Here is a 243,793-nt window from a genome sequence, read left to right as displayed (position 1 = left end):
AAGAGACAGAGACATTGATCATGTGATGCTGGACGACTGTGAGCTGAAGCTGAATCTGCTCTGATTTTACCAGCGTTTTCCTACAATCTGAACAAATCTATTTCAAACTCTAATGATTCACTATTACTGATCTCATTAATAAAGCAGCTGTTGCTGTAGAAAGCTGTGACAGTCTGCTTTTCTTCTCTTTCCTCCTTTGTGTTCAACATTTTTATCAACTTTACATTTCATTCTGACACAAACCCTTTGAAATAAAGCTTGATGATCATTTGATCAACTCTTTTCACTAATATCTGAAAGTATATATTTGTTCACATATCAGAGGTAAATGAATCTCTTTAATATCACAAAGTGAAGTTTACTCACATCAGTTCACAGTTTGAGTCTCGTAGCACATCAATGAGCTTCTGCTTTGAGTCTCTAATCTTATTGCGTCTCAGATCAAGCTGTTTTAGAAACTGCAGAGCTTTTGTGTTTGTCAAAGACTGAGTTAAAGAAGAAACATCTGTAATGTCACAGTCACAAAGACTAGAAAGAGACAAACAGAGGAAGAGAGATCATCTTACAAACACATCATTAAGATGAAGAATCTTTCACAAATATAATGTGAACACATTCATCATGAGATATTGAGTATAAAGTGTTTTGATGAACTCGTATGTGCTGTTCATTTGGAGAGGACACTCGTGCTGTTTGGGGTCTCCAGAGACCACAGCCAACAAAAGATCATTTTGTAGCAAAAGGTTTTTTTTTTTTAAACAATTGTCATTTTACTCAGTTTATTAATGTTTTACTCCACATTTGTGTAATTTAAGGATTTATGATATTTTTTACATTTATGAAAATAAATTACAAATATATTTTTTAAAATGTTCCTTTCTCTTTGGAGTGTTACAAGCTCTTGGTGCATGAAGAAGATATTTAAAGTTGCAAAGACTAAAGTCTCAAATTCAAAGAGACATTCTTTAAAAAAGTTAAGACTGCCACACCGCCCTAAAAAACCTTTGTTCTAAAACGGCCCCACATCTCTACGTAACTATGTAGAAATATTTGTGTAATGCCACCCAAATGTTCACGCAAAGAAAGAAAGCATGGTTTTAGTAGCACAGTTAGTGTTGAAGCAGCGATGTCAGGAAGATGATGTGTGTATCTAGGAGAAAGCAAATGCACTTTAATTGGTCTTCCGAAAGTAGATGCATTTAAGATTTTATGGACGACCGTTTCGTGAACCTTGGAGAGGAGGTAATTCTGACTTTGCTACAACAATCTGGCGCTTCTGAATCAGCTACTGTAGGTATGTTTTGTTATTGGTTTACATTTTGCACAACACACGTGTGTGTGTGTGAGAGAGAGAGAGAGAGAGAGAGACAGATGGTCACATCACAGAGGACTAAGCTGTCTTAACCGTCTGTGACTTGTGTACCGTAAACACAGTTGGCCAATCAGAGCAGACTGCGCTTGTCAGAAGGAAGGACTTTGTAGAAAACGATGCGTTTGAGAGAGGCGGGGCATAGAGGACCTACGATAACATATAGTAGTAGAAAAATAATGTGTTTTTTGAGCATTGAAGCATATCAACATATTCTGTTACACCAAATACACAAAATAATGATCTTTAAAAAAAGAGCTAAACAAAATGTTGACAACCGTACAAAGTCTCTTACAATTTTAGAATTTTTTTTTTTCCAGCAAACATCATTTGGGGTCTCAAAAGACCTTGAACAGCACATAAGAGTTAAACAAAGTGATTTTCATCATTTTGATTCTTGTATGTGAATGTTACTGACCTCAATCTCTCCAGTTTACAGCGTGAATCCTTCAGTACGTCACATAAGTGATTCAGTCCTGGGTTTTTTATTTGATTCCCGATCAGGTCCAGTTCTCTCAGGTGTGATGGGTTTGATTTCAGAGCTGAAGTCAGGATGAGACACTCTTTCTCTGTAATACTGCATCTACTCAGACTGAAGACAGAAAGAGAAAACACAATGAATCAGACACGTTATGTTCATGTGTGAGTGATTCATCATGTGAATACCATACAGTGCAATAATTAAAAATTGCCAAAACCTTACATTTACATTACATTTAGTCATTTAGTAGATACTTTTATCTAAAGTGACTTACAAATTAAGACAATGAAAGCAATCAAAAAAAAAAAAAAGAGCAATGACACTAAAAGTGCTATAACAAGTCTCAGTTAGCTTAACACAGTACATGTAGCAAGTTTTATTATTATTATTATTATAATTATATAATGAATAAAAAGATAAAACAATATATAGCAAACAAATATAAAAGCCTTTTTTAGCTTTTTGTTAATTGTATAATAAATAAAAAGAATATAGACAGGGCTGCACATAAGTGGTCTGCAGGTGCACATGCGCGACCAAAATAAGAAATGTGCTGTAAATTAGTTCAGAGAGTGCGTTTGTGAACCAACATTGTTGGCAGCTGTTAATGCATAATTACCATTTTAGATCAACAAACTGTACTGTATAGGATTTCTATTCAAACTGAAAGAATAAATCTAGGCTTCAGCTAACATTTTCAAAGCACAATGCAGAACTGTGAAATTTCATTCACTGACGCTCATTAGACTAAACCCAGAAGCACATAGACTTACTTTCCAGCAACCCACCAAAATAAAACCTTGCGGACTTTAAAAGGTACAATTTGTAAGATATTTGCAGTAAAATAACCAAAAACCACTAGGCTAGTGTTATATATTTTGCCCAGCTGATTACTAACAATATCTCTAATGTTTTCAAATTATGAGAAAATTCCCATTCTAAACAGTGACACGGGGCAGTGCAGTCACCTGTCAATGACGTTAGTTTCCTTTTGTTACCGGCTTTACTGACATAGAAACCACATGACAACAGTGTCGTGGACAAATGCGGAAGTAGTGTCTAGCGTCCAGCAAACCACTAGATTGCTTCAAGCAGTTCCTTATTTACTTCTTCTTGCACCTTTTATGGTGGATTGTGTTACTTATTTATGGAACATAATTACTGTTTACCGTCTGCCGCTGGTTCTGTCGACAAAGACAGTTCCCGTAAACGTAAGCATACAGGCCGACCAAACATCCCAAGAAGAGTTTGGGACAAGAGAGAAAGAGCGAGGATAAATATCGGTGTTGCATTTTCTAGATGGAGAGAGCTTCATGACAAACTTCAACTAGAAAGAGATGACGATCTCACCTGCGTTTTACTTGACAGGTGAGTTGTTTTAATTTGTATATTTACAGAAAACGTATGCTATTATAACAATCAACAAGATTATTATTATGGGGCATACTGGCCAAACGCGGGGGAATCGCGTCTCTAGACCCGCGCAAGGACACGTCTGATCCGTAGTCTGGTCGCATTTTTGCATTGACTTTGTATGTAATCTACTCGCGCAAATCGTTGACCTCACATCAGCGGTTGGGTAGAAGACAACAAATCACATCATTCCACGCTCCTTCTTAGCGTCATCAAACCACGCGACTGTTATTGTTTTGGTAGTGTGCCCTCTAGTGGCAGTTCCTAAAACCTGTACCTTTAAGTTTGAAAATGAAAAAAATGAAATAATTCAAATTAGAAACAATAATTAAGGTTCAAATGAAAATAATAATAATAATTATAATAAAAATAAAAAAATAAAAATGTATTTTCAAGTTTACTATAAAATAATTGTAATTTGTATTCAATACTCCCTTTTTATTTTAAAATAACATAGTATTATCACACTTTACTAATTAGTTTATTATTTCATATAAAAAAATTAAATTAAGTGCAATAATATAATCACCATTATTATAATTTTTTTATTGTTATATTTGATGGGTCACACCATGTGTCATGTGAGGACCAAACCAAATCTCCAGGTTTCCCATAAAAGAACCAGGCTGAAAAACTTTAATAACTTACTTCACTAAACTTGCAGAGTCATTGGAAACTAGATTGTCATCAAATGAATTAAAGAGAAAATAGAATGGAGTTCAACAACCATTGACTTTGTTCTCTCTAACCGGACTCGTGTGTGTGTGTGTGTGTGTGTGTGTTAGAGTGTATATTCAAGGTGTGTGTGTGTGGTTAAATGCAGAGCACAAATTCAGAATCTGGGACACTAGACTTGGCCACACGTCACATCATTTCCTTTCCTTTTCCTGAAAGTAAACAAAAATCTTTAATCTGACTGTAACTGCTGTAGAGTATAATGATACTAACTCTAGTTTCTCCAGCTTGAATTGTGTGTTCATCAGTAGATCACTGAGGTGTTTCACTCCAGAGTCTCCTAGTAGTTCATTCCTGCTCATGTTCAGTTCTCTCAGGTGTGATGGGTTTGATTTCAGAGCTGAAGTCAGGATGAGACACTGTTTCTCTGTAATACTGCATCCACGCAGACTGAAGACAGAAAGAGAAAACACAATGAATCAGACACGTTATGTTCATGTGTGAGTAATTCATTACGTGTTAACACCATACACTGCAATAATTAAAAAATACAAATAAAAAACTGCCAAAACCTTACATTTACATTACTTTTAGTAATTTAGCAGACGCTTTTATCCAAAGCAACTCAGAAATGAGGACAACTGAAGCAATAAGAATCAAGAAAAGAGCAATGATACACAAGTGCTATAACAAGTCTCAGTTAGCTTAGCACAGTACATGTAGCAATAAGGCATTTATTTTTTAAATTATATAATAAAAAGAAAATGGATAGAAAAGAGAAAAATAAAGCAAACAAGTATTAGATGCCTTTTTAGCTTTTTGTTAACTGTATAATAAATAAAAAGGAAAAAACAGATAGAATATCAACATACAAAAATTTGTTAAAACATAATCGAACATAAATTGTTAATTTTTTTAAAACAAAGTGCTTTATCCTTTAACAAAGTATCAATCTTCATCTTTATGGCAGAAGATACTGTACAATACAATATTCATATTTACAGTAACAGTATATACTGAAGCAATATTTTCATCAGTGTTCTGTCAGGTTTTACATACATCATATCATCTGCATATTTTTATTTACCTTTACAAAGGCTTATTTTAACAAATGCATAAATAATATTTTGATATATTAAACAAAACGTTGAATACTGATATTTGAAAATTTAAATAATAAATAGGTACTTTAAAGGTTTTAGGACCTGCCACTAGAGGGCGCACTACCAAAACAATAACAATCGCGTGGTTTGATGACGCTAAGAAGAAGCGTGGAATGATGGGATTTGTTGTCTTCTACCCAACCGCTGACGGCCATCAATCAGACGGAAATATAAATCATGGATTTAACACGAGTTCAACGATTTTCGCGAGTAGATTACATACAAAGTCAATGCAAAGACGCAATCAGACTATGGCTCAGACGTGTCCTTGCGCGGGACTAGAGACGCGATGCCCCGGGTTTGCCGTGTATTCCCCATAATACTAATCTTGTTGATCGTTATAATAGCATACGTTTTCTGTAAAGATACAAATCAAAACAACTCACCTGTCGAGTAAAACACAAGCGAGATTGGCATCTCTTTTCTAGTTGAAGTTTGTCGCAAAGCTACTTCCACATTTGTCCACGACACGGTTGTCATGTAGTTTATACATCAGTAAAGGTGGTAACAAAGGGTAACTAATGTCATTGACAGGCGACTGCACTGCCCCATGTCACTGTTTAGAATGGGGATTTTCTCGTGATTTCAAGTAGTTGAAAACATTACAGATATTGTTAGTGATCAGCTGGACAAAATATATAACACTAGCCTAGTGGTTTTTGGATATTTTACTGCAAATATCTTACAAATTGTACCTTTAAATATGAAATTAAAACCACCAGTAGGTGGCAGCAAGTCACTGTTAATAAGTGATTCATTGCGATTGAACAGAATCATTTAAATAATTGATTCTTTCAGGAATAAAACACCATCATGTTGCTTAGATACGCAAAACAGAGCTGTGGCTTTGTTTGGAATTATTTGTGTTCTCGAAATATTACAAAAACAGGCAATATGTGTCTCTTAATGAACTTATAGTTTATTGAACTGTTGTTCTTTTTTTATTTTTTTGTGTCGTGAGAATATTCAGCAAAATGACTAATTTGTCATGGCATGTTACTCTTTCCCGTTACAACCTATTATTATATAATATATTATATAAATACCACAATATGCTTCTGCTAAGTGCAACCCTAGCTAACCTGTTTCCCATAACCCTATTGATAATTGGAGTATTACCAGTAATTTATCTTTCAAATAATTAAACGATAATAAACTAATATAAGATGGAATTAACAACGAAAACATTTGATTTTAATATAATTATCCTTTAGTCAGTCTTATCTCCATCATTCACCACTGTCATGTCACCTCTTTTCCTCTTATTGCTTTTTTTCCACTTTTGGCTCTCAGAAGGATAAGTCCTCTTCAAGTTGAAATAAGCAAATGCATGAGGAAGCGCTGTCCCAGTTTGAAAACAGCGTCCAATGCTCAAAAGGAAAAAGCAAGCACATCCAGCATAACGCAAGAGGGGTCCCCCTAGGGGGGGATGTAGATATATTGCTCCATGTTATATTAATAATGACATTCCGATTGTTCAAATGGTCAGCTGTCGGGGCCCCCTCAAAATGTGAACCCCAGGCAATTGCATGCCTTGGCTGCCCTATTGCTACGCCTCTGTGCGGACTGACATGGTTGACAGCTGTTAATGCACAATTACCATTTTAAATCAACAAACTGTCCTGTATAAGATTTATATTCAAACTGAAAACATAAATCTAGGCTCATGCACCATATCAAGTCTGCCCCCCCCCCCCCCGGACCCATTCTAGTTTGCATATCGGTCCAACCGCTCGACCGATGACGCCATCACAACTGCCCTCCACTCAGCACTCACACATCTGGACAAAAAGGACTCATACGTTAGAATGCTGTTCAGAGACTTCAGTTCAGCATTCAACACAATCATCCCTCAACAGCTCATTTACAAACTGGTCCAGCTGGGACTCAACACTTCATTTTGCAACTGGCTGTTGGAATTTCTGACTGGAAGACCTCAGGAACACATCCAGCACCATCACACTGAACACTGGGGCCCCCCAAGGATGTGTCCTGAGCCCCCATCCTCTTCACTCTTGCTACCCACGACTGCACACCATCACAGAACTCCAACCTCTTTATTAAGTTTGCAGATGACACAACTGTGGTGGGTCTCTTTAGTAACAGAGATGAGACAAACTACAGGAGCGAGGAGAGCCACCTGGCCGGATGGTGCAGTGACAACAATCTCTCTCTGAACATGAGGAAGATGAAGGAGATTGTTGTTGACTTCAGGAGAGCACACACTCAGCACGTTCCTCTGACCATCAACGTTGCGACTGTGAAGAGGGTGAGCAGCACCAAGTTCCTGGGTGTGCACATCACAGAGGACCTCTCCTGGACGTACAACATCGCAGCACTGGCCAAAAAAAGCCAAGCAGCATCTATACTTCCTCCACAGACTGAGAAGAGCCAGAGCCCCGCCCCTTCTACAGAGGCACCATCGAGAGCATCCTGACGAGCTGCATCACTGTGTGGTATGGTGCCTGCAACGCGTCCTGCCGGAAGACTCTACAACGCATAGTGAGAGCAGCTGAGAAGATCATTGGTGTCTCTCTCCCCTCCCTCCAGGACATTTATGGAACCCATCTCACCTGCAAAGCCCTCTGCATCACAGGTGATCCCACACACCCGTCACACAGCTTCTTCGGTCTGCTGCCATCGGGAGTAGACTGCGGAGTCTCCAGGCCAGGACCAGCAGACTGAAGGACAGCTTCATCCATCAGGCTGTCAGGAAGCTGAACTAGCTCCCGAACTTGCCCCCCGTCCCTCTTCTGCCCCAGGCACCACTGAACTATGAACCCCTCCCCCCCAGCTCCCACTAACATACTCTGTATGTAACTCTGGGCAGCATTGGTCTGCTCACTACCTCATTCAGCATAGAACTGACTGAACTTTCATCGTACTACCTCTCAGTCAGTTTAAATAAAAAATAAAAAACTGCTCTTTGAGCCTTTGCCACTTTAATCAGACTGAACAAGCTCTTTTTGCACTAGTCTTTTTATTTTTATCTGCATTGTTGGTTCACTTCACTGGTTTGCACTCTATCTGCCATGTGTCTTGTGCTGCTTTATTTAACTTTTTTTTACATGCCCTTATTGTATAGTGTATTGTATAGTTGTATTGTATAGTAGTATTTTATATTTGATCTAGATTTTTAGGCTCTACTGTTAAGTGTTATCTGTATGCACCATGGATCTGAGAGTAACGCAATTTCAATTACCTGTATGTATGTACAGTACTGTACATGTGGAACAATTGAAAATAAAGCAGACTTGACCTGACTTGACTATACACAGAGGAAGGTCTTACTACTATTAGGCCGGTGACACACTGGCTGCGTGGCGTGAGCGTCGCGTGTCTGAAGCGTCCCAGAAGCGTGGCAGATTCTGTGTCTTTACACACCAGAAGCGTGCCTGGGAGACAGTTGACAGACCAGGCTCTTGTCTTCATGACAACAATATCAACTTTTTTTTACACACCTACACCTACGCCTACTGATAAAGGACACCGTCAAAAGTATTGACGGCTAAATAGATTATGTTTGACAGGTGCAATATTTGAAAATCGATAATTATTTATTTATTTTTTAAATTACATTTATATCTGAATTTATGTCAACCTATAGACTTTCAAATATCAAATTTCATGAATTCATATGTATTTGTGTACAAAATGACATAAAAACACATTTCCTATTATATTTTGCCTGGAAACGCTTCCAACACGCGCGCATGTCGCGGTAAAAATAGGCGTGGGTTCTATTTCTAGCATGCAGGCATGTTCCGCGCGGCTCGAGCCGCGCCTGAGACACGCAACTCACGCAGGCAGTCTGCAAGCTCTAACCTGTTAACATGGGAGCCGAATTAAAAACCGACACGCCACGCGGCTGAGATGCTTGCGCCACGCATCCAGTGTGTTGCCGGCCTTAGTGAAGCAGGTAGACAGCGCTTGTGTCCGTTGTAGACATTACTATCCTCACAGTATTGTCAAGTCCGCGGTTTACTCATGGAATTGGGCAACTTTATCACTGTTACCACGGGTGTTAAAGCAACCCCAGTAATGTGTATTTTAGCATCAGAATGTGATTGTTAACAAGGGACCCCCCCGAAATGTGGTAAGTTTGGGCAAGTTTTGAGCAGCAATTAGATGGATTTTGTTGTGAATACCTGGCAACTCTTTCCATCAAGCAGGTAACGTTATTATCACTAACATAGTGGACTCATCAGAAATTACATCTACTTCATCTGAATAAAAGAGAAAATCACTTCATCTGATCTTTTGAGTGAATAAAATAGCCTTGACAGCCCTGGAGCTCAACAACTATTGACTTTGTTCTCTCTCACCGGACTCTTGTGTGTGTGTGAGTGTGTGTGTGTGTGTGTATATGTGTTTGTGTGTGTGTGTGTGTGTGTGTGTGTGTGTGATGATAAAGAGAAAAGCAGGCATTTGGATCAAAGCACTGTGAAGCAAGGGAGGGGAGACTCAAAATATTTATAAACTTTAAACATTTTTGTCCCGTTTGTGTTTGTTATTTTAATACTTACACTATTATTTAAACATTGTTATTTACAATACACAGCATGGTTTTTAATCATATTTTTAAGGGGAGGTCCTGGTTGCGATTTGATGTGATTTCAGATGGAGCAGCATTTAATACACAGAACCGTAGTTCACTGTCAAGATATGCAATATTACGTTAAAAATCGGAGATGAATCACCTTCAATTATGGTTAATTAGTGCAAAGGATCATGCGAAATTTAGTCCGTGGTGGCACATAACAGTCAGTGTAAAATGAGTCAATATAATAGGAGTGGGACCTCTGGTGGAGAGCGGACAGAAGACCACGGACATGATTCATGACAGTTGTGAGGAGAAGGAAAGTTATTTAGATGAAAGATCAGGATAAGAAATACATTATGTGCACAGATAAATCCTTTCAGCACTGCAATATTCCATAAAAAATTATAACTGTCAACTTTAATTTCATGGTGACTTTATGAAAGTAAACAGTAATCTTTAATCTGACTGTAATTGCTGTAGAGTATAATGATACTAACTCTAGTTTCTCCAGCTTGAATTGTGTGTTCATCAGTAGATCACTGAGGTTTTTCACTCCAGAGTCTCCTAGTAGTTTATTCACGCTTAGATCCAGTTCTCTCAGGTGTGATGGGTTTGATTTCAGAGCTGAAGTCAGGATGAGACACTGTTTCTCTGTAATACTGCATCCCCACAGACTGAAGAAAGAAAGAGAAAACAAAATGAATCAGACATGTTATGTTCATTTTATATTTAAATTTTATTTAGTAATTTAGCATAAATCTTGGCTTCAGCTAACGTTTTCAAAGCACAATGCAGAACTGTCACATTTCATTCACTGACGCTCTTCAAACTTAACCCAGAGGAGCATAGACTTACTCGCTGGCAACCCACCAAAATAAAAGCTTGCTGATTTAAAGTTTGAAAAAGAAAAATGAAAATAAATAAAAGGTTCAAATTAAAATAATAATAACAATTATGAAAAAATATTAGTTGATGAATTAATAATTTCTTTATGTAAAAACATAAAACAATCTTAAACTATTGGCTGTATTTCACATAAAACACAAGACAACTTTAAGCACATAGTATATTAATTAATATCTAAATAAATTCTAATTCTATTTTATACAATAAAAATAAAACGTACTTCAAATAAGAAGCCTTGGACAAACAATGCAAACTTTTTTTTTTTTTTCAAAAATGTATGTAGTGAAAGTAGTGACATTTGCCAAGTATGGTTGCCCATACTCTGAATTGGTGCTCTGCATTTAACCCATCCAAGTGCACACACACAGAGGTGAGAAGTGAACACACACCCAGAGCAGTGGGCAGCTATAGATCCAGCGCCTGGGGAGCAACTGGGGGTTCAGTGCCTTGCTCAAGGGCACTTCAGCCATGGGTACTGAGGGTGGAAGAGAGCGCAGTTCATTCACTCCCTCCCACCTACAACTCCTGCCAGCACCGAGATTCAAACCTGCGACCTTCTGGTAACTAATCCGGCTCTCTAACCATTAGGCCACTGCTGGGTTATGGGTTTGGCTAAGATACAATTTTGGTTTTGTCTATACTTCTAGGTACTTGTACTATATTGACTGGGTAAAAGTGAAAAAAAGTGAAAGTGACGTGACATATAGCCAAGTATGGTGACACATACTCAGAATTCATGCTCTACATTTAACCCATCCAAAGTGCACACACACTGTGAACACACACCTAGAGCAGTGGGCAGCCATTCATGCTGCTGCACTCGGGGAGCAGTTTGGGGTTCGGTGCCTTGCTCAAGCGCACCTAAGTCGTGGGATTGCCGGTCTGAGACTCAAAACCACAACCTTAGGGTTAGGAGTCAAACACTCTAACCACTAGGCCACAACTTCCCCAAATAGAATTGCGTTACTAAAAAAAGGCTAAAATACTATTTCCATTTATTAAAACTAGACTGAATATTTAAAACTAGACTAAATGTCATCAGTTTTCGTCGACTTAAACCAGACTAAAATGTCATCAGTTTTCGTTGACTAAAACTAGACTAAAGAGAGTATGAACGTGACTAAAACTAATAAAAACTAAAATGACAGCTTCACATAAAGACTAGACTAAAACTAAAATTAAAACAGGCCGCCAAAAACAACACTACTTGACAGCCCTGGAGTTCAACAACTATTGACTTTGTTCTCTCTCACCGGACTTGTGTGTGTGTGTGCTCTTGTTTTTGTGACATATCAGGACACAACGCTGTATAATGACATGGGTATGATACAGGTATTACAAGGAGAGGGTGACTTATGAGGACATAACCCATGTTCCCATTTTTCAAAACGCTTATAAATCATACAGAATGAGTTTTTTTGAGAAAGTAAAAATGCACAAAGTTTCCTGTGAGGGTTAGGTGTAGGGTTGGTGAAGGGCGATAGAATATACAGTTTCTACAGTATAAAAACCATTACGCCTATGGGATTTCCCCACTTTTCACAAAAACAAACGTGTGTGTGTATGAGAGAGAGAGAGAGAGAGAGAGAGAGAGAGAGAGAGAGAGAGAGAGAGAGAGAGAGAGAGAGAGTGTGTGTGTGTGTGTGTGTGTGTGTGTGTCTGTGAGAGTTTTTATGTGTGAAATGCGGTAATGAAGTGAAATAGCTGGGCAGTTTGATAGCAGAAATATATTAGGCCCGAGCACAGATGGTGTGAGGACCCTATTGTATCTGCTCCGTTTATTAGGGCCCGAGCACCGATGGTGTGAGGACCTTCTTGTATCTGCTTTGTTTATTCTTCTTCTTCTTCTTCTTCTTCTTCTCCCAAATGAATCGCATTTTTGAGGGCTTAAACATGCTCAAAAAGTCATGAAACTTTGCACACGCGTCACACCTGGTGAAAATTGTCATCTGATATAGGATTCAGAAGAGTCACTCAAAAGTCACGAAACTTTGCACACACCTCCGAACTGGCGAAAATTTACGTCTGATATGGGTTTCAGAAGTGGGTGTAGCAAAATGGCTCAACAGCGCCACCTATACACGTTCAGCGATATGCGCCTCGAGCTGTTTCACGTACATGTATGAAAATTGGCACACACATGCAACACACCAATACCTACAAAAAGACTCTTGGAGCAAAATTCTAAACCCAACAGGAAGTCGGTTATTTCGGTAATTTCCATGCGTTGTATTTTAACAAACTCCTCCCAGAGATTTATTCAGATCAACACCAAATTTGGTATGCCTAATCTAAAGGCCTTTGCGATGTTAAATTGCGAAGATCTTGAGTTTTCATTGAAGGGCTTGTCTGTGGCGGCCTGGCGAATTTCGATGATTCACCATGAAAAATGAAGTTGCTATAACTCAGACATACAATGTCCAATCTGCCCCAAACTTCACATGGTTGATAAGACTCCGAACCTGAACAGATCGACATGCCCATATTCAGTTATAGTCATAGCGCAACCTATTGGCAACAGGAAGTGACATATTTTACACTGCGACGAACTACTCCTAGAAAATTTATGACATCAATGTCTTTTTGTGGTCAGTCTAATCTAAAGACCTGTGTGATTTTTAGTTGTGAAGATCTTGAGTTTTCGTTAAAAGGCGTGTCCATTAGCCATGATGAAGTTCGATGTCTCGCCATGGGAATAAAAGATGTTATAACTCAGTCATAAAATGTCCGACCTTCCCCAAACTTCACATGTGTAATAAGAGTCCTGGCTTGAACAGATCTAAAGGCCAATATTCCATCGGGTGTGGCAAAATGGCTCGATAGCGCCACCTATAGACTTTCAACGGAGTGCGCCTCGAGCTATGTTTCACGTACATGTACAAAAATCGGTACACACATGTAACACACCAATACCTACGAAAAAGTCTCTTGGTTCGAAATCCGAATCCCAAAAGGAAGTCGGTTATTTAGAATTTTCTCTGCAAAATTGGTGTTGTTTTTGCCATTTTCAGGGGTTGTACTTTAACGAACTCCTCCTAGAGATTTATTCAGATCAACACCAAACTTGGTCAGTGTAATCTAAAGTCCTTTGCGATGTTAAATTGCGAAGATCTTGAAGTTTTGTTAAAGGGCGTGTCCATGGCGGACTGACAAATTTTGATGATTCACCATGAAAAAGGAAGTTGCTGTAACTCAGACATACAATGTCCAATCTGCCCCAAACTTCACATGTTAGATAAGACTTCTGCCCTTAACAGAGCTACATGCCCATATTCAGTTATAGTCATAGCACCACCTGCTGGCAACAGGAAGTGACATTTTACACTGCGACAAACTACTCCTAGAATTTTTTTTTACATTAATGTAACATTAATTTTGTGGTCAGTCTAATGTAAAGGCCTGTGCAATGTTAAATTGTGGAGATCTTGAGTTTTTGTTAAAGGGCGTGTCCATGGTGCCATGACAAAATTTGATGTCTCGCCACAGCAAGAGAAGTTGTTGTAACTCAGGCATAAAATGTTCAATCTTCCCCAGACTCTGCATGTTCGATAAGAGTCCTGGCCTGAACACATCTGAAGGCCAATATTCCATTATAATGATAGCGCCACCTGCTGGCAACAGGTAGATTGGCACATATATGGAATATACTTTGATATATTCCACTTATATTTATGACTTTAAATGCATATTTCTCACCGTTCATCTTTTTACTAAAGCCACTCGCTGCCGGTGAGCCCGGGTGTGAGGGCCCGTTCATCGCTGCTTGCAGCTTTAATTATTATTATTATTATTATAATTTAATACATTAATAGGAGAATGAGCCTAATATCTATCGACAGAGACATCTGCCATCGTCGATCGGCACAACCCTAATGGGTGTATTTGTGATACAGTGTGTGTGTATGGGTGTATGCGTGGGTGTGTTTGTGTTTGTAAGAGAGAGAGAGAGAGAGAGAGAGAGAGAGAGAGAGAGAGAGAGGGAGACTGTGTGTGTGTTACAGTGTGTGTGTGTGTGTGTGTGTGTGTGTTAGAGTGTGTATGTATGTGTGTGCATGTGTGTGTGTATATGTGTGTGTGAGATGTAAAAGTGGAAAGCAGGCAGTTGTGTGTGTGATGGGGGGGTCCTGGTTGTGATTTGAAGTGATTTCAGATGGAGCAGCACTGCAATATTCAATAAAAAATAATAACTGTCAAGATTAATTTCATGGTGACTTTATGAAAGTAAACCGTAATATTTAATTTGACTGTAACTGCTATAGAGTATAATGATACTAACTCTAGTTTCTCCAGCTTGAATTGTGTGTTCATCAGTAGATCACTGAGGTTTTTCAATCCAGAGTCTCCTAGATTATTCCTGCTCAGGTTCAGTTCTCTCAGGTGTGATGGGTTTGATTCCAGAGCTGAAGTCAGGATGAGACACTGTTTCTCTGTAATACTGCATCCACACAGACTGAAGACAGAAAGAGAAAACACAATGAATCAGACACGTTGGGCCCTATCATATACTCGGCACAATGCGACGCAAGGCGCAGCGCAAGTGTGTTTGCTAGTTTCAGTCCGGCGTCATTCGCATTTTCCCGTCCAGCACCACGTCATTTAATTAGCAAATGCATTTGCGCTCATTTGTGCGCCCATGGGCGTGCTTGTCTAAAAAAGAGGTGTGTTCAGGTGCATTGCTGGCACATTGATATTTTAAGGAGCTGAAAATAGACTGCGCCATAGACCAACTCAAACCTGGTCTAAAGTCTGGCGCAATGTTTTTTTCTGTTATTTAAAGAGTGTGTTAGTATCAGAATAAGGCTATCTATTTGCTCACACACGAGCAGCTCCATTTCATCTCGGAGACTGGTTCTGTCTTTGCGCTTGCCAAATTCCGCTGTGTAAATAGCAAATCCGTAATGGCACGAGCGCAACTGGCTCTTAAAGTGAATGGAAGGTGAGACTCCGATTGGTTTATTGCATGTTACGCCCAAAAAACACGCATTATTCATTAAGAGAATAGGGACAACCTATTTATACCATGCGCCTGGGCGCGCCAACTGTTTTTCGGTCGTTAAAATAGATGGTTGGCAGCTGTTAATGCACAATTACCATTTTAGACTGACAAACTTTACTGTATAAGATTTCTATTCAAACTGAAAACATAAATCTTGGCTTCAGCTAACGTTTTCAAAGCAGAATGCAGAACTGTGACATTTCATTCACTGACACTCTTCAGACTAAACCCAGAAGAGCATAGACTTACTCGCTGGCAACCTGCCAAAATAAAAGCTTGCTGATTTTAAGTTTGAAAATGATCAATTTAAATAATTCAAATTAAAAATAATAATTAAGGTTCAAATAATAATAATAATAAATATTTACTATAAAATAATTGTATTTGTATTTAATACTCCTTTTTATTTTAAAATAAAATAGTATTATCCCACTTTATTATTTAGTTTATTATTTTATTTAAATAAACACTAAACAAAGTGCAATAATATCATAACTATTATAAATGTATCTTTTATAGTTATATTTGATGGATCACACCTTTGTCATGTGAGGACCAAACCAAATCTCCAGGTTTTCATAAGAGAACCAGGCTGAAAAACTAATGTGCTCCTCTGAATATAGGGCTGCACGATAAATCACATGCAGGGGCATAAATTCCATCTTACAGTTGGGGGGAGCAATAAACATCAAATTTCTTAAGAGCCATTTTTGAAGGGGACACAGATAATACAGCTAGAATTGTAATTGTGAGGAAATGTATACACAGAGGAAGGTCTTACTACTATTAGTGTAGCAGGTAGAAAGCACTTGAGTCTGTTGTAGACATTACTATCCTCACAGTATTGCCAAGTCCGCGGTTTACTCATGGAATTGTGCAACTTTATCACTGTTACCACGGGTGTTAAAGCAACCCCAGTAATGTGTATTTTAGCTTCAGAATGTGATTTTTAACAAGGGACCCCCTCGAAATGTGGTAAGTTTGGGCAAGTTTTGAGCAGCAATTAGGTGGATTTTGTTGTGAATACCTGGCAACTCTTTCCATCAAGCAGGTAACGTTATTATCACTAACATAGTGGACTCATCAGAAATTACATCTACTTCATCTGAATAAAAGAGAAAATCACTTCATCTGATCTTTTGAGTGAATAAAATAGCCTTGACAGCCCTGGAGCTCAACAACTATTGACTTTGTTCTCTCTCACCGGACTCTTGTGTGTGTGTGTGTGTGTGTGTGTGTGTATATGTGTGTGTGTGTGTGTATATGTGTTTGTGTGTGTGTGTGTGATGATAAAGAGAAAAGCAGGCATTTGGATCAAAGCACTGTGAAGCAAGGGAGGGGAGACTCAAAATATTTATAAACTTTAAACACATTTTTGTCCCGTTTGTGTTTGTTATTTTAATACTTACACTATTATTTAAACATTGTTATTTACAATACACAGCATGGTTTTTAATCATATTTTTAAGGGGAGGTCCTGGTTGCGATTTGATGTGATTTCAGATGGAGCAGCATTTAATACACAGAACTGTAGTTAACTGTCAAGATATGCAATATTACGTTAATAATCGCAGATGAATCACCTTCAATTATGGTTAATTAGTGCAAAGGATCATGCGAAATTTAGTCCGTGGTGGCACATAACAGTCAGTGTAAAATGAGTCAATATAATAGGAGTGGGACCTCTGGTGGAGAGCAGACGGAAGACCACGGACATGATTCATGACAGTTGTGAGGAGAAGGAAAGTTATTTAGATGAAAGATCAGGATAAGAAATACATTATGTGCACAGATAAATCATTTCAGCACTGCAATACTCCATAAAAAAATAATAACTCAACTTTAATTTCATGGTGACTTTATGAATATATAATCTTTAATCTGACTGTAATTGCTGTAGAGTATAATGATACTAACTCTAGTTTCTCCAGCTTGAATTGTGTGTTCATCAGTAGATCACTGAGGTGTTTCACTCCAGAGTCTCCTAGTAGTTTATTCCAGCTCAGGTTCAGTTCTCTCAGGTGTGATGGGTTTGATTCCAGAGCTGAAGTCAGGATGAGACACTGTTTCTCTGTAATACTGCATCCACACAGACTGAACACAGAAAGAGAAAACACAATGAACCAGACACGTTATGTTCATTTGTGAGTAATTCATCATGTGTTAACACCATACAGTGCAATAATTTAAAAAAAAAAAAAAAAAAATTTTTTTGCCAAACCCTTACATTTACATAACATTTAGTCATTTAGCAGACACTTTTATCCAAAGCGACTTACAATTGAGGACAACTGAAGCAATCAGAATACAAAAGAAAAGAGCAATGATACGCAAATGGGCAATGAGTCAATATAAAGGAGCGGGACCTCTGGTGGAGAGCGGACAGAAGACCGCAGAGATGATTCATGACAGATGTGAGGAGAAGGAAAGTTATTTAGATGAAAGATCAGGATTAGAAATACATTATGTGCACAGATAAATTATTTCCGTACTGCAATATTCCATAAAAAATAATAATTGTAAACTTTAATTTCATGGTAACTCTATGAAAGTAAACAGTAATCTTTAATCTGACTGTAACTGCTGTAGAGTATAATGATACTAACTCTAGTTTCTCCAGCTTGAATTGTGTGTTCATCAGTATATCACTGAGGTTTTTCACTCCAGAGTCTCCTAGTAGTTTATTCTCACTCAGGTTCAGTTCTCTCAGGTGTGATGGGTTTGATTTCAGAGCCGAAGTCACAGCACAACAACCTTCATCTGTCAAATCACAGCCTCTTAACCTACATTGAGAGAAAGAGAGAAGATAGAAAAAAAACAAATTAATAATGTCACAATGTCTTGATATAACAAAAAGAAGAGTTGCCCAACACCTTTGGAAAATTTTCCACAATTAAGTTGTTCATTTAATCAAATAATTGACACTTCTCTTGATTTATGTACAATTTGTCCTGATTCTTGATAGAAATACAAAAAAGTTTTAATTCCTGAAAACCTTGTGTGAAAAGTGTTGAAACCTTTCATACCTTATTATTCCTGTCATATAATTTTTATTTCATCTTTTGTCTAAAACTGTCTAAAATAAAAGTTGATAATAAAAATTGATAATGCGTAAACATAAATGCATTTGCTCTGCTCTGTCCAGTGACTTGATCAGCTTTGCTACACAGATTCAGCTTTGCACATCTAAATAAAACTGTAGGTTTGTCTGTGTGTGTAGATGTGAAGTACATTAATATTTCTCTGAAACAGGTCAGACTGAAGAAGCAATGCCTGCAAAGAATAAAGCCCAATCTGGACCAGTTCTGTTCAGTTGCGTTAGACATTCATTAATCTGGTTGTTTGATGGCAGAGAGATGATATGAAAAGTAGCGTATCAGACCCGAGCCAGACAAAATTAAAGATTCGATCGGGAGCAGGGTTGAAACATGAGGAGCTGAATTCCACAGAACAGCTCAAGACAACAGGATGCTGTAAATCAATTCCTAGCACCACAAGTCAGAAGCAAGTCCACTAACCAACCAACTCTGCCACACAGCGACTTTCAACATTAACACAATTAGAACAATTATTGACAATTTCAATTTGGAAAAGGGATTGTCAAATTTGGGGCAAGTAATCAAGATTGATGGTCAAAAAGATGCACAGCAGGACCATCACATGTAAACCTGTGATAGTAATCATGATCACAAGATCTTTGGACTGACTTCCCCCACCTAGAAGAAAAGAGCCAGACTGAAATTCCTTTAAGGGGACCTCTTAACCTCTGGTCTACACAGAATGTTCTTATGTCAGAGAATGGCACAGAAACTGTTTTTTACAGATGTAGAAGCACCAAAATGAACTCAAGAAAGACTTATAAAGGAATATCAGTCCATAGCTTGACTCCATGTTATATGTTATGTATTATATGTAACTATTATACATGTTAAAATCCACTTTTTGGTCTATTATCGTCCCCCAGGTCAATTGGGAAACTTCTTGGAGGAGTTGGATGTGCTGCTATCAAACTTTCCTGAAGATGGTACTCCTCTGGTACTGCTTGGTGACTTCAACATCCACCTAGATAAACCCCAGGCTGCTGACTTCAAAACTCTGCTCTCCTCATTTGAGCTCAAGCTAGTGTCTACTACAGCGACTCACAAATCAGGCAACCAACTGGACCTCATCTACACGTGCTGTTGCTCTGTGGACAATTCTTCAGTTGCTCCACTGCACACCATAGACCACTTCCTCATTACTGCTAACCCAGCACTTACTCCTGAAGTGCCTCACACTCCAACGCAGGTCACCTTTCGACAGAACCTAAGCTCACTCTCTCCATCTCGCCTATCTTCTGTGGTTTCATCCTCGCTTCCTGCACTCTCTCAGTTCTCTGCTCTGGACACGAACAGCGCTACGGACACTATTTGCTCCACTTTAACATCTTGCTTGGACAACTTTTGCCCACTGTTGTCTAGACCAGCAAGCACTGCCCCATCTGCCCCCTGGCTGTCTGAGGTTCTCCGTGAACATCGCTCTAAACTCAGAGCTGCAGAGAGGAAATGGCAGAAATCAAGAAACTCTACAAACCTCAGTGTGTATCAGTCTCTCCTCTCTTCCTTCTCTGCAAATGTCTTCACGGCTAAAACATCCTACATCCGCCGCCGCCACCTCCTCCATCGACTCTTACAGTGGACGACTTTGCAGTTTTCTTCACAAATAAGACAAGATCCATCAGCGGCCAATTCTCCACACCGCAGACTGAGGACAACTTCACAATGAACGACGCACACTTTTTCTCCTCCTTCTCCCCACTCTCAGAGATGGACGTCTCCAAACTTCTCCTGTCCAATCATCCTACTACTTGTCCACTTGATCCGATCCCCACTCACCTCCTTCAAGCGATCTCTTCTTCAGTCATACCTTCACTTACTCACGTTATCAACTCCTCTCTTCACTCTGGAACATTTCCCTCAGCATTCAAGCAGGCTCGGGTAAGCCCACTGCTCAAGAAACCATCTCTAAATCCAGCGCTTCTTGAAAACTACAGACCGGTATCCCTTCTTCCATTCATTGCAAAGACACTTGAGCGAGCTGTGTTCAACCAGTTTTCTATGTTCCTTGTACAGAACAACCTCCTGGACAGCAACCAATCTGGCTTCAAAAGTGGCCACTCAACTGAGACTGCTCTGCTCTCGGTTACTGAAGCCCTGCGACTAGCAAGAGCAGCTTCAAAATCCTCGGTACTAATCTTACTGGACCTTTCTGCTGCTTTTGACACTGTTAATCACCAGATTCTCCTGTCCACCCTCAGAAAGAAGCATCTCTGGAACAGCACTCCTGTGGGTTAAGTCCTACCTCTCTGACAGATCCTTCAGTGTGTCTTGGAGGGGTGATGTTTCAAAGTCACATCACCTTGCTACTGGGGTTCCTCAAGGCTCAGTACTTGGACCACTTCTCTTCTCAATCTACATGACATCATTAGGATCTGTCATTCAGAAGCATGGCTTTTCTTATCACTGCTACACTGATGACACGCAACTCTACCTCTCATTCCAACCAGATGACCCGACGGTAGCTGCTCGCATTTCAGCCTGTCTGAGTGACATCTCTAGCTGGATGAATGACCATCACCTTCAGCTTAACCTTACAAAGACAGAACTCCTGGTGATTCCAGCTAACCCATTGCTTTATCACAACTTCTCTATACAGCTGGGCTCATCAACCATTACTCCTTCAAGGACAGCTAGAAACCTAGGAGTTGTGATGGATCATCAGTTAAGCTTCACAGACCACATTGCTACAACTACCCGGTCCTGCAGGTTTGCCTTATACAACATTAGGAAGATTAGACCCTTCCTGTCAGAGCAAGCAACCCAACTTCTTGTCCAAGCTCTTGTTCTCTCCAGACTGGACTACTGAAATGCTCTCCTGGCGGGCCTTCCTGCATGTACTGTCAAGCCTCTGCAATTGATCCAGAATGCAGCAGCGAGGGTTGTCTTCAATGAGCCAAAAAAAGCTCACGTTACTCCTCTCCTCATCAGGTTACACTGGCTACCAGTAGCTGCTTGCATCAAATTCAAGGTACTGATGCTAGCCTACAAGACGACCACTGGCACTGCACCAACTTACCTAAACTCATTGGTTAAATCTTATGTGCCCTCCAGAAGTTTGCGCTCTGCAAGTGATCGACGCCTTGTGGTACCATCCCAAAGAAGTTCAAAATCACTTTCACGTACCTGGACTGTGCCCAGCTGGTGGAATGACCTCCCAATCTCAATTCGTACAGCTGAGTCTTTACTCATTTTCAAGAAACAGCTAAAGACTCATCTTTTTCGCCTGCACTTAACCAACTAACACTAGCACTTTTCCTTTTCTTGTCTTTTAATTAAAAAAAAAAAAAAAAAAAAAAAAAACTATGCGTTCTATACTAGACTAACTGAGACTTGTCATGGCACTTGTATACTGTTGTTGTTCTCTTGTTGACCTGACTGCTTCTATTGTTCCCATTTGTAAGTCGCTTTGGATAAAAGCGTCTGCTAAATGATTAAATGTAAATGTTAAAAGTAAATATTATATATGTAACCCACACATTTGACTATCATGTTTCTAATCACTTATTGTGTATGTCTTTTTAATAACTATTGAATAGCTTAAGGATTCTTATTCATGTTTAGTATGTGTGTGTTTGAATCTTCTTGCTTGAAACATTTCTGACAATCAATTATTTGTCAAATGTATCATATTCTTGTTTTAGGAATCATGTCCAAAATTTTACCCTTCAAGAGCGGGAAAGTTCGGACCATGAGATTGATAAGATAACATGATTTATAAACGGGCAAGAAAAACATCACAACACCCAGAGCAAAGACAATATCTAATTGGTCAAGACAACATTTGAGGTGTGGCTGAAAGGCCAGTTTAAATACTCAGGACACCATCAAATTTAGCTTTTAGCTTTTGCTTTTAGTCATGCCGGCTCTCAGCTGCTGCTTTCTGTCATTACATTTAGCATTCTTTGAGCACGGTTCCAGCGTGCTTTGGCCTGCATGCCTGCTGCTACTTAGCCACGATGAGAAGAAACACCACCTAGCCTCGTCAAACTTTACTTCTATTCTTTTACTTTAGTTTCTTTTCTTCTCCGTTCGAGAGTTTCATGTTCTGAGTTAGGTTTTGTAACGCCTTGTCTCAAAGTCTGACCTCCAATGCCTGTCTGAAACTTCAACCAGCCCATAACTCCATGTCTTCAGACAACTCCCAACCACAGGCTTCCCAAGACGTCACTTCAACGACTATTGAACTTCCAGCCAATCAGCAAGCTCGGGAAACCCCCTTTTTGGTGACAACAAAGGGAACCTCTTTACACAGTCAACACAAGTAGCGTACTTCCAGACTGAGCTAAACTGGTGTATCTAATATAATTTTAACCTCATTGAGGAACTCAATGCGAGAGTTAATTAAGTGATTGAAAGTGAAAAAAGTGACGTGACATTCAGCCAAGTATGGTGACCCATACTCCGAATTCGTGCTCTGCATTTAACCCATCCAAAGTGCACACACACAGCAGTGAACACACACAAACCATGAACACACACCTGGAGCAGTGGGTAGCCATTTATGCTGCGGCGCCCGGAGCGCAGTCGGGGGTTCGTTGCCTTGCTCAAGGGCACCTAAGTCGTGGTATTCCCCATAAGACTTCCCCATTGATGTCTATGCAATTTCACGTATTGCTGTAAACTTGGGATTTCACATTTGCATTCTCTTAAACTCATTCTTTCATAACTTTCTATCTTCCTGCAACTTGTGTGAATGTGTGAGTGCATGTGCTTATGTGTTAGATTATTTTATATGTCTTGGATTTATCTAATAAAGCCTTATTCATATTGAAAAGAGAAGTATCTTGTGTTTCATGCTTACAAGTTAATGTCTTAAACTGCCGATCTTGTTACTGTTCTAATTAACAGTGTTTCCACTATACTTTGGATATTAATATCCATTGCAGAGTTGATGCTATACGGCTCATTCAATGAATCGCTGGCCGGTCTCAGTGATCAGCTGTAAAACAGTGATTCTGTCCAAATTCCCTTTAAAAACTTAAATGACTCCCTCTGAGTTAAATTGACCTGTTTCCCTTAGAGAAGCCTCAATAAACATTATGGATATGTTCAGATACAGTGGCACAGAACTATTCTGTTGCACATTCCCTTAACAAACACTATGAAAACAGTTATGTCCCATTTGATAAAACAATTTTTTTTGGTATTTTTGGTATTATTAACTGAAATTATTGGATATTGGGTTGTATATATGTATTTCAGATCTCAAACAGAAGTTATTGCAAACACTCAAAGCTGTCTTAAAGGGAGTTCTGAGCTATTATTATTAATGTCTTTAACTTTATTTACATCTTGGTAGACCAAGATGGCGGCACGTACACATCGCAAGGCTATGCGTCTCTCCAGTTTATGCAATTTTGCAGTATTTTTCCTGCTCATCTCGGGTCTGTTTGTACTGAACCGCTTTGCTTTAACATCCAACACTTGACAGGAGCTTTTGGATATTGGTGAGGACTTTTCCAACTGTTTTATCACCAATCTTTGACTCATCCCTGAGATCTCCAGAACACCCGAGGCTACGCACTCTACCCGGCCGGGCGGAAGTGCTCGCAGGCAGCGTTGAGATCATAAACAAAGGCAGGGGAAGCACGGAGGTTTAAGAGCTAAGCTAAAACCGCTCCGGCTCTCTTTACCTAGCATTTTCCTCGCTAATGAGCGGTCACTGGTGAACAAAATGACAGGATTCATGACAGTTGTGAGGAGAAGGAAAGTTATTTAAAAGAAAAAATCTGGATTAGAAATACATTATGTGCACAGATAAATTATTTCAACACTGCAATATTCCATAAAAAATAATAACTGTAAACTTTAATTTCATGGTAACTGTATGAAAGTAAACAGTAATCTTTAATCTCAGTGTAACTGCTGTAGAGTATAATGATACCAACTCTAGTTTCTCCAGCTTGAATTGTGTGTTCATCAGTAGATCACTGAGGTGTTTCACTCCAGAGTCTCCTAGTAGTTTATTCCTGCTCAGGTTCAGTTCTCTCAGATGTGATGGGTTTGATTTCAGAGCTGAAGTCAAAGCAGAACAACCTTCATCTGTCAAATCACAGTGGCTCAACCTACATTGAGAGAAAGAGAGAAGATAGAAAAAAAACAAATTAATAAAGTCACAATGTCTTGATATAACAAAAAGAAGAGTGGCCCAACACCTTTGGAAAATTTTCCACAATTTGGTCTTCAAAACAGAAAAACAAATAAGTTGTTCATTTAATCGGGGCTAGCGCAGTGGATAAGACACATGTCTTTGGTGTGAGAGACCCGGGTTCGAATCCACTGTGAGACACCAATGTGTCCCTGAGCAAGACACTTAACCCCTAGTTGCTCCAGAGGTGTGCGACCTCTGACATATATAGCAATTGTAAGTCGCTTTGGATAAAAGCATCAGCTAAGTGAATAAATGTAAATGTAATCAAATAATTGACACTTCTCATGATTTATGTACAATTTGTCCTGATTCTTGATAGAAATACAACAAAGTTTTAATTCCTGAAAACCTTGTGTGAAAAGTGTTGAAATCTTTCCCGTGTTGACTTCCCCATTGATATCCATGCAATTTCACGTATTGCTGTAAACTTGGGATTTCACATTTGCATTCTCTTAAACTCATTCTTTCATAACTTTCTATCTTCCTGCAACTTGTGTGAATGTGTGAGTGCATGTGCTTATGTGTTAGATTATTTTATATGTCTTGGATTTATCTAATAAAGCCTTATTCATATTGAAAAGAGATGTATCTTGTGTTTCGTGCTTACAAATTAATGTCTTAAACTGCCGATCTTGTTACTGTGCTAATTAATAGTGTTTCTACTATACTTTGGATATTAATATCCATTGCAGAGTTGATGCTCTATGGCTCATTCAATGAATCGCTGGCCGGTCTCAGTGATCAGCTGTAAAACAGTGATTCTGTCCAAATTCCCTTTAAAATCTTAAATGACTCCCTCTGAGTTAAATTGACCTGTTTCCCTTACAGAAGCATCAATAAACATTATGGATATGTTCAGATACAGCGGCACAGAACTATTCTGTTGCACATTCCATTAACAAACACGATGAAAACAGTTCATCAGTAAAACAGTAAAAATATTTTTTTTTGTATTTTTGGTATTGTATTTGGTATTTTCTGAAATTATTGGATATTTGGTTGTATATATGTATTTCAGATCTCAAACAGAAGTTATTGCAACCATTTAAAGCTGTCTGAAAGGTAGTTCTGAGCTATTATTATTAATGTCTTTAACCAAGACATTAATGGCCAAGATGGCGGCACGTACACATCGCGAGGCTATGCGTCTCTCCAGTTTATGCAATTTTGCAGTGTTTTTCCTGCTCATCTCGGGTCTGTTTGTACTGAACCGCTTTGCTTTGAACATCCTACACATGACAGGAGCTTTTGGATATTGGTGAGGACTTTTCCAACTGTTTTATCACCAATCTTTGACTCATCCCTGAGATCTCCAGAACACCCGAGTCTACCCGGCCGAGCAAAAGTGCTCGCAGGCGGCGTCGAGATCGTAAACAAAGGCGGGGGAAGCGCGGAGGTTTAAGAGCTAAGCTAAAACCGCTCCGGCTCTCTTTACCCAGCATTTTCCTCACTTATGAGCGGTCACTGGTGAACAAAATGGACGAGTTACGACTTTACGGCCTATATTGCACCGGATGCTAATGCCAATCGCGGGTGATTTTAATCCATCAGCATGTTTCCTGCCACACAAGAGGAGACAAAACTTTGAATCATGTTTACACAAACATTGATGGAGCTTTCACCGCGATACCCCTTCCCCCACCTTGAACAGTCTGATCACCTTTCTTTGTTTCTCACCGCTAAGTATCCACCCGTCTTCAACAGTGTGAAGCCATCAGTAAGGACCATCAAAGTGAGGCCAACTGGAGCAGACGCTTTACTTCAGGACAGTATTCAATACATGGACTGGAGTATGTTTGCTTCTCAGGCTGCCTGTGGCTCCACATGGACATTTATATCTATACCTCCTCGGTACTGGATTACATCAACACCACCATTGACAGTGTTACAACAGAAAAACAGATCACAACATACCCTGATCAGAAGCCATGGATGAACAAGGAGGTGCGACTTCTGCTGAAAGCCAGCAACACTGCCTTCAGATCAGATGATGCTCAGGCCTACAACAAATCCAGGGGTAACCTGATAAGGGGCATCAAAAAGGCCCAGTACTGCTACAAGCTGAAGGTAGAGGAACACTTTTCCAACTCTGACCCCCGATGCATGTGGCAGGGCATACAGATCATCAGTGACTACAAGTCAAGCAACTCCACTCCATCGGTCACAGACGTCTCCTTCCTTAACAAGCTAAATTACTTTTATGCTCGCTTCAACAGTTACAGCAAGGAGATGGCCACCAAAATCACACACTCAGCAGACCACCAACTTCTCAAACTCACCTCCACACTGCATTTGTGGCCTAGTGGTTGGAGAGTTTGACTCCTAATAGGGTTGGGGGGGTTCGAGTCTCGGGGTGTTTTCACATTGTGTGTGTGTGTTCACTGCTTTGTGTGTGCACTTTGGATGGGTTAAATGCAGAGCACGAATTCTGAGTATGGGTCACCATACTTGGCAGTATGTCATGTCACTTTCACTTTTTCACTTTCACTGAGCCGGATCAACGCACGCAAAGCTGCTGGCCCGAACGGCATTTCAGGACAGGCTTAGGCCATGTGCACACCAGCTTGCAGGGGTCATCACAGAAATTTTCAACCTGTCCCTCACCCAAGCAACTGTGCCAAAATGTTTTAAGTCCACATCCATTATGCCAATACCGAAATACTCCTCCCTCATGTGCTTAAATGACTACCGCCCTGTAGCACTCACACCCATCATCATGAAGTGCTTTGAGCGCCTGGTCCTCAAAGTTCAAAGACACACCTCAAAGACTGCCTCCCACCCACACTAGACCCACACCAATTTGCCTACCATAAAAATACGAGCACAGAGGATGCCGTATGCACAGTGCTGCACTCTGCACTCACACATTTGGACAATAACAACACATATGTACGGATGTTGTTTGTTGACTTCAGCTCAGCATTTAAAACCGTTATTCCCTCCAAGCTGACCACAAAACTTTGAGACCTGGACATTAACACCCCCCTCTGCAACTGGATTATGGACTTTCTGACCAACAGGCCACAGCATGTTAGGTCAGGCCACACCAGCTCCACCACCATCACCCTCAACACCAGCGTACCACAGGGCTGTGTGTTGAGTCCATTCCTTTACTCCCTTTACACCCACGACTGCAAGCCTGCGCATGGATCAAACTCCATCATTAAGTTTGCAGAAGACACCACTGTGATTGGCCTCATCAGAGAAAATGATGAGACTGCCTACAGGGAAGAGGTACTGCACCTGACCACATGGTGCACTGATAATAACCTGCTCCTTAACACCAGCAAGACAAAGGAGCTCATTGTGGACTTCAAGAAGAAGAAAGGAAGCACGCATGACCCCATCCACATCAACGGGATGGTTGTTGAACGTGTCTCCAGCTTCAAGTTCCTGGGAACCACCATCTCTGAGGACCTGTCCTGGACTACAAACACCTCCAGCCTGGTCAAGAAGGCTCACCAGCACCTCTTCTTCCTCAGGACACTGAAGAAGAACCAGTTGTCTTCAGCCATCCTGGTGAACTTTTACCCATCTAGAGCATCCTGACCAGTTGCATCACAATCTGGTATGAGAACTGTTCAGCTGCTGACCGCAAGGCAGTAGAGGGTGGTAAAAACTGCCTAACGCATCACAGGGCCACCTCTTCCTGCTATTGAGAACATCCAGAGGAAACGCTGTCTACGTCGAGCTCACAGCATTCTTAAGGACTTATTTATTTACAAACAAGCAAAAAACAGCAAACTTGTTATTACTTGCACTACTGTCTGTTCATCCAGAATACAGAGTAATCCATTTGCACACTGAAATATTTTCTATGCACTCTATCGTCCATGGCACTAGTGTAAATGATGTTCGTATGTTCATAGTTTCTGCCTATAGTGTACATACACTTTTACATAATCCATCTGTATAGTATGTTCAAAGTACAAACCCGATTCCAAAAAAGTTGGGACACTGTAGAAATTGTGAGTAAAAAAAGGAATGGAATAATTCACAAATCTCATAAACTTACATTTTATTCACAATAAGTGGGAAGTCGTGGCCTAATGGTTAGAGAGTCGGACTCCCAATCGAAAGGTTGTGAGTCCGAGTCCCGGGCCGGCAGGAATTGTGGGTGGGGGGAGTGCATGTACAGTTCTCTCTCCACCTTCAATACCACGACTTAGGTGCCCTTGAGCAAGGCATCGAACCCCCAACTGCTCCCCGGGCGCCACAGCATAAATGGCTGCCCACTGCCCCCGGGTGTGTGCTCACAGTGTGTGTGTGTTCACTGCTCTGTGTGTGTGCACTTTGGATGGGTTAAATGCAGAGCACAAATTCTGAGTATGGGTCACCATACTTGGCTGAATGTCACTTCACTTTCAGTTCAGTTCAATAGAATATAGATAACATAAAATGTTGAAAGTGAGACATTTTAAAATGTCATGCCAACTATTGGTTAATTTTGGATTTCATGAGAGCTACACATTCCAAAAAAGTTGGGACAGGTAACAATAAGTGGCCGGGAAAATTGTTAAATGTACATATAAGGAACAGCTGGAGGACCAATTTGCAACTTATTAGGTCAATTGGCAACATTATTGGGTATAAAAAGAGCCTCTCAGAGTGGCAGTGTCTCTCAGAGGTCAAGATGGGCAGAGGATCACCAATTCCCCCAATGCTGTGGCGAAAAATAGTGGAGCAATATCAGAAAGGAGTTTCTCAGAGAAAAATTGCAAAGAGTTATCTGGCTCGGCTCGGTGTTCATCTTCAGTTCTCTCTTCACAGCAGTTCAGTCAGTGTACTGTTTGGGTAAATTAATTACTCCGGGATAATGGTTTGTTTGAACTCAGAGGGAGTGTCAGCCACATTAAAAAAGTTAACAGCTTAAGTCATTTGTGGATTAATGCGTATTAGAGATACGAACCGTTTAAAACGGTTTATTTTAAGGTAAAATTCAGTTTTTTTGGTGAACTGAATGATTCGTTCGCGAACCAGATATCCAGACTGCTTTGAATTGAACTCTCTCTCACAACAGACACGGAAGAGAAGACAATGCTGAATAAAGTCGTCGTTTTTGCTATTTTTGGACCAAAATGTATTTTCGATGCTTCAAAAAATTCTAACTGACCCTCTGATGTCACATGGACTACTTTGATGATGTTTTTCTTACCTTTCTGGGCATGGACAGTATACCGTACACACAGCTTCAATGGAGGGACTGAGAGCTCTCAGACTAAATCTAAAATATCTTAAAGTGTGTTCCAAAGATAAACGGAGTTCTTACGGGTTTGAAGCAACATCAGGGTAAGTTATTAATTACATAAATTTGCTATCTGGCTGAACTAACCCTTTAACACTACACATTATACACAATATGTACATACAGTTAGCACTACACATTATATACTATAAACAGAATGTACACATTCTAAATTATGTAAAAATAAAAATTTAATAAATATATGCTAAGGTGCAACAGATTGTACGTGAACTGGATACAGAAATGTCATGGATGTGCATTGGATGGTATCCAGCGGTAATGGGTAGGTTATTGTATTGAATGCAGTGCATATGTATAGTCCAGTGTTGAACTGTTGGAGTTAAAGTGCAGTGTATGGCATACCATATTGTGGGAGTATGCTGTAGGGTGTATTAGTTAACTTTTTAAAATAAGTTGAGCTCAAAACTCACTCTTAGTCAGCAGCGTGTGTTTGAAAAAACTTGATCCGATGTGGATTATAATCACTAAATAAGGCAGAAATATTTATAAGCAATGTAAAAGACTATGCACGCTAAACATTAACGTAAACGTATGCACGCTAAACATACCATAGTAAACATGGTAAATATGACCGCTTGAAGAAATCAGACGTCAGCTTCTTATTCTCTATCACAATCGTGTATTTATTTAGTAACTTATATTATTTGTCATAAGTCTCGTCTCGAGAGTTTAGCTCCATGTTGCCTATCATAAATATATAACAATGTTTTTGTTCGGGAGCTTTTATAAAAGTAGAGATATTATCATTCATTCTAAATGTGACATATAGGCTACTGTGGCTACAAATAAACAGAAACAGACTCGACTGAATAAGCAGGCTATTTTCATAAGCGGTAAAAACAAATAAAATAGAAATACATTTATTTCTGTGTGAATAGTTTTGAGTCCTGATAAATTAATTCATTATGATCAACGTATCACTTATTCTATAGTAAAACATTGATGCTTTTGTATTTGAATATTTAACAAAGCATGCAAACAAACGGCTGCTTTTATCATGTTTGTTTTTAGATCGCACATGTTCCAGTGTTTTATTTCTTATTAGTTTTCTGATAACTTCTCTTTGTTGGTGAAATGATGGGGTTGCATGACGTTGTTCCTGAGAGGCATGTAAAGGGCGTGTTTTAGTGACATGCAGCGGAGCTTCAGGCTCAACTGCGAAAACACTGCGCTATTCTGGCCTCCGTGCTACTAGCTCAAGGCTATTAGCCCCGCCTGACCTGTTTTAAGCCCTGGCTCGCACTGGCCCGACAGTGGAAATGTGGCTAATGTCCCAGAGGAAGGCTTGACGATCAAGCCCCAGAAGTGACGGTGGAAACCAAACTGACCCTGTCTTCATGAAATTAAATTTAAATATAGAAACATGCATACACATATACATACAATATAAGCAAGAATTAAAGGACTTCAGTTCATCTGGGAGGTGTTACAACCAATGTTTTTATATTAGTCTTCAATCCTCTGTTTATAGTCAGTAAACATGATCACATTCAGCAGTTACAGCAGAGGTTAGAGACAAAATTTAACTGGAGTCATTTCAAAAGTTGTATAAATGTATTCTAAGAAGGTTGGAAGCTGTATTAAAGGCAAACGATGGTAAACACATTAATAAAATAATGGCTATTTCTAATGTGTTCACATTATTTTCTCCAACCCCTGTGCACTTAAAGGGATAGTTCACACAAAAATGAAAATTACCCCATGATTTACTCACCCTCAAGCCATCCTAGATGTATATTAATTTCTTCTTTCAAACAAATATAATCAGAGTTCTATAAAAATGTCTTTGCTCTTCCAAGCTTTAAAACGTGGGGTCGGACTCAAATAAGAATTAAAATAGACAACTGTAACATTACTAGTCATGTAACATGTGAAATGATGTAAGATACTCACATCAGTGTGTTGAGTCTACAGTGTTTATCCTGCAGTAGAGCAGCGATCTGATTCACTCCTGTGTCTCGTAGTTTATGTTCACTCAGATTCAGCTCTCTCAGGAGTAATGGGTTTTTACCCACAATTCCAGTCACATACTGACAGCCGTAATCTGCAGCAGGACCCAAAAATCTGCAGAAGAGAACATGAAGCTGGAATCAATTCATTGTGCATTGCATGAAAAGACATTTAAAGATCATCAAATATTGTTTGTAACGAAAAGCTCTGGTTCAAGTTTTAACAGTTGAACATTTAAATACACAAATCAGAAATCATTCAAAGAAAGACAAAAGTCAAAAGTAAATTATTTAAAAGAAACTCAGGGACAAAATCTCATTAGATCATGATTCTCAAAACAGAACAGAACTACAGTGTTGTGAACCTGAGCTTGATGGAAATTAATCTACAGTGCATACAGTAACATTTAAACAATCAAGATAATAAGTCACACTAAATATTTTTCATGAGAAACTTCCACAATAAAATAATCATAAATTTTAATTGAGGCGCCATACTACTGAACACAAGCACATCTATTGACGCAAAATGTCCGATTAACCTGTAACTTTTAACATGACTAAACTGTGCTGACATTTATCATCAAAACAACAGCAGCTGCAGCATCTGATCTTTCATGTTTGACCATTTCCAACAACAAATTGTTTACCTTACTGAATTAGTGAAATAATATAATATTCTATAATACACTTTAATATAATTTACTATAATATAATAAAATGTATTTATATAATACAAATATTTCAAATGTGTATAATTTATTTAGAATTATTTCATCAGGTCTCACCTCAGTGTCTTGAGTTGACAGTTTGGATCCTGTAGTAAATCACTGAGCAGCTTCACTCCTGATTCTCCAGGATCATTTCCTGTGAGATCCAGCTTTATCAGGTGTGAAGGGTTTGATCTCAGAGCTGAAGACAGAGCTTTATAACCTTCTTCAGTGATGCTGCAGTCTGAAAGTCTACAAAAAATGTTTTTATTCAAAGTTACTGTATATAAATTAATATTACTACTAATAAAAGGTTTAATATCTTCTTCTGATCAGAGAAAAAAAACATTTTGCCATCTGACAGGAGCATGTCTTTCCTTTTTTAGATTACTACAGTAACATTTGCATTTTGATACAAAGAGAATGTTATTGTTAAAACATAGCAATGGTTCATTACATTCACCTGAGTTTCTCCAATGTGCATTTTGTATTTTCCAATTCTTTCTGGAGTTTCTTCACTCCTGAATCCTGCAGATTATTGTTGCTCATGTCAAGCTCTTTCAGACTGGAGTTTGATCTCAGGACTGTAGCCAGAGCTGAACAGCTTTCCTCTGTTAGACCACAATCACGCAGTCTAAAATTATGAACATGAGGGGAGAATTTACAAATACAAAGTATGGTAACAATTTACAATACGGTTAAATTAAATGTTAATGTATTAATGATGAACAATACATATACAGTATTTATTTATTAATCTTTGACAACGTTAGTTAATGAAAATAGAGCACTGTTAGGTTATTGTTAATTCAGAGTGCATTAATGTTAACAAGCACAACTTTTGATTTTAATAATGCATTAGGAAAGGTCGAAATTAACATTAATGGGGTCAAATGATGCGATTTCAAAGGTTCCTTTCTCTTTGGAGTGTTACAAGCTCTTGGTGCATGAAGAACATCTGTTAAGTTGCAAAGACTAAAGTCACAAATCCAAAGAGATATTCTTTATCAAAGATAAGACTCTGCCACGCCCCACTAAAATGGCTCATTCAAACAAGCCCCCACATGTCAAAGAAAATGTGGTTTCAGTAACTGCAGTTGGTGTTGAACCAGCGATGCCAGGGAGATGTTGTGTTTTTCTAAGCAAAAGCACTTTATTTGGCCTTCCGAAAGTAGATGCATTTAGGAATCTTTAAGATTACATATAACGGAACAGCAAGAATTTTATGGACGACCGTTTTGTGAACCTAGGAGAGGAGGTTATTCTGACTTTGCTACTGTGACACTGCCACAGTAAAAGCCTGCATTATGCTCACTTCAGTTATGTTGATTTTGAGTTTTTTTCCAAAATCTTTTTGTTTGAGGGGGATTTTTGTTGGCCTTTAAGGACTCTTATTATGGTGGGCCTACTGATAAAGGGTGGAGGGCAGCCATTTTGATAAAAAGTTTCTTTGTTTAGAGGAGTGATGAGGTGGCTCGATTTTTTGGCTAACCTAGCCCTGTGTAATTGTCCTAAGAGACCTCTGGGAAATGAGACATTGCATATTAGACCTTGAAACCATCTTATATGGGCACGATCTGGTCTGGGATATATGTTTTGGAGAATACTCTGGCTACCTTTTTTTACAGCAGGAAGATAACCTGTTTTTTGGTAGGTTCTTGATCCAGTTGATTTATATTTCTTCTCTTTTTGGGGACATAGTTTTTTCATCAGGACTTCAACTTTCCTCCCTACCCCAAAGCAGAAAGGACAGTTGAGTATCATCTTTATATATTATTCTTGGCTTGGAAGGACTGTTGGGTTGTGGGCAAATAGCCTACTCATGAACTTTCACTATATTATGGTTCCATTTGGGTTTATAAAAGAGTCAACAGATTGGGATATCTTTGCATGTGTCTAACCAGTGTCTATTTTGCCTCATATCCGTGTTTTGTAATCATGCTGTTTCTGTGTGTTACATTTTAGACAAATGAGTAAAAGAAAACAATATTCAAATCCAATATTCTTGTGATAATGATTCAACACTTTTGTCAAGAGTTGGAGTTGTTATACTATGACAATCTGGCACTTCTGAATCAGCTACTGTAAGGGTTTTGTTATTAGTTTAAGTATTTGTTACTCACTGTACAAATGCAGAGTTTTGCGTGTCGTAAAGTACAAACCCGATTCCAAAAAAGTTTTGGACACTGTAGAAATTGTGAGTAAAAAAGGAATGGAATAGTTTATAAATCTCATAAACTTATATTTTATTCACAACAGAATATAGATTTTTGAAATATAGATTTCAGAATATGACATTTTGAAATGTCATGCCAAATATTGGCTCATTTTGGATTTCATGAGAGCAAAACATTCTAAAAAACTTGGGACAAGGCCATGTTTACCGCTGTGTGGCATCCACTCTTCTTTTTATAACAATCTGCAAACATCTGGGCACTGAGGAGACAAGTTGCTCAAGCAACTAGAAGCCTGTATTAGACAAGAATGGGACAACATTCCTATTCCTAAACTTGAGCAATTTGTCTCCTCAGTGCCCATACGTTTGCAGACTGTTATAAAAAGAAGAGGGGATGTCACACAGTGGTAAACATGGCCTTGTCCCAACTTTTTGGAATATGTAGCTCTCATGAAATCCAAAATGAGCCAATATTTGGCATGACATTTCAAAATGTCCCACTTTCAACATTTGATATGTTATCTATATTCTATTGTGAATAAAATACGTTCATGAGATTTGTAAATTAATCCATTCCTTTTTTTACAGTATTTACTCTATTATTCTTTTTCTACAGTGTCACAACTTTTTTGGAATCGGGTTTGTAGTTAACTAATAAATATTATTGTAAAGTGTTACCAAAAGTACTTTATTCAAATATTAAACAAATATTAAAGATTATGTAATATGTAAAATGTAAAGAGTAATGAGCTCTTCTAGAAATTACATTTACAATAATAATCCATGAAGTTAATTAGTTTTATTCCTTGTCAGTTTACTCTGCAATTTAGTGTACGACTGAATCCAAAAGGCCTAGAGACCTTTAATTTTTTTACACATCAGCTCACGGGAGATCCTTCAGTTTACAGTTACTGAAAGGGGTCATGAGCTGATAAATTACATTTCCCTTGATTTTTTTGACATGTAACATATCAACGTATTATAAAAACATCTTATATGTTTAAGAACTCAAAACCTAGTTAGTTAAAAAACAGCTTTTACAATACAATACAATGTTTATTTATATAGCACATTAAAAACAACTGAAGTCGACCAAAGTGCTGCACACATGGATATTGGCATTAGTAAAGTAATGCTGTGGAGCAATTTTAACATTCATGTTTTCTGTGCTTCTAAACCATATTCTGCAGGATTTAAGGATTTTTACTATCCATGGTCATACCCTTGATTTGATTTTAACCCACAGTTTTTCTGTTTCAAACATTTAAATCAGTAGTGCATCTTTTTCTGATCACAGGCTGGTTCTTTGTACTGTCCTCTTACGGGTCGAATCCTCAGAAATCCATCGCTGACACGTTTGACTCGCTCTTTTACATTCTAGGGAAGATTTTTCAGTAGCCTGCCATTAAATCTGCAAATAACTGGAGGTCTCCCTCTTTATATTAAATTGGCCCCCTCTAATTCTGCTTTTGAGTCTGCTCTAAAGATATGTGTATTCTCTCTAGCTTTCAATAGCCCTTGGTCAAAGGATTAATTTTTTTGTTTTTGTTGTATTTTAAATTTGATAGTCTTGTTTTATTCATCTTATTTCTGAATTTTGATTCTATTCTGTACAGCACTTTGGTTAACTTCAGTTGTTTTTAATTGTGCTTTAAAAATAAATGTTGTATTTTATTTAGTTGTATTAATATGCAAATCTGCTATCTAATCTAAGCAGAGAGCATTCACTTCAGTGTCTTGAATGTGCACTGACTATAAAAACAGATTGTTCTGCAGAGAGGGTCAAAACCCAGATACAAAATAGCCTATTATATCTAAATTCTGATGGTTATTTAATGTAAAAATCAGGCTAATATTATAGGTGCATCACAGAGAACATTGTAAAATAATTTAAAAAATGATGTAAATTATCTAAAACAGGTGTGAAAGTCTATCATCTAAATAATCCACACCATACAAACAACCTCAAAACAAGCAAATTAAAGTTTTGAAACGGACTAACATAAGTCCACTATTAAACCACATTGAAATGCTGGGGTAGGACCTGGAACTTAGAGTTCATGCTGGAATAAAGCCTACAAATTTCACTGAGCTAAAGCAGTTCTGTCTTCAATTCTGTGGCAAATTAATGAGGTCCATGTTAACAGATGGATCTGAATTCTAACCAAACACTAGGAATTGTCACAAAACTTACCTCAGTATCTCTAATTTGCAATTTATATCCTTAAGTCCAGTGCAGAGTAGCTTCACTCCTAAATCCTGCAAATTATTATTGTTCATGTTCAGCTCTTTCAGATTGCTATCTGATCCAAGAACTGTAGCGAGAGCTGCACAGCTTTTGTCTGTTAAGCCACAATCATTTAGCCTAATAGAGAAATAAATCAAATCACAGGGTTAGATACATGTAATACATTTGTTAAATACAAAAATTAAATTTATACCAATATTTTTTACATGAACAGAAAAATACATATACACTGCATATTTATTAGAATTGTATTCATTTAAATAATGAAGACAAAAACTAGCTTTCACATTTCACACATGAAGAACACAGGAACGAAGGAGTGAGGAGACGAGAAGTGAATAAATCAAAACGGTTTTATTAACAAAGGCTGGGGAACCCACTGGAGCGAGCTCTGGGGCTAGAGACGACACCCTTCTCCTCCTCCCTAGTTTCCTCTTTTTGATCGGGGGGGAAAGGCATGGTTGGTGAGCTAGAGTGCTGAACAACTGGCGGGACAACAGTGTGGCCAACGCGCTGGAGGACAGACAGTCTTCATACCGCGGGAAACTTACAGAGGGAAAAAAGAAAACAAAACACGGAAGAAGGAACGGTGCTTACTGTCTTGGTCAGCCGTTCTCTCAGATTGCACACGAGGAATACAGGAAAAAAGGAGCGAGGAGTCGAGAAGTAAATATCTCAACAGGTTTTATTATCCCTTTGGAGTCGATTAATGCGTATATGCGTTATGAGGCATTTTCCCCTGATAACCCCGAAAAGAACTTAAATTACACTTTCAGTTTTGATCGTACAGATAAGAGCAATACATCAATCGAATCTGTAATGGGTCTACTTTTTTTGTATACAGATATAACAACAAAACTTTGTGCATTTATAAAGTAACGATAACAAACAAGGTGTGCTGTCTGCAGCCTTGGTCTGGTGTGATCTTCATTTAGAAACACGTCATTAAAAAATGAACTGTAACTCAGTGAATACTCCACGAAGAGACATGAGAGATGTATCTATAGAAAGTCTGACATGGCTAATTTTAAACTAAACAAGTGCTGCCAAAAACAAATATTCTTTGAAAGTAATCCATATGAAAACAACGCAATGTCCGTTTTTCACGTCTCCCTTCATTATATCTAATGCGACCACGCCCACGTGCTGAACGCGCTATTGAGATTGTTTCACTGAAGCGCACTACTTGAATACGCCCATATAACAGAAAAGAACACAGCAAGACTGTTCAAGTTTTTTTATTTTACTGTAGGAATAAGACATAATTCACCCCAAAAAGATGTGATGTTGATTACTTCAGAATTTGAGATTTGGATTTCCTCAGGAAAAAAAAACAATAAAGTGCTTTATTCAGAGATCATAACCATGAGTAAGTCTCTTTTTATTTATTTATATACTTGTACTAGTTTTCACATAACGTGTAAACATTTTACTAGTTAGACTTTTTTCCAACTATAATTCCTGACTAAATGTATAATCAAGTGGAACATTATGAAGTTTCAATAACAATATACACTACCATTCAAAAGCTTGATGTAAATAATATAAATGTAACAAATAAATGTAACTGTAACAAATGTAACAAACAATGCTGTTCTTTCAATCCCCCCCCCCACCCAGAAAAAAAACCTGAAAAAATATTCTCAGCTCTTTTCAACATTAGAAAATCAGATTGTTAAAAGGATTTCTGAAGGATCGTGTGACTGGAGTAATGATCCAAAAAAATCAGCTTTGAAAGTCAGTGTCACAGTGTCTGGTCTGTGTTTCCCTGGATGTCCACTAGTGGTCTCACTTCCCCATAGAGTCACCCCACTGCAGGCACTACATTTCCCACTAGCCTTTGTCCCATTCATCACTGTTAATTGCACACCTGTTAATTGCACTCAGCTGTCCCCACTTTCATCGTTTTCACCTGTCCATATAAACCCGGTTTGTTTCTATCAGTTTCATGGAGTCCTTGGTTTATGTCACCCTGCTTTCTCGTGTTCTCTAGTGTTTTTCATGTTTCTTGTTTTTGGACTGCTTTTGTTAATATTGACCTCTTGCCTGCCTGGACTACGATTTTTGGATTCTCCCTATTAAACACTGCAATTGGATCTCTCTGTTTATGTGTACATTCGTGACAGAAGGACTCCATCATGCCCAGATCCAGCAGTGTGTGATTTCGTATCCGTTCCCCAGCCAGCATGGAGGAGTGGAGGGGGAGGTAATATAACCTAATCACCCTCCGTCAAAAGGGAAGTGAGGTGGGTGGTCTAGCTCAGATCTTTTGGACAATGGCAGTGGGGCTGGGGTATAATGATGAGGCACTGAAGAACCTGTTCAACAACTGCCTGGATGACCCTTTGCCTGGGTAGGAGATGAAGGGGCTGGAGGTCCTGGACTTTTGGGGGTTCACCAGTTACCTTCACCATCATAGTCAATGGGATACACCGACCACATCCGTCTCTCCAGACACGACGGCCGACGACCCAGCGCCACCGCTCAAGATGGCCGCCAGCCCAGCGCCACCGCACAAGTTGGCCGCCAGCCCAGCGCCACTGCACAAGATGGCCGCCAGTCCAGCGCCAAGGCACAAGATCCCCGTCGACTTTCCAGAGACGCGTCAGGTCCCCATGGTCCCTCCAGAGTCACATCAGGTCTCTGTGGTCCCTCCAGAGTCGAGTCAGGTCCCCGCTGATTTCCCAGAGTCTAGTCAGGTCCCCGTGGTCCCTCCAGACTCGAGTCAGGTCCCCGTGGTCCCTCCAGACTCGAGTCAGGTCCCCGTTGACCCTCCAGAGTCGAGTCAGGTCCTCGTTGACCCTCCAGAGTCGAGTCAGGTCCCCACTGACCAGGTCCCCGCTGATTTCCCAGAGTCGAGTCAGGTCCCCGTTGACCCTCCAGAGTCGAGTCAGGTCCCCACTGACCAGGTCCCCGCTGATTTCCCAGAGTCTAGTCAGATCACCATATACTGTCCTGAGTCAGGTCAAGTCACCATTAACACCCATGAGTCAAGCAAAACCACAGTTAGACCTCATGAGTCGTCAAGTCACTCTTGATCTTCATGAGCAAGATCAAGTCACCAATGATCTTCATGGGCAAAGTCAAGTCACCAATGATCTTCATGGGCAAAGTCAAGTCACCAATGATCTTCATGAGAAGAGTCAAGTCACCAATGATCTTCATGAGTCAAGTCAAGCCACAGTTGATCTTCCTGAACCCAGTCAAATCACCACGGATCTACCAGAGCCTCATCATGTCTCTGCTGACCTTCCAGAGCCTCGTCACGTCTCTGCTGACCTTCCAGAGCCTCGTCACGTCTCAGCTAAACTTCCAGAGCCTAGTCACGTCTCAGCTGAACTTCCAGAGCCTAGTCACGTCTCAGCTAAACTTCCAGAGCCTATGGATCTGGCCCTCCGTCCCTCCCCCTGATCCTCCACCAGTCCACCTCCCTCCTGATCTCTTTGTTCTTTGGTTTGTTTTTGTGTTCTGAGGAGCATCTGGTAGCTGCTCCTTAGAGGGTGGGGGAAGGGGGGGTGGTAATGTCACAGTGTCTGGTCTGTGTTTCCCTGGGTGTCCACTAGTGGTCTCACCTCCCCATAGAGTCACCCCACTGCAGGCACTACATTTCCCACTTTCATCGTTTTCACCTGTCCATATAAACCCAGTTTGTTTCTATCAGTTTCATGGAGTCCTTGGTTTATGTCACCCTGCTTTCTCGTGTTCCTTAGTGTTTTTCGTGTTTCTTGTTTTTGGACTGCTTTTGTTAATATTGACGTCTTGACTGTCTGGACAACGATTTTTGGATTCTCCCTATTAAACACTGCAATTGAATCTCTCTGTTTGTGTGTACGTTCGTGACAGTCAGCTTTGATTGTTCCTAATAAACTGTTTAACTGCACTCGCAAATGAATATTAAATTATTTTGTGGGATAATTAAATATATTCGAAATAAACTACAAACATAAAATTATATACATTTATTTTGTACTCACATTCTTTCTTGTAACTCTTCCCCTCTCAGTCACACAGCTGACTGAAAGGCTCATTATGCTAGCCTTTGTCTTCTCAGGTGTAAATCACAATAATATTGATTATAGTTGACGCCTACTCGCATATGACTTTTACCAACAAAATGTGTCTTAGACAATTTAAATCAATATATTGTTTTCTGTGAGTGAGTAAACAAGATGATTTTCACATAATTTAGAAAGAAATATTCTAGGCTACAAGCTCCAGTTCTCAAAAGTCCCGGGAACCAATGTTCTTTATGTGTTTTATTGCCTTATTCAAGTGATTTCACATTTTTAGTTTTTCACTAACCACGCATAACATTTTTTTTCTCAAAAACACAATCATGTTTATACATGCTGCCCACATGTTATTACAGCCCAGTGTGTGCTGATTACAGTGAGATTAGACTTTAGCCATTTAGATATTTATAAGAAACTGAAAAAAGCACAAATGTCAGGGCATGACAAAACTTCTCCAGGCCCCAAAATACCCTTAGACCTCAGAGGGATAAGATCTGAACAAAACATTAACAAAGAACAATAACTTACAGAGCTCTTTTGGACGTTTTGATGACCGCTGTTAATCGAATTAGACACTCGTCTGATTTCTTGAATTTCTGAAGCTCAAACTCCTCCAGCTCCTCCTCTGATGTCAACAACACAAAGACCAAAGCAGACCACTGGGCAGGTGAAAGATCAACAGATGAGAGACTTCCTTTGCTAAGGTGGGTCTGAATGTCTTTCACCAGAGTTTGGTCGTTCAGTTCATTCAGACAGTAGAACAGATTGATGGATCTCTCTGGAGACAGATGAGCTTCAAATTTCTGTTTGATGTACTGAATTATTTCCTCTTTAGTTTGCTCATTTCTAATTTTCTTTGTCAACAGACCCTGTAAGAGTCTCTGATTGGACTGGAGTGACAAACCAAGGAGGAATCGAAGAAAAAGATCCAGGTGTCCATTATCACTCTCTAGTGTCTTGTCAACTGCAGTTCTGAGCAAATCAATCATGCTTTCACTTTTATTTTTCTGTTTTGTAGAGTCATGATCAAACACATATTTCTTGTTAATGTCTAGAAAGAGATGTGCATAAAGGGCTGCAATAAACTCTTGAATGCTCAAGTGAACGAAGCAGTACATGGTACCAAGAGTGATCCCTGTTTCCTCCTTAAAGATCTGGGTACACATGCCTGAGTACACTGATGCCTTATAGACGTCAATACCACAGGCTTCCAGATCTGTGTCATAGAAGACCACGTTGTTTCTTTCTAGCTGATCAAATGCCAGTTTCCCCAGTGAAAAGATGGCATCTTTATCCCAGAAAACATCTGGTGTATATTCTCCATCATACTTTCGTCTGCTATGCTGGATCTGAAATCTGAGAAAGTGTGTGTACATTTGTGTCAGAGTCTTAGGAGTGTCTTCAGTATTTGACTCCTGCAGTGTTTTGGAGGCATCATCAGTCTGATTGTTTTTCACAACATAATTTCTTTTCTCCTCTAAAATGTTCTGGAGAACAGTGGCTGAAATCCAGCAGAAGACTGGGATGTGGCACATGATAAAGAGACTCTTTGATTGTTTAACATGATCAATGATTTCTTTGGCCTGATTCTCATCCATTAATCTTTTTCTGAAGTACTCCTCCTTTTGTGCATCATTGAATCCTCGTATCTCTGTCAGCCGGTCGATACAGTCAGGAGGAATCTTACTGGCAGCTGCTGGTCTGCTGGTGATCCAGATGAAAGCAGAAGGAAGCAGATTTCCCTTGATGAGGTTCGTCAGGAGAACATCCAGAGAGACTGCTGATGAAACATCAGACCACGTCTCATTATCCTTAAAGTTCACAGGAAGTCGACATTCATCCAATCCATCAAGAATGAACAAGACTTTTAATTGATTTCTTCTTGTAAGGTTCAGTCCTTTTGTCTCTGGGAAAAACTGAGTTATAAGGTCCATCAAACTTAGTTTTTCTTGATCCTTTAAGTTCATCTCTCTTAATGGAAGAGGAAATATGAAGCTGATATCTTGATTTTCTTTTCCTTCGGCCCAATCCAGAACAAACTTCTGCACAGAGACTGATTTTCCGATGCCAGCAACTCCTTTTGTCAGTACAGTTCTGATCTGCTTGTCTTGTTCAGGTGCTTCAAACAAATGTTTGCACTCAACCTGTATCTCCTGTGATTCATGACGTCTGGAAGCAACTTCAATCTGTCTCACCTCATGTTCAGTATTGACCTGTTCACTACAACCCTGAGTGATATAGAGATCTGTGTAGATGTTCTTCAGAAGTGTAGAGTCACCTTGCTTTGCAATTCCTTCAAACACACATTTATACTTCTTCTTTAGGCTACATTTTAGCTGATGAATGAAGAACAGTTCATCTAAACACAGGGATGAAAAAAAATTCTGTTAGCCTTTTAGTTATGCTATTTTCTCCAATACATGATCACGAGTCTCTAACCTTCTAGAGTATCAGCAGCTTCATCTTGCTTCATCTCTCTCATGAAGTAGAGCGTGAGATCAAGGGCTGCTTCTTTGTTTCTGCATCTGTTCTCATTAAAATCCTTCACAAAGTATTCTATGTCTTCTTTTTGTAATATTTTCTTAAACTTTTGCAGCTCATTCTTCAGAAATGTGAGAATTTTTCTTTCAAGATCCTAAAGAAATAAATAATAAAAAATACACATTTTCCTTTTACATTTTTATGTATTCCTAAAAGAAAACAAATTATTGTGATAAATCAGAAATTATTCTTGCAAGCTTTGTTCAGTAAACTATTTGTTATAAAAGGTCAATATTATTGAAAATGTTTTCCTACCTGGAAGATCTGCAGGAGATTGTCTTTGAAATTCTTGTAGTTCCTGTGAGTTTTGACGTCTGAATCTAATGTCTCATATTGAACCCTATTAGTGAATAAAATTAAGTACTGCATTTTCAGGGACACTGTTAAAGAAACAGTTTGCAAATATTTTTTTTAACAAAGACAGAAAGCAATAGCTGTTTAAGTTCACACTGTTAAAGTATAGGATCTATTTAAGTATAAATTTATAAACCCGATTCCAAAAATGTGGGACACTGTAGAAATTCTAAGTAAAAAAGGAATGGAATAATTTACAAATCTCGTAAACTTATATTTTATTCACAATAGAATATAGATAACATATCAAATGTTGAAAGTGAGACATTTTGAAATGTCATGCCAAAATGTGGCTCATTTTAGATTTGATGAGAGCTACACATTCTAAAAAAGTTGGGACAAGGCCATGTTTACCACTGTGTGGCATCCCCTCTTTTTATAACAGTCTGCAGATTCACACGTGATAAATGCAGGGAAATCGGGGAAGTCGTGCCCTAGTGGTTAGAGAGTTTGACTCCTAACCCTAGGGTTCTGGGTTCGAATCTCGAGCAGGCAATATCACGACTTAGGTGCCCTTGATGAAGGCACCAAACCCCCAACTGCTCCTCGGGCGCCGCAGCATAAATGGCTGCCCACTGCTCCGGGTGTGTGTTCACTGCTGTGTGTGTGCACTTTGGATGGGTTAAATGCAGAGCATGGATTCTGAGAATGGGTCACCATACTTGGCTGAATGTCACTTCACACAAATAGTTAGGCTGACAGAGAAGATTTCAGAATTAGAGACAAGCATCCAAACTCTAATTGAGGACAGTAAGAATGTTAGGGCTCTAGATACAGCTTTGGATGATTCCAGAGTCCTGTACATTGTTCCGTTCCGGCAACAGAGCCCCCCCAGCAGGGCAACTGAGTGACAGTGAGGCGGCATAGTTGCAGGTCAAAACACCGCTCTTCTGTTCCGATGAAAACATTAAACAGGTTCTCTCCACTCAGGGATGCACCCACTGAGAAACCTGATGAAAGTGCTCTAGTTATTGGCGATTCTATTGTACGGAACTTGAATATAGAGACATCAGCCACCATAGTCAAATGTTTACCAGGAGCCAGAGCACCTGACATCTTGGCAAATTTAAAAGTGCTGGCTAATGCTTAATGTAAATACAGATTGTTATTCATGCCGGCGCTAATGATGTTCGACTTCGCCAGTCGGAGATCACAAAAAATAACTTTAAAGAGGTGTGTGAACTTGCAAGTACGATGTCAGACACTGTAATATGCGCTGGACCCCTCCCTGCTTACCGTGGTGATGAGATGCATAGCAGATTGTCATCACTCAATGGCTGGATGTCTAAGTGGTGCCCCTAAAATAATATAGGTCTCATAGACAATTGGATGAGCTTTTGGGGAAGACCTGACCTGTTGAAAAGAGATGGTCTTTATCCATCCTGGGGTGGTGTCGCTCTTCTTTCTAGAAATATGGCACATAGTCTTAGAGTTTGTACTTGTCTAACGTCACAGAGGTCAGTTAATTCTCAGCACATAGAGACTCTTTCACCTAGATATCACACTATAGAGACTGTGTCTGTTCCCCGAACTAGAAAAAAAAAAAAAACATCCAAACCAATTTAAGAGCAACTATTTAATTGAGGTTCAACAAATAAAAAACAGATGCAATACGGATAAACAAATGATAAAGCTTGGCTTATTGAATATCAGATCCCTTTCTACGAAAGCACTTTTTGTAAATAATATGATCACTGATCATAATCTAGATGTGCTCTGTTTGACAGAAACCTGGCTAAATGTGATGTGATGTTTGTTCTGGCTACTGTATACAGGTCACCAGGGCACCATACAGACTTTATAAAAGGGTTTGCTGATTTCACATCCGAGTTAGTGCTGGATGCAGATAAAGTTTTAATAGTTGGTGATTTTAATATCCATGTTGATAATGAAAAAGATGCAGTGGGATCAGCATTTATGGACATTCTGAATGTTGTGGGATTAGACAACATGTCTCAGGACCTATACTCATTGTCGAAATCATACTCTAGATTTAATACTGTCACATGGAATTGATGTTGATGGTGTTGAAATTATTCAGCCAAGTGATGGTATCTCAGATTATTATTTAGGTTTGTGCAAACTTCATATAGCCAAAACTGTAAATTCTTCTACTTGTTACAAGTATGGTAGAACCATCACTTCTACCACAAAAGACTGCTTTGTAAGTTATCTTCCTGATGTATCCGAATTCCTTAGCATATCCAAAACCTCAGAACAACTTGATGATGTAACAAAAACTATGGATTCTCTCTTTTCTAGCCTTTTAAATACAGTTGCTCCTTTAAGCTTAAGGAGGGTTAAGGACTGACACCATGGTATAATGAGCACACTCGCACCCTAAAGAGAGCAGCCCGGAAAATGGAGCGCAGCTGGAGGAAAACAAAACTACAGTAGGTGGCCATCCAAAATCCTCCTTTTACCGCCGTGGGTACCACCGCCGCTGCATCTGTAAAGTGCATTTGCAGCTTTTGACCGCTGAGTGGTGCTTTAACCACAAGTTATCAAACAATCACATCAAAGCACATTTTCGCAAATAGACGTCAGTTTTGCCACGCTGATGTGTTACATTTGACGGCTTCAGTAACGGAAAATGAAAGAAAAACACTATAGTTAAAATATTGAATATATTTCATATAGTTATGTGCATTTCTTAGAATGAATTCAAGCAGAATAAATGTCAAGTCTGTGCCTTAGCCTGTGCTTATATTTTCTCTAAGCTACATGGTATTAAACCATATTTTAGATTTGACACATTTAAAAGGTGTGCAGTAAAATTTATATTATATGAATTATGCGTTATATTATTCAAAAGAAATTGTGGTTTACTTTGCATCGGAGCATTACAAGTGGTAGCCTATTTAGGGGGGTAGGCTACATGGATTAATATGCAAATTGTCAATATTTTCTTATTATTATGCCTATATTTTAATTTCTATTTTAAAATTCCTTTAATAAAACAACATGCATTTTTGTTATTCGTTACCAGTACTTTATTTTGACAGATAATATCTTGGGAAAAAGACATTTGTCTGTAAACTGATTAAGAAATTGTTGCATGTTTAGTAAAACGTGAAGCACTGTATAATTTCGTTCCCATTATTTAGGCCTGATTAGCCTTAAACAAGAAACGAATGAATTAAACCTGCATGATTTAGCTAAATCTTTGAAACTCTAAAGAATGGATGGATTATTAAAACGTCCTCACAATTATACTCAAATTCTCTCATTATAATCAACAAAATGCACACGATGTAAAAAAGAGTTTTATTAATTGACAACTTAAGTGATTTTAAAGAGAGCCTTCTTTTAGTGCTGGGCGATAGGATATGGCCTAAAAAAAAAAAAAGTTAAATTTATGATTTAAATCGATTTTAAAATCAATATTCAAATGACATAGAAATTTTTCAAAGCAAGTTTTAATATAGTTCTTTATCATTCATTTACCAGTCAAATTTATAACTGAGACAAGATGATTAAAAAGAAAAAAAAAAACAGTAATGTTATTACCTTAATGCTGGAAACACCTTTATTTATTTATTTTTTTGTTAATACTAGCTCACCGTGCATCTAACCATCCACTCAGCATTAAGAGCTGTTCAGATTAAAACTGCCAGCTCTGCAGTGAGTCACTGTCATGGACAGAGCAAGTGTAAATATATTTTCTAGTCTATATTTCCATCTCGTTATGCCGCTGGTTTAGGTTTTTTTTTTCTTATATAACTTATTTGTAAATAGAGCAGTCACTGTCTGTGTCTACACCGGATGCGAGACTTGTCATCCGTGCTGCTCTTTTATGAAGTTACTTCACTTAAGGACATATTAAATGAGATTATGCCTGAAAAGGTTTTGGATTTTTTATCATGTGTTAATTTAAAAAATCTTATATAATATGACTTGCTGTGTTTATATGTTTTGTTTTTTTATTGTATTTATATGATATTTGTATTTTTGTAATTGTATTTTTGCCATGAAAATAGCTTTGAGTGCTGACATGGCATTAAATAAAATAATCTGAATCTGAATCTGTCATCTGTGCCCCACTGTGCTAAAAGTGTGTTTAAACTTGATGACATCATACTACAGTGTCAAATCATCTGAACGCAGTGTCAGTACATTTCATCATAAACAGAACGAGCATCAGTTCACTGATGGGGATCGTGTCCAGTGTAACCATCACTGGGTTATGTTGTCTTTTGTTGGATCATGCCACTCGTGTCCGGTGTAGATCTGGCATGAGTTTTTTAATGGGTTATGTTACAGCCCTGCTTGTTTTTAATGTTTTTATTAAATATCTGTATTGACTGCATGGTCATACAATCGTATTATTTACTGCCATGCGACCTACAAAAGTAAAGCTCGGTGAGTCGAGCAACAAGAATTGCTGCAGGTTGCTTTTGGCGGAAATGCTGTGCTTGTGCTGCCGCAGTCGTCTTAAATTCGTCGGGTGAAACATCTTTCTCACTCTGCAGCAGAGTCTGTGAGCGGAAACAACTTCCCCTCCTCGCTCAGAGCATTTAATAATCACTCCGATCCGCGCTCACTGATACCAGAAACACCGCTCCGCCTTCACTCCATGGATAAAGTAATTCAGCAGGATATGTTTGAAATGTTATTATCATAACGTAGCCTATAAAAAAATAATAATAAATAAAAATAACAGGAGAGTTTCAAAGTGGCTTAGGCTATTGTGTGTAAACTCTTTTACCCATCACATGCCAAACTAATAACATTGTAAGCATTACATTTTTAATTGCTGCTTTCTGCTGTGCAAATTTTGTTTGTGAAAATAACAGTACATTTTTGTCAGTTATTTTATCTAAACAGATCAATGAATTTCTTCAAGATTTTAAAATCAGATAGTCTACTGATAATGTAGTAGCACTGTAAGATTACATTTGTTTGAATGCATTAATGCTAAAGCCATTGCGTGTGAATGTGCTGTATCTGTTTAAATCATGCTTTAACCCGAAAATATTCAGTAAAAGAAAAAGACAAACTCCTATAGCCTGTAACAACCGCTCGACTATTGCAGTCATTATAACCTTCTGATCAAGCTATATAGCTAAATATGTTTAACATGAATTCTTGCTGAATATGCAGTTTTATTATGGCCTGAATTCGGTCTGTTTTTTGGTTGTGAGGAACGATGTGTTTTCATGTTACTGGACTGAAACATGCCTGTACTCAGCAGCCCTACTCTTTGTATTCATTATTTTCTCGCAGCCCATATTATTATTTTCACAAGACCATAATGATAATAACAAATTATAAAATGATAATTAATCATTATTTTATGAAATTCATTGTTATTTGTGAAAATTAGAGTTTTCGGAAGGCTTTAAGACCAAGCGGAATCCTCTGCAGCTGCTCCCGCCTCACAGTGCGCGGGACTCCGCTAACTGACACAGCTTCACCGTCTGCGGTTTGACTTTACTGAATCAGATTGAGGCGAATACAACATATTGATCATGAGCCTAACATTTAGCAAGCAGGAAAACATTCATTCTAACTGAAGGAAGACGTATTTCAATGAGCTTATGCTGTTAAATAGAGAGCGAGAGAGAGACAGAGAAAACCTAGTCTAGGGCTATTCTTAAACTTGGAGCTCATTATATTGAAGTACAAATCCAAACACCAGAAACATTATGCATTTTATGAATAATGAAATGTTATGAAAAGTATGCATTTTATTTATTCACATGCTATATGGGTTGAAATAATATTTTAGTTCACAACTTTAAGTTCCATTGTTTAAAAAAATGCTTTATTGGCTAAAGTTTCATAAACCTGCAGTTGTTATGCTCTAAAATGCCATTTGTAATTTCACAGTATTTTCACCTCCTAAATCACTAACCTTTAAAGTCACAATTCTATAATCTATAAATTTACTCAGGCCGATGGCATTCTTTAATGACATTATTTTATAACCGTTCAGCCATCAGCTACAGCAGGGGGGCCCAACCCTGCTCCTGGAGATCGACTGTCCTGCAAAGTTTAGCTTCAATCCTAATCAAACACACCTGAAGCAACTAATTAAGGTCTTCAGGCTCACATAAAAATTAAAGGCAGGTGTGTTTGATTAGGGTTGGAGCCAAACTTTGCAGGACAGTCGATCACCAGGAACAGGGTTGGGCACCCCTGAGCTACAGTATCGTATCAGACAGTGCACTATAGATCCTCTGAGGAACATTTCCACTCTCTCTACTGTAGGAGAGGAAGAATTGTATAAACTTGTTAAATCGTCTAAACCAGAAACATGCATGTTAGACCCTATACCATCTAAGCTCCTAAAAGAGGTGCATCCAGAAGTCATAAATCCTCTTCTGACTATTATTAGTTCCTCACTGCCATTAGGATATGTCCCCAAAACCTTCAAACTGGCTGTTATTAAGCCTCTCATCAAAAAACCACTACTTGACCCCAAAGAACTAGTTAATTATAGACTGATCTCGAATCTTCCTTTTCTGTCCAAGATACTAGAAAAGGTAGTATCCTTACAATTATATTCCTTCTTAGAGAAAAATTGTATCTGTGAGGATTTCCAGTCAGGATTTAGACCGCATCATAGTACTGAGACTGCTCTCCTTAGAGTTACAAATGACCTGCTCTTATCATCTGATCGTGGTTGTATATCTCTATTAGTGCTATTGGATCTTAGTGCTGCGTTCAACACTATTGACCACAACATTCTTTTGCATAGACTGGAACACTTTGTTGGCATTATTGGAAGTGCATTAGCATGGTTTAAATCGCACTTATCGCTTATCGTACTTATCGAACTTGATCGCCATCAATTCGTATCAGTGAATGAAGAGGTATCATATCGATCACAAGTGCAGTATGGAGTACCTCAAGGCTCAGTACTAGGGCCGTTACTCTTCACGCTTCACATGTTACCCTTGGGAGATATCATCAGGAAACATGCTTTTAGCTTTCACTATTATGCTGATGATATACAGCTCTATATTTCTTTGCAGCCCGCCGAAACACACCTATTTGAAAAACTAATGGAATGCATAGTCGATTTAAAAAATTGGATGACGAGTAATTTCTTACAGCTATAGGTTTTTAGTTTTTTATAGGACCTAAAAATTCTGCATGTAATAACCTAGAACACTGTCTAAGACCTGATGGCTGCTCTGTCAATTCTTCATCATCAGTTAGGAACCTAGCTGTGGTAAAACTGCATTTTTCCATCTCAAAAATATATCTAAATTACGGCCAATGCTCTCAATGTCAAATGCAAATCCATGCATTTATGACCTCAAGGTAAGATTATTGTAATGCTTTATTGGGTGGTTGTTCTGCACGCTTCGTAAACAAACTACAGTAAGTCCAAAATGCAGCAGCAAAAGTTCTTGCTAGAACCAGGAAGTATGACCATATTAGCCGGTCGTGTCAACACTACACTGGCTCCCTATCAAACATCATATGGATTTAAAAATATTGCTTATTACTTATAAAGCCCTGAATGGTTTCGCACCTCAGTATTTGATTGAGCTCTTGTTACATTATAATCCTCCACGTCCGTTGCATTCTCAAAACTCAGGCAATTTGATAATACCTAGAATATCAATTCAGACACACTCTTGCAGTTTAAATCTAGATTAAAGACCCATCTCTTTAACCTGGCTTACACATAACATACTAATATGCTTCTAATATCCAAATCCGTTAAAGGATTTATAGGCTGCATTAATTAGGTAAACCGGAACCGGGAACAATTCCCATAACACCTGATGTACTTGCTACATCATTAGAAGAATGGCATCTACGCTAATATTAGTCTGTTTCTCTCTTATTCCGAGGTCACCGTAGCCACCAGTTCCAGTCTGTATCCAGATCAGAGGGTCACTGCAGTCACCCGAATCCAGTATGTATCCAGACCATATGGTGGATCAGCACCTAGAAAGGATCTCTACAGCACTGAAAGACAGCGAAGACCAGGACAACTGGCCCCAGATACAGCTTCCCTGTAAAGACCTTGTCTCAGACAACCACCGGGACAAGACCACAGGAAACAGATGATTCTTCTGCACAATCTGACTTTGCTGCAGCCTGGAATTGAACTGGCAGTTTCGTCTGGTCAGAGGAGAACTGGCCCCCCAACTGAGCGTGTTTTCTCCCAAGGTTTTTTTGCTCCATTCTGTCACAGATGGAGTTTTGGTTCCTTGCCGCTGTCGCCTCTGGCTTGCTTAGTTGGGGTCACTTCATTTACAGCGATATCTTTGACTTTGATTGCAAATGATTGCACAGACAATATTTAAACTGAACTGAGATGACATCACTGAATTCAATAATAAGTGAGTGTGACGTGACATTCAGCCAAGTATGGTGACCCATGCTCAGAATTCGTGCTCTGCATTTATGCTGTGGTGCCCGGGGAGCAGTTGGGGGTTCGGTGCCTTGCTCAAGGGCACCTAAGTCATGGTATTGCCAGCCTGGGACTCAAACCCACAAACCTAGGGTTAGGAGTCATACTCTCTAACCACTAGGCCACGACTTCCCCAAAGATTTTATTAATTAAGTCATTACATTTGCCAAGTATGGTTACCCATACTCAGAATTGGTGCTCTGCATTTAACCCATCCAAGTGCACACACACACCGCAGTGAGAAGTGAACACACCATGAACACACACCTTGAGCAGTGGGCAGCTATAGATCCAGTGCCCGGGGAGCAACTGGGGTTCAGTGCCTTGCTCAAGGGCACTTCAGCCATGGGTATTGAGGGTGGAAGAGAGCGCTGTTCATTAATTCCTGCCAGCACAGAGACTCAAACCGGCGACCTTCTGGTAACCAGTCCGGCTCTCTAACCATTAGGCCACAGCTGCCCCGGTGAACTGATGAACTGCCTTTAACTGTCATTTTGCATTATTGACACTGTTTTCCTAATGAATGTTGTTCAGTTGCTTTAACGCGATGTATTTTGTTTAAAGCGCTATATAAATAAAGGTGACTTGACTAATACAGGCTTCCATTTGCTCAGCTGTCTTAGGTCTTTTTTGTCGCATCTTCCTCTTCTGAACTGAGCGCTGATAACAACTTGGGTTGTCCTTGGCCTCTTTAGTCCGGATGACATGGTGTCCCAGTTTTCCAAAAAGAACTTTAAATTTTGATTCGTCTGACCACAGAACAGTTTTCCACTTTGCCACAGTCCATTTTAAATGAGCCTTGGCCCAGAGAATACGGCTGCGCTTCTTGATCATGTTTAAATATGGCTTCTTTTTTGACCTAAAGAGTTTTAGCCGGCAATGGCGAATGGCACGATGGATTGTGTTCACGGACAATGTTTTCTGGAAGTATTCCTGAGCCCATGTTGTGATTTCCATTACAGTAGCATCTAAGGGCCTAAAGATCACGGGCATTCAGTATGGTTTTCCGGCCTTGACCCTTACGCACAGAGATTGTTCCAGATTCTCTGAATTTTTGGATGATATTATGCACTGTAGATGATGATAACTTCAAACTCTTTAAAATTTTTCTCTGAGAAACTCCTTTCTGATATTGCTCCACTATTTCTCGCCGCAGCATTGGGGGAATTGGTGATCCTCTGCCCATCTTGACTTCTGAGAGACACTGCCACCCTGAGAGGCTCTTTTTATACCCAATCATGTTGCCAATTGACCTAATAAGTTGCAAATTGGTCCTTCAGCTGTTCCTTATGTACATTTAACTTTTCCGGCCTCTTATTGCTACCTGTCCCAACTTTTTTGGAATGTGAATTTCTCATGAAATCCAAAATGAGCCAATATTTGGCATTATTTTTTCAAAAAGTCTCACTTCAACATTTGATACGTTATCTATATTCTATTGTGAATAAGATATAAGTTTATGAGATTTGTAAATTATTCCATTCCTTTTTTACTCAAAATTTCTATAGTGTTCCAACTTTTTTGGAATCGGATTTGAAGGTAAATATTAGGTTTCTCATTGTAATATTTTCTATCCTAAGAGCAAACAACACAGGGGCTGGTGAATTAATAAAGTTATGTTAGTGCACCAAAATTTACAAAATATATACTTCACATCAAATAATTTAAATTTTCTTTGCTGATGCTTTTAGCATCTTAATAAAAACTCTGATAAATATTTAAACAATTATAGATTCATGATGCATTTTCAATGAAATCTTTTCTAGCAGTCCATGTGCAACCAGCAATAAGAAAAACATTAAATACCTTTTGGTAGATGATGCTTTTTTCTCACTGAAGTTCGGTGGATCATCTTTTGACTGCTCACTCTTCACAGACACAGAGCTGGACACATGTGATCCTGATCTTACACTAATGACACAAAGAACAGAGAGAAACAAAGAAACAATATTACACAGTGCACTTCAGTCAAATTCATAAAGTTTTAATGTTGTAAATAGTTATTAAAACAGAGATATAGCCATGCATTTGCATTATCTACTAGATGTAGATTTGTATTTCTGTATTGTAGAACTTAGCGGTATAAAAACAGCTTTGTGCCAGCAGCTATCACTAAGTTGAATAAGGATAGGTCTTAGGAATATTATTATTTTAGTCTAGGCGGTTTTTAGTGATGCTGAGAACCTTAAAGCACTTTTATCATACAGACCTGATTCCAAAAAAGTTGGGAGACTGTACAAATTGTGAATAAAAACGGAATGCAATGATGTGGAAGTTTCAAATTTCATTATTTTATTCAGAATACAACATAGATGACATATCAAATGTGTAAACTGAGAAAATGTATCATTTCTATGGAAAAATAAGTTGATTTTAAATTTCATGGCATCAACACATCTCAAAAAGTTGGGACAAGGCCATGTTAACCACTGTGTGGCATCCCCTCTTCTTTTTATAACAGTCCGCAAACATCTGGGGACTGAGGAGACAAGTTGCTCGAGTTTAGGAATAGGAATGTTGTCCCATTCTTGTCTAATACAGGCTTCTAGTTGCTCAATTGTCTCGTCGAATCTTCCTCTTTATGATGCACCAAATGTTTTCTATGGGTTAAAGATCTGGAATGCAGGCTGGCCATTTCAGTACCTTGATCCTTCTTCTACGCAGCCATGATGTTGTAATTGATGCAGTATGTGGTCTGGCATTGTCATGTTGGAAAATGCAAGGTCTTCCCTGAAAGAGACGATGTCTGGATGGGAGCATATGTTGTTCTAGAACTTGGATATACCTTTCATCATTGATGGTGCCTTTCCAGATGTGTAAGCTGCCCATGCCACATGTACTCGTGCAACACCATACCATCAGAGATGCAGGCTTCTGAAATGAGCGCTAATAACAACTTGGGTTGTCCTTGTCCTCTTTAGTCCGGATGACATGGCGTCCCAGTTTTCCAAAAAGAATTTCAAATTTTGATTCTTCTGACCACAGAACAGTTTTCCACTTTGCCACAGTCCATTTTAAATGAGCCTTGGCCCAGAGAAAACGCCTGTGCTTCTGGATCATGTTTAGATATGGCTTCTTTTTTGACCTATAGAGTTTTATCTGGCAACGGCGAATGGCACGGTGGATTGTATTCACTGACAATGTTTTCTGGAAGTATTCCTGAACCCATGTTGTGATTTCCATTACAGCAGCATTTCTGCATGTGATGCAGTGCCGTCTAAGGGCCCGAAGATCAGGGCATCCAGTATGGTTTTCCGGCCTTGACCCTTACGCACAGAGATTGTTCCAGATTCCCTTAATCTTTGGATGATATTATGCACTGTAGATGATGATAACTTCAAACTCTTTTCAATTTTTCTCTGAGAAACTCCTTTCTGATATTGCTCCACTATTTTTCGCCGGAGCATTGGGGCAATTGGTGATCCTCTGCCCATCTTGACTTCTGAGAGACACTGCCATTCTGAGAGGCTCTTTTTATACCCAATTATGTTGTCAATTGACCTAATAAGTTGCAAATTGGTCCGCCAGCCGTTCCTTATATGTACATTTAACTTTTCTGGCCTCTTACAACTACCTGTCCCAATTCTTTTGGAATGTGTAGTTTTCATGAAATCCAAAATGAGCCAATATTTGGCATGACATTTCAAAATGTCTCACTTTCAACATTTGATATGTTATCTATATTCTATTGTGAATAAAATATAAGATTATGAGATTTGTAAATTATTCCATTCCTTTTTTACTCACAATTTGTACAGTGTCCCAACTTTTTTGGAATCGTTTTTGTGCATGTTGTTTAATATAGCCACTCGTAATGGCTGCTTGTTAAATTGTATTACTGGAAATATGCTCCAGACCGAGTACAATAAAAGTCACCATATATTGTTTTCACCAATTTTTTTTTTTTATTCAGTCAACATCTATCACAAAAACAACAGTGACGAAATTAACTAATATAATGCTAAAATGTCATACCTTTTGGCAGATGATGTTTCTTCCTCACTGAAGTTCGGTGGATCATCTTTTGACTGGTCACTCTTCACAGACACAGAGCTGGACGCATGTGATCCTGATCTTACACTAATGACACAAAGAACAGAGAAAACTATAACAGATTTTTCATTCTTATTTGAAGAGATTTTGTGTTTGTTTAGTCCAGTTGAACACAACCTAGTTCAGTAACTCATCAGTTCTGCTATAAAGGAATCATCTAACAGTCAAGTGAAGAGCTGCTTTCATTTACATTTTACATTTAATCATTTAGCAGACGCTTTCACATCCTGCACAATTTCTACTTCACTAAAAAACACAGCTGGCTCATACAATATCTTGAATCTATGTCTATGCATATAATGAACAATGACGTGTGGTTGTTTAAAGCGAGTATCTTAGAGAAACTAAATTTCATTCATGGCAACAGTGAGAAAAATACTTAATTATTGCTGGGTTTTATTCTTCACAGAAAGTGTTTAAAATGATTGTCTGAAAGCAGACTCAGTCTTACCTCTGTTTCTGTGAGAGACTCGTCTTTCCTCTCTTCTCTGACATACTGCAGATGAACAGACTGGTTCATGAAAACAATCAGATGCTCATCATGATCTGGAAATAACAATGTGCTACTGAGATGAAAAAAATGGGCTAAACAAATATTACTATGCAAGTAATTCGCATTATGTGGTCACATTTTACAATAAGGTTCCATTTTTTAACATTAGTTAACATGAACTAACAATAAAAAAATATGTAAAGCTTTTATTAATCGCTGTTAATATATCAACATTTACTAATGCATTAAAATACAAAGTTGTATATGAATATTAATTAAAAGTCCTGAGCTAACATGAGCTAACAATGAACAGTTGTGTTTTTTATTAAGTACTATTAACAAAGATTAATAAATACTGTATCAAATGTATTGCTCATTGTTAATGTTAGTTAACATGCATTGTGGTCTCTGATGCATTGTAGTCACTACAGTGGAGAGATATTTGTAGGCCATTTTGAACCATTTAAGATGTAGCATCATGTCCCAACCCCCAATTGGCAAACCCCCAAATTGTTCTTTTTTTTTTTTTAAAGATATTGCATAATATATTCAAAATGGCGGCAAGATAAGGGAATGCACCAGGTACAAAAATATTGTTCAGTTAAATAGGAAGTCAGAAATAGATTAAGAGCTTTAACACAAGCTGAAGACCGGTGGTGGTTTGAGACTTGGTTTTCTCCTCCCAAAACACCTGCCAGAGAGGAACGTCTCTCTGCAGCAAGCAGATGCACAAACTGAACTGAATGTTCACTTTCGAATCCTGGAGCGAAATGCCTTACTATCATACTACTCTTACAATTTCTGCAGTATCCAGTAAGTATACAGTGAATAGTATGCAGTCTTTCTGTACTCATTAAATACACAGGTGACCTACTATATTTGCCAGAATCTGCTGAATATAACTAATGTTCCCTGAAATCAGTGCTGAAGCTGGGTTTGGAATGGCATTCTACCACACAACTTACATATACATACCCGATTCCAAAAAAGTTGGGACACTGTAGAAATTGTGAGTAAAAAAGGAATGGAATAATTTACAAATCTTATAAACTTATATTTTATTTACAATAGAATATAGATAACATATCAAATGTTGAAAGTGAGACAGTGTACAAGTGTACATGTTATACATGTTACTGTAAACTACAAAATATTGCTGTGTATCTAAAAACAATATTGTTAAGAGGAGATAAATTATACCTTTATCTCTAAGGTACATTTCCGATCGAGTCAAATGATGTCACCTTTATCTCTATAGGGCTTTTATATCAGTTACCCCTCAGGCAAGAGAGACATGGAGCAGCGACCCAGATACAAAATGTGTCAAGCAGGGCTACATATTAACCATACAGCCTTTGAAATAAAAAGAAACTAAGCATATTATGATTAAGAATAATTAAATTATAGTAATATATTAGTCTGCTTTTACATTGATCGTATCTATTTTGACATGCTATATTTTTGTCCCGTGTTAGTATCACAATGTTAACTGCAGCTTCAGACTGAATCACACATTCATGTAGATGTCACTCACAAAACTTTGCAGCATGTAATTGACCGTCTGTGCTCTTAGCAGCATGATAATCAATTCTCTTATTTAATAGATTATATCTATATAACCTCAAAAGTGCAAAACACAGCTCACTTCACAATTATACTAAAACTCTGTCACTCATCTCAGTTAATGATCTCACAGCTTTCCATTAAAATCAGTAAAACTGTTAAAACTGCATTACTCTGCACTGAACAAAACCTCTTAAACACCTCTGATTGGTCTTTGCATTTAAGAGATCAACAAACATGTTACATTTCTCACTGCTATAAAAACACACTATAAACAAGAGCATTTCACATTCTCCAGAGCTCAAACTCAAAAACACAGTGCAGCATTTGTTAAATCTGTTTATTTCATTCCAGTATCAGCTGATGCTGTAGGTGCTTCTAGCCTAACAATCCGGTCAAATGACCAACAATAAACTCCATCCACGTACGAAGAACTGACCCCTGGTCAGAAATGCACTTATTCTCAATAAAAATTAAGGAAATATTTGAAAAGTGGAAATAAAATGCCTCATTAATAATAAAGTGTTTATTGGGAATGGTTGGGGTAGGAGTAGAGAGGGCTTGTCATAATAAGCATCCATTTAATAATTTTAATATAATCATTTACACCCAATATGTTATTTCATACTGTTTTATAATGCACTTCAGTACTAAGGTATAAATATCTGCCACCTTACTACTATTTACACGTATCAATATTTTAGTGTTAACAGAATTTATCATTATTTGCACTTAGTGTAACCGCCAAAAAGAAAATAATATCATTGTTCAGTGTTAATTCAGTTCTGCTCAATATGTAAAGTTCAGAACTGAGTTCAATGGGGCAATCTAGCATTATTTACTAGCATTAACCCTCTTATTAACACATTTATTTGTGAAGTAACATTGACAGCTGTGCTGAATTAATGTTCACTGTTTGTCATGTGACAGCACTGTAGCACACTACTCTGAAACATTATTTCTGAAAATTATTATTGAAACATTCGAAACACAACGAGTCACCTTCAATTGTTTTTTTTTTTTTTTTTTTTTTTTTTTGCTTTCAGTGACATTTGGCCAAGTGTAAATAGAACAAATTTAACAAATCTGATATCTGATCAATAAAGGCATTAAAGTGTAAACAGACCTATACATGTACAGTACAGAAAAGCCTTTGGTCACAATTATATCAATTCAAAACGGTTTAATCTTGTCACAGCAGGCCAAACTAAAAATGTATAATAATAAAAAAAAGCTCCGCCCTGCTAGAAAGAAATGCTTTCGATTTCGCTTTATGTGGAGTTAATCTGAAACAATTAAGACGGCAGGGAAAAAAACCCTCTCAAAAAACATTAATGTTTTTTGTTTATTAAACGCATTTAGTTGTAATATCCGTAATAAACAGTATTTGAGTCTGGCGCTTCAAGAACAGACAGACATGACGTTTAGTCCTGCTGTAAATTAATTAACTTTTGAATCACACTTACATTTATGAAATACTATCATTACCCCAAATAACTGTATCATGGGAGTATTCAAACTTACCTTCAGCAGGTCTTGAGCACAAAGAACAGAATCCAGACGTCTTTCAAACACTTTCGATTTCGATTACGCCTGAGCGACTGGTTTCACACTTCCGGGTTTCTGCTTCCGGTTTGGCGCTTGCACTTGCAGGTCAAAGTGTTTCCGGTGACAATAGAGGCCTTATGTAACAAGAATAAGCTCGAGAATCAAACCCTGCGTCCCAGATGTGTTATTCAATAACCAGACAAGAAACTATAATGATTTATAACTGCTGCTGGCGTCTTTATTCCACGAGGAACATTCATCATATACAAATCACCCACACTCCTTAACAAATGACTTTATACAATCATTACTGCCACCTAGTGCACTAAACATCCCACTCATCAAACCAGTGTGCATACTATCATCCGATCTGCCCTAAATAGTGTTGAACATTACTGAATGGGAAAGAAAAATGCTTACAGAATCTATAATTAACTAAATATTAATAATTTATGCTAGTTATAGTATTTATATATGTCTGCTTTATTAAATCTGCTCTTTGCTTTTTTTTTTTTTGGCTTGTGTTTAATGCTACACTCATTTTTGTCCCTTTGTAATTAACAACAACATGATAATAATAAATTAATCAATAAATAAAAAAGTATAATTCCCTGATTTTCAGTCCTCAGAAAAAAATCTAAATAAGTATTCTAAGTTATGTCTGCATACAGTATGAGCTTCGGCATCTGCATGCGATGAAATCGTGAATCTTCGTATGATTTAAGGGGTGGGACGATGATGACATGATATGATATATTTCTGCATGCAATAAGCTTTTTTCATCAAAGGAAGTTTAACGGGAGGGTTGTGTGTATATATAAATGCAAAATCTGACTTTGGCTTGTAAATACTACGCCGAGTGAAAACGCAAACTCGTGGTATAGATACACAGTCGAGAGAGACTGGGTTAAAATATAGTAACTAAAATAAACAAACTTAGGAAAATACATTTACAAATCTGCAAAAAACAAATAACCTACCAGTGGAGTTTCATTTGACAACTTTTAATTGTTTATTGTATTTAAGTTTTGTGTGTTAATCAAATGTTAAAAGCAGAAGTAGAAATGAATGAGACAGATCTCTCTCTTTATTTAATAGTGATTAAGCCCCTGAGAGAATAAAAGTGAAGCAGTCGAAGCGTCCTGCCTTGTGCACATGATAATTTTTCTTTAACTTTTTTATTTTATTATTATTATAATTATTATTTTTAGAAATGATACTTTAAGAGCACATAAATGGCAGAACTATTTTAAATGCGTGCGCCATGCATAATTAATACGTTATGGTGACGTATTATAATTAAAGCGCTATATAAATAAAGGTGACATTGACATGTCATTGCAGAAACTGTTTAAATTAGTCCAACATATTGTCAAATCTTATGATGTTTTGTTGATGTCAATTTAGTTTAACATTCAATTCAATTCAAGTTTATTTGTATAGCGCTTTTTACAATACAAATCATTACAAAGCAACTTTACAGAAAATTCCGTTTCTACAATATTTAGTAGTAGCTTATAAGTGGTGACTGTCTGTTTATGTGCATATGACAGGATTTTTCAGAAAAATTAATACAAGACGTAGTCAGTCAGACGATGAACATTATTAACAGAAATTAACAGGGTTAGCATCATCTGGGGTCCTCTGAGGGTCAGCATCATCTCTTCTCAGGTGTTCTGGATCAAGACTGCAGCTTGTGTAAATCCTAGTTAAAGAGAAACACATAGAGCCATCATTAGCATAGCTACTGTTCCAACAAAGTAAAATTAATTAGTTTAACCCAAGCTAAAGAATAATAATGCTAATTTGATCAGATACAACTGCAGTCACAAATTATGAGATGCATTATTCGTATGCTTGGCGAAAGAGATGCGTTTTAAATCTAGATTTAAACAGAGAGATTGTGTCTGAACCCCAAACATTATCAGGAAGGCTATTCCAGAGTTTGGGAGCCAAATGTGAGAAAGCTCTACCTCCTTTAGTGGACTTTGCTATGCTAGGAACTACCAAAAGTCCAGTGTTTTGTGACCTTAGGGAGCGTGATGGGTTGTTACGTGGTAGAAGGCTAGTTAGGTACGCAGGAGCTAAACCATTTAGGGCCTTATAGGTAAGTAATGATAATTTATAACTGATACGGAACTTAATAGGTAGCCAGTGCAGAGACTGTAAAATTGGGGTAATATGATCATATTTTCTTGACCTGGTAAGGACTCTAGCTGCTGCATTTTGGACTACCTGTAGCTTGTTTATTGAAGAAGCAGGACAACCACCTAGAAGTGCATTACAATAGTCCAGTCTAGAGGTCATGAATGCATGAACTAGCTTTTCTGCATCAGTAACAGACAACATGTTTCGCAGCTTGGCAGTGTTTCTAAGATGGAAGAATGCAGTTTTTGTAACATGGGAAATATGGTTTTCAAAAGACAAGTTGCTGTCTAATATAACACCCAGATTTCTGATTGTAGAGGAAGTAGCAGTGCATCCGTCTAGTTGAAAATTGTAATCTACAAGATTCTGTGTACTGTATTTTGGTCCAATAATTAATATCTCTGTCTTATCTGAATTTAATAGGAGAAAATTATTGGTCATCCATTCTTTTAGATTTTTAACACACTGTGTTAGCTTAGATAATTTGAGAAGGGTCTGGCTGCAGACTTGCATTTGCACTCTCAGACTGGCACTCTCAGACAATTGTGCTTCCGCTAGCGACGTCACTTGCAGTCTTTATTTTTTTATTTTGTTGTATTTATTGATAACTTTTTGTATGAATCTCTCAACATTTTACAACAGTAACCAGGTGGTGAAGACAAGAAAAAAGAAACTAAATTACAATGTTACTTGCAATCGCCACTTGCACTCTCCACTATCTGCGACACTTGCAAACGACACAAATTGTGCGTGTTGCCAGTGGAGACAAGACGCTGTGGTGGTGATTAAACGATTAAACATAATTTAGTACTATAACGTACAGGGTCCTGCAAGAAAAAAAGACAAGACCGGCAAATCTGTGGCCACAGAACAGCAGAATAACAAGTCTTTCGTTAAGCGTTTTCCTCCTGTAGAAAAAACAAACACTTAATATGGCATAATGCATTAAGATACATTCAGTTCAATTAAAAGACCAAATTCGATATATAGTTATTGTTTAATGTACAACCCGAATTCCGGAAAAGTTGGGACGTTTTTTAAATTTTAATAAAATGAAAACTAAAGGAATTTCAAATCACATGAGCCAATATTTTATTCACAATAGAACATAGATAACGTAGCAAATGTTTAAACTGAGAAATTTTACACTTTTATCCACTTAATTAGCTCATTTAAAATTTAATGCCTGCTACAGGTCTCAAAAAAGTTGGCACGGGGGCAACAAATGGCTAAAAAAGCAAGCAGTTTTGAAAAGATTCAGCTGGGAGAACATCTAGTGATTAATAAAGTTGATTGATATCAGGTCTGTAACATGATTAGCTATAAAAGCTTTGTCTTAGAGAAGCAGAGTCTCTCAGAAGTAAAGATGGGCAGAGGCTCTCCAATCTGTGAAAGACTGCGTAAAAAAATTGTGGAAAACTTTAAAAACAATGTTCCTCAATGTCAAATTGCAAAGGCTTTGCAAATCTCATCATCTACAGTGCATAACATCATCAAAAGATTCAGAGAAACTGGAGAAATCTCTGTGCATAAGGGACAAGGCCGGAGACCTTTATTGGATGCCCGTGGTCTTCGGGCTCTCAGACGACACTGCATCACTCATCGGCATGATTGTGTCAATGACATTACTAAATGGGCCCGGGAATACTTTCAGAAACCACTGTTGGTAAACACAATCCGCCGTGCCATCAGCAGATGCCAACTAAAGCTCTATCATGCAAAAAGGAAGCCATATGTGAACATGGTCCAGAAGCGCCATCGTGTCCTGTGGGCCAAGGCTCATTTAAAATGGACTATTTCAAAGTGGAATAGTGTTTTATGGTCAGACGAGTCCAAATTTGACATTCTTGTTGGAAATCACGGACGCCGTGTCCTCCGGGCTAAAGAGGAGGGAGACCTTCCAGCATGTTATCAGCGTTCAGTTCAAAAGCCAGCATCTCTGATGGTATGGGGGTGCATAAGTGCATACGGTATGGGCAGCTTGCATGTTTTGGAAGGCTCTGTGAATGCTGAAAGGTATATAAAGGTTTTAGAGCAACATATGCTTCCCTCCAAACAACGTCTATTTCAGGGAAGGCCTTGTTTATTTCAGCAGGACAATGCAAAACCACATACTGCAGCTATAACAACAGCATGGCTTCGTCGTAGAAGAGTCCGGGTGCTAACCTGGCCTGCCTGCAGTCCAGATCTTTCACCTATAGAGAACATTTGGCGCATCATTAAACGAAAAATACGTCAAAGACGACCACGAACTCTTCAGCAGCTGGAAATCTATATAAGGCAAGAATGGGACCAAATTCCAACAGCAAAACTCCAGCAACTCATAGCCTCAATGCCCAGACGTCTTCAAACTGTTTTGAAAAGAAAAGGAGATGCTACACCATGGTAAACATGCCCCGTCCCAACTATTTTGAGACCTGTAGCAGAAATCAAAATTGAAATGAGCTCATTTTGTGCATAAAATTGTAAACTTTCTCAGTTTAAACATTTGCTATGTTATCTATGTTCTATTGTGAATAAAATATTGGCTCATGTGATTTGAAAGTCTTTTAGTTTTCATTTTATTAAAATTTAAAAAACGTCCCAACTTTTCCGGAATTCGGGTTGTACTACAAGACAAGCAGATGGCTATGAACACAATGCACAAACTTTGTCCTCCCATACAGCAAAATGATTAATGTGGCCTAATAACAGACTGAGATGTTAAAGACAATTCAGTAGGCCTAGCCTATATGTCTTGTTGTTGACTCAACGTATATACAGACCAGCAAATATGAACGTGCATTAATTGGTGGGTTAAATTGTACATTAAACGTTTTTCTCCTATAGAAAATCATTATAAATAAAACACATAATGTAGCTTAACGAGTTGTAGACAGTTTATTCTATATGGAAAAATGCTTAACACGAAACTTTGCATTAGTTATGTATTTTAATAATGTAGAGAAGCATATTGAGTTTGGCCTTTATCATCTTAGTCCATTATGCCACATTTTGCGGTATGTGAGGAAAATACTATATAAATATTCATTAAAATAATGAACTGTATATTTAATTTGATATTTGAATATCATCTTAATACATTAAGCCATGTTAAGTGTTAGTTTTTCTATGGGAGGAAAACGCTTAGCGAGACACTTTGTGCATTGCGTTCATATTCTGGTGTTCTGGCCACGGATTTGCCGGTCTTGTCTTTTTCTTGCAGGACCCTGTACGTTATAGTACTAAATTATGTTTAATCGTTTAATCATCACCACAGTGTCTTGTCTCCACTGGCAACATGCATGATTTGTGTTGATTGCAAGTGACGACATAGGTAGCAGAGAGTGCAAGTGGCGATTGCAAGTGACATTGTAATTTAGTTTATTTTTTCTTGTCTTCGCCACCTGGCTACTGTTGGGAAATTCAAACAAAAAGTTATAAAAAAATTCAACAAAATAAAAAAAAACAGACCGCAAGTGTCCGAGAGTGCAAGTCTGAGAATGCAAGTCTGAGAATGCAAGTCTGATAGTACAAGTGCATGTCTGCAGCCAGACCCTCTTGGATAATTTAGAAGTTTCATCTGGTCTCGTTGAGATATATAGTTGAGTATCATCAGCATAACAGTGAAAACTTGGGAAACTTGAAAACCAAGGGGAAAGTAGAAGGGGACTTAGGACAGATCCTTGCGGCACTGGTGATAAATGAGATGACTCCCCATTTAAATAAACTAAATGGTAGCGATCGGACAGGTAGGATCTAAAGTGAAAAAGTGACGTGACATTCAGCCAAGTATGGTGACCAATACCCAGAATTCGTGCTCTGCATTTAACCCATCCAAGATGCACACACACAGAGCAGTGAACACACACACACACTGTGAACACACACCCGGAGCAGTGGGCAGCCATTTATGCTGCGGCGCCCAGGGAGCAGTTAGGGGTTCAGTGCCTTGCTCAAGGGCACCTAAGTCGTGGTATTGAGGGTAGAGAGAGCCCTGTACATGCACTGCCGGCCCGAGATTCGAACTCGCAAACCGATTGCGAGTCCGACTCTCTAACCATTAGGCCACGACTTCCCACATCTTAGAGCCTGCCCTTGAATACCTGTATAGTTTTGTAATCAATCGATGAGTATGTCATGATCTATGGTGTCGAACGCAGCACTAAGATCAAGTAAGGCAAGGCAAGGCAAGTTTATTTATATAGCACATTTCGTACACAATGGTAATTCAAAGTGCTTTACATAAAAGAAAGTAAAATAGTAATGAAGAAAAATAATAACAAGAATAAAACAAGCAATTTTAAAACTTTTAAAATTATTAAAACTGTACTTATTTAAAATGAATTTAAAACAGTTAGAAAATGATTTTACATAAAATTAAATTAAAAAAATAGTGAAAAGATATATTGCAATCAGTTCGGACATTGCACAGTGCTCATTCAATAAATGCACAGCTAAACAGATGAGTTTTAAGTCTAGATTTAAATGTGACCAGTGTTTTAGCACATCTGATCTCTTCTGGAAGCTGATTCCAACTGCGGGCGGCATAGTAACTAAAGGAGGACTCCCCTTGTTTTGTGTGAACCCTTGGTATTTCTAACTGACTCGATCCTAATGATCTGAGTGCTCTATTAGGTTTATATTCAGTGAGCATATCTGCAATATATTTTGGTCCTAGGTCATTTAGTGACTTATATACGAGTAAAAGTACTTTAAAATCAATCCTAAATGTAACTGGAAGCCAGTGTAAGGACCTGAGGACTGGTGTGATATGCTCAGATTTTCTGGTTCTAGTCAGAATCCTGGCAGCAGCGTTCTGGATGAGCTGCAGCTGTCTAATGGTCTTTTTGGGAAGGCGGTGAGGAGCCCATTACAATAGTCCACCCTGCTGGTGATGAAGGCATGAACAAGTCTTGACTTCTCCAAGTCTTGGCTGGAAACAAAAGATCTAATTCTTGCAATGTTTTTTAAATGATAGTATGCTGATTTAGTTACTGCTTTGACATGACTATTGAAACTAAGGTCTGTCTCCAGAATCACACCAAGATTCCTGACTTGATTTTTAGTTGTTTGACCCCTAGAGTTAAGGTATGCATTCACCTTGAACACTTCATCTTTGTTTCCAAATGCAATGACTTCAGTTTTTTCCTTGTTTAATTGAAGAAAGTTCTGGCACATCCAACTATTAATTTCATCAATGCATTGGCAGATGGAGTCAATTGGGCTGTAGTCATTTGGAGATAAGGCTAGGTAAATCTGGGTATCATCAGCATAGCTGTGATAGGCAATTTGGTTCTTTCTCATTATTTGACTTAGGGGAAGCATATACAGGCTAAACAAGAGGGGTGCAAGAATTGACCCTTGTGGGACTCCGCATGTCATGGACGTCCACTTAGACTTATGCTCTCCTAGACTCACATAATAACCTCTCCCTTCTAAGTATGACCTGAACCATTTGAGTACCATCCCAGAAAGCCCGACCCAGTTTTCCAGTCTCTCTAGTAGTATGTTATGATCGACAGTGTCAAACGCAGCACTGAGATCTAGCAATACCAGCACCGATATTTTGCCAGAGTCACAATTTAAGCGAATATCATTTATTATCTTAATGAGTGCTGTCTCTGTGCTGTGATGCGGTCGAAAACCAGATTGAAAATTGTCCAGGTATCCATTTGAGTTTAAGTATTTGTTCAGCTGATTAAAAACAACCTTTTCTATAATTTTACCTATAAAAGGAAGATTAGATATTGGTCTAAAATTGCTCAAAATGGTGTTATCAAGATTACTCTTTTTCAGGAGGGGCTTAACAACTGCAGTTTTTAAGGAGTTTGGAAATGTCCCAGAAAGAAGTGAGTCGTTCACCACTTCTAAAAGATCTGCTTCTAAGCAGTTAAGCACACTTTTGAAAAAAGATGTGGGAAGTGTGTCAAGATAGCAGGTTGACGATTTTAGGGGCTGCACTATGTCTTCCAGAATTTTGCTATCAATTGCTTCAAAAATCGACATAGTATCTTTTTTATATTGTGGCCTAATCTGTCTGACCTCTGCATTACTTGAGGATGTGGTAATCGCCTTCCTGATATTGATGATCTTCTCAGAAAAGAAGGATGCAAACTCATTGCATTTGCTGTCTGAGAGCATTTCACTGGGAATCTGACTTGGGGGGTTTGTCAGTCTCTCAACAGTGGCAAAAAGAGTACGAGTGTTATTTAAGTTACTGTTTATAAGGTTTGAGAAGAAATTCTGTCTAGCTGTGGCTAGTTTCACATTAAAAGCATGAAGGCTGTCTTTGTAGATGCTATAGTGAATTTCAAGTTTTGTCTTCCGCCACATCCGCTCTGCTTTTCTGCATTGTCTTTTCATAGTCTGAACTGCTGTTGATCTTCTCCAAACTGTTTTCTATCTGTTTGTTTTCGTACTGATTATTATTGGAGCAATATCATCAATAACATTCTTAACTTTTGAGTTGAAGGAATCAAGGAGAAGATCAACAGAGTCTGCAGGAATGCTTGGTGTTAAAGATATAGCCTCCATAAATAGTACACTTGTGTTCTCGTTAATGCATCTCCTTCTGACAGAGACAGATCTAGATTCAGTTGTAGCAGACATCAAAATATCAAAGAAAATACAGAAGTGATCAGATAGTGCTATGTCCTTAATAACAATGGATGAAATGTTTAGACCCCTACTGATGATTAGATCTAAAGTGTGTCCACCTTTGTGTGTGGGTCCATGCACATGCTGAGTCAAGTCAAAAGTGTTTAGAACCGTTATCATTTCTTTTGTAGTTTTGTTTTCTGAATTATCTATGTGAATATTAAAATCCCCTGCAATAGCAAAACAGTCAAACTCTGAGGAAATCATTGATAACATTTCTGTGACCTCTTCAACAAAGGCTGGATAGTATTTTGGAGGCCTGTATATAATAATAAACAGAATGCGTGGAGCACCTTTCAGCACAATCCCTAGATATTCAAAAGACAAGTACTGACCAAATGACACTTGCTTGCATTGATAGACATCTTTAAATATAGCAGCTACACCCCCACCTCCCCTAACAGTCCTGCAGACACTCAAGTAAGACTAGAAATGAGATGCAGCCTTGATCTGATGCAAGAAGCAGGTCATTTGTAATTTTAACAAGTGCAGTTTCTGAGCTATGGTGGGGCCTGAAACCTGACTGAAATTCTTCATACAGATCATTTTTTTTGCAGGAAGGAGCTCAATTGAGCAGACACAACGTTTTCTAAAATTTTAGACATAAATGGAAGATTTGAAATAGGCCTATAATTTGCCAGTTCACTAGGATCTAGTTTTGGTTTCTTAATAAGAGGCTTAATAACCGCCAACTTGAATGGTTTTGGGATGCGACCTAAAGATAACGACAAGTTAATAATATTAAAGGAACACTCCACCGTTTTTTGAAATGGGGCTTATTCACATTATTTCCTACATTTAGATAGGTGGGCAAATGCATTTTTGTGTCAGTGCATGCATTGTTTTAGTTTGACTGGGTCGGCGTTAGCTTAGCTTAGCACAATGAATGGAATCCTTTGTTGCCAGCTAGCATGGCCTGAGTAAAAGTGATCAAAAAAATTAAAAAAACCCACCTAATTACTTCTTGTGGTCTGCGTATTCACAACGAGTACAAATAGCGATCCAGATTAACACTAGGCGATTTCCTAGGCAGATATTGACTTGGGACTATATTATAGGGAAGCACAGGCGAAGCACTGCTGCTTAGGCGAAGCACTGCTACTTTGGCGCAGAGATATCACGCAACACATAAAAAATCCCACGACTTCCGTCAACATAGCGGCGTGCAACGAGTCAAAAAAACAGAAGAAGAAGAACATACCGGCGTGACCTGCACCGAGTGTCTTCGCTTTTGGATGATTTATTTTGAGAAGTTACAGCAAACATGGTTATTACCTGCATAGCAAAAGGTTGTGAGAACAAGCAAAGGACATACACGAATGTAATGTTTCACAGAATTCCATCTAATGTGGAACTGAGAAATAAATGGCTAGCAGCTCTGGAGATCTGTAGTTCAACGGCTCTCAACAAAATAAAGCAGTATCGTGTTTGCGAAGAGCATTTTGCACCAGAGGACTACTTTGAAAAAATGGAATATGGGTCCAGAAAGACGGTACTATGTCTGAAAGATACGGCCGTCCCATCTATTTTCAAAGCAAAGGAAGAACATAGTGCACATGTAAGTTGTCTTTTATTTCTCTTCCTATATAACCTATATTGCCTGTGAAAACATCAACTCTATGTGAATACAGGTATAATATGGGTCGATCTATACATGCGTCATGATTAAAATAATCACTTAAAATGTCCACTCTGTGGACAGCTGTCCATTTGGTCCATTCGGCGTGGGGCGTTTTTTCCAGTTCACTTTGTCACACCGGAAAAAAAATCGAGTACTGCAGAATGGATCAGCGCCGTGAAATCCTCTGTAGCTCTGTAGATGTGACACAACTTCGGGCATGCTTATCTTGATCTGACGTGTTGAGCCTGGTCATCAATGGCAAAAACATGTCCCACTCTCTACAGCACAGACACTCTATTTCCGTCGGCATAGATTGGCATATTCCCCCACATTCACACCACCAGTTCATGTTGGCTCTCATCCTCACGTCCTCAGGCTTTTGAGCGATTGTAACCTCCTCCTCCTGTCGTTCTATTGCCAAAGCACGCAGCTCGTCTTCTGTAAACTCTGGTTCAAATAGGTATGGTTCTGGTTCTTGACTGTCTGAGAAGTCACCCTCTTCGTCTCTCTCAAAATCAGCCATGTTCATCGCCATTCGTGTACTGTAAGGAAAATAGCCAGGCAGCTATTATTCTGGCCGGTATGTTGACGGAAGTCGTGGGATTTCATGTGTTGCGTGATATCTCTGCGCCGAAGTAGCAGTGCTTCGCCTAAGCAGCAGTGCTTCGCCTGTGCTTCCCCATAATATAGTCCCAAGTCAATATCTGCCTAGGAAATCGCCTAGTGTTAATCTGGATCGCTATTTGTACTCGTTGTGAATACGCAGGCCACAAGAAGTAATTAGGTGGGTTTTTTATTTTTTTTTATCACTTTTACTCAGGCCATGCTAGCTGGCAACAAAGGATTCCATTCATTGTGCTAAGCTAAGCTAACGCCGACCCAGTCAAACTAAAACAATGCATGCACTGACACAAAAATGCATTTGCCCACCTATCTAAATGTAGGAAATAATGTGAATAAGCCCTATTTAAAAAAACGGTGGAGTGTTCCTTTAAGAAGCGGTTCTTCGGCTACAGGTAACAACTCTTTCAGTAATTTAGTGGGTACAGGATCTAATAAACATGTTTTTGGTTTAGATACAGTGATAAGTTTATTTAGCTCTTCCTGTCCAATAGTTGTAAAGTAGTTTTTAGAGCCTGTCTATAGCTGCACATACTGTTTTTCCATGCAATTATAAAAACTTCCAAGTTAGTTTTTCTCCATTTGCGTTCAAGACTACGAGTTTCTTTCTTGAGAGAGTGAGTATAACTGTTATACCATGGCACAGTACGTTTTTCTCTAACCTTTTTCAATTTGATGGGGGCAACAGCTTCTAATGTATTAGAGAAAATAGTGCCCATGTTGCCAGTCATTTCATCTAGTTCATGTGTATTTTTGGGTACAAATAGCAGTGGAGATAAATCAGGCAGGTTATTTGTGAATCTGTCATACAGACACAGTCTTAATAGATCGGACAGCGCAAGTACTTTTATCATTTAAGCGGGTGGAACAAAAGTCATCATAATAGTTATTTGAGAATTGTCTTACTAGTCACAAGGAGCGAAGTGTCCTGGAGATGTTGTCAGAGAGCAGCTCCGCTCCGCCTCTGCTGGGGTGCAAGCCATCAGCGCGAAACAGCCTAGGACGCTCCCAGAAAAGATTCCAGTTATTAACAAATAGCAGTTTCTGTTCTTTACACCATGACAACAACCATTAATTTAAAGCAACAAGTCTACTGAACCTTTCGTGTCCTCGTTTATGAGTGGGAACCGTTCCTGACACGATGATCATCGTGCAGGCGATATGCTGTGCACCGTCTCGATCAGGCTCCTGAAGTCCCTCTTCAGTGTCTCCGTCTGCCGCAGCATGGTGTTGTTAACCTCGGCGTGAAGCACGACCGCTCTAGGGCTCTCGTCGGCCTTCAGGATTTTGGGTATCTGCGCAGAAACATCGAGAACATGAGCACCAGGGAAACAGTGAGTGTGCACTTTACCTTCAGTTAACATAACACGGATGTGTCGGACGATGGAGTCTCCGATGATCACAGCATCGCGTCCTGTCTCGCGGAGGGGAGCGAAGTGGTTCCGTGTGGAGATCTCAAAGACCGGTGGGGGAGAAGTCGTCGCCCGGGGCCTGGCTCGCGTCCTCCGCTGTAGATGCACCCAGGGTCCGTGGTGTCCCGGCGCCGGAGTGAAGGACATCTGAGAAGATCGCGTCCTGGGTGCACCGGGCCTGTGCAGAGAAATACATGGAGTAGACGTGGTGGGACTGTTACTTACCCCGGACTGTTATAGGATTTGAATTAGGGCCGAGTATTGACACAAATATTTATATTATATTATATTATATTATATTATATTATATTATATTATATTATATTATATTATATTATATTATGTTATATTATGTTATATTATATCATATTATATGGTACATAGCAGCTTAGTTGGTACTACAATATTGAAGGTTCGGATTTTATTTTTAAATTTTATTTAAGGCATTGATGTTTGCCTACAAAACTAACACTGGCTCTGCACCCATTTACCTAAATTCATTACTTTAGACTTATGTGCCTCTAGAAGCTTGCATTCTGCAAGTGAACATCACTTGATTGTTCATCCCAAAGAAGCACAAAGTCACTTTTACGGACTTTTAAGTTAAATGTTCCCTTCTGGTGGAATGACCTCCCCAACTCAATCCGAGCAGCTGAGTCCTTAACCATCTTCAAGAATCGGCTTAAAACCCATCTCTTCCATCTTTATTTGACCCTCTAACTTTAACACTCACTATTCTCATTCTATTCTTAAAAAAATCTACCTACCTTTCTAATCTTTTTGTATTCTATCTGTTTTCTTTTTTTTTATTATACAATAAAAAAGACCTCTAACACTAGCTTGCTCTATTCTTTTTCTATTATCTATTTTCTTTTAATTTATTATATTATTTAAAAGCCCTTGCTACGTGTACTGCGTTTAACCTAACTGAGACTTGTTATAGCACTTATATATCATTGCTCTTTTTGTTAGATTTGATTGCTTCAGTTGTCCTTATTTGTAAGTCGCTTTGGATAAAAGCGTCTGCTAAATGAATAAATGTAAATGTAAATTTATATACTAACACCTAAATTGTAAACAAGGATCATTTAATAAAATTAAAGATACAATACTATTTTTACACAACTGTTTTTTTTTTTATTTAAACATTTAAACATACATCAAATATTGATTAAACATTACATTGAATGTAATATGGTGTATTTATTTATCATAATGCTCCTCTCCAGAAGTAATGTTCTAGCTGAATACCAAGTTCATGGTCCTGAATATGGATTTGATGAGAAACATGACATCTTGTTGATGAGCTGTTTGTGACGTCCCTGAAGTACGGCTGAAGCACTGATTGAGCGATTACATGTGACAGGATTAATGTCAGTAAATTGTACTGTATCTGTTTACAGACCCTTTGGCATTCATTGATGTTTATTTGGCGCTGTAGCCTGTAACTGGTGTTAAAAACAGAGGAAGACGTGATCTTTCAAGAGTGCTGCATGCTGCTGCTTCACATGACCTGAGGCACACTGTGTGATCGTCACTGCATTAGATAGAGAGCACCACAGTCAGATTTACTGGTGACATTTCAAGATTAGATGGACAGAAGTCGAAATCTGAGACTTTGTTTCTTATCAAAATTAACAAAGCACAAAGCCTATTGTGGTTTAATGGATGAGAGATGTGCTATAATGTTCTGTTCATTCATCAGCTGGAAAGAGACAATAGATCCTACCAAACGATCTATCCCAGGATCTCCAATGAAAGTGATTCTTCAGAGAGGACTTCTTCTGTGTCAGGCCTCGGGAGAACATGTCTTCTCTTGTGACACAGAGGCTGAAAATGGGTCTATTGCCTCTTTAAGTGTGTCGATTGTGTCTGTAAGGCTTGAGAAAAAGAAAACAGAGATGCATTCTTTTTTAGCTTTTGGCTGATGTAAAAAAGGCACTAGAAATTAAACTTAATTGCACCTCTTTTGCTTTTGTCCTGTTACGTCTAAATCTTGGTTTGGTCCATCGTCAGCTCTGAAAGAAGCTAAATAATATTTAATACCACACACACAAACAACTGATAGTAAGGACTGTAGGTTAAACAAAAAATGTCATGAAAACACAAAACATACAATAAAAATAATTTTTTCCCCACAGGTACTTTCATGTGCTTCAATAAAGTCTTCTGAATACATGGCAGAACACACAGGACAAGAAACCTCACAAACAAATGAAGGAAAACACTTCAAACACAGAAAAACCTCAAACAAAATGATACTTGGGTGATTACAATTACAGATGACACAATTACGTAATTACATAAAAAAATGCAATTATAGTAATAATATATGGTATACTGTATATATATGGTAACACTTTAAAATAAGGTTCATTATCTAACATTAGTTAACTGTATTAGTTAATATGAACTAAGCATTTATAAATGAACAATACTTGTACAGCATTTATTAATTTTAGTTCATGTTAATTTCAGCATTTATTATACATTAAAACAAATGTATTGCTCATTGTTAGTTCATGTCAGTTAAAACATTAATGTATGGGATTTTCCTTAGTTGTCAGTTATAATCATCAAAATTAAAAGAAATAAACATGTGAAATATATCAGTCTGTGTGTAATGAATGAATATAATATACAAGTTTCACTTTTTGAATAGAATTAGTGAAATCAGCTTTTTGATGATATTCTAATTATATGACCAGCTTCTGTATATATAAATAAAAAAACAAACCAATGTATAGTTGACATTTGAAGCTAAACTTATTTCCATATAAGAATATGACATGCAGTTGCTTTAAACAATGATAAAAAGCTATTCAAAACATCATTCAATGTAAATTTAAAAAAATCAAATAATCTTAAATACAAATTCAAAGGAACAATCAGCAGTTATGATTTGGCTTAATCATATAATATACCATTAACAAGTAAAATTAATTACATTTAATAAGTGATTAATCTGAAAATGAATCTGTACGGATAAAAGATTTGTAAAAAATAAATAAATAAAAAAAGATAACATTTCTTTCCATAAAATGATACTAAGTAGTCCTGCATTGGTCTTACCTTGGCATCCATAACTGCTGAAGGTGAATCCAACTCTTTCCCTAACTGTGGATAAAAACAAACATAAAACATGATCAAATTTGAGAAATCGTTTCATAGTTTCCATACGTAATTGTCCATTATTTAAATTACTACTTACATTGCCACTACTCCGATTCATTTCTGTCGAAGTAGATGGCACTTCATCTGTAGGTTCTCCAGGATCCTTTTACCTAAAAAACAGCTGTCAGTTGTGGCTGTATTAGTATGAGTAACACAAAATAATGGTCTTCAGCCAATTAAAAATATTAGTATGAATAGCCAAAGTAGACAAACTAAGGTTCAAAAGTAGAAAAATAAAAATAGCTTTAAAGCGGAGATGCTTCTCAAAGGAACAATCCAGTGGACTGGTGTGTAAAGTTGAAGTCACAACGAAACAATCACAAATCAACCAAGATATCTTACCAACAGCTTTAAATAGCAATGAGTCCATTTCTGAAGATGTCTCCAACAATAGTTTAGATTTCTTCTGGTATTAAACATGCCAAACTCTATTAAGATGAGACTTGCTTGATAAGAAAATCACACTATTAAATATAGTGAGACAAATTATATATAATGAGCCTAATTAAGCTGAATCAATACATTATTTAAGGCCTGGTTTCACAGACAGGGCTTAGCTAAAGCCCAGTCTAGGCCTTACTTAAATTAGGATATTTAAGCAGGTTTTATAAAAATGGCAGAGAAAGCTACATTATTGCTGTGCACCTTGAGACAAAACAATGACACCAACATTTTTTAAGATTTGTCAGTGCAAGTTATTTTTAGTCAAGACAGCTCAAACATGCATTTAGTCTGGGACTAGCCTTAAACCAGGGGTAAATCTCAACTATGCCAGCTTTTAGATAAATGAAAAGTCATTTCAAAAGAGTTACTTTATATGTAAAACTTGAAGTGATCAGCATCCTCTGGGATGCAACAGTCCTCTGTCCTAGTCCAGCCTGCAGAAGAATCAACTCATCCGAGGCTTTTGGGGTCCGTTCAACACTTCTGTTTAGCAGGAAAAACTGGATTGGCGTTGACCTAGCAGGCCTTTTTTTTAGAGTTGGGATAAAGCCTTTTTGTGCCTTGAAAAGACCAGGGAATGCTCTGAGAGGGAAAAGAATCTGATGTGTTAATCATGTATTAAATCTATTTTAAAGAAGTTGTAAATTCTCATTGTTTGGGACATTATGATGAAATGTAGGTCTATATGCGTTATTCTTCTTGAGGATATGCTTCTATATGCAGGTTATGCTTCCTACCAGTACTTTGTTTGCACATACTTCTAATGTTGGCTAGAAAAATAATTTTAAGAGTTCAATTTCTTATGTATACTATAAAATTGTCTCACCTTTGAGATCCAAACCTGGCCATCCTCTGGTCCACTGAATGTCCTGATCAACACCACTAAGGGTGCGCTGCGGTCTCATAATTATTACATTTCAATGTAAACCAGGTATGCAGTGTTTAATTCAATAAAATGCTGCAAAACACAATTAACTTACCCATCCGTGATGTTGAGCAGGACTCACTTGTTAAAGCACTGTGTAAAAGGGACACAACATGCCTGGCAGCGTTCTGCAACTCGGCCTAATGTATATGAAAGCATTATTAGGCCCGACTGATATACAGGTCTACGGTCTACTAAAATATAATGACAACAGGACATTACATCATAGTTCATTAGCTTTAAGATAAAGAATATATGCAATGAATTTGAAAATATTTCAGATATATTTATTTTTATGAAAGCATAGAGCAAGTTTATGGTTGTGGGCTTAGCTTCAAGCTAGTTAAACGGATAAAAATAATGCTTAATAGAAAATCGTATAGTATAAAGTAAGCATACAAAACTAGTGCTGTCAACGTTAACGCGTTAACGCATGCGATTAATTTTTGTTTGGTTTAACGTGTCAAAATATTTAACGCAATTAACGCAGCATCCGTATTTTCTGCCATCCCTTGGCTAGCTTTACATTATATGATCACGCTCTTATTCATTTAAATGCTTTTAAACATTTCAAGCGTGGTAAGACAAAAGAGAATGCGCTGTCTGTGAATGCCCTTATGTGACACATACACACACACACACACACACACAATGCATAGACAGGGCGCCAGAATCCAGTTCTCTTAAGCGCTTGAACTAACAATAAACATCCCAAAGTGCCAGTTTTGTCGATTATCCTCATAAGAGCAATCTTAACCCTCTGGGCTTCTTCGCCCGAAAACGGGCGAAAACTTGAACGTTTTGAAATGTTTAATTTTTTTGCTTCATCGGATGGGTATGAAACTTGGTGACTTTTGTTGTATTACCTATATGAACACACAAAAAAATCAAGGAGATGATTCTGATATGTTAAAGGGTCGTTAAAAAAAAAGTCACACTTAGCTTCCTCCCGCCCGAAAACGGGCGACATAGGAAATGAATGGGAAATACGAAAAAATAGGAAAACTCAGAGAAACTTTTGGTGGTACAAGCTACAGATCAGCAACTGTGCTGAAAAAAAGTGTACAGCAATGAAGGGGTGACACTCTAGAACATCAAGAGTGCAAATAAGATCCCCCCCCACACACACAAGATGCTTACATGAAGGGCGACAATGTCTTGTATAAACAGGCTAAATAAACACTGGAAAAGGAGACCAGAGTGGCAAAGAGGAATTATTCTGAAAAAATAAGGACTCAGTTCACTTCGAATGACTCAGCATCAGTGTGGAAAAGTCTAAAGAAGATCACCAATTACAAGACACCACCCCACAGCATTGTGGAAAATCAACGACTGGCAGACGATCTGAACGAGTTTTACTGCAGGTTTGAAAGAACACCCATCACCTGCCCTGAACGCCTCTCCACACAACCGTTCACACCAATAACAACTCCTGCAACCAACCCTGAATGCCTCTCCAAACAACCGTTCACACCATTAACAGCTCCTGCAACCCATCCTGAACACCTCTCCAATCAAGCACTTTCACCATTCACACCTCCTGCATCCCCCCTCTCCCCCACACCTGCAATACAGATCAGCGAGGATGCGGTGCGCCAGGTCTTCCGGAAGCAGAAAAGGAAAAAAGCACCAGGCCGAGATTGTGTTACACCAGCCTGTCTGAAATCCTGTGCTGACCAGCTGGCCCCCATCTTCACAAAGATCTTCAACAGATCGCTGGAGCTGTGCGAAGTCCCTTCATGCTTCAAACGCTCCACCATCATCCCCATCCCAAAGAAACCCAAAATTACAGGACTAAATGACTACAGGCCTGTGGCTTTAACATCCGTAGTCATGAAGTAATTTGAAAAACTGGTGCTGGCCCACCTGAAGGACATCACTGGACCCTTGCTGGATCCTCTTCAGTTTGCCTACAGAGCAAACAGGTCTGTGGACGATGCAGTAAACATTGGACTGCATTATGTTCTGCAACACCTAGACAGACCGGGGACCTATGTGAGGATCCTGTTTGTGGACTTCAGCTCGGCTTTTAACACGATCATCCCAAAACTCCTCCTGCCCAAACTAACTCAGCTCTCCGTGCCCACCTCCGTCTGTCAGTGGATCAACAGCTTCCTGACAGACAGGCAGCAGCTAGTGAGGCTGGGAAAATACACATCCAGCACCCGTACAATCAGCACCGGAGCTCCCCAGGGCTGCGTTCTCTCCCCACTGCTCTTCTCTCTGTACACAAATGATTGCACATCTAAGGACCCCTCTGTCAAGCTCCTGAAGTTTGCAGATGACACCACACTCATCGGCCTCATTCAGGACGGTGACGAGTCTGCTTACAGACAGGAGGTTAAAGAGCTGGCTGTCTGGTGCACTCTCAACAACCTGGAGCTTAACACGCTCAAAACAGTGGAGATGATTGTGGACTTCAGGAGAAACCCCCCTGCACTCCCCCCACTCACCATCATGAACAGCACTGTGGCCGCAGTGGAGTCATTCAGGTTCCTGGGCACCACCATCTCCCAGGACCTGAAGTGGGACATTCACATTGACTCCATTGTGAAAAAGGCCCAGCAGAGGTTGTACTTCCTTCACCAGCTGAGGAAGTTTAACCTGCCACAGGAGCTGCTGAAACAGTTCTACTCCACCATCATCGAATCCATCCTCTGCACTTCAGTAACTGTCTGGTTCAGCTCAGCTTCTAAATCTGACCTCAGAAGACTACAGAGGGTAGTCCGGACTGCTGAGCGAATCATCGGTTCAACTCTCCCATCTATTCAAGAACTGTACTTATCCAGAGTGAGCAAAAGGGCTGTTAAAATCCCTCTGGACCCCTCACATCCAGCACACTCCCTCTTTGAACTGTTGCCATCTGGTCGACGCTACAGAGCACTGAGCACCAGAACGACCAGACACAGGAACAGTTTCTTCCCTCAGGCAATCCATCTTATGAACAGCTGATACACACTGAACACACTACACTTTATATTTATATACACATACACTTAATTTATCTAACACACATACTTAGTATACACTTAAATTTTGCACATAATATACATGTACATACATAACTGCATTGTTGTAATATACCTGCCTACAATTGTCAATTTGTATATTGTCATTCCTTATCTACTTATTTGTATTTTATATTCTTTTATTATGTGTTTTATGTTCTGTCGCTATCATTCTGTTGTACTGCGGAGCTTCTGTCACAAAAACAAATTCCTCGTATGTGTAAACATACCTGGCAATAAAGCTCATTCTGATTCTGATTCTGATTTGTACTCCTAGCAGAATAGCCATCAAATCACCCGTATATATTGACAACTGGTCACTAATTCTAGCTTTTTTCTTCACCATTAACTTTGGCACATTGACTGCCATTCCCATTCGTCCTTTTTTGGAAACATCTGTGTAAATCTTAATATTATCTCGTACTTACCTCTCTTTGATTGTCCATCTTAATAAGAATAAACTTAAGCATTTATAACATTTATTGCATTAAGATAAAGTAACGAGAGGAGCGTCGCCCACAGTAACGAAGTAAAGGTACAGATTTTTCCCCAAAAATTTACTCAGGTAAGAGTATAAAGTACCCATCTTTAAATATACTCCGAAAAGTATTAGTTACCCCAAAAAATTACTCAAGTAAATGTAACGAAGTAAATGTAACTCGTTATTACCCACCTCTGAGTTTTAGTGATGCTTTAAGTGACTCATGCCACTCTCCACTGACACATTATTTACAAGTTCATTATATGTTTTTCAAACATGATGTCAGGATGTGGCACTGTATTTGAGTGGCTGATGTAGCGGATCTGACTCGAATCAGACAAATTAAAGAGTCAATCAGGACTGTGGTTGAAACATGAGCCAAATTCCTCAGGAAGGCAACTGGAGGTCATAAATCAGTTCTAGTGCCACAAGTCCCAAGCAAGATAACCAACCAACCCTTTCACAGAACAGCTTTCATCATTAACACCACTAGAACAATTATTGACAATTTCAATTCGCAGAAGAGATTGTCAAATTTGAGGCAAGTGAGATGCAACGTCGGACATCACATGTAAACCCATGAGAGTTATACACAATATCCTTAAACACTTCCCCCACCTAGCAGAACCAGACTCAAATTCCAAGGGGGGGGGGGGGCTTGGGGGCTTTGAACCTCTGGTCCCCACAGAAATCTTTGTCAAAAGATAATGACACAGAAACTGTCTTTTCTACATATATATGGACCAAGATGAAGTCAAAAAGACTTATAAATGAATATCAGTCCATCGCTTCACTCCATATTCATTTATGTGTAACCCACACATTTGACTATCATGTTATAATCACTTATTGTGTATGTCTTTTAATAACTATTGGATAGCTCAAGGATAAATATTCATGTTTAGTGTGTACGTGTTCGACATCGGGAAACCCCTTTCAACGACAACAAGGGGAACACAGGCAATGTACCTTCAGACATTTGTACTGGTGTATCTAATATAATTTTAACCTCATTGAGAAACTCAATGCGATGTTTAATTAAGTGATTGATGGTTGTTCATGTCTATGCATTTTCACGTATTGCTGTAAACTTGGGATTCCACATTTCCATTCTCTTAAACTCATCTTTCCCTAACTTTCGATCTTCCTGCAACTTGTGTGAATGTGGGAGTGCGTGCGTTTATGTGCTAGATTAGTTTATATGTCTTAGATTTATCTAATAAAGCTTATCTTATTCATATTGAAAAGATAAGTATCTTGTGTTTTGTGCTTAAAAGTTAATGTCTTAAACTGCCGATCTTGTTACTGTGCTAATTGACAGTGTTTTCACTATACTTTGGATATTAATATCCAGCGCAGATTTGATGTTAAACGGCTCGTTCAGTGAATCGCAGGGTGTCCCAGTGATCAGCCGTGAAACAGTGATTCTGTTCAAATTCCCTTTAAAATCTTAAATGATTCCATTTGAGCTAAATTGACCTGTTTCCCTTACACAGATGACACTGAATGTTGTCCAATAGCCTACCAGTGCTTTTGTGTGTGGGTGATCATGCAGACTACCAATTATTTGATACACACCAGAAAAGTTGTCATGGATCACTACGAATACCGTAACACTTGTCTCCATCGCTCCTCCTTCCATCTCCTTTTCTCTCACCCTCGTCTGTCCTACCCCCAGACGTAAACGGCCCCCCTGGAGGGTGAGTAGAGCGCAGTCTCGTGGGTACCCCCCGGCCTGCGAGGGGCGATGGGGGTATGTGGCGAGTGAGGCGGGGCCGAGAGACGTGGGAACAGGGCGAGGCCGGTAGAGTGATTGGAAATGAGCGACACCTGCTCGACCCACCGGTCTCGAGTCCCATGGAGGAGATGGAAGGATATAAAACAGGAACGACGACAGTGAAGGACGAGAGAGGACCGGGCCTGGGCTTTATTTTATGTTTTGGTTTTTGTTTGTGCTGTATAGTGTTTATTGCGTAATTATGGAGTTTTTATTGTTACATACCTCCACAGTGAAAAGTCACAAAGTCTGATAAAAAAACAACCTTTTCCTCCAATAGTGAATAAAATGAGACAAACAGCGAGTAAAAGGCGCAGCATTTCTAAATACTGAAGCTGTCGGTCAGTTCAGCACAAACTCACTGTGTGTGAAAACTCCCGTTTTAATCAATACATCTGTCAAAACTGCACAATCCAGTGTAAAGGCTATATTATTTAAAAAAAAAGGAGTTTATTTTTGGGATACTTTTATTTTGGCGAGTTGTCATTTGCAGCAGTAGGAGACGAAGAAGAGCGTGATGTATGAGTGTGTCGCACACAGAAGTGAGTGCAGCGTTGTGATCGAGAAGCTCGTTCGATAAAGTTGCTTCAACGGAAGATTATCGATGCTTAAGTCGAGTAAAATACAACAGCACTAAGTGAAGATGTGGACAGTGACACGCAGTTCATAGAAGTAAATAGATTTTTTTTCGTGATGTGTGTTGGCTGTTAGAGTAACGCAGGTACATAACGTGAAGGCCACGGAAATTGTGAGTAAGCTTAGAGTGAAAACTCTGTTTGATTTTTTAAAAATCTTTTATGTGTTTTTGCCAGATTTTGCACTTGTCGTGTTTTGATTGAAACGCAGCAGCGAGATCTAACATGTCAACGAGACTGTTCACGTGTAAGTAAGCTTCCCACACATGTCAGCGCACGTGAGACTGAGATCGCTGTGAAATGCAATTAACTTTTCCGCCGATCAGAGTTTGAAGATTGAGTTGTTACCCTGCCATCCAAGGGACATCTCCAGTTGATTCATCACAGTTTGAACCTTTTTGAGCCAGTTTATCTGTGGGATAATTTTTTTTACAAGACTGAGTGAATTATTATTTTTTTTTAATTAAACCGTGATGTTCAGTTTATTTCAACGCACCCTACGTCCAGACAACGCACTCTAATTCATCGTTCTACGAACTGGTATTTTTCTATTTTTTTTTCCTTTTTATTCAGTGACTGAACTGATAAACAGGAAACCGTGATAATTCAAGTGCACTACAGAACATAAAATACTGTGAGTAAACCTTTGAAAAGACATTTCTTGTAAGTGCTCAGTCTAAAGTAAGATTTAATTGTGTATTGTTTATTTTTTTCAAATGTTATTGTTTGAACGTGATTATTTGAGAAGGGTGAGAATTTGTGGGTCTACCAATTGAAAAAATTGTATGTGATTTCATTTTGAAGTTTCATTAGGTCTTTGTTAAATCACAAGTGAAAGTTTTTTTCAACTGATATGTTGAAGGTGATTATATAAATGTGTAACAACAGCACAAATACTGTAAATTCTTTATATTTACGTTTAATTGATTTCTTAACCAGATAAAGAAAAATAATTAATCATAAAAAAAAGAAATCTAGAAGAATAAATAGTTTGATTACTTTCTAAACTTGTAACATGTAACTTTCTAAATCTGCACTTTTCTCTTGGGAGCTGTCAGGGAGTGGGGAAGTCTTACTTACTTTATTAGATCTGGGGAGGGAGGAGCATATAACACTGCACTGTCATATATGCAATTGCACTTCAGGAAGCCACGGTGTATCACTACTATAACTGAAGTCTACCCTTGTCAATCAGTAGTGTTCTAACACAATAGAGTAAGAAACCACATACACACATTAGTGTGTAACGAGACTAAAAGGTTGGGGAACGGGGACCAAGATCCTTTCGTTGTCCAAACTTCCAGGGCAGCCGTAATTAATTTCCCCTACACAACGGGCTTAATACCCCGTTACAAAAGTGACGTCACGAACAGGATCGAATTAGGCACATTTAAGTAGACACACGTCTCCAGGCCCACAAATTGTTTGTCAAGTAAGAAGATGTCTGAGCTGGAGGAACTAAAAAGAGAGATGGCAGAGATGCAGAGGAGGTTCGCTGAGCAGGCAGGGGCACTTGACCAAGCCAGGACAGAGCAGAGAGAAGCCCTATCCTTAGCAAAGGTGGTAATTGAGAGCCAGGCCTCTGCGCAAGCGACCCCAGCTGCCATTTATATCCCTAGGGACCAGAAGCTCCCTGACTTCACTGGTTGCGTGTCAAAACCAGGTGACCTGAGTATTGAAGAATGGGTGGCATCAATGAAGTCTGCATTTCAAGTCATGAGGGTGCCCACTGAGGATCGGGTTGAGCTGGTGAAACAGCACCTAAAAGATGAGGCCAAAGCCACAGTGAAGTTCATGATGGATGGAAAAGAGGAGTCTGTTGACAACATCTTCACTGTTCTCCTTGACACCTATGGAGATAAAGTGCCCATTGGTACAAGGCTGAAGGACTTCTATGATCGTGCTCAGAATACAGGAGAAACAGTACGCTCCTTCGGGAAAGACTTAATTGTGTTCAGCGCCGAGAGCCAGCTAGAGTGGCAGATGCTGAAAAGGTTTTGAAAGAGCAACTGGTGCTAGGCCTAAAAGATGACTTCTTGCGCCGAGAGATGAAACGCAGAATTAAGGCTGAGCCAGATTTGAGTTTTGTGGAGTTGATGCAAGCGGCAATTACCTGGTCAGAAGAGGAAGAAGCACAGCCTTCTAGTAATGCCAGGCCCAGTATCCGTGCTAGAGGGGTAGTAAATGCTGCTGCAGCACAGGATGCTCCCTCCACTATGTCTTTAGAGAAGTTGCACGAAGCAATTCAGAAAATAGCTGCTCGTCAAGAGGAATTATATCAAATGGTTCATGCAAAAGAAAGGGATAGACCACAGCAGAGCCATCCGAAGAAACAACCGTTAAAAGAAAGTGAAGGACGTTATATTTGTTATTCATGTGGTGAACCTGGACACACCAGCCGCTATTGTCCACAAGGAGGCAAGTCTGGGAGGGGACCAGCCCCACCACATTGTATAGTGGAGTCTGCTGAAGTTACAAAGAAAGAATCGGGAGGTGTAATACAGAAAAGCCCAGGGCCCTCATTGATTAGATGTCACACAGCAGAATGGCTGGTGGATGAGGCTGCTGATAAACTGAAGGATAGTGCTTTTGGGGATTGTCTTGCTGTTGATGTGAAGATAGCCGGTGTCAGGACCAAGTGCCTCTTAGATACAGGGTCAGAGGTGTCCACCATCTCCGAATCCCACTTCAGACACCATTTTGGAGAGCAAAAGCTAAAGTTGTCCTCTGCATGCTGGGTTAAACTGACAGCGGCCAATGGACTAGACATTCCTGTCTTAAGTTGATTACAAGCTGATGTAGAATGTCTGGGAAAAGTGTTTCCTAGAAAGTGTATATTCGTTATGACTGACAGAAGTCCTGATGTCAAGGAAATGAAAGGAATGTCTGGGATCATCGGTATGAATATACTCAATGAAGTGCAGTCTCTGTTCATCTCAGCAGAGGGGATGTAGAAGGTAGACAAGTATAGTCAGTGAGATGAAGCTCAATTCCGGAGGGTACTTGCGAGAGTTGAGAAGGAAGCAGGACATCTAGGGCCTGATGGAAGGATTGGGTATGTTAAGATTGCTGGAAGACAAGCTGTCACTATTCCTCCCCGCTGTGAGAAGGTACTTGAGGGCCTCTGTGGAGTGTCACCTAGGGTGAAATGTAATGTGCTGGTAGAACCTGCAGGTGGCACTAGTTTGCCAAAAGGACTCTTAGTAGCTCACGTTCTTGCTAAAACAAACTGCGGAAAGGTTTCTGTGCGTATGCTGAACTTGAGTGGAAAGACCGTTAGAATTGCACCCCGATCTAGAGTGGCTTCTATTTTTAAGCCAAAAGAGGTGGTCACAAAGGATGTTCTTGAATTGGAGGAAGATGACGGTGTACTTCATGTCAAAGAATTAAAGGAAGAAAATGTTCATGCTGATAATAACTTACTCATGCAGCCGCCAGTTCCGGTTGAAGTAAATTATGAAGGTCTTACACCAGCACAATGTGAAAGGCTCGTTGAGTTGTTATCAAAAAACAGAGATGTCTTTTCCAGAGATGACCGAGATTATGGTTACACCACAGCTGTGGTGCATGATATCCCTACTGGCGAAGCACCACCGATAAAACAGCATCATCATAGAGTACCACCACATATATTTCAAGAAGTCGAGAGGCATGTCCAAAACCTGGTGTCCCAGGGAATCCTCAAAGGAAGCAGTAGCCCCTGGGCATCACCCGCAGTTATCCTAATGAAGAAAGATGGCAGTGTGCGTTTTTGCTGCGATTATCGAAAGCTGAACCAAGTGACGTATAAGGATGCTTATCCGCTTCCACGGGTGGACGAGTCCTTGGATGTGTTGGGCAACGCTAAACTGTTCTCTACACTGGATTTGACTGCTGGGTATTTCCAGGTGGCTGTGAGTGAGAAAGATAGGGAGAAGACAGCCGTCACCACCCCATTTGGGCTGTTTGAGTGGACCAGGATGCCGTTCGGGTTGTGCAATGCTCCGGCCACCTTTCAGCGCCTGATGGGTGTGGTGCTAGGTGACTTGGCCTTCGATGTTCTTCTGGTCTATCTAGATGATGTCATTATCTTCTCCAGAGATTTTAAAAGCCACTGTGCGAGGTTAGAACTTGTCTTTAACCGGCTAAGAAAACATGTTCTGAAGTTAAAGCCAAGCAAGTGCTTCCTTCTAAGGCCTGAAGTAACGTTTTTAGGGCACCAGATTTGCTCAGAAGGCATAAAAGTAGATAACGAGAAACTTAAAGCTTTGGACACCTGGCCAGTTCCCAGAAATGTGAGAGAAGTCAGGCAAGTGCTCGGTTTTATGAGCTATTACCGAAGATTTGTCCCAAGGTTTGCTCAAATGGCCAAACCACTACTTGCACTGGTAAGTGGAGGAAAGAGAAGCAAGACCCCAGTAACATTCACTTGGACTCAAGACTGCCAGACCACATTGGATGAGTTGAAAGGGTGTTTAATGTCTCCACCAATTCTGGCGTACCCTGACTTCAGTGAGCCCTTTAGACTTACCACTGATGGAAGTCATCATGGACTGGGAGCAGTCCTCAGCCAGAAGCAAGAGGGGATTGAGCGTGTGGTGGCATATGCAAGCAGAGGGCTAAGAGGTTCAGAAAAGAATGATAAAAACTATAGTGCATTCATGTTGGAGTTGCTTGCATTAAAGTGGGCGATCACAGAAAAATTTAGAGAATACCTCATGTATTCAAAATTCACTGTGATTACTGACCATAACCCGCTACGGTACCTTTACTCCGCTAACCTTGGTGCAGTTGAGCAGCGCTGAGTAGCACAGCTGGCCGAGTATGACTTCGAGGTATGTTATAAACCTGGTCGACACAACACAAATGCAGACGCCTTGTCAAGGATCCCCTCAAGGGAGGAACCAGAGGAGGCCGATGATGGAAAGGATTTCATCCGGCTAGGAGCTGACGAGGTGAGAGCATGCTTGTGGCCAGGCAGGAGAATTGACCGAGAGGAATTTGAAGGTAAAGCTGTGGTTCAAGCATCAATAAAAGGAGAAATAAATGGGTATAGCTGGAGTGAGATAGGAAAGCAGCAGAAGAACGATCCTATGATCGGCCCCATTTATAAAGCAGTATCCGAGAACAAGAGACCAGAATGAATCTCAATTGTATGAAGTCTAAAATGAAAAAGCTTGCCAAAGAGTTTGACCGTCTTAAGTTGCATCAGGGAGTGCTGTTCAGACGCATCCTGGATCCCAGGGATGGGGAAGAGATCTGGAAGATGGTCGTTCCTGAGCCTCTACAGCATGAAGTGTATGAGGGACAACATGAACACGGAGGTCATTTCGGTGAAAAAAGTACATTAACTCGTATGAGACACAATTATTACTGGCCTACCATGTCTGCAGATGTTCCATGCTGGATAAGGCAGTGCAAGAGATGTACACTGGCCAAAGATGTTTTCCCCAGGCTTCGAGCTCCTATGACATGCAGTAATGTTTCTGCTCCATTAGAGGTCCTAGCCATGGATTATACACAGCTTGAACAGTCTACTGGAGGGTATGAAATGTGCTCGTTCTCACTGATATGTTTACCAGATTCACAGTCGCTGTTGCTACCAGGAATCAGACCGCAAATACAATGGCAAAGGCCCTGCTCAAGCACTGGTTTGTTTATTATGGCTGTCCGGCTCGTTTGCATTCTGACCAGGGCAGATGTTTCGAGGCCAATGTGATCAAAGAGCTTTGCAAGATCTATGGTATAGGAAAAAGTCGTACAAGCCCATACCATCCACAGGGAAACACTCAGTGTGAGAGATTTAATTGTACCATGCACGACTTGTTAAGAACTTTGCCTCCAGAGAAGAAGAGAGATTGGAAGACTCATCTGCCAGAGCTGGTAATGGCCTACAACAGTAATGTCCATTCATCTACTGGTTATTCTCCATTCTATTTAATGTTCGGAAGGGATGCACTTTAACCAATGGATGTCCTTGGAGAAAAGGATCTAGAAGAGGATGAGGTGGATAACCTGGATGACTGGGTGAAAGCTCATCATGCAAGACTGAAGACGGCTGGGGAGGTTGCAAACGCAGCATCTCAAGAGGCTTCCAGAAAGAGAAAGAGGATTTATGACTGCAAGACATTTGGAGCTCTTGTGAGGCCTGGAGATCAGGTGCTACTGCGCAATCACAAACACAGGGGTAGAAATAAAATTCAGGACAAATGGGAAGACACACCTTATTTAGTGATAAAGCAAAACCACTCAGACATACTTGTGTTTACCATCAAACCAGAAAAGGGGGATCCTACAAAAGTAGTACACCGAGATCAGCTTCGGCACTGTTCGTTCCCATCACCTACAACACCGCGTACATGCCGGCATCATGTGAGAGATGAAACAGAGACAGTCACAGACATATCGGACTTTGTCTGCTATCCTGAAACTCTGCAACACTCCACTTACCATGCACACACAAGGGTGGGTCAAGGGGAGTCAGAGGAAATACGACAGTGTGACAGCAACGAGAATCAGAATGTAATAGCAGCATCAGAGTTGAGGGTACAAGATGACTCAGATGATGCTGATGTTTCCGAAACTGAAAGGAAAAGTATTTCTAAACCTAGGCGCTCTCAGAGGCAAAACAAGGGTATCTTACCTGTGAAGTACAGAAGTGACTATGTTGTGAAATAAGAGTTCAGAGTGTTTTGTAACTTTGGGTAATAAGTTAATCATCTATAATGCCATGTTTCCACAACATGTTGTTGTGTACTTCAGAGATGAATCTGCCGGAGATGTCAATGGAGTGGCAGGGTCTAGCAGGGGGGAAATGTAACGGATATATTATGTAAAAAAAAAAGGAGTTTATTTTTGGGATACTTTTATTTTGGCGAGTGGTCTGTTTTTTGCGCATGCTGTAATTGCAGCAGTAGGAGACGAAGAAGAGCGTGATGTATGAGTGTGTCGCACACAGAAGTGAGTGCAGCGTTGTGATCGAGAAGCTCGTTCGATAAAGTTGCTTCAACAGAAGATTATCGAAGCTTAAGTCAAGTAAAATACAACAGCACTAAGTGAAGGTGTGGACAGTGACCCGCAGTTCATAGAAGTACATAGATTTTTTTTTCCAAGTTTTTTCGTGATGTGTGTTGGCTGTTAGAGTGACGCAGTTACATAACGTGAAAGCCACGGAAATTGTGAGTAAGCTTAGAGTGAAAACTTCCCACACATGTCAGTCAGCGCACGTGAGACCGAGATCGCTGTGAAATGCAATTAACTTTTCCGCCGATCAGAGTTTGAAGATTGAGTTGTTACCCTGCCATCCAAGGGACATCTCCAGTTGATTCATCACAGTTTGAACCTTTTTGAGGCAGTTTATCTTTGGGATAATTTTTTTTTTTTTACAAGACTGAGTGAATTTTTTTTTTTTTTTTTATTAAACCGTGATGTTCAGTTTATTTCAACGCACCCTACGTCCAGACAACGCACTCTAATTCATCGTTCTACGAACTGGTATTTTTCTAAATTTTTTTCCTTTTTATTCAGTGACTGAACTGATAAACAGGAAACCGTGATAATTCAAGGGCACTACAGAACATAAGATACTGTGAGTAAACCTTTGGAAAGACATTTCTTATAAGTGCTCAGTCTAAAGTAAGATTTAATTGTGTATTGTTTATTTTTTTCAAATGTTATTGTTTGAAGGTGATTATTTGAGAAGGGTGAGAATTTGTGGGTCTACCAATTGAAAAAATTGTATGTGATTTCATTTTGAAGTTTCATTAGGTCTTTGTTAAATCACAAGTGAAAGTTTTTTTTAACTGATATGTTGAAGGTGATTATATAAATTTGTAACAATAGCACAAATACTGTAAATTCGTTATTTTTTACATTTAATTGATTTCTTAACCAGATAAAGAAAAATAATTAATCATAAGAAAAAGAAATCTAGAAGAATAAATAGTTTGATTACTTTCTAAACTTGTAACGTGTAACTTTCTAAACCGGTACTTTTCTCTTGGGAGCTGTCAGGGAGTGGGGAAGTCTCACTTACTTTATTAGATCTGGGGAGGGAGGAGCATATAACACTGCACTGTCATATATGCAATTGCACTTCAGGAAGCCACCGTGTATCACTACTATAACTGAAGCCTACCCTTGTCAATCAGTAGTGTTCTAACACAATAGAGTAAGAAACCACATACACACATTAGTGTGTAACGAGACTAAAAGGTTGGGGAACGGGGACCAAGATCCTTTCGTTGTCCAAACTTCCAGGGCAGCCGTAATCCATTTCCCCTACACAACGGGCTTAATACCCCGTTACACCAGCATTTATTGACATTGTGTTTCTGCTTTGTTTGTTGTAATGAGAGGATTTGTGATTGTTAGCAAAAGACAGAAACAGCTAACTTAATATAGAATTAAATAGAATAACAATGTGTAGAAAATGTAAGAGAGATCATGGAAATGTTTAAAGTAATTTTGCTTTGCTTTGTAGATTTGCTTTATATCTTTTGACACATTTAAGTGCTGCACTTGACAATCACATTTAAACATTTGAATCATTATGAATGAGTTTAATAGAAATATTATTAAATTAAAGAGCCAGACAGACTCATCTGAGCTTCTTCCTCCTCTGTTCCAGCTTTACATTAAACACAATGATCATCTGCTTGAATACTAAAGCAACATTAATCATTCAATATCATGTTTCTAACACACATGCTGCATTATTTGATTGTAAAGTCTGAGTCTCTTCACCTGTATGGATCACATTTACCCATTTATCACACATTTATTTCTCCTCATAGACACAGTAGTGATTCTGTGGATCTTCAGCTGATGTTTACTGCTCCTCTCAAGACCACTTCAAATTATGAGATACAGCTTTTATCAGCTTCTGGTGATGGATTTCTCGCTCTGTAAGGTGAAACAGAAGAGAAAATAATCAGAGTTCACTTTGAAAATTACAAATTAGTTACTGTATTTCAGTCACAGTAAAAAGTTACATTAAAATCCTGCAATCAGATTAATTACTGAATATACCTGATTCTGAATACATATTTATAAAACAGTATTTGTGTTTTAAATATAATACATTTTAACATGAATTCCATTCTGTTTGTGTCTCTGTTGAGTCAATATAAAGAGAAACACATACTAATAAGTGTACACCAAATATAATAAAATGACAAGGAACAAATACAAATGTGATTTTGTCTTAAAACACAAATCTTTCAGTTAAATGTGTCACTAGATAAAGCAACCATGTATCACACGAAATACGTTCTGAGGAAACTATTTTGCAAATCGCAATTACGTTACATGCCAACATATAAGCAGTGCTATTACGTTGGTCCTTAACCTAATATAAGCAGTGCTATTACGTTGGTCCTAAACCTAATATTATTCATAGTTTATCACTATGAAATCACGTTCAAGAAGTCTCATTCAGCACACATCGCGATACTTGTCATCAGTTTACATGTTTCCACAGGTTCGGTGAGTAACTTAGATGTAAATTCGCTCTTTTAATGCCTGTTATAAAATGTATTCTGTCTTCTTTATTAATCAGATTAGCGCCGTATTGTTTACTCGCTGTATTATATCAGTCATCCGAGGCTGTCTTTGAGTTTCATTGCGTTTAACTAAATGAACACAGCTGCTAACTAGTGTGATTAAACTCTGTCGGTCACGTGACGTGCCATAGACTTTCAATATATTCATTTCAGGTTCAAAGATGTAAATTTGAAGTAAAATCCTGGTAACCACGACACGTACTACAGTAACAAATTAAATTTGAAGTTAAAACCCAGGAACGGGCAATTTACCATGTTTTTACCACAGTAACTGTAGTTTTACTATGGTATATTATTTTTTGAATCTTATTTTAAATTAACTTAATTATATGTTTAATGAGCAATATTAATTACACACAGAGTAAGTAGAAATTATCTTGTTTTTCAGAAGAGAAGGAAGAATAGATGAATTATAGAGGCAAAAATTTCTGTCACGTGCTAAGGGGTGTTTCATGAGCAAGTCCTTTGCCTCTAACTTTTTCTTAATTCTTGCAGAATGAGTTTTTATTGCAGTATTTTAATTTGTACAGATGATCTCATCAGCCAAATGAGGGGTTTGACCAAGTGATGCTCTTGAAAGGAGTGAAAGAAGAGGATGTGGTAAATTGTCTTCAGAGAAAAAGCTTCTCTAAAGGTCTTAAAACAGCTTGAATAATGGTAAGTGTACAATACTACAAGGGTCATAGTTGCTCACCCTGCTAAAATCACACAGAACATAAGCTGAGCTCTCTGTCCATTAAACAACTTCATCTGAATTGTTTGTATTGTTTGTTTTGCTTTGACCAGGTCTGGGAACTGTCTGAAAATGGGATGTTAGGACTGAGAGATCCTCTGGCTGAGAACAAGCTACACCACATCAGTGCTGGATGTCAGCCACAAACTGTTTCCAGACACGAGAGAAGAAGATCACGATGGGGAGATGAAACCAGTTTAGATGTGATGATAAGGAATCATTATTTTCTGAAACAGTATCACATGTCTTATAAGTATCACATGATCTGTATCACAGTTAACTGGATGGAATCTTTTTACTTTTAAGGACATTTCATCACTCCTCTGTGTGAACTGATTAATTTATGATATTAATTAATTTTTGATCCATTATTATTTTCCTTAAATCGTGTTTGTCTTGATGCTACTTTATCAACTTCATAGTCTATGCTTCAATAAAATTAATATGGTGAATATTGTGTGTTGAAAATTCTTGGTAAATTCATAATTTTACTAGGTAGGCTCATATGTGTTTATTGTACACTTGAAAAACTACATATTATTAATTACCAGGATTATTTTTTACTTAAGACATAAACATTTTTTTCATCAGATTAATGAAATCTGGAACAACAATACACGAGAAAGTTATTATTGCATATATTTATCACAAATATGGCTTTTTTAAAAATATATTTATATATAAAGGGAGTTACTAGATGAATTATTTTGAAAAGCCATTTGCTTTATTGTTACAAACACTTGAGGGATAACTGAGAATGTAGCAGGAATGATCAACGTGGATCTTGTACTCCATTAAAACCGAGAGCAAGCACATTACTGATGACAAGCACGTGAGGAGCAAGACACGGGGGTGAGGAGAACATTTTTACACTGATTGTTGCTAATTAGTTTATATATATAGTATTCTTATATATATATATATATATATATATATATATATATATATATATATATATATATATATATATTTATATATATATATATATATATATATATATATATATATATATATATATATATATATAGTATTCTTAGTACTCCATGAATTCTTCCTTGTGTAATAGTGAAGTATCAATGTGTATGCATTGTCCTTTATTACTGCTTAACAGTGGGGAATAGATAAAGGCAAGTTGTTGCAGGTTTATCCATTCTATTTATTACTGTTAACTTCAAAAATAAAATAAATAATATATTATTTTTATTATTAAATCATTTCTTTATCATTTTTCCATGTTTCATCAGATGGCCTCACCATGTCCTGTCAAAAGCTTTACTAGCCATGATGTTAAGATTAGAAAAGTGTGGACTGTGAAAACTGTCGGATGTAAATGTGACTCTGCTCAGTTTGTCGTCCATGATGAGGAGAATACATATATGTTGGTTTTACTGCCCTTCTACCCCCAGGGGCCCAGTAGCACCCCCCGAAAGAGCCAAAAACTGTACATTTCAAATGGCTGTAAATCAGAGTTTAATTAACGAATCAAAGAGAAAACCGGAAGGATTATTACTTATGCTATGCTGATAAAATAATGTCGGGCACAGTTTTCAGAAATGAATGGAAATGTGTCATAAAGCGTTTTAAATATTGCTCACTCTAAAATACCAAATTTCACTCTGTCTTTCAATTATATCATAGAGGTTTGCACAATGAAAATATTTAGAAATCCAGTTTTCCATTAAATATCTTATTTCATTTCGTCAATAAAACGATTTAAACTACATTACCCACAAGCCTCCGTCGTTCTATCTATGGAAATGGAAAACTAGGCGCTGTTTTTTGTAGTTCTTTGAAGTTATGCTTAGGGTTAGGGTTAGGATCTCGCTAAAGAGGAAATTTTTTCTCAACATAGCAACCCTTACTTGTTGACTTAATCTATTACTAATGTGATAATAGCAGCAAAACGTACTTTTGTAACACGATGCGCTGTTTAATATGGGTTAAAAGATTGTCCTGCGGTGACAAGGGAAATTGACAGCCAATGATATCAAAGCTGAGCAGCGGCGTCACGCTTCCTTATCCATTTATGACCGATGTCTTTCAGCTGAAGGGATAGATTGGTTAACAATCAATAACATTTGCTACCTATTAGATTGTGTTTTATTAACGTCTACACCTTCCTCCAACAATAATGCAAATGCTCTAGTTATTGTTGTTCAGCTTGACAAAAATTGGGCAATATTGATGAGCACATGGCCAGCATTCGCAGTTCTATCTAACCGATTCCTCTCATTAAATATAAGATTTTTTTTTCAAAGACAAGTGCATTTTCTAATCGAATGATGAGCTTCTAACATTTACATTGTATGTTATGTTGTGCTTTAAAGTTATAAAAATTATTAACTTTTGTGTTTCTGTGATTTGCCATTCTCTATCATTTGATTTCCAATGTATGTGAAATATTAATATTAATAATAATAATAAAGATATTGAGAATAATTTGGTAGTAAAACAAAGTGTTGCACGTTTTCTTGGTGCACAGAAAAGTATATTTATTTTCTACATCATTTGCAACTGCTTTTTTTTCACCTAATTAGAAGCACCAAAAATTAAATTGTCCTCTGTAATAGGGACTAATGAAAAGAGATTTAGAATTTATTTTAAAATGCAAAGTTGAATAAATAAATTAAAAAAACTAAAACTCTGCAAACACTTAAGTTGTTGTTGTTGTTTATTGATCCAACAATCAGCTATCTTATATACATATGAGTGCTGTTCTTCCTGTGGTCAAAATCACTATTACATATCAATTTTTACAAAGTGTGTCCCATAAGGCAGTGGCTCCCAATCCTGGTCCTGGAGAACCCCAACACTGCACATTTGAGATGTCTCCCTGATCAAACACACCTGATTCAGATCATCAGCTCATCAGTGAAGACTCCAAGACCTCAAAAGTGTGTTTGTCAGATAAGAGAGACACCAAAACCGTGCAGTGCTGGGGTTCTCCAGGACCAGGATTGGGAAACACAGTCATCAGGTCATGAAAAGTTCGACACACACTTTTGGTCACCATGCTCACTCGAACACTTGGGCTAAACACAGGAAATATGTCAAATAAATAATCAAGTGGTCAAGTGCAAAGATGGCAAGTGTGGGTATTTGGACAGTGCAAAACGTTAAGAAACAACAAATGCTGTGCAATTTATAACAGCAGTTTGATAAAAGGGTAAAACTATCAGAGACTTACTGCTGAAAAGTCTGCCTCCGCAGCTTTCTGTCTTCTCCATTTCTGAAGGAATACCGCTCCACAAACACCACAGGGATGACTGCTTCCTTTACGTCTTTTCAGCTAAAAATAAAAATAATAATAAAAATAAGAGGGGGGGGGGGGGGGGGGTAGAATAAAATAGAATTATAAACAAACAATTCATTTTTTAAAGATGTATTTACTTTTTTTGGATTTACATAAAAAGGTATCAAAAGCATGGTACAGTAAATGTAATTACTGTGATATCTGTCATATAAAAGCACATCAAAAAACGACCATTACAATTGTACAACCATAGTTAGTTAGTTAGTTATGATTATTGTATTGTTGTATTGATTATTAATATTCCATAGTAAAACTACAGTTACTGTGGTAAAAACATGGTAAATTGCCCGTTCCTGGGTTTTAACTTCAAATTTAATTTGTTACTGTTGTACGTGTCGTGGTTACCAGGATTTTACTTCAAATTTACATCTTTGAACCTGAAATGAATATATTGAAAGTCTATGGCACGTCACGTGACCGACAGAGTTTAATCACACTAGTTAGCAGCTGTGTTCATTTAGTTAAACGCAATGAAACTCAAAGACAGCCTCGGATGACTGATATAATACAGCGAGTAAACAATACGGCGCTAATCTGATTAATAAAGAAGACAGAATACTTTTTATAACATGCATTAAAAGAGCGAATTTACATCTAAGTTACTCACCGAACCTGTGGAAACATGTAAACTGATGACAAGTATCGCGATGTGTGCTGAATGAGACTTCTTGAACGTGATTTCATAGTGATAAACTATGAATAAGCGATAAGTGAGAATGGGTTGTAAGAAAACGGTTAAACTGCTTACTTGCACGCGCCCTGGAGCGTTGTTAAAATCACCTTTTAATGCCGTTTTTCCTGAAGTTGAGCGTTGCTTTGGTCAAACCCACCGCTGAATGCTGTTTTACCTGGAGTTGAGTGTTGTTAAACTCACCGCTGAAAGCGCTAAACCTTTGCGGGGAATTTGATATCAGATTGCGAGGGGTTTTAAACATCAAAAACCAGTTGGAGGGTCAGATAAAATTATGACTCCCCCTGGCATAGATAATATTTTGTAGCCCGATGTGAAAAAAGGGAGTAAATAATTAAAACAAAATGAACAGCATTAGCTGCTACGTGTGAAAAGAAACCTGCTTTGGATGTATTATGTTCAGGACAAACGTAATTGCACTGCAATAAATTGGCTATATTAGGTCAAGGACCAACGTAATAGCACTGCTTATATTAGGTTTAGGACCAACGTAATAGCACTGCTTATATGTTGGCATGTAACGTAATTGCGATTTGCAAAATAGTTTCCTCAGAACGTATTTCGTGTGATACATGGTTGAGTTAAAGCTGTTTGTCTCTAGTTGAAACATGTTTGTGTTGGTCTCAGTAAATAAGTGAAATGATTGCACAGCTAGCTGGAATACTGGATTCTGATTGGTCAGTCGTGACATTCGGAGGTGTGTTATTCATTAGGTGTGTGTCATTAGCAGCAGAATAACACAGTCATACGGTATTTGAGTCGGCCGTTTCTTTGACTTCTCTCGTATCACAGCACCGCGCTCTCACTCGTTTCATTCAAACACAACTGCTATTAGCTTGTGCCTCAGTTACTGACTGGATTTACCCTCAAACCAAACCGCAGGAGATTCCTGTTAATAGTAGATTTTAGGAGACATTGTTCAAAGTGTGTCTTGTTGTTCAAGTTGTTGCTAACTGACCAGAAGTGTTTAGCTGAATCTAAATTCACCCTCTATTCTCTCATTCACTATAAAGCTTGATGATCATTTGATAAACTCTTTACACAAATATTTGAAAGTATATATTTGTTCACATATCAGAGGTAAATTAATCTCTTTAATATCACAAAGTGAAGTTTACTCACCTCAGTTTACAGTTTGAGTCTCGTAGCACATCAATGAGCTTCTGCTTTGAGTCTCCAATCGTATTATCACTCAGACCAAGCTCTTTTAGAAACTGCAGAGCTTTTGTGTTTGTCAAAGACTGAGTTAAAGAAGAAACATCTGTAATGCCACAGTCATGAAGACTAGAAAGAGACAAACAGAGGAAGAGAGATCATCTTACAAACAAATCATTAAGTTGAAGAATCTTTCACAAATATAATGTGAACACATTCATCATGAGATATTGAGTATAAAGTGCTGTTTGGGGTCTCCAGAGAACACAGCGAACAAAAGGACATTTTGTTACTAATGTAATACAATAGGTCCCTGAAGACCCCAAACAGCACGAGTGTCCTCCCCAAACAAACAGCACATAAGAGTTGAACAAAACACTTTATACTTTTTGGTTTAAAATTCACTTTATTAAAGACTCACATTCCTAATTTTGATTAAATGGGGATAACATGGCGTGTGTTTTTCCTCCATCGTGGATGTGCCTGTGTCAGATCTTCAGACTGTGTGTGTTGTCTGCATTGTGACTGCCATTTCTGACAAATTATTTTCTTTTCTTTTTTGTGTATTCTGCATTGTGAACTTATGGAAGGGTTGACACTTTATTTTTGTGTTTTGTTTTCTGAATTGTGGTGGAAGAAAAAAGTGGTGGATTTATTGATTTTATTTGATAAATTATGAAAAAAAAAGTTTTGATTTTATAATTTCTTCATTCATTTCAATGCGGGTCTCCAGAGAGTGACTTTTTTTAACCGAAACACACAACCAGATATCAATCCACTTTTATTTTCTATTTGTACAGCTACCAAGTGTTGACAACCGTACAAAGTCTCATGTCATTTATATAAAGGGAACTTTTTGTTTTTGTTTCAGCAAACATAATTTGGGGTCTCAAAAGACCTTGAACAGCACAAAAGAGTTCAACAAAATGATTTTCATCATTTTGATTCTTGTATGTGAATGTTACTGACCTCAATCTTTCCAGTTTACAGCGTGAATCCTTCAGTACGTCACATAAGTGATTCACTCCTGTGTTTTTTATTTGATTCCAGCTCAGGTTCAGTTTTCTCAGGTGTGATGGGTTTGATTTCAGAGCTGAAGTCACTGTTTCTCTGTAATACTGCATCCCCACAGACTGAAAACAGAAAGAGAAAACACAATGAATCAGACACGTTATGTTCATGTGTGAGTAATTCATCATGTGTTAACACCATACAGTGTAATAAATAAAACGTTGCCAAAAACCTTATTAATATGATCATAAACAAAAACAGAAGAAAAAAGATTAAAGTAGATCAAGAGACAGGATCAACTATAGAACTACTTAAAAATAACATTAAACGTGAAAAAGGAGTTTAAAAGTGAGAAATCAAGAAAATTCTGTTTCTGAATTACAATTTACATAAAGACATTTTAGAGTATTTTATCATCAATAAGCACATTGTTTTCATCTGTCATTATTGTAGAGTAAGTCTGAGAGTATGTGAAGCAAAAAAAACAAAACAAAAAAAACAGTATGGCAGGATTTAATTTGGTCCATTAATGAACTGGATTGCTGTGATTTGTTATTCCTGTGACCTCCGATGATTGACAGATTTTCCAGCTCCATTATCAGAGGAGAGAAGAGATGTTGTGACCACGACTGATCCTTGAACAAGAACTGAACCACCAACTGCTCCTGGTGTGTGTGTGTCAAGTCAAGTCAAGTCACCTTTATTTGTATAGCGCTTTAAACAAAATACATTGCGTCAAAACAACTGAACAACATTCATTAGGAAAACAATAATGTCAATAATGCAAAATGATAGTTAAAGGCAGTTCATCATTGAATTCAGTTATGTCATCTCTGTTCAGTTAAATAGTGTCTGTGCATTTATTTGCAATCAAGTCAACGATATCGCTGTAGATGAACTGACCCCAACTAAGCAAGCCAGAGGCGACAGCGGCAAGGAACCAAAACTCCATCGGTGACAGAATGGAGAAAAAAACCTTGGGAGAAACCAGGCTCAGTTGGGGGGCCAGTTCTCCTCTGACCAGACAATGGCAGAGTCTTCAATGGCAGAAGACTCAAAATCTAAGACTGCTTTTGTGTCACATTGTAGGCTATTTCAGTTCCGTGTGCATCCATTTGGTATTTGCAATGCACTAGCGACCTTTCAAAGACTGATTAACAGTGTCTTGGCTGTTACTATCAGGCTATTACAGACGGTTCATTCAGGTCTACACCCGCCACGCTGAACCACTGTTCGTGAAAAAAAATGATGCTCCTTTTGTATGGGACAGTGCATGCCAAGACGCCATGGACCTTCTGAAACAAATTAACTTCGGCTTTCCAGACTTCTACCTACCTTTCTTTGTTAGTGTTAGACTAGGAGCTGCGCTGATGCAGCAAGATCTGCATAAATCGGAGAAACCTTATTCCATGCCCAAGAAAGAGTGTCTGGCCGTCATTTGGGCCCTTGAGCACTTTAGGCCTTACATTGAGGTTCTCCATGTCACAGTCTTCACTGACCACAGTGGTCTCAAGTGGTTGAGGTCCTGTCTCAACCCCACTGGCCGCCTTGCTCGTTGGTCTCTCTGCCTTCAGGACTTCGATTTCAATGTTGTCCACAAGCCTGGATCTCAAAAAACAAAGTCCCTGAAGTGCTATCAAGGAATCCTCTAGCAGATGATGTGCCACCAATGGACCTCCTTCCTGACTACACTGAGATTGGTGGTCTTGATCTCCGTACACTGCCTTCAGTGACTCTTATGGATCGCTCTCTTGTTAGACAATTGCAGCTTGATGATCCAAACAGGTGATCTCCTCCATAAAATGGAGTCTGCATTTCAACAGGAGAGTGAGATGGTTTATTGCCCTCAGTATTCCATTCAGGACGGCCTGTTGTACTTCTATGATCCCAAACCTGCTTGCGGCATTCACCCCTTGAAATCTTTAAGACTGTATGCTCCTGCAACTCTTAGAAGTACTTTGCTGAGACACTACCATGATCACCCATCTGCGGGTCACCTAGGGATACCCAAGACCTTGGCCCGACTGAAACTCTGGTTTTTCTGGCCTAAAATGGCATCTGAGGTGAAAAAATGTGTAACCTCTTGCACGGTTTGCCAAATAACAAAACCGAGTCAGAGAAAACCTGCCAGTCAGATGGTCCCAATTCAGCCCCAAAAACCTTGGGAGTATGTTGGGGTGGATTTCGTTGGCCCTTTTCCACATACTGCCAGTGGGAATTCTTACATTTTGGTTTTTGTCTATTATTTTTCAGAGTGGGTCGAGATTGTGGCAGTGAGAGGAGCAACTGCTCAAGTGGCAGCAAATAAACTGCTAAGTGAAGTGTTTTCCTGTCACGGGGCCCCCACATATTTAATTTCAGAAAGAGGTTCACCTTTAGTGAGCGACCTTTTTGAATGGGTGCTCATTCTTCTGGGAACAGAACATCGGCTCACAACGGCATATCACCCACAGACAAATGCCACCGAGAGGGTGAACCGGACTCTCAAGACAGCAATTTGAGCATACATGGATGATAACATACAACTTGGGAGCGGTATATTCCACAAATTTGCTCTGCTCTACGAACAGCACCACATGAAAGTATAGGTCAAAACCCGTCAATGATGTTGTATGGGAGGGAGTTGAACACTTCATTGGACCTGGTGACTCAGCCGGTCTGGGATGGAATAGAGGAACCTGAAATTTCTTATCCCGAGAGCTTAAGACTGAAATTGCAAAAGGCACATGACCATGCTAGGGCAGCCCTGGAAACCAGTCACAACAAAAGGAATCAACACTATGACAAAAGACGTTGCTCTGTTTTTTATGTTATTGGTGACATTGTCAGAGTGAAAACACAACCCAAAACAGATGCTCTGGCTAATTTTACAGCAAAATTGGCACCCTTTACTTTGGTCCATACCGTGTAACTCAAGAGGGCTTCTGATGTGAATTACAGACTTGCAAAGCTGGACACAGGACAGGATGCTGGCGTCTATCATGTGGTCAATATACAGCCTTTCCACACTTGGAACGCATACAGCAGCCATACACCAAGTGGACCTCAGGAGTCTGAGACACCCAATGAGGGGTTAGAGGACAGTTTGCTAGTGACACAGAGGGGTGAGGACCAACCTCAAGATGCAAGCTTTTCTCTGCCTAATGAGGCTAATATTAATTGTGATGATTCCATTGACAATTCACATGATGTGACCAAGCTTAACATGAGTAGTTGTACTCCTAATGCTGACACTGATGTCAATACATCTTCACAACATGCACATCTTCCTGACTTTGATGTTGAACTTGAAGGTCATCACTACAATCTCAAACCTAGACTGGCACCTAGAATCACCTCAGGGTGGTCAAACAATAAATGGACTAACGAGTATCATACTGACAGATTGGATATGGAGTATTGAATTTCTTATGTGTTAAAAGTTACTAATATGCTTTACTTTCCTTGCGTGGCAATGGGAATCTAGGAAGCATTGTTTTAGTTCTTATGTTTTCATGTGTTGTGGAAAAAGAAAAGAAAATTGTTTCACACATATGGGTTGGTTACACAAGCTTTTGTCTTTTTTCTGTGATATGTCTTTTAAAAGCATACTGTATAATATGAAGCTTGTACTGACATGTATGCCAGTTATTGCCTCGTGTTTGTGAAACGTGTTGATGGATTTCCAATTTTCAGTGTATGGAACTGAATTAAAAATTTTTTTTACAACAGTTCAATAAATAAGAAGTTAATTTAAGAGACTTTAGACACCATATTGCCTGTTTTTGCTCTATTTCGACAACAAAAATAATTACAAACACAGCCACCATAGCACAGTTTTGCCTCTCTCTGCAATGACAGCATTTTGTTCCTGAATGAATCACCAGTTTAAATTATTTGGCTAAATTGCAATGACTCACTTATTAACAGTGACAGTTTTAATTTCACATTTAAAGTATTTTTGGATTTTATTCATATTTTATTTTTTCATATGAGTATTTAATATTTTATGTCTTGCATATCAACATTAATTCTTTTATATATATATATATATATATATATATATATATATATATATATATATATATATATATAACTGCAGGTTAAATGCATTCATGTCCTGCATTAAATATCGAAATCCCACTTCCAATGAAGCTTCCATGTTTGCTCTGCATTGAAAAATCTAATTTGAAAAAATCTATTTATTTATTTTTATATTCTAAATAACCGATTCCTTTAATTAAAAACAACTGGTTTGAGATTTATAGGCCTATCCCAGGGGTGTCAAATTCTAGCCCTGCAGATTTTAGTTCCAACCCTGCTCTAACACACCTACAATGTAGTTTTCTAATAAGCCTAAATGATTAGATTAGCTGGATCAGATGCATTTAGTTATCACTCTTGGCCTATCCCATTTTTGCCTCCCTCTCACTGTTACAATGTTTTTAAGTAATTTTCACCCTGAGTAAATTTTAAATGAGTTACTTTTTACTTTAGTAGATTTTTAGACTGGTACTTTAACTTGTACTTAAGTAAAATGTAATTAATGTAATTGTATTTTTATTACAATATTTCCGTACTCTTTCCTCTTGTCACGGTGTGTGTGTGGGTGAAATGCAGAGCACAAATTCAGAGTATGGGACACTATACTTGGCCACACGTTACATCCTTTCCTCTCCTTTTCCTGAAAGTAAACCGTATCATTATCCAATCATTATCATTAACCAAATCATTAATCTCACTATAACTGTAGACGATAATGATGTTAACTGTAGTTTCTTCAGCTTGAATTGTGTGTTCATCAGTAGATCACTGAGGTTTTTCACTCCAGAGTCTCCTAGTAGTTCATTCCCGCTAAGGTCCAGTTCTCTCAGGTGTGATGGGTTTGATTTCAGAGCCGAAGTCACAGCACAACAACCTTCATCTGTCAAATAACAATCTCTTAACCTACATGTAGAGAAAGAGAGAAGATAGAAGAAAACTATTTAATAAAGTCACAGTATCCAAAAAAAAAAAAGCCAGGAAGAGTGTCAAAATACCTTTCAAAAATTTGGTCTTCAAAACAGAAAAACAAATAAGTTGTTCATTTAATTCAGGGGTAGGCAGGTTCGGTCCTAGAGAGCCACAGACCTGCAGAGTTCAGCTTCAACCCTAATCAAACACACCTGAACAAGCTCATCAATCCATTCAGGATTACTAAAGTACAGGCAGGTGAGTTTTTTTTTTCAGGGTTGGAGCTGAACTGTGCAGGACTGCGGCTCTCTAGGACCGAACTTGCCTACCCCTGATTTAATCAAACAAATTTTCACTTCATGATTTATGTACAATTTGTCCTGATTCTTTTAGTTCCCAACAACCTTATGTGAAAAGTATTACAATTTTTTATGTTTTTTATTTTTGTTATAAAATTCATCTTATTTCATCTTTTGTCCAACACTGAGCATACTGTTTAAAATAAAAGTACTGACTGCTGTGTATTTGTGTTTAAATTGATTCTGGTCTGCACATCACTACAACATAAATGCATTCGCTCTGCTCTGTCCAGTGACTTGATCAGCTTTGCTACACAGATTCAACTTTGCACATCTAAATAAAACTGTAGGTTTGTCTGTGTGTGTAGATGTGAAGTACAGTAATGTTTCTCTGAAACAGGTAAGACTGAAGATGCAGTGCCTGCACAGAATAAAGCCCAGTCTGGACCGGTTCTGTTCAGTTGTGTTACACATTCATTAATCTGCTGTTTGATGGCAGAGAGATGATATGAAGTATCAGTAAACACTATGAATATGTTCTGATACAGCAGCACAGAACTATTATGTTGTGTCCCATTAATAAACACAATGTAAACAGTTCTGTCCCAATGGATAAAAGTTAAATGTTTGTGTATGTGGCAAGGGGGGGGGGGGGGGGGGGGGCGTGGTTTAGCGAACCCTGAAGCGGAGGAGAGCGTCAGGAGATGTGCGGTGAATGAGTGGGTTAAGCGCAAATAACGAACACTTGAGGACTAACTGAAGTTAGCTTTTAGTACAATTTACATGTTTATTAATTGTTAGTTTAGCTAGCGTGCTTTAGTTGGTAACATATTCCCCATTGACACATTTTGCTGACCAGATTTCAGAGTCTAAAACACTGCAGCTGACTTCTAATTCACTGCAGACAGTCTTGGAGGAGAAATGGTGTGTTTTCATTTGTTAATATATCATTTTCAAAGTGCAGCGCAAATTTCAATTGTTTTGTAGATGGCAGTGTTTTAATTTTTAGAAATCTACAATGTATTTTGTTTTATTTTGAGGTGATTTAATGTATATGTTTTAATGTGTATATATATTTAATGTTCTTTAGGTCAGATAGCAAATGCTGCCATTCTTCTGGAAAACTGCTGGTCTTCAAAGAACAGTCAATCAGGTAACTTGAACACAGTTTTTGAATAGCATTCTATTACTAAAGTTAAGTTTTTTTTTCCAATTATTAATGAAATTTATTTTAACAAATCTAGAAATAACATTTCAGATAATCCAACCAATTAGCATCAGAAGAAGTCTATATCAATGCTTTTCTCACCTCCATTCCCAGAAGCCAGCAGGCCAAATATGCTTATTCTGTCTATGATATATACATATGTGACACTGTGAATTGCTGTATAGTTCAGCTAACAAAATAATTGCCTGTTTTCATTACATTTGTAATATCATGTTATGTTTCATCATTCTAACTTGTGTTTAAACAATGAAAACTGTACAATGTATTTATAGAAAGTGTGTTTTATATTTTTACAGGATCCTCTGTTCCCAGACCCAACCATTCATCTGAAGGACTGTGAAAATCTGAACCCTTTGAACCACCGGTGAGAGTTTCCACATGATAAATAGAAAGGGCATGGCAGAGAATATTTCACCGAAATTAAATATAATTTCATTTCCTTTTATCTGCTAATCAGAATTATAACTGATTAAATAAAAATAAATAGTCTTCAGGATTACTTCAGGGTTGGAGCGGAACTCTGCAGGACATGGTCCTGTTGGTGCCGTAAGAGTTGTATACAGAGACATACAGAGAATCGAAATTGCGTTACTATCAGACCCCCCGGTGCACACAGATAACATTAAAGCCTAAAAATCTAGATCAAATATACAACTATACAATAAGGGAATGTAAAAAAAAGACATAATAAAATTAAAAATAAAGTTAAATAAAGCAGTGCAAGGCAAATGGCAGAGTGCAAATCAATGAAGTGAACAACAGTGCAGATAAAAGGTTTTTTAGTGCAAAAACAAAATCTTATTAAGTCTGATTAAAGTGACAAAGGGCTCAAGAGCAGTTATTTTATTTAACTGACTGATGAGGTTGTGGAATGACGTCAGTTCCATGGAGAATGAGGTAGTGAGCAGACCAATACTGCACAAAGTGACTGGTGCATGTCATCATATATTAGTGGGGGGGGGGGGGGGGGTTCATAGTTCAGTGGTGCCTGGGGCAGAAGAGGGGGGGGGGGGGTGGCAAGTTCGGGAGGGAATTCAGTTTCCTGACAGCCTGGTGGATGAAGCTGTCCTTCAGTCTGCTGGTCCTGGCCTGGAGACTCCGCAGTCTCCTCCCTGATGGCAGCAGACTGAAGAAGCTGTGTGATGGGTGTGTGGGATCACCTGCAATGCAGAGGGCTTTGCGAGTGAGACGTGTTCCGTAAATGTGCTGGAGGGAGGGGAGAGAGACACCAATGATCTTCTCAGCTGCTTTCACTATGCGTTGCAGAGTCTTTCAGCAGGACGCGTTGCAGGCGCCATACCACACAGTGATGCAGCTCGACAGGATGCTCTCGATGGTGCCTCTGTAGAAGGTGTACATGATGGGGGCCGGAGCTCTGGCTCTCCTCAGTTTGCGGAGGAAGTAGAGACGCTGTTGTGATTTCTTGGCGAGTGCTGCTCTGTTTTCAGTCCAGGAGAGGTCCTCTGTGATGTGCACACCCAGGAAATTGGTGCTGCTCACTCTCCCCACAGTCGCACCGTTGATGGTCAGAGGAACGTGCTGAATTTGCGCTCTCCTGAAGTCAACAGCAATCTCCTTTGTCTTCTCCACGTTCAGAGAGAGATTGTTGTCACTGCACCACCTGGCCAGGCGGTTCACCTCGCTCCTGTAGTTTGTCTCATCTTTGTTGCTAATGAGACCCACCACAGTCGTGTCATCTGCAAACTTAATAAAGAGGTTGGAGTTGTGTGATGGTGTGCAGTCATGGGTCAGCAGAGTGAAGAGGAGGGGGCTCAGCACACATCCTTGGGGGGCCCCAGTGTTCAGTGTGATGGTGCTGGATGTGTTGCTGCCAACCCGTACTGCCTGAGGTCTTCCAGTCAGAAAGTCCAACAGCCAGTTGCACAGCGAAGTGTTGAGCCCCAGCTGGACCAGTTTGTAAATGAGCTGTTGAGGGATGATTGTGTTGAATGCTGAACTGAAGTCAATGAACAGCATTCTGATATAGGAGTGCTTTTTGTCCAGATGTGTGAGTGCTGAGTGGATGGCAGTAGAAATGGCATCATCGGTCGACCGATTGGACCGATATGCAAACTGGAAGGGGCCCAGGAAGGGGGGAAGGGCAGACTTGATGTGGTGCATGACTAGCCGTTCAAAGCACTTCATGAGGATGGGAGTAAGTGCAACAGGACGGTAGTCACTGAAGCAGGATGGAGATTGCTTCTTCGGAACTGGAATGATGGTGGTAGATTTGAAGCATGTGGGAACAACAGCCTGACTCAGTGAGATGTTGAAAATGTCTGTGAAGACATCAGTGAGATCTGCTGCACAGTCTCTCAGTACACGCCCAGGGATGTTGTCAGGACCTGGAGCTTTGCATGCATTGATCCTGCTGAAGGATCTCCTCATGCTGTCTGGGGTCAGCGTCATCACCTGGTCGCCGGGAGGAGGTGGAGTCTTCTGTGCATTGGTGCTGTTTTGTTGCTCAAAGCGAGTGAAGAAGGTGTTCAGCTCATTCAGCAGAGAGATGTTGTTGTCACAGGTCCGTGGTTGGGGCTTGTAGTCCGTAATGGTCTGTATCCCCTGCCACAGGTTCCTAGTGTCTCTGCTGTCACTGAATTGATGGGCTATCCTCCTGGAGTGCTGTCTCTTAGCCTCTCTGATGCCGCGAGACAGGTTGGCCCTGGCTGTTCTTAGGCCCACCTCATCTCCAGCTCTGAAGGCAGTGTTCTTTGTCTTCAGGAGTCTGTAGACCTCCCCTGTCATCCATGGCTTCTGGTTGGCCCGGACAGTGATGGTTTTTGTGACCGTTACATCATCAATACTGCAGTGTCCATTGCAACTGTATTCATTATTGTGTTTGTCTCTTGGTTAGTATACATTTTTTAATTGTTTCTTTTCAAAATTATTTTATTTTTTTAATCAGTTTAATGATTTACTTGAAGTGTGTGTGCAAATTTTTTAAAATATTTTTCTCAATCTAAATGATGTTGCGGTACTGCAGAGTTTGTTTAATAATATTTACTGTCCTGTTAAATGTTTGCAGTCTTGCATTTGCTGAAAAATAAAAAAAATAGAGTTTTGATGATGCCTTGCTGTGTTTGTGGCTATGTTGACAGTTTTTAATAATGCATGAGATGCATTTTTGTATAGAAGTCTCGTAGCATTTAAAACATTAAGTGTACGGTAATCTATAGATGTTTACTGAGACACGAGTGTCCGTTTACGGAAATGTAACTGCCTGGATTTTGCGGAGACTATCGCCATGCACAGGGATGTACGTGGGTTTACTGGTGAGTGAGTTAACATTTCCGTCCATGCCTGGAAGTTTATCGTGTTAGTAAGTGGTCTGGAAAACTGCCACACACAAAACAGTCAATTTCCGAATGTCCAGAAATCAGAAACGCTAGAGCACATAGGAAGAAACTCCTAGAAACCTTCCATTTACGGGTTTGTGCGCTGACTTGAACAGTCCAGAAATGCACCTTTTCATGCAGTGTCACTTACTGTTTTATAATCCCAAAAACATAAACAGACTCTCCACACAAGAAGTTCCAGACTATGACATCATACTCCGGGAAAGGCTCACCCATTTGTGACGCTCTGAGTGAGAAGCAGCGGTCCGCCATTACTGTTCTCTTGCTGTAGCTGCTGGAGAAACAATGTCAATGCCAAAGAGCCATTAAAAATGTTGTGTGTTGGGATGCACCAATGAACATAGGAGACTCCATAGACCACTGAGGACATAGTGGTTTTACATTTCATTTTTGTAGGAATTGTCCCAAAAAAACTGAAGAGGCACTGGAGATTTGCAAAGATTACTTCTGAAAGAGGGATTGATACCAACGCTTTGTGTGCAAACACTCCAGACAACGCAAGAATCACGCATCATAATTTGTTTTGCAAAATAGCTTCTTGGCACACTGTAAGGCTAATGTTGCTAAAGCTACCATCGTCTCTGCCTGTTTTTACTAATGCTGCCCTTACCTGCTGCCAGAATGATCGTGAATAGGAATGTGGTAGTTAAAAATTGCGTTTGGAAGCAATGTGAGGTCAGTAACATGGTCACCACCAGTTAAACCATAACACCAGTGGTCTGCCTGTGAGCATGTGCTCCTGAAGCTACACAATCTTCTGAGAAGGGAGGTGAGAACCAGCTCATTTTGATTTAGAAGGGACAAACAAAAGAATCAGCAAATTTTGGCTCATACCCTAAAAGTGGAAATTTCAACAAGCTATAAAAAGATATCTGTGGGGTATTTTGAGATAAAACTTAACATACACACAATTTAAAATATTGTATCAATGCATTCTATGGCACCTTTAATAAGAGTTTATTAGTAATCCAACAGAAGTGTGTAACATCTGCTGTAATGACAAACTCTTTCCGTGTCAAAATGTACTCTGTGAGTAATGTACATATTTCACACTTTCGGAAGTGTATTTTAACTCCAAAATGGAGGGGGGTCATATATACATTTCAGGAGTGTTAAATTTGACTCATATTGAGTTTTGGCTTTTTGTCTGTGCAGCTTTGATGTGCTTATGCGTTTATATGATCAAAGCAAGCATTAAAGGGCTTCAGTTCATCTGTGAGGGAGGTGTTACTGGTTGGTGGTCAATGTTTTTAAATTAGTCTTCAATCCTCCGTTTGTAGCCAGTAAACATGACCATATTCAGCAGTCACAGCTGAAGTTAGAGACAAAATTTAGTCTATTCAGTAGTTGTATGAATCTATTCTAAGAAGGTTGGAAGCTGTAATAAAGGCAAACGATGTTAAACACATTAATAAAATACTGGCTTTTTCTAATGTGTTCACATTATTTTCTCCAACTCCTGTGCACTTAAAGGGATAGTTCACCCAAAAATGAAAATTACCCCATGATTTACTTACCCTCAAGCCATCCTAGATATATATGAATTTCTTCTTTCAGACAAATATAATCAGAGTTGTATTAAAAAAAATGTCCTGGCCCTTCTAAGCTTTATAACATGGGGTCAGAATCAAATCAAAGAATTCAAATAGACTACTGTAACATTACTAGTCATGTAATATGTGAAATGATGTAAGATACTCACTTCAGTGTGTTGAGTGTACAGTGTTTATCCTGCAGTAGAGCAGAGATCTGATTCACTCCTGTGTCTCCTAGTTTACGTCCACTCAGATTCAGTTCTCTCAGGAGTAACGGGTTTTTACCCACAATTCCAGTCACATACTGACAGCCTTCATCTGCAGCAGGACCCAAAAACCTGCAGAAGAGAAGATGAATTTGTTTGAGTTTAACGGTAGAACATTTAAATATACAAATATAAAAAAGAAAGACATATATAAAAAAGAAAGACAAAAGTAAATGATTTAAAAGAAACTCAAAAGCTCACTAGATCATGATTCTCAAAAATCTGAAGATCTTTCTTGCTTTTAAGCAGGAGATGAGGAAAGTTATCAAAGGGATAATTAGCCAAGCATTCATAGTGATATATTTAGCATCTTTTGTTGCTGGCTCTTCCTATTATTATGTAGCAGAATTCACCAAACACTGAACTGCTGATGCCACTAACAAGAGAACATGATCTGGGTTCAGACCATCTCTGGATAGTTTTAACTGATGTATGTGTTGATGCAACAGCAATTCTGCTCATTATGAAAGGAACTGCAGGTTCAGACGTGTGTGTGTGTGTGTGTGTGTGCGCGGGCGTGCGCTGAAATATCACCAATTCTCTCCTGACATACACATCACATGTTTGTGGCCTGTGATAGATCTGCTGTAGTAGATCTACAGTGTTGTGAATCTGAGCTTGATGGAAATTGTACAGTGCATTCAGTACCATGTAAACAATCAGGATATTAAAGTCACACTGAATATGTTTTTCATGAGAAATGTCCACAATAACACAATCATAAATGTTAATTAAGGCACCAAACTACTGAACACCAGTTAGTGACCCAAAATGCCTGATTAACCTGTAACTTTTAAAACAACTAAACTGTGCTGACATTTATCATCAAATCAACAGCAGCTGCAGCATCTGAGCTTTCATGTTTGATCATTTTCAACAACAAATAGGGTAAAATACTGAATTAGTGAAATAATATAATATTCTATGATTCACTTAGAATGATTCAATGATTCAATATAATATAATATAATATAATATAATATAATATAATATAATATAATATAATATAATATAATATAATATAATATAATAATTTATATATAAATACAAATATTTTAAATGTGTATCATTTATTTGCCATTATTTCATCAGGTCTCACCCCAGTGTCTTGAGTTGACAGTTTGGATCCTGTAGTAAATCACTGAGCTGCGTCACTCCTGATTCTCCAGGATCATTTCCTGTGAGATCCAGCTCTTTCAGGTGTGAAGGGTTTGATCTCAGAGCTGAAGACAGAGCTTTATAACCTTCTTCAGTGATGCTGCAGTCTGAAAGTCTATTGAAAAATATGAGTCTTCCTTATTACACAGATTGTCACACAAGTACATGTTCTAGAATGAAGAAAATAAAAAGATGCACTACATGATTTTGGCCTGAATGGACTCTTTCCACAGTAAAGTTGGGTGAAGTTCTATATTGGTGAACGTAAACTACAATAAATGCAATTTTTGCATTTTTATTTTCCACTATTACCTACAGTTGCAATCAAAATTACTCAACTCAGAGACTGCAGTACTTTACAAGCTTTTCTGAAGATCCACAATAAAATCAAAGTTGCATCTATAACTATTTCACTGGAATACAAAAAGTCATTTTCAATATATAATGTGATTTTTGAGTTATAAGATTTTAATAACAGAGCTATAATGTAATAATTATCCAACGCCTATACAACATTGCTGTTTTTAAGTCACTTATTTGCATGGTGAGAAATAAAATGGTGGCAAACCACAATTAAGCTTTTAGAAACTCTATTAAAAACAGTATTAGCTTGAACTGTTATACACACACACACACACACACACACACACACACACACACACACACACAAAGTTAGCCCATGCATGTGCTGAAGTTAAGTAGGAAAAATGGCAAAGTCAACAGAGACTCACAAAGGCTATAGAGAAGCTATAGAGAATAAAATATTTGATTAATTTAGAAAGTCTAAGACTACATGAAGATATCCAAGAAATTAAAAGCCATCCGCCTTATTCCTTAGCTTAAGTGTGTTGTACCAGAAAACCTTTGAGTGTGTTGAAGAAAAAGCACAATATCATAAAATGTTTAAATCAGATCAAATGAGAAAAACCTGCAATGTACAAGCAAAGCCTTGCAAGATAACCTGATGAAAGGAGGAAAACCATTTCAATGCAGTGTGTAAGAAGAACACTAGACAAGTATGGCCTTCATGTCGAGACATCTTGATGAATACCACTTTTGATCAAGAACAAAAGGCCAACTTGAACTTGATAAAATTCATTTGTGCAGACATGTGGAGCTCTGGATGAATGTTTTATGGAGTGATGTGACCAAACTGGAACTTTTTGGACCCATGGATCAGCGTTATGTCTGTTGCAAAAAAGGCATAGCTTATAAGCAGAACACCACCATCTCCATCGTCAAATTTGGAAGTGGATCAGTCCTGTTATGGGGTTGCTTTACTGCAACAGGAAGTGTAAATCATGACCATATCAAGGACATCATGGATTCTTTGAAATATCAGGACATTTTTACAAGAACTGTGATGCCTTTGGTGCAAAGACTGAAGCTGATGATCAATGGACTTTCCTGCAGGACAGTCATCCCAAAGTACATATCCAAATCTTCTTCTGCTTGGTTCAGGAATCAGTCATAGAATGTACTTGAGTGGCCTGTTCAGTCTCCAGATTTGATTCTCATTTAAAATATTTGGTTGAATTTAAAGAAAGGAGTGGCAATGTGAAAACAAAAGATTATCAGTGATCTGGAATCTTTCTTAGTTGAGGAACAGGGCAAGAATGATTAGAGCCAAATTTGAGTTTCATCATGATTCATCAATGCTCCATTCTCAGAATCATTCAAAAGTGTATTAAACTTTCTCTAATACTTTACTGATGCCTTTGTTGAATTTTCATAAAATGCCTTGCATGTCAAGGGGGTTAAATAGTTTTGATTGCAACTTTATTATAACCTTCTTCAGTGACACTTCAGTCTGAAAGTCTTCAGAAAAACTAAATAAAAACATTTATTACACCATTATGATATTAACATTTCCCATCACCTCCAAAAAGGAATCTGTTTGTCAATATTTTATAAATGTATCTATACCAGCACACCAATTTCACATTATTGACCCATTCCTTGTGACACAGCACCAGTTTACAGACCAGCTGGAGCTTTACATTGATTCACGTTTAGATTAACCAAATAAAGACCTGAGTATCTGTAGTTTCTGTGAATTTCTCAGCACATTTGAGATTTCTGTCACTCCAGAGTCTCCTATTTGATTCCTGCTCCGATCCAGCTCTCTGAGGTTTGAACTGAACGCTGATGCCAGAACAGCACAACCTTCATCTGTAATAATGATGCAGTTCTAACCTGTAGAAGAGAAAACACAACTAATTAAGATATACATACAATCACACAAATAGCAGCTTTAGCTACTACTTTTATCCACCAATATGATATATGCATGATAATCACACTGTGAATTTTTTCTTATTATTATTTTTTGATAATTATAATAATATTTAATATTTTACAGTAAAATACTTAAGCCTTAACCATACTTACAACGCTACACAGAACAAGAAGCTTGGAGGATTTCAGTTTTGAAAGATGGAATGATAAATTTACCATCGTAATATTTAAGTCTTAGTTTCTTTACTTTCAAATGTTAAGCCCTCAGGCTTTTATTTGGTGGAAAACTGAACCTTTAAGTTTCGTTGTTTAGTTCACAGCAGGTTTATAAACACTTTGTTGTACAAATCTGGTGAAATATGCCCCAAAATTTTGGAAATTACATGAATGCAAAACTAGGTGAATTTTTCAAATTCATGTTATAAGCTCAAAATAACTCGCTCACCAGCCTTTTTTTATTATTTAACCGCCATTTAGAAGTTATACTCCTCTCACTTCTGCTAAATGTTGGAGGTTAATGTTTGAAGGACAAGATTTATTGATACTAACTCATGATCATGATAACATCATAATTTTGAGTTTATTTTGATTAATTGTGCAGTCCTGATGAGAAGTGTACAATGTTTTCAAATCTATGAAACTGTGGTGGGTCACTGCAGTCTGTGTAATTAATGGGATACACTTTTAAAATACTTACTTTAGCTTTTCTAGTCTACACTGTACATTTTCAAACAGAGTCAAGATGATCTTTATTCCTGGGTTTCCTAGTTTATTCTCACTCAGATCCAGCTCTGTCAGATTTGAAAGGTTTGAATTTAGAGCTGCAGCCAGAACATGACAACCTCCTTCTGTGATACAGTTGTTCTTCAGACTGCATAAAGAGAAAGCATTTCAGTTTTAATCTGAATATTCACCAGTTTTAGTTGACAGTTGACAAATAATTGTGATGATGATGGTGACAACAACATTACAAAAGTCACATACGTTTTTATTCAGTCAGCAATCTTTTATATATACAATACAATACAATATATTTTATATATACAAAAATCACCCAGCAGCAAGAATTTAATAGTGTCCTTGTAACAATGAAAAAAACTAACATCAGTGTGTTGAGTGTACAGTGTTTATCCTGCAGAAGTGCAGCGATCTGATTCACTCCTGTATCTCCTAGTTCATGATCACTCAGATCCAGCTCTCTCAGGAGTAACAGGTTTTTACCCACAATTCCAGTCACATACTGACAGCCTTCATCTGCAGCAGGACCCAAAAACCTGCAAAGGAGATGATCAAGTAAACTTAATTTGAGAAATAAACATCGACTCTGAAACACTGTGAAAGGGGTGGATTTAATTTAACAAACTACATTAATAAAATATTCTTTACAAATAAATTGCCTGCATATAATTTATTTTGCATTATTTCATCACATCTTACCTCAGTGTGCTGAGTTGACAGTTTGGATCCTGTAGTAAGTCACTGAGCAGCTTTACTCCTGATTCTCCAGGATCATTTCCTATGAGATCCAGCTCTATCAGGTGTGAAAGGTTTGATCTCAGAGCTGAAGACAGAGCTTTATAACCTTCTTCAGTGATACTGCAGTCTGAAAATCTACAAAGAGATTTATTCAAAGTTATATAAATTAATATTACTACTACAAAATGGTTAAATGTTTCTGATCAGAGAAGAAAAAAAAAACATTTTGCCATCTGACAGGAACACATCTTTCCTTTTTTAGATTACTACAGTAACATTTGCATTTTGATGCAAAGAGAATAATATTTTTAAAACCAAATGATGATTCATTACATTCACCTGAGTTTCTCCAATGTGCATTTTGTATTTTCTAATCCTTTCTGGAGTTTCTTCACTCCTGAATCCTGTAGATTATTGTTGCTCATGTCGAGCTCTTTCAGACTGGAGTTTGATCTCAGGACTGTAGCTAGAGCTGAACAGCTTTCCTCTGTTAGACCACAATCACGCAGCCTAAAATGAACATGAGGGGAGGATTTCCAAATACAAAGTATGGTAACACTTTACAATACTGTTAAATTAAATGTTAATGTATTAATGATGATTAATGAACAATACGTTTATTACAGTATTTATTCATCTTTGACACCGTTAATGAAAATAGAGCTGTTCACTGTAAGGTTATGTTAATTCACAGTGCATTAAATGTTAACAAGCACAACTTTTGATTTTAACAATGTATTAGGAATGGTCGAAATTAACATCAAAGGGGTCATAAATTGCCATTTCAAATTTTCAAGCTCTTGGTACATGCAGAAGATCTGTTAAGTTGCAGAGACTAAAGTCTCAAATCCAAAGAGATATTCTTTATCAAAATTAAGACTCTGCCATGCCCCCCCTAAAATAGCTCATTTAAGCAACCCCCCCCCCCCCCCCCCCACCCCCAACGTCTATTTCACTATGTGGAAATACTTGCGTAATGCCTCCCAAATGTTCATGCAAAGAAAGAAAGCGTGGTTTCAGTAACCGCAGTTAGTGTTGAAGCAGTGATTGCAGGGCGATGCTGTTTTTGTCACGACCGGTGATACAAGGATATGCGGTGAGAAAACCAATTGTGAGTACGTCTTTATTCAGGGGTAATCCAAAGAGAATAAACAGTCCAGGCAGGGGTCGAAACCAAAACATCAATCCAAACATAAACCAAACACGAACACAAGGCAAGGGCACGATAACTGACGGACATGAATTAAACAAGGACTCCGTGACACATACTAAGACAGACCGGGTTAAATACACAGGGAGAGACAAACGCTAATGGGAAATAGACAGAGTGTAATGATTGATAACCCTTGACAGCTGCGTGCAATGATTTAGGCAGGGACGTGAGGAATGTGGCTAATGAAGTGGCAGACACCGTGGGAAAGGAGGACATCTAGTGGTTACCCAGGGAACACAACCCAGACACTGTGACAATACCCCCCCTCTACGGAGCGGCTCCCAGACGCTCCACGACAACACACAAAACAGAGACCAGGAGGGAGGCAGACAGGTGGAGGCTCAGGGGGAGGGACGGAGGGCCAGAAGAAAAACATGAGGAACAGACACCAGAAGTGTTGACACAAAACAGGGAGACCAGAAGGGAGGTGGACCAGAGGAGGTTCAGGGGGAGGGACGGAGGGCCAGGAAAACAGAGAGGAACAGGGACAGGAGTGAACACAAAAAAAGCAAAAAACAACAACCAAAACACAGGAGATCAAAAAATGTTCAGGCACACCAGGTGGAGCAGAAGACCACCATTACCGTGTGGTCAGGGTGGAAGCCCCCCAGGGCGGAGCAGAAGACCACCACAACCCTGTGGTCAGAACGAGAGCCCCCCAGGGCGGAGCAGAAGACCACCACAACCGTGTGGTCAGGGCGGAAACCCCCCAGGGCGGAGCAGAAGACCACCACGTCCTTGTGGTCGAGGCCGGAGTCCCCCAGGGCGGAGCAGAAGACCACCACTACCGTGTGGTCAGGACAAGAGCCCCCCAGGGCGGAGCAGAAGACCACCACGTCTGTGTGGTCGAGATCGGAGTCCCCCAGGGCGGAGCAGAAGACCACCACATCCTTGTGGTCGATGTAAAAAGCCCCCAGGGCGGATCATAAGACCACCACATCTGTGCGGCTGGACCAACGGGAGGACGAAACTCTGGTAATCCCATAGTGTCTCTACTGGATTCCAGAAGATCGGTGCTGACCTGACTCTGCTCTTGAAGATTATTGGTGACTTGCATTTGTTCATGAAAATCCCCGGTGACTTGACTCAGTCCTTTAAGATCACCGGCGACTTGACTCAGTCCTTGAAAATCACCAGTGACTTGATTCTGTCCTTGAAGATCACCAGTGACTTGACTTGACTCAGCAAGGTCAATGGTGACTAGCCTTGTCTCTGGAAAGTCCATGGTACCTAGCCCTGACTCTGGAAGGTCATCGGTGACTAGCCCTGACTCTGGAAGGTCAGCGCTGACTAGCCCTGACTGTGGAGGGTCATCGGTGACTGGCCCTGACTCTGGAGGGTCATCGGTGACTGGGTCATCGGTGACTGGCCCTGACTCAGGAGGGTCCACGAACACCTGACTCGACTCTGGAAAGACCATGGGCACCTGCCTCGACTCTGGAAGGTCAACCGGAATCTGACTGGACTCTGGAGGGTCAACTGGAACCTGACTCGACTCTGGAGGGTCAACTGGAACCTGACTCGACTCTGGAGGGTCAATAGTGAAGTGTGTGAGTGAAGTGACATTCAGCCATACTCAGAATTTGTGCTCTGCATTTAACCCATCCGAAGTGCACACACACAGAGCAGTGAACACACACACACACTGTGAACACACACCCGGAGCAGTGGGCAGCCATTTATGCTGCGGCGCCCGGGGAGCAGTTGAGGGTTCGATGCCTTGCTCAAGGGCACCTAAGTCGTGGTATTGAAGGTGGAGAGAGAACTGTACATGCACTCCCCCCACCCACAATTCCTGCCGGCCCGGGACTCGAACTCACAACCTTTCGATTGAGAGTCCGACTCTCTAACCATTAGGCCACGACTTCCCAGTCAGAACCTGAACCTTCCGAGTCAGGTTCCTTCCCAATAGGAACCTGACTCGACTCTGGAGAGTTCACTGGAACCTAACTCGACTCTGGAGGGTCAACAGGAACTTGACTTGACTCTGGAGGGTCAACCGGAACTTGACTTGACTCTGGAGGAACAACCGGACACTGACTCAACTCTGGAGGGTCAGCTGTGGCTGTCCTCCTGTGAAGAGGTGTTGGGCAAGCAGCCATCTTGTGCCATGACTCTGGACAGGTGGCCATCTTGTGCTGTGGTGCTGGGCTGGCGACCATCTGGTGCTCTGGCGCTGGACCGGTGGCCAACTTGGGCATTGGCACTGGGTTAGCGGCCATCTTGGACAATGACTCTGGGCTGGCAGCCATCTTGGGCCATGGCGCTGGACCGGTGGCCATCCTGGGCTGTGGCTCTGAGCTGGCGGCCATCTTGTCCCGTGACGCTGGGCTGACTCAACTTCAGATATTTCGCTCTCCGCTCCGCCATCCTGGCTGGGGAACGGGAAACATCAAAAGACATACCGCTGGTTCCTTGTGTGACGGAGTCCTTCTGTCACGACCGGTGATACAAGGATACGTGGTGAGAGAACCAATTGCGAGTACGTCTTTATTCAGGGGTAATCCAAAGAGAATAAACAGTCCAGGCAGGGGTCGAAACCAAAACATCAATCCAAACATAAACCAAACACGAACACAAGGCAAGGGCACGATAACTGACGGACATGAATTAAACAAGGACTCCGTGACACATACTAAGACAGACCGGGTTAAATATACAGGGAGAGACAAACGCTAATGGGAAATAGACAGAGTGTAATGATTGATAACCCGTGATAGCTGGGTGCAATGATTTAGGCAGGGACGTGAGGAATGTGGCTAATGAAGTGACAGACACCGTGGGAAATGAGGACATCTAGTGGATACCCAGGGAACACAACCCAGATACTGTGACAGTTTTTCTCTAAGTAAAAGCAGTTTTTCATCTTTTTCTGATCACAGGCCGGTTCTTTGTACTGTACTCTTATGGGCCGAATTCTCAGAAATCAATTGCTGACACTTTTGACTTTTGACATCAGTTCAGTCAGTGTACTGTTAGAGTTTATACTTGACTAACTGGGGCCCAGGTCAGGAAGCCGACAGACTGGCTAAACCGACCGTCTGCTAGCTGCCTCCCGTCACAGAGGTCAGTTAATTCTCAGCACATAGAGACTCTTTCACCTAGATATCACACTATAGAGACTGTGTCTGTTCCCCGAACTAGAAAAAAACAAAAAAACGTCCAAACCAAGTTAAGATTAACAATTTAATTGAGGTTCAACAAATAAAGTAACACACAGAAGTAATATGGATAAACAAATGATAAAGCTTGGCTTATTGAATATCAGATCCCTTTCTACGAAAAAACTTTTTGTGAACAATATGATCACTGATCATAATATAGATGTACTCTGTTTGACAGAAACCTGGCTAAAACCTGATGATTACATTATTTTAAATGAGTCCACCCCCCAAGATTACTGTTATAAACATGAGCCGCGTCTAAAGGGCAAAGGTGGAGGTGTTGCTTCAATTTATAACAACGTTTTCAGGATTTCTCAGAGGGCAGGCTACAAGTATAACTCGTTTGAAGTAATGGTGCTTCATATAACATTATCCAGAGAAAAATTTTTTAATGATAAATCCCCTGTTATGTTTGTACTGGCTACTGTACACAGGCCACCAGGGCACCATACAGACTTTATTAAAGAGTTTGGTGATTTTACATCCGAGTTAGTTCTGGCTGCAGATCAAGTCTTAATAGTTGGTGATTTTAATATCCATGTTGATAATGAAAAAGATGCTTTGGGATCAGCATTTATAGACATTCTGAACTCTATTGGTGTTAGACAACACGTTTCAGGACCTACTCATTGTCGAAATTATTCTCTAGATTTAATACTGTCACATGGAATTGATGTTGATGGTGTTGAAATTATGCAGCCAAGTGATGAGATCTCAGATTATTATTTCGTCTTGTGCAAACTTCATATAGCCAAAATTGTAAATCCTACTTGTTACAAGTATGGTAGAACCATCACTTCTACCACAAAAGACTGCTTTGTAAGTAATCTTCCTGATGTATCTGAATTCCTTAGCATATCCAAAATCTCAGATGTAACAAAAACTATGGACTCTCTCTTTTCTAGCATTTTAAATACTGTTGCTCCTTTACGCTTAAGGAATGTTAAGGAAAACAGTCTGACACCATGGTATAATGAGCACACTTGCACCATAAAGAGAGCAGCCCGGAAAATTGAGCGCAGCTGTTGGAAAACAAAACTAGAGGTATTTTGTATTGCTTTAGCGGGAAAGTAACCTATCCTACAGAAGAGCATTAAAAACTGCTAGATCAGATTACTTTTATTCTCTTTAAGAAGAAAACAAACATAATCTCAGGTATTTATTGAATACAGTGGCTAAATTAACGAACAAAACAAAGCCTCAACAAGTGTTGACATTTCCCAAAATCACAGCATTATTGACTTCATGAACTACTTCTAAAATCGATACTATTAGAGATAAAATTGTAACCATTCAGCCATCATCTACAGTATCGCATCACAGTGCACTATAGTTGCCCTGTGGAACAGTTCCACTACCATAGCAGAGAAAGAATTGTATAAACTTCAATCATCTATACCAACAACATGTGTGTTAGACCCTATTCCATCCAATCACCAAAAAGAGGTGCTTCCAGAAGTCATAGATCCTCTTCTGACTATTATCAATTCCTCACTGTCATTAGGATATGTCCCCAAAACCTTCAAACTGGCTGTTATTAAGCCTCTCATCAAAAAACCACAACATGACCCCAAAGAACTAGTTAATTATAGACCAATCTCAAATCTCCCTTTTCGGTCCAAGATACTAGAAAATGTAGTATCCTCACGATTATATTCCTTCTTAGAGAAAAATGGTATCTGTGAGGATTTCCAGTCAGGATTTAGACTGTATCATAGTACGGAGACTGCTCTCCTTAGAGTTACAAATGACCTGCTCTTATCATCAGATCCTGGTTGTAGCTCTCTATTAGTTCTATTTGATCTTAGTGCTGCATTCGACAATATTGACCACAACATTCTTTTGCATAGACTAGAACACTTTTTTGGCATTAATGGAAGTGCATTAGCATGGTTTAAATCGTACTTATATGACCGCCATCAATTAGTAGCATTGAATGAAGAGGTATCATATCGATCACAAGTGCAGTATGGAGTACCTCAAGGCTCAGTACTAGGGCAGCTACTCTTTACGGTTGACATGTTACCCTTGGGAGATATCATCAGGAAACATGGTGTTAGCTTTCACTGTCATGCTGAAGATAATCAGCTCTGTATTTCTTCGCGGCACAGTGAAACATACCAATTTGAAAAACTGATGGAATGCATAGTCAATATAAAAAACTGGATGACGAGTAATTTCTTACTGCTAAATTCTGAAAAAAGAAGTGTTAATTATAGGACCTAAAAACTCTGCATGTAATAACCTAGAACTCAGTCTAAGACTTGATGGATGCTCTGCAAATTCTTCATCATCAGTTAGGAACCTAGGTGTGCTATTTGATAGCAATGTTTCCTTAGAAAGCCACGTTTCTAGCATTTGAAAAACTGCATTTTTCCATTTCAAAAATATATCTAAATTACGGCCTATGCTCTCAATGTCAAATGCAGAAATGTTAATCCATGCATTTATGACCTCAAGGTTAGATTATCGTAAAGCTTTATTGGGTGGTTGTTCTGCACGCTTAGTAAACAAATTACAGCTAGTCCAAAATGCAGCAGCAATAGTTCTTACTAGAACCAGGAAATATGACCATATAAGCCCGGTCCTGTCAACACTGCACTGGCTCCCTATCAAACATCATATAGAGTTTAAAATTTGCTTATTACATATAAAGCCCTGTTACATTATAATCCTCCACGTCCGCTGCGTTCTCAAAACTCAGGCAATTTGATAATATCTAGAATATCAAAATCAACTGCAGATCCTTTTCCTATTTGGCGCCAAAACTCTAGAATAACCTACCTAACATTGTTCGGGAGGCGGACACACTCTTGCAGTTTAAATCTAGATTAAAGACCAATCTCTTTAACCTGGCTTACACACTCAAATATGGTTCTAATATCCAAATCCGTTTAAGGATTTTTAGGCTGCATTAATTAGGTAAACCGGAACCAGGAACTGCTCCCATAACACCCAATGCAATTGCTACATCATTAGAAGAATGGCATCTACGCTAATATTAGTCTGTTTCTCTCTTATTCAGAGGTCACCGTAGCCACCAGATCCAGATCAGAGGGTCACTGCAGTCACCCGGATCCAGTATGTATCCAGACCAGATGGTGGATCAGCACCTAGAAAGGACCTCTACAGCCGAGAGACTCGGGAGGAGTTTTTTCCCCCAGGCCATCGGGCTCCTAAACTCAAAACCAGCCTCTTAACATCTTCATGTCTCCACTTAATATTTACTTTACTAGTAAGATATTCATCATTCTATACATCACATTGACATACTGAAAGTGTCAACCTGTTTGCACATTTCCTCTTGTACATTCCTTTGAATCTTAATATTTAAGACTACAGTATAATGGACATATGCACATTGCCTCTTGTACATCCCTGGGTATCTTAATATTTAAGACTACAGTTTACTTTCATGCACATTATTTTCCGTTCTATATTTAATTCTACAGTATACATCTTTTTTATATTTTATTCTTATATTTTTGTTTACTTTTATTTTGATCTTTCATAGCTATATGTATATATGTATATTTTCATCTGTGTTGTATTAATAATTGCACTGTCCATGGAGCGGACCTGACTCACATTTCACTGCTGGTTATATATGCTCTATATAATTATGTATGTGACTAATAAAAATCTTGAATCTAGTGCAAAACACAGCTGCTAAACTACTCTCTGGCACCCGCAAGTATGAGCCAGTAACTCCTCTTTTATCTGCACTGCACTAGTGACCGTAATTTTAAATTCTGTTATTTGTTGATAAAGCCAATCAATATCCGACTGGCCTGCTCCATCCGTATACCCCTTCTAGAACACAGATCCAGAGATCTCGGTCTACTCATCTTGCCTAGATCTAGACTTCAAGTGTGATGTAAATATGATGCGATTTCAAAATTTCATTTCTCTTTGGTGTGTTACAAGCTCTTGGTGCATGGAGAAGATATGTAAAGTTGCAAAGACTAAAGTCTCAAATCCAAATAGATATTCTTTATAAAAGTTAAGACTCGTCCACACCCCCCTTAAGCAGCTCGTTTCTAACATGCCTCCACATCTCTATGTCACTATGTGGGAAGATTTGCATAATGCCACCCAGCTGTTCATGCAAGAAAGGCAACATACTTTTTATTCTCATTGTAGTATTGTTGCTGCCTCCACCATGTCGTATAGACGCTATGTGTTTCACTGTGAAAGGGAAACTACTTTGCTTGGCCTTCCAAAAGTGGACAATATCCACTTCATCATGCCTGCTGGTCACTGAGGAAATACATCATATTTGCACTGTGGATCACGGAATAAGCTTTCACAGTAGACAAAGCGGTGTCCAGCCCGGGGTTAGTCACATGTGGTTGCCGCAATCCCAAGGTACGTACCCTCGGTAGAATCCATCTGCCGTGCCATTCTCAAGCCACCTGGCTCCGCTCACTCAAGCCAGCCTCCTCTCACTCAGTGCCGCTGTGTGTTATGCTATTTTGTTAAGAAAGCAAAGCTACTTTGTATGGACTTCCAAAAGAAAACATGACTAGAAATCATGTTTACATCACGTTTATAATGGGTTTTATGTTTATGTCTCGTCGCTCCGGCTGGACAAGGCATCACAATATGTTAAGGGACATAACATTTGTCACACGCTTGAGGCATTCGGCCAAATCACAACACACTGGATAGCTGGCCAATCAGAGTACACCTCGCTTTTCAGAGCAATGACCCTTGTAAAAAATCGTTGGGTTTCAGAAGGCGGGCATAGAGGAGAAACAACAATGTATAGTATCTGGATAATGTTTTAACCCCAAACCGCACAAATTGAATTACACCAAATACACAAATGTTCTTTTAAGTAGCATCATATGACCCCTTAAAAAACTAGTTGATCAAGATTTTGTAATTGCAGGTCTGAAATTTTGGAATGGTCTCCCACTTTATGTCAAATTAGCCCACTCTATTTCTGCTTTTAAATCTGCCTTAAAGTTATGTGTATTGTCTCTAGCTTTCAATACCCTTTGGTCATGGATTGAATTGTTTTGTTGTTGTATTTTTTTAAATGTGCTTTACAAATAAAATGTTGTATTGTATTTTGTTGTATTAATATGCAAAACGTATCTAATCATAGCAGTGAGCATTCACTTCACCCTCTTGAATGTGCTCTAACTATAAAAACAGACTGTTTTGCAGAGAGGGTCAAAACCCGGATAAAAATAGCCTATTGTATCTAAATTATGATGTTTTATATAAAAATCAGGCTAATATTATAGGTGCATCACAGAGAATATTGTAAAATAAAATAAAAAATGATTTACATGATTTAAATGATCAAAAATGTAATGGGTGTGAATGGATCATGTAAATAATCCACAACATACAAACAACCTCAAAATCTTTGAAAAGCAAATTAACGAGGTCCATTTTAACAGAATTTGATACAAATATCACGCTGAAGCAGTTCTGTCTTCAATTCTGTGGCAAATTAACGAGGTCCATGTTAACAGAATTATCTGAATTCTAACCAAACACTAAGGATTGTCACAAAACTTACCTCAATTCCCTTTAATTTGCAATGTATATCCTTAAATCCAGTGCAGAGTAGCTTCAATCCTAAATCCTGCAGATTATTATTGTTCTTGTTCAGCTCTTTCAGATTGGTATCTGATCCAAGAACTGTAGCCAGAGTTGGACAGCTTTTGTCTGTTAAGCCACAATCATTTAGCCTAAAAGAGAAATAAATCAAATCACAGCGTTAGATACATGTAATACATTTGTTAAACACAAATTTAATTTATATCGATAATTTGTACATGAACAGAAAAAACATGATGCATATTTATTAGAATTGTATTGATTCAAATGTTGAAGATAAAATAAACTAGCTGTCGCATTTCACACAAGAGGAAAACGGGAATGAAGAAGTGAGGAGACAGGAAGTGAATCAATCAAAATGGTTTTATTAATTAGTGTTTATTAATTAGGTTTTATTTATTAATGTTCCTGTAACTCAGTTGGTAGAGCACTGTGCCATCAAGTGCAAGGTTGGGGGTTCGATTACCCGGGAACACATGATGGGTAAAAATTGATAGCCTGAATGCACTGTAAGTTACTTTGGATAAAAGCGTCTGCTAAATGCATAAAATTAACAAAAGGCAGAGGCAGGGCTGGACTGGTAATCTGGCATACCAGGCAAATGCCCGGTGGGCCGACGCACTTGGTGGTCGGTCAATATAATATGCTTTTTATTTTTATTTTTATTTTTTTATTTTTATTGGCCATCGACCAGCCCATAGGTTCATTTTCCATACTGACACTTGGCTGGCCCAATCTTCTCTTAACAGGCTCCACCCCTCTCCCTCTGTTTCTTGTGTCAGATGCAGTCAGAAATCTGTGGATTTAGGATGGAGAAACAAAAGCGCACAGAGGGGTTGCGGAGAAATTGCGGGCCAAAAAAATACCTGATGACATTTTGCAAAAACAGGTGAACATAGCACATGGAGGTGACTAGTCATAGCAGTGCTGGTAGGAGCAGGTCTCTGATAGTGAAGTTTAGGAGGGACAGAGTGAGCAGGAGAGTGTAATAGAAATGGTAAGAAAGCAAAGCTACTTTGTTTGGACTTCCAAAAGAAGACAAGACTATAAGTCATGTTTATATCACGTTTATAATGGGTTTTATGATTATGTCCTGTCGCTCCGGCTGGACAAGGCATCACAATATGTCAAGGGATGAAACATTTTCGTCACAAGCTTGAGATACACAGCCAAATCACCACACACTGGATAGCTGGCCAATTAGAGCACATCTCGCTTTTCAGAGCGATGAGACTTGTAAAAAACAATGCGTTTTAGAAGGTGAGGCATAGAGGAAAAAACAATAACATACAGTATGTGGGTAATAATGTGTTTTTTAACCTTAAACCGCATAAACGTTTCATTACACCAAATACATAGATAATGTTCTTTTCAGTAGCATCATATGACGCCATAAAAAAAACGTGTTGATCGAGATTTTGAAAGTACGGGTCTGAAATTCTGGAATGGTCTCTCTCTTTATATTAAATTAACCCCCTCTAATTCTGCTTTTAAGTGTGCTCTAAAGATATGTGTATTCTCTCTAGCTTGCAATACCCCTTCAAATTCTATTCTGTTCTGCACTTTGGTCAACTTCAGTTATTTTTAAACGTGCTTGTCCAGCACCTAGAAAGGACCTCTACTGCCCTGAAAGACAGCGGAGACCAGGACAACTAGAGCCCCAGATACAGATCCCCTGTAAAGACCTTGTCTCAGAGGAGCACCAGGACAAGACCACAGGAAACAGATGTTTCTTCTGCACAATCTGACTTTGCTGCAGCCTGGAATTGAACTACTGGTTTCGTCTGGTCAGAGGAGAACTGGCCCCCTAACTGAGCCTGGTTTCTCCCAAGGTTTTTTTCTCCATTCTGTCACCGATGGAGTTTTGGTTCCTTGCCGCTGTCGCCTCTGGCTTGCTTAGTTGGGGTCACTTCATCTAAAGCGATATCGTTGACTTGATTGCAAATAAATGCACATACACTATTTAACTGAACAGAGATGACATCACTGAATTCAATGATGAACTGCCTTTAACGCTCATTTTGCATTATTGACACTGTTTTCCTAATGAATGTTGTTCAGTTGCTTTGACGCAATGTATTTTGTTTAAAGCGCTATATAAATAAAGGTGACTTGACTTGACTTTCAAATATTTCTAATAAAAATGTATTGTATTTTGTTGTATTAATATGCAAAACTGTTATCTAATTGTAGCAGTGAGCATTCACTTCAGTGTCTTGAATTTGTTCGGACTATAAAACAGCCTGTTCTGCACAGAGGGTCAAAACCTGGATACGAAATAGCCTATTACATCTAAATTATGATTTATGTAAAAATCAGGCTAATATTATAGGTGCATCACAGAGAACATTTTAAAATAATGAAAAAATGAAGAACATGATTTATATTATCTAAAACCTAATGGGTGTGAAAGTCTATCATCTAAATAATCCACAACATATAAAAAAACCTCAAAATGTTTGAAAAACAAGAAAATGTAAGTTTAGAAATGGCCTAACATAAGTCCACTCTAAACCTCATTGAAATGCTGGGATAGGACCTGAAACTTAGAGTTCATGCTGGAATAAAGGCTACAAATTTCACTGAGCTGAAGCAGTTCTGTCTTCAATTCTGTGTTAAATTAACGAGGTCCATAAAAACAGAATTATCTGAATTCTAACCAAACACTAAGGATTGTCACAAAACTTACCTCAGTATCTCTAATTTGCAATGTATATCCTTAAGTCCAGTGCAGAGTAGCTTCACTCCTAAATCCTGCAGATTATTATTGTTAATGTTTAGCTCTTTCAGACTGGTATCTGATCCAAGAACTGTAGCCAGAGCTGGACAGCTTTTGTCTGTTAAGCCACAATCATTTAACCTAAAAGAGAAATAAATCAAATCACAGGGTTAGATACATGTAATACATTTGTTAAACACAAATGACATTTATACCAATAAGTTTTACATGAACAGAAAAAACACTGCATATTTATTAGGTATCGATTCAAATGTTGTAGATAAGACAAACTAGCTGTCACATTTCACACAAGAGGAAAACGGGATCGAAGGAGTGAGGAGACAAGAAGTGAATAAATCAAAATGGTTTTATTAACAAAGGCATAGGATCACACTGGAGCGAGCTCTGGGGCTGGAGACGACACCCTTCTCCTCCTCCCTAGTTTCTTCTTTTGGATCGGGGGAAAAAGGCATGGTTAGCGAACTGGAGTGCTAAACGACTGGTGGACTTGGTATTGGAGGAACCATTGAGCTTGCAACATGGACAGCCAGCCAGCTTGACTTGGTGATGGCAGGCAGACTTTGCTTCTGGGCAGCTGGTAGGCTTGTCTTTGGCGCAACCAGCAGGCCAGAGATAGCCACGGCCAGCGGCCTTGACAGCGGCACGGCCAGCTAACTTCGGTGCGGTTGGCAAACTTGACTTTAGAGCATCCGGCAGACATGTCTTCATACCATGGGGAACTCACAGAGGAAAAAAATAAAACAAAACATAGGAGAAGGATCGGCTGTTACCGTCTTGGTCAGCCGTTCTGTCACATACATACAAGAAACACGGGAACAAAGGAGTGAGTTGAGAAGTAAATAAATCAACAGGTTTTATTAACAAAGGCTGGGGAATCACAGGACTCCACACATCAGGAACACAGAATGACGTATGAAGGCTGACAAATAACTAGACACAGAACTCACTATAAAATACACGGACACCAATGGGAAAAACCTAGGAAAAAATTAATACACATGGCTAGAGACAAATACACTCAAACGAGGACATGAACAGGAAGGACCAAATAAGGGCAATAAAGACACGGTAGGAGCAAAACACACACAAAACGAACCAGAGACTGATGCTTGCATGATTGTATAAAGCTTAATAAAATATGTAAACAAATAAAATATGTAAACGAATAACAGGCTTATATCAATAATGGCAATGAGTTATACATTTAAAGGGCTGCTCCATTATCTTGATGAGTTTCTTGAGGTGGAGATGTGGAGATTAATAATTTCAGCATTGAGGTTATGCAAGTGTATATCTTCTTTATATCAGAAGTTTAAGAAGTTGAACTGCATATTGGAGTAGAAATAACTATGGAACAATGCGTTTTATTAATAACATGACATGTGTCTTCTGTATCTAACTAAACAGCTTGTTTTGCTGAAAAGAGAGATTTCTACATAAATCCCACGTAAATCTAATAAAATATCATAGCTCTTTAAAATAAAAAAATTTTTAAGAAAAAAAACATTATACAAAATACGTTATTTAACCCTAAAAAAAGATATACACTTACAATCGGTATATGATTAATAATCACTATAGAACAGCGGTGTCCAAACCTGCTATGTATCAATGATGAGAACAAAACATCAACAAAAGAACAATAACTTTCAGCGCTCTTTTGGAGGTTTTGATGACTGCTGATAATCTAATGAGACACTCGTCTGATTTCTTGAATTTCTGAAGATCAAACTCCTCCAGCTCCTCCTCTGATATCAACAACACAAAGACCAAAGCAGACCACTGGGCAGGTGAAAGATCAGCAGATGAGAGACTTCCTTTGCTAAGGTGGGTCTGAATGTCTTTCACCAGAGTTTGGTCATTCAGTTCATTCAGACAGTAGAACAGATTGATGGATCTCTCTAGAGACAGATTAGACTCTAATTTCTGCTTGATGTACTGAACTATTTACTAAACACATATTTCTTGTTGATGTCTAGAAACAGATGTGCATAAAGGGCTGCAATAAACTCTTGAATGCTCAAGTGAATGAAGCAGTACATGGTACCAAGAACGATCCCTGTTTCCTCTTTAAAGATCTGGGTACACATGCCTGAGTACACTGATGCCTTATAGACATCAATTCCACAGGCTTCCAGATCTGTGTCATAGAAGATCACATTGTTTCTTTCCAGCTGATCAAATGCCAGTTTCCCCAGTAAAAAGATGGCATCTTTATCCCAGGAAACATCTGGTGTATGTTCTCCATCATACTTTCGTCTGCTCTGCTGGATCTGAAATCTGAGGAAGTGTGTGTACATTTGTGTCAGAGTCTTAGGAGTGTCTTCAGTATTTGACTCCTGCAGTGTTTTCGAGGCATCATCAGCCTGATTGTTTTTCACAACATTATTTCTTTTCTCCTCTAATATGTTCTGGAGAACAGTGGCTGAAATCCAGCAGAAGACTGGGATGTGGCACATGATAAAGAGACTCTTTGATTGTTTAACATGATCAATGATTTCTTTGGCCTGATTCTCATCCGTGAATCTTTTTCTGAAGTACTCCTCCTTTTGTGCATCATTGAATCCTCGTATCTCTGTCTGCCGGTCGATACAGTCAGGAGGAATCTTACTGGCAGCTGCTGGTCTGCTGGTGATCCAGATGAGAGCAGAAGGAAGCAGATTTCCCTTGATGAGGTTCGTCAGGAGAACATCCAGAGAGACTGGTGATGAAACATCAGACCACGTCTCATTATCCTTAAAGTTCACAGGAAGTCGACATTCATCCAATCCATCAAGAATGAACAAGACTTTGAATTGATTTCTTCTTGTAAGGTTCAGTCCTTTTGTCTCTGGGAAAAACTGAGTTATAAGGTCCATCAAACTTAGTTTTTCTTGCTTCTTTAAGTTTATCTCTCTAAATGGAAGAGGAAATATGAAGCTGATATCTTGATTTTCCATTCCTTCGGCCCAATCCAGAACAAACTTCTGCACAGAGACTGATTTTCCGATGCCAGCAACTCCTTTTGTCAGTACAGTTCTGATCTGCTTGTCTTGTTCAGGTGCTTCAAACAAATGTTTGCACTCAACCTGTATCTTCTGTGATTCATGACGTCTGGAAGCAACTTCAATCTGTCTCACCTCATGTTCAGTATTGACCTGTTCACTACAACCCTGAGTGATATAGAGATCTGTGTAGATGTTCTTCAGAAGTGTAGAGTCACCTTGCTTTGCAATTCCTTCAAACACACACTGATACTTCTTCTTTAGGCTACACTTTAGCTGATGAATGAAGACCAGTTCATCTAAACAGAAACAAAGATACAGATATTTAATCTTGTTTTCTCTCTACATATATAATTGACAATATGACAGATGATTAGGAGTCTCTTACCTTCTAGAGTATCAGCAGCTTCATCTTGCTTCATCTCTCTCAGGAAGTAGAGCGTGAGATCAAGAGCTGCTTCTTTCATACTGCATCTGTTCTCATTAAAGTCCTTCACAAATTATTGCAAGTTCTCTGTTTGTAATATTTTCTTAAACTTTTCCAGTTCTTTCTTCACAAATGTGATTACTTTGCTCTCAAGATCCTACAAAGAAAGACAAGTATGAATGACAAAAAAATAAATTGTCATCTATATTTGGTAAAAATTATTTATTCAATAATTACAATTATTACAATTATAAAAAATCAAGTTGAGAAAAACATTAAATTGCTGTAAATAAATGTACATAAAATTGCTTATTTTATGGGTTCTTAAAGAAAAATAGAAATAAAAGTTCTGTCACATTCTTATTCAATAACGTATTTGTTTATTATTTGTTTATAAATGTGTTTTATTACCTGGAAGATCTGCAGGAGACTGTCTGTATAATTCTTGTGGTTCCTGTGAGACTGTAAATCTGGATCTAATGTTTCATACTGAAGCCTGACAGTAAATAAAATAAATTAAGATACTGCATTTTTAGGAAAAAATATTGGCAAATTACATTTCAGCAAAGAGAAAAACAATCAAAATGATACATTTATGGATTATTAGTTTTATAATTATTCACTTTCTGACACAGTCTAGGTTTAAAGAAAAATAAGAAACACATCAAATATGGTTTGGTTTGTGATGCTTCACTCAAGTATGATGGTTCTTCTTTTGACCGGTCACTCTTCACAGACACAGAACTGGACACATGTGAGCCTGATCTTACACGAATGACACAAACAACAAAACACTTTACTACAGGAGCTCCTTCAGTCTCATTTAAAGAGCTTCACTGTTGAGGATGGTAATTAAGCACAGTATATACACACTTTGACTATGGATAGATGGAAAGACATTCATGTTTGGCTGCATGATCCATTTTCCATGGTTAATTTATATCTCCCTATGGCAGTTTGTGTAATTAAGTTTCTGGAAAGAAGCTCCAGACTGAGTTCAGTAAAGAGGATATCAGTGATTTATATCTTTATTTCATTAATTTCTATTGAAAGGAGTGAAATTATTTCCTTATGAAATTAATTCTTTGCGAAGTCAAACACTCAGGAACTCTCGCAGTGGAAATGCCATACCACAAGACAACAGATAGGAAGATCTGGAAGAAAGACCATTTGCTCTTCAGTCCCTTCAACCGTCCTTTCCCCTTAGGCACATGGTCCAGGCAACTAAAAGTTGTTATGCTCACATAAAATATTTACTCTATCTTCAGGATTCATGATCGTGAACTTTTCATGTTTGCTGTCATTTAAACGGTATTGTTGCAATTGGTAAATTGGTCTCAATTTCACAGTAGTCACTTGTATAAGATTGAGAACTTTTGTAGAATTGTGTTCTACTGAGGAAGGGTTGTGTCCCCCTTTAGGGGTCTTTGTCTATCTATCCCCAAGCCAGGTGTGACCCTGGAGCCACGAGAACCCCTAACACACACACTTTTTTTTTTTACAACAGATTTGAAGATTCCTTTGTTGTCTGGTCTGAGTATAAAAGGGAAGTGTCAAAACATTGTGGGGGGGATTCTGTAGTCAAGAGGCATTTATTTGTCATTTGCATAGTTAACACTGGGGAAAACTGGGCATTGAAATGCTTGTGACGAATCTCAGACATACAGTGACAATAACAAGACATAAAAGAGATAGATGTACGTGGAGAGCACTCAGATTTTTGAGTGACTTCAGTGCCCATAGACAGAAAGACACGGACCGAGCATTATATACATATAAGCGGCAGTAACAGATACAATAAAGGTAAACAGTGTTAAGAGTTATAGTATTCATAATTAGTCCTGAGGTACTAATATGATTATTGGAATAGAGTGGTGTCTAAAATGTCATTGTAGAGTGACACAGAGCTACAAGAGGAAAAATGTAAGTGGCAGTGCAGATGCAATAAATAAACTTAAGAGCAGCACACATTCCAATGTATTCCTGAGTAGAGCAATGTCCAAAATGTAATTGTAGAGTGTCACAGAGCAACATGAAGGAATATTTAAAAAAGTGACAGTGCAAGTACAATGAAAGTAAACATAAGAGCAGCATGTACTCCGGTTTTTAGATGGAGGACAGCTGGTTGTTAAGTAGTCTGATGGCTTGAAGATAGAAGCTGTTCTTCAGTCTGGTTGTCCGTGATCAGATGGATTGTAAGCGTCTGCCAGATGGCAGTGTGGCAAACAGGTGATGAGCAGGGTGAGTGCGGTCCTTGATGATCCTGCGAGCCTTCCTCAAGCAGCGAGTCTGATAGATGTCTTGTAAGGCAGGGAGTTTTTCCAATGATGAGCTCTGCTGTTCTCACCACTCGCTGAAGAGTTTTGTGGTCCAAAGAAGAGCAGTTGTCATACCATACAGTGATGCAGCCGGTCAGAATGCTCTCTACACTCACCTAAAGGACTATTAGGAAAACTATACTAATACGGTGTTTGACCCCTTTCGCCTTCAGAACTGCCTTAATTCTACGTGGCATTGATTCAACAAGGTGCTGAAAGCATTGTTTAGAAATGTTGGCCCATATTGATAGGATAGCATCTTGCAGTTTCAGGTTTCAGGTCTTTTATTGTCATTCTATACATGTTGCCACATAAGAACGAAATATGTACTCAGGACCAGCAGCGTAAAAAAGATAGTTAACATACAGTATACATAAAATAATTAAAACATAATTTAATAACCTACAACATTTAAAAAATAACTTTGACCTAAACAAGACACCTAATACCTAAAAAGTACTCCTTCTATAATAAATAATTAATCAGAAATTTTGAAACAATTTTAAAAGCAATCCCTAAGGCAGTGAATTCATGATTCTCACAGCCTCTGGGAAGAAGCTGCATTTCAGTCTTTTTGTTCTGGCTTTAACGCTTCTTAGCCTCCTGCCCGAGGGGAGTGGATTGAAGAGTTTGTTTGCCGGGTGGGTGGAATCCTCCATAATACAGGATGCTCTGCTTCTGCACCTGCTGGTGTAAATTCCCTCAAGAGAGGGTAGGCTGCTCAAAGTTATTTTTTGGGCAGATTTGACCACCCTCTCCAATTTCTTCTTGTCAGCAGCAGAACAATTTCCATACCAGGCAGTGATGGAAAAAGTGAGTGTACTCACCACCACACACCGGTAAAAGGCTAGCAGAACTGGAGTACCAAGACCAGCCCGCTTCAACCTCCTAAGAAAATAAAGGCGTTGTTGAGCCTTTTTTATAATGCTGGCTGTGTTGATGATCCATGTTAAATCATTGGAAATGTATATTCCAAGATACTTGATGTTTGAGACCATTTCCACAGCTAATCCACCAATGAACAGGGGAGAGGGGGTGTAGCTTCTCCTTCTAAAGTCCACGACAATTTCCTTCGTCTTCCCCACATTAATGCAGAGGTTATTTGCTCTGCACCAGTCCTCGAAGTCTTCCACCTCCTGTCTGTTAAAGGACTCGTCGTCATGGGATATCAATCCCACCACAGCCGTGTCATCAGCAAACTTCACAATATGACATAACATATGTCATATGTTAAAAGCGTATACAGCAGGGGGCTCAGTACACATCCCTGGGGGGAACCGGTGTTAAGGATGATGGAAGAAGATGAAATGCCATGGACTTTGACTGTCTGTGGCCTGTTCGTTAAAAAATCATAAACCCAGTTACAAAGCGATGGCTTAAGTCCAAATAGGAGCAATTTATTAACTAGAGTTTGTGGAACAATAGTATTAAAGGCTGAACTAAAGTCCAGGAAGAGCAGCCTTGACATAGGAATCCCTATTCTCCAGATGGGTAAGAGCAGAGTGGATAACTGATGAAACTGCATCCGATGCAGACCTGTTCTCCCTGTAAGCGTATTGATGAGGGTCCACATTGACATCAATTATATCCTTCATGTGAGCCATAACCAGCCTTTCAAAGCATTTCATGATTATCAGTGTCAGGGCCACTGGACGGAAATCATTCATGCATGTCACGGCCGAGCTTTTGGGAACGGGAATAATAGTTGATGTCTTGAGACACACTGGCACCACAGCTTGGTAGAGTGACGTGTTAAAGATGTCAGTTTACACTTCAGCCAGTTCATGAGCACAGTCCTTCAAAACCCTGCCGGGGATATTATCTGGACCTGCTGCTTTGCGTGTGTTAATTCTCAGCAGTGTTCTTCTTACATCCTCAGTGGACACACTAAAAGGCAGTTCACCTGGGTGGAGTGTAAGTCCAGAGAAGGGAGGGGCATTTGTTGTCTCAAAGCGGGCATAAAATGCATTCAAGGCATCGGGAAGAGATGGATCCTGAGGGCAAACAGTGTCTCTTTTACTATAAGCAGTGATGCTCTTGATGCCCTTCCACATGCTCCGGGAGTCATTGGTGGAGAAGTGACCCTGTATTTTATGTGCATATTTAGCCTTTGCTCTCTTGATCCCCCCTCTCTAAATCCCTCCTCGCCGTTCTCAGTGTAAGTGCGTCCCCTGTCCTAAAGGCTAAATCCCATGCCTTTAGAAGACACCGCACCTCTCCATTCAACCAGGGTTTCTGATTTGGACAGATAGTGATCTTCCTGGTAGTGGTGACATCATCAATACATTTACTGATGTAGCCACAGACAGATGATGCATATTCCTCTAGGTCCACCCCACCAACGCTGGTTGCTGCTTCTCGGAAAATCTGCCAGTTGGTGCGTTCAAAGCAGTCCTGGAGGATGAGGTTGGCTACACTTGGCCACACCGTGATGGTTTTAACTGTGGGCTTGATGTCTTTCAGCAAAGGGCGATGAGCAGGAACCAGCAAGATGGAAATGTGGTCAGAAAACCCCAAGTGTGGGCGGGCACCGCTCTGTATGCATCCCGTCTGTTAGTATACACACGGTCCAGCGTGTTATTCCCCCTGGTTGCTATGGAGACGTGTTGGTGGAACCGGGGCAGAATATCCATCAAATTGACATGATTAAAATCACCAGCTACCACAAAAAAAGCCTCGGGATATTTGTTCTGTAACGCACCAATATGGTCATGAAGTTCCCCGAGAGCCATACTAACGTTAGCTCCCGGGGGGATATATACAGCCACAATAAACACAACTGTGAACTCCCGAGGCAAATAGTATGGTCGGCATTTCAATGTCAGGTATTCCACCGCCTCAGAACAGTGGCTGCTTACCGGAGAGCAGTTTATACACCAGCCTTTGTTTATGTAAACACAGAGTCCTCCTCCGCGAGTTTTCCCCGAGAGATGGTTTCGATCGGCTCGGAAGAGTAGTAACCCATCAATATGGTAAACTGAGTCTGGGATGTTGTTACATAGCCATGTCTCCGTTAACAGAAATACACAACAGTTTCTCATTTCCTTATAGCTGCTTAGTCTGAGGCGCATTAAGTCCATCTTGTTGTCAAGCGAGCGGACGTTTGCCAGAAAAAGCGTTGGAAATATGGGTCTATTATTAGCCTTTAGCCTGGCTATCAGACCAGCCCGCTTACCCCTCTTCTGCCTTCTTGCACACCGCTTCCTCCTTCCCTTTAACCGGTGTGTATCGCTCCTCCACCTCGCTATGTTCAGAAGCTTTAGCCTGCCCAACGTTGCTTTAAGCTGTGGTTTAATCGTTATATTGATATTATTAAGTTTAAGAAGTCAAGATAAACTGTACTTTACCACACTATTCCTCGTGTTGGTATTGCTAAAAGGGATTTGTAATACGCATGCCGGTAACTGAGAAGCCGCTGCACTGTTGCGCGCCGCCATGTTATCCTTTCTGTTGATGGAGATTTGTGGGATGCACATCCAGGGCACGAAGCTCCCGTTCCACGACATCCCAAAGATGCTCTATTGGGTTGAGATCTGGTGACTGTGGGGGCCATTTTAGTACAGTGAACTCATTGCTATGTTCAAGAAACCCATTTGAAATGATTCAAGCTTTGGGACATGGTGCATTATCCTGCTGGAAGTAGCCATCAGAGGATGGGTACATGGTGGTCATAAAGGGATGGACATGGTCAGAAACAATGCTCAAGTAGGCCGTGGCATTTAAACAATTCACAATTGGCACTAAGGGGCCTAAATGTGCCAAGAAAACATCCCCCACACCATAACACCACCACCACCAGCCTGCACAGTGGAAACAAGGCTTGATGGATCCATGTTCTCATTCTGTTTACGCCAATTTCTGACTCTACCATATGAATGTCTCAACAGAAATCGAGACTCATCAGACCAGGCAACATTTTTCCAGTCTTCAACGGTCCAATTTTGGTGAGCTCGTGCAAATTGTAGCCTCTTTTTCCTATTTGTAGTGGAGATGAGTGGTACCCGGTGGGGTCTTCTGCTGTTGTAGCCCATCCGCCTCAATGTTGTTTGTGTTGTGGCTTCACAAATGCTTTGCTTTATACCTAGGTTGTAACGAGTGGTTATATCAGTCAAACTTGCTCTTCTATCAGCTTGAATCAGTCGGCCCATTCTCCTCTGACCTCTAGCATCAACAAGCCATTTTCACCCACAGGACTGCCGCATACTGGATGTTTTTCCCTTTTCACACCATTCTTTGTAAACCCTAGAAATGGTTGTGCATGAAAATCCCAGTAACTGAGGTGATTGTGAAATAATCAGACTGGTCCGTCTGGCACCAACAACCATGCCATACTCAAAATTGCTCAAATCACCTTTCTTTCCCATTCTTACATTCAGTTTGGAGTTCTGGAGATTGTCTTGACCAGGACCACACCCCTAAATGCATTGAAGCAACTGCCATATGATTGGTTGATTAGATAACTGCATTAATGAGAAATTGAACCGGTGTTCCTAATAATCCTTTAGATGAGTGTTAGATCAGCGGTACAAGTTTGACATAATGGTAGAGGAGATGCCAAACCTCTTCCGTCTCTGCAGGAAGTAGAGACGCTGACAGGCTGTTTTCACTATGGTCTCTGAGTGTAGGCTCTAGGAAAGATCTTCAGAGATGTGAATGCCAAGGAACTTTTAGCTCTTAACTGTCTCTATCTCTCCACTAATGTGAATGGGAACATGACCCTCTCTCTGTGACAACAGAAAACTGATGCAACCGGTTCTTGACTCGAGAACGAGTCAATCTTTTGTTCATTATCTGGCTCGGCTTGGTGTTCATCTTCAGTTCTCTCTTCACAGCAGTTCAGTCAGTGTACTGTTTGAGTACATGAATTACTCTGGGATATTGGTTTGTTTTAACTCTGAGGGAGTGTCATCCACATTAAAAAAAGTTAACAGCTTAAGTCATTTGTGGATTAATGCTTATTGGAGACGAGAACCGTTTCAAACGATTCAGTTCGATTTGGTGAACTGGTTCAAGAAGATCCGGCTACATCGAGTGATTCATTCGCGAACCGGATATCATTGAACTGTTGTGTTTTGAACTCTCTCAAACAGACCCGGAAGAGAAGACAATGCTGAATAAAGTAATAGTTTTTGCTATTTTTGTACCAAAATGTATTTTCGATGCTTCAAAAAATTCTAACTGACCCTCTGATGTCACATGGACTACTTTGAATATGTTTTTATTAACTTTCTGGACATGGACAGTATACCGAGCACACAGTTTCAATGGAGGGACTAAGAGCTTTATGATTAAATCTAAAATATCTTAAACTGTGTTCTGAAGATGAACGGAGGTATTACGGGTTTAGACGACATGAGGGTGAGTTATTAATGACATAATTTTCATTTTTTCATTCGAGACATTTGCCAAGTATGGTAACCCATACTCAGAATTGGTGCTCTGCATTTAACCCGTCCAAGTGCACGCACACAGCAATGAGAAGTGACCACACCATGAACACACACCTGGAGCAGTGGGCAGCTATATATCCAGTGCCGGGGGGCAACTGGGTGGTCAGTGCCTTGCTCAAGGGCACTTCTGCCATGGGTATTGAGGGTGGAAGAGAGCGCTGTTCATTCACTTCCCCTACCTACAACTCCTGCCAGCACCAAGACTTGAACCTGCGACGTTCAGGTTACAAGTCCAAGTCTCTTACCATTAGGCCACAGCTGCCCCCTTAATTTAACATTAACCCTCTGGAGTCGATTAACACGTATACGCATTATGAGGCATTTTCTCCTGATAACCCTGAGAAGAACTTAAATTACACTTTCAGTTTTTATCGTAAAGATAAGATCAATACATCAATCAAATCTGTAAAGGGTCTACTTTTTTGTATACAGGCATAATAACAACAAAACTTTGTGCATTTATAAAAAAGATAAACAAGGTGTGCTGTCTGCAGCCTTTGTCTGAGCTGATCTTCATTTACAAACGCGTCATTAAAATGAACTGTAACTCAGTGAATACTCAATGAAGAGACATGAGCGATATATTTATAGAAAGTCTCATGTCAACTTTTTAAAAAACAATTGCTTTCTGTTTTTTACATCTCATTTCATTATCTTCTAATGCGACCACGCCCCCATGCTGAACGCGCTATTCAGATTCTAATGTTTCACATGCCCACACGACAGAAGACAATGCAGTGAGCCTGTTCTTCAAGTTTTTTATTTTATTTTACTGTTTGCTTCATGATGAGAGGAATAAGACAATTCACCCCAAAAAGATGTGATGTGGTTGAGGATTTGAGATTTGGATTTCCTGAGAAAAAAAATGAATGAAGCACTTTATTCAGCAGAGATCATAAACATGAGTAAGTCTCTTTTTATTTATGTATATACTTGTACTAGTTTTCACATAACGTGTAAACATTTTACTAGTTAGACTTTTTCGAAAGACTTTTTCCAAACTATAATTCCTGACAATGTATAATCAAGTGAAACATTATCACATTTCAATAATAACAATATACAATACTATACCATTCAAAAGCTTGATGTAAATAATATAAATATGACAAATAAATGTAACTGTAACAAATGTAACAATGCTGTTCTTTCAATTTACCCCCCCCCCCCCCCCCCCCCATAAAACTGAATAAATATTCTCAGCTCTTTTCAATATTAATAATAATAATAATAATAATAATAATAATAATATGTTTTTTTGTTGTTGTAGAAAATCAGATTGTTAAAAGGATGTCTGAAGAGTTGTGTGACTGGAGTAATGATGCAAAAATTTCAGTTTGAAAGTCAGCTTTGATTGTTCCTAATAAACTGTTTAACTGCACTCCCAAGTGAATATTAAATTATGTTGTGGGATAATTAAATCTATTCTAAATAAACTACAAACATAAAGTTATATACATTTATTTTGTCCTCACATTCTTTCTTGTAACTCTACCACTCTCAGCGACACAGCTGACTGAAAGGCTCATTATGCAGCTCATTATGCAGGCCTTTGTTTTCTCAGGTGTAAATCACAATGATATACATGATAGTTGACGCCCTCTCGCATATGACTTTTACCAGCAAAAAGTAAAAAATCTTAGAAAATTTAAATCAATATATTGTTTTCTGTGAGTGAGTAAACAAGATGATTTTCACATAATTAAGAAAGAAAAATTCTAGCCTACTAGCTCCAGTTCCAATGTTCTGTATGTGTTTTATGGCCTTATTCAAGTGATTTAACATTTTTAGTTTTTCTGTTTTGCCATTTAGATGTTTATAAGAAAATGAAAAAACACAAATGTCAGGGTATGACAAAACTTCTCCAGGCCTCAAAAATACCCTTAGACTCCAGAGGGTTAATGTATGAGACAACATCCTCTGTGCATTTGTTAATGTAACCTATCACAGAGTCTGTGTATTCCTGTAAGTTGTCTCCTGCTGCATCTTGAAACATCTGCCAGTCTGTGGATTCAAAGCAGTCCTACAGTGTGGAGATGGCATCTTCACTCCATTTATGAACTGTTTTAGAAACCGTTTTTTCCTGTTTGAGGCATTGTCTGTAGGCTGGTAACAACAGTATGCTTAAAATCGGGATTTACAGGGATAGGCTAACTAGGGATGCCGGAGACCGGTATGTGGACAAAATCGGCACTATTAACAGTTTGGATCTATATGAAATTCCTAACAAAGAGTGGAGCACCAACAACAACTTGCTGCCGCACTTTTGCATTACAGACATCTGCGGCTACCTTGTTTGTTTTGTGAGCGCATTCACTTCAGAACAGTTCCAAAGCTACAAGTCATTGGAGTCTCATGTGCAGTTCACAAATGGATGGGTTTAGGGGCTTATAAAGCTGGCTAACAGTATACAGTAATACAGTAATCCGAACAAAGGTGAGCTGCGCTCCACCTAGCTGCTAGTTTGGTAACCGTTAGTGCTAACAACCATTCACACATGTACTTTAAACTATGCGTTTCAAAAGTGTAGTTACTAGCTGTCAGCCCTCCTGTTTTTTCCGGGGTTCACAAGTATTTGAGCTCTTTTCCCGCTGTCTTCCCATTTTAGATTTTTCCTGTAAAATATCCTGTTAGCCCTTCCATCAGACCTGTCAGTCTCTGTACTGTTGTCCTTTTGCTACCCCCTTGCCCTTCCAGCGAAACAGATGTTTTCAAAGCACCATTTTGCTTACTTGTAAGCAACCTTAGCTTTTTAAGATAGTGTGGTTGTTGTGAGAGCACGATTTCACACCAATCTGTTGAGCTATTACACCCCACAATACAGCAAAGGTTTACCATGGTTGAAATAGATTTTTAATTAATCAAATTAAGACACAGAGCTGAGAGGGAGTACGACTAAACACTGCGCAGTAGTCCGAGTTGCAGTAAAGAGGCCATCAACATGGTGCCACGCCAAGTAATTATGTCACGACGCCCAAGCCCTATAGCAGTGATCTAATGTCTGATCTAGGGATGACCCCGAATAGTCGACGAATCGATGCTTTGATTCGAGAAGCCTGATTCGACTAGCAATCTAACAGTTGAATTTTCGCAGAGTGTTATTGATTATGCCATTTTGACTATATGGGGGGAGCTCAAATGTCTGATTTCACATAGAACTACCGGGTTTCTCCCAATAATTTAATATACAGCCTATTATGATAAAGCTGTAAGAATCTGAAAAGAAAGAAGCTTCAAATGAATATTTTAAAGTGCGTGAATAAATCCAACCACCCCTATAGATTTATGTTTCACTTTCCATAAGCCGTGACCGAAAGAGGAGCCTCTTGGCGGCAGGGATTTAAAACTTTACCAAGACTCAAACTGACTCAGGCCGAGACTGGACTTTTCAAAACATTTCAGCCGGTGTATATATATTTTGTGGATATATTATTTACCTGATATAAGATGCAATTAGTTTTGAGTCAAGTGCTTCATTGTAGTACTACGGTGATATCTCTTCAATGCACAGCGCGAGCAGGTCAAATTACAATGCAGAATATTAATAACTATGACTGGGACTGTTATATACATAACATTATAATGAGAAGACCATTATAATAAAACGCTACAAATTTTTTTTGTTTTATTAATGCTAGGAGTTTTGCTGCCATGTTTCTACACATTGTTTCGTGAAGAACGCGTCCACAAAAAGAGTTCACATTCAGAACCCCGCAGATATGTTCATGTGCACTCCAGCCCTTTTTGCTAATAGCCTTTAAGTATTAATATTAACGTTACATTGTATAAATAACTAATCGTATTCTATATGAAATTATGAGTTTAATCACATTGATTAAAAACTTGCTATCAAATGCCTCACTCTACTGGTCATCTTCAGTGTGCACATCTCAAAACAAATGCAGAATATTAACTGCTAACGTTTTAGACTAACGTTATAATGAGAGCACTATTGTAAAAAAAAAAAAAAAAGTTTAGTCGACGTTAAGTGTTAGCTATCTTTTAATCAAAACATTAAACAATTTACTCCATTTATATATGCAAGGTGTTCGTTTTCCCTGTGTGTTAACATCAGTTATTATGTTAGTCGAATGTCTGACTTGACTCTAGTTAATGTATTTTGCCCCGCCCCCAAACATATTATTCCACTATCAGTCAAATATCGGCAAGATTCGAAAATTCTGATTCGACTATGAAAATCCTTAGTTGGGGACACCCCTAGTTTGATCAACTCGTGTGGGGAAATTTATGTGCTGGTAGAATTGGGGAAGAACTTTCCTCATATTCACCCTGTTAAAATCCCCAACAACGATGAAAACGGAGTCAGGATGAGCAAATTCTAATCCGTTTACCGTGCTGTACAGTTCGTCCAATGCTTTAGTTTTGTCCACGTGAGGTAGGATTTAAACAACTGTGAGAATGATTGAATTCAACTCCCGCGGGAGGTAGAAGGGGCGCACTTTAAATGGAGAGCAGTTCAATCTCAGGGAAGCACTGTGTAGATAAAATTGTAACATCAGTGACCTCTGCTCTTACCAGAGTTTAACGATCTGTCCTGATAAAAAACTGAGAATCCAGGTGGTGTGATGGCCATATCGGTTACTTCTGTGTGTAAGCACATCTCACAGAAAGCCAGAACGCAGCAGTTACGAATGTCCCCCTGGTATGTGATTCTCGCATTAAGTTTGTAAAGTTTGTTATCCAGATACTGTATGTTGGCTATAAAAGGTGGTAGGGAGAGGAGGATTAAAGGTCCCGTTTTACGCGCTTTTTTGAAGATTTGATTGTGTTTACAGTGTGCAATATAACGTGTTCATGGTTCGCGTGTAAAAAAAACACAGTATTTTTCACAATTCAACTATCTGTATACCGCTGTTTTCACTGTCATAAAAACGGGCTGATGTCTTCCTTGTTCTATAAAGTCCCTCCTTCAGAAATACGTGATGAGTTCTGATTGGGCCAGCGGTTCCTGTGTTGTGATTCGACAGCAGCTGAGCACGCGCTGCCCTCCTGGAAACACGATTGGACTAGTTTTGAGAAGCAAGTGGCCAGGAGCATGTGCTGGAGATGTACTTATAATCACAGGAGCGTTTTTAGCATTTGTTTTTTTGCACAGCCCTAACATCTAGTTAACAAAGCTAAACAGTGTTGCCCTTTGTGTAGTAAATTACAGAAACTGTTAAATGCACCAATTTAAATAATAAAATACACTTACCGGTTGTGGTCCATAAACAACGCCTTCTCCAGACAAAGAGGGAACTGCTCCATCTTTCAGGAATAATCTTTGCCTGAATCCGGCATTAAACTGATTGAGATTGAGAAAGCTGTCCTCAGCAAAATGTGCTGCACATAGTTTTACATGTGGATTATAATTTTCGGGAACTGAGTTAAACATAAATTGTAACCATTAATCTCCAAGTACAGCGTCCCTCGGGCTCTGCACCAGAACTCTCGCTGCTGTGTGTTGCTCTGCGGTCAGGTATGATTTAAAATGTATTGGTGTTAAACACATTGTGCCCATAGAGCACACTTTTGTGCTTCTACATGTGCACATAAGCTAGTTAAGTTTATTCTCTAAAACACTTAGAGAATAAACACAAACATTGCAACAGTGCTTTGCAATGCATTTTAGACCCGGTGTCTAAAATTAGGGTAACCGTTACATGTGTGACTGTTACATTTTCTTGTCTTCTGCGTGGATCACTTGGCTGTTTCTCATATGGCTACAGTGTCGATGTACAGGAGCGGGTTTCCACCGGCTACAATATGATTCACAATTGCATTATTTTTTCTAAACTGGCTTCTAATTGTGACATTATGTAATTGGCATGAAACAATTTTAAATTAAATGTATGCATTTAGCAGACGCTTTTACCCAAAGCGACTTACAGTGCATCCAGGCTATCAATTTTTACCTATCATGTGTTCCCAGGGAATTGAACCCCCAACCTTGCTTGATAACGCAATGCTCTACCACTTGAGCTACAGGAACACAAATTTTACAAATTATTTTACCTGACAAACAATAAATTGTTAAATTTGCTATATTCTGATCTCTTCTGAAATCATTTTTCAAGTCAATGATGAAATTAAGTGTAGGCAATCTAGGTGTGAGACGGGCACCAATGATCAGAATATTAAAGACAAAAAAATAATGATTAGCAGCAATTCAGAGCCAAGTATCATGTTTGCAATACAAAAGAACCATTCCATAATCAGTCCTTTATAGGAAGTGTGAATGGTCTTAAAAAAATATTGGAATCAGTTTGTTGCTTTATTTTAGTGTATATTTTATTAAGCTGGATAAATTGTTTTGATAAAAGCAAAGGTTTATTATCATATGTTCGTTTGGCATTTCATTTACTGTATATCCTTTAAATTAACATTTTGAAAAAACAACAGCAGCAGTTTGGTGTAACATTTATTTGAAACTTGTATTTGGTGCGTGCTAACTTATATATTTACTCTTTCCTTTCATTCTTCATGGCTTTGGAAAACTTGTCTCGGATGTTTCTCTGCTTCACTTTTTGCATAACTCAGAGTCGTCGACACCAAGCTTCATTGCTATTTCTTTCTAGGAATGAAATACGGTCTCTACATCTTTAAAGTCGATCCGCGAGTGATCGTCCAGGTGTGGGTACATTTGTGCAGCTCAGCTATTCGACACTCCAGTGCATTCATATGCTCTCCTTTATGACCTCCACAGAATGAGGAACAAACAGAGAAAAAAAATCCTGCTTTAAAGAACTGCTTTAAACCCACTGATTGCGTAATCGCCACGGACCAATACAAACTCAAAGGTGTTTAGGAGCCAAATCAGAATCAGAATGAGCTTTATTGCCAGGTATGTTTACACATACGAGGAATTTGTTTTTGTGATAGAAGCTCTGCAGTACAACAGAATGACAGCGACAGAACATAAAACACATAATAAAGAATAAAAAATACAAATAAGTAGTTAAGGAATGACAATATACAAATTAACAATTGTAGGCAGGTATATTACAAAATGCAGTTATGTATGTACATGTATATTATGTGCAAAATTTAATTGTATACCAAGTATGTGTGTTAGATAAATAAGTGTATGTGTATATAAATATAAAGTGTAGTGTGTTCCACAGTTATTATGAATTGTTTATTAGATGGATTGCCTGAGGGAAGAAATTGTTCCTGTGTCTGGTCGTTCTGGTGCTCAGTGCTCTGTAGCGTCGACCAGATGGCAACAGTTCAAAGAGGGAGTATGCTGGATGTGAGGGGTCCAGAGTGATTTTAACAGCCCTTTTGCTCACTCTGGATAAGTACAGTTCTTGAATTGATGGGAGAGTTGAACCGATGATTCGCTCAGCAGTCCGGACTACCCTCTGTAGTCTTCTGAGGTCAGATTTAGAGGCTGAGCTGAACCAGACAGTTACTGAAGTGCAGAGGATGGATTCGATGATGGTGGAGTAGAACTGTTTCAGCAGCTCCTGTGGCAGGTTAAACTTCCTCAGCTGGCGAAGGAAGTACAACCTCTGCTGGGCCTTTTTCACAATGGAGTCAATGTGAATGTCCCACTTCAGGTCCTGAGAGATAGTGGTGCCCAGGAACCTGAATAACTCCACTGCAGTCACAGTGCTGTTCATGATGGTGAATGGGGGGAGTGCAGGGGGTTTCTCCTGAGGTCCACTATCATCTCCACTGTTTTGAGGGTGTTAAGCACCAGGTTGTTGAGAGTGCACCAGACAGCCAGCTGCTCAACCTCCTGTCTGTAAGCAGACTCGTCACGTCGTCTGCAAACTTCAGGATCTTGACAGAGGGGTCCTTAGATGTGCAATCATTAGTGTACAGGGAGAAGAGCAGTGGGGAGAGAACACAGCCTTGGGGAGCTCCGGTGCTGATTGTACGGGTGCTGGATGTGTATTTTCCCAGCCTCACTAGCTGCTGCCTGTCTGTCAGGAAGCTGTTGATCCACTGACAGACGGAGGTGGGCATGGAGAGCTGAGTTAGTTTGGGCAGCATGGGCGGATCTACAGGGGGGCAAGGGGGGGCAGGTGCCCCCCCACTCTAGAGCCTTGCCCCCCAAGCTGCCCCCCTAACTTTAATGATCCAAAAACTGTACTTACAAAAACAACCCACCACTATGTCCAATACATTTACCAAAAGTGGACAATTTAATTTTTAATTTTAAATGTATTATTCGCCCTTCCCCACTGCCCCTCAAATACTTAGTTACGTCCCTGATTCAAACGTGCAGAGCGGCGTTCGCTCAGTCCGCCTCATACACACAGCGAGTCTGCTTCGGTGCGGTGGCCCTGCAACCAGAGACTGAGCTGCCCCGGTCAGATCCTCTGAAGGTGAAGTGAGTTTCCCCAGGTGTAGTTTAAACACACGTTTAACTTAAAGTTAAATTTGTAATGAATGTATTGTATGCTAAAGACGATTCAGCATCAGCAAAAACAGCGAGTCTATTACGTTAGGCAAAATCAGCGGTCAAATCGCTCCCTCGTGATTTGTAAGAGCACTCTTCTCTTTGATTAGCCTGATTTTGATTTTAGTAAAGACAAGAACAGCTTAATAAAAAATATAAAATATTGAGGGGCAGCGCTAGGGCTGGGCTAATGGGGCTTAAGCCCCGAAAGTTTTTAGTAAAGCCCCGAATATTTTGCTAACTTGTCTTTCTCACAGAGCAAAACAATTCATCAGAAAAACAAATGTGAATAAGATTACAGCGGCCGCGATTAACTAATCATGAACAGTGCATATTACATTTTTATTTATATTTTTCCCTTTGCATTAAAGGTACTTTTGACGTGCTTTTGCAACGTTGAGTATTGTAGCCAATCACAGACATGTCTGTTGATCACATCGGCCAATCAGAGGTGTTTAAATGAGTCGCTGTGCTGAAGATGTGTTTTGCGCGAGCTCACCGAGTTCACGTTTGCAAACCTGTCATTATTATTGGCAATAAACTTAAGATGCAGATAAGAGATTCACTTGATATTATTATTGATGCTGCTCTGATGCACTACATTACGCAACGCTCTGTTTGTTGTTATGAAGACTAAAAGTTCAGCGGTCTAGCTCATCAATGTCAAAATTATTAAATAGGTTAACAAATGCCTGGTAAAATGTAAGTAGATAATTTAATATTTGACTGTTTTACAATAGAAAAGTTCAACTTTTTTATCTATTTATTAAATTTTGCCTTTTTGAATTAAAAATATGCTATAATTTCCTTGCTTCATATATGTAAATTAAAAATAAAATATTAGTTGCAAATAGTTACAATTATTTCACTAATACAACAAGCCTTTCTTTTTCTTTATTCCCTTAAATCGCTTTAATAATTAATTAATTACTTTAAATAAAAATACCCAATTTTAGTTTGGGCTGTTACGTTACAACACACAATACAGTGCCAGTTAGGAGATCGATCATTTGATTAGCTAAGCCTAAGCAGTCCTATTAAATCCAATTCCTCTCAGATATCACAGCAATGAAACCAGGTTACAACTGGGGAAATAACAAATACAATAGAATTAAGTAGTCTAAACATAACTGGTGTGTGTGTTGTGAATTAAAAAACGTTGTAGTGTGTAAGGGCATGATTAAACAATAACAATAAGTGTTTTTGTGTTTTTTTTAAGCAATTCATATATAGGGATTCCATGTACCCCTGCCACCCTGCCAAGACCTCTTGCCACCCCTTTGCCCCCCCCCCCCATGCAAAATTTTCTAGATCCGCCACTGTTGGGCAGGAGGAGGTTTGGGATGATCGTGTTAAAGGCCGAGCTGAAGTCCACAAACAGGATCCTCACATAAGTCCCCGGTCTATCTAGGTGTTGCAGAACATAATGCAGTCCCCCAGAAAGTTTGCTTTGGTGAGCCATTTCGAACTGCCGAAACGAACTCAAAACGAACTTAGTTTTGGCGTGATTTAGTCTGAAATTACATCATGTCAGTTCATTCTTTGATTTTGTTTGAAGTATATCGGGGCCTTTACACTATCACAAGGATCTTAGTGGATAAATAAACAAACACAACATTTTAATTTCAAAGATATTAAATACCTTTTGATAGATGTTTTTTCCTCACTGAAGTTTGGTATGTCACCATGGTTATACCGGTCACTCTTCGCAGACACATGTGAGCCTGATCTTACACTAATGACACAAAAAGAGAAGAGAAACTTTTCTACAAGAGCTTCATCTGTGTTTTATATTGACACACATTCTCTCTAGTCCTTTACAGAAACGTTTGAAGAGTATAAAAGATAGTCGTCATTCTTGTTTACAGACTCACATTTGTTTAACAACTGGCCAACAAGTACTTAATATGAGACTAAATATATTTTTACAAATATTTGACTGATCTAATTAAAGAGATTTAATTTTTCATTTTCTTTTTTGACTAAAATAGAAAGCAGAAATGTCAGCACTACATTATTTCAAAAGTTTGTCACTTTGTTTATTGGGTGTAATAATAACAGTAACAATTTCATTTCAATAATTACCATATCCATTTGACTCCGAGGCCAAGTCTGAGCTGAACGTTTCACAGACGTAAGCTTTTATTTTACAACTCTCTAATCTTTCACATACAATCTCATAGTTATAATTTTTCTTCTTCAATGTAACAACTTTATGTCCTGAAGTGCCAACATAAAATACAGTAATTTAGGTGTGGTTTATTGTATTTTCTGTACAGTGTATTTAGGTGTGTGTAGCTGATGTTGTACACAGGAAGCTGGGAGAAAATGCACTGCAGCTTCATAAAGCGTGCTGTACACAAGCTAACCTTTGGGTCGTACGGCTCAGGAACAGAGTTATTAATAAATCTTAAACACTGAATCCAAACAAAGAGGGTTTTCTTTCTCATCCAAACACAGAGCGTCTCCACAACATGACGACAACACTACAACTCACTGAAGCCTCGTCTTCTCTTTGTGTAAACCTTTGAACAGCATTACGCTAATATTTCACATTGTGATGCACACATTTGTGAAGTTAATATCTGGACTTCAGTCAAGGCATTTTAATCATTTCTGGATCAGTGTTCTCTGTTAGACAGAATAAATCACTTTACAGGAGACTGTGACCTTTGTAACTTTGAAGATCTTATTCAAACATATACATTACACACTAAAGAAAGATTAAAACAATAAAAAACATCATATGACCCTTTAAGTGAAGTGTGGTGTCATTTTTAATGTCTGACAATAAACGTATGACCTAAAAACCAAAATCACTGATGTGGAATAATTTACTTAAGTACATATCCAGTGCTGAAGAGCGGCTGTAAATTGTGATTCTGATTATCAATTTTGAGATATTTATCATCTATTGGCTACTATTAAAATATAAATTCTATTTTTAAGTAGAAGTTATGAAGTTCTTAAGTTCTAAAAAGGATTTGTATATACACAATGTTACCTTTATTTATATAGCGCTTTAAACAAAATACATTGATTCAAAGCAACTGAACAACATTCATTAGGAAAACAGTGTCAATAATGCAAAAATGATAGTTAAAGGCAGTTCATCATTGGATTCAGTTATGTCTGTTCAGTTAAATAGTGTCTGTGCATTTATTTGCAATCAAGTCAACGATATCGCTGTAGATGAAGTGTCCCCAACTAAACAAGCCAGAGGCGACAGCGGCAAGGAACCGAAACTCCATCGGTGACAGAATGGAGTAAAAAACCTTGGGAGAAACCAGGCTCAGTTAGGGGGCCAGTTCTCCTCTGACCAGACGAAACCAGTAGTTCAATTTTAGGCTGCAGCAAAGTCAGATTGTGCAGAAGAATCATCTGTTTCCTGTGGTCTTGTCCTGGTGGTCCTCTGAGACAAGGTCTTTACAGGGGATCTGTATCTGGGACTCTAGTTGTCCTGGTCTCCACTGTCTTTCAGGGATGTAGAGGTCCTTTCTAGGTGCTGATCCAGCATCTGGTCTGGATACGTACTGGATCCGGGTGACTGCAGTGACCCTCTGATCTGGACACAGACTGGATCTGGTGGCCACGGTGACCTTGGAACAAGAGAGAAACAGACAAATATTAGCGTAGATGCCATTCTTCTAATGATGTAGCAAGTACATAGGTTGTTATGGGAAGTGTTTCCGGTTCACCTAATTAATGCAGCCTAAAAATCCTTTAACGGATTTGGATAATAAAAGCATATTAGTATGTTATGTGTATGCCAGGTTAAAGAGATGGGTCTTTAATCTAGATTTAAACTGCAAGAGTGTGTCTGCCTCCCGAACAATGTTAGGTAGGTTATTCCAGAGTTTAGGCGCCAAATAGGAAAAGGATCTGCCGCCTGCAGTTGATTTTGATATTCTAGGTATTAACAAATTGCCTGAGTTTTGAGAACGTAGCGGACGTAGAGGATTATAATGTAAAAGGAGCTCATTCAAATACTGAGGTGCTAAACCATTCAGGGCTTTATAAGTAATAAGCAATATTTTAAAATCTATGCGATGCTTGATAGGGAGCCAGTGCAGTGTTGACAGGACCGGGCTAATATGGTCATACTTCCTGGTTCTAGTAAGAACTCTTGCTGCTGCATTTTGGACTAGCTGTAGTTTGTTTACTAAGCGTGCAGAACAACCACCCAATAAAGCATTACAATAATCTAACCTTGAGGTCATGAATGCATGGATTAACATTTCTGCATATGACATTGAGAGTATAGGCCGTAATTTAGATATATTTTTGAGATGGAAAAATGCAGTTTTACAAATGCTAGAAACGTGGCTTTCTAAGGAAAGATTGCGACAAAAAGATTGTTGTGGAAAGATCCACAACAAAGTGGATTACTTTTTTTCCCCAGCAATCCTCTGAAAGTGCAGCAGTGTTTAAAATGATTGTCTGAAAACAGACTCAGTCTTACCTCTGTTTATGTGAGAGACTCATTTTTCCTCTCTTCTCTGACATACTGCAGATGAACAGCTCAACACTGAGATCTTTGTGTCTCTGAAGACGATCAAATGCTCATCATGACCTGGACATGACAATGAGATCAAGATCATGAGAGTTCAGAGGAACAAATGATGAAGAAAATAACTAGTGCTGAATCTTAGAGTTATCAAGCAATCAATATACAAATAAAATATGCTACAAATATACTGCCATGTAAAAATCTCTTCAGATAACTAAAATAAAATAACACTTTTAGAATGATTTTTAATGCTACATTTTTACAGACTTGTTAAAATGTTTAAACACGTGTCCATCTTTAAATGGTTTGATGTATTAATATATTTCTGCTTCTCAGACGTTTATTACTTTGGCGCAATAGGCTGTGTCATCTATAGCAAAAAGGTGTCCAAAAATGAAAGATTATGTGAATATTTGAATTAAATGTTTGGTCAGTAGCCGAAACAAGGATTTGATTCTCCTGTAAGTGAAACAGCAGCTATTACATAGCATTTGGCTCCCTTTGCAGGCATTTGTAATAACATGTACATAAATTGAAAAAATGAGTTTGTTTCAATAGCAAAGTCTCATTTGGTAAGTTGCTGGTTAGGTTGAAACCCGCCACAGGGTGTCCGGTAAGAGACGTGGTCAAAGATGGATTATATGGGAGTAACCCGTTTATTTGTCACCACAACAACTCAGTGAATAATAAGGGTTTCTGTGGTTTTTCTATAAAACACAAATGAAGAGTAAATATGAATACACATGGTGAATATTCAGTGAAATAAACAATTAAACATGTTAATAAAATAAAGAAAACAAACTTGCTATACCATATATACAGAATTAAACAGTAAACAGATTTATCTGTTGCATATTGTATCAGAGGTGCTTTGTCTGGACATGCCCAGTGCTCATGCGCATCAAGTTGTTCACAGCTTCAAAATATCTCAGAAATGAGGACTAATAAACAAGCTACAACGAAACACAAGTGAAATGTACATAGATAACATTAACAAACAACTATGAATAAAGGTTATATGTAAATATATAGTGAAATATTGCGCTAAAGACATGTTAATAATATGTAAGCTTTAGCATAACAATTACCACACATCGGACAGCAAAATGTAATAGACAGCTAAGTCAACCATATCACACACACAATCGTTTCAAAGATAAGATACATTACACTTACTTTACATTGACGCACAACACCCTTAAAATGAGTGGAGCTATATATGACATGCAATGTCAAAGTTTAGCGTCCGCATCAGCGCTCCGATGGACTCACTCTCAACTTCACACTAAGCGCTGTGGGCGGGATATTTGCCTGCACGTGGATCAATGAATGCTGATTGGCTGCCTGTGTGTCAGTCAGTCTCGGCAAAGAGAGAGAGAGATTCGGATCAGAAGATTAATTATTCTTAAAGCTATAATGGCCTTTTTAACAGCCGCCCCCAGATTCGGGGACAGAATCTGTACAACTATGAAAAGGCCTCTAAGTTACAGAATGGTGTACAGTGTTACATTACTCAGGGATGCTAGGTAATCGTACAATACGTGCCACTGGGCGTGTGTATGTCTTGCTGCCCACCTTAATATTAACTGTCCTCACTCTGCCATCAGCCCCAGGGAAGATTTCGGACACTCGGCCCACTGGCCAAAGCGCTCTGGGTAACTGTGGGTCAACGATCATCACTGTGGTGCCAACTTGATTGTCTGATGTGTCGTTTTGCCACTTCTGACGAGTCTGAAGTCCAGGAAGGTAAAACTTCAAGAAGTGCTTCCAGAAGTGGTCAGCTAGGACTTGGCTGTGACGCCATCGCCGCCTGCTTATGATGTCTGATTCTGGGTATACCACCGGAGGTAGTGAGGAATCTGGCCGCCCCATCAAGAGGGAGTTTGGAGTAATGGGGTCTGGATCTGCAATATCCGAGGAAGTATAGCCCAAGGGTTTTGAGTTTAGAATTCCCTCAATTTCAATTAACACTGTTTGTAGCACCTCAAAAGTTACTGACTGAGCTCCAATGGTGGCTGTCAGGGCCTGCTTGAGAGAACGAATTTCTCGTTCCCAGCAGCCTCCAAAGTGAGGAGCATTTGGGGGGTTGAAACGGAATTCGACCTTTTGTCTGGCTAACTGTGACTGAAGTTCAGGGGCAAGAGCTGCAAAGGCTTCCCTGAGTTCCCTTTCTCCTCCTTTAAAATTGGTACCTTGATCTGAAATTAGTTCAAAGGGGGTTCCACGTCTGGCAGTGAAACGTCTCAGGGCCATGAGGAAAGAGTCAGCATCAAGGTTGTGTAGGACATCAATATACACTGCTCGAGTGGTCAGACACTTAAAAATTATACCCCATTTCTTTTCAGTCCTCCTACCAACCTTGACAGCATAGGGACCGAAACAGTCCATACCTGTGGAGTAGAACGCAGGCCGGAATAAACGTAGTCTGGCTGGAGGTAGGTCTGCCATTTTGGGGATATCTGGATTCTTTCTCCATTTTTGGCACTCCACACAGCTTCTTTGAAACCGCTTTACGGCTTCCCTACCACGGAGAATCCAGTACTTGCGTCTAAGTTCAGCAAACACTCTCTCATACCCTGGGTGGTGGAGTTTGGCATCATAACTTTGTATGATGAGCTGTGTAATTGGATGCTTAGCATCGAGAACGATGGGATGTACAGTGTCTCGCTCAAGGTTGGTACTGTGACGTAAGCGACCTCCAACTCGAATCAGCTGGGTCTCACTGTCAATTTCAGGTGCCAAAGCTTTTAAGCGACTGTTATGAGCGAGGGGTTTACCAGCTCTTAACTGTTCAATGTCTGAAGTGAAAGACTCTTGTTGTGATTTTTGTAGTAGAGTGTCTTCAGCTTCTTTGTACGCACTGGCTGTCAGGCTCCCAGTGGCCGCCCCGTGGGAAGCTGTGGACTCTATCAGCTCTTGGAATGTTTTATGCTGATCAATGTTAGAGACTGAGGTGCTGATAGTAAAGCATGTAAGTGTGTTTAAACCAGTCTTGCGCAACTCTGCTCCCTCTTCCTCCACTGGAGATGGTGTTTCAGGCCAAAAACTCTGAGAGTGTTTTAAGAATGATGGTCCCTGGTACCAGTGGCTGTTTGGACCAAGCTCGTTCAATGTCTGTCCCCGTGTGATGTCATCAGCTGGGTTACTGGAAGATGGCACAAATCTCCATGAGTGCTGATCTGTGATATCTTGGATCTCTGCCACCCGGGTGCCGACAAAGACTTTGAATCTACAAGACTCAGATTTGAGCCAGGTAAGTACGGTGGTTGAGTCAGTCCATAAAGTGATGTGATGAATGGGCAAGGTTAACTCAGTGCTTACGACTTTGGCCAGTTGAGCACCAGTTAACGCTGCACAAAGCTCTAGGCGGGGAATGGACTGCTGCTTCTTGGGTGCTACTTTTGATCTTGCTGTAAGAAACGAGACTTCCACATTTCCCTGCTGGTCTTCTGTCCTTAGATAGGCCACTGAGCCATATGCTCTTTCAGAAGCATCACAAAAGATGTGTATATCTCGCTGACTTGTTTCTTTATCTTTAGCTGGACTAGTATAAGATCTTGGGAAGGCTATGTATGGTAAAGAAGGTAACTCTGCTTCCCACTCTGTCCAAGTTTGTAATAGATCAGGGGGAAGGTTTGGATCATCCCAGTCCCTCTTTTTGTCCCACAAGCATTGGACTATGAGCTTAGCCCTGGTGGTGTATGGAATCAGGTAACCCAGGGGATCATACTGACTAGCCAATGTTCTGTAGATATTGCGCATAGTGATCTCAGCACTTTCTGTGGGACGATATCTGCAGGAAATGGTGTCTGTTTGATGGTTCCAAATCAGTCCCAGGGCAGATTCTTGTGTGTCTGTTTTGCCGTGAGAGATCCAGAGATCAGCACTGGCTGATTTCAGCTCTGTGGGCAGGTGACTTATAGTTAACGGCTGGTTACTAGACCACTGTCTCAATTCAAAACCACCATCTGCCAATAGGGCCCGGATTTTATCGACAAAGGTTTTGGCTTCTTCTGTCGAAGTGAAGCTCTGCAGACAGTTGTCGACATAAAAGGACTTCATGACAGAATGTCTGACATCTTCTCCAGGTTCACTGTGATCTGAGACATGCTTCTGAAGAGCATAGACTGCGCAACAGGGACTGCAGGTGGTCCCAAAGGGAAGGACTTGCCACTCAAAAACACTGGGTTGTTCTTGTACCTTGAGGTCTCGCCAGAGGAAACGCAGCAACGGCCTGTCCTCTGGGAGCAACCGGACCTGGTGGAACATCCCACGTATGTCGCTGCTGACTGCGATGGAGTGTTCTCGGAATCGGAGTAGAACAGCAAGTAGAGAAGGTCCCAGAACTGGTCCCGGGAGTAACAGGTCATTCAGATTTTGGCCCTGATAATGGAAGGAGCAATTAAAAACTACTCTGTTTTTCCCATTGTGGTGGACCATATGGTGTGGGATGTACCATAAGTGGGCAGAGTCTTTTTCATCATGCTGATCCAGCTTAACTACATAGCCTGCTTGTTCCAGTTTATGAAGCTCTGCTGTGTATGCAGCTGCTTGGTCTGGATTTTTAGCCAGTCTCTTTTCAGTAGCTCTCAGCTGTGAAATCACTGCCTCTTTGGGTGCCTTGAGCTGCGGCATGTTTTTAACCCACAAAAGAGGAGTGGCATATCTCTTGGTCCCATCTACTTCCACCCTGACTGTCTTGGTGTCAAGGAGCTTTATAGCCTCATGGTCTTGTTTGGATCTGGTGCTGGTCTTTTCGCTGCGCCAAGGCAGCACATCCATTTGCCACAGTCGTTCTATCTCAGAAGATGAAACTGAGGTGAAGAAACAGTGCTGTTCATTCATTTCCCACTGTAGAGGCGGCACAGGCCCTTGTAATGTCCAGCCAAGGCGTGTCTTGATGGCAGCAGGCCCCCCTGGTGGTCCCAGACGGACTGGCTCCACTGGAGTTATGAGATGGGGGTAGTTGGAACCAATGAGCAGCACAGGATGGACAGTCTCTAAATGCCGTAGAGGCAGACCTCTTAGGTGTCGATATTTCTCCTTTAGAGCTTTTACTGGATGGGTATGTTCAGCCAGGCTTAGTTGCTGGGCCGTAAATGCACCTTTAATGTGGAACACCTTCTTGGGTTGCGACAGTGGAGAGATAGAGAATGACACCACTGCCCCACTGAGGACTTGGAGCTCTTGCCTGACTGTGCGGAGCGGTAAGTCTTCCGGTTTACCTTTGAGACCAAGCTGCTGAGCGGCACTGTGTAAAAGGATGGTTCTTTCTGACCCGTCATCCTGGATGGCGTAGGCAGTCATCTGATGTTCTCCATTTCTGAGTATTACTTTACTTATCTTGAGCAGGACTTTTCGGCTGGCAGGAGGCTTTCGAATGAGTAGAATCTCGATCATGGTATTTAGTAGACAGGAATTGGTGTCGCGGGTGGAAACAGCTTCATGTGGCACAGACTGTGAGCTTTCAGCACCTTTTACTGTAATGTCATGAAGAATTAGCAGATGTCGATTATTACACTGCTTGCAGCGCATTTTCAGACTACATTCTGTTGCTTGATGGTTCCTGCCGCAGCGCCAACATCGGTTGTTCTCCCTGATCCACTGTCGCCTCTGCTCTGTAGTGAGTTGCTTGAAATTTGAACAGTTATTTAAGCAGTGCTTAGTGTGATCGCAATAGGGGCAGTAGGGTTTTGGAACAGCTTTCATGGTAGGAGCTGAGGTACGCGTTTCAAGAGTTGCTTTCTCAGTGTTCAGCAGAATGTTTGCGTTTTTATTAAACGGCTTGTGTTCTTTGATTACCTCTCTGGTCCGTGCAGTAGGCGCTCTACGCTGGCTGGTTACAAATCTAGAGTTGTCCTCCTGTACTTGAATTTCATACTCCAACCATTCAGAGAGGTCCAAGAGTGTTGGAATTGGAACAAGGTGTGGATGAGCAAACCGGCGAAAGCTTGATTTGAGATCATGTGGTAATTTCTCCAACAGTCTGGAAACATGGGATCCACAATGCAGTTCAAAGGTGCCCTTCCTTCCGAGTTGCTCCAGCATACCCACCAGCGAACGAACTTTGAGTGCAAACAGTCTGAAGGCTTTTATGTCACCGCTGTTGATGCTTTGGCTATCCATGAGTTCTGCTATTCCCTGTAATGCAAGCTGGTGTGGCTGACCATACTGCAGGTCCAGGGCAGCCATCGTTTTCGTGAAGGGGGTTTGTGAATGGCTGTATGAATCAGCGATGAGTAATGCCTCTTCTAGCTTGAGATGATCTGTGAGAATTATTCTTAAAGCTATAATGGCCTTTTTAACATAAATTGTTTATTTTGCATTTCCCTATATTATGTATTTTAACAGTGTTATTATTAACCAATCATTATTGCCTCATTGTTTTTATATAATGCATTTTAAGTCATTTTAAAGGCTATTGATGGCTTAGCTCTTTTTTATAGCAACAACAACAACAAAAGTATTACAGTATATTAATACTTCTTTATAAATTATTATTTGAAGTAACAAAACCATGGTTAATTTGCAGTTACCATGGCTACAAGAACAATGATTTGTGGTGTTATTGTTAAAACCATGGGTCATTTTCGTAAGGGAACCTGAAAAAACTTGTCATAAACTGGGCTCGTTTTTACGTAAATGATTTATGATTTATTTTAATATATATTAAAAATGTATAAGGTGTGCATTGTAGCTGACACCTAAATGAACACATTACAGTTGTTTTATGACTGCAAGTCTTTCTCCTCAAATGCTATTGAGCTTCAAATTTGCGTTTGAGGCCATGTGAAAAAGTAGCATAATTTACATATGATTTACAGTTTATTTTAATAAATATCAAACATTCTATTCAATTGTGCATTATAGCTGACACCTAGATGAACAATTACAGTTGTTTTTATGACTGTAAGTCATTCTCCTCAAATGCTACTGAAAATGCCCTAGTTGTCTTTTCTCTGCGCCGGATTGCTGATGTCCTTTACCCGGGCATAGATGCCCATCCATCAATTATGAACATTCAGCAGCAAACATGAGGTGCGAGCGGTCGCGAGCGCGGTTGGGAGAATCGCGCATGTGTTTTTTTTTTTTTTTTTGAGGAACTGGGATGGTGCCCCCTCTGGGAGTTGGTGCCCTACGCAGACTGCTTACTCGTATAGGGGGCGCGGTACTGCTTCGGCAACAGACAGGTGTAAGTTATAACTGAACAAACCACACTTCATCGAGCTCTGAAATGCTTTCATCATTCTCCTAAATAAGTGTAATGGTGAAAGTATTCAGACTTACTTGCAGTAGTTCAGACGATCTTGTGCTGCAGGAACAGAATCCAGAAGTCTTTCAAACACTTCCGGTTTGTGATCGCTGTTAAACACCTGTGCGATCTTCACGATTGATGTTTGTCACCTGACAAGAACTTCATCTTGGAGAAAATCAAAGTCCAGTTAACAACAGATCTCGTGCATCAGCGCCACCAACTGGACAGGAATGTGAAGCACAAACACACCTGCTTTCTCCTTCTTCTTCCTTCTAACAGCAGATCCCAAACTAAAACAGTGCACTAGCGCCACCTGCTGTTTCTTCACATTCTCCCTCTCAATCTGCTCCATTCACCTCCTTCTGCTACATCTGACTACTCTGAAAGGTTCGTTGAATAATGACAGACAGACCATATCAAATAATCAAACCAAACATATAAAACATAATTATATACTTTTATGTATTTTAAATCCAACATTTAAGGATATTATGACTGACTAATGATTTTAGAGTCTTCTTCATAATTTACTGTCTTTCTGTACTCTTATTCAACATTTATAACACTGTTTTTATGTAATTTAAGTTTAAATGACAGTTGTAATAAAGCAACAGAAAACTGAAAAATGAGAAGTTAAAATTATTAAATAAGTGTTTGTTGAAATATTGAGATGTAATATGATGAGTAAAAGACTGTATATTGAAAAACATGATTTACATTGAAGATAGAATAAGAAATACTTAAGAATGTAAAATAATATTTGGTGTTTATCTCATAGACAGATACATTGCTGTATATGATGAAGAGAAACCCCAAGAACCCAGAAGGAAGCTGGAGGACAAGATCTTGTTTGAGAATCAAATCCCAATCATTAGACTGTAAAAAGTGTGAGTGCGCTGACAAACTGCCTGGGAGCTCCTCAGTGGTGAAACTCCTCCTCCTTCAATCAGTGGTGAACCAGGTGGAACAAATCTTCCAAGTAATCTGAGCGTGCCAGTACCTGGCTCTGTTGTTGTCTTTAGACCGCAGTGAAAGGAGCATTTAAAGCACCACAAGACCAAGGAAACCATCTTTGGCCGGTGTTAGGAAAAAATGGCGGTGTTAGTAGTTTGGGTGATGGATCTGATTGTGGACAAACAAAACACACGAGAAGTGAAGCTATTAAAAAGATGTCAGGAAAAGAAATCAAAGTGATTATTACGTTTGCTAAGCAGACAGAACACCAAGCCCATCCTATCAAATTATCGAAAATAATCGAGAAAGAGATAGGTTTAGTGAAAGCTGTATCTTGTCTTAGCAATGGAAGAATAATGATTAAATGCATGGATCAGAAGCAGAAGGGAAAAATAATGACAATGAAAATGCTAGCAGGGGCACGGATAACGTGCGCAGAAATAGGCAATAAAGTTCAAGGTGTTATTTCGGGAGTACCTCTTAATGTAAATATGGATGATATCAAAGGCAGTCTGAGTGGAGGCACAGTCATTTCTGCTAGAAGGCTACAGATGTGGAAAGAAAATAAAAAAATGTGAAAGCATGAGCGTGATGATACAGTTTGAAGGGAATAATCTGCCGATAAGAGTAAAACTAGGATTTGTAAGCTTCTCAGTGAGAGAGTATGTACCTCCGCCTTTAAGGTGCTTCAAATGCCAACGCATGGGACATACTGCTAGTGTCTGTAAAGGGAAAATGCATTGTGCAAAATGTGGGGGAGAACATGGTTATGGAAAGTGTGAGGAGGGTGCAGAGATAAAATGTTGTAATTGCGGAGGAAGACACAGTGCAGCATATGCAGGATGCCCAGTACAACAAGAAGCCTGTGAAGTACAAAAAATAAAAACAGTACAACATTTAACATATGCAGAAGCAACTCGTAAGGTGAAAGGTGCAGTAGAAACAAAAAGGACTAATGTGCAAGGAACTATGGCAGAATCCTTTCCTCAGAAAGATGTAAATGATGTGAGAAATAAACCAGATCAACATGTTGTGATGAACAAAATTGATTTTGTAGCTTTTATTTGTGCGGTGGTTAATGGTACCTCGCAAGTGGAAAGGAAGTCCGATAAGATAAAGATTATTGTTGGGTGTGCTAATAAATTTCTGAAGTTAGAAGGTGTTACAGCAGAGGAGGTCCATGAGATTTTAAAAGCTAAGGAGGGAAATGATGCTTTGGATATGACTCAGAATAATACTTAGGTATAATGTCTTTCCTATTACTACATTGGAACGCCAGGAGCTTAATATCAAATGGGCAAGGTTTTAAAAAACATATCGTAGAAATGGGAAAATTGCCAGACATCACGTGTATTCAGGAGACATGGTTAAATAGCTCCTTGGATTTTAAGATTGATGGATATGTAGTTGAAAGGAAAGACAGAGAAGATGGAAGAGGTGGAGGATGTGCAACATTTATTAAAGAGAGCATAGCATATAAAAGAGTATTCACAAGTAAAAGTTTAGAATGTGTAACCATAGAAGTATTGGGAAAACATGAAGGAATCAGAATTACAAATTTCTACAATCCATGTAAAGAAATAAGTAATGCTATATTAAAAGAAATGATGGGTAATATTCAGGGCAAATTTATCATATGTGGGGATTTTAATGCACATAATGCTCTTTGGGGTAGTAAAAATACAGATAACAATGGGGTAATCATAGAAGAATTTATGGAAGAAAACTCACTTGTGTGAGGAAAGTAATTAAAAGCGCAAAGAGAAAGGCTTGGCAGGAATTCTGTAATACAATTGGGAGAGAAACTGGAATGAATGTGATTTGGAGAATGATTAGGGAAATGAATGGTGTTAATAGTTGTTAGAAGATTCCTGTAATTGAAGAGGAAGGGAAAGTGGCCATAACAAATAAAGAGAAGACAGAAGTCCTAGCTAAAACTTTTTCTAAAGTCCATAGTACTGAAAATTTAAGTGACAAATTTTTGAAAAGAAGACAGGAATTAAGCAGAATATATGAGAATGTTCGTGTGAAAAAACAAGGAGCTGAAAATAGTATGGATGAGGATTTTAATGCTTTTGAGTTAAAAATAGCTATTAACAACTCAAAGAATACAACTCCAGGGAAAGACATGATAACTTATAGCATGTTAAAAATTTTACCAGAGATAGCAATTAAAACAATGTTGGATTTATATAATCATATATGGAATGAAGGTTATTTACCCAAAGATTGGAAAAGTGCAATAGTAATACCAGTAGTGAAACCAGGTAAGGATGCAACAAAATCTAATAGCTACAGGCCAATTGCTCTTACATCTACATTATGCAAAGTAATGGAGAAAATGTTAGTGAGAAGGTTCAATTATTTTCTGGAAAAGAAAGAAATATTTACACCAGTTCAGTGTGGTTTTAGGAAAAAAAGAACAACAATGGATGCTCTTTTATTGTTTGAAAATGAGGTTAGGAAGGCACTAATAATGAAGGAGTTTCTTGTCGCAGTTTTCTTTGATATTGAAAAAGCGTATGACACTCTATTGAGGGAAGGACTGTTAATTAAGTTAGATAGAATTGGTGTAGGAGGGAGAATGTATAACTGGATATTAGATTTTTTATTTGAACGTACATTTCAGGTAAGAATAGGTGAAGAAACATCAGCATCATATGGTATCCTAAATGGTACCCCACAAGGAAGCGTGATTAGCCCAATTTAATTTAATTTAATGATCAATGATATATTTGGAAAAGTTAAACCAAGCATTGGGAAGGCGTTGTATGCGGATGATGGTGCTATATGGAAAAGAGGTAGGAATATAGGAAATGTAATTAAAGGAGTACAAGAAACTATAAATGAAGTTGAAAGATGGTCAGTAGACTGGGGAATGAAGTTTTCAGTATCAAAAACTCAATATATGGTTTTCTCAAGGAAAAAGAAAATTGAACAGATTACATTGAAATTATATGATCAACTATTAGAAAGAGTGATAGAGTTTAAGTATCTTGGTTTAATCTTTGATGAGAAGATGACTTGGAAACAACATATTAAGAAAATTGATAATAAATGCAAAAGAGTAATAAATTGTATGACCTCAATAACTAAATATGAATGGGAGCAAGGAAAAGTGCAATGTTATGTATATATCAAGCCCTAGTACGATCTAGCATAGATTACGGATGTGCAGTATATGGTGATGCAGCTAAATCTCAGTTAAAGAAACTGGAGAACATACAATCTAGAGCACTTAGAATCTGCTGTGGAGCTATAAGGTCAACTCCTCTAGATGCTGTCAGGGTTGAAATGGGGGAAATGCCATTAGACCTGAGAAGAGAAAAGCTTGCAATGATGTATTGGGCTAACTTAAAAGGTGGTAAGAAGAATCATTGTACACGCGTAATATTAAATGACTGTTGGGAATACAAAAAGAATGGAGGAAATAGCTTTGGCTGGAAATATGGACAGTGGGTCAAGGATTATGGTATAGAGGATGAAGCAATTTGTCCTAACATGCCATTAAGTGGTGTGGCAGTGTGGAATATTACTGAACCTGTTGTTGAAATGAGATTATTGGAGGCTCGGGAAAAAGCAGAAGAAATATGCAGTAATAGTTATGGGGTTAATGTTTTTATGAGAGAAAACTTTAATTCTTTTGTGCAGATTTATACAGATGGATCTAAGGACCCAATTGAGCAAAAAGTGGGCATAGGAGTGTATATTCCAAATTTTAAGACAGAAATAAGCTTGAGGCTAAGTAACAAACTGTCTGTGTACTCTACTGAGCTAACTGCAATTATAGTAGGACTACAATGGGTTGAACAGGTTAGGCCAAACAGGATTTTAATTTGCTCAGATTCTTCATCAGCTCTTAAAAGTATAAAGTCTACAAAAAGTAATAGAGAAGATGTGTTAGTGGAAATTTATACTTTATTGTACTGTTTGAAAATGGAAGGTATAACTGTATATTTTTGTTGGGTGCCAGCACATATCGGGATAATAGGGAATAAAATAGCTGATAAATTAGCAAAAGAGGCATTAAAGAAAAACATGGTGGAAGTTAAAGTCCCTTTGGGTAGGAGTGAAATAAAATTGAGAAATCAGTAGGGAAAAAAGTACAGTTTTTTGGAAGATATAGAAAAGAAGTAATGATATCTAGATTAAGAATGGGACATACAGGCAGAGGTGGAAAGTAAAGAATTACATTTACTCGCGTTACTGTAATTGAGTAGCTTTTTTGTGTACTAATACTTTTTAAAGTAATTTTTTAAATCTGTAATTTTACTTTTAATTAAGTATATTTTGTTTGAAGTATTGTACTTCGCTACATTTTAAAACACAATAATTACTGAGCAAAAAATAAAATAAATAAATAAATCGCTCCCTGGAAACTACGGCATAATGGGCAGGAGGGCAAACTGGCGCTAAAATCACAAGAAAGATGCAGACGGACAAAACAGGCGTTAGTGGTGCAGACACCGCTGAAAACGAAACCCCGTCATATTCTGAAGTTGAACTCGAAGGAAATGAAGTGAACCCCTGGCCATATGTATGCTCTATTATGCAGTGTAAGCTGTACTTGCCTAGGAAGACCAAACTCGCAGCTTATAAAATCTCGACAAGACATCAACCATTCGCAAGAATGTAGAGGTAAGCTAAATAATTGCATCGTTGCATTGGTGGTTAAAATGAAGCTTTGACATTTTAGCAAGAGGTTTTGCACAAATTAGCCAAAAAGATAGTGGTGAGGAGTGTGCTATTTTTGTTTTAATGATGTGCGCGCGCATTTATAGTGCGTTCTTTCACTGTGTGATTCAGTCTCCTAAAATGCATTTAGAATGATCACAAAATTGAAGATATAGGGGCAGAAAATTCACATATTTATATAATTCCATATATTAAATCAAAATCACACAAAGAATGCCATCGTTTCCTCCAAAAATCATCATGAATATATACATACATATATATAACAGTTCAGTAAACAAGTTAATTAAGAGACTTGCGTTTTAGACACCATATTGCCTTTTTAGCTCTATTTCTACAACAGAAAATAATTCCAAACACAGCCACCAAAGCACAGTTTTGTGTCTCTGAGCAACGTGACAGTGTTTCGTTCCTGAATGAATCAACCGTTTAAATGATTCGGTTCAGTCGCAATGACTCACTTATTAACAGTGACTTGCTGACACATACTGGCCATTTTAATTTCACATTTAAAGTATCTTTTGATTTTTTTAAATAATTAATTTCTTATCATTTCAAATGAGTATTCAACATTTTATGTCTTGTATATCAAAACATTATTCATGCATTTGTAACTGCAGGTTAAATGCATTCTTGTCCTGCACTAAACAGTGTAATACATCTAAATGCCACTTCCAATGAATCTTCTTCATTTCCTCTGCATTAAAAGATGAGTTTGTTGATACTGATTTGCCTGGTAACAGCCCAAATGTTTTATTATTCTAAATAACTGATTCCTTTAATTTAAAACAACTAGTTTGAGATTAATAGACCTATCCCAGGGGTGTCAAACTCAGTTCCTGGAGGGCCATAGCCCTGCAGAGTTTAGTTCTAACCCTGCTCCAGCACACATATCATGTAGTTTTCAAATAAACCTAAATGATTAGATTAGCTGGATCAGGTGTGTTTAATTAGGGTTATATCTAAACTGTGCAGGACTGTGGCCCTCCAGGAACTGAGTTTGACAACCTTGGCCTGTCCTATTTTGACTCCCTCCCACTGTTAAAATGTAACTAAGTAATTTTTACTCGGAGTAAAGTTTAAATGAGCTACTTTTTACTTTTACTTGTACTTAAGTAAACTTTCATTAATGTAATGGTACTTTTACTTGAGTATAATATTTTTGTACTCTTTCCACCCCTGCATACAGGATTAAACTCAACATTAGCATTAATGGGGAAGCATGAAAGTGGGATGTGTAACGAATGTAATATTTTAGAAACAGTTGAGCATGTGCTTTTTAATTGTGGTAAATATGATGATCAGCGTGACAGTCTTTTTAATAGTATTAAAAATAGACCAGTGAGCGTTGTGGATCTTCTGGGGAAGGGTTTAAGTGACAATCAGATATATAGGGCTGTTTTAACCTTTTTGGAGGTTACAGGCCTATGCTACAGGATATAGAAATATATCCTAGGTCTGAGGTTGAGATGTATGGTGCCTCTGCCTGCCTTAAAGGCTTAGGAGCCCAGTGTGGAAGTTGGAGGAGCTGAACACGCAGCGTCAGCTGAAGCCTGGGCTCTGATCCTTTGGGGTGGGTGGGGTATCCACCTCCCTTCAATTTTTTTTTTTTTTTTTTTTTAACTTTGTTGAAAACAATACAGATTCATCCCCCAGGTGGATAAAATATTCAGTAGGTGGCGGTAATGCTCCTATGGAGTGAACGGCCAAACAACTAGAAGAAGAAGAAGAAGAAGAAACCATCTTCGTCATCAAGGTGACTTTGCAAGACCAAGCCTTCCACAATACTGTGAAGGACAGCCGGTAAGCGCCATATTGGCCATGTTTGGCTAGACTGACTTAAGCAGTGCAGTGCTAATGGTACTCTGGAAAACACAAACTCTTAACCCGTGTTGACTTTGATAGGACTTTTGCAGTGGTATTTGTAAATTCAAATGTTGTTTGTGGGGTATAAAGGAAAAGTAAGAAAAGCCAAATTCATTGTTTGACAAAGAATGTGTTTGAAATGGTTAAAAGTAATTTAAACTTTGTAGAAATCTTAATAAACCAAGTTCTTAATTCAGTTAAAAATGTATTGTCTAAAATTATTTGGCTAAAGATACTTGGTTAAAAGATAAGAAAATTCTGAAAATTAAAATACCAATTGATTGTTTTGTTGTGTGGCTACAATGATGCTTTAGAATAATTCTTTACTATGAAAATACTGCTTAAAAGTGGAAACCTTGTATTTTAAAATGACAGTATTGTGTTTATCTGAGGTGAATGTGAAGAATTGTTTAATTTGGCTGTCAACTCAAATAATAACTTGTATTTGTCATCTCTTTTGAGGTTTTTCACCTGTTTATTGTCCTTTTCAAGTGGGGAATTGCACAAGAAATAGATCAGAACTTGACAGTGAGAGATGAGAGAGATCTACCTTTATCTGTTCTCACATGGACATATATTCAATGAGTCTCTTCAAGAGGAGAGTACAGCGGAGCATGTCAATATGAAAGAAGCAATTTACTGCTTTTGCAGAAGAACTTTGAGCAGTACCTTACCATTATGAAGCAGAGTATACAAATTTGAACTTGTAACTTAGCTGATTTGTTGTATTATTTTTGCATTAACTGCTTTGTATCTAATAAAATAAGAGATTGTATTGTTCTTATTGGCTCCTGTGAGACTTTAATTTTAATTACAAACTGACTCTCAAACAAGAACAAGCAGAAGAGAGTCTTCTACATCATTCCTGAAGGACTTCAGTCTGCAAATGCTGTGTGCTTTATGGTTTAGTCTAGATTTGTCTGGCCTTACCCTCCCTAAATAATTACAGGGTTAAAGCTGGAAGACTACACACACCGAGTAACAACATGTCAAAGAATTACATTTTACTCTGAACAAATATAGACTTTCTTTATCTGCTTCATTTGGAGAGTGTAATAATAAAAACCTCCATGATCACGGGAAGGAGGAGGTGGGAACCGGCGGACAATCAAATTACATTTTAATAATTCAAAATAAACACAAAACAGCGCGGCAGCCCCTCACGGCCGACTTATGGGATATAGCTTTCAATAATGTTTCATATTGTAATCCTGTTGATTTGGAAAGATCTTTGCTGTATTCTATAGATAATTTATGACTTGTATTTAAACAACTCCAATTTAAAGTATGAAAAATATTAGTATATGTTAATATATACAGTTTGACATATCAATAAACACTGGAAATGACTAAAAATGCATGCATTCATTATGCCTTTTATTTTATTTTTCTATTCCTATTTTTCAATTGATAAGCTAAGAGAAAAAACACATTCAGAGGCTTATAAACTTATTGTCAGCCCTGCCATGCGACTTTTATTAATTGATACTGAATCGCTAATTTATATTTCTAAGCAATGAGGGTCTAAAATCTATGTTTTTAAAGTAACAACTCAGCTTCATTGTTTGTAGAGAGAGACAGACGCAGACAATTTACACATATCTCTCTCTCCCTCTCAAAATTGCCATATTTAAGAAAAAGAAATCGAGTAGTTTGCACCACTGGATTTAGCTGTCGGTCATTTTCTAGCATAAAACTTATCGTTAAAAGTTGAATAACATTAAATGATTTGCAGTTTCATCACAAAACCTTAGCGCTGCAAGCAGCTGGACTTCAGGGCTTAAAGCAAAATTCCGCCCCATTAGCCTTTCAAGCGCAAGTCTGAGAAGGTCCAGTAGCTCCATAATGAGTTGTCTTGGGAGGAAATTTTTTTTTTAATATAGCCATGTCAGGCAAAATTTCAAAAGTGCTTAAGTTTTGCAGAATAAAAAAATCCGCGGCCGGCACTGTCTTTGATTCAATACAAGGACACGTTCAATCACTGCCATAGTTGGTCGCTTACTGGACACCACCATGCTTACCTATTTAAAGATCTTAGCCATTTAGAGCCAAATTGTTTGACAGATTTTATTTATCAAAAGTGATTGCCAATTTGCTTTAATTACATTACAAAATAGCCTAGGCTAATTACCACCATATTAGTTCTGATACCACATGAAGTCAACTTCATAAATAGGCCTGTATCCATTGCGAACATATTTTATTATGAGTCTTAAAATGTCCATAACATAAAATCATTGTTGAGCCACAACATTGTCAACATTCCATAGTTTGATTTGTACTGCGCTGCGCTGATTTCTAAAGACTGCTGCACAGTGGCAGCGACTACCGTCTTGAGCTCAAACAATGCTAAGAGAGAGCTTACAAATGGTCCAGACCAACCTTACAAAAGTGTGACTTACAGAAGATATACTTAGCGTACGAACGTGTCGGAAATCGTGCCATAACGTTAAGAGATGAAGGTGAAGGTGAAGGAATAGGTTAAGAACTACTTAGTGATAAGAACGTTTTGGGGAACCGGGCCCTGCCTTATTTGCTCCCTCATTGAATTGACAGAAGTGTAGTAGTACAAGTTTTGTGAAGTTAAGGGGGCAGTATGTAGCCAGTTGACTTAAGCCTGGTTCACACGGCAGGATAATTAGGCCGATTTTAGCCCCGATTGACACCTTCCGACAATCCTAAGGATGCTCCGATTATCGTAAAATAATCTGATCAGATATTCCTGCCGTGTGTGGTGTGTTAAGACTGCTCTCCTCTGCTCGGAAGGACGTCGGCACCGCTCCGATCTCAAATCAGGGATATCCAACATGTTGGATTTATTTGGCCCGATTTCTTCTTGTGTGTGGTGTCCCCCGAGGACAAACGATCATGCAGCCTGTGCACTGTGGCGTGTAGCCAGTCAGAAAGCGAGGTGACGAGGCAGCGAGGAAGTACCGGGAAACAAAATCAAAACAGCCGGCGGCATGGCGCACCAGAAAGTCCGGTGGACGTTGGAGATGGAGGACTTTGTCTCCACCTCTTTGGCCATCGCCTTTTCTTGTTTTTCTTATGGTTTTTTTTTCGGTTACAAACAAAGCACAAACTATGGCCACTGCATCCTCTTCGTCCGCCATGATTATTTACTCTGAAGTCACGTTTGATCTCGAGGGATTTTGCGAGATTTCCCGTCTGACCTGGGAATGCTCGGGAGTCAAATCGGTTCTTGTGTGATGTGTTGATTTTGCCGTGTGGCTTCACACCACACACTGTACGACCAAAACTGTTAGACCCGTGGTTTTTATCGCCCTGTGTGGGGTCTCTCAGGTTTGGAAAATCGGCAGACATTTTTTAAATTCGTCCCGTGTGAATCAGGCTTAAGACATCTGTTTAATTTTTTTTTTTTTATGTCTAAGGAATTTGTTCTGTAAATCTAGATTTAGAATTCCTATCAATTATATGTAGGTGGGGCCTTAATTAGTGTGACACGCAAGAGACATATGAAGCTTCTCCTTTAAGCTTCGCGCTCAGATGCACGGGGTGCTTCTCAATTCGTATTTGTGCATCCTCGTTTCCTTTCCTCGCTTCCTTTCCTCGTGCCTTAGCTCCACCTCTTCAGGATGCGAGGGAAGGACGCAAGGAAAAGACGTGAGAATGGAGGACTCGCTCCCTTCAGCGTTACTTCAAAGTTTCATCAGCTGTGATTAAAGGGATCTGCCCTTATGTTGTTAAAGTTTGTTAATTAAGACATTCATAATAAATATTAATAAAGCAAGATGCTCTGTTTGAAATATATGACATGCATGGTTTATTTGAAGTGAAAGGGTAAAATATAAATAAAAAAATATTACAACAGATGTGAAGGGGGAGGAGAATTTATACGTGCGTCACGTTAAGTCGATTAAATACTTCCGCATAGGATACACCTGTGTATCCTCGCTCATCGCTCCTCATGAAGCCTCCTCGATCCTCGCCTCCTCGTGGTGCAATTATAGAATTGAGATGTCTTTCAAGATGGCTGTGCTCGATCGGTTTCCGGGTCATAGGATGGAGGACGGAGGAGCGAGGAGGGATATTGAGAAGCACCCACGGTGTATGTGAATGAAGAAACAGAGGTAGTTTTTCTCTCTCGTATTTAGCTTGCATTAACAGTCTCTTTGTAACGTAATCACTACATTTATGATGTTAAAACACTGTTAACTTGTATCCCTGTGATTAGCATATTTTCCTTGAAAGTGGAACTTTTAACTGTTAAATTTAGTGTTTCGTTTGCACGTGTATCTTTCCATGCAGAAATGATAGAGTAGGCCTTCTGATGTCTGTATATACTAATATTGCCTCACGCTACTCTTTTTAAGGTATGTTATTTTAATCTATGATTATTGATTCAAATGCTTGTGTAATCTGTATATTTATTTGCAAATTTAGAATGCATGTGCACTTCAGTGTATAGTAGGCAATCTATACTAATTGCCTTGTGTTATATTTTCATTCAATGACACAGTTTGTTCGTGCAAAAAAAAACCTTTATAACTTTATTGTACACAGTGGTTTAACAATCCCATTTTTCTGCAATTCAGAGTTTATATTATGTTACATATGCATTCCAATGAGTTTACAGTATATTTGAATTAACTTTTTCAAATGTTATGCGTTTACCATTACGTTTTTTATTCGTCCTGTTATGTGAGATAATTGAGCACTGCATTTGTTCATGTTGAATATTGTATATCACTTCTAAATATATCACTTGTCCTTTAAGCGTTTGTGCTGAGATGCACGGTGTATGTGAATGGAGAAGCAGAGGAATGAGAGTAGTCCTTCTGTTGTCTATATATACTAATATTGCCTCACGCTGCTCTGTTTAAGGAATAGATCCATCATTCCAATCGTGGTGTCGTTGTGTTTCTGTTGTGTCCGGAGATTACCACTTGAAGTCTGCTACACATGCATTATGGTTAATGCATTCTTGAGTAGTCGATTGCTTCCGACAGTGCAGACTAGCGGTTGAAGTAGTCGATCATTCAACTACTCGACTAATCTATGCAAGCCCTAGTACATGATGGTGTTTTTGAGAAAACAACGTTTAAGCGTGGTTAGTGAAAAACTAAAATTTTGAAGTCACTGGAAGACATGGAGACGTGAAAGACGGGACATCACGTTTCATATGGATTACTTTATCACAGAATATTTGTTTTTGGTAGGGCTTGCTTAGTTGTTAAGCTTTCTATAGATAAATAGCTCATGTCTCTTTGTTGTGTGTTTGCTGAATTCCAGGTCATTTTAATGACGCGTGTCTACGCGGTCTGATGTTGAATTACACAATAAAAGACCTCCAAAAACTCATATTCTACCTGTTCTGCCTGTGATTTTGAATGGCTCCAAAATGATAACTCCCTGCTTCCACAGACAAATTTCAATTCAGATTAAATGTCCAGTACCCCAGGGTGTCCCTCAGCCAGTATCAGGACGATCTGATTTTGCATTACATAATACAATACCTTAAAAACTAATTCTACCTGTTATGCATGTGATTTTGAATAGCTTCAGAATGGAAACTCCCTGGGGCAAAGTAAATTCAACTCTTAGTATTGCTCTGAAAGGAGGAAGCACAGATAGAGTTATTACCTGTGCTCTGAATGGAGTAGAGATCACCTTTTCAGGATGATTAAATTCATTGGACCCTGCAGATCACCCATATGCTTTACCAATGCTAACGCTAGTGGCAGAGCAGTCTTAAGCATCAGGGGACAAAGGTCAATGGACTGTAGCGGTCTTCAATGGGCACCACCATGTAGTGACCGTGATGGGACAAGGCAGGTTGAGCCTTCTAGACCCCTTCTGAAAATGAACAACTAGGTGGTTGCAGACCCCCAGAGGAGGTCTCATTTCAGGGGAATGGGCCACAGGCCTGTCAAGAGGACATGGTACAGGGGCCATTAACATAAACTTGTGTAGTGTTCCCCGACTCATCTGATTAACTGTGGGATTAGAGCGATCGGGGGGGAAAGCATAAAGGAGGAGGTCGGGCCAGTCATGGGCCAATGCTTCCCTGTCTTTTGAAAAGTAAGTTGGGCAATGAGAGTTGTCTTCTGAGGCAAAGTGTTCGAACTCTGCCCTGCCAGAGATCTCCCAGATTTTCTGAACCGTTTGAGGGTGGAACGTTCACTCCACCGATGGGACATTGCTCCAAGACAGCATGTCCTCTCCTTGGTTTAACCTGCTCTCTCAGCGAGTGCAAGTTAAGCTGAGCCCATTCCAACAGGTGCTCCGGCAGTGTGAAGAGCCACTTTGAGGAGAGACCACCCTAGCAATCAATACAGGACAACACTTTTGTGCTTTCCGAACTTACCAAAACGTGGTTCACCCTTAGGTCTGGCAGAAAGGTGTTAAGGCCCAGACACACTGCCAGCATTTCCAGGCCAAGGGTGTGAAGACGACCTTCCACTTTCAACCAGTGAGCTAAAGCTACAGCTGCGGTGATACTGGCACCCTTCCTCTTCCTGTCCCGCAGATCAGGATGAGGAGCAGGGTCCAATTCTATATTGGGTCGGGGACCTGGCGTTCATGAAATGGGTTGCGCTTGGCTGAGCGGGAGCATTGACGAGGCCCGGGCTTAGGAACTGTGAGATCAGCTGCCAGTGCGGGCTTCTTAGGATGCTGAGTTAGCACATTCTTGGGTAGACTGGAAGCACACAAACTGGAGAGCTTTGGCAGGAAGTGTAGCATAACTTGGAATGATTTCTGTGCCATGTTAAAGGTTTTGGCAAAACCCTCAGCTGCAGGTCCAAACAGGCCAGTAGGGGAAACTGGGAAGTCAAGGAAGGGGACCATCTCTGCATTCTTGGTCTCAATGAGGTTTAAACATAGATGGAGCTCAAGCACTACTAGGCTGTGCATGGATTTGCCAATCGCCTGCGCTGTCATCTTGGTGGCGCATAGAGCCAGGTCAGTTGAACTGAGCTGCCCCTTAAAAGCTGAGGGGTCTGGGCCGGACTCGTCCATGCAACGGAGGAGCTTGGCGTAGAAGACCTTTAAGACCCAAGGTAGATGGTCCAGCAGACGAGTAGGCTCTTCTGGTGATAGCTGAAGTCATCTTACAAGGCTTGGATGGGTGGATGGCCTTTGCCTTCGAGCCGATGGCCATGGGCGGGCAGAGATGCATGGCCAACAGACTCATCAAGGAGAGGCAGTCTGTTGTACCCCTTTCCTTTAGCACCATTGACAGACGTGAAGGTAGACAAAGATGAGGCATGAAGGAGGGCAGAGTAGGGGATAAGCCAAAACTTGGTGATCTCATTGTGGGCCTCTAGGAAGAATGGTGAAGCTCATTGTCGAGGGGCCTGACTGCACCCCAGAAAAAGACCACTCTCCAAGCAGCTGTGGGTTGGCTCCTCCAGAGGAGACAACTCCAAACCCAGCTCCTTCACAGCCTTAGAAAGGACACAAAATATTTTGGTGTCCTTGCCTGTGCTTGCTGAGCTGGGCTGTGCAGATGGCAGGGGGGTGGGGGTGGACTGCATGAGCCTGACAGCTCCACCATATCTGAAAATTACAACGACATGCTGTCATCCATCGCATCCCTTTGCTCCCTCCATACAAAACCACATCACTCACAGCTGCAGAGGAACGCTGGTCCAGAAGGGAGAAGTAGACAGCTGAAGCTTCTCTTAGTGGAGAGAGCGAGGCATGTGGGGGATCAGAATTCCTTTCCCATCTGCTTTTTCCTCACATGCTCCTGGGAGAAAGAAAGGGGGATTATGTTGTACTTAGTATCTGGAAACAGAGTTTCATTTTCTTGAGAACAGGTAGAATATGAGTTTTTGGATGGCTTTTAATATGCAATGCAACATTAGAATGTCCTTACACTGGCTGAGTGACACCTTGGGGTACTGGACACTTAATCTGAATTTAAATAAGTCAGTGGAAATGGGAGTTTCCTTTTTAGAGTCAACCAAAATCAGATAAAATTGTAATATACGAGTTTTGGAGGGATTTTGCGTAATCGAAAATCAGATTCTCCTGAAACTGTCTGAGGAACACCTTGGGGCACTGGACTATTAATCTGAATTTAAATAAGTCTGTGGAAACAGTGAGTTTCAATTTTTTAGTTTTTTTAAAAATCACAGGCAGATCAGATAGAATATGAGTTTTTGGAGGGCTTTTATTTTGTAATCCTTACACTGGTCTTTACACCTTGGGGTCTTTTTTGTTTTTTTGCAAGACTGGTACAAACATACAAAACAGGGAAGCGAGACAAATACACTCCAACAAAAATAAACTTACATTCTTCTGGAAAATTTGTCATAATAAATCAAAAACTTACCACACTTTTTGTTATTTGTAAGTCTAAGAGATGAAACGAGAGTTCAATTCCACAAGAAAAAAGGGGAAAGGCAAAGGATACTTAAGCCATTTTTGTTTATGAATGAAGCATTTTGTATTCGATATAAGACAATTAATAACATATTCAACAGATAATAGCTTTGGATTTTCATAGTAAAATATAACATCTTTGAGGACAAAGGTTTGGGACTCAGTTTTAAGGTTAGAAATACAGGTGCTTAAGTCAATCCATAAGTTTTTGGTTAAGCAAAGTGACATACAGCCAAGTAGGGTGACCCATACTCAGAATTCGTGCTATGCATTTAATCCATCCAAAGTGGACGCACACACCCGGAGTAGTGGGCAGCCATTTATACTGCGGCGCCCGGGGAGCAGTTGGGGGTTCGGTATCTTGCTCAAGGGCACCTCAGTCGTGGTACTCGAACCCACAACCTTAAGGTTAGGAGTCAAACTTTCTAACCACTAGGCCATGACTTCCCCTTCAAAAAACAACACCAAAATCAAAAAAACTATTGAGCAGCTGTTTCCAACCACAAAACGAGCAAGATTGGATGAATGGATCTCCTTAACCTAGGAGCCAGGCCTTTCTCCAATTTATATTTGTTATATAGGAACCCCAATAGAATTTCCCTCTTGGAGTAATCTTTCTCTTTGTCTGAAATATTTTGTGGATATGTCTGTTATTGCATTTTGATAAACACTGTTGCCTTTACTGAATTTAAGGTGACTTGAAATTAACTGAGTTAAAGGTGCCATGTGCAAAAATTGAGCTAAAAATATTCAAAAAATTACCTACACGCATCAAAAGTATGAGAAGAAATAACGGCGATGATGTCATTAAAAAAATGTAAAGTTATAGTGCTGCAGAGATATCAACCTTAATTAGCAGTAGCATTACTAGCCCCGGCCCGACAGGTGATCGTAATACCAGTTTCGGCCATTGGAGGCGGTATGCGGGCAACATAACCACCAGCCAACCTGCAATACACGAATAACTCGCACGGCTTGTGGGGGTAATGTAACCTGATGTCAATCAAGTGGAAGGATGGTTGAAGCCCTTGGCAAGAGACCACCACCCGCTACAGGGAAACAACCGCGCTCGGAAACACAAATCAAATCCAATAAGGAAAGGAGCCGAACCAGAGTAAACATCGGCACTGCTTTCAATCGCTGGAGACAACTGATGGACCTGAAAGAAATGAGGTTCGACACCGAACTTGCAACATTTCTTTTGGATTGGTAAGTTAGATGCTGTTAGTATTTCGCTAGAAGTTTGTTTTATATGTTTGTGTATTTTTTTTCGGGAAGTTATAACATAGAAATATATCGAAGGCTGTTCTATAAACGTGCTAATGTTAGCGATGGCTAACCGTAGCTGCGTTTGATAATTAGCTAGCTATAACTTACCCATATTTTTATGTCATAAGTAACCTGCTCTGTCTAGTCTGTTGGTCTCCGTGTCCTCTTTGCTTCGAGGTTTTTCTGTACGTGAGAAAATTGATGTGTGGCGTGAAAGTGTGTGAAAAGAGTCAATTGCGTGTGTCTCACGGTGAATGCTTGAGAGTTGGCAGCTCTGGTTACATTGGTTGGCGCTAGCTTGGTCAACATCCTGATGTTGACCAATGATGTTGACAGAATGCTGTCTGTCAAATTAATTTAATTCCAATAATGTGTATATACAACTCAATGTAATATAAACAAAACGAATATGAACATATTCACTGGTAAAGGTGAAGGGGAGTAGCTTGAAGATGTCATGTTTCAAAATCACTTGACATCACCAAACGTTCCTCTGGAGGCAAAACGTCCTCTTATAGCAGCGGTTCTCAATTCCAGTCCTCGCGCCCCACTGCTCTGCATATTTTGCACGTTTCTCTTTGTTAACACACCTGATTCAGATAATCAGCTCGTTAGAAATGAACTCCGTGCATGAACTGTTTTTCAAATGTTCATTGCTCCCTACTCTCTGAGCAGGGGAAATCTGTTGAAGTTTACCTCACATCGAAACATTCATTCACTGATTTGTGCTGTGCAGCGTCTTTACACATGGACAACTGTGACATATACCTCTGTAAATCAATACAATTTAAATTCACGTCTTGCACACTTCAATGCAATTTGATTGGAACATATAGCTACGTTCACTTCGAACTGGAATCATGGCTGAATATCCTGTGATGACCACTTCGCAGGGCACTTATGTTCGAATAGAACAAATGTCTGAAGCTCTAAGAGAAACGTTCAAAATGTGCAGACCAGTGGGGTGCGAGGACTGCAATTGAGAACTGCTGTCTTATAGGCTTCGGCTATGCTCTAGTGTTGTTGTGAAGGTAGGGGCGGAGCATAGAGACTATGCTGTTTCTCGTTTGTTACTCTAGAATAGACCAATTCACTTTATTGAGGTATACTGCCCCCATCTGGTATGGAATGTGGAGTATGACTTGATTTTTTTGCCAGATATGACAGATGGCACCTTTAAGCCTACTGGGATGGCTCTCATCAAAGTATTATATTCCTTTGGTGGGACTGGAAAATGATGGAGATTCATAAATTGTTTGTAAGTTAAAATATTAACAAAATCGTCAAACAAAGATAGAATACATTTAAAGTTGTTATAAACTATCTAGGGGGAAAAAAAGAGATTTATTTCTAACCGTTATATCAACATTATTCCAAGGGAGAAATTTATGGGGGGAGAAACCATGTACAAAACACAATTTCCATGAAAGAAGACATTGCTGATGGAAGTTAGACAAGGAAATCGGTAACTTGCCAGGCAAAAATTAAGTTTTAGTAAGAAAGATAGTTGGTCAAAAATATTATTTGGGATAAAAAAAACAACTGTGATATTGGATTTGCAAGCCATCTTTTTAGCCAGTTTATTTTAAAGGTGTTTACAGTGTCTGCAAAGTCCCAAAAATCAAGGCCACCTTCGCTTCTGGGGTTACCAAGCACATCTCTTTTTAACTTGTACGGTCTATTTTTCCAAATAAAATCCAAAAATATTTTAATAATTTCCTTTATAGCTTTATCGTTGAAAAACAAAGCAAGAGCAGAATATACAAAGTGAGAGAGCCCTTCAACTTTAGATAAAATAACTCTACATATATTGAAAGATCTCTCTGAAGCAAGATCTGTTTAATTTTTATCATTTTATCAGAAAATTTTTAATTATCTCTACTGATTAAATTTTTAGTGATATGAATTCCTAAATATTTTACACTTTTTTTAAACTAAGATACCTCCTAAGACTGTATTATCTATATCATGAATTGACATAATTTCACATTTCGAAGTATTACGTTTTAGACCTGGAGCACATGAAAATTGTTCGACCAAATCCAGAGCTTTTGGTAACTGACTTTTGTCCTTCAAAAACAGTGTAGTGTTTTGATCTCCCTGTCAAATATTGAAATCCCTTTAAATTTTTCATCTTAGTTAATTCTCAAACAGAGTAACTCTGTTGCTAAAAGCAATAAAAATGAGTTGGACAGCCCTGTCTGTCTCTACGATATATATTAAACCTCTTAGAAGTGTCAAAGTTCACAATTACTGAGCTGTTAATGCCTCTGTAAAACATAGTTACAGTCTCTATGAATGCTTTACCAAATCCAAATAATTCTAGAGTATGAAAAATAAAATTGTGTTCTATGGAGTCAAAAGCTTTATGGAAGTCGAGAAAAAGTATGAGACCAGCTGAATGATTTAGATCGGAAAAATCCAGCAAGTCTAGTACTAATCTTATGTTGTTAGAAATGTGACGGCCTTTCATGAAACCAGATTGAGATTCTGAAATGATATTGTCTAAACCATAACTTAAACTTTTAGCATAGAAAGAGGCTAATATTTTATAGTCTAATGTTAACAAAGTAATAGGTCCCCAATTTTCGATTATTAAAGGATCCTTGTCTTGCTTGGGTAAAAGAGAGATGAGTCCCTGTTTCATAGTAGCAGTCATATCTCCCTGACTGATGCATTCGTTATACATATTAGTGTTGTCACGGTACCAAAATTTCAGTATTCGGTACCGATACCAGTGAAAATCCACGGTTCTCGGTACCAATTTCGGTACCAAAGCATAACACAAAAATATGCTAATTAAATTTTTTTAATTAAAATTAAAAAACTTTTTATCACTAAAAATAAAACCAATGCCATTCTTTATACTTATTTACAATTGTGTTTAAAGTTTTTCTACAAGTTATATAATTATGAAAAACAGTAAACAAGTTTCACCCAAATTTAATTTGTCTTTTAATTTATGAAATTTAAACACATTTTATTTTTGGTAAATAAAGGGGATTTGCTATTAAAATTAAAACATGGAAGAAATATTGTGATTTATTTCTTTAAAAAATAAAGTTTTAGTAATTTTTTCAACAGTAGTAGCAGTTTTACTAAATAATAGTAATATTTAGTAGCACAATGCCTTTATGTAAAAATGAACTTTTAATGAATGCATATTTGTCATTTTAACTGAACTTGAGACTGGTGGTGATGCTTAAGATATTTTTGGTCATTGAGGGTTTCTGTAAAAAAACAAATAGTAATAGATCATATGAATTATTATTAAAAGATAATACTGCTACTAATTCTACTACCATACTAACAATATACAATGCACTATGGATTGATGAGCTGCTGGGTTCATGAATATTAATCAGGTTGTCTGCGTTCGATCAAACTGATTTGCTGAAATCAAAACAGGGACGGTAAGATATCAGCGCTAGCCAATGAAATTGCCATTTGCGCATTAGCTCCGCCCACTACCGGAGAAACCAGTATGTCTTCTGCTTGTTCGAAATTGAATATGAATAATTCTAAATGAACTCCATTATTTTGACAGGAGAAGACAACAAAGAATAGTTTACATATAGCGTGTCGATTCAGCGTGGTAAGACTCTCGCTCTCTCTCTCTTTGCATGTGTGAGAAACAGCGCTATCAGTAAAGCGACGGTGAGTCGTGCGCCTTCACAAAGAGTTTACAGAGCACCAAATACAGGTGCGCTGTGCGTCCATTGAGATGAATTGAAAAGTTCAGATCGCTTGATGGAGAGAGAACTCTGAAGCTCAGATGATTAAATAAATGCAAGCGTCATGCGCTTCGGTCTATGTAGTAGATTGAGATTCCGTCCTCGTTTTCTGCTTCGCGGAAATCTTAGCGTTGTATGCGTCAAGAACCAGGTTTGAACGGGACCTCGGTACTACCGGAAATTACTGCAAATGTCACGTGCTTCAGTCTATGCAACCCTCTACGGACACCTCTGCAATTGAATCGCCATTGGCCATTAAATATTTTAGTTTACTCGCCAGACTGATATATAATTAGAGCTTTAGTAATTAGAAGTAAACTTGATAACCATGTTTAAATGCATATTAGTCAATTTAACTGAACATTTTAACTGGAATGGTGGTGGTGCTTTTTTGTCATTCAGTGATTCTGTAAAAAAAAAAGGAGGTGAGAAAAACTAACAAGAATACTGATAAGATAATATTGATACGGATTCTAAAAGGAAGAACTATAAAAACACACTAAAGATTGCTAAGGATTAATTAGCTGCTGGATTCATGAATATTAATCAGGTTTTGTGCATTCGCTCGAACTGATTTGCTGAAATCAAAACGAACGATAAATGAAATTTTATTAATAAGATTCGGGAGGAGCGCGTCAGATACTTATCCTAATCAACACAGGTGGACCATAATCAAGTAATCAATCCCATAGTATAAATATCGCTGACTTCCCTCTATCCATTGACGGTTTATCAGCATGCTGGTTCGCTTCGTCTGTCACCTTACCACAGACCCAATTTTCGTACCAATGAAGAGAGCTACATAGGGGATTTATAAGACCTGCTGCTTTTGCTGGACCCGAGATCATTTCTACTCAGCCAAACACGGCCGTTGAGCAGCATCAAGCGTCATCGCGACAGCTGCTCTCCTCGCCAAGCCACATGTCGTGGCCAATAGACCTTGCAAGCTCCGAGCTCGCCTCGCTCGACACAACGATCGTGCCGCCCGAGACTGAGCTCTCCCCGTGCGCTGGATTGCAGCAGAAAGAATCCAACCAGCCTGGGCCGAACCCCAGTTCTCACCGCGGCTCAGCCTTTCACCCTGGCGTTCCGGCCGAGTGGCAATTTGAGGCCGCTTCCTCTAGCGGCGCAGACCGCGCGACGTTAACCAGTACATTTTCAGGTGAAGACGCTAAAAACAGGTTCTTCTTTTTCTTCATTGTATTTTTACGGCAGTTGGCATCCAAAGTGTTGCATCTAAAAGCAGGTTCGCGGCTAAGTTTGTTAAAGTCTGTCTTCTTCTACTAGTGTTTTATGGCGGTTTTACCAAACCAGCGTAAATTACCGCATTACCGCCACCTGCTGATCTGGATGTGGATTGCGCATAGATTCGGACTACAGATACAAACGTTCCGTCGGATTATGATGATGCCACTTTTAACCACGAAGCCAAGGCATTACATTCGCCTTACCGCGCACGTTTAAACCTCATGGAAATGATACAGACATAAATTCCATTTTAAAAAAAATGCTCGTAAGTCTCTGGATAAAAGCGTCTGCTAAATGCTTAAATTAATTTTACATTTTAATTTCCATGCAAGTTTTCTGGTAGGACCAAATCATTTAGGGAACTATTCCACCATTCACCGGTGTGATCACTCAAAATTAATCTAAAACGCATCTGCCCTCGTGTTTTGACGCAGGATAGAAAGTGTGAGTAAAATTACTGTCGCCTTTTAAGGACCGTAATACGAAAAAACTGGCAAGTAAATATCTTTAGAAACCACTTGGAAGTGAATAGCACATAACTGATATTAACCCATTTGCTTGCAAGCATCGCCAACGGCCCCAGTTTATTATCGTTTCACCTTCACAGCACGTTAAACATCACTCTCTTACTTGATCTGGATAAACCCTGCATCAATTGAAAGTCTAAAGACTTTGGCTTTGATATTTGACCAATATTTCGATAAAACATCATTTCAGTGATGGTTATTTAGTAATTATGTCAGGAAAATGATTCTTATTCCTGAACGGTAAACGTCGAAGTGTTAGCTCGTGGACAAATGTTGATCATGGATCTAGTCAGAAAGAATCGTGAGCAGAAATCTCTTTATTTTGGGTATGTAATTTCTGTCTCCAAGCCAAAAATGGGGGGTGACTGGTAAAGGGTTAACGTTACTGCTATAATCATGTCTTTCGGTACAACGTCTTACAAGACTAAACATGCTTCATCGTTTCCAAAAGCCTCTGTTTCCACAGTCCATACTACAACTTGAAAACAGCGTTCCAAACGTATGAGCTCGGGAGACCGTCTAAAGAGCCCGGAGGCCAAATGAGAGGAAAGATGCTTTTCCAACAGGAACATAATAATGTGGACAAGGCTTGAGGAATTGTCAAATCAGGCAACCAATTGCTAAGCTGGTGACACAGCAGGCTACCCATTCATTTTTAGCTTGCCCCAGCAAATGTTACTAACCCTTTTTTACTCTTCCCACAACCAACATCTACAGCAGCCGAAGCAAGTTGCCTTGCATGTACCTCCTCACTGCCGCAGGAGTGTCTGCTCCCACAGGAGCCTTTCCCGTATCTCCCCACTGCCGCAGCAGTGTCTGCTCCCGCAGGAGCCTTTCCTATACCTCCTCACTGCTGCAGCAGTGTCTGCTCCCGCAGGAGCCTTTCCTATACCTCCCCACTCCCGCAGCAGTGTCTGCTCCCGCAGGAGCCTTTCCTGTACCTCCTCACTGCCGCAGCAGTGTCTGCTCCCGCAGGAGCCTTTCCTATACCTCCTCACTGCCGCAGCAGTGTCTGCTCCCGCAGGAGCCTTTCCCGTATCTCCCCACTGCCGCCGCAGTGTCTGCTCCCGCAGGAGCCTTTCACGTATCTCCCCACTGCCGCAGCAGTGTCTGCTCCTGCAGGAGCCTTTCCTGTACCTCCTCACTGCCGCAGCAGTGTCTGCTCCCGCAGGAGCCTTTCCTATACCTCCTCACTGCCGCAGCAGTGTCTGCTCCCGCAGGAGCCTTTCCCTTATCTCCCCACTGCCGCACCAGCGTCTGTTCACACGCAAAAAAAAAACAAAAAAAAACACACACATCACCTCCGCTTATAGGTATGCCATGCATCCTAGGTTGCGGTGATAGCATCATGTATCGACAATAGCCAAGACGATATTAGGCCCATTCTCCAACCAACATTTTTTATTATAATTATTAGGTGGCCTACCATAATTCAGCTATCAAACCGCTCCGTTATCCCATCTCAGCACTGCACTTCACGCTCGCCCGTGCTCTCAAAGGATGATGTGAGCCTGTAGGTGGCAAAGAAGTCTCCATCCACAAATAGACATACATCGTTTGCAGATATAAGGTATTCCATCGTACTTTAATAGGTAATCCAATACGTGCCATATTTTAAAGGAGCTCTCACTAACGGAGTTTAATGCCACAGTTACATTAGAATGCATCTCATTCTGGTCTCAGGGGCGGCGCCTCGGTCCCATCATGAGGCATGTGGTCCGGAGCGCGTATGACCAAGGCATCATTTCAACCGAACTCACTCCAAATATATGAACTTACCGGTTTTTGAATACCTTATATTTAAGGCATTCGTTTACGTCCATATTAGGGTTAAATCGTGGACTTTAAATGGAATCTACTATCGTTCAAAAAAAATAAATAAATAAATAAAAATAAATTCACAGGACAAGCGAGATGACAGTAGTGCCGACTACATGAACTAGCAGTTTTAAATATAGTATTTTATATTTAATGCCAGTTTATCAGTACGTCCAAAAAATATATTATTCAATTATAGGTGATTCCATAGGCTCTTTCGTGCACCTGCATGGTTAAAATGGCAAATAGTAAGCTCAGACAAGTATAAAGAATCTTTCTCTTACTCCACCCATGCATGATTACATCATTAATATGTACCATCAATCTCACGTGCTGACAATATGACAATTCGACAACGACCACATCGCCGATACATGGCACCTATTTGGGGTACACTGGCACAGGAAATCCAATTTATTTTTGCACGCTTAATTTTGAATACAATGACTGCACCAAGATTTTTCGGACTCATTATCGGAAGCAGCTTATTGGATTTGCTAAACAATTATTCAAGTAAGCCTCACAGCGTCTACCTTCGTAGACAACCAAATCATCCTTATTATCGAACAGCCTGGCGGCTGTCCTCTTGCACATATGCTTTTTTGGGGTGTACTCTAGGTTCGGGCCATTTCCCGAGCTCGGAGCCCTTCCCCGGACAGCACGCCAAATACGCATACCATACCTCAGCTAATTATATGTAAGCGTGAACTAGTGAATAGGTGAGCGCCAGCCAATGAGATTGCCATTTGCTCATTAACTCCACACACTAACGTTATCGGAAAACCCAGCTATTCTTAAAAGCTGAAGATTTCCATAGATATGCCACTATTTTGACAGGAAAATACAACCAAGAATAGTTTAAATCTAGTGCGTCAATTCTCTCTCTCGGTGTCTGCGTGTGTGTGAGAGAAAGCGACAGCGATCTGTGCGCCTTCACACTAGAGGTACATTAAACACAGGTGCGCTGTGCATCCATTGAGATAAACTGAATCACACAGATCGCCTGACTGAGAGTGAAACTTTAAAGCGCTCAGTCAGAGAGTGTTCGGCGAGTGAACATATATCTGAGCTAAACTTATACTTAGCCTCTAACTCACACAATGGCAGGAAATCTGAGAATTTATTAGCCATTGGCTAATATTAGAAATCATTTAGTCGCCAGAAGGAAGATTTAGTAGCATATGCGAGTGGTGTACTTGCAATTTAGAGGGTCGCTATGTAGTAAACAAACCCGCACGTCTCTGCCACAGTCTATGCTCTGCCATTCATTCATTCACACAGAGACACGCAGGATTCAGATTTCAACCAACTTTTGCAGCTTAACATTTAAATACTGGTCCATATGGAGATTTGATTTGATTAATTTATGCTAACTTTGACAAATTCTTTGACTGTCCATATTAAAATGTAAGTTTAATTTTCATGACTGGATTTTGAGATTCCGTCGGCGTCTTCTGCTTCGCGGTAATCATATCACTGTATGCTTCAAGAACCGGGTTTGAACTGGACCTCGGTACCACCGGTACTTAAGAAACCTGGTACCGTCACATTTAAATTTTTATAGTACTGACTTGGTACCGAAGTTACCGGGTCTTTTGACAACACTAATACATATGAAATAATGTTAATTTAATAAACTCCCAAAAATAAAGATAAAATTCTATCGTAAGCCCATCGATCCCAGGGGATTTACCTTTTTTCATTTTATGTAGAGCGTGCTTGACTTCATGAATTGATAAAGGAGAATCACAAATTTGACTATACTCTCGATCAATAACTTTAATACAGTGTTTAATTAAATCAATACATTTTTCAGAAATGTTATAGTTGAAATTAGAGGTATAAATTTTGCAACACAATCAGATTTTACATTTTGGTCAAGAGCACGAGACCTTGTATAAGCACCTTTAGCCAAATCTAAGAAGGCTTCATCAAGCTCCAAATTTAACCTTTTTATTTCACAATTTTCCTCTTCTGTAATTGTACTTTTAGCCAATAATGTATTCAGTTTATTAACCAACTCTGAATCAGTTTGACGTTTACTCTTTTTAATTTCTTTACTTCTTTTAACTGCTGTATGTCTGGCTTTATATTTGAAGAACTCCCACGTTTTTTTAGAATCTCCATTTAAATCAGTAAATAATTCTTCAAGTTGTGGCCATATACACACCAAGCTATGAAGGTAGCATTATCTTGTTTGATTACAGCAATAACCCATCTGCCTTCATCAGAGCTCATTGTTTCTAAAACAGTCCCTTTTGAAATGGTGTAACATAATCTATAATCTCCAAAATCTAACATCCATTTCCCCTGAGTGAATTTCTTGAAGAACGATAAGATCAGATGCACTTCTTTTACAAAATAAAAAAATGGCTTTTCTTTTTAAACTGTCCCGCAAACCTCGAACATTCAGTGTTACAACAGGCAAAGATTTGAACTTGTAGTCCATAAGAAGAACCACCAAACATTTTAAACAAAAACAACAACAAAAAATAGCTTTATTTAGCTTAACCCTGAATGTAAAGGGAGATGTGGTTAATAACCCATAAAATATATTGACTTTAAGATGAAAAACAATTCATAAGGATAACAACAGTTAAGGAGGATCAAAAATAGTAACTTCCATGTTACAAACAACTTTTTTGTGTATTTTTATGCAGATACTTAACCGTGTTATGCGTTTTAGAATGCTGCATGAGAAAAACAGCCAGTGCAGTCAGCTTAGGTAACATCAGAATAGAAGACTTGCTTCCCATCAATCAAAGCAAAAGGGCTGCGGAAGCTTGCCCTCTTCCTGTGCCTTCTTCAAGAGAGGCCACAGCTTGTCCAGCGCTGCTCTATCGTTGGGAGACAGAGGCTCCGAAAAACGCAGTTTGTTGTAAGTTAGACATTCGCAGCCTTTGGCAGCACCCCAAATCATGTCACTGATGCGACGCAGTGGGAAGAGGGTTGTGATCGATCTGGCTCGTTTCGGTCCCAAACAATGAGCAACATCGACACTGTCCTGTAGCCCATCTCCAATTCCAGGAGCGATCTTATTTAGTATATTAAGAACCATGCTTCGGACATCCTCTCCATCTTTATCCACAACGCTGTGCAACTTCAGACACCATCGCCAACTGTAACAGCTACATTCCTGTACACTTGCTTTCACTGATTTGTTTTCCTTTCTCAAAGATTGGACCTCTGATTCGAGATGATTAAGAGCCTCTTTATGAACACCAACATCCACAACAAGCTGTTGCACCGTCGCTGTCAGACTTTTGATTTGTTTCGAGGTTGTTTTGATGGTAGTTTCAATCGCTGAAATCTTTTGAAAAGTCTTGTTGTGTTTTAAAACCAGCTTGATTTTTTGGCCGCTGACTTCTGAGGGGTAGTAGAAAAGGCAGCGACAATAACCTTATTATCAAAGTTTAGACATGAGTCAAACCATTGTAATTCAGTATCTCGCTGAGACTTCAGTCCTGTGCTACTAGAATCCTCAAATTGATCAACCATATTAGATTAGTTGGAAGCCATATTGTCAAGCCAAGCTTGTTTAACTTTCTTGTTTCCTTTTTATCCCATGCATAAAGATGTCAACAAGGAATTATGTGACTTTTTCCACTTATGACTACGTTATCACCAGTCTAAGCAGTTGGTTAAATCACCACTTCACCTTTATTTCCCTGTAGACCAAACACACAACCACCTACATAACCACCATCTTGTGCCTCAGTGTGGTAACTGTATTCAACTTGGAGTACTGGACACTTAATCTGAATTTAAATTAGTCAGTGGAAATGGGAGTTTCCCTTTTAGAGTCATCCAAAATCAGAAAAAATGGTAATATATGAGTTTTGGAGGGATTTTATTGTGTAATGCAAAATCAGATTGTTCTGAAACTGTCTGAGGAACACCTTTGGGTACTGGACAATTAATCAGAATTTAAATTAGTTTGTGGAAACAGTGAGTTTCCATTTTGGAGCTATTCAAAATCAAAGGCAGATCAGATAGAATATGAGTTTAAGGAGGGCTTTTATTTTGTAATACAACATCAGATCATCCTGAAACTGGCTGAGGGACACCCTGGGGTAATGTCAATGTGAATTGAAACTGGTCTGTGGAAACAGTATGTTTCCTTTTTAGAGCCATTCAAAATCTAAGACAAAACTGGTCATATACGAGTTTTGGAGGGCTTTAATTTTGTAATGCAACATCAGATCATCCTTAGACTAGCTGAGGGACAACCTTGGGCACTGAACTTTTAATCTGAATTGAAATTAGTCAGTGGAAACGGAGTTTCGGTCTTAAAGCTATTCAAATTCAAGGGCAGAACAGGTAGAATGAGTTTTTGGAGGGCTTTTATTGTGAAATGCAACATCAGATCGTCTTGAAAATAGCTGTGGGATACCCTGGAGTACTGGACTATTAATCTGAATTGAAATTAGTCTGTGGAAACAGGGAGTCTCCTTTTTAAAGCCATTCAAAATCAGACAAAACTGGTCATATATGAGGTTTAGAGAGCTTTTATTTTGTAATGCAAATTCAGATCGTTCTGTAACTGGCTGAGTGATACTCTGGGGTAGTGATCTGTCAATTTAATTTGAAACTAGTCTTTGGAAACAGGGAGTTTCCTTTTCAGAGCTATTAAAAATCACAGGCAGAAAAGGTACAATATGAGTTTTTGGAGAGCTTTTATTGTGTAATGCAACTTCAGATTGTTCTGAAACTGACTGAGGGACACCCTGGGGAACTGGACAATTAATCTGAATTTAAATTAGTCTGTGGAAACAGGGAGTTTCCTTTATGGAGTTCAAAACCAAAGACAAAACCAGTCAGTTGAGTTTTTGGACAGCTTTTATTTTGTAATGGGAAATCACACAGTACTGACATTGGGGAAATGATATTCTGGACTGATGTACTGTTAATCAAAATTATATATATATATATATATATATATATATATATATATATATATATATATATATATATATATATATATATATAACCATGTGAATTTACAGAAAAATATGGTTATATGCAAGTTTAATTTTTTTATTTTGTAATTTCTAACCAGACAGCTTTTTTCTTTTTTAATTCTACATTCAATATTACTCAACATTTTAAGTCATTTTCATTTTTATAAAACCGCTTTACAAACATTTCTATTATTTTGAATTTATGTATGTATTCATTAATTCATTGATTGACAGAGAAACTGGCTCAATAAAATAATGCCAGAGAAGACTTTTCCTTTGATCTGACTTTTACACGCTATTAACATTTAAAATAAGCTATAATAACATTTAAAAATAGATTTCATTTTTTGTATTCATGTAGGAAAAGTCACAAAGTCTGATGAAAAACAACCTTTTCTTCAAATAGTGAAGAAATATTAAACACAATGATCATCTGCTTCTTCCTCATCTGAATTATATGAGAAAAAATCATAATCAACACTGTAAGGTGGAAGAGAAGAAAGAAAAAAATCAGTGTTCAGAACAAATTGAAAATCAGTTACTATTTGCAGTTTCAGTTGATTTAAAAAGTTACATTTACACGATCTTGCATAGATATTTCTAAACAAAGTTTAAAAACTAATAATAATTAACAATAATTCCATTCATATGTTTGTCTGTTTGTGTCTCTGTTGAGTCAATATAAAGAGAAACACATACTACACCAAATATGGTAAATGACAAGGAACAAATACAAATGTGATTTTGTCTTAAAACACAAAAAAGTTAAAGCTATTTGTCCTTTAGTTTAAACATGTTTGTATTGGTCTCAGTAAATAAGTTAAATGATTGCACAGCTAGCTGGAATACTGGATTGTGATTGGTCAGTCATGACATTCGGAGGTGTGTTATTCATTAGGTGTGTGTCATTAGCAGCAGAATAACACATTCATACGGCATTTGAGTCGGGCGTTTCTTTGATTTCTCTCGTATCACAGCACCGCGCTCTCACTCGTTTCATTCAAACTCAACTGCTATTAGCTTGTGCCTCAGTTACTGACTGGATTTACCCTCAAACCAAACCGCAGGAGATTCCTGTTAATAGTAGATTTGAGGAGACATTGTTCAAAGTGTGTCTTGTTGTTCAAGTTGTTGCTAACTGACCAGAAGTGTGCAGCTGAATCTAAATTCACCCTCTATTCCCTCATTCACTATTCCCTACATTAGTCCACTACAGTTCAGCTGAAGAGTGACTGAAAAGCAGTGAATCTGGACACTGAGTACACTGAAGAACTGCTTCTTTTGCAGTTTGTGCTGCTGTTTAATAATCATCTGAAACTGACAAACTAGCAGCTCCAGGATGAAATGATTTATGGATGATTCATCTTTTGGAGAGTACAATTTCATTCGGACACAAACCCTTTGAAATAAAGATTGATGATAGTTTGATAAACTGTTTTCACAAATATTTGAAAGTATATATTTGTTCATATATCAGAGGTAATTGAATCTCTTTAATATCACAAAGTGAAGTTTACTCACCTCAGTTCACAGTTTGAGTTTTGTAGCACATCAATGAGCTTCTGTTTTGAGTCTCCAATCATATTAACACTCAGATTAAGCTCTTTTAGAAACTGCAGAGCTTTTGTGTTTGTCAAAGACTGAGTTAAAGAAGAAACATCTGTAATGCCACAGTCATTTAGACTAGAAAGAGACAAATAGAGGAAGAAAGTTGATCTTACAAACAAATCATTAAGGTGAAGAATCTTTCACAAATATAATGTGAACACATTCATCATGAGATATTGAGTATAAAGTGTTTTGTTTAAGTCGTATGTGCTGTTCGTTTGGGGAGGACACTCGTCCTGTTTGGGGTCTCCAGAGACCACAGCGAACAAAGGGATATTTTGTATCAATATGTTGTTGTTTTTTAACAAGTGTAATTTTACTCAGTATATATTTTTTTTGCTGCACATTTACATAATTTAAGGATTTATGTTATCTTCAAAAATTATAAAAAATAAATTATAGCTGCAAGCAGCGATGAACGGGCCCTCGCACCCGGGCTCACCGGCAGCGAGTGGCTTTAGTAAATAGGTGAACGGTGAGAAATATGCATTTAAACTCATAAATATAAGTGGAATATATCAAAGTTTATTCCATATATGTGCCAATCTTCCTGTTGCCAGCAGGTAGCGCTATCATTATAATTGAATATTGGCCTTCAGATCTGTTCAGGGCAGGACTCTTATCGAACATGTGAAGTTTGGGGAAGATCGAACATTTTATGCCTGAGTTACAACAACTTCCCTTGCTGTGGCGAGACATCAAATTTTGTCATGGCGCCATGGACACGCCCTCAAACAAAAACTCAAGATCTCCACAATTTAACATTGCACAGGCCTTTAGATTAGACTGACCACAAAAAATACATTAATGTCAAAAAATTTCGAGGAGTAGTTTGTTACAGCGTAAAACATGTCACTTCCTGTTGCCAATAGGTGGTTCTATGACTATAACTGAATATGGGCATGTCAATCTGTTCAGGTTCGGAGTCTTATCAAATATGTGAAGTTTGGGGCAGATTGGACATTGTATGTCTGAGTTATAGCAACTTCCTTTTTCATGGCGAATCATCAAAATTCGCCAGGCCGCCACGGACACGCCCTTCAAACGAAAACTCAAGATCTTCGCAATTTAACACTTTGAACACTTTGTTGGCATTAATGGAAGTGATTTAGCATGGTTTAAATCGTACTTATATGGCCGCCATCAATTCGTAGCAGTGAATGAAGAGGTATCATATCGATCACAAGTGCAGTATGGAGTACCTCAAGGCTCAGTACTAGGGCCGCTACTCTTCACGCTTTATATGTTACCCTTGGGAGATATCATCAGGAAACATGGTATTAGCTTTCACTGTTATGCTGATGCTACTCGGCTCTATATTACTTCGCGGCCCGGTGAAACACACCAATTTCAAAAACTAATGGAATGCATAGTCCATATAAAAAACTGGATGACAAGTAATTTCTTACTGCTAAATTCTGAAAAATCTGAGGTGTTAATTATAGGACCTAAAAACTCTGCATGTATTAACATAGAACACTGTCTAAGACTTGATGGCTGCTCTGTTAATTCTTCGTCATTAGTTAGGTGTTCCAAACACGCCAGGTTCCACCTCCACACAATCACATCCACCTGTTCCTCATCACCCACTCATCAACGCTGCACTAGAAAAGCCACACACACGCACCCAGTCTTTGTCCGGTCACGTTCGCGACAAGATCATTCCTGTATGCTTACTATAAGGACTAACTCCTCTTCTACTCTCTCCAGAGATTCTCTCCGAAAGACCCAGTTCCCGAAGTGTGCGTGTGTGTGGTTCACCGTCCCTCCAAGAAGTCATGACCTTACTTGCACGGATCCAACCTCCTTGTCACTCCTCACTACCTGCTCCTCTGCTTGTGTCTTATTAATAAAACATCTTCATCTGTTACTCCTCAGCTTCCCGAGTGATCCGTAACATTAGGAACCTAGGTGTGCTATTTGATAGCAATCTTTCATTAGAAAGCCCCGTTTCTATCTCAAAAATATATCTAAATTACGGCCTATACTCTCAATGTCAAATGCAGAAATGTTAATCCATGCATTTATGACCTCAAGGTTAGATTATTGTAATGCTTAATGGGTGGTTGTTCTGCACGCTTAGTAAACAAACTACAGCTAGTCCAAAATTCAGCAGCAAGAGTTCTTACTAGAACCAGGAAGTATGACCATATTAGCCCGGTCCTGTCAACATTGCACTGGCTACCTATCAAACATGGTATAGATGTAAAATATTGCTTATTGCTTATTACTTATAAACCCCTGAATGGTTTGGCACCTCAGTATTTCAATGAGCTCCTGTTACATTATAATCCTCCACGTCCGCTGCGTTTTCAAAATTTTTGATAATACCTAGAATATCAAAATCAACTGCGGGCGGCAGATCCTTTTTTCCTATTTGGCGCCTAAACTCTGGAGTAACCTACCTAACATTGTTCGGGAGGCAGACACACTCTTGCAGTTTAAATCTAGATTAAGGACCCATCTCTTTAACCTGGCTTACACATAACATACTAATATGATTTTAATACTCAAATCCGTTAAAGGATTTTTAGGCTGCATTAATTAGGTAAACCGGAACCAGGAACACTTTCAATAAAACCCGATGTGCTTGCTACATCATTAGAAGAATGGCATCTACACTAATATTAGTCTCTCTTATTCCAAGGTCACCGTAGCCACCAGATCCAGTCTGTATCCAGATCAGAGGGTCACTGCAGTCACCCGGATCCAGTACGTAATCCAGACCAGATGGTGGATCGGCACCTAAAAAGGACCTCTACATCCCTGAAAGACAACGGAGACCAGGACATCTAGAGCCCCAGATACAGATCCCCTGTAAAGACCTTGTCTCAGGTGACCACCAGGACAAGACCACAGGAAACAGATGATTCTTCTGCACAATCTGACTTTGCTGCAACCTAGAATTGAACTGCTGGTTTGTCTGGTCAGAGGAGAACTGGCCCCCCAACTGAGCCTGGTTTCTCCATTCTGTCACCGATGGAGTTTTGGTTCCTTGCTGCTGTCACCTCTGGCTTGGTTAGTTAGGGTCACTTCATCTACAGCGATATCGTTAATTTGATTGCAAATGAATGCACAGATACTAATTAAACTGAACAGAAATGACATCACTGAATTCAATGATGAACTGCCTTTAACTGTCATTTTGTATTATTGACGCATTGTTTTCCTCATGAATGTTGTTCAGTTGCTTTGACGCAATGTCTTTTGTGTAAAGCGCTATATAAATAAAGGTGACTTGACTTGACATTTTTGATGGGGTGTGAGTGGGTTGTTATGCGAGTATTGATTTCAATGTGGGTCTCCAGAGAGTGACTTTTTTTAACAATGACACACAACCAGATATAAATTGAATTAATATTTCTATTTGTAGAGTTACCAAGTGTTGACAACCATACAAAGTCTCATGCCATTTAAATAAAGGGAATATTTAGTTTGTATTTCAGCAAACATCATTTGGGGTCTCAAAAGACCTTGAATAGCACATAAGAGTTAAACAGTTTTCATAATTTTTATTCTTGTATGTGAATGTTACTGACCTCCATCTCTCTAGTTTACAGTGTGAATCCTTCAGTACATCACATAAGTGATTCACTCCTGTGTTTTTTATTTGATTCCCGCTCAGGTCCAGTTCTCTCAGGTGTGATGGGTTTGATTTTAGAGCTGAAGTCAGGATGATACTCTGTTTCTCTGTAATACTGCATCCACACAGACTGAAGACAGAAAGAGAAAACCTATGAATCAGACACGTTATGTTCATGTGTGAGTAATTCACTGGTGTCAAAATTATTCACATTCATTACTCAAGTAGAAGATACTAGGGTTTAAAAATAATTTTGTAGAAGTTAAAGTATCAACTCAAGCTTTTTACTCAAGTAAAAGTGTAAAAGTACTGGTTTCAAAACTACTTAAAGTATAAGAACAAAAGCTTAGGCCGCGCCACCCCTTATGAAACAAAAATATATTGCAGTATATTGGAAATTATAATGTAATATATTAAGCATATATTCTTATATATATATTTATTTTTTCCAATATATTGCAATATATTGAAAGCGGCAATCATTTGTATATTTTGCAATATATTATATAATATATGTATCATCAATATGTTATTAAATGTATTCAAATATATAATATATTAGAAAATAAAAAGGGAAAATAATATGAAACCCGGTATTAAAATGGACCCGGGGCTAAATTATGAAAGACCGTAGTATCAGTAAGATCTGACGGTATCGGTTCTGCTTTCGGTACTGGAGGGGAAAAAATAATGTACTATGTATTTTTGCTTAATAATGTTATTGTGCACATTTTATCTAACCAAACATTTACAATGTGCGATCATATTAAGACATTTGTCTGTGAGATCTGCGAGATCTCTCATGCGCGCCGCGGAGGCTGTCTGTCAGTCACCCACAACAAGCGCGACAAATTCTGTTTCTGAATTGCGTCATTCTACGGAAATGTCCATTTTTCTGTCCCTAGCCTTTACAGAAATATTACACTTGAAAAACACTTTATTTTTTTTATACACACTATTTTTTTTTATATTTTAAAATGAAACAATATGTTATTTGAACAATTACACTTTCTTGAGCCATCAATGTGGCAATATTTGATTTTTATTAATTAATTAGAATTCCAAGCACCACAGAAGTGCTCGTCCCCACAGTCATGTACAGAGGGAAAATGCTTTATTTTGAGGTCAAAAACAGTGTTTTCTTCCATTTAAAATACAACCATGTGTCCATAACTTTCAAATATATGATGTAAATTACATTAAAAAACAAAATGCTAAATAAATATTATAAAATATATAATGAAAGTAGTGGTCCCCTGGAATTGTGTCACTGGTGTTACCGTTTAACAAAAAAGCTCTTATTTTGAAATAACAATCACACTGATGACATCACTCGACTTCCTTCTTCCAATTTCCTGGAGATCTATGAAGAGAAGCCCATGTTAAGTCCACTGTCTCTTTTCAATTATCAGAAATCTTCTCATTTATCTCATGATTTCATATGAAGCTTTTAGTTGAAGACACTGGTATGACCTCTTTTATTGTTTGGGCATTTTAAAAAACTAGAATACAAATGGATTAAACTACTTAATTTAGTGAGTATACCATGATTGACAACATGTGGTTTGATACCTTGCAGCAGCCATTTTGTAAAATGCAGTTTTCATGAAAATTGTCACTGGTGTTACTGTCACTGGTGTCACCTTCCTTATGGGTAAATACATGCACACAAAAAATAAAAAATCATTAAGCTGTTATTTATGTGTACTCATAAAGTCAAAGGGTAATCTAATAATGTGGTCTAAGTTTAAATGTTAGAAAAAGAAATCAATTTTAAGAGATCTTGCCATACCAAATGTGGACGTTTCTGTAGAATGACCCAATTACAATTTACCTAAAGAAATTTTAAGAGTATTGTATCATTAATAAATTGTATAGTATGTCTGAGTGAATGTGAAAAGAAAGGTTCATTAATGAACTGGATTGCTGTGATTTGTTATTCCTGTGATCTCCGGTGATTGACAGATTTTCCTGCTCCATCATCAGAGGAGAGAAGAGATGATGTTGTGAGTAAGAAGGAAAGTTATTCAGATGAAAGATCAGGAGGACACATCAATTAGAAAAACATTATGTGCACAGATAAATCCATTCAGCACTGCAATATTCCACAAAAAATAATAACTGTCAACTTTAATTTCATGGTGACTTTTTAATGTGATTTTAAGTAGCTCTAAAGTCGATCCTATATCTTAATCTATTTTGTTATTCTTTTCTCTTCTGTTTTTGTTTTATTGGGTCAGTCGTGGCCTAATGGATAGAGAGTCTGGCTTGTAACACTATACATGGCCACACGTCACATAGTTTCCTTTCCTTTTCCTGAAAGTAAACCGTAATCTCAGTGTAACTGCTATAGAGTATAATGATACTAACTCTAGTTTCTCCAGCTTGAATTGTGTGTTCATCAGTAGATCACTGAGGTGTTTCACTCCAGAGTCTCCTAATTTATTCCTGCTCAGGTTCAGTTCCCTCAGGTGTGATGGGTTTGATTTCAGAGCTGAAGTCAGGATGACATTCTGTTCTTCTGTAATACTGCATCCACACAGACTGAAGACAGAAAGAGAAAACGCAATGAATCAGACACGTTATGTTCATGTGTGAGTAATTCATCTTGTGTTAACACTATACAGAGCAATAATTAAAACATAATACAAATAAAAAAATTGACAAAACCTTACATTTACATTACATTTAGTCATTTAGCAGACACTTTTATCCAAAGCGACTTACAAGTTTACTATAAAATAATAATTTGTATTTAATACTCCCTTTTTTATATTATTTTATATATAAAATAGTATTATCACACTTGATTCACTCAAGTAATATCATTACTGTTATTATTATTATTATTATTGTATAACAAATATATTGTTAAATTTGATGGGTCACACCATGTGCTGGAACGCTATTTTTAACAAAGGACCCCCTTGAAGCGTGATTAGTCTGGGCTACTTTTGTGCATTAGGACCGACAAATATAGCTTTTAAAATTGGCTTAAAAAAAAGACTGAAACTGAATCATGAAAAATAAATATAGTAAAGGAAATATCTAACCTGCTACCCTTCTAACCTTTTTGAGATGCTGCAGTACAATTTAAAATAGACAGACAAATATAATATTTAAATAAAAAAAACAGATAACAATAAAACCAATATAAATTTGAATATACTGTGCAACTTTATTGCACCAATAACTGTCACCAGGGAGTGTTAATTTAGTATTAATAATACCTTTACATTTTTATTTTAGATTTGCTTTTAATAATTTTAGTACTTCAAATACTATTTACTGTAATTCAGTTATTGCCATTATTTTTTGTTTTTTTGTTCTGTATTATTTCTATTTAGCTTTTTATTTTTATATAGCTTTTGACTTTTTTTCTCTCTCACCGGACTGTGTGTGTGTGTGTGTGTGTGTGTGTGTGTGTGTGTGTGTGTGTGTGTGTGTGTGTGCGCGCGCGCGCGCGTGTGTGAAGGTGATGTTAAAGAGGAAAGCTGGCATTTGGACCAAAGCACTGTGAGGCCAGGGAGGGGGACTCTCAAAATATTTATAAACTTAAAACACATTTGGGTTTGTTATTTTAATACTTACACTATTATTTAAAGTACAAACCCGATTCCAAAAAAGTTGGGACAATGTAAAAATTGTGAGCAAAAAAGGAATGGAATAATTTACAAACCTCATAAACTTATGTTTTATTCACAATACAATATAGATAACATATCAAATGTTGAAAGTGAGACGAAAAATTGTGGAGCAATATCAGAAAGGAGTTTCTCAAAGAAAATTGTAAAAGAGTTTGAAGTTATCATCATCTTCAGTGCATAATATCATCCAAAGATTCAGAGAATCTGGAACAATCTCTGTGTAAGGGTCAAGGCCGGAAAACCATACTGGATGCCCTGATCTTCAGGCCCTTAGACGGCACTGCATCACATACAGGAATGATACTGTAATGGAGATCACAACATGGGCTCAGGAATACTTCCAGAAAACATTGTCAGTGAACACAATTCACTGTGCCATTCGCCGTCGCCGGCTAAAACTCCATAGGTAAAAAAAGAAGCCATATCTAAACATGATCCACAAGTGCAGGCATTTTTTTTCTGGGCCAAGGCTCATTTAAAATGGACTGTGGCAAAGTGGAAAACTGTTCTGTGGTCAGACAAGTCAAAAATAGAAGTTCTTTTTGGAAAACTGGGACGCCATGTTATCCGGACTAAAGAGGACAAGGACAACCCAAGTTATTATCAGCGCTCAGTTCAGAAGCCTGCATCTCTGATGGTATGGGGTTGCATGAGTGTGTGTGGCATGGGCAGCTTACACATCTGGAAAGGCACCATCAATGCTGAAAGGTATATCCAAGTTAGAGAACAACATATGCTCCCATCCAGACGTCGTCTCTTTCAGGGAAGACCTTGCATTTTCCAACATGACAATGCCAGACCACATACTGCATCAATTACAACATCATGGCATGGCCAGCCTGCAGTCCAGGTCTTTCACCCATAGAAAACATTTGGCGCATCATAAAGAGGAATTCTGTATTAGACAAGAATGGGACAACATTCCTATTGCTAAACTTGAGCAACTTGTCTCGTCAGTCTCAAGATATTTGCAGACTGTTATAAAAAGAATAGCGGATACCACACAGTGGTAAACACGGCGTTATCCCAACTTTTTTGACATGTGTTGATGCCATCAAATTTGAAATCAACTTATTTTTCTCTAAAAATTATACATTTTCTCAGTTTAATCATCTGATATGTAATCTATGTTGTATTCTGAATAAAATATTGAATTTTTAAACTTCCACGTTTTTTTTCACAATTTGTACAGTGTCCCAACTTTTTTGGAATCGGGTTTGTATAAACCATTGTTATTTAAAATACACAACATGTTTTTTAAATCATATTTTTAAGGGGGACAACCCGCAGATTGTGCGGGGGGGGGGGGGGGTTATCCTGATTGTGATTTGATGTGATTTCAGATGGAGCAGCGTTTAATACACAGAGCCATTCACTTTCAGGCTACAGTATGCAATATCTCGTTCATAATCACAGATGAATCATCTTCAATTATGGTTAATCAGTGCAATGGAACATGGTAAATGTATGTATTCTGGGGTGAATAAGCTGGATGAATCAATCTCAATGTAACTACTGTAGAGTAAAATGATACTAACTCTAGTTTCTCCAGCTTGAATTGTGTGTTCATCAGTAGATCACTAAGGTTTTTCAACCCAGAGTCTCCAAGTAGTTTATTCCAGCTCAGGTTCAGTTCTCTCAGGTGTGATGGGTTTGAATTCAGAGCTGAAGTCAGGATGAGACACTGTTTCTCTGTACTACTGCATCCACACAGACTGAAGACAGAAAGAAAAAAAAGACAATGAATCAGACACTTTATGTTCATGTGTGAGTAATTCATCATGTGTAAACACCATATAGTGCAATAAATAAAATGTTGCTAAAAACTGAAAACAAAATAAATTAAAGCTGCAAGCAGCGATGAAAGGGCCCTCGCACCTGGGCTCACCCCCACCCGATGGCCATAAGAGAACAGCAAACATTGGGCCATATGCTTATAAAGTGGTAAATATTTGTGCCATATTTCATGCTGCCAGTTGGCACACTTTGACTATTAGTTGTGCTCAGGCCAGGACTCTTATAAAACGTGTGAAGTTTGGGGCAGATTGGGCATTGCATGCATGAGTTGCAACAACTTCATGTTTCATAGCATGTTTTAGTATGTTTCTAGCATGTTGCCAGTGTTGTAAGCACTTGCTGACGCTTTTTAATATGTTGCTAGGAGACCATAACAGTGTTATGTCACATCCAGTTGACAGCAGGCGGGGCTATGACTATGTGTTCAGGACAGGACTCTTGTAAAACTTGTGAAGTTTGGGGCAGGTCGGACATTGCTTGCCTGAGTTACAGCAACTTCCTTTTTCACTGCATTAGTAGCATGCTTTAACAATTAGCTAAGTGTTGCTAGCATGTTTCAGTATGCTTCTAGAATGTTGCCAGCCTATTTAACACTTGTTAATGCTTTTTATTTTGTTGCTAGGAGTCCATAACAGTGTTAAACATGTCACATCCAGTTGCCAGCAGGTGGGGTTATGACTATAATCGAATATAGACATGTAGGTGTGTTCAGGACAGGACTCTTATCAAACTTGTTAAATTTTGGGCAGTTTGGACACTCCATGCCTGAGTTATAGCAACTTCCTTTTTCACTACTTTACTAGCAAGCTTTAGCACTTAGCTAAGTGCTCTTAGCATATTTTAGTATATTTCTAACATGTTGCCAGTGTATTTAACATTTCCTGACATGTTTTAAATTGTTGTTAGGAGCCCATAGCAGTGTAAACCATGCCACTTCATGTTGCCAGCAGGTGGCACTATGACTATAATAGAATACGGGCATGTTCAGGACTCATATCAGTGCTCGGGTCCTATTAAAAAACGGAGCAATTCCAAGAAGTATAAGCTAAGTATAGATGCAAGCAGCAATTACAGGGCCAAGCACAACAGAGTCAAGTCAAGTCAACTTTATTTATATAGCGCTTTAAACAAAATACATTGCGTCAAAGCAACTGCACAACATTCATTAGGAAAACAGTGTGTCCATAATGCAAAATGACAGCTAAAGGCAGTTCATCATTGAATTCAGTGATGTCATCTCTGTTCAGTTTAAATTGTGTCTGTGCATTGCAATCAAGTCAACGATATCGCTGTAAATGAAGTGACCCCAACTAAGCAAGTGTCAAGGAACCAAAACTCCATCGGTGACAGAATGTTGAAAAAAACCTTGGGAGAAACCAGGCTCAGTTGGGTGACCAGTTCTCCTCTGACCAGACGAAACCAGCAGTTAAATTCCAGGCTGCAGCAAAGTCAGATTGTGCAGAAGAATCATCTATTTCCTGTGGCCTTGTCCTGGTGGTCCTTTGAGACAAGGTCTTTACAGGGGATCTGTATCTGGGGCTCTAGTTGTCCTGGTCTCCGCTGTCTTTCAGGGCTGTAGAGGTCCTTTCTAGGTGCAGATCCACCATCTGGTCTGGATACGTTCTGGATCCGGGTGACTGCAGTGACCCTCTGATCTGGATACAGACTGGATCTGGTTGCTACGGTGACCTCGGAATAAGAGAGAAACAGACTAATATTAGCGTAGATGCCATTCTTCTAATGATGTAGCAAGTACAATGGGTGTTATGGGAAGTGTTCCCGGTTCTGGTTTACCTAATTAATGCAGTCTAAAAATCCTTTAACAGATTTGGATATTAGAAGCATATTAATATGTTATGTGTAAGCCAGGTTAAAGATATGGGTCTTTTCTCTAGATTTAAACTGCAAGAGTGTGTCTGCCTCCCGAACAATGTTAGGTAGGTTATTCCAGAGTTTAGGCGCCAAATGGGAAAAGGATCTGCCGCCCGCAGTTGATTTTGATATTCTAGGTCAGTGGTTTTCAACCTGTGGGCCGCGGCCCTACAGGTGGGGCGCCAATTACTATTAAAAGAAATAATAATATTGTTAATATATGTAAAAATGTCTAAGTCATAACATAATAACATTTCATATTTATAATTAAATAACAAAAAAAATTAGACTGTAAGTTTGCTTCCACTATTCGAGCTCGCTGATTGGTTTAAGAATAAACCACCAATTTATATTTTTGCTGCATATGCTACAGAACAACAAATTCATACATGCATAAATGGCTGTCAACATGTTCCCTCCTGATAGCTTGCCCTGCTGACTGTCTGTCCGCTGCCGAGCTCTCGCTGGATATGGTTTTCCCGTTTTGCTGAGCGGTGCCAGCCTGAGTTATTTCCTGTTCAGTTCTGTATTTTCTGTTCGATTTGAGCGTGCACGTTTTTCCACGGCCCTGACCTCCCGCAGTTTGCTATCCGATCCAATCAGAATGCAACGCATCTAGCGCGAGAACAGAACAGATATGCCTACTTAACTCCAGGTTCACACACTGTCTGTGATGCGCCTTTTTTCTGAGCCCATGTTAATGGATCAGAGCGTTCACACTGCAAGCGGTAAAAAGCTAGAAATAAAAATGTGCGAAAATAATTAATATCTAGCACATTAGCATAGAGAGGGTTGTGAGTGCACAGGATGCAGTTTAAAGGGGTGGTTCGGGATTTTTGACATCGGACCTCATTTTTAAGTCAGCCTGGTTGTTATCAGTGGAGACATTTTTTTTTTTTTAATTATCCAGTCTTTATATTTGGATAGATAGCCGATGCTAGGCTAGCGCGAGTCAATGGGTATATGTTAGCCAGCCATTAAAAACCGTTTTACCCGCTCCACAGTGCACCAAACGCAAATCAATTATAACACTAGACTATAGATGCAAATGTCCGTTGATAGAATAATGTTAGAAATCAAACTTACCTTTCATCACATTGCATTAGTTATAATTTGTTCCCTGTAATCATAAGCTTTGTCGACAGCAGCAGCGGAGTGATATTGATTACCTAGGCAACCGAGTGAGCCGGTTAGCTGGATGTAACGACTGTAGTGCGCTTCTGTTCTGTGTTTACTTTTTGCCGCATTACTAACCGGAGCAAAGTAAAATTCCGCAGCGGCTGAGAAACTAGTTCCTTTAGGATCATTGAGATGAAAGGTAAGTTTGATTTCTAACATTATTCTCTCAACGGACATTTGCATAGATAGTCTAGTGTTATAATTGATTTGCGTTTGGTGCACTGTGGAGTGGGTAAAACGGTTTTTAATGGCTGGCTAACATATACCCATTGATTCGCGCATCGGCCAACTATCCAAATATAAAGACTGGATAATTTTTTTAAAAAAATGTCTCCACTGATGAATAACAACCAGGCTGACCTAAAAATGAGGTCCGATGTCAAAAATCCCGAACAACCCCTTTAAGTGATAGGAGACATGTTTTAAGTGCACACGCCCTCTCCGGGCAAGAGCAGCATGTATCTGAGCAAGCACGTCTGGTTTCCTGACAGAGCAATGGAAATCTGTGTGCGAGCAGAGAGATTCGTGCATTATTTTAATGTACTTTCGCGTTACAATAAGCGCACTCTTACTGCTGTTTCTGCACCGCTCACACATACTTTATACACACTGCAAACGGAGTACATGTGAACCTGTATAATGTACAGTCGTGGCCAAAAGTTTTGAGAATTACATAAATATTGGAAATTGGAAAGGTTGCTGCTTAAGTTTTTAGAATAGCAATTTGCATATACTCCAGAATGTTATGAAGAGTGATTAGATGAATTGCATAGTCCTTCTTTGCCATGAAAATGAACTTAATCCCAAAAAAACCTTTCCACTGCATTTCATTGCTGTCATTAAAGGACCTACTGAGATCATTTCAGTAATCGTCTTGTTAACTCAGGTGAGAATGTTGACGAGCACAAGGCTGGAGATCATTATGTCAGGCTGATTGGGTTAGAATGGCAGACTTGACATGTTAAAAGGAGGGTGATGCTTGAAATCATTGTTAACCATGGTGACCTGCAAAGAAACGCGTGCAGCCATCATTGCGTTGCATAAAAATGGCTTCACAGGCAAGGATATTGTGGCTACTAAGATTGCACCTAAATCAACAATTTATAGGATCATCAAGAACTTCAAGGAAAGAGGTTCAATTCTTGTAAAGAAGGCTTCAGGGTGTCCAAGAAAGTCCAGCAAGTGCCAGGATCGTCTCCTAAAGAGGATTCAGCTGCGGGATCGGAGTGCCACCAGTGCAGAGCTTGCTCAGGAATGGCATCAGGCAGGTGTGAGCGCATCTGCAAGCACAGTGAAGCGAAGACTTTTGGAAGATGGCCTGGTGTCAAGAAGGGCAGCAAAGAAGCCACTTCTCTCCAAAAAAAACATCAGGGACAGATTGATCTTCTGCAGAAAGTATAGTGAATGGACTGCTGAGGACTGGGGCAAAGTCATATTCTCCGATGAAGCCTCTTTCCGATTCTTTGGGGCATCTGGAAAAAGGCTTGTCCGGAGTAGAAAAGGTGAGCGCTACCATCAGTCCTGTGTCATGCCAACAGTAAAGCATCCTGACACCATTCATGTGTGGGGTTGCTTCTCATCCAAGGGAGTGGGCTCACTCACAATTCTGCCCAAAAACACAGCCATGAATAAAGAATGGTACCAAAACACCCTCCAACAGCAACTTCTTCCCACAATCCAACAACAGTTTGGTGAAGAACAATGCATTTTCCAGCACGATGGAGCACCGTGCCATAAGGCAAAAGTGATAACTAAGTGGCTCGGGGACCAGAATGTTGAAGTTTTGGGTCCATGGCCTGGAAACTCCCCAGATCTTAATCCCATTGAGAACTTGTGGTCAATCCTCAAGAGGCGGGTGGACAAACAAAAACCCACTAATTCTGACAAACTCCAAGAAGTGATTATGAAATAATGGGTTGCTATCAGTCAGGATTTGGCCCAGAAGTTGATTGAGAGCATGCCCAGTCGAATTGCAGAGGTCCTGAAAAAGAAGGGCCAACACTGCAAATACTGACTCTTTGTATAAATGTCATGTAATTGTCGATAAAAGCCTTTGAAACGTATGAAGTGCTTGTAATTATATTTCAGTACATCACAGAAACAACTGAAACAAAGATCTAAAAGCAGTTTAGCAGCAAACTTTTTGAAAACTAATATTTATGTAATTCTCAAAACTTTTGGCCACGACTGTATAACAAATGTATTTCAACACCTGAGACACCACTACAATCAATGAGCTCTATGAACAGTGCATGGCAAAAAAGAAAAAAAAGTCCCTGGATTTATATATTTTTGCCATAAGTCTAGAAATTTTGTTACACCTTTATTACTAAAGTGATTATTTTGACTTATGTCTGTTCTATAGATGTTCTATAGAACTTTTTGATAAAGCTCTAATTAGTTTTCTTTTGGAAATATGTTTAAAATTCATCCTGAATGCATTTATGACTGTAAAGCATATCTGTGTGTCAAAATTGCGAATAAAATCGATATAGCAAAATTGATCAATTTTTTTTTTTTTTTTGTCCATATCGCACAGCCCTAGTACATTCAATAAATACAGTTAACAATCTAGAGAACTAAGTTATTAACCCAACAATAGCGGGGTCAGTTAATTTTTTTGCAGTGGGCCGCGCAAATATATGTGTTTGGTTGTGTGGGCCGTGAGCTGAAAAAGTTTGGGAACCACTGTTCTAGGTATTATCAAATGTTTGAGAACGCAGCGGACGTGTAGGATTATAATGTAACAAGAGCTCATTCAAATACTGAGGTGCTAAACCATTGTGGGCTTTATAAATAATAAGCAATATTTTAAAATCTATACAATGTTTGATAGGGAGCCAGTGCAGTGTTGACAGGACCGGGCTAATATGGTCATACTTCCTGTTCTAGTAAGAACTCTAGCTGCTGCATTTTGGACTAGCTTTAGTTTGTTTACTAAGAGTGCAAAACAACCACCGAATAAAATATTACAATAATCTAACTTTGAGGTCATAAATGCATGGATTAACATTTCTGCATTTGACATTGAGAGCATAGGCCATAATTTGGATATATTTTTAGATGGGAAAATGCCATTTTATAAATGCTAGAAACTTGGCTTTCTAAGGAAAGATTGCTATCAAATAGCACACCTAGGTTCCTAACTGATGACGAAGAACTGAGTTTTTTTGAGAGTTTTTAGGTCCTATAATTAACACCTCTGTTTTTTCAGAATTTAGCAGGTAGAAATTACTCGAAGAAATATAGAGCTGAGTATCATTAGCATAACAGTGAAAGCTAACAGCATGTTTCCTGATGATATCTCCCAAGGGTAACATATAAAGCCTGAAGAGTAACGGCCCTAGTACTGAGCCTTGAGGTACTCCATACTCCACTTGTTATCGATATGATACCTCTTCATTCACTTCTACGAATTGATGGCAGTCATATAAGTATGATTTAAACAATGCTAATGCACTTCCATTAATGCCAGATGATCAGATGATCAGATCAGATGATAAGAGCAGGTCATTTGTAACTCTAAGGAGAGCAGTCTCAGTACTTTGATACGGTCTAAATCCTGACTGGAAATCCTCACAGATACCATTTTTCTCTAAGAAGGAATATAATTGTGAGGATACTACCTTTTCTAGTATCTTGGACAGAAAAGGGAGATTCGAGATCGGTCTATATTTAACTAGTTCTTTGGGGTCAAGTTGTCGTTTTTTTTTGATAAGAGGCTTAATAACAGCCAGTTTGAAGGTTTTGGGGACATATTCTAATGACAATGAGGAATTAATAATTGTCAGAAGAGGATCTATGACTTCTGGAAGCACCTCTTTTAGGAGCTTAGATTGTATAGGGTCTAACATACATGTTGTTGGTTTAGATGATTTAACAAGTTTATACAATTCTTCCTCTCCTATAGTAGAGAATGAGTGGAACTGTTCCTCAGGGGATCTATAGTGTACTGTCTGATGTGATACTGTAGCTGACGGCTGAATGGTTACAATTTTATATCTAATAGTATCGATTTTACAAGTAGTTCATAAAGTCATTACTGCTGTGATGTTGGGAAATGTCAACACTTGTTGAGGCTTTATTTTTCGTTAATTTAGCCACTGTATTAAATAAATACCTGGGGTTATGTTTGATTTCTTCTAAAAGAGAAAAAAAGTAATCTGACCTAGCAGTTTTTAATGCTTTTCTGTAGGATAGGTTACTTTCCCGCCAATCAATACGAAATACCTTTAGTTTTGTTTTCCTCCAGCTGCGCTCCATTTTTTGGGCTGCTCTCTTTAGGGTGCGAGTATGCTCATTATACCATGGTGTCAGACTGTTTTCCTTAATCTTCCTTAAGCGTAAAGGAGCAAATGTATTTAAAATGCTAGAAAAGAGAGAGTCCATAGTTTTTGTTACATCATCAAGTTGTTCTGAGGTTTTGGATATGCTAAGAAATTCGGATACATCAGGAAGATAACTTACAAAGCAGTCTTTTGTGGTTGAAGTGATGGTTCTACCATACTTGTAACAAGAAGTATAATTTACAATTTTGGCTATATAAAGTTTGCACAAAACTAAATAATGATCTGATATATCATCATTTGGCTGCATAATTTCAACAACATAAACATCAATTCCATGTGACAATATTAAATCTAGAGTATGATTTCGACAATGAGTAGGTCCTGAGACGTGTTGCCTAACCTAGCAAGCTTCAGACCAACTGCAGGAATGAGTAATTAAAACCATTTTAAGATTATTTTAGTCAAAATGCCTGAAGAATCATAAATACAACCACATTTATATGATTTATTGGCTTATTACGTTTGACTAATAGGTGGGGCTGTTACCAAATTAGTGTGACATGGTCAATGTGAGGTGACTATGGCATGTACAAAGTTAGGAATATTTTATTTCATTGCAATAGGCTAATGTAATAAAAAGTTATTAGCATTTCAATAAATGTAATTATTAATGGTTAATGAATGGTTTATTACTCTTGTCCAATAGGTGGCACTGCTATCAAATTGATGTGGAATGGTCAGTGTGAGGTGACAACGGAAGACACAATGTTTGTTGTCATTGTCAAAGCTTCGCAAAGATATAGCCTCAGAGTAATTTTGGCACCAAGTCTAAAATGTTTAACGGTACTGTACGAAAACGGTTTTGTCAATCAACACGAAATATATAACTTTTTGAAGATGATCTGACTCGATGTTGGTGAAAATCAGACCAACAATTGAGGAGGAGTTAGAAAAAATTGGTTTTTAACATAAATCAAAATGGCGGAAAACTGGTATGTTTGTTGTCGGGACGACCCAGAGAATATTTTGAGACCAGTTTCATAACAATAGCCTAATGCAATCAAAAGTTATTAGCATTTTTGGAAATTTCATAATTAAAGATAAATGAATGGTTTACTACTCTTGGCCAATAGGTGGCGCTGTTACCAAATTCATGTGCCGTGGTCAGTGTGAGGTTACAATGGCACATACAAAGTTTGGTGTAAATATGTCAAACCTTTACAGACCCAGATAGCAAAAAATATCCACACGGCTTCTTTTTGCCGCCGGCCCTAAGCTGTCGGCTATAGGTGCGTCCCGCTGGCGGGGATGAAACGTTTGCCGCCGAATACGTCACTCCCATTTCTCGCGAGATGCAGGCCGACTGCTTCATTTTCTTTGGCGGTTGCCTCAGTCTAATGGACCGCGGCCGGCTGGCGGCAAGCCGCTTTGAAATACAAGGATTTCTACTAAAATCGACCAGCAGCCATGGCTATGTTTTTAGCATGTTGGGAGTTAGAATGGAAGTGGAACTGACAGCATTTTAACTACTTTTCACATTTGAAGCGATTAAAAAATCATAATAGCCTATATGTGAATTAAATCCCATATTAGGTTTTTTTTTTTTTTTTTTTTTTTTTTTTTTTTTTTTTTTAAGCCATTAGGGTTTATTCTTGACTCTTGATTCCATGATAAGGTAAGGTTTAGGAAATGACATTTAAATTACTCTGAAGCGATAGAGTAGCCTAATAGGCTATATGTAAAATTATTTTATGCACTTAAGTGAAAATTGTTTACATTTCTTTGATTTATGCACAATTGAGACATACATAAACCAAAAATAATTCCTTTTGTAAAACTTACTTGGCAATAAATATCTTTCTGATTCTGATTAGGTTTTAAAATAGATATTTAATTCATGGTATGAACAATTTAGCTGAATAAATTGATTAAGTTAGACTTTTCACTAATGCCTGGCTAAATCAGTGAACAGTGAAAGACATCTGCAACATGGCCAAAATCTTGGGTAGGTCTATACTTTATAATTTTTTATTCATTTGCAACCATGGTAATAGCCTATCATAAACAGGAAAATCTCTGTTTTGACCTGATCAGAAGGATAAACTAAAATCTAAAATCTCCTCTGGTTTCACAGCTGCACTGGCAGATTTATGAAATATTTAGAAATATTTTGTCTTTCTGCCATTCCAGGAAATGTCGTTTTATGTCTTTCATTTTTTTCCAACCTCGATTATTTTATATTTTTTTACTTTTTACATGTATAAGGGATTAATTTGCAATTGCGACCTGTACAAATGTTTAAGACAGTGTCTTAAAAAAAAATCTAAACACATTATAAATGTTTTTTTTGGGCGGAGCTAAAACGGTGGCTCGATGACGCACTGGAGCCACTGAGCTCCTGGCCCCACCCCAAACAACATAACTAGCACACATTCATCAGTTCGCTGCTCATTCGCGAGTTTCTGTGGACTACCATCGTTTAAGTACATGTTTCCTTAACGCAATATTATGTTTACATTGTTTTTAGTTTATCTTTGTAAAATCTGTAGTTATCTTTGTTCTTGCCTTACTAGTCAAGCTAAAGTAAGGCTAAAGTAAGTTAGCCTTGTTTACAAAGTTGCCGCCATGTTACAATTAACTTTCTGTAATAACTACTTTGTTTCTTCCAGGCGTTGAGTTTTTCTTTTCTTCTAAGATACGTATGTTTATACGAGTGTGAGCACGTATGTGTTTTAAGTTAGTTTTGGTCAGTCGAATTAACTACGTAAACAGTTACTTGTATGGGCAATTATGCCGCCGCCCATGTGGTTATGTGGTTACAGCAGTAGGTAGCAAAATCTACGACTAGACTGATCAGTATAACTTGTGTTGTTTTCTAACTAAACCGAATGATCATACCAGTAACGCTAGGTTGTTTTCATTTGTTTGTTGCGACACGCAGGCTGCTAGTCTAGTTCAGGGTGTTAGCTAACACATGCTGTTTCGCCTTTTTTACACTGTTCAAGCATGTTGAAATGTGTCTAGCTTCAGTACGTAGCCAAAGCTTTACATCTAGTGTTTTCTTACAAAACTAACGTTGTATATAGGTTGTTTAAATGATTTTGTTTGTCTGAACAAGTAGCTGCTAGTCCAGTAGCTAGAGTGGCTAGCAATTGTTAGCTAACACCTGCTGTTTTGCCTTTGTTACAGTAACTTACAGACTGAGGTTAAGCAATGTTGCTAGTTACGTTACATGTAGAAATGTAACTAGCTACAGTAGGTATCCAAAGCTTTACATCTAGAAAGACTTAAGTATAACTTAAATTATTTGGTGTTTTCTAACAAAGCAGAATGATATAGGTTGTTTAAATTATTTTGTTTGTCAGATCAAAATATGCTGCTAGTTCAGTTCACAATGTAGTTACAGTGACTAGCAAGTGTTAGCTAGCACGTGCTGTGTTGCTACTGTACTTCTAGGATTTAAGGGGATTATGATGAGTTATATTTATCTGAAGTGCTGTACTTTTTATGTTTGAGGACAGTGCTGTTCACTTGAATCACTACACTGAATGAGTACATTTTATTTTTTAACAATTTCACTGTTCCACGTTTGGCTGATCTTTTTTTTTTTACAGCTTTTTTTTTAACAATGTGGTTCACATTTTCTTGCAGATACTTTGACTGGAGCATAACTGGTAAACTTCACACAAGAGCCCTACTGTTGGACAATCGTTTTGGCTTTAAAGGTAAATGCATTGTTAGTTAGGGTTAGGCTAACCTTCACACCTCATGTTCCGTGCGAGTTCAACAGGAAGCAACAATCCATGGAAGATGTTGAGCGTTGGAAAGCTACAGAATTCAGGCAGTTCCTCTTGTACACTGTCAGCTTAAAAGGCCTTGTACCAACTCAAGTGTACAACAACTTCATGCTGCTTTCAGTTGGCATTACCATCCTACTGAATGTGTCCCTGTGTGCTGACCTTGCAGACTATGCACACAGAATATTGGTTCTCTTTGTTGATCACTGCAGCAAACTTTATGGAAAAGAACATGTGACATACAACATGCATGGATTGGTGCACCTCAGCCAAGATGCCAAAAAGTATGGTGTCCTTGATAACATCTCATGCTTCCCATTTGAAAACTTCCTTGGGCGTCTGAAGAAACTGTTGCGCAAGCCTGCACAACCACTGGAGCAGGTTGTTTGCCGATTGTCGGAGAGAAGTCAGCACAGCAGAACAAACATCTCCAAAACAAGGTCCTTGAGAGAGCACAAACATGGACACTTCTCAACGGTCTTTCTGTGAAAAAGCAGTATGAGGAGTGTTACTTTCAAGACTTTGTTGTGAAACGTTCATAGGGAGACAACTGTGTCCTGTTGGAAAATAAAGACATAGTTGTTATACAGAATGCCGTCATTGATGAAATGGACAACACTTTGCTCATCTACAAGAGGTTCCGGAACATGGTTGATTTCTTCACTTACCCTGTAGAATCTTCCAAGCTAAGCATTTTTCATTTATCTGGCCTATCAGATACACTCCGCTTTACCCATATAGCAAATGTGCAGAAGAAATATTATCTTCTTTCTTGCCCGGATGGAAAGGCTGGTTTTCCGTTGATCTACTTGTAAAAATGACTGCTTTTTTGAAGGGGTGAGAATTTAATTTATTTTGCCTGGAAATTAATCAATTTTTACTTTATGCACGTTTTTCCTCTATTTTAGATGCTGTTTGCCATTGTTCAGTTTATTGATGAGGAGGATCAGCCATTTGCAGTGGTTCCACAAGTGTGGCTCAGCGAGGGCATGTGCTATTGGCCCCCATTTAACCTCCGCAAAAAAAACAAAGGCAACAATTTAGCCATCCGCTGCACGCCTCCACACAGCACCTGGGAGAAACATCATTTTAAGTTTATGAAGGGAGCAGGTAAATGGTTCTGACATGTGCATTTGCATTTCATCTGTGTATTTTCTTTGTCTGTTTATGGTGGATAACTGACTTTCATTCATTATTCCCTGCTCTAGAATCTTGGCAAGAGGCGATGAGATATTTGGTGCGCTTCCAAACAGGTTATAGCGTTGAAACGACGGACGATGACAAGAAGAGAAAGAGAAAATCAAATTCCAAGTACAGACCCCAGGCCTCTTCTGATAAAGAGGAGTCTAGTCTTCCAGACGCACCAGCAGTGCTGTCGTTTGGACAACCTCTTTTGAGCTTTGAAAACATTGTTCCTGGTAACAAGGTTTCAGTGCTGCCCGATACTCCAGAAGTTGCATCGATTCCAGAAAACGTGGAAAATGTTGTGCCATCTGTAGACTTCAGAGGTGGTATGTAAAATTGCTGTGATGCTTGATTTGTGATCCTGCCACTAAACTATACCCTTTGTTAGATTTTCAAATTTCTGTTTCCTCTTTCCAGAGACTCCAGAATGAAAAACAAGCCCTTAGGGAGGAGAACCAAGCTCTGAGAGAGGAGAACCAAGCTCTGAGGGAAAGCACTGCACGAGCAGGTAAGAACATGCACAAAAAAGTCAAACTTAGGAAAGAGTACGTGATGTATGTACAAAATTACCATATGCCTTTCATTTTGTAGCTTCGGATGACAGCGGCTCACTTCAAGAGCAGGTGAAGCAAGTTGGGACAATGTTGAAAACGTTTGCTCGCACTGGGCAATCAGGTACAACTTGCAAACAACACCTGTGGTTGTTGGTTTAATTCCCACTGGGGCCACTGGGGCAGATCAGACCTTAATGCTGCGACGTCTTGAAGAGTTTGGCGATGTTGTGCGTAGCATGGACAACAAAATGGACACTATGCTGCAACATTTCAGTGCCAATGTGTCTGTTGGAGAGTTATCCCTGCCAGGGGATCTGTTACTCCCCCCTAGACACCCAGGAAGATTTGGCGTTGCTTGACAACAGTTTGAGGCAGGATAAAGAGCTCCAGGAACGATTTGTAAGTGTGCTGATTTCGTTTATAACTCCATAGGGTAATCTAAAAAGTAGAATTAAGATTGTACACTGCATATTCTACAGTCTGAATCCACACCCTGTCACATTTTATATGTATGTATGATAAGCTTCAGAGAAATGTAATTTGTAAGCTTTTTCAGCTTCGGTTTTTGGCAAGCAAATGTGGGAGGGACCTAAAGACAACCGTCTGGCGGATGCTTCAAAGTATCTTCTCTAATCACCTTTCCATCAATACAACCTGGACTGGAGTTGGGGATAAAGCATGATTTAGAGACATGTTCCTTAAGACCATTGTTCAAAGTAAGTTGGATGTAAAAAAAAATGTTTAGTAGATGTGTATGGCATTATGCCATTCAAATGGAATGACAGATCTGTATTTTCTACAGGAGCCATCCGGAAGAACCCGGCAACCCAGGATGCCACTGATGAAGCCGTCCAGGTTAACGTTACGTGTTACCTGAAAGGAGCATCTGACCGTGAAGGCGGAAAAAGGCGCCACACAGCTGAGAGGGACCCACAGCCGACCCCTTAAACCTAGGCTGACTACTGACACCCCAGCATCACTGACAACTGGAACCCTTTCTTTATCCTGCAGTCAGTAACATCAAGACCCCTAAAGAAGCCAGAAGTGTCAGACTGCACTCACCCAATCCACACTGTTCACTGTATATATTATCATAGTGCTTAACTCTTATTATATTGTTAAATATAGCTTGTAAATCCTTGTGCCACAGGTCAGCATTGCAGTTATATCTGTTCTACTACTGATTTTACCTCAGTATTTTATATATATATATATATATATATATATATATATATATATATATGTGTGTGTGTGTGTGTGAAGATGTTTATCACAGATACAAGAGACATCTTGTAACACAGGTCAGCAATGCCATTATAATGGTCTATTCTACTCCAGAGTTTTATTCTAAATTATTACCACTTATCTTATTGTTAGAAATGGCTTGTAAATGTGATGTTATACCTGAATTTCTTTTGGTGTCCTGCACATTCTTTGGTACCAGATATACTCATTACTTATGTTTACTGGTAATTCTTTTCATCCCAGAGCTGACCTCTTTATATTATTAACAATTATTGTAAGTGTTATAATTTGCTTGTAAGCTAAGGCTGTTTTAACAATTTAATTGGAAACCTGCATGTTCTTTTGTGTGTGTGTGTGTGTGTGTGTGTGTGTGTATATATATATTTTTTTTTTTCTTTTTTTCTGTTATTTATATTTCAGTGATCTGACATCATGTTTCAATGACAGTTACTGTACTTTGAAATGTGGAATTAAAACTTCAAATGGAAATTTGTCTGGTTAGATCAATCATTATTCTTGATAAACTGCATTATATATATATATATATATATATATATATATATATATATATATATATATATATATATATATATATATATATATATATATATATATATATATATATATATATATATATATAGATTTTTGTAATTATTTTCATAATGATACGCTACTGCTTTCAAAAAATACAACATTTTAGAACATAATTCAAAATGGCAGACACCTAAAATGGCTGACACAGCCATGATATCATTTGACTCTACATGACCCGCCGAATCTTAACGAGACCAGTTTTGGGATTTTTGGCTAAAGCATTCAGAAGTCAAGAGTAAAAATATGCATTTTTCATATCTCCTGACCACTAGGGGACACAGCACTGAAACACTGCAGGTAGTCTCGGGTCATGCTTTTTATAACACACACCAAGTTTGGTATCAATAAGCGAAACCATTGTGGAGATATAGCCTCATGTCCACTTTTGCATGCTTCTCGTAGAATTTGTTCACGTGCTATTTGGAAACAGTATGACTAATCAGATTGAATTCCATAACTTTTTCCAGAGTGGTCTGAAGGTGATCTGGTTCAAATTTCATGACAACTAGTTCAACGGCCTAAAAAAGTAGTTTTTACGAACAATTGAAAATAGCCGAAAAACTAAACCTAAACATTTTTTCATTTTGGTGTCCTTTCGCCTCGGCATGAGCCAAGGAATCAGAGGAAAATTTTGTAAGAATTTTAATTTTGTGTGTGACGAGTGGGGCGGGGCCGAGGGACATGGTAACGTGGAGTGAGGCCGGTGGAGTGATTGGAGATGAGCTACACCACCGGTCTCGAGTCCCACGTAGGAGATGGAAGGATATAAAACTGGATCGACGACAGTGAAGGATGAGAGAGGACCAGGCCTGGGCTTTATTTTATGTTTTGCTTTTTATTTGTGCGCATCAGTCATCCGTGAGGTGCCGAAACCTGGGAGAAGGAGGGACGCATTGCTGAAGATCCCTCGCCGCTGTGGTGAATCCGCTGTGCCATCGAGCAGGCGAGGAGGATGCCGCCACGGACGCTCGAGGCGGTGGGCTGGAGAGAATTGCCGGGGACGGGCGAGCTCGCTGCCGGTTGCCCGTGATGTGGAGGGGCGGCTGCCGTCCGTGAGGGAGCGGAGGAGTCGGCGCCGTTCGCCAGAGAGCTGGAGCCGTTCACCGGGCGGTGGAGGAGTGTCATGCCATCCACAGAGGGCCGTCCAGTGCCACCGCCAGGCACTGCGGAGGAGATCACCCAGTTGGTGGAGGGCCGAACAGCAGTGCGTCTGGGAACCAGAATTTTTTTTTTTTCTCTCTCCCCTCTCTCGTCTCTGTCGCTCCTCCTTCCATCTCCTTTTCTCTCGCCTCGTCTGTCCTACCCCCAGGTTCCCGCAGGTCCCCATAAGCGCGGGGGGAGGGGGGGGGGGGGAGTAGAGCGCAGTCTCGAGGGTATGTGACGAGTGGGGTGGGGCTGAGGGACGTGGGAACGAGGAGTGAGGCCGGTGAAGTGATTGGAGATGAGCTACACCTGCGACCCACCACCGGTCTCGAGACCCACGTAGGAGATGGAAGGATATAAAACTGGAGCGACGACAGTGAAGGACGAGAGAGGACCAGGCCTGGGCTTTATTTTATGTTTTGCTTTTTATTTGTGCGCATCAGTCGTCTGTTTGGGGCTGAGGCGCTGTTTTGTGTTTATTTTGTGATTATTAAAGTTTAATTTTGATTGTCCACCGGTTCCCGCCTCCTTCTTCCCGGCGATTAGGAAGTTATATTATTACATTGTGGTTTACAGTTCAAAAGTTATTAGCATCATTTTTTTTAAGTTTAGACAAGTGATAGCGCTAGAGAGTTAGAGACTCCAAATGTGCTATGGTAACTTTTCTCACTGTCCTCTATCAGAGTGCCAAATTTAACAACTGGGCTGCCATTTCGACTTGCAGCGAAAGAAAAAAATCAAGCTTACGGATACAATAGGTGCCTAAGCACCTTCGGTACATTAAATTTCATGTAAATCATCCATGCTAACCTGGGTCACGCTCAAATTCACATGACCCAGATGGCAGAAACTGCATCTTGTTTGCTTTAATTATTTTACAGAAGCACAGCGTTTCGCTGTTATTCTAAGTGCACACAAATAAAGTACATAGATTCGAAAGATTGATTACTTTTATCTGTATGACCAAAAATGACGGAGTACAAAACAAATTCCCTCTGCTCCGACCATTTAATAATCGCTCTGCTCCGCGCTCATTGACGCCAGAAACACCACTCCACCTTCACTCCGTGGATAAAGTATTTCAGTGTATGTCAATTTTATGTTCATAACGTAGCCTATATCAAAAAAAAAAAAAGAAACGGAGGCCTACACCATCACCGACCCCCACTACTGCATCTCGCCCACAGCGGAGGTGCCACAAGCGGTGTGAGAGGAAGCAGAAGAGGGGTAAGCGTGGAGGTATCCGGGCTAGGCTAACGGCTAACCCACACAATCCATCTATCCCCACCATCGTACTGGCTAACGTACACTCGTTAAAGTCGCCTAACCGGTTCACAAACAGATTAAAGTGTGGCCAGAAGGATCATCAGAAGTTCTTCAAGACTGCTTCGACACAACTGACTGGAAGATGTTTAAGCAGGCTGCCACATGCAATAACACCACTGACCTCCAGGAGTACTCAGAGACTGTCACTGCCTACATCATCAACAAGTGTATTGATGATTTAACAGTCACAAAAACCATCACTGTCCGGGCCAATCAGAAGCCGTGGATGACGGGAGATCTACAGACTCCTGAAGATGCGGAACGCTGCCTTCAGAGCTGGAGATGAGGTGGGCCTGAGAACAGCCAGGGCCAACCTGTCCCGTGCCATCAGAGAGGCTAAGAAACAGCACTCCAGGAGGATAGCCCATCAATTCAGCGACAGTAGAGACACTAGGAACCTGTAGCAGGGGATACAGACCATTACGGACTACAAGCCCCCACCACGGACCTGTGACAGCAACATCTCTCTGCTAAATGAGCTGAACACCTTCCTCGCTCGCTTTGAGCAACAAAACAGCACCACTGCACTGAAGACTCCACCTCCTCCTGGCGATCAGGTGATGACGCTGACCCCCAGACAACGTGAGGAGATCCTTCAGCAGGATCAATGCACGCAAAGCTCCGGGTCCTGACAACATCCCTGGTCGTGTACTGAGAGACTGTGCTGCAGATTTTACTGATGTCTTCACAGACATTTTTAACATCTCACTTAGTCGGGCAGTTGTTCCCAAATGTTTCAAAGCTACCACCATCATTTCAGTCCCGAAGAAGCCATCTCCATCCTGCTTCAATGACTACCGTCCTGTTGCACTTACTCCCATCCTCATGAAGTGCTTTGAACGCCTAGTCATGCACCGCATCAAGTCTGCCCCCCCTACCCCCCTCCCTGGACCCCTTCCAGTTTGCTTATCGGTCCAACCGGTCGATCGATGATGCCATCTCCATTGCCGTCCACTCAGCACTCAGACATCTGGACAAAAAAGACTCATATGTCAGAATGCTGTTCATAAAATTCAGTTCAGCATTAAACACAATCATCCCTCAACAGCTCATTTACAAACTGGTCAAGCTGGGGCTCAACACTTTGCTGTGCAACTGGCTGTTGGACTTTCTGACTGGAAGACCTCAGGCAGTACGGGTCGGCAGCAACACATCCAGCACTATCACACTGAACACTGGGGCCCCCCAAGGATGTGTGTTGAGCCCCCTCCTCTTCACTCTACTGACCCATGACTGCACAACGTCACACAACTCCAACCTCTTCATTAAGTTTGCGGATGACATGACTGTGGTGGGTCTCATTAGCAACAGAGATGAGACAAACTACAGGAGCGAGGTGAGCCGCCTGGCCAGGTGGTGCAGGGACAACAATCTCTCTCTGAACATGGAGAAGACGCAGAAGATTGTTGTTGACTTCAGGAGAGTGCACACTCAGCATGTTCCTCTGACCATCAACGGTGCGACTGTGGAGAGAGTGAGCAGCACCAAGTTCCTGGGTATACACATCACAGAGGACTTCTCCTGGACAGAACACACAGCAGCACTGGCCAAGAAATCACAGCAGCATCTTTACATCTTCCGCAAACTGAGAAGAGCCAGAGCCCCGCCCCCATCTTGTACACCTTCTACAGAGGCACCACCGAGAGCATCCTGTTGGCTGCATCACTGTGTGGTATGGCGCCTGCAATGCGTCCTGCCGAAACACTCTGCAACGCATAGTGAGAGAAGCTGAGAAGATCATTGGTGTCTCTCTCCCCTCCCTCCAGCACATTTACAGAACCCGTCTCACTCGCAAAGCCCTCTGCATCACAGGTGATCCCACCCACCCATCACACAGCTTCTTCAGCCTGCTACCATCAGGGAGGAGGCTGCGGAGTCTCCAGGCCAGGACCAGCAGACTGAAGGACAGCTTCATCCACAAGGCTGTCAGGAAGCTTAACTACCTCCCGAACGCGGCCCCCCCCCCCACTAATATACGATGACATGCACCAGTCACTTTGTGCCAAATGATAAAGGCACAACCTCTAAATACTCGTCTTTTCGACATTTTATGCAATGAATTGGGAGCGCATTACAAACAGCTGCTTCTGCACACTTAAGTCCGCTGGTTGTCTCGGTGCAGAGTTCTATCAGAACTTTTTGATTTGCGTGAGGAAGTACTACTTTTTCTGTGAAAGCGCAGAGCACTAAGCAAGAATGTCTGCACGGTAGTGAAGCCGGAAACCAAAGCCAGTTATTAAATACATATTAGAGAAGTAAATTAATAAATGATACATAGTTTATCACATAAAAAATGTATATTTCCTATTTCCTTATGCATTCGCTCTGTAAAAGTTAAGAAAGAATCATCATTTCTATATTTTTCCGTCAAAAATACAACCCGAGTAGCAAAGGGAGCTCTCGAACAAACACCATTATTAGGCTATTTTTTAACATACGCAGAGCATAGACAAGACGAGATTTAGGACAGATAAAATGTTACTAAATAATACACTATTGTGATTGCCCGAATGAGAAGCTGAGATCTGATTTCTTCAAATGGTTGTATTTACCATGTTTACTATGGTAATGTTAATGGCTAGCGTGCATAGTTGTATAAAAGTTTCTGCCTTGTAAGGTTCATAATCCACACCAGATCTCAAACAGAAGTTATTTCAAACACTCTCTGCTATCTGAAAGTGAGTTCTGAGCTATTATTATTAACTGTCTTTAACTTTATGAAATTATCCCCAGCACTGATGCTCTCCAGATGAGAGAAACCGCCCCTTTGTTCATAACCTCCTCTAACCTAAACTCCTCTAGCCCCAGTTTGACCTCTTTGAAAGATTTTCATTTTCATTTCACTCTCAACCAGGCACAATCAAGCCCCAGAAGTGACAGTGGAAACCAGACTGACCCAGTTAATGAAATTCAGTTAGCATCTAACGAGAAGTGCAAATGACACTTTATTTATTTACATTTACATTTATTCATTTAGCTGACGCTTTTATCCAAAGCGACTTACAATTGCTATATATGTCAGAGGTCGCACACCTCTGGAGCAACTAGGGGTTAAGTGTCTTGCTCAGGGACACATTGGTGTCTCACAGTGGATTCAAACCCGGGTCTCTCACACCAAAGGCATGTTTCTTATCCACTGCGCCAACACCACCCAGGTGTTTGTGAAATTAAACAGCAGGGCACCAACAAACCTAAACTCACTAGTTCAATCTTATGTGGCCTCCAGAAGTTTGTGCTCTGCAAGTCAACAACGCCTTGTGGTGCCATCTCAAAAAGGTTCAAAATCACTCTCACTGACCTTTTCCTGGACTGTGCCCAGCTGGTGGAATGACCTCCCAATCTCAATTCAAACAGCTGAGTCTTTACTCATTTTCAAAAAACATCTAAAGACTCATCTTTTTCGCAAGCACTTAACCAACTAATACTAGCACTTACCTTTTCTTTTCTATTATATTCATAAAGAAAAAAACATGGCTATGCGTTCTGTACTAGACTACTTGAGACTTTTCGTGGCACTTTTATACTGTTGTTGTTCTCTTGTTGGTTCGATTGCTTCTATTGTTCTCATTTGTGAGTCGCTTTAGATAAAAACGTCTGCTCAATGATTAAATGTAAATGTAATGTAAATGTAAATATAAATGTATAAACATGCACACACACATAAATATAATATTTATCAAAAGTTGTATGAATCTTTTCTTAGAAGGTTGGAATCTGTATTAAAGGTAAACGATGGTAAACACATTAATAAAATACTAGCTATAATACTGGCTATTATTTTCTCCAGCCCCAGCCCCGTTATATTAAGAAAAAAAATTAAAATAGACTACTGTAACATTACTAGCCATGTAACATGTGAAATGATGTAAGATACTCACATCAGTGTGTTGAGTGTACAGTGTTTATCCTGCAGAAGAGCAGCGATCTGATTCACTCGTGTGTCTCCTCCTAGTTTATGTCCCCTCAGATTCAGCTCCCTCAGGAGTAACGGGTTTTTACCCACAATTCCAGTCACATACTGACAGGCTTCATCTGCAGCAGGACCCAAAAACCTGCAGAAGAGAAGATGAAGCTGGAATCATTTCAATGTGCATTGGATCACAAAACATTTAAAGATAATCGAACATTGTTTGTAACAAAAAGTTCTATTTCAAGTTTAAACAGTTGAACATTTAAATATACATCTTTTTTTGTAAGTTAAAAGTAAATTCTTCACACAAAAAAACTCAGGGGCAAAAGGTCACTAGATCATGATTCTCAAAAATCTCAAGATCTTTCTGGCTTTTAAACAGGAGATGAGGAAAGTAAGCAAAGAGATAACTAGCTTGTGACAGCTAAGCATCCATAGTCTACTCTTCTCCCTTTACATGCTACCCTTGGGAGATATCATCAGGAAACATGGTGTTAGCTTGCACAGTTATGCTGATATGATACTCAGCTCTGTATTTCTTCGCGGCCCGGTGAAACACACCAATTAGAAAAACTAATGGAATTGATAGTCGATATAAAAAACTGGATGACGAGTAATTTATTACTGCTAAATTCTGAAAGAACAGAGGTGTTAATTATAGGACCTAAAAACAATGCATGTAATCAAGTCAAGTCAAGTCACCTTTATTTATATAGCGCTTTAAACAATATAATATTGCGTCAAAGCAACTGAACAACATTCATTAGGAAAACAATGTGTCCATAATGCAAAATGACAGTTAAAGGCAATTCATTATTGAATTCAGTGATGTCCCCTTACGAAAATTAACCATGGTTTTACTACAAATAAAACCAAAAAACCATGGTTCCTATAGTTAAACCATGGTAACCACAAATTAACCATGGTTTTGCTATATTAACCATGGTTTAACCATGGTATGTGTAGTAAATCTGTGGTTATACAAATGGTAGTCAACACGCCAAAAGACCATGGTTTACTACAGTTTTACTATAATAAAACCATGGTTATTTTTCGTAAGGGTCATCTCTGTTCAGTTTAAATAGTGTCTGTGCATTTATTTGCAAGTCAACGATATCGCTGTAAATGAAGTGTCCCCAACTAAGCAAGCCAGAGGCGACAGCGGCAAGGAACCAAAACTCCATCGGTGACAGAATGGAAAAAAAAACCTTGGGAGAAACCAGGCTAAGTTGGTGGGCCAGTTCTCCTCTGACCAGACGAAACCATCAGTTCAATTCCAGGCTGCAGCAAAGTCAGATTGTGCAGAAGAATCATCTGTTTCCTGTGGTCTTGTCCCGGTGGTCGTCTGAGACAAGGTCTTTACAGGGGATCTGTATCTGGGGCTCTAGTTAATAACATAAAAAACTGTCTAAGGCTTGATGGCTGCTCTGTCAATTCTTCGTCATCAGTTAGGAGCCTAGGTGTGCTATTTGATAGCAATCTTTCCTTGGAAAGCCACGTTTCTAGCATCTGTAAAAGTGGATTTTTCCATCTCAAAAATATATCGAAATTACGGTCTATGCTCTCAATGTCAAATGCAGAAATGTTAATCCATGCATTTATGACCTCAAGTTTAGATTATTGTAATGCTTTATTGGGTGGTTGTTCTGCATGCTTAGTGAACAAACTACAGCTAGTCCAAAATGCAGCAGCAAGAGTTCTTACTAGAACCAGGAAGTATGACCATATTAGCCCGGTCCTGTAAACACTGCACTGGCTCCCTATCAAGCATCGCATAGATTTTAAAATATTGCTTATTACTTATAAAGCCCTGAATGGTTTAGCACCTCAGTATTTGAAAGAGCTCTTGTTACATTATAATCCTCCACGTCCGCTGCGTTCTCAAAACTCATTTTTATAATCATTTTGGCAATTTGATAATACCTAGAATATCAAAATCATCTGCGGGCGGCAGATCCTTTCCCAATTTGGCACCTAAAATCTGAAATAACCTACCTAACATTGTACGGGAGGCAGACACACTCTTGCAGTTTAAATCTAGATTAAAAAATCATGTCTTTAAAATGTCTAAATAACCTGTAACTTTTAACACAACTAAACTGTGCTGACATTTATCATGAAAACAGCAGCAACATCTGATCTTTCATGTTTGATCAATAATAGAATAGAATATAACATAATTTAATAATATTTATATATAATAAAAAAATTCTTTTTTTAAAAAAACTTATTTATCATTATTTCATCAGGTCTCACCTCAGTGTGTTGAGTTGACAGTTTGGATCCTGTAGTAAATCACTGAGCAGCTTCACTCCTGATTCTCCAGGATCATTTCCTGTGAGATCCAGCTCTATCAGATGTGAAGGGTTTGATCTCAGAGCTGAAGACAGAGCTTTATAACCTTCTTCAGTGATACTGCAGTCTGAAATTCTATTTAAATAAGATGTTATTCTTCTTTATAACACAGATTATCATACAAGTACATGTTCTAGAATTAAGAAAATAAAAAGATGGAATTCTGGCCTAAATTGACTCTTTTTACAGTAAAGCTGGGTAAAGTTATAAAAATGAAAATGAAAACTACAAAAGAATTCAAATTTTCCACAATTATAACCTACAGTTGCAATCAAAATTACTCAACCCCTCAGAGATTGCAGTACTTTACAAATACAAGCTTTTCTTAAGATCCAGGATAAAATAAAAATTGCATCTATAACAGTTCACTGGCATATTAAAAGTGATAATGTCAATATATAATGTAATATTTTTGAGTTAAAAGATTTTAATAAGAGAGCTATGTCATAATCATTCAACCCCTATTCAACATTGCTGTTTTACTTGGCAGTCTATGGGACAGTCACAAGCCTCCTGGTTTTCATCCAAAATAACTTCAATTGTGTTCCAAAGACAAACAAAGCTTTACGGGTTTGGAAGGACATGTGGGTTAGTAATTTATGACAAAATTTTAATTTGGGGGTGAAGTGTCACTTTAAGTCACTTATTTGCCTGGTGGGGGATAAAAAAAGTCTCAAAGCACAATTAAGCCTTATGAAACTTGATACAAAACAGAATTAGCTTGAGCTGTTACACATACACACAGTTAGATCATACATATGAAGTTGAGTAGCAAAAATGGCAAAATAAACAGAGATCTCACAAAAGTTGTAGAGAATAAATAATTTTATTACTTTAGAAAGTCTAAGGCTGTATGAAGATTTACAAGACATTAAAATCTCCAGCCTTATTCCTTAGCTTAACCCTCTGGAGTGTAAGGGTATTTTTGGGGCCTGGAGAAGTTTTGTCATGCCCTGACATTTGTGCTTTTTTCAGTTTCTTATCAATATCTGAATGGGTAAAGTCTAATCTCACTGTAAACAGCACAAACTGGGCTATAATTATATGTAAAATGCATGTATGAACATGATTGTGTTTTTGAGAAAAAATATATTATGCGTGGTTAGTGAAAAACTTAAAATGTTAAAACACTTGAAAAAGGCAAAAAAAAACACAGAGAGAACATTGGTTCCCGGGATTTTTGAGAACTGGAGCTTGTAGCCTAGAATTTTTCTAAATTATGTGAAAATCATCTTGTTTACTCACTTACAGAAAACAATATATTGATTTACATTTTCTAAGACACTTTTTGTTGGTAAAAGTCATATGCGTGTAGGCGTCAACTATCATGAATATCATTGTGATTTACACCTGAGAAGACAAAGGCCTGAATAATGAGCTGCATAATGAGCCTCTCAGTCAGCTGTGCCACTGTGAGGGAGGTGTTAAAAGAAAGAATGTGAGAACAAAATAAATCTATATAATTTTATGTTTGTAGTTTATTTAGAATATATTTAATTATCCCACAACATACTTTAATATCCACTTGGGGGAGCAGTTAAACAGTTTATTAGGAACAATCAAAGCTGACTTTCAAATAAATGTTTTTGCATCATTACTCCAGTCACACAATCCTTCAGAAATCCTTTTAACAATCTTATTTTCTACAAAAAAAACATTTATTGTTGTTATTATTATCATTATTATTATTATTAATGTTGAAAATAGCTGAGAATATTTTTTAGGTTTTTTAGGGGGAATAAATTGAAAGAACAGCATTGTTTTTACATTTGTTAGCCTACGGTTATTTATTTGTTACATTTATATTATTTACATCAAGCTTTTGAATGGTATAGTATTGTATATTGTTATTGAAACTTCATAATGTTTCTCTTGATTATATATTTAGTCAGGAATTATAGTATGGAAAAAGTCTTTGGAAAAAGTCTAACTAGTAAAATGTTTACACGTTATGTGAAAACTAGTACAAGTATATAAATAAATAAAAAGACTTACTCATGTTTATGATCTCTGCTGAATAAAGTCCTTCATTCTTTTTTTCGGAGGAAATCCATTTCTCAAATCCTCAACCACATGACATCTTTTTGGGGTGAATTAGGTCTTATTCCTCTCATCGCGAAGCAAACAGTAAAATAAAAACTTGAAGAACAGGCTCGCTGCTTTTTCTTCTGTGTGGGCGTATTCAAGCCGCGCGCTTCAGTTTGAATCTGAATAGCGCGTTCAGCGCGGGGGCGTGATCACATTAGACATAATGAAGGGAGACAGGAAAAACAGACATCGCGTTGTTTTCATATGGATTACTTTATCACAGAAAATCTGTTTTGGTGGCACTTGTTTAGTTTAAAAGTAGACATGTCAAGCTTTCTATAGATATCTCTCTCATGTCTCTTCGTTGAGAATTTACGGAGTTACAGTTCATTTTAATGACGTGTTTGTAAATAAAGATCAGTGCAGACAAAGGCTGCAGACAGCACACCTTGTTTGTTATCTTTATTTTATAAGTGCACAAAGTTTTGTTGTTATTATGTCTCTATCCAAAAAAAGTAGACCCTTTACAGATTCGATTCATGTATTGCTCTTATCTGTACGATTAAAACTGAAAGTGTAATTTAAGTTCTTTTCGGGGTTATCAGGAGAAAATGACTCAAAACGTCTCGGTTACGTATGTAACCCTCGTTCCCTGATGGAGGGAACGGAGACATTATGTCGAACGACATATGGGGTCTCACTTGGAAGGCCAATCGTCTCTGAATTTAAGAGAAAACGCCAATGAAAATTGGCTAGTGGATTAACACACCTGAGCCACTCCCCAAGCCACGGGTATTAATAGGGCGACAGGTGCATCCACTCATTAGGTTTTACGCTGAGGAGCCGAGAACGTGTCCCGGCAACAGCGAATGGTTCAAGGTTGTGGCATGGGGACATAACGTCTCCGTTCCCTCCATCAGGAAACGAGGGTTACGTACGTAACCGAGACGTTCCCTATCTGTCGGTCACTACGAGTTATGTCGAACGACATATGGGGTCCTATGGAAAACACCACAACCTGAACATCGTCACAACCCTGTGGCGCTGCAATTGTCGACAAGCCCTGGCGTGCCACAAAAGCTACGCTTAAGGTCGTAACCTTCCCAAAGCCCCAGCGCAAATTCACTGACCTCGGTACCGAAGGGGCCAAAGGGTGAGCACATCGCTGCTGGAGAAGGCCACGCTGCTGTTCCGCCCACATAAGTTAATGGAAGGGATTTCAACCTTCAGAGAAAGATTGCTTCAAATCTTCCCTATTTGTTCTTTCAGCTTTGGCAAGACAATGGGGAAGCGAGCCTAGGAAAAGGTCGCTACGGAGACCACATCCTACCCGTAGGGAGGTGACATGTGGATATACCGATATGGACTGACCCAGGGGGCAGTACTACATATGGAAGGGGTCTCTGAGGCAGGTCCTACCTTGGAGTAGGGATGGAACGGCTGCCAGAAGAGACTGACAGAACGGGTCTGTCAAGGGAAGACACGGGTTTGCCAAGAGGGAAACCTTACCGTGGAAGAATACCCATATGGGATTACCCGTAGGGAACCAAGCCATATGAACACCTAGCCCAGTACAGGGGCTGACCGGAACTCCGGGCATGCTAACACCAGTACTGGGCCTGGCGACAGACTGCTCCGCCAAGTCTGACTGCCGAGGGTGCTGGAGGATGCTCGACCAGGGTACACCAACCGGGGAACTCTACTGGGAGAAGAAAGGCGCTCACATCCCCGTGTTAGGGGGAATGGCACAGCAAGCGTGACACCCAGCCAGCCCTTCCCGCCAATTACCTGTTACCCAACACACGGGAAGAAACTGGCTCCACACGGAGGTTGTAAAACCTCGCAAAGGTTTTAGGTGTCGCCCAGCCCGCAGCTCGACAGATGTCTGCCAGAGAGGCGCCGTGCCCCAGTGCATAGGAGGAGGCCACACTCCGTGTGGAGTGGGCCCTCACCCCCAGGGGGCACGGCTCGCCTTGGGAATGGTAAGCCAAGGCGATGGCATCCACTATCCAGTGGGCCAACCTCTGCTTAGAGACAGCCTTCCCCTTCTGCTGACCTCCAAAGCAGACCAGGAGCTGCTCAGAGCTTCTAAAGCTCTGGGTGCGGTCCACGTATATGCGAAGCACTCTTACGGGACACAGCGACGCCAAGGCTGGATCTGCCTCCTCCAGGGGCAGCGCTTGCAGGTTCACCACCTGGTCTCGGAAGGGAGTGGTGGGAACCTTGGGCACGTATCCAGGCCGGGGTCTCAGGACAACGTGAGAGTAGGCCGGCCCGAACACAAGGCACTCTTCACTTACCGAAAGTTCTTGGAGGTCCCCGACCCTCTTGATGGAAGTGAGCGCGATCAGGAGCGCTGTCTTGAGAGACAGGAACTTAAGCTCGACTGAATCCAGCGGCTCAAAGGGACCCCTCTGAAGTCCCGCCAGGACAATAGAGAGGTCCCAGGAGGGAATCAGGGGTGTCCTAGGAGGATGTAACCTTCTGGCACCCCTCAGGAACCTGACGATCAGGTCATGCCTCCCCAGGGACCGGCTGTCCACTGCATCGTGATGGGCTGCAATGGCAGCCACATACACTTTCAGGGTGTAGGGTGACAGACCACGCTCCAACCTTTCTGGCAGGAAAGAAATCAAGACTCTGACCGGGCATCTCCGGGGGTCATCTCGGTGAGAAGAACACCAATTCGTGAACAGACTCCACTTCAGACCATAGGCCTGCCTCGTAGAAGGGGCTCTAGCCTGAGTGATAGTGTCTACCACCGATGGGGGCAGATCACTTAGGTCTGCCGCGTCCCATCCAGAAGCCACACGTGGAGGTTCCAGAGATCTGGACTCGGGTGCCAAATGGTGCCAAGCCCCTGAGAGAGAAGGTCTCTCCTCAGGGGGATGCGCCAGGGAGGGGCTGTCACGAGGAGCATGAGTTCCGAAAACCAGGTCCGGGTGGGCCAATAAGGCGCAACCAACAGGACCTGTTCCTCGTCCTCCCTGACCTTGCACAGTGTCTGTGCGAGCAGGCTCACTGGGGGAAACGCATACTTGCGTAAAGCCAGAGGCCAGCTGTGTGCCAGTGCATCTGTGCCCAGGGGGGCCTGGGACAGGGAATAGTACAGCTGGCAGTGGGAGGACTCGTGGGAAGCAAACAGGTCTACCTGGGCTTCCCCGAATCGACTCCAGATCAGCTGGACCGTCTGGGGATGGAGTCGCCATTCCCCGGGGAAAGTGAGCTGTCGTGAGAGCGCGTCGGCTGCACGATTGAGCTCCCCCGGGATGTGGATAGCGCGCAGCGACTTGAGCCACGTCTGACTCCAGAGGAGGAGATGGCGGGCGAGTTGAGACATGCGACAGGCAAGGGCGCACTCCGCGACCTTCGTGAAGACACGGGGGGACAGGGAGAGCCCGAAGGGGAGGACCTTGTACTGCCACGCCTGACCCTCGAAGGCAAACCGCAGAAACGGTCTGTGACGAGGGAGGAACGAGACATGAAAGTACGCGTCTTTCAGGTCGATCGCTGCAAACCAATCCTGGGGCTGGACGCATTTGATAATGCGTTTCTGCGTCAACATCCTGAACGGGAGCTTGTGCAGGGCCCGATTCAAGACTCGCAGATCCAGGATAGGTCGAAGGCCACCGCTTTTCTTGGGCAAGATGAAGTAAGGGCTGTAAAACCCTGTCCTCATCTCGGCTGGAGGGACCGGCTCGATTGCATCCTTCGCCAGCAGGACAGCAATCTCGGAGGAAGGGGAATTTGCTCTTTTTTTGAAAAAGTAGGTGCCACTGGCCGTTTGACCAGCGGCGGAACAGAAAGAAACATAAACTGAAGATTTTCCACCCGGCCCTCCTCCGGGGGAAGGAGTGGCGCTGTCTTCGCCAGCTCCTGAAGAGCAGTTCCCCACATCTCCGAGTTGCCCGTGTCAGGGCAGCTTAGTCGACTTCCTTGAGGACTTCGCAGCCGGGAGTGACACGGGGGGCGCCGCTCTCCTGCGCGGGGCTCGACGCGCCGGCCTCAAAGAACTCTCAGCACGGGGCGGAGCTGGTGTGGAGGACGCAGGGGGGCGCCCACGGCGACGAGCAGGCTGAGGCGCTGCCCGCGACGGAATGGTGGCAACCGGAGGCACACGTCGGGGCAAGATGTGTTGGATGGCCTCAGTCTGCTTTTGCACCGCCGAGAACTGCTGGGCAAAGTCCTCGACAGTGTCGCCGAACAGTACTACCTGGGAGATGGGAGCATCGAGAAAGCGGGCCTTGTCCATGTCCCTCATCTCAGCCAGGTTCAGCCAGAGATGCCGCTCCTGGACCACCAGCATGGACATCGCCTTCCCGAGGGACCGCGCCGTGACCTTCATCGCCTGTAAGGCGAAGTCAGTCACCGTGCGCAGCTCCTGCATCAACCCCGGGTCGGTACCACCCTCGTGCATTGCTTTGAGCGCCTTGGCTTGGTGTACCTGCAGGATAGCCATGGCATGCAGGGCGGAGGCAGCTTGGCCCGCGGCACTGTAAGCCTTGGCAGCGAGCGTGGCCGATAGTTTACAGGCCTTGGATGGGAGACGCGGACGATTCCTCCAAGTGGCGGCGTTTTGTGGGCACAGGTGCACCGCAACCGCTCTCTCCACCTGGGGAACATCCACGTACCCCCTGGCTGCCCCGCCATCGAGGGTGGTGAGGATGGAAGAGGGAGACGAGCGGCTTCTGGCCGTGAAAGGGGCCGTCCACGACTTCGTCACCTCTTCATGCACCTCCGGGAAGAAAGGCCCTGGAGCAGAACGAGGTTGTGAGCCGCGTCCCGCGCCGAGAAACCAATCATCCAGCCGCGAGGGCTCGGGACTGGGTGGTGTAGTCACCTCCAGCCCGATACTCACGGCTGCCCGGGCAAGCATGGCTGACAACTCCCAAGTCAGATTCGGCAGCAGCGACAACACCCGAGGGGGGCAGCCCCGCCGAATCCTCATCCTCAGGGGTCGATAACCCATCCCCCGATGCAGCGATCGACATCTGATCTTCGGGCGGCGCTCCGAAAGACACGCTGGGACCGCCGTGAGACGGCCCAGCAGAATCAATCGGCAGCTGCACGAGACAGGCGCTGCGGGAGGAGTGAGAGGTCCGTGGGGCGTGGCCCGGCGGAGAAGCTCTCACTGTAACCCTCAGATCTCCCAGAGCGCCAGGCGGCGGTCCTCTGCTCGAGCCAGAGAAACAGGGACGGGTGGCGACAGAGGGGTCTGCTGTACTCCCCTTGAGGAGTGAGAGACGCGATCACAGCGCTGCCATGTTCATACGACCACAGTAGACGCATGAATCATCCACGAGCGCAGCCTCAGCGTGTTGGACGCCCAGACACTGCAGACAACGCTCGTGACCATCCACCGAAGACAGGAAACGACCGCATCCAGAAGGACACGGACGAAACGGCATCTTGAAAAAGACGCGAATCGCCCGTGATTTGCTCTTTTAGAAAACTGTCTCTTTTAGCCGAAGCGCCCAGGGGAATCGCCGTCACAGGGACACCGCTGTACCGCGCCATCACACCGACCAGGAACAGCTTCTTTAAAACAAAGATGAATGGCTTTGTGGTGACTGCTCTCATCGACTACTCTGCTCCGAAGCAAAAATCTAATGAGTGGATGCACCTGTCGCCCTATTTATACCCGTGGCTCGGGGAGTGGCTCAGGTGTGTTAATCCACTAGCCAATTTTCATTGGCGTTTTCTCTTAAATTCAGAGATGATTGGCCTCCCAAGTGAGACCCCATATGTCGTTCGACATAACTCATAGTGACTGACAGATAGGGAACGCGTATCCGCGTTAATCAACTTCAAAGGGTTAAAATGTGTTGTACCAGAAAAACTTTCAGGGTGTTGAAGTCAAAAACACAATATTATAAAATGTTTAATCAGAGCAACTGAGAAAAACCTTCATTGTACAGCCAAAGACTTGCAAGATGACCCAATGAAAGAAGGAAATCCATTTCAATGCAGTGTGTAAGAACACTAGACAAGTATCACCTTCAAGTTGAGAGATCTTGCAGAATACCAATCTTGATCAAAAAGTATAAACGGCTGACTTGCTGAACTTCATTTGCATACACCTGTGGAGTATTGGAAGAATGTTTTATGGAGTGATGTGACCAGTTAATCAGCACATTCTACTGTCCACCCTCAAAAAGATAGGCATCTCTGGAACCACACTCCTGTGGTTTAAGTCCTACCTCTCAGATAGATCCTTCAGGGTGTCTCGGAGGGGTGAAGTTTCCACTTCTCTTCTCCAGCTACATAACGTCATTAGGATCTGTTATTCAGAAGCATGGCTTTTCCTATCACTGCTATGCTGATGACCCTCAACTCTACCTCTCATTCCAACCAGATGATCCGACGGTAGCTACTCGCATTGCAGCCTGTCTGAGTGACATTTGTAGCTGGATGAATGACCATCACCTTCAGCCCAAACCTTACTAATACAGAACTGATGGTGGTTTCAGCTAACCCATCGTTTCTTCACAATTACTCTATACAGCTGGGTTCCACCATAACTCCTTCCAGGACAGCCAGAAACCTAGGAGTTGTGATTGATCATCAATTAAGCTTCACAAACTATATTGCCACCACGACCCGGTCCTGCAGATTTGCCTTACACAACATTAGGAAGATTAGACCCTTCCTGTCAGAGCAACCCACCCAATTTCTTGTCCAAGCTATTGTTCTCTCCAGATTAGACTTTTGTAATGCTCTCCTGGCGGGTCTTCCTATGTGTACTATCAAGCATCTGCAACTGATCCAGAATGCAGCAGTGAGGGTTGTCTTCAATGAGCCAAAAAATCTCACGTTACTCCTCTCCTCATTAGGTTACAATTGCTACCAGTAGCTGCTCGCATCAAATTCAAGTTACTGATGCTTGCCTACAAGACAACTACTGGCACAGCACAAATAACCCTAAACTCATTATTTCAAACGTATGCGCCCTCCAGACACTTGCATTCTGCAAGTGAACGACGCCTTGTGGTGCCATCCCAAAGAGGTTCAAAATCACTCTCACTGAGCTTTTCCTGGACTGGGCCCAGCTGGTGGATTGAACTCCCAATCTCAATTAGAACTTAGTTAGTTAGTTAATTAGTCTTCACTCATTTTCAAAAAAACATCTAAAGACTCATCTTTTTTGCCAGCACTTGACCAACTAATACTAGCACTTACCTTTTTCACGTGGGTCTGATTGCTTCTATTGTTCTCATTTGTAAGTCACTTTGGATAATAGTGTCTGCTAAATGATTAAATTTTAAATGTTAGCTGGAAGTGGAAATCATGACCGTATGAAGGACATTGTGGATTCTCTGAAGTATCAGGCCATTTTGACAAGAACTGTGATGCCTTTGGTGCAAAGACTGAAGCGAGTGATCAATGGACTTTCCTGCAGGACAGTCATTCCAAAGTTCACATCCAAATCTACTTCTGCTTGGTTCAGGGATCAGTCAAAGAATGTACTTGAGTGGCCTGTTCAGTCTCCAGATTTAATTCTCATTGAAAATATCTGGTTGAATTTAAAGAAAGTGTCAAACCAAAGATTATCAGTGATCTGGAAGATTTTCAGGCAAGGAATGGGCCAAGACTGTAGTAGAGAGGTAACAGAAGCTTCTAAGGACTTACAGGCAGCATTTATTGCTGATTTTAATTCATAAAAGATCCTGCCAAAATTGTAATAATTTTGAACATGAATGTTTAGAGCCAGTTTGAATTTCATCATTATTCAGTCACATTCTCAGAATCACTCAAAATTGTGTTCTCCGCAGCAAAATGTCTTGCAGGTCACGGGGGTTGTATAATTTTGATTGCAACTGTATTATAACCTTTTGTATTTTACAGTACAATACTTGAGCCTAAACTATACTTACAACACTACATAGAACAAGCAGCTTGAAGAAGGATTTCAATTTTTAATAATATTTTATTATTGTAATTCTTATGTCTTAACCCTAGTTCTGATCGTACAGATAAGAGCAAAAGTAAATCAATTGAATCTGTAAAGGGTTTACTTTTATTTGTATATACACATAATAACAACAAAACCTTTTGCATTTATAAAATAAAGAAAACAAACAAGGTGCACTGTCTGCAGCTTTGGTCTGCGGTGATCTTCATTTAGAAACGCATCATTAAAATGAACTGTAACTAGGTGAATACACAACAAAAAAACATGAGAGATATATCTATAGAAAGCTTGACATGACAGCAAGTGCTACTGAAAACAAATATTTTCTAATAAAGTAATCTATATGAAAACAATGCAATGTACGTCTTTCACTTATCCCTTCATTATATCTAATGCGACCACACGCACACACTGAACGTGCTATTGAGATTAGAATGTTCCGCGTGAAGTGTGCGGCATGTATATGCCCATACCACAGAAAACAAAACAATGAGACTATTCTTTGCGCTGAGAGGAATAAGACATAATTCACCCCAAGAAGATGTGCTGAGGATTACCTCACGATTTGAGTTTTGGATTTCCTCATAAAAAAGAATGAAGCGCTTTATCCAGCAGAGATCATAAACATGACTTTGTCTTTTTTATTTAGTTAAATACTTGTACTAGCTTTCACATAATGTGTACACATTTTACTAGTTAGACTTTTTCTGAACTATAATCACTGACTTAATGCATAATAAAGTGAAACATTATGAAGTTTCATTCACATAATCTAAAATTTCTACTTTACTACTAGTATCAATAATGTTAATAATGTAGTTTATTATTTAGTTTATTTGAGAGCATATAAACAATATACACTTTGGAAATGCTAGTTATGTGATGTTCATTTATATATTTAAACATGACACAATACCATTCAATAACAGTTTGTTAAAGCAGTAATATTGTAAAATATTTTTACTATTTAAAATAACTGCTTTCTATTTGAATATATTTTACAATTTAATTTATTCCTGTGATCAAAGCTCAATTTTCAGCATCATTACTCCAGTCTTACTCCAAGTGTAACAATAAACACTATACCATTCAAAAACTTGGAGTCAATATATATAGAAATTAAAACTTTTATTTAGCATAAACGTGATGCTAAATAAAAATGATTAATATGATAAATGTTACAAACAATGCTGTTCTTTAAATTTATAAAAAAAACAAAAAAAAATATTCTCAGCTCTTTTCAACATTTATAATAATAATAACAACAATAAATGTTAATTTGAAGAAAATCAGAATATTAAAAGGATTTCTGAAGGATCGTGTGACTGGATTAATGAGTGAATAAAGTGAATCTCAAGTTACTTTGTGGGATAATTAAATATATTCTAAATAAACTACAAACATAACAATATATAGATTTATTTCATCCTCTCATTCTTCCTTGTAACTCTTCCCTCTCAGTCACAGACCTGACTATAAGGCTCATTATGCAGGTCATTATGTGGATCTTTGTCTTCTCGGGTGTAAATCACAATAATATTCATGATAGCTGATGCCTACTCGCATATGCCCTTTACAAATAAAAAGTGTCTTCGAAAACTTTAATCAATACATTGTTTTCTGTGAATGAGTAAAAAAGATGATTTTCACATCATTTTGAAGGAAAAATTCTAGGCTACAAGCTGCAGGTTTGACAGTCTTGTGAACAAATGTTCTGTATGTGAAATTCTGGTGAAATCTGCCAAAAAATGTTGGAAATGACATGAACACAAATCTAAGTGAACCTTTTAATTTCATGTTATAAGCTCAAAATAACTCGCTCAGCTGTCATTTTTCTTTTTAAACAGCCATTCATAACATCTAATCTTCAAACTTAAAATACAGCCTTTTGTGATTTGATAACTACATTAACCCATATAACAATTTCGAGTTAATTTTGAATAATTGTGCAGTCCTGATGAAAAGTGTAAAATATTTTCAAATTCATCAAACCTGTAGTGGGTCACTGCAGTCTGTGTAATTAATGGGATACACTTTTAAAATACTTACTTCAGCTTTTCCAGTCTACACTGTACATTTTCAAACAGAGTCAAGAGGATCTTCATTCCTGGGTTTCCTAGTTTATTCTCACTCAGATCCAGCTCTGTCAGATTTGAAGGGTTTGAATTTAGAGCTGCAGCCAGAACACGACACCCTCCTTCTGTGATACAGTTGTTCTTCAGACTGCATAAAGAGAAAACACTTCAGTTGTAATCTAAATATTTACCAGTATGTTTTAGCCGACAGTTGACAAATACTGATGATGATGATGATGATGATAATGATGGACCACCACATTACAAAATTCACATATGTTATTGTGTTTTTTTCAGTCAGCAATCTCTTATACAAGACACATAAAAAACACCCGGCAGCAAGGATTTTAAATTTCCTTGTAACAATGAAAAAATGTACATTATTATGTTGAGATGACAGTGTTTAACCTGCAGATGGGCAGGGATCTGATTCACTCATGTAGCACATTGAGATCCAGTGATCTCTGTCTACTCATTGTGCCTAGATCTAGACTTAAAAAAACGAGGTTCATGATAATTTGCATTCAGAAACGACTCCAATAAACCATATATGGTGACAGCACCTCCCTTTATAAATCATGTGAATGTATAATGTCCTCACCGAAATCATGGAAAAGAAAGCAGTACTGAATGAGAAGCCATTCTGTGCTCTCACTTAACAGATTGTCGATGTAACGGAGTAAAAACTTCATATTCACAGGAAGAAGGAGGCGTGGACCGGCGGACAATCAAATAAAGCTTTAATAATAAAATAAAAAAAACTGTGTGGGAGCCCCTCACGGACGACTGCCGCGCACAAACAAAAAACCAAACACAACTAAAATCCAGGCCTGGTCCTCTGTCGTCCTTCATTGTCGTCGCTCCTCTTTTGTATCCTTCCATCTCCTCCGTGGGACTCGAGACCGGTGGGTCGAGCAGGTTTCACTCATTTCCAATCACTCCACCGGCCTCGCCCCATTCCCACGGCTCTCAGCCCCGCCCCACTTGTCACAGTCGTGCTCTTTGAAAACATGTTTTCTGCACAAAGCATGGTTTGACTAATCTTCCAGCAAAGCTTTATCAGCCATGACACTATAGCTATATTTCAAATGAATTCCCCGCTGCATGCAAAAAAAGGCTTATCTTACTTATTATTTTGTCTTGTTTCTAGTCAAAATACCTAAACATTCCTAAATCAAGATGCATTTACTATATAAGCTTAAAGATATTTAGTCTTTTTTGGGGGGGGGGGGGGGTAAATATCTTACCTAGCTTGAAATATTTATTTATAAATTGAGTATGTACAATTAAAGCACACAGGAAACTTTTCTTTTTGTAGTATTGCCATTTTAGCACTAGATTCTCTGCGTAAGCATGCTCAGAGTTGTACTTATATTTACACACATTCCTACATTTAAGTACAAGTTGGTAGATCCCACACTTTGCATGAAACTGTTCTTATGCACTCATTACACACATCTGTGTGTATGCACTGTTGTTAAATGAGGGCACTGGAATGTAGAGTTTAGGATGGAATTAAATTTCACTGAGCTGAAGTAGTTCTGTCCTCAATTCTGTGGCAAATTATCTAGGTCCATGTTAACAGGTGGATCTGAATTCTAACCAAACACAAAGGATTTACACAAAACTTACCTCAGTATCTCTAATTTGCAATGAATATTCTTCAATCCAGTGCAGAGCAGCTTCACTCCTGAATCCTGCAGATAATTATTGTTCATGTTCAGCTCTTTTAGACTGGTATCTGATCCAAGAACTGTAGCCAGAGCTGGACAGCTTCTGTCTGTTAAGCCACAATCATTTAGCCTACAAGAGAAATAAATCAAATCACAGAGTTAGATACATGAAATACGTTTGTTATTTTTTCTTTTTTAAAGGTTTATATCATTAATGGCAATGAGTTATATAAAAGTGCTGCTCTATTATCTTGATGAGTTCTTGAGGTGGAGAATGTGGAGATTAATAATTTATCCCTTGAGGTTATGCAAGAGTATATCCATGCATCACTACGATTCATAAAAAATACAAAGTCCCTTACCCATCACTGCATTCTTTATGATTTAGTTGGTTGGACATAACTTAAAATTCGTAGACAACAACACTGGTATATCTTTAATTATAAAGCTATACTTGGCAAATTTCCACTGTACCTCTGTAACCTCCTCTCTGTTTGCTCTGGTACCTATCAGCTACGCTCCTCAAACTGGTTGCTTTTTAATGTGACACGAGTTACATCCGAATTGGGAAAAACTACTTTTTCTTATTTAGCGCCTAGGAGGTGGAATAATCTACAAAAAGAGCTAAAGTTAGAAACCCCTATGTCCATAATTGAATTTAAAACTACTGTAAAGAGTGTTGTGATGGAGAATGTTCTTGTTTTTCTTAAGAGTTTCGTTGTGTTTTATCTTTTTATCGTGAAAATGCAATTTTGCTTTGGTTGTGATTTGGCTGCTACCTTGGCCAGGTCTCTCTTGTAAAAGAGATTCTGAATCTCAATGGGACCTCCTGGTTAAATAAAGGTATAATAAAATAAAATATCTCCTTTATAGCAGAGGTTTAAGAGGTTGGACTGCATATTGGAGTAGAAATAACTGGAACAATGTGTTTGATAATAACATGATGTGCTTTTTCTGTAGCTAAACAGCTTGTTTGCTGTTGTGGGATTACAAATTTGTACTAAGTTAAATCTAGTTACCAATGTAATAGTATGCACTTTGTGTTTTTACATTTTGAGGTTAAAAAGGATTAAAGCCCAGGTGTCTGAAATAATGACCTTTTGTTTTTGTGCTTTTCCTTGCCATTTGGCTTTTTAAGCTCAAGGCACAGCTATGCCTTTTGTCTCTATGATAATGTGAAGGTATGGGTGATACTATCAGGCACCTCCACATTTAAATGACACTGTTATGCTGACAAGATCAAAGATGGGAAAATGGCCAGTATCAGGCTGATCCCTGTATTCAATTTGCATGCTTTGTTTAAATTGTCTCCACCTTTACTGTATGGATCCCTCCCACTTGAATGTATAAAAACTCCAAAGTATCACTGCTTTGGTAAGACTTTTGATGACTACAGTGCCACGCAGAGCGTTCTCAAAAAAGAATTCTGCTGAAGATTACCCAAGAGTCTCCTGGTCTCCTGGGCTTCTGAGTTTCCAACAGTTTTTGGTGCTGTGACCTGGATAGAGCTTCTCACCTGAATTCAGATTGAAACTGCAATCTCAACAAAGATTTGACTTCATTCCAGACTGAATCTTTCTGTACAACCAAGGGTTGGTGAGTGTAACTCTATCCAAAAGAACCTTTAAAACCAATATCCTCTGCGCCGCCAGAGAAGAATTAACAGACAGCTGTAGAGTTTGGTTAGCTAAGTTATCCTCTAAAATATTATTTTAGAGATGAAAGATATCCTCTGTTCAGGCAGGGAAGATTAGCATCACATGCTAATATTGTGTTACCCTCTGTTTCTGCAGGGAAGTTTAGCGTAAAGTTCTAGAAGTGTGTTATCCTCTGTGAATTGTTAATATTTGGTATCCTCTGTTGATCAGAGAGGTTTTAGTGTTTTGATTGTGTGGTCAAAGAGAAACTCACAAAATGTTTAGAAAGAATGCTAGATTGATCCCCACAACTGAAAAAGGTGGTCTCGCGACTCCTTTGTGGTCAGATAGCAAATTCAAATCACTGTTAGAAGTGCAAATGAACCTAATAGTCACTGAGAAAGTTAGACAAGAACTAACTCAGAAATATGATATCCATCCAGACAAGAATTGTTCTGTAGATGAGTGTAAAAAGGTTCTAGGAACATGTATTTGCAAGAACAATTTGAAAGGCATTATCTGCTGCCACAGAGAATTCTCCTTAGCGCTAGCTACGCAACAGTCTCAGCGTAACTCAGAACTAGAGAAACAGAACAAAGAGCTCAGAGCTAGAGTATCCTCTTTGACTAAGAAATTGAACCGCAACAAAGCTGCAGCAAAAACTGATGTGGAAGAAGTTAGTGAGAATAACAATTATTCTCACTTACACACTTTCTTTGAAACAGATGTAGCCATCCAGTCAGTAACTGATGTGCCTGTAGATTCAGTAAAGGTATGTGGTGCGAGGAGAAGATTTCAGAGAGTTGAGGTAACTGAAAGTGTTCCTCCCAACTCTTCTGTTGTCCGAATACAAAATTTTGCCAAAGCACTAAGACCTAAAGATATAGAGAGACTATCCCAGAGCTTACCCTCGGCACGCACAAATTTTACTGAATTTAGAAGAGCATTGATCAGCAAAATGCGTCTCTATGACATGTCGTTAGCAGAAGTCACACAGCTGATGTCACAAATTCTTACTGAATCTGAATTCAACAGTTTTGAGTCTGCTGTTACTTCTGAACTACAACATGTCAGTAAAGATGAATTGAGAGAGGTAGTTCTAAGAGAGCTAAAGAATATTGTTGGACCAAAAATGGAATGGTCAAAGGTCACTAGTTGATTTTGTCAGTCAGCAGTAACTTACAGTGGAATAGCTGACACTCCAGAGAAGGTAATTAATCATAAAGGACCACTAGTTTGAACATGGTTTGATGGCCTTTTAGACGAGTACAGATCTGCTTGACCATTTTTAGATTTTATATGGTCCACTGGAAGCTTGCAAAAGAACTTAAACAGTTTATCTACTTGGGAAAGAGACTTTGATGTCAAAGCCAGAGTAAAGATTGCAGCAGTATCTTTTCAGGTCAAAACAGAGAACCAACAGAAACCTAAAAGTCCTAAGAAGGAGGGCAGTTGTCATTTTTGTGGTAAAACTGGACACTGGATGAAAGAGTGTAGGAACACCTTTACTCAGCTCCTACTCTGTCTGTACTGCGTTTGAGCTCCGTCACTATATTCTTTTCATTGACTATTTTTAATTCAAAAATCAATTTTATACATCATCGTTTCCGTTTATATAACGTGTGAATATATCCTCTATTGTATTCTACAACAAAAACAATCAGAGCGCCTCGCTATCACTAGTTTTATTTTGATCTCCCGGGTCCGCTATTAGCTTTTAGCCCGTTAGCATTAGCGGCGTGGTTGCAGCTAACTGCGCTTACATTGCTAATACTCTATTCACACACATTACCACTGCTGTACTCACTGTTACTTGCTTTAATGGCGGATGAATGTCTCCACTCTGTGCAGCTCGAGCTCGCGGCCGTGGGAAAGCAGATTCGCGACCTGGAGGTGAGGCAGGCCCAGCTGATAGAGCGGAGAGCCGCGCTGGAATCATCCCGGGCTGACGCTCACAAGTACGGGGTAAGTATACAGCGATCTGCTAACAGTCCCACCACGTCTACTCCCGTGTGTTTCTCTGCACAGGCCCGGTGCACCCAGGACGCGATCTTCCCAGATGTCCTTCACTGTGACGACAGGACACCACAGACCCTGGGTGCATCCACAGTGGAGGACACGAGCCGGGTCCCGGGCGACGACTTCTCCCCCTCCTGCCTTCGACATCTCCATCCTAAACCGCTTCGCTCCCCTCCGCGAGACAGGACGCGACGCTGTGATCATCGGAGACTCCATCGTCCGACACGTTAGTGCTACGTTAGCCGAAGGTAAAGTGCACACTCATTGTTTGCCTGGTGCTCGTGTTCTCGATGTTTCTGCGCAGATACCCGTGATCCTGAAGGCCGACTAGAGCCCCAGAGCGGTCGTGCTTCACGCCGGGGTTAACGACACCACGCTGCGGCAGACGGAGACGCTGAAGAGGGACTTCAGCAGCCTGATCGAGACGGTTCGCAGCACGACGCCCGCGGCGACGATCGTCGTGTCAGGACCACTGCCCACGTATCGACGAGGACACGAAAGGTTCAGTAGACTTTTTGCTTTAAATGAATGGTTGTTGTCATGGTGTAAAGAACAGAAACTGCTATTTGTTAATAACTGGAATCTTTTCTGGGAGCGTCCTAGGCTGTTTCGCGCTGATGGATTACACCCCAGCAAAATCGGAGCGGAGCTGCTCTCTGACAACATCTCCAGGACACTTCGCTCCATGTGACTAGTAAGACAATTCTCTAATAACTATTATGATGAGTTTTGTTCCACCCGCTTAAATGATAAAAGTACTTGCGCTGTAAAAACTATTAAGACTGTGTCTGTTCCCCGAATAGTGAGGTCAAAATATAATGTAGGATCTAGAAAAAATCTTATCGTAATTAAACCAGAAAAATGTAAAGTAAATGAACAAAAACAATTTTTAAAGTTTGGGCTCATAAATATTAGATCACTCACACCCAAAGCAGTCATTGTAAATGAAATTATCACAGATAATAGTTTTGATGTACTCTGCTTGACTGAAACCTGGCTAAAACCAAATGATTATTTAGGTCTAAATGAGTCTACTCCACCAAACTACTGTTATAAGCATGAGCCCCGTCAGACTGGTCGTGGCGGAGGTGTTGCAACAATATATAGTGATATTCTCAATGTTACCCAGAAAACAGGATACAGGTTTAACTCTTTTGAAATACTTCTGCTAAATGTTACACTGTCAGACATGCAAAAGAAGTCTAATGTATCTCTTGCTCTGGCTACTGTGTATAGACCACGAGGGCCGTATACAGAATTCCTAAAAGAATTTGCAGATTTCCTCTCAGACCTTCTAGTTACAGTTGATAAGGCGCTAATCATGGGAGATTTTAATATTCACGTTGATAATGCAAATGATACATTAGGACTTGCGTTTACTGACCTAATAAACTCCTTTGGAGTCAAGCAAAATGTCACCGGGCCCACTCATCGTTTTAATCATACACTAGACCTAATTAAATCGCATGGAATCGATCTTACTGCTATAGATATTGTACCCCAAAGTGATGATATTACAGACCATTTCCTTGTATCGTGCATGCTGCGTATAACTGATATTAACTATATGTCTCAGCGTTACCGTCTGGGCAGAACTATTGTTCCAGCCACCAAAGACAGATTCGCAAATAACCTGCCTGATCTATCTCAACTGCTATTTGTACCCAAAAATACACATGAATTAGACGAAATGACTGACAACATGGGCACTATTTTCTCTAATACATTAGAAGCTGTTGCCCCCATCAAATTGAAAAAGGTTAGAGAAAAACGTACTGTGCCATGGTATAACAGTAATACTCACTCTCTCAAGAAAGTAACTCGTAGTCTTGAACAAAAATGGAGAAAAACTAACTTGGAAGTTTTTAAAATTGCATGGAAAAACAGTATGTCTAGCTATAGACAGGCTCTAAAAACTGCTAGGGCAGAGCATATCCACAAACTCATTGAAAATAACCAAAACAATCCAAGGTTTTTTATTTAGCACAGTGGCTAAATTAACAAAGTACCAGATGCCACCTGATTCAAATATTCCACCAACGTTAAATAGTAATGACTTTATGAATTTCTTCACTGATAAAATAGATAACATTAGAAGTACAATAGCGAATGTAGATTCTACAGCGTCTAACACTTCAGTTTCATCCATCGCACCCAAAGATAAACTGCAGTGCTTTACAAATATAAGACAGGAAGAGCTAAATAAACTTATCACTGTATCTAAACCAACAACATGTTTATTAGATCCTGTACCCACTAAATTACTAAAAGAGCTGTTACCTGTAGCCGAAGAACCGCTTCTCAATATCATTAACTCGTCGTTATCTTTAGGTCACGTCCCAAAACCATTCAAGCTGGTGGTTATCAAGCCTCTTATTAAGAAACCAAAACTAGATCCTAGTGTACTGGCAAATTATAGGCCTATTTCAAATCTTCCATTTATGTCTAAAATTTTAGAAAAAGTTGTGTCTGCTCAATTGAGCACCTTCCTGCATAAAAATGATCTGTATGAAGAATTTCAGTCAGGTTTTAGGCCCCACCATAGCACAGAAACTGCACTTGTTAAAATTACAAATGACCTGCTTCTTGCGTCAGATCAAGGCTGCATCTCATTTCTAGTCTTACTTGATCTTAGTGCTGCGTTCGACACCATAGATCATGACATACTCATAGATCGATTACAAAACTATACAGGTATTCAAGGGCAGGCTCTAAGATGGTTTAGATCCTACCTGTCCGATCGCTACCATTTTGTTTACTTAAATGGGGTGTCATCTCATTTATCATCAGTAAAATATGGAGTGCCACAAGGATCCGTCCTAGGTCCCCTTCTATTTTCAATATACATGTTGCCCCTTGGTAATATTATTAGAAAATACGGAATTAGCTTCCACTGTTATGCTGATGATACTCAGCTATATATCTCAACGAGACCAGATGAAACTTCCCAATTATCTAAGCTAACAGAGTGTGTTAAAAATGTAAAAGA

The 243,793-nt window shown here is 39.4% G+C and overlaps 3 protein-coding genes, 1 long non-coding RNA gene and 1 pseudogene across 5 annotated transcripts; 1 reads left to right on the top strand and 4 right to left on the bottom strand.

The window, feature by feature from the left end:
• Window positions 1–362: 362 nt before the first annotated feature.
• Window positions 363–158,889, bottom strand: LOC132159298 (uncharacterized). The gene is given in 24 exon segments (XM_059568822.1): window positions 363–528; window positions 1,788–1,961; window positions 4,212–4,388; window positions 10,142–10,318; window positions 14,827–15,000; window positions 17,464–17,640; window positions 24,533–24,709; window positions 31,955–32,125; window positions 32,799–32,972; window positions 33,184–33,354; window positions 110,934–111,104; window positions 112,132–112,305; window positions 115,866–116,039; window positions 116,244–116,418; window positions 125,823–125,989; window positions 128,548–128,718; window positions 130,232–130,549; window positions 130,552–131,881; window positions 131,971–132,166; window positions 132,421–132,505; window positions 132,673–132,774; window positions 149,830–149,922; window positions 152,650–152,732; window positions 154,294–158,889. Coding segments are annotated over 24 exon segments (9,573 nt in total).
• Window positions 41,682–56,977, bottom strand: LOC132159385 (NLR family CARD domain-containing protein 3-like). The gene is made up of 6 exons (XM_059568886.1): window positions 56,934–56,977; window positions 56,405–56,509; window positions 54,236–54,340; window positions 43,954–44,038; window positions 43,597–43,792; window positions 41,682–43,516 (listed from the first exon to the last, which is right to left on the bottom strand). Exons 1-6 carry the CDS (start codon window positions 56,975–56,977, stop codon window positions 41,682–41,684), a joined length of 2,370 nt encoding a protein of 789 aa, XP_059424869.1.
• Window positions 158,890–187,170: 28,281 nt separating the features above from the next.
• LOC132159297 (ribonuclease inhibitor-like) lies at window positions 187,171–229,947 on the bottom strand. The gene is made up of 8 exons (XM_059568821.1): window positions 229,661–229,947; window positions 223,362–223,535; window positions 221,074–221,247; window positions 199,753–199,929; window positions 196,938–197,111; window positions 194,524–194,697; window positions 190,898–191,059; window positions 187,171–187,507 (listed from the first exon to the last, which is right to left on the bottom strand). Exons 1-8 carry the CDS (start codon window positions 229,945–229,947, stop codon window positions 187,171–187,173), a joined length of 1,659 nt encoding a protein of 552 aa, XP_059424804.1.
• On the top strand, window positions 212,744–214,092 carry LOC132159424 (uncharacterized). 2 transcript variants are annotated; one of them, XR_009437836.1, is made up of 4 exons: window positions 212,744–212,841; window positions 212,925–213,008; window positions 213,444–213,603; window positions 213,690–214,092. It is a non-coding gene; the product is annotated as an uncharacterized LOC132159424 (long non-coding RNA). The 2 variants fall into 2 exon arrangements; XR_009437837.1 differs by lacking the exons at window positions 212,744–212,841; window positions 212,925–213,008 and adding an exon at window positions 213,068–213,286.
• Window positions 229,948–235,445: 5,498 nt separating the features above from the next.
• The window catches only part of LOC132159296 (NLR family CARD domain-containing protein 3-like), a 24,743-nt pseudogene continuing 16,395 nt past the window's right edge, over window positions 235,446–243,793 (bottom strand).

Source organism: Carassius carassius, chromosome 16, assembly GCF_963082965.1.
Source record: "Carassius carassius chromosome 16, fCarCar2.1, whole genome shotgun sequence".
Lineage (NCBI taxonomy): Eukaryota > Metazoa > Chordata > Actinopteri > Cypriniformes > Cyprinidae > Carassius > Carassius carassius.
The sequence above is the reverse complement of the archived record's forward strand: the minus strand, read 5'-3'. Positions and strand labels throughout refer to the sequence as shown.

What these genes read in the sequence shown, in the direction of transcription:
- LOC132159385 (XM_059568886.1), bottom strand. Translation starts at nt 56,977, where the DNA reads ATGTCAGAGAAGAGAGGAAAGACGAGTCTCTCACAGAAACAGAG. An exon ending in AGTCTCTCACAGAAACAGAG is followed by an intron (nt 56,510 to 56,933) that starts GTAAGACTGAGT and finishes TTGTGTCATTAG; the next exon opens with TGTAAGATCAGGATCACATG. An exon ending in ATCTCCTGCAGATCTTCCAG is followed by an intron (nt 43,793 to 43,953) that starts GTAGGAAAACAT and finishes TTATTTCTTTAG; the next exon opens with GATCTTGAAAGAAAAATTCT.
- LOC132159297 (XM_059568821.1), bottom strand. Translation starts at nt 229,947, where the DNA reads ATGGCTATCCTGCAGGTACACCAAGCCAAGGCGCTCAAAGCAATGCAC. An exon ending in TGTAAACTAGAGAGATGGAG is followed by an intron (nt 191,060 to 194,523) that starts GTCAGTAACATT and finishes GTCTCTTTCTAG; the next exon opens with TCTAAATGACTGTGGCATTA. An exon ending in AACTCAAACTGTGAACTGAG is followed by an intron (nt 187,508 to 190,897) that starts GTGAGTAAACTT and finishes GAAGTTGCACAG; the next exon opens with CGTTGTGGATAAAGATGGAG.